Source organism: Chlamydotis macqueenii, chromosome 11 (genome assembly GCF_036417535.1).
Source record: "Chlamydotis macqueenii isolate bChlMac1 chromosome 11, bChlMac1.mat, whole genome shotgun sequence".
Taxonomy (NCBI): domain Eukaryota; kingdom Metazoa; phylum Chordata; class Aves; order Otidiformes; family Otididae; genus Chlamydotis; species Chlamydotis macqueenii.
In genome coordinates this window covers 15,082,659-15,319,982 of record NC_141566.1, presented here as the reverse complement: position 1 = coordinate 15,319,982, position 237,324 = coordinate 15,082,659, and the positions used below count along the sequence as shown (strand labels likewise).

Sequence of the window (237,324 nt, the reverse complement as noted above, 5' to 3'; positions counted from 1 at the left end):
GAATGGCAGGAGGACATAAAGAGAAAAAAAAAAAAGAAGACAAAACTATGAGAAGGACTAATGATGAAGAAGAGAATGTTTCCAGTCTCTGTTTAACATGAGGGCTAATCTTGGAAACACAGGGGGACCAAATCCTTATGTGGTCAGTATTGTCACTCCACTGAAGCCTAGAGAGTTCAATCATGGGCTGGTTTAGCTCTATAATTGTGTTCAGAGTGATAATTGCACAACAGAAGTAATTATTTAGATAAATGTTTATTTCTACATGCCACAAAAGAGAACCATCATTAGATAATCAGAAGAAAACAAATTCAGTATCAATGAAAAAATGTAGCTTTCTGTGGGTAGTGCAGCCCTGTATCCATGGGCAGTATTCTTCGTGAACAAGGATGTTTGGTCTCACCATCTTCTGGAGGTACAGCACTGGGGTTGTAATGAACTTCAGCTATGGAAAAGAATTAGGGAAAAATTTCCATTATAATAATTTTGTTTAATATATTTAGAAAGAAACTTGTCTGTGCAGAACTCTCTGATATAACATCTTTGGGGAAATAACAGAAATTGGCGTGTTTTAAAAAACAACCAAGAATGGTGCTTCGGTCAGAATTTCTATAAAGACGTTCCTTTTGCAGAATACAGGTCTGCAACTATTTCTCCATCTTGGAAGGCAAAACCTCCTGCTGAGATTCTTCTGGATTAAACAGGCTCACAGCAGGTCCTGTTCAATCTTCTGTAATCCCAAAGATCTTTGCTCTTTTGGGAATGCATTAGATTAGTCCATAGAGTTCCCTAACTGGAAGTAGGTCCCATGAGAATGGCAGCCAGCTGTCTCAGGGTAGAATATCTCTTAGGAGCCTAAGGTGGAAGCTGAGCAGAAGGTTCCCTTCCTTTTAGAGAACAGTCGTACCAGGCTATTAAGGGCTTTCTTACTTTCCCTACTACAGCAAAAGCCATCTGTAGTGTAGCCATTAACCCCAAACTGAAGTCAGGCACAGACAAAGCAGTGAAAGGTTTCCTATTTATTTCCATTGGTTGGGATTTGACAGTCACCATATGGAACTTATTGCATTCTAGTCTATGCAGTGCACACCTTTTTTCTTACCAGTCCTAAAGTTTATATCTGGTGAAGTCCTGGGAAGGAAATCTGAACCGTTGAAAGTTGAACTTGTTCCATTAGAATGGCTCCACAAAGCCTGGGATGGTGATTTGTGGGTTAAATGCTTTGGTGTAGATGCAGCAGTTGCACCTGACCCACTCCAGTCTGAAATCAGAGAGTGGAAGGCAGAGGAATAAAGTTCTGTACGGGTGTCACATCTCAAACTACTAGAGACCATGGAGGAGAAAGGTCTGTGCTTGCTTCTTGTGTTATCCTTGTATCTGCCCTGAAGCCGTGGGTTTCCGTGCAGCACAATGCACAATTCCTGCTGCTAATTTTTACACTAGCTCTGTCACGCTTGTGCAGGTGGGGTTGGATACCAGCAATTCAGTTTTCTCTTTCCCCTTTATGACCCAGTCTAGTAATACTGATTTGGGTAAGGTCATATTGAAGAAGACAGGCGGTACACAAAGGAGAAGAATGGCAGCCTTACACTTATTGTATCGTACAGCATTGAGCTGGCTCATGCTCAAGGGAGAATACTCTATGTGCTACTTAGAGCATTCTTGCTGAATTCTCCCTCTGCAAATGGAAAGCTACATATTCCTCAGCAGCACAATGCACAGGACTGCTGTGTACACAACTGATGTTTTTATGGATTTTTAGTCTGTTTTCCTGAAAAGACTAAACCAACTGATTTAGCTTCTCCTTTGTTATACTCATTCATAATGTCAACTAATTTTGATAGACACACAGAGGTACTGAAGTTATTAAATTCTTCCACCTTTCTGTGAAGAATCAACATCATTGGGGTGGCCCAGAATAAGCCACAGCCCGTGTTATTTCTTGTTGAACTGGTAGATAGCAGAATCTTAGAATAATTTATGTTGGAAGGGCCCATTGCAGGTCTTCACTCCAACCTCCTGCCCAGAGTTGGATCAGGTGCCTGGTCAGGCACCTGTCCAGTTGAATTTTAACTCTCCATGAGAGACTCTCTCCACTGCCTCTCTGGGCCACTGTCACTTATTTAACTACTCTCATTGTGAAAAAATATATTTCACTATAAATAGTGGGAATTTCCATAGCTGTGACTTGTGTCCATTGCCTCTTGTCTTTTTGCTGTGCACCTTTGAGAAGAGTCTGTCTCTTCTCTACAACCACTCTTCAGATAGCCAGAGACAGCAATTACATCTCCCTTCTGCTTCTCAGGCTGAGCAAACCCAGCCCCTGCGCTATGCTACTAGTATGTCAAATATCCTGCATAAATTTCTGAATTTCAACTTTCTGAAGACTGGAAGGCCACCAAAACCATGGCTCACATAATGGAACACTGAATGGCATGTGAGAACAGAATTAGAGACCAAGCTGAAATGTTTTTTGGAAATCTACGTTTTTTACTGCTGTCACCTCATCATCATATCATATAAGCGGTTAAAGAAAGAGGATAAAGACCTATTAAAGAAAAATTATCCAATGCAATGCAGAAAGGCTATGAAGAGGAGCCTTATTTCTTAACGTAGAGCAAACATGACACCAGTCAGCAGGCGAAGACTTATGATTCAAGCTAAACAAAACCCCTCAGTGCTTACCAGAATCATTACTCAGACGAAATCTTCCCCAGCAAAAGTGTACTCGGCACTGCTTCACTACTTCTTCCTTCATTAGGCAGTGAAACACGAAGATAAAGAACCCTAAAGAAGTAAGAAGATAAATTTACAGGTTTTCAGGTGGCCTCTCCAACCTGCTGTTCCTTTTCTAAACTTTTTGTATGCCGCTCAGTTACCAGTGTGTTATGTACGGGCAGAGAGGTGGTCCCTGGGCCAGCATTGTGTTTCCCCAGAATTGCACTGCGTCCTTTGTGCATTTGAAAGGGTAACGGAAAGAGCGTTTTGCAGACTTGGCATAAGAATAATCCGCAAGTCACTGCAGGTTCTATCAACCATATTTATGCCCAGATGAAAAGAACTGTACCAGCTCCTGAAAAGATGGATTTACTGGGACCCGTGTTTCAAAGGCATGAATTTGTGTCTTTAATAGTATATCTATCACAGCAGTGCTATCTAAAGACTATCTCCACTGCGATAGAGATTTCCTTTAAAATAGCTAAACACTGTAACACAACTATATTAGCAGTCTTCTTCCCCCATGCTTAATTACATGATGTTGCAAATCTATTTCTATTCCATGGCCCTAAACTGTTGTATTTATAGCAGTACTCCATTCAGAAATTACCTTGCAAGGTGTTAAGAATGCTGAAGACATACAAGAAAAATATCCTCACTGCTCCCCAGGCAAAAAAGACAAAGCCCCAAGTTAAGCCCAAAAGGAACATCAAGCTGAAAGCACTTCTGAGGTCTTGGAGAAAACTCCGGTTCCAGAATCTGGATCTCTTTTGTGTCCTTGATTTCATGGAGTGGATTTGAAGGAGAACAGTAATGAACATGGCTGTATTTGTCAAAAATACTAAGAAGACATAGGCCACAACGGAGATGTAAAACACTACGTTCTCCTGAATCCAGCAACTGCAAGAAAGGAATTGTGCATTCAATACAGAGTTTTGTGAGCAGTGGAGCTAATGAAGCCTGGTTTCCAAAATAAGTGTCCCATATGGTTCTCTAGTAAGTGGCATTCCCCAACACCCGTTACTTTCCCCCAATGAGAACATTCATAGAATCTCACCACGTGCCTTTTTTATGGATATTATAGAAATTCAGTAACTTTGAGACTTTAATATTTCTGCCAAATTCAGATAAACCTGACAATAGTTTCACAACTTACTAATGTATACACAAAAAGACACACTGCCTTAGGAAAACTCAGTTAAATAGGACTTAATTAGGAGTCTAAATAATTGTATAGCACAGAGATAAGCACTGGTTAGCTTTTCCTCAGACATAAATTAGTGAGTTTTAATGGTGATAGTTCTCCCTCTGAGGTGTCATGGGTGCGTGTTACCTCTCTGATGGGATAAAATTCAAATATTCCAGGTAATCTTCACCAAAAAGTGATCAAATTGTGCTAAACAGAAAGCAGGCAAAAAAAAAAAATGAAGCATTCTTTGCTATAAACCCCTTTTTAAAAGGGATGAAAGCGTGCAGTGTTTTCCCACTGGAAAAGAGAGGAGGTTGACATGATTTAAATAAATGAATTTTAAATTATGAAGAGACAGTGCTATGAATTGACATTAAAAAAACAGAAGCAAATGTGCAAAATACCAGAGCAATTACTCTGCCTTTAGGTTTCACCAGAAATCTAGAACATGCAGAAGCATGTACAAATGTCCCATCAGACTGAGTTAATGGCTTGTAAAGAAAGAGATTTTCCAGAAAGTGAGAATGGAATTGACTGTCAGAAGCCCTCCTTGTCCTCAAGCCCAGTCCACTAATGTAAGAGTTACTCCACCTAGTAGCCATACATCCAAAAGGATCCTATGAACCAGAACCACTGAAAGGAGAGGGTTAAGATGGGAGAGAAAAGACAAAAGCAAGAGAGAAGTCATTGCCTTCTGATTGTTTCTTGTATCTTTAAGATATTCTGGTGACCATCAAAAAGCTTAAAGTATTATACTTACAAATTACTGAATGGATTGCTCTCAGAATGTGATCCATTGCCATAGAAGTCTTTATTTATAATGAGCACAATAGTAATCACAATAGCTGGTATTCCTAATATGGAAGGCAAGAGAAAAAGAGATATTTAGATTAAAAAAGAAAGAATGGAGAATACGGAAAGATGTCAGATAATCTCTGATGAGTAATTACAGCAGACGTACATCCTAGGATCAAACTCTATCCCTAAAGTTCCTTCTGAAACGAGCGTAATTAAATGTGTGGCATAGCAGGTTTAATCTCCTTATTTATGTAAATTACAAATGAGTAGGCATAAAAATATCTATGTTTGCAAAATGTTTGTGAGTGTTCAAACATCTCCAGAAGGGATCCAATCTGGTAAAATAAAACCAACTGATTATTACAAAAAGCAGAGCGTCAAAAGATAAGCCAACCACAGCATTTTGTGTTAAGAACTGATAGAGACAGACATTTTCCAGACAGTGTTTTATCAGTCTTCCATTCATTTCCTATTTCCCATATTTCTTTCAATTCTGGCTTTTCTGTTGAGAACAGCTGCCGCCAACAACACCATCATGGATGGCTGCCCCGGAGAACAATTATGTGCGACATCCCATGTGAGGATAGAGATGATGATAGGCTGCACACTATTCAAAAGCCTAAAAAACCCCTTTAAAACAGCATCTAACAGCAACCCAAAAATAAAGACCAAATACTGCTCTGGGTCAGTGCATCTGATAACACCTTTACTAACAGCAGAGCCAGCATTTTGAGTCCTTTTTTGTTGTTTCTCCCAAACAAGTCTCCGATGCTCAGTGCTTGGAGAAAAGGTGAATTGGTGGAGTCCTCAGGAGAGCTATGAATGAAAGCCAAATCCACCTGCAGCGGGGAATCATGCACAGAATGGCAGGTGAGGGTACGAGGCCTGGAGAAGGAGATCAAAATCACCTCTGAGCATCTCCAATGAAGGCCGTGGACAGCTCATTCTTCCTGAGGCACACCCACTGACATGAGGTACCATGATAAATCATTCCTGGAAAGAGCAGGAGGAGAAGGGAAAGCAGTTCCTTACACCCACTTTCGCCTTTCCTTGTATATGACTGTGGGCAGGGAGCAACAGGCACTTTCTGCTAACATCTCCCTGTGCAGAAGAAACTTGGGCTGAACTTGCCTGGGGGAAAAAAAATCCATCCTTACAGCTCAGGGTGTGCACCACATTTCTATAGCTCAGTATCCTGACTTACTTTTACAACTATGCCCCTATCTTACAGAAGTTAACAAGCACAGAAATGGAGAAGAAATCAGTTTCCTTACCCCAGCCAGCAATACAGCATTTTAGGATGTACTTTGGGACATAAACATTGAAAACTTTGACAAGAGACAAGTAAAAGTGAACAGACTCCAGGCACATCCATGTGAAAGCTGCAAGAAGAAAATAGTGAAGGAGCACAGCCACGGTGATACAGAGACCTGGCTGATTGAAGGTGGACAGCCAGGAATTGGTGAGGAAGACCATGTTCAGCATCAGCAGTGCAGCACAAAGATTGAGCAGAATTTTTGAAGGGTTGTCTCGCCGCAGCTTTCTAAAAAGAAGGAGAAAGTCACAAGGTTATAATTGCATGAGTTGTGCTGGGTGCATTCACTAATAGAAGGCAGGATGAATGTGTACTCGTCGTACTATAAATTAGCTTCTTGTGGTAGTTGTTGTGTCTCCATTAGTGTTTTATATCACATCACTAGTGTGTTTTTGAATCAGGTCTCCCAGCCTGAAAAAGCAGAGCTTCTATATACATGGAAACCTGCTAGGTTTTTCACACTTGGTGGAGGAGAGACAGACTTACCATCTTTCTACTGCTGCATCAAATATTATTGTCATTGCAATATTACTGGGTTATGAAAGCACCCACAGTTACCTAAGTCTCAGGCCACACTGTGCCAGGAGCTACTGACACAGACAGTATAGAACAAAACCTCTCCAAAAGGGCAAAACAGAAGAGAGACCAAGAGCAAGAGAAGATAAAGGTTTCCCTATTCTTCTGTGGATATCAGTCTATATACAGGGAATATTCCAGATTCTTGACATGATGTCTTATCCATGTCTCTGGGTAGATTTATGAAGTGATGGAAATGTAGGAACATAGAAGCTGCGGAACAGTTCGAACTAATGCTTGTAGTGAAGCATGAGGATTTGAATCCCTCTTAGTTAATTACAGTCACAGGTCAAAATAAAGCAATATTTATACTGTCAGCTCTCACTCTTGCCTCGTATGCATCACAGCATCAAATGTTACCAAACATTCTGATAGTTACTGCAAATTCATTATTGCTAAAACATTAAAAGCGATACAAGAAAAAGGATCAGACTTACTCCACGGCTAGATATGTCACCAGTGTTATACCCAAAAAAAGGGAAGAAGCACCACATCCTGCATAGCTTATCAGAGTTAATATGCGATCATGTGTGATATCTATCTCTGTCCGGGACAAGTCCTATGTTACAAGATAAAGAAGCACAGTTGTTTGCCATAACAGATAAAGAAATTTGCTTTCCACATTTTCACATTGACAAAGAAATCAATTTCTGTTCTGCTTACTGCTGCTCTTGGAGGGTTTCCATTAATATTTTTGTGTTTCTTGTTGTATAGTCCTACAAAATATCCAAACTAGTAAGAATATGCAGTATGTAAAGTATCCAGTAATAAATTGTGAAGCTAGAAAAGCTGCACTTCAGAAACCACAAATTCAACAAGAATTGCAGGGTCTTGACGAAATTATTGCACTGGCAGTAGAAGAAACTCTACTTTGTTTCAATGGCAGCTGCCACATTTGGGAACTGCACAAACCTGCTACATGTCTTGGAGCATGGGAGTACCTTCCACATCCAGAAAGCATCACTCTGCAAAAATAAACTGGGAGGCTGGGCCCTGCTTCTCCACACCTGCTGCCAGGAGTGATATTGAGAGGCATTTGTTGTTCCCTGCCACAGTTTCTCTTCTATTTGGTGAAACGTTGAACCTCAGGCTAGTAACCTACATCTCCAGTGTACAAGCGACTTTGTGCTGTTAAATAACCATGCCGATTACTGAAGTGGCAGTGAAGAAAAGGTGTGATCTTAAAATCAAATGGAATTCTCGTTGCTTGAATGGAAACTTCAGCAAGTTGTCTGAAATCTGTAACATCTAAATTCCTTCCTGCGGAAGTCCCGTTTTTACTACCAGGGAGGCTTCTCACAGAGCAGGACAGGGCTGACCTCTGGGGGAAGCTGGGCAAGCATCCAAAGGCAAAGCAATGGCCTTATCCCATCGAGTAGGTTGTGTCCTACTGGGATTGACAATTTTAGTCTACTCAGTTTGCTTTGAACTTGCCTAACACTTTGCATTTGTTGCAGCCCATTCTCAGGCAGTCATCTCATTTTTTGACATTCAACTTTTAGAGGCAGTTTTCTCTGTATTACAGAAAATTAAGAGACAACAGTTAATAACACCTCCCATATTTATATTAAACTTCCCTTTGTGATGGAATGTAGATAAAACTTGTATTTTACATTATGATGTAATGTCATTAGTTGCCTCTGGCAGGTAATAAATTTAACAGAGTATTTCCAACGCAGCAAATAACACATTAATGTTGATTAAGTTACATTGGAAAGAAGTACAAATTACATCTGTAAAATGAATTTGCCTTGAAGCAAGTGACATTTAGATGACTTTATACGATAAAAATTATTATAACAATTTTGCTTGTTATTACTGATTTTGGCAAAATTGCAGATATCTAACAGCTTGTATAGATATGAATCTCCTATCTCTCTCCAAAACTAGCGATGACTTTGTTTAGTGCTACAGGACTTTTTTGGAGATGATTCACGGAATACTTACCAGTAGGACTCCAAAATGGGTAAGATGGTTACAAAAACAGATTGTGTAATTCATATCTGTATATTCCATTTCACACCCTGATGTATTCCAACCACCCAGTCCATCTGTGTAAGAGAGAAAAAGGGATTTTTAAGCAGAGTTAGTCATGCTCAGTCATTTATAGCTCTGCAGCGTGCAGAATGTGTGAATATGAGCTCAAGTTAGTACAGATTGCAGGGTCATTTAACAGCACATAAGTGAGATTTCACACAGGAACACATCTTATATAGTTGCTTGAGAACATCAAAACTTGGATGAAAGCCTTTGGTGGAATGAAGAAATATTTAAAGTCATTTCTATGCCTGCACACAGAGAAAGCAGGAAGGTAAGGAAAAGTGCACTGGACTAGATTATACTGCAGGGTGTGGAAACACAGAAGGCAAGAAATATTTACAAGGCAGAGGATTTGTTTAGGCAGAGGGTAGCATTGAAAAAGCCAGATCTTCCCTGGTAAGATTAAATTTATGACCTTATTCATGTGGCGTGTATGACATATTCAGAAGCTAAGCTTCTGATTTAAAAAACCCATACATTCTAACACCAGTAATTACAGAGAAAACCTCTCCCACGTGTTCTGAGTTAACGCAATAGACAGTTATCCTTCTGTGTCTGTTGATTCTGAGCAGTATTCAAGACTTGACCACAGCAAAGCCCTCACTGACTTCCCTGAAGCCACTGTGAGAAGTCATCTGACGTTTCATTGCGCTTCTGCTTTTTTTTTTAGGCTAAGTCTTCTTATTCATGTAGATGCATCGTTGTACAATGCCAGACACGTATCCCCTGGTAGTAACACCGATTACTGAGGAATCAACGTCAGTGGAAACCAGCAACGCAGACTCAACAGGACAGCATCAGCGTTTCAAGCTGCAATGTCAAGCAGCCAGGGGCTCTGTGAGGCTGGTGACAGAGGAAGCGTGGCAGCTCTGTAAATGACACTTACTGTTCTTCTGAAAGTCCCAAAAGACGCAGTGCACTGCTGCATTACCCTGAAAGCAGAGAAAAAGGAGGCTGTGACATTTATTCAGTACGTCTGTACACCGCCTGCACTTGCAGACGGTGCATCTTGCCTGTAATCAGGGTTTATAATGAAGGCAATTTGATTTAATTTCTTCTCTTCTGCTTGACAAGAAAACCCACTGATCTCTGCAATTATTTGCACAGTGGTGCTGCAGAGGGGTCTGTAGGTCACTGGAGATGCCAGCAGTTCAGGAGCAGTTGGACACTTGGTCATTGGAAACCAGCTGGGATATTGGCCATGTCATCCATGGCGCTGAAAACCAGCAGAGAGTCCTAGTTTTCAGCTTCCCCTTTACCATTGGAAATCCTTGGAGCCAGTGATTTTCAAAATTTTCCCAGTCTTTCTGTATCTTGCATTGTCTTTTAAGGACAGCAGAAAATCTGACAAGTTGTCCAGCTTAGACTGATTCCTATGTCTAATCTCATTGGCTTCTTGTGGTGTCTGAGATGTCATACTGAATTACTGGTGAAATTCAAAAGTTATGACTAAGACTAGAATAGCGACCTGAGGTTTTATACAATTAAAAAAAAAAATTCTCAACACAAGACAACCTTTTACAATTTCAGTGTTTCCACTGTTTCTGAAACCAGGCACGGAAGACACCTAAGAGAAAATAAAGCTTGCCTATATATTGCAAACAGCTGAACAGATTTAAATGGATATTCAATGCAATGTTTTCCCTTGGGGACATTCTAGTTTATTACTCATAATGCTGCAGCAAACTTTCCCAAGGCACAGATTCATTTTCTTTTATGATTAATAAAGTTCAATAAAGCATAGAGTTTACAGGAAGCCACCCTAACAGATAAGCTGTTAAGAGGTGTGATCTGTAGACAGTCAAATATAATTAGGCAGAGAGCCAAAGATGTAGGTTAGGATGATATCTCATTAAATATTTAATTAGGATATTTTTAAAAGGTCAAGTTAAAAAAATCTGAGAGGTGCCAGATGGCCTGGTGGCGTAAGAATGACAGAAGAGAAGGGATATCTAGATGAAATTTCTGGATATATATTATTTGCTAGAACTGAATGGAAAGAGTATATTGCCATAAAAGAAGCATTTTGAAGCTGTCATTAACTTGAACTTTAAAAAATTAATCTTACAGAAAAATTTTGTTGTGCCCTGGGTTTGCAATATATTCGTGTGGAAGCTGGACCATAAATATTGGCAATACAACAATGCTGAGGTGGAACTAAGACAACAAGTTTGATCCAATAATTTAAGATAGATTTTAGTTTTAGTTTTGAAATCTCATTTTGAAACAAAACAAAACAAATTAATTTTGAAAACATCTATAGGATGTTTTAATTTTTTTCAAATTTACCTCTTTTGGTGACTAAACCAATGTGCTGAGTTCAGAGCAACTACAAATCATTTCAGTAAAATTTTTTAGCAAATAAACTATTCATTGAAAAAAAATTGTCCAGATCAAAACAAGGAGAAAATAAAAACATCCCTTGCTGATAAATATGGATTTAGAGTGGAGACACGAGCTTTACTAACCTGCAGGAATTAAACACGGAGATCTGCGGGGCCTGTCAATATTTTGGTTCATATATCATAGAGGAGTCAGGCAGCAAAATGTTTTAAGCTTATTTGTCCTGTTGCCAGTTTATTGTAAGGGTAAGTGAAATAGGGTCTACTTCAACAACTCTCTCAGAAAATGAACACATCCTACCGTATTTTGGTCTATGTGCTGAAGAGTAATAGTCACAGGCTCATTCAGATTCTGAATGGATGAGTTTTCAATGCTGGCACTCACAACATAGGTATTCAACCTCGCCTTCGTTAAACTGTCATCCTGCAGTGGAAAAATACACTGATGCAAAAAAAAAAAAAAAAATCCAGCTCTTCCCTGCTTCTATTTTTTTAAACTGTAGTTCTTGGAAATGGTGATCAGCTAAATGCCATGGGATGCCTGATGTAATTTAGCTGCTTGCTACTTCATTAGAAAATGTAGTTAGTTGCAAATTCAGAAACAGTCTCCACATCAGCTGAAGCAGAACAGAGTTGCAGGCGCATCAGCTGGATTGAGAAAGCTGTATCATCGTTTCAGTATATCAAAACATCCAGTTGTGCATCATTAAGCTCATTAGACAGTAGACACAATTGTGAATGCTTCTTCTGTCTCAAAAGCACTGCTCAGTGCATTGTATGTTCCATCATATCAAAAGAAATGTCTCCTTTTTAATTCCACTCACCCACCTCCTCTGAGTTAAGAAAACAGAGCAAATACTAGAGTTGTCCTAAATGTTGCAAATCAGTGCTGCTATTATGTTAATGGACAAAAAAATCTTGAAATTATTTTCATGGTATTTGACAGGTACTATGCATGTTCCTTAAGCAAGAGCTTACTATCAGAGAAAGATTAGGGTTTGTTCTTTGAAGAGCAGTATTGGAATAACATCATCTACAGAAAATGAACAAAAAGTCTTAGGTCTACAGACACACCTCAGAGCATCATTGCTACAGAGGTTTTGCTGCGTTTTCCCAGCACATTTCTTAGTGCTGATGCTAAACGTGCCCAGAACGGATGACTCTATTGGGATTTTTCTTTTGTACACACTAAGAGCAGCTGAACCGATTACTCCCACGTTAGCGTTTGTTAGGAGTCATAGTTACCGCAAAGAGTGAAGTAGTGCCAAAAAACTTAAACTGGATCTTCGAATGCTTGTCTGGGTCAGAGTGCTCGATCCCTAGGAATTTCTTCAGTGATTTTGGCAAAAACATTGAGGCCAAGGCCTTTTTGAAAGGGTTTTCTTGAACATTGATCTGCAGGAGAGAGAGGACATGCCTGCCTCAGGTTAAATACACAACGGTACAAAACAGCAGCAGGATTGTCTGGTTTAGTCAGTGGTCCCTGAGGTGATACTGTGCTCTCACCTTGAGATCCACTCCTCTGTTGTAGGAGGTAACACCAAACGCCAATCCTCCAAATATGCTGGGATCTGGACGCGTCACCACCAAAGCCAAGGAAGTGGTTACAACTGACATATTTCTTTCTGTGTAAGACATCTTATAGCCAATCTCCTCAGTTGCCTCCAGGATACTTTACCAAGAGCAAGAGCAAGAAAAGAAATATATATACATATCTTGAAATGTTCTCCTGGCTCCATAATACGCAGTCAAGAAACAATCAGCTGAAAACTGCTCTGATTTATGATCACAAGGAGCAACCACTAGAGCAAAATTAGTCTGTTGTGGAGTAGATGGCATTTTGTCTGGTACAGGTTCAGGTGACAGCAAGAATGTTTGAGTAAGCCAAAACTCTGTCAGGTGGAAGATGCCGTCCTCCCACTTTAAAGACAGATCAGCTTGCTCAGGGTCTTGTCCAGTAAAGCTCTGAATATCTCTGAGGATGGAGATTTCACAGGCTTTCTAGGTCCTACTCTCAGTGGGTTTTTTTTCTAAGTAGAAAGAAGAAGCTAGAATCTAAAGGAAGCAACAATTAGGGTTGTTTAATGCTCACGAGTATTAAGAGTCAGAGAAAGCTCCACATCTTGTCTGGCCTCCCTTAAGGCTATTCAGCAGTATGCAAGAAGGAATGATACTCTATTGAAAATGTGCAAGACAGCTGGCCCTGACAGACTAAAGGAAAACCTTCCTGTCCTTCTTTGGTCTGGTGTTATCTTCATGCATCGTTGGTCCCAGACACACAAGGACCCCCATGGGATCTTTTCAGCCACAGTTGCCCTAGAACTGCAAAGTCTGGAGTTCAACTTCCTCAAAATATCTGGGATCCAAAATTTCTACTGAGGCCTGAAAGAAAGAGCATAATAGCTCTTGTGAGGATGTCATGCTAGCACTTTTCGGTTATCATCACAGTGGTTGTGCTCTTTTGAGGTCTGATTTATGGAAAAATTAAAATACCTAACATTCTCCTGTCCACAAAAATTGTAAAGACATTGTTATTACTTGTACATACCAACTCTATCTCCATTAAGTATCAGGAATCCAGGGCCTATTAGAATATCATCTTTGTCCTGAAAACCTTACATTTCATGGGAGAAGAATCTGAAGTAATGGATATTTCACTTAAAAAACCCCACAACCTAATTTGAGAAGGCAGAGGTGTTGAGTGCTGGCAGCTATCATAGCCCCCACTCCAGACGCTGCACCGCAGTAGACTTTGAAGAGAGAGCATACAGCCAAAAGGATCACGATGCTACTCAATGCTTTATCTCCAGCAGATTTTCTAAGCTATTTTTGGCTGCTCCTCCTTGCAGACTCCTGGGTTTGAAAAGGCAATGCATAGATGTCCACTACAAACAACTGGGCTGTTGTGTAGTCTGTGCTCCACCTGGAACTTAAGTGGAAAGTTCATTTTTCTTGCTTTTAATACTTCTTATTTTAATATTTTTTATGAAAATATTGTTTTACATTAAGTGAAACAGAAAATTGCAGATACATACAGTCTTTAAAATGAGAGATGCAGAATGACCTTTTAATGTGATGAATACCGCATCTCTTACACTGTTGGTTAGCGTTGAATTGGTCAGTGCAAAGTAGAATACTCTTTCCTATTTGGAGCTGCAGGCTGTGCAGTGAGAAGTGGGTAAGCTCTCTTGCCCAAATCAGAAAAGGGTAAACTCTCTGTACTTGCATTTGGTTTTGTAAAGGCTGGCAGTAGTTTTCTGAACAGTGCTCTGCTCAGCAGCAGAAGCCAGACATTTCAAAACCAGGTAGTTGAGTTACCTTTCAGATCTCAAAGAAGAGAGATGCTTTTAAAGTTATCTAGTAACCTCAATTTTAGCATGTGTGAGAACCACATAATGGACGCAGGATCCTAAATGTAGATTTTGAAGTCCAACATTGAATAGCTATGTTTGAAAAGTCTTTATCAGGACAGGTACAGCACTCCAGCCTGGTGTGCTGGTGGAACAGATACGTGTCACCAGGCTGACCTGCCCACAGACCTCACTGCTGAGCTGTAAAGATCACCTCTGAGATGAGATGGCAGCTAGGCAGCCCCCCCAATTGCCTCCAGGCAGAGATGCCCATAGAGAACAACTCTGTGATGGCGACTTCTGCAGACATGGTTCTGGTAGAAGCACCTTTGACAACACAATAACCAATTTCTACTGCTCAGAACCACAAACATGTTTAACATCCAAGTACAGAAATTGCTAACTTTTGTGGTGATATTTTGATAGACTGCATTAATTACTCCATGGTGCCATTTTAGCTTAGGAAGCCACTTCTGGGAAAGCTATCTTACTTACCTATTGGTCATTTTTCTAACATTCTGATCTTCTGTTTCTTGCAGCAAAATATAGTTCAGTATAGACAATGTAGCCTCTGCAAGCATCATGCTCATATCTGCAAGCCTTACAATATCAGAAATTTTACTTGCAATTATTTTTAACTCTTCCATGTGCAGTGTTGCATCTGGCAATAGGTATAAAATATGCTGTACAACATCTTGTGCATTCTCTGAAAAAAAAAAGAAAGTACGGATGATTTTTGTGGCATAGCTACGTGTCTAGCTATCTAGGTACATCTCTCTATGTTAAAGCAAGGAGTTAGTCTGCTTCCTCTCTCTTTCCATAATTCTTCTGGTCTATTATAAATTTATTGCCAAAGAATAAGTTAATAAGCCCTCAACATGTCAATGAAACTGGCAAAAACTTGAAAGCAATATCTGGATATCTCAGGTTGTATTTTAAAGGAGGAAAATAACGTACTTTACACAGGAATATTATTGCCTGCTTTTGGATTATAAAGATTACCTGTAAATAATATTCAGTTTTAACTTTCCTTGCATTTACAAGCATTTGTGCATTCAAAATTACATAAGATCCACCCCTCTCCCCAAATGCTGCTTAACTGGTACAGCAGCAAAAGCAAATGCTGAATGGTATAGTTTGAAAAGTTGTATTTGCCATTCATCATCTCATCATCCTTCTATGATTTTTTTTTATAGAAGCAGAGTTTTACACTCTGGGAATCAGACAGACTGAATGCAACTGCAGATATTTTTCAATGGTCTGTTATTTGATGCCACTGCTGAGTAGGTGGATAATCTGTGATATTGTTTTTGTTCACCATTCAAACAACTTGCACTGTTTGGCATAGCTTTAAAAAGGATATAATTGGGTGGTAACAGTCACCTTATAGCTTACCTGAATTACAGCACAAACTTTTCAGTTCCATACATTTGTGCTTCTTTGTATGACATCTATAGAACATGAACTATGAACTGTTTTGATGTGGTAATAGAGAAAGTGTAGACAGGCAAAACCTGTCACGTTGTTCATTGGTTATTTATTTCATTCTAAATCTAAGTGCAGGGTTTGAGACAAGTCTTCAAAGTGATAGCTAAAGAATATTGAAGCACCTGCAAAATTCATCTACATTAAAACACTTAAAGATTACTAGGTGAGTAGGATGCACGTAAAACAACCTTATTGCTTCTGTTCTTCAAATGTCCAACATAAGCATTATCTGAGTATAACTATTTTTACCTTGATTCGTGTGTCACTGAAGTATCTGGTGGCTTACCTTCTGTTATTGTTATATCATGGAGGTCTAAAATGTTATTTGGAAGTTCGTCCAGTAGTTTACATTCAGTCATATCTGGTTTCTTCCAGAAAGCTTGCTCAAGTTCAATATTGATTGCACTGAAAAATAGAAACAGTGTATATTGTTACAAGAAGAATTATATAATAACTAGTGTTCCTCCTATTTCCCATTTAAGTAGCTAATAATGTAATTAATTAGCCCAATTTTGAAAACTGACTTGCAAGTCAGATCTCACTTAGCACTCTTTTAGCAGACTGGGAGCAGAGCCGCATGCCAGAGCAATTTGAAATGCATGTGGAAGTATTGGAGGGCAGAGGGCCATGAATGGATGGCACAAAATGCTGCAGTGCATCTGTTTCCCCTCCCTGCTCAAGCAGAAAGTCAGCTTCCTGCTGTGCTGGCTTGCACTGGCTGCAGGTGATGGAAATGATGCAATATTCCCTTTTCCTGCAGCCCGTGCTGGACTGGCCCTGGACACTATGCGTCTTTCTGGGCATGACCCTGCTGTGTGCCAGGACAGACTACTGTCTGGGTTCCCATCACACTCCTGTTTCCTGTGCAAGAACCAAACTGGGATGATCTCATCACTCACCAACACCTTTGAGCAGACTGCAGAGGATTTTTCCTGCAGCTGACCTCTGCTTTGGTAGCTGGACTTGTCCGTGGCCAGGAATAATTCCCCTTGTAGGCTGTGTGTGAAAAGCTTTCTGGACAATCCATTAGTGCTGAGGAAGAAATACAAAAAAGAAAAAAAAGCTCTTTAAAAAGATTTAATAGTAAAAAAGAAGACCTCCCTGACACCCAGGGACCCAGGGACCTCCTTTCCTGATGGGACTGAGCTGTCATTTTCAGATTGGACAGGAGTATTTTACAAGGTTATTGGCCACCAGAACACATTTTGTTTAAATATTTCACCTGTTCTTCTACAACCTTTTTCTCTTTTGTTTGACAAGGTCAGTTCTCAGGTCAAGTGTCAGTTTCCCAGCATCACAACCCGTATCTAATGACAGTACATCCCGCAGCCTTCTCTAATCTAGCTGAAGGTGCTTTCACGCTGCCCCTCATTATCCCATCAATGTCTTTCCTCCAGGCTTGTAGTTTTATTGTCTGCAGCTGATCTTTTATACATCTCTGGTATAAAATGTGGTTTTGAATTTCAGGTACAGTCTGTTTGCTCTTATCTCCAGCTTATTGCTGTATTTTAAGGAGCAACTGAGATTGTAACCAAACCAACAAAGAGATTATTTGCCATTTGAGGCTTGATCCAATATGCACTGGCATAGAGCAAATGTCAGCAATGGGTTTGGTTTCGGTGTTTGGCTCCAGTCTCCCTCAATAGCCAGGCTCTGGGGCACGGGCTGTCAGCAGGGGCTCCTGGACTGGCAGCTGCATCATCCTGACCTTCCCTTCACTGCAAAGGTGCCCAGACCTGCCTTGCCACCAGCATCCCAGTTTTAGCTTACCGCTGTTTGTCTAGAACTTAAGTTTTTGATCTTGCTGTCATTGCATGATGTTCTACAGCTTGTGCATTGGATGCGGTCAGTCTGGCTACTTGCAGGGATGTTTCCTAGCCCTAACCTCTCCACAAAGTTTCAAGTAGATAAAACACTTGTAGCCAGAATTACAAAGCATGGCATGTCAATGAGGTTTTAGTGAAGTATTACCTATTGGCTTGACAGCCACCTCTTCAGGTTTCACATGTAAGGATAACGGTCCCTCTGTGTAAGTGTCATTCAACAAGTGTTTGATCTTGAGACTCAGCACTTCTTGCGTTTCAGGTGATGCAGCCTTTATAATGGCCTTACAGATGTAGCTACAGATATAATACACAAACAAGGTTACCGTATTAGTAACATTTTACAATTCTAAATGGCTAGAAAATTCAGGAGTAACTCAGAAAACTGTATTGAATTGGATAATTTATGTATGTATTTTATTCACCCTAAGTGCAGTCCTATGGCAAATGTCACCAAATACCACTTCTTACGCATGCTAGTACTTTATCACTGGAAATGCTTTCTAAAGTAGAAATTCTTGGGAGTACAGGTACAAGAATCTATTTATAGTTTCATGGTAAATACCTCAAAAGATTTCCTAATCACGTTATCTTGGCAAAGGAACATGAATTCTGTTTTAGATATCTAAAAGTTCCCCTGTTACCCTGAAACTAAAACAGCCGAGGAGGGGTGTAATTACTCCTCGCCCTAAAAATGAAATTGGTGTGAACTATGGAAACCCAGCTCATAACCATGGGTCTTACCTTTGTGACATCTGCTTTGCCTTCATCGTCAGTTCACATAGAAGGACACAAAAAGTTAGAAGCTGGTTAATGTGGATTTTAAGGAAAGCAAACAGTAGAAATAAAAATAAAATAGAGCCCATTGCTTTAAATGTTATTGGGAGCTGACTCTCTAGAGTGGGTTTGATTCACAGTGCTTCCAGAGGGGCATCAGGGTGAAACAGAACCTCTAGTGCATTGATGCTGCCTCATGCAGCCAGCAGAGCAGGTGTATGTGCGCGTATGTGTATGTATGTAATGCTATATGTAAGGCTGCTCAGTGAGTGTGCTCGCCAGAAGGCTATCGCAAAGCAGACTGCTTGCAGATAGTGCTGGGCACATCCAGCCTTCCTTTGTCTGCACAGAGACAGAGCCCAACTATTTACATGGGGTGCACCTACCAGGTCGAAGGTCAGTATTTAATAATTTCAATAAAACACAATAGTGTCAGTGTTTAGACCATGCAACTACCATATTCTCTATGCAGAGATAAGGAAAAGTAAGCTTTAAAATCAGAAAATAACAAATTACATACATGAGCCCTCTTGTAGACACTACTGCGTGCATAATTACCCCTGCAAGCAAAACAGAATAGAATAATTATTTCATAGTAACGTGTCCCATTCTGCTGTCACCGAAAAAAAAAAAAAATATCTTGCAACCACCATAAGACAGACCTTGCAGCAGAGAAGCTATCTTGAATTCAGCGTAGGTATATCTACATAAATTGCCAAGACCGGCTCCTGTAACTGATATGCACCCTGACAAAAATTGCTGCTTCCAGAATGGGACCCACCCTTTTTCTCTTATGATTTTCCAAATCAGATTCACCTCATGGAAACAGTGCAGTGTGTTACTGTATTGTCATTTTTAAAGCAAGGAGCAACTGTGAAAGTCAGAAGAGCTGGCAGGAAGTCCAAATATGCATAAAATGGTAAAACTCCATGTCTGTACAACTGATACTTTTATGAATTGCTAAATGTCCCTCTCAGGCACTCACAGTTTGGATATGAATACAGCTGGATTGGGCTGGAAGGTATGAAACAGGAGTTTTGTGCAAAAAACCCCATTGTTTCTGAGCAGGGTTTTGGAACTGTAATATCCTTTCATTAGACACTGCCGTGCAAGAGCCAGTGTGTACCTGCTTCCACAAACCAGACAGCCCTCAGGGGACTGTGACCCTCACTCTGCAGATGGATGTGACCCCTAAACTCTTTCGCAGTCACACGCAATCGCTAAAACAGGGCTTCCGCAGTACTAATGTGAGTGAACCCTGCAGGAACCTGCTCTGCCCTACTTTCCATCTCCTGTAAGTACCAATTTCTGTCCTTTTTGTATTGCCAGGATAGCATATCAGTACCTCAGCCCACCTGACTCATTGCTCACGCACTGCAGAGGCAGCAAAGGTTTCAGCTTCATCATGAGCCAATATACACGGCCAAAGATGAGGCCTCAGTTTGGCAGCAGCTACTTGCCTTGCATTAGGCAGGATATATATATTTTCAGGTGAAATGAGCCCAGTAAACAAAATGTGAGTGTTCCACATGATCACAGTTGTACCAATCTGAGGGTTTGGTTTACACCCTTGTCACCAGACTGGTCAGTTGTGAAATGAGTATTTGGAACCTGACTGCAATTTCGCTCAAACGACAGAGGGTCAAGGTGACACCACTATACAGCCAGAGGCTTACCTGATTTTAAAGTTTGTCACAACAAATTCTTCTCCAGTAAATATGATATTAAACTGGAAATAAAACAATAACAATTTTATTAATTTGATTTATAAATACTTTATCTAGACCTGCTTATAAATATAGAATTGTTGTCAAACTTCTAAATCCTGATGAAAATGGCTAAACATTTTTGCAAAATGTCAACACTTTTCCCTTCCTTCTGAATTTAATTTTATCCTGTTAAAAATACATTGGATAACATGATTCTGAAACGCCACAATATTGTTACATGACTACTCATTTCTGTGTTGTCCCGTAAGCTTGCATTCTGTACCAGCTGTCCTCATCATCTGATACTTGCTAGAAATACATGAGAATGAAAAAAGAAAGCTGCTCACCCAGTTTTCAAGAAGCTTCCTTGCATCATAGTAATCGGGAGCTCTCTCAGTTTCGTAGAAAAGAGAGAAGTTCATGTCAACGTTAAAGAAGCTGACTGTAAGAAGAGAACACAAGTGAGATGCATCCTCTAGTTTGCACAGAAGGGTGCCTGCACCCCTTCCCATCTCGTGACCCCTCTGTTCAACCGTGATTGTGTTTCCCATTCCCATGGTCACTGAGGCCTTTGGGAAATCCCACACTCCAAGTGTCCAAGTCTAGATTACTGCTGCATTGCTAGAAATTTGATGAAAGAGCCTAAGGGCCCAAAAACAGGGTCAAGGTGCACCAACTTGACTTTCACTGCCTGCTAAGAATGCATAGGAAGAGACAGGAGGATCTGCTGGCATAGAGTGTCTTCCTAAGGAGCAGTAGCTGAAACATGTGACTGAGTGTTAAATTGTCACGTGTGTGGTGTCAGTCAGTGTCAGTGATGATCATGTCAGCACTTAAAACAGCCTCGTTGAGCACTTACGTGGAGTGGTACCATTGGCAGTACTGGTCGGAGGTGACGGGGGCAGCGTGGGAGCCCTTGTTGACGATGCTTCACTCGAGCCTGCTGAAAAGAACATCAAAAGGCCTAAGAATCCACGGTGGCAAAAATGTAAGGAAGAGCATAGTCCAGGAGAGGGAGAGACACGAGTCCTTCAGCAAAGGTCATCGTAACAAAGAGCTGCTGTTGTCCCACAGACCTCTGCAGGGTGAAGGCAAAAGGGGAAAATACACCTGGGGTTTTTTTATTTCTCCAGAGCTAACTATAGTGTAACAAGGGAGGAAACAGGACTTGCAGAGTTTAGATCACAAAGACGACCAGAATTTATGCAACATTATCTTTTTTCTCTGCTTCTGTTGAAAAGCAGTTATCTCTCTGTTCCCTTCTTGTCCGTGTAACCTGTGCCAGTCTTCAGGAAAAGGCTTTTGTCAAACACCAAATGCTAAGGGGTTAACGTGCAGCGATGAATGCGAGATGAACATTGCTATCCATGGTCTCTGATTTAATTATAACCTGGCATAAGGATTCCCATTATAAGTGCCGGCCATCCTGCCTGTTGTTTTTGAAGTAAAGAATTCTGAGAATTTGTTTGTAGCTAATTTCCCTTGAAGTGACTCACCTTGTCAAACCAGATCGGATTTTTGCATTTCACATGCAATCTGCCACATCACCAGGCAGACAGGGACAAAATGGGTGATGCTTGTCACATGTACTGCAGCAAATTGCAATGAACCCAATCACCGTATAACATTACCCGCCTTGCTGGTGAAAGAAAAGCAGGATCACAACATTTTGCTCTAGAAGTACTGTTTCCTTGCTATGCTGCTAATTTGTGCTTTTTCTTCTCTCACATGACTGTCAGAGACTTGACATTTTAGCTCTGACTAAGAGAAATAAACATATAATGTGAATACAAAGCCAAACGTCTATGAATAAGGAGTGTAGTGGGAAATAAGCAGGATAAGGCCATGCTTCATAGAACATTGTTTTCCCACTGTAGTTCAAGGTAAGAAGAATCACCCGTGCTTAAAATATAACAGCCCATCTCTGACTCATTCAAATCAATGGCAACGCATCCACGGACTGTAACAGAAACGTGGTCTGTTAACAACTTGAAGCCTCCTATTTTTGTCCTAAATCCCTTCAAATTGTTTTGTGAAGTTGAAAGGACAGCTGAAGTCAAAAGCCCCTTCTGAACAGGCACACTCCAGTATATGAGCTTCTCCTTCCAGGACGAACAAGCAATTTTACGCTTGGCATTAAGCCACAGGCTGTGCACTCAGCACAAAGTCAAACCAGAGCCATTTCTGAGTTCCAATGTCTTGAACCAGTAAGAGGACAAAGAAACTATTGGAAGTCCAGTACTGATTTGTCTCTCCAAGGCTGGGTCTCGCAGACTAAGCTCAGACCATTTGGTCTTCAGCTCAGACCTTCAGCCTCCAAACAGTCCTCAGAGGTGCCAGTCTGTGTTTTGGTGTCACCTCGTGATCTAGGAAACAGCGGTTTCAGCCCCAGTACTGCCATCAGCAGAGGCAGCACGCTCAGAGCTGGCGGAGAGCTGAGCCACGCGGCTCCTCCGCACCTGGAGGCAGAAGGATGGAGAGCAGGAAAATTCATGGACTGTTCCAAAGATCAATCAAACCATCCAGCAACCTGCTTTTGCAGAGCAGTACTCCTTGTTGCACAGTCCCTGCTGCTCCCAGGGTGTACAGAAAGCTGTAAAAACAGCAAACCTACTTTTCCCATGATGCTTGATGAACCTTAGATTTCCATTTGGACATCTCTCCTCTTTAGTCAGGCCTTTTGCTTCTGAGATAGTACTAAACTGTTGGGGAAAAAAAAGAGGACAAATTTACTCTGCTTTACTCTTCCACTAAAACACCAGCAAGTCCAGGAGCAAGCTGCCATTTCAAATCCGTTGCCTGCAGTAGGTCAGAGGCATGACCTGACATAATGGGCATTTGCTGATTCTTTATTTGGAAAAGATCCACAGGCTTAGATCATCTAGCTGCAAGACAGACCTAGATATTCAATACACAGCCCTCCTGCCAGGAGCCACTAACACTGCTTGACATACACATGAATATGCAGAAAACAAGAAGCCAGAAATATCTACTGAATTAAAAGTAAAACCCTAGAGACAAAGCAAAACAACTCCTCTAAAGAAAAACAGAGTTCCTGACCCCCAGCACTGCGGAGAGGCAGATATTCCAGCACACCAGTGACTTTAGTCCCACAGTTTAAACTTGTAGTGGAAACCTGTATGCCTTCCTGTGGCATGAAGCCGCAGAAATGGGTTTGCTGAGCCCCAGTGTGATGCTACAAATAATTAGTCTCTGTTTTCAAGCTGACAGAAAACAAGTGGCTTGTTAGAAACTTTTTTTAAGAACTGCTGTCATATAGGAAGCGTGACGAGAATGCAAAAGGCATGCCCTATCACTGGAATAAATTCCTTTTTTCTTTCCTTACAGAAATACAGACTTGCTATTAGGCTGTGATTTATGAAGCCATAAGCCAAACTATTTGTACACGGAGGGTTTAACTTGTCCTCCTCGCTGTTACAGTGCTGCAGATCCTCTCCAGATCAGGGGAATCTGCATTCAGCGGGGTGATGACAGGCTCCACTCTGCTCCTGTTGTTACCAGCATCATGTTTCAAAACCATTGCCTCAGGGGTGATGTATGATATCACCCAGTGTCAGGCAGGATGAATCAGAAAAATCTGCTAGGGAAAAAAAATAAATAATAGAGAAATGGCCAAACAAAACCCAAACCCATTCTAATGAGGAATGTAACTCACACTGCCGTTGTCATCACCTGACAAATAAAGCATAATTACAACTTCACAGATTCTAATTTATTTCTTTCTCTTTCACTTTCTCATTATCACCTGAAGAAAAAAAAATCAGTGTATTCTCACATGTCAAGGATCATTACCAGCAGGCAGGTGTGGGACCAGCCACCTGCATCCTGTAACTTCATTTGCTTTAATTAACATGCATGTAATTCCATTCATGAAACGAGGGCTAAGGAGAGATGACAGATGAGACCTGAACTAGAAAAAATACTGTACCACTGATGTTTTTAAAGTCCTAGTCATGGATTTTAATTTGATCATTTATTAAATTGTTTATTTGACATCCTGTAAATATCCATAGCTGCCAGTAGAAGAGCAGCAAAAATTAGATCAACCAATAAGAGAACTGTAATAAATATACATTTTATATTATTAGCAGTAATTTTCACATATTGTATATTCATCCCTCTCCCAGATTATTTAAAATTAAGGAGAAAATCAGAAATCAGTGTGTGGGTGAGGTAGGGGGAGGAAGAGATGAAGACTGTGAGTCAGTGAGAGGATGAGAACACGCACTTCTACTTCTACACTTTTAGCAAAGGCCAGCTGAGCTGGAAATGTAAAGGATCATCTTCAAGAACTCTGGGGGAAAAAAAGCAAAGGCAGAACAATAAGTTTACTCCTGCTCTCAAGCAAAGCCAGTGAAATTGCTATGATAATTATATCACTTACAAAAGGTGAACACACCTTCTTACGGCTGCTTGCTGCTACATTCGTATGAGAAGTTTCACTCACCTCGCCTAAATGAACCCTGGCTTTCCAAAATTATTGCAGGATTTCCAAAACAAAGGTTGCCCATCTTCCCAGCACAACTGCATAAGCTGTTTACTGTCACGGTAAACCAAGCCCTACAAACTAAAACCATGCCCAGGCCTATAAACAACGTGTATAAACTTGAGAAGGGAACCTTGCAGCTAGTAATTGTCACAGAGCCTAGGTAACGATTTGAGTCATGGCATCAGCAGTGAAATGGCACTTCCCTGCGACATTTTGTTACGTAGCAACACTTTGGCACAACAATTTCTTATACGCATGCTCCAGCTGTTCTCCGGTAGACTCAATGTGTATGAGCCCATATGGACAATCCATACAAACCACAGCCAAGTGCAGCTTCCCCTGCCTGACGGACGGGACATAGATCTCGGTACGTATTTACACCACTCACTGTTATTCCTACCTAACGTATCGTCAGCATGTCTCTGTGCAACAGCTAGCTCATGAATTTCAGTTAATTAAAGTAAGGAGAAGATTTATAGTGGAAGCAAAGGTCTTGCCAAGATCTGACACATGACAGATTCTCAAACACGATTAAATTTTATGAACATCTCTATATCTAGGACATCACAGCAGTCATCTTAGTTACTGCTCTTGGGAACAAGTCAGACTGCAGTAACCCTTCTCCCAGTGTGGAACGCAGTGTGAATCCAGCAGTAAGTGGCACCATAGGCAAGAGTCACCCGGGTGCCTGTTAGTGTAGTTCATTACCTGTGAGACATGCTGCTGTTTCTCCTTGCTGAGAACCTTTGAAAATTTGGACCAACATATTCCAGACTGAATGTCCAATTCAGGCTGCACTGGAGAATCCTAACTAGAGGAAATATCTTGGTTCTTGGGGACTGCTTTAGAGGAAAAAAGTGTTTTGACCATTGAAAGCGCCTCTCTAATGTGCTTTATCTCACTAAAAAAGCTGCTTAAATTCATCCAAGTTATTGTTTTTGAAAAACCAAAGTCCAGGAACGGGGAGCAGAGCCTTTGATTTTAGGTGAAAACTTTTTGTCAGCAAACATGACTAAGCTCCTCACAACTCCACGCCAAGCCAAGCACACACCTTTCCCACAGACTGAATGGGCCCAAAGGCAAAGGTGTTAATTGGAAAAGGGAAACTGAGCCTTCCTTCTCTCCTCATCATCTGATCATGTTCCTCCTCCTAGTCAAGGACATGAGTGAGGAAATAGCCCAGGCAGTGAAGGAAGAGGACTGCCTGGATAAAGGCAGTGGGGCAGGGAGCCAAGAGACAGATGGGGAGGTTGTAATTTACAGCGACTGTTATTAGTGCCTGCACTCTTTGTTGCAGAGCATAGGGGAGTGCAATGAGGAGGGTGGGGGAAATCCCTCTGAGCACAGGTTTTAGCAGCTGTCAGTGATTTCCTGATGCTCTTCTCATTGCCTCGGGCCCCTGTTCGATGAAACCTGGAGCAGGGGATGGGAAAGTGCAGTGGGAACTGTGGGTGCTGCACTTGACATGATGTCTGATGAGATACTCCTTGGCTTCTCAAACTGGACATCAAAAATGACCAGTTACTTCTGACTGTGCCTCTGCTCTCCTTGCGAAGCCATCAGCTTACAGAGAATTAGTAAAGATGCATTCATTATTATTGTGGAGCACCTAAATATCGTGGCATGTCATTAGATTTATGTAAATGAGTCAGTCAATCAGTCAATTAGTCAATCTCAGTCCTCTGATTTAATACTGTGTAGTACACACAGACATCAGGATCGAATGATAAGATAACACAAAACACTGCTAAAGAGTGCTTTTCAATGAAGCAACATCCATCTAGGGCACACAACAGACAGGAATCTTGCAGAAAAGTGATTACCATCATCTAACTAATGATGGTAGTTTAATTTTGTTAAACATATTGGAAGACAATTTCTGTGTCCAGCCTACCTCGCTCAGTGCCAGGCCAGCTGAGTAGCAGGTTGGTGCCCCAGCAGAAGGATGAACTATTAGAAGGTTCATCTAAAAGATGCCACCTGCCAGCAGTCTCCAGGGATTTTGGTGGCAGAGCCTGCCCCTGCCAGCGTTCCCTCATCCACAATCTCTGTGTCTGCTTCAAGAAGAGCCTGTGTGGAGCGAGTAGGCAACGTAATGTGCATGGCTATAGCCCTGTGCTCTCCTAATCTCAATCACAGCACCAGTGACCGGGAGGCTATTAGACAATCCCTGTTGTTGTCCTGAGCAGTGGAGGGTTCCCTACTCTCTGTGTGCGATCCCCAGCAACACACAAGCCCCAAGAAGAGAAAATGTGGCAGAGACTCACCACAGCGCAGGTGACGGTCCGCAACGGGAAGGATGCTGCTGAAGTTCCAGTACTCTTCCTTCCAGCTGACAATATTGCCCATGGCGCAGTCCAGCAGCTCTTCCCGACCCATCGCTCGGTCCCACATTTGGAAGTAGTACAAGCTGCCAATGAAGCTGTTGCTTATCTGCACAATAAAGCCATCCTTTCTTTTGTGCAGGTGACCCAGCACCAGGCTACCGTTGGGTTTCAGGCACTCGGTGCTGCCAATGGTCTCAGTGTACAGGAGATTACCGTTACAGTAGACCTCCAGCAGTTGTTTCCTGGCGTCCCACGAGCAGCACACGCTATACCACACAAAAAGGGCCAGATCGATGTCAATGTCTCGTGTGGTGCCAAAAAGATACAGTCTCAGCTGCCTTTTTTCTCCAGAGAGTCCAAGCTCTATGTCATTTATGTCCATGGAGATGTTGTTAGTGTCGTAGGAAAATGCTGCCCAAGAGCTGACATTGGTGGTCCGGTTTAGATCAATGCACACTGTGAACTGACATAGCTGAGGGATGCTGTAGTTGATCAGAGACACATACTTATCACTCCTCCCCAGTAAATCCAGTCTTTCTCCATGCAGATAACGTGTTTCTGTAAGCAAACAGTATTAGGAAGAGGGGTAAAAAAGGTAAATAAAGTGTAATTTCCAAAGTAAATGCTGCAATATGACCTCATTCAGGTACTTCCCTGAATGATGATTTTTAAAATTAAGATTTTCTTCTATTTCTGGTTTCTGCTACCCCTGAAATTTAATTCTGACACCACCCACTCTACCAGTGAAGAGAACATGAGTTTAATTCTGCAAAGGAAAAGTTATAGTCCTCATGACGTGCCAAATAGAAATCAACGCAGAATTCAGGTCTGTCGTACACGTGATCCAGTATCAGTGCAAAGGTCTTGGTTCAGCACACTCCGGGAAAAGAGTTGTTTGCAGGTTTCACTCCCAGGTGACATATCACACCCCCAACCTTCATTTTTTAGGTTCAGTTTTCTGCTAAAAATAAAAATCATAAGGACTGTCCTTTTCTCAGGCTCTGGAGAATTTCTTTGGGCATCTTTTTTCTTCATTACTTTAAGTTATCCCATTATATGTTTACAACCTACGCCAAAGTCCCCTCCTCAGGCATGAACCTCCGTGAACCTGTACAGAGCCACGGAGCAGCACCGCCCCATAGGCACACAGGCACCGAAGGCAGGACCCAGTCTTTTCACCAACAAAGTGTTTCTGTAGGGGGTGAGGTGGCCCCACATGCACTGTCAGAGTGGTAAAATTTAAGCAGACTCAAATTGTAACCCAGGCCCCTCCTGCGCAGGTGATCTGCATCTTTAACTTAGAATCATAGAATCATAGAATCATAAAATGGCTTGGGTTGGAAGGGACCTTCAAAGGTCATCTAGTCCAACCCCCCTGCAAGGAGCAGGGACATCCCCAACCAGATCAGGTTGCTCAGAGCCTCATCCAGCCTGGCCTTGAACGTTTCCAGGGATGGGGCCTCCACCACCTTTCTGGGCAACCTGTGCCAGTGTTCTATAACTCTCCTTGTAAAAAATTTTTTCCTAATTTCCAATCTAAATCTACCCCCCTCTATTTTAAAACCATTACCTCTCGTCCTATTGCAACAGGCCCTACTAAACAGCCTTTCCCCATCTTTCTTGTAGGCCCCCTTGAGGTACTGGAAGACCGCTATCAGGTCTCCCCAGAGCCTTCTCTTCTCCAGGCTGAACAGCCCCAGCTCTCTCAGCCTGTCCTCATAAGAGAGGTGCTCCAGCCCTTTTATCATCTTCGTGGCCCTCCTCTGGACCTTCTCCAACCGGTCCATGTCCTTCTTGTGTTGGGGGCTCCAGAACTGGACACAGTACTCCAGGTGGGGTCTCACCAGGGCAGAGTAGAGGGGGAGAATCACCTCCCTCGACCTGCTGGCCACACTCCTCTTAATGCGGCCCAGGATGCATTCTGGGCCGCAAGGGTGCATTGCCTGCTCATGTTGAGCTTCTCGTCCACCAGCACTCCCAAGTCCTTCTCCTCAGGGCTCTCAATCCATTCCCCGCCCAGCCTGTATTTGTGCCTGGGATTGCCATGACCCAGGTGCAGGACCTTGCACTTGGCCTGGTTGAACTTCATGAGATTGGCACGGGCCCACCTCTCCAGCCTGTCAAGGTCCCTCTGGATGGCATCCCTCCCTTCCAGCGTGTCGACGGCACCACACAGCTTGGTGTCATTGGCGAACTTGCTGAGGGTGCACTCTATCCCACTGTCCATGTCGCCGACAAAGATGTTGAACAGGGCCGGGCCCAGCACGGACCCCTGAGGGACGCCACTCTCTGTAACTTGCCGTTACACTCGTGTTTCCATGTGCTTCAGTAATTAAGAATATATTTATTCTAGATAAGAACTGCCATTATGTTGAGTCTTTTATAACTAGGTGCTGTTTTTACACCATTTTCCTCAAATGAATTAAAATTTTTCCAAAACCTGTTTGCCAGCCATGCAAATCAGGTATTTTAAATCCCTCAAGTCTAACCTGGCAATAAATCTCCAGTGACTATTTGCACTTTTAAAAAAGGTTATGCCCATGAGGGACTGCAAAAGTAGCTGGCACTTCTCATCTGCCTCACTTCTCCCCGTCTGCTTCACGCACTTCAAACTGGAGGCAAGTAGGAAAGACCCTCAGCAGGGTCTAATTCTCTGTAGGGGATCAGAAGTGGTGCATTGGTGTCCTACCAAAACCTTGTGCGCTCAAAGCATAAAGAGAATATTTCTGTGACACATAACAACACTCTGCTGTCTTTCGTGTCTGTCTCAGCTCTAAAATCAGCTCTACTGAGCACCTCAGTATGTTGTCGAGTGTGCACCACATCCTGGTCTAGCTTCCACCACTGCAACTCATCTGAGACAGTGGTTTGCACCCAAGGTAATTATTTTCCCCTTGAGTATGGAGGATTCAGAACAGCAGTATAACAGCAGTGTACCATCCATTTGGTGGAGGCCCTTGCGGTGGGATGGGAATTCAGCACTTCTCCGCTAACACACCAGCCTCTGCCTTAGTGGGAGCAAGCCCTTGCACATTAAATCACATGGCCAGTGCTGGGAATGCAGGGGAAGATCCGTGATGGAGCTTTAGGGAATGCAGAGAGGTGGGTGTAGCTACTCAATTGCAGCTACTCATTACAGCACAAGGAAGTGCAGCAGTCACCTTCAGCCATACTTTCCAGCAGCTGCTGGCCCCAAAAGGGTAAGAAGGAATCCCTGTGAGATGTACGACTGGGAGAACAGGCACCCATCCCGTGAGTGACCAGAGCACCAGTGTCTTATAGCAGATACATTAGGACCTTCTGGCCAAAGCTGTGAGAAAGTGGGTAAATTTGGCAAGACCTAGACACCAACTCAATCTTTTTATTATGGAGGCTTTACTGGGAAAGGGCTCACTTTTACTCAACTGCACTGTGTGCTGGAAGTGACCCCAGTGCAACAAGGTGCATTATAGAAGTGTGAATTATCTCTCCGTGCCCTGCATTGTTCTTGAGAAGTCATAGAAAGAAATACAAAAACCAACAAATTATTATTTTGCTGGGATTTACAGTGGAGCAAAAAGATGCTGAGTGTGTTCACAAAGCACAGCTTTCTGTGTTTGACTCAGGGCCTGAATTCGTACTGGGGAATTTAGTTCTGCCAGTAGCTTCGTGCTTTTCCCAGAACACCACGAAGTGAGTAAATGCACAGCTCTTATCTTACAGTGACTAAAGTAAAACTAGAAAAAAAACCATACAGAAATGCAAGAAGACACCCAGGAAGGAAACAAGTGAATAATGAAAAAACCAAGAGGCTTTTCACTTCCACATGTGGTGATGCAACCAAAACCTGACATTTTACTCCTTGCCGTATTTTTGTGTCTGTACTGACTCATCTGCAGCCCAGACTGAACCAGCACCCCAGGAGAGGATGTGCGTTGTGCCCAGGCTTGTAGGTCTGCAGGGATAGACACATGCTCAGGGACAGACAAGGACCCCAGCGCCAGTTGCAGTGAGAAGGGAGAGGTCCAGAGCAAAAACTGCTGCTGCGCTGGGGCAGAACAAGAGGAAAGGGGGCTCCTGTATAGATATACTGGTTGTGCAGAAACCAGGAAACCAGCAGATACGCCCTGGGCTGGGGGATTCTCAGAGCCCACTGGCAGCACCATCCCTATGGTTAATCCTGAGGGGAATTACTTTACCTGCCAGGAGGAAAAGACGAGCAGCAACCATCAGGATGCAAAGAGCCTTGTGAGAAGAGTGCTGTCCAGGGCCACGTGTGAACCTCTTCATTCTTTAGGCATGTTCTGAAAGAAAGTTGTTGGTGATCACCTGAGAAATTCAAACTGCTTCTGCGGCATTCACAGCACAGGAGCCCACAAGTCCTCGCTCCCCCGGCCTGAGCTGAGTCACTACATCAGCAGTGTCTGTAAAGGTCACAGCTCTGCAAACCCTCTGGTTTCTGCTGGTTTCTAAAAGAGATGAGGTTTACGCAATTACACTGTGCGTGTTTTGACCATCTGTCACAGCTCTGCAAACCGATTAGCAGCTTTCAACCTGCTTTGACAAAAGGGGTCCATGGCTGAAGTGGTGAAGTTCCTGCAAATGTGAGGAAAACAAGAAGAGAAAACCCTACCGGTGAGGTCAAGCTGGATGTGCTGGCCCACAGTTATACCCCACACGCTCTCGTGGGATGGGAGACCTCAGGGCAGCGGACCAGGCAAGAGGCACACGGAGAAGCAGGACACATGGCTGCTCATGGACAGCACAGTCAAAAGTATTTGTTCTCACCACTGGGCTTTGTCTACAAACAAACTTTCATCTGTTTAATTGAGCCCTGGGAACATACTCGTAACTGGGGAAGGGCTAGTTCCAGGCTGTACGCGTACACTGAACACCTAAAGCAAAATCCAAAAATGCCACTCTAAATTGGAAGGAGTTTGTCCTACTTTGTGCTTCAGTTTGATTAAATTTGCTTCAAAGATGTCTGTAGTTAAAGCAGAGCAGCTGAGTGGACAGACAGCCTCGATGCCCAGGAGCCCCAGACTCCCTCCCCTCACGCTCCCCTGAAGCGCTCTGCTTCCTCTACTCGCTTCTCTGGGCATCAAAGGCAAGGGCTTATTCTTGGTTTAGGACCACACTGGATTAAATCTTCAACTAATAATGCTGTATATAAAATGGCTGTGAGGGACGGGCTAGATCTTCCGATTGTCCCAGCTGGCCAGGCTCCGCTCAGTGGAGTCACCTGGCTTCACATCACACACAGCCCTCGCCTGGGGCTCCCCAGAAAGCTTACTGCACTCTGACCCCTGGCAAAATGGTGTCCAGACATGTAAAATAAACATTAGACAATTATTTTTAAATTGAGCTAATAACAACTCTCTCAGTTTCTTTTTAAAACTGCACTTTAAAAAACTTATAAAGCTAGAAAATTTCATCCAGTTTTTTCATTTACTGCTGTGACAAGAAATCTCTTCTCCCAGCCTTCTCCTTTGTTACTCCAGAAATGATTTGCTGGCTTGTGCAGTTAACATTTAAGGAACAAATCATTATGCTCCCAGCCTGTGGTCCCTAAACAGAACGTCTTACATATTTCAGGTGATTCATGCTTTCTCCTAAAAACACCATAGTCGTTAAAAGGTGCTGCTGAAAAACTCACCTCTGTGTGTAGCACAGAAATCAACGTAGATTTTCACCAAGTGCTCCACACTGTTTCTTCCGTCAGATGCCAAAACATCCATAAAGAGAAATATGAAGAGAAAATCAGGTGGGATGTTGTAACGTTTTCAGTGGGTCAGGCAATGAACAGCAAGGGATTTCTGTTCTGAAACCGCATTTCTTAGGTCCTGGAAAATCTGCTGTGACAACAAATCTCTGCTCTGCACCTTCTCCTTTATTACTCCAGCAATGATTTGTTGACTTGTGCAATAACATTTAAGAAACAAATCATTATGCTCCCAGCCTGTGGTACGTCACAGGGTTGTATTAAGTTTTGTCCAGAGCAAAGTCCAGAACATGGAGCATTATAAAACTCAAATTAGAAAGAAAAAACTGAACTGAAGAGTTTCCCTTGTTTCTGACTCCAGAGTGACTGCACTAAAGAAGATTGGTTTTAATTTTCCCACAACAGCTGTCTAGCCTCTGTTTGTAAAGTATATAGCACTAGAATATAAAGATAACAGTAAGAAACCAGTATCTTTCTTCCCCCCTGCAAGATTTTAATCAGTCATTGCAAAGTTAAAAAAAAAAAAAAATATTCCTTGCTCTTGAGGAAGACTTAGTGAGTTGAGACAAAGGAGTGAGTGGCACCAGGAAAGGACGGTCCTGTGTGACTGTCACTTTGGCTAGCTGGAGGTTAAGTCTTGAATTTTGTGAGTTAGCTCTGGAGGGATGAAATGGTTTGCACAGGGCCCTGGAGGGCTTACTCCTGTCTCCTGCAGGAGTGAGTGTGATCTTAAATGTTTTGGCAGTGGCTGCCAGCAATCCAGCTCCCTGACTGGATCTGGTTAGGGACATAAGAGGAACTGGAGAGAGCCTGAACTTCCCAAGGCTGCTTAATACTGCAGTTCTCTCTGCTCCTCCAGACACTCTAGTCTCCAAACAGGATGGAAGCATCCCTCTCTTCTGCTCTCCTAAATAATCTGGTTATCCATCTTCACCTTTTCCTGGACAAATCAGTCTCCTCCTTTAGGTTAGCCCCATATAAATGCCCCAGACTTCAGATTTCTCCCCTAAAGACTCCTACAGCACCCCTTAGCCAAAGTGCCTATCCAGGAACTCCTCTCCTGCCTTATCTTCTCACTGTGCACCAGCACAGACCCACTCACAGCCAAGCAGCTGCGGCGAGCACCCTCCTGCCACCCACCAACCTCAGCCAACAGGTTTTCTTCTCTTTCTCTTCTGGGCAGATGATATTCCTGGAAATTGCTAGGTATGCACTGTTTGTCTCATCAAATCCATGCTGCATAGTTTCTAGCACTCACATAAACTCTTGTTTGAAGAGCCTTTCTTCAAGCATGGGACTGAACAGGACTTTTCAAGGGTGGGTGCTTCAGAGGTCATCTTTTTGTACCTGTCAACTTTTTGTACCCCTCAACTCTTTCCACCTGTTAAAGCAGTATCTTGGCATCATGGTATGGATGGAGTTTTTACTGCAAGCCCAGAGCAACTATTGAGAAGATCAAGCTGTCCCCTTTCCACTTCCTCCATCACCTTCTATCTGTTTCCCTGTTTTCCAGTTTAGTTTGGTGTTTTTAATTATTCAACACAAGTTGTTTATCAGCTTCACTAGAAATTATTGGAAAGGGTCTGGAATGCCATGTGAGGGCTTCTCCTCTTTCACACTAAATCACAGGCAGAGCTTGATCTAACAACCAGCATCCTGCATCCATTTGTGGTCAAAACTTCCCTTGGAAGTTTCAGAAGAGGACACTTATGACTCAGAGCAGGAAAAACTCTGTGATTAAAGAGTACAGTGAAATTAAGAGAAGCAGAAAATGAAGACAGAACACATTCAGAGCCACTGGTGATATTCAGATAAAAAGAAATTTTGCTTTACTTGGGATGTGCAAAGATTTTTGCCAGGAGGTTGCTATGGTGACTTTTCAGCTCTCCCAAACCTCCTCATATTGTAATTACATCTCAAAGCCTGTGAGCTGGGAATCTTTGATTCTTTGGAGGAAGAATGTGGGTGGCTGACTCTTCAGGATGTTTTTCAACTAGCCATTTTTATTCTAAAACAAGACAAAAAGATTCATATACTTGTGCCTTTGACAGCTGCTTACAGTTTCTGTGAAACCTTCTGGCCTCACTGGCTGCCATCCTCCCAAGACCTTCCTGAATAATTTTTAACTAAAAGGCTCCCTTTTCAGAACACCTCAGTCCTGCATTATGCATTAGTGAGGGTTATTTAGAGGATGTTTAGCTCCCAGTTGGACTGAGCTGTCTTTATACCACTGAACATTTAAATTTGGTCCCTAAATTAAAATGTGCATAATGACGGGAGTATTTTTGCATTTTCTCAGCTTTTGTTATTTGCTTCAGTTGTCACTGACTGCATGCTGAAAGCACAGGGACTGGGCAAATATTCTGCACATTTTCTAGTCAACAAACCTACCTAGTTCTGCACAGCTCCCCTGAGACAACACGCCGTTAAAAAAGAGTTAAAATCCAAAATATATATCCTTTGAATCAGAAACATTCGGACAATTGATGTTCAAAATAAACAGTATAAAATATTTAACAGCAAAGGGATCCAATGTTATGTTTCAGCAAACAATTGTTATTCTTTTTCTTCAAAACAGAAGTGTGGGGGCACCTTGTATGGCCGCACAGCACAGAGACCTGGCTGCGCGGGGCGGCTCGAGCCGAGGGTTGGACCTGCCCTCTGGACACTGGGCTGTAAATAACATGCTTGGTCATAAACCATAATCCTGCAAATTTTATTGTGAAAGATTAGATTAGTTCACTAAATAAGGGCAAGAAAAGATTAGGAGGGTGTTAATCTCTTTCAAAAACCTTGAAGTACATAAATACTACAGAGTATTTTTGGAGACAGCTAACAGCTAGTCCATACAAACTTCTAGGTTACAAATAGGTTTTAATAAAAAACTCATTTTTTTCATTCCTTTTTCTTTTCAAAGCTAGCAGAAAATCTTTTTGACTATGATTTGTTGAATCTTGCAGTAGGCATTTTAGAAACCTGGGTAAAATCCTTATGAAGTTGTCAGCATTTAAGAAATACAACTTTAAGAACACAACCACACTTTAAGATTTACTCAGGTCCTTTGCTACAGGCTGATTCTAGAATGACATACAGCTTTGGTTCTGTTAAAATATCCCGAGCAGGTATTTTTAGAAGGAAAAAAATCAACTTTTCTACATGTGCTTTTTATTTGAACACTTTAAAAATTCAAATTGGAACAAGGATTTTGAGTGACCCAAAAGAACATGTTATGAAATGTGTTTCCCTTTTTCTTTCTTGGTTATGTTTCAACACACGAAGTAGCAGACTTTTTAACAAAACTAAAATCCTGTTCCCCCTGGAGTAGTTGTCAACAGTTCCTGACAGAAACCTGGTGTCAGTGGACATTTTGCACCTTGTTTATCGCAGTCTGCGGTGCCATCACCTCACGTTGCCATCACCTCACGTTGCCTTCTGACATGGCAGAAACACTGAGTGAACTTCCAGAACATGATTTTCAACAGGATCACTGCTGCTCTCTTTCACTACCCGCTGTTTCAGAGGAGTTCCCTGGGCACGGCCTTTCAAACGCCTGTCTGTGCACCCCTCAGTGGGGAAAATACGCCCCTGTTGTTTATCCGCTTGCATCCAGCTCATTGCCATCTCTTGGCTTTTAGCAGCCCTTAACCTGCTCTTAGCAGCCTTTAATTTTTTTTCTCCATGACCACCAACGATACAGCTGTAAAAGTGCATCTGGACATCTGGTTTGCTGCTATTCTTGGTCTTGCTCCACCTGTGACATCCTCCCAGGTCCCCCAGTGTAGGGATCCCCAGATGGTGTCCAGGCACTGAGCCCAGGGCTATTCTGCTCCCCCAGCCTTTCCAGACTGTGCCAAGGGCATGGCCACAGCACTCTGCAACTCATATGAGGCTCCCAAGCGGCTCAGCCCTGGCCTTTCACCTGTCAAAAATATTGCATTAGCCCCAAGGACCAAGCCTCACCAACATTTCTCCCAGCAAATTAAGCGGAGAACCTTCTGCACGACCCATGAATCTCTCAGCAGCACGCAGCAGGTGGTTCATCGATCCAGTCTGCTGCTGCTGTTACAGCCACAACACATAATCGCTGGGACAGAAAGTGCTACTTCCGTGCAACACACCTACACTCCACTCCCTGGCTTAATGGCCCCAGAGTGACTGCAGCACGGAGACGGACACAAATTACAATGTCAATGTCATAACTGATTTTATTAGTAGTGTCGCCTCCTAGTCCTCTGGAATTATGGATTATGAAAATTGCCATGTAAGTAATTTCATGTTGTGAGACTTTGGAACAGGACCTTTATGGCTCGAGTGGTTAATATTGTATCAGACTCACGTTGTGGGACATTTAAGTAATGAAAGAGGAATGAGAATGAAAGCTGAAGTAGATATGAGTGACTGTGGTGGGAGTTTAAAAGACCAAGAGATAAATTTGTAGCAAAACTTCTCTGAAATGAAAAGACAGATTCTAAAATAACCTGTTTAAACCTGGCTTGTCTCCCCAGCATGGTACGATTAAAGGGACCTGGTCTGCTCAGAACAAGGGGGCTCAGATCACTGCTCTGCACAAGCTGATCTACCACATTTCTGTCTGGAGCACAGGGCAGATCAGAAGTCCCAAGCATACCTAAAAAACTAACATGAGTCCCTAACAGGGACCCTGATCAAATCTCTCCACCTCTGTTACAGCAATCTTCACCACTCTTAAGTGCTTGATTGCATTTAGCTGCCGTTGCTGAAGCCAGCTTTGCCTTAGGTGCTCCCCCACCTCCCCAGGGGAAGAGGATGCTCACAGACGCACGCACAGATTGGCCCGGGGAGCAGAGCGATGGGCACAGGTCTTTGGACTTGGTGAGGTGGAGGTGATATTCCCCACTTTCCCTGAATTCCTCAGTTTTCCCCACTGGAGTCTCAGTCCCAGGCATCTGCCTACCAGGTGACAAGGAGAAGCAGTTGTTCTTTCTGCTGCAAAAGAAACTTAATTAAATACATCCCAAGGCACTTTTGACCTGCAGAACTCTGTGATTTAAAACTTTGGCTTGAGCAGCATGAAGAGTGGGTCATTAGAGTAAGGGCTCAGCCTAACTAGACCTCCTAGTAGGTGAGCACAGCAAAAATATACCACAAATAGCAGAAGGACCTACAGTCACATACCATGGTGGTTATGCAGATAAGCCACCAACACAGCTGTTCTTTTACAAGATATTCGTGATACTGGAAACATTCAAGGCCAGGCTGGACGGACAGAGCGACCTGATCTGGTTGGAGATGTCCCTGCTCCTTGCAGGGGGGTTGGACTGGATGGCCTTTAAAGGTCCCTTCCAGCCCAAACCATTCTGTGATTCTATGATTCTATATTCCATATCATATGGAATTCCATTTATATCTTATTCTGACCAACTTCTTGTCCTTCCTTTGTCCAAGGTGTAATCACGTTACAGCCAGGACAAGGCGTGCAAGGTCGTAATGACGCAGGGTGAAATCCTGACTCTATTTAAGAAGTAACAATCATCCATTGACTTCAGTGGAGACCCACTTGACTTCAGTGGAGACCCACTTTGCTCATCACCCAGTCGGAGCTGAACCCCGGCAGAATGATGCATGCAGATGTTTGCAAACCATGGGCTGACTTGGGACCACTGGATGTCACTGTTGCCCCACACAAGTGCTGCTGATGGGCCTTTCCCTGGGCACACAGCAGGTGGCTCTTGCAGAGAAAACGCTGTCATTGAAGCGAGAGTAACAGCAGCATAAAAAGAAGCAAGCTGCTTATTTTTCAAAAGCAGCATTAAAAAGAAAGAGGAGAATTGCAAGAAACAGGGAGTGAATTTTGCTCCGGGTTCATTGCTGTCCTCTGAGGCTGGGGTGAGCTCATCTCATGGGTGCTCACAGCAGCGTGAGCTCAGAGCCCAGCCAGACATGTTACACTGCAGAAGGTAACATAGAATCACAGAATGGTTAGAGTTGGAAGGGACCTTCAAAGGTCTTCTAGTCCAACTCCCCTGCAAGGAGCAGGGACATCCCCGACTAGATCAGGTTGCTCAGAGCCTCATCCAGCCTGGCCTTGAACGTTTCCAGGGATAAACATGTGCCAGGCTGACACATGCTGGAAGGAGACACGGATTGCGTCCCTGTCAGCTACGCATTACTGCTTAATGTACCAGCCCCAGAGGCTGAAAAGGCTGCTAAGCTCTCAGTATGGAGTAATCCATCTGCAGAACAGGAGAGCTGATCTGCAGCATCGGTTAGTCCTCCGCCTCTCCTTCAGCTCCTTCTTAAATACGCTCCTGTTCAGATCCTGGGCACACGTACAGTGCAGAAAAACAGAAAAAAAAAAAACCCATAACAAGATGACTCTCCAGTGGTTAATAATTTCCAATTACATTCTTTCACAAGCCAGAAACATCTTCTGGAAGAAAAATAAAGACCATAAGCTGGGCTCAGATATTTCTTAAAGCCACCTTTAAAATCATTTGCGCCAGTGAGACAGGGTCCCTCCTGCATCAGACCACCACAATTACACACAAGAGATTTGAGTTTCCTGCATCTATATTTAGAAGTTACCTAAAGGCTGGAAACTTTCTGTTCATAACTCAAGGATTTCTATGTGTTTATGATGCTGCTGGTCAAAAATAGGAAAGCTGTAGTTACTCCGAGAGCCACCAAAATTGGGTGGTTCAGCAGCAGTGATAACAGACTAAGTATTTCAGACAGTCAGCTAGGGCTGAAAAGAGACAAAAGCAATAGGAAGAAATATTGTTCCAAAATAGCCCATGGGCACATGGCTGCAGATGTGGCAGAGACAGCAGCACATCAGCGGCAGGATTTCCTCCGTAGCCACTGCATCCAGCTGGGGATGCGTCCAGGGAGCTGCCCGAACTATGGGAACTATTCTGCTAGGAAAGTACAGATGACACAGAAACTCAAATAGATAAAGTGTCATAGCCGAGATTTTTTCCACAGCCTGGATTCAGCGTGTCACATCATCGCTGCTTTCCTCATTCCCCCTTGGCCACGGAGTTTCTTAACATGAGAATAACATTTTCACTAGACATGAACCAAAACACCGTGAAAGCTTAGCAGTTAAACATAATAGGGTGAGATTCATATCTCATTTAAGTGGATATAAATTTCTCACTCTGCTTACACTAGACCTTATTGTGCAGTCAGGGACCCAAAACACAGGGACTGTTACCAGCTAACAGGAGAGCACACTGTCACATCAGCCTTTGGTTCCCCCAGGACGGACTGAGCTGCTAACAGCCCTTCTCTGTTCTGTTGAATGTCTTTATCAGCGAGCTGGATGGGGGGATTTGAGCGCTCCCTCAGTAAGTTTGCAGGTGACACCAAACTGGGCAGGAGTGTCAATCTGCTCGAGGGTAGGAAAGCTCTGCAGAGGGTTCTGGACAGGCTGGATCGATGAGCCGAGGTGAACTGTATGAGGTTCAACAAGTGCTGGGTCTTGCACTTGGGTCACAACAATCCCATACAACCCTACAGGCTTGGGGAAGAGTGGCTGGAAAGCTGCCTGGCAGAAAAGGACCCGGGGGTGCTGTTCGACAGCCGGCTGAATACAAGTGGGCAGTGTGCCCAGGTGGCCAAGAAGGCCAACAGCATCCTGGCTTGTATCAGGAACAGTGTGGCCAGCAGGACTCGGAAGTGATTGTCCCCTTGGACTCAGCACTGATGAGGCCACACCTCGAACACTGTGTTCAGTTTTGGGCCTCTCACTACAAGTAAGACATCAAGGTGCTGGAGCACGTCCAGAGAAGAGCAACAAGGCTGGTGAGAGGTCTAGAGCACGAGTCTCATGAGGAGCAGCTGAGGGAGCTGGGATTGTTTAGTTTGGAGAACAGGAGGCAGAGGGGAGACCTTATCGCTCTCTACAACTACCTGAAAGGAGTTTGTAGCGAGGTGAATGTTGGTCTCCTCTCCCAAGTAACTAGTGATAGGACAAGAGGGCTCAAGCTGCGCCAGGAGAGGTTTAGATTGGATATTATGAAAAATATCTTCACTGAAAGCATTGTCAAGCAATGCTGCCCAAGGAAATGGTGGAGTCACCATCCCTGGAGGTATCTAAAAGATGTGTAGATGTGGTGCTTAGGGACATGGTTTAGTGGTGGACTTGGCAGTAATAGGGTAACGGTTGGACCTCATGATCTTAAAGGTCTTTTCCAACCTAAATTAATCTATGATCCTATGATTTTGTAACATGTCTTACTAGATTTTATTTTATTACTGAGCAATGCCGGGAGTCTTTTTACTTAGTCTCTTGCTTACCAAAGAGAAATGTATTTTGCCCATTAATTATGGGTACTAGATGTGAGTGGGAGGAAGAGGTTTTGTTTTCTCTCCGTTCCAGCTAGTTAACTGCACGCATCTGGTGAGAACAAAAACCAGTCATGCAGAGGTAGAGCCTGGTAGATGGAAATGATATTCTGTGACCTGCCTTGTAGATGCTGGTCATTTTGGCACACCTCTTATGCAGACAGTGTGCGTCAAACATACAAACTCTGCCAGCAGATCCCAGTGGCTCCCCATTTCACCAGCTAAAAAAACAAGCCATGCCTATCCTTTCCCACCAGAAGTTCCTCTAGGCTAGGGTTGCAGGTGGCCTCCAAAGGGAGAAAAGGACGATGGTACCCTGTTATAGGATGGATGAAGGCCAGAGGGGTTGGTTGTTCTTCAGTTATATCTCAACCCACCCTCACCATCGCAAGGGAAAGGGGCTCAGGGGGTGGTCAGCAGGAGGGCTGACGTCCTGGCTGCCAGAAGGCTTCCTTCCCTGCCCGCAACAGCCAGACTACGGTCACAACAGTGCTCACATCGCCAGTGTTTGCTGAGGGTAGAAATGGGTTTGTCCTGTGGCTTCTGCCTCCTGTCTGTGACTGTGGCTGACCGTCTGTTTTAGCTCTGCTAGCACAGGGCAAACCTCAGCCAATGCAGTGGTTTGATCCAGACGCGTCTATTCTAAGTGCATCCTCATGTCACCCGTGCTCTGCTCAGAAAATTTTGATTGGGAATTTCGTAAGACACCCCTTTAACTCTTTTAATTCCTCTGTAAATAGGCAACAGCCTTTCCTTAGAAACTGCCTGACTCATTTCCTTTCTGAGCAACCCCCTGGGTTCACTCTGCAGTACTTCCTCTTCACATTTTCTACATCTTCTGATATTTTTCCTTTTTCAGCTGAGGCAGGCCGTTAAAAATAGCAACACGATTGCACTGCGTGTTTGTAAAATCAGTACTACCACCCTGGAGATCTTCTCAAGCCCCTTCTCAGAATCATTCCATTCTCAGTTTTATAATTACTGTTAAGTCTTGAGGCAAGAGAAAGGATGCATTAGTCCTTAAAAAAAGAAATCTTTATGAACATGTAAACATTTTCAATATAACTCAGACTGATGTTTTTAAATACTTCTGAAATAATAGTGACATTAACAATTTCACCAGCATAGGAAAAACAGACTTAAGGGATGAAAGTTTTTGTGTTTTCCCCAGATGCCTAGAGGATATACTATTCCTCGATGCCCCCTTCTACACTAGTATAAGACAGTCTGCCCTCCTGTTATTCCCAGAGTCCATTAGATGACTCCTTTTCTCAGACACACCAACCATCCAGCTTGCCTCAAATCCTCCAGCCTTTACCTTTGCAAGCACAAGCTTTGACATGCAGCCCATTGCTTTGGCTGGGAAACCAAAGAGAAACATCAACCCTTAGCTGTCATTACAGAAATTGGTGGTAATTGGTCTTTCTGTTCATTTCCCAAGAGCACAGTGGTAAGTGAACCACCAGCATCCTTCTGTGCTGTATCCTACCTTTAGTCACTGCACACAGGCAGGCATCTTATTTCATTTCTAGTGTAAAACCGTGCAGTGTGTTCAGGTGAATGGTTTCTTAAGGGCTGTACTGCCTCAAAGGCTTTTCAGGAAAAGTGTCCCATGGAAGCATCTGAATGGAAATCTGAATGCAGAATACAGCTTTGTGCTTGTACCAGCTCTCTCTGGAAATGAGGTATTTGTCAGAAAAGCAGCAAAACAGACACAAGTAGTTCTCTCTTTATTTCTGCAGGTGGCACCAAGCATTTAGTTTCGAGATATATTTGTTCTTTAAAGCTATTTTGAATATCTAAAAGATACTCTCTGTGCTATTCTACCAACCCTTCCCATATCACAGCCTACGTACTAGAATGATGCACAGACAAAGCAATAGGGTCTGTCTGGGTCCTCATCCCTAGATGGTGGTGACCTTCACTACACCTCCCCGAGGTGATGATGCAACACTTCTTCCACCAGCTCGGAGTCCCCTCTCTCTGTTCTGTGCCAGTCCTCACTCCTATCTGCAGGATTTTTTTTTTTTTTACAAACTCATAAGCCTCATTTAATTTTTTAAAATCTTTGTTTTTTCTTAGTTTCAGGCCCTCTTTCCCCTCCTGTGAGCTAATCTCCACAAGGAGAACTCCCTGGCTGATGAACACTGCAGCCTTCCGTGACTGGGATGCGTCAGTCGGGAGGAGAAGTCTCATGGTGAAACCTGCTTTGCTCCTCCATCCAGAGTGAAGGGGATCAAAACCTCACACTGATGTTAGCCGAGGAGAGGAATGAAGGGCACAGGGGGAAGAATGACGAAATTGTGCAGCCTTCCCTCTTGGATAGGTACCTGTGCAATATCAGGCACAGAAACAGAGGCAGAGAAACCGCATTCTAAGGACATTTGGAGGCAAGGCTGTTGCGCTGCACTGGACAGAGCCTCTTGTAGCTAAATATCCTGCTCAGCTGCACTCCCTCGGTGGCTGCCCAGCACACGGCCTCTCCAGCTCTGGGACCCCACGTAGCAGCCAGTCAGTGGTTCACCCATCCATCTGTGTTGTCTCTGGGACTGTGGTGGGAACCGAGGTGTGAGGCACACATAGCCCCAGCCAGGGGGAAGACTGGACAGCAGCCGGTGGCATGAGTGAGTGTGGGATTACAGCTGAGGCAAGCCAACAGCTTGCTGCGCTCGGGGAAGGAATATCACAAACCAGTCCCCCGTCCCCGGCCCTGCAGTCCTACCCACGCCTGACAACATCCACCCAGCCTTGCCTGAGCTGCTGCGGGAAGCTGCGCCCTCGGACGCCTTCCACAGGGTCAATTTTCTGCCTATTTAATCCCCCAGAGACAGACACCAAAGGGCAGGTACCGCACGGCCAGGGCACCCTTTGCTTTGAGCAGTGAGGTCTGCACAGCCGGGTGCTCAGACCACACCAGCCCTGCTCCGTGACGGCTCTGGCTAACCCGCATGGCCACGCTGATTTGGGGAACAAGGAAAAGACCCAGGACTAAAAGTGGACCCTGGTCAAGAAATATAAACTAAATATCTGTATTCCTAACCATTTGCCATTTCTGTAAAACTTTAATACCACAGTCACAACTCTCAAATTTGCAAATTGTAAGCTCCTCCACAGCTAGGCCGGGTGCTTTGAGTTTTCGAGGCTCAGTTGGGGATTATCAGTCTTTGCCAGTTACCTTTTTGGGTGCTCCTTCACACAGATGGCCTGACTGGCTGCATTGTCAGAACCAGATTGCATTTCACTGCAGCCTTTGGGAGCTGTTAGTCTATCCCCAGGCTAACATATCTCCCATACTCACGTGCAAAGCAGAGAGTGACAGCTTAGTGGCCCAAGCCCAAAAACATTCTGACTTAGTAATTTTAGCAACTCATTTTATTCACCACTGGCAGCGTTGGCTGAAGAGCAAAAATGAGGAAGTCAGATTCATAGAATCATAGAATGGTTTGGGTTGGAAGGGACCTTTCAAGGCCATCCAGTCCAACCCCCTTGCAAGGAGCAGGGACATCTCCAACTAGGTCAGGTTGCTCAGAGCCCCGTCCAACCTGGCCTTGAACGTTTCCAGGGATGGGGCATCCACCACCTCTCTGGGCAACCTGTGTCAGTGTTCCACCACCCTCATTGTAAAAAATTTTTCCTTATATCCAGTCTGAATCTGCTTCCTTCTATGTTAAAACCATTACCCCTAGTCCTGTCAGAACAGGCCCTACTGAAGAATTTCTCCTGGTCTTTCCTGTAGACCCCTTTAGGTACTGGAAGGCCACTACAAGGTGTCCCCGGAGCCTCCTCTCTTCCAGGCTGAACAGCCCCAAGTCACTCAGCCTGTCCTCACAGGAGAGGTGCTCCAGCCCTTTGTGGCCTCCTCTGGACTCACTCTAACAATTCATCCTTGTCGCCCATGTTTCAAAATAAAAGAACATCCCTAGCACTGCACGGTCATGCTCAGAGCAACCATGAGCTCCTGGGCTGAACACTGAAGGAAATGACTGGAAATAGATGATGCTGTACCTGTCCCATCCCCCTCCAGTCCTGCTCCGCAAAGCACTCTGCTGTCTGACTGGATTGTACATAGGTTTTTGCAGTACACCCACGACTGTTATATTTGACAGGTACTTGTACTGTGCTGGATTTTCTTAGCTGGGCTATCCATGTACTCAAGGTATGTACACAGTAAATTTAGAACTGATGAAGATTTTCCTTGCTTTCCTTGTGTCACTGGGACACAAAGTCCTGGATTATTTCACTTACGAAGCATTTCTGGCCTACGGTTGAGTGTGCTGCTGTGTACTGAAGCACGTACTTGTTACAATATTTTACAGAAACATGATAACAGTTAAAAGGTAGATAGTGTCTTATAAATTCAAAGCACTGTATAACTACCAACTAATTGAGGTTCCTGGCATTGCCTTTAAGCAGATAAGGAACTACCACTGAAAAGTAGCAGCCAACGCTGCCCTGAGGTCTGAACTACTGTAGTTATTTTTCCACGTGCAGAACAGCAAAATAATTATGTTTCCACTGCACAGTAATAACTGGCAAATGCCAGTATTTAAATGCAGACTTTAAATGGAAAGCCCCCACCCCCATCCACTCTTCCACCCACTCGCCAGCAAAAGTTGCACAGCCTGAGTGCTACCACGGCAGGACATGTCACAGCTTCTTCCCACAGGAGTTACGCAGCCCCAGTACTGCCTTGAGTCAGGGGGGTGCAGGCTCTCTGAAAACCATGCCCCTGGGAATCCCCTGAGAAAAGACAAGGCTACAGACCTGGTAGGCTGAGCAGGTGGTTGTCGTACTAAGAAGAAGAACCAGTTTTGCTGATGGAAAGCAAGCATCTCCTGCTCAGACCTACCGAGGCACTGGGTGCTTCTTTCTTTTTTGTTTCCTATAGCTTCAAAGGGCCCCCGTGTGAGCCACCTGCTCGATACAGTGCTAAATCACCTTCAGACTGGGGATCTCAGATACCAAAGGTGCTGCATCATCAGAGTAAGGCAAAGGAGACTCTCCAGCGCTTTTCAAACTTCTCTGCCTCTTTCTCCTTCACTCGACAAACCGTGCAACCTCAACAACACGCTTGCAGCTGAGTTTATACGCATATGGGTATTATCGCACTGTGTTCAGAGTAATTTGTACTAGGCCACTTACCACAGGGTTTCAAAACACTTAGGGCTCATCGCTGTTGAGTTGAGTCAGAAACCTTTGCACATGAAAGAAGAAGTCATGGCAAATGAACTAGTAGAAACTCTATTAGCAACTCTATGACCTTTGCTAATAGCAGTCATACTGAAAGCCACTAACTCCCAGAAAACAAGAGAGAGCCCTAGAGGTTTCTGCTACAGGGTAAGAGGGCTGGAGAGTACCAGAACTGAAGAGTTTGCTGAAAAGCTCACTCGAGCATGTGCTTAATGCTCTACTGAAGCTGTTTCACTGGCTACCAGGCGTTAGGTGGTTGGTGGCTGTTGTTGTGCATGGCTTGCCGTGCATGGATACGGGAGAGAATTACGGAGGGCACTCTGGAGGGTTCTCCTGCAGTTAATGTCACTTATATGGTCACCCAGCATTGCCACAAAATGTATCTAAAGGATTCCCACATGCTATTCCTATATCACATTTATTTCAGAAATATTTTGCTAGTTTGGCCCTTAAACTTTCAGAAGAAAGAAATCTGGCTGTCCTTTGCAAAGATGCAAATAAATGCAAAGCTAGAAGATAACAGTCTGGACAGACTGGATTTCTTGGAGGGCTACAATTCTGCATGTTGCTGAATCCACTACCCACCACATCAATTTCCTGTGCATCATGATGCACTTACCTATTATTTTACACTGAGAGGGCAATGAAGAACTTAGCCAGTGCTCATTACAGACAGCTACACTGGAGGCCTAATTGCACAGTACATCACTGATTACATTAGGGAGGGGTGTAACAACTGATTGGCTGTGCATGCAAAGTGGAACTGGCACGCTCTTAGCATCTGCATGATTTGTATCTCTCATTTAGAAAACTCTAGTTGTCGTAGACAGGCCTCACATATACCATGTTCACGTAGTCCAGCCAGGGACATCTTGTTGCCTGCCTGTTAAAAATTGATCATTTTATAGTAATAATTTTGATTAATTCATTTCCTTTTTCATAAGTGAAGCACATATATTTTTGTCTGTGGTTGAAAGCCTACTCCTGTTACAGCTCACACATGTATTTTGAAAATAGGAAAACTCTGCAGGCACATTCCCTAGTTCTTGGTGATCCCCAAACAGCAAAGCACTCCTTGGTTTATTGCTTCAAAGCTGAAATGCTTTCTTTAGATTTTAATCTTGAAGACTTCCCAAAATTGAAGTTAAATACAGATGCAAAGCCAAAGGAATCGTGGAATGATTAACTTCTGGAGAATGGGCAATGCTGAAGCAGAAACATCTGGCCTTTTTTTCTCTTCTTGCTCCGTGCCACCATTCAGAACTTTAAATGAAGAGTAATTCAAATGGGAAAGCAGGAAACCTGCTTATGACAGCTGCTAATGATTCGTTATGGCTGTCCCTGCAATGCAATCCACAGTTTCAAGAACAAATGGCACTGCTGTGATTCTGCAGCAGCAACTTCACAAAACAACGCTACCAGGCAGGGAAACTGGCCACAGATGAGCTGATGCTTGTGTTTTAAGGCTCTCAGCCACTTATCACTCTTTCCAGAATCTGAGGTCCTCAGCAGCACAGCTCTTATTGGGCTAGTGTTTATCAAGAGCTGTCTAATGGGTCCAAATTGACTTTTGGGTTACATTCAGGGAAAAAAATGTGTAAAAAGAGAGTTTTATTTGTGTAAAATGAGCAAAAGTCTGATCAGAATCTGACCCTGTGTCTCTCTCTATGTGTGCATAGATGTGTGGGTGCAGGGAGGCAGAGGAAATATGTGAGAGAAGTCATAAAAGCCCCCAGATAATGCCTCTAAAGTATTTCTAGCCATCGCACAAGTAACAATATACAGAGACTTAAATTCAGACAGAAGGGATCTATTTTACGTGGACAGAAGAATACTCGTGTGGAATACGCTTACAAAGAAGCTTCTTTAGGCAAAACAAACAAACAAACACTGGAGTCATTTATCTCCTTGCCCTCCTTCTGTGCTGGAATACAGGAGCTTCACAGTTTTGCAGTCTAAAACGGTAGCAGGGGCCTCCCGCTGTCCCTGCCCAGTTCATCTGCAGAATCCCGCTTCAGTCCGTTCAGCTGGTCAGGGGTAGAGGGCTCGTTTCATGGGAGGACAAGGTAGGGTCTATGGAAAAGCAGCCTGGCAGACCAGGGGTTTTTTCCAAGCCGTGTAAGAAGCCAGTGGGAATTGCCAAAGCGGCAATCTCCAAGCCAAAACAGGAAGGAACGCCATAGATCTCAGTAACAACGATTCTGCTAAAGCCTAAACACTTTTGTTACAAAAAGGATCTATTCTGTGTTTGCCCAAATGTTGTTTCAGTGTGAAATTGGTCTTTACAAACTGATTAAATAATCCAAGAGCTAAAAATCTTTCTTGATACTGCTGGATAGGACCCGTAGCTTTTACTCCATGAACTCGGTAAGGTTGGATTAATTGAGTGGGGAGAGGCAGATTCAGCAGCAGAATTAACAGATTGTAACTCCCAGACAAGAAACGGAACTACAGCTTCTCGACGCCGTGAATGCAGCCGGCACCTATCTGTGCCAGACACACATATGGTCTTCTATTGTGCAGCCCCAACAGCATCCATCTCACACCAAGAGCATCTTTGGCCACTGACAGAGAGGAAAGCAAATTGGACGCAGTCATCCTAAAACACATCTTAGTGCCCGCTCCCATGCATAGGGAAGGGTCCCCTTACAAGATGCCTAGAATGGCAGCTAGATGGCATTGGGATAAAGGAGGGATCCCAAAATACCACAGGAAGTTGAAATTTGGAATAAAGTAGCTCCAGCTATTAAGTGCATTAATTAAATCATTGTTGGATTTTGGAGTTTTGGTGGATTTTTGTTGTTGCTGCTGAAAAGAAGCATCATCCCCCTATTCCCCTTTGCGAGCTGGGTAGTGTAACCATCACTGCCAGGGTTTTCCTTGGCTGGAGTTTGCTTTCCTTTGGCATGGGAACGGCCAGGCAAAAGGCTACGCATTGCCTATACGGAAGCTGCACAGGGCATCAAGACAATGGAACTAGGCTGTTGAGTCTAGGCCTGCCAAGGAATCTAGGAAGAGCAGGTGGCAATAAGAAGCAAAAGACCTACATGGAGCTTGGGAAACGGGAGCCACTCTTCGAACTCCAAGCAAACATCTTACATCAACTTAGGAAAGCAAAACCTTCAGACAAAGCTTCTATCCTTGTGCTAAGAACCTTCCCCATCATCACGACAACTTGCTCTTTATTTTTGCTTTTTTTCCAAGAGCAGTGAGGTAGTTATCAGGGACTCTCCTCTGCCCTGCCAAGGAGCTTTGCACATAATAAAATTAGCACGACTGGCTGCTCTTCTTTTTTTTTGTCCAAGGAGACTTCTTTGAAAACTGATCTTTCAAAAGAAGCCACCTTCGAACTGTTAGAAAGTAAAACATCTAAGCAGCATTGAGTTACTGAGAAATATTTTCACACTCAGATAACTGAAAAATTATTCTGCGTTCTCAAATTTCCCATAAGTACTCACTTCTAGGCAGGGATCAATCAGAAGGATTTTTAGATCATTACATAGATTTGAGGAGTCATATAAGAGTCTTAGAAAATGTCCTCTTAGTCAGACGCGCAGCACTGTTAGCATTATACTGTAACTCTCCACAACGGTGTTTCATCTCAACTCCACCTGGAACAATACAATAGTCATTAAAAGCCACTGCTGGAATATATTATCTCATCAGCACATGATGATAAGATTAAATTGTGTGGTGTTAGAAGTGATAAGGATTACTGTATCAGTGTTTAGCTTGTTGGAATTGTATTACTTAGTGCCATTGACAGTAATCACATTAAAATTCTGGATAATTTCAAATGATTCAGTAATAATTACCAGATTGTGCTGTAGGCAAAGCGAAATGCTGGAATCTGCACAGCCAGTGCAGCATTTGCACAATGACTCAATGTGACGGGATTTGTACCTTAAGAAAATTGACTGAGCTGATTCACCTTAATCTTTTCCTTCGGAAACAAACTGCTCCAAATCAGAGCAGGATAAGACAGAAGTAAGGAAAAAAACTTTTTTAAAAAACTAGCCAGCTGCTCTACAGATCCTGCAATAAGTTCTGGGCCAGATTTGAGCTCTTTGGGGCAGAGAGCAGCCTACTGCCATCTCTGTTTAGCTGCTGTTACCGCAGGCTCCTAGACAGCGTGGCAATACAAACAAATAGCTGGTGATGACAGCATTAGGTGTTTACACATGCAGTGAGCACTTGAGCACAGAGCATCTCAGTTTAGTTGAAGACATGCAGCTTTTACACACCCTGTTTTCACAAAATTGGCCCAAGAACTTGGCTTTTATTATTTACCCTTATTTGTTTACTATCTTCAGTGTGCTCAGCCTACCAGACACACACACAGAGACACATAAGTACAGTAACTGTCAACCTCAGAGAGAGCTTCTGCGTGATGGAAAGCCATAGAATAAATAAGTAGATACATGAAAAGACAAGAGATGGTGAGAACAAACTTCTATAGCCCTATTTTGAGCCCAGTAATAACTAAAATTTAAATTTCATGGGGAATATGTATGCTAAGGCAACACATAGGTGTTATTCCATGAAATGAGAACTGGTGGGTACAGAGGATTAGGGACAGGAAAGGATCAGACCTATTTCCACATGTGTTACATGTGTATGCTCTTTCTCACTTCATTCCTTTCTGTATAAATTGCTCTCCTGACCTTACAAAACTGCTATACAGCAAAGGATGATGTAAGATACAGAACTGGTGTCATGCACTGAAGTGTCAAACCTTTTCTGCCAGCTACCAAGGCAGCCACATGATCACAGTGCCTTCCCTTGAGCTCTTTTATCTTTTGTCACCGCTTAGCATGCCCTATCTAAACATAGAAGGCAGTTCTGCAATCCTTGTAGTGAATAATACTTGTCCTGGCCAATAGTTTCAAAGACCACAAGTAGGAATGGCAGAATCACAGAAACGCAGAGCTGGAAGAGAGCTCACGACGTCACGCAGTCCCTCCTCCTGCCCTCCTCAGACCTGCCTTTCTGGGATGATACTCATCCAGCCACAGATGTTGAAGCTTTACCACTTTCCCAGCAACCTATGCCACTATGCTTCCCTATCCCTACCTGATAATATTTTCCTTAAAATGAAACATTAATCTTCCCTGATCAAAATCATGTCTATTGCCTTTTATTCTCTCAGCTTTCAGTCAAAGAAAGCAGATTATCACCCTTCATTTGCCTCTTCTTTAAATTAAAAAAAAAAAAAGTCCCAATTCTTTTCTCATTCATCTTCTCATTATTTTTGTTGACTTCCTCTAGCTCTTCTCCAACTGGCTTGTATCTTCCCGCGCAGTGCCCAGCAGGAGTCCTGCTGATGCCATACCATTGCTGGGCTGAGCGGAGGGCTGCTGCATGTCCAAGAGGCTGCTCGTCCGTCCATGCTCCCAGGCACGGCGCTTCCCTTTTCACAATACCATGGCACTGTTGACTCATGCTCAGCTTGTGACATCCCAGATTATTTTCTGCTCTGTCTGCTATTTAGCAAGCTGTTCTCTGTCTTGTCTTTCTGCCATTAATTATTCCTGTCTAAATGTTTTATCTTGCATCAGTCCCTATTTATTCTTATTTTCTCCTGAACTGTATTTCTAACTTTCAAGATAATTATGAATTCTAAGCTGGTCCAGCAGTGCATACGAATGTACAGAGATGCTTTCCATTCCATCATCCAGGTAACTAATAAAAGTACTGGACCAAGGACAAATCAAAGGCTTGGTTCTGTATCTGTTATATTAAGCAATATTGTCTGATAACTTTACATCTGAGGAATTACTCATCCGGATAAATATAAGTCAACTTGAGCCAAGACTGAGAAATGATGTCCTTAGAATATAGATGTATCAGTAACACAGACTGCTCAGGTACTTGTCCCAGCAGGAGAGTAATAAAGAAGAATGTGCAGTTAAAGCCCATTTAGAAAGAAGATTGGATGGCTACAGTAATTTTCATGCCACCAATTTTCTTTCCATTGGCCATGGCAGTTACATTCACCACAGGAAACCCACTATAAACTGTTGCAATATATGCTTTACGCTTTTCCATTTAGAACACATTGAAATACTTTTTCATGATTTTTCAAAATGCCATGCACAGATATAAATACACAGATACATCTAATTTCCCTGCTTTCTTGTTTTAGCTCTTACTCAGCGAGACTTCCACATAAATGCAGTTGAATACACATGAACACTTTACTATTAGATACTTCGATGATCAAAGCGATTAGGATCTCTAAGCTCACTGAAAATCTGGCAGCTGCTTTTTTGAACTAGAATTTAAGAACTGTTATACTAGATTTCAGACTAAGTCCAGACAAGCACAACATCTAATACTGTGTAACACCAAATACTTTGGGAAACTGGGTAAGAAATAGGTTAATGGCTGGGTGCTTCTTCCTCTAATATCGTCCTCGATCTACCAATGGCTTAAGTAGTCCCTGAGATAGTATTTTTTTTTTTGCATCTGGGTCATCACATGTGCAAGCTTCTACTTGACTAATTCCAGCTGCTATTATTTCGACTAGTTTCAGTATTTCTTAAACTGAAATGGATAGTATAAAACCCTTGGAATCTCAAATTGCATGCCATGCCAGGGCTGTATTGATTTTCATCTCACAGTGCCAATATGCATCCGTCAGTGCTTTGGCCTAAAACATTTTTGAAAGATTTGTCAGAAAGTATCAAATGAAAACTAAAAGGACATACTAAATGACTATAAAATTAAATTATTCACTTTTCCACAGGGACAATGCAAAAAGGACAGTCTTTAAAGGATTAGAATAAATCAGCTACTGCAATCAAATCTGCAAGTGCTGCAGAATTGAAAGATGATTGCCAGGGCTGCTGAAGCCATGCAAGGTCAAAATTTTAATGAAGTTCCACTAAAAATGCCTAAGCAGTAATCGCATGACCAAACTTAAAATCTGAGAAACAAGGTTAAACAGGAAAGAAAATGGAAGTTACAGTTACAATCACTGAAACATTAGCTCAAATATTCCCAAAATGCTCATTAGAGAAAAAGATAACGCATTTTCCACATTGGGGCAGATTTTCTCAGCTCAGTTCCTGTGTGCCTGAAGATGAAAGATACGCACATCAAGCAGTGTGTATATGCACGGAGAGCAGGAAGGGACAATGCCCCACTTCTACCTCAAGAGTCCTTTTATCTCTCATGAATTTGAATGTGCTTGGTCTTTTTATTTTAAGTTTACAGCCTTCACTCTCCCACCACAAATAGAATGACTGTGCAATGCTCAGCTTATTTCCCTTCCTGTAATTTATACCTTTTACTCTGAAGCTCTGCATGCGCAGAATATCAGACATGTTAAATTGCAAGCACTGAGGCCACTTGTACATGTGTCTATCGAAACGGAAAGAACAGAAAATATCGTCTCATTTGAAAATTAATTTTAGCTGCCCATTCAATTTGTAAGTGTTCCCTTTACAGATATGGAAAGTACAGCTTCATAACAACACATTACTTATGGAGCTTGTAAAAACATAAAAATTACATTCTATCAGGTAGTCTGACCATTTTTTTTGGTACCACGTCTCTTGTACTTTATACTGTAGAGAATCAATATAAACCATTTTGGTGATATTTTACAATAGTTGTTGATGAAAGGAAGATGGAAAAAGACATGGATACAGAACAATGAGTCAAGAAATCTGGGATTTTTTTTGCTCTCCTGCTTTGTTCATGACATAACTAGAGACTTTGATTTCAGTGACTCAATTTTCCCTCCTGTGCAATGAGGATAACATCTGAATGTCGCTCACTGGAATGGTGACATTTAATTTCAGCATGTGTATAAAGCACATTGAGATCGCTAAGTGGCAAGCACTATATAAATGCAAGGTATTATTACTACATATTATAAACACAAACTTGAAAAATTTGGAGCAGAATGCTTAGGGTTTTTTCCCCTTTAGCTGCCCTTTTGTTTTAAAAAATAATAATTGGCATTCTATTAACACTGAGAGGAAACAACAGACAAAGGATTTTCTGTACTCACATGCTAAAGTGGAGAAAGCCAATATAACAAACAAGAAACAAAGAACAGGGCAAGTCTGTGGTCTGAATCTTCAAGTTAAAATGGAGCTGTGCTCTGAATTTTTGTAAGGTTCCTTTTTATTTTCTTGAAACACTTACTGCTACTTTTTCTGCATTCTTCCCATTTATGGATTATTTTTTTTGGCCCACTGACAGGTAAACTTTCAATTTATAGTTTCAAAGGGAGTTTTCTGCACAAGGCCCAAAGAACCTACCCTTTAATATGGCCATGGATGCTGTTTTATCCTCACTCTTCCCAGAGCATAAACCCAGAAGAAAAATGAGAAGAGACTACTCCAGAATTCACTGATAACCAAGCAGGCCGCACAATCGCAACTAGGTGACAACTTCAAGTGAACATAGAACAGTATCTGGGAATTCATTTAATGGGGTTTGAGTGACTGGTAGGACCACCTCACCCTTACCCCACTCTTCTTTTGGAAAAACGTACAAAAACAGTGGTGCTTGAAACACAGGACCTGTCACAAGCCAGTGAGCACTCAGTTACACAGTGGGTGCAACCCAACTCGTACATTTGTGGCTGCTTCTTTTTTTTTTAATCCAGTGAACCTAAACTTCCATAGGACCAATAAATCCTGGGATGCGTTTCATCTTTAGGCCACAGATCACTCAAGCCGAGCGAATTGTCTGCTGCACCGGGAAGCATCAGCAGCTACAACCCTTGCCAGCTCGTCCCACTGCGAGTTTTCCATTGCTTCAGGCCAACGCCGCATTTGCTACAGCAAGGTAATGCCACTGAATCATCTCCAACTCTCACCCCTCTGACTTGAGATTAAAACTTGGTGCAGTGTCTGAAAATTTAGCCTGCTTCTCTGTTTCCTGAGCCTCTTTGTTGGAAAAGTGAGTTTACCGGAAGACCATTTAGAGGGGCTCCTACCCTGAAGAGCTGGCTGAGAGGTCTCTCTCTTTGAGAGTTCCCATCAGAAGGCAACTCATCATGGTTAATGGCGGGGTAATGCCTGCAGTTGCTATGGGGCCATAAATTGGCCCGATACACTGGCCTGTGGGGCAGCTGAGCTGTCACCTCCTGCCTTGGCGCAGGCCACAGCGGTAGGATGGGCGTGGGGTGCTGGGCACCCCCCTCAGGGCCAAGCCCACAGGTGACCACAGCTTTAACAGCTTCGACGCCCCCTTCCGCTGGAGCGAGGGGGAGAAAACCGCCTTTCCCGCCGCCGCTGCTTGCGGCCCGCCACGCCGCCGGAGCGCGGGAAGGCGGCGGGGGGGGCAGCCACGGGGTTCACTACGCCCCGCCCGCCGCCCTGCCCTGCCCTGCCCCGCCCGGCCCGCCCCGCCCCAGCCCAGCCCCGGCGAGCGGCCGGGCCGAGCGGGCGCTGCAAGGGGCCGGCGCCGGGCGGTGCTGCCCTGCCCTGCCCTGCCCTCCCCCGCGGCGGCGCTGCCGGGCGGCGCGGAGCCTGCGCACTGCGCTCCCGCGTCCCCCTTCTGCCCGGCCGGCAGTCGCGCGTCCCGGCGCTGAAGATGGCGGAGGGCAGCGGCGGCGCGGCGCCCCCCTCCTGCTCTTCCTCCTCTTCCTCCTTGAAGGGGCTGCGGGAGCAGATGGGTGAGAGCGGGCAGCGCGGCGCCGGGCCGGGAGGGGAAGGAAAGGGAAGGGGGGTGGGGGGGTCTGAGGACCCCCGCGCTCCGGCGGCCCAAGGGCACGGCCCGCCGTCGGGGCCGGGTGTGCCCCCCCGCTCACCTTCCTCCCCGCAGCACGGCCGGCCCCCTTGCCGGGGTGGGGGGGGACGGGACACCGGGCGCGGGATGTGGGGCCGCCGCAGGCCGCCGGGCTTTGTGTCCGGCTGGCGGCGGGCGGAGGGAGAGGCGCGGCTCCCGCCTCCCGCCAGCGCCGGCCGGCCCCAGCCCCTCTCCCCGCCCGCCGGCCCGGACGGGTCCGTCCTCCGGCCTGCGGCCAGTCCTTTTCCCCCCGCCCCGAGGCGTTAATTGCTGACTCGGGACCTCTCGCAGCTTGTAAGGCAGGAGCAGAGGCGGCTGCGGGGCCGCTTCGTTACACAGATCGCCCGTTTTTCACCGCTTCTTGACGATCTGAACTTCTCGGGTTCTGCGGTGGCTCTTGCAGTCGGGCTGGCAGCGCTGCGGATGGTTTGTCCCAGCGGTGTGTCCGGTGACTGCTCCGAGCCCCGAGTGCAGAAGGCAGGGACGATCTGTGGCATTGATTCCTAATAAAAGATTGGATAATGCCTTTTTTTTAAAACTTTCTCGATAAAGAAACCCTGTTTTGGTTTTGTCCTTGGGTGTGTTTATGTGCCTCTTTATACTTAAGGTCCTTAATAATATCATACTCTGAACTGAGTATTGTGCATGCATGATGTGGGTTCCAAGCATAATGTCATGGCACATCTCCACACGTTAGCTTTGTGGGTGAGCCATTAGAAAAGATAAACGTTTTCTTATCCCAGACAAAAAAAAAAAAAATAAGGAAAGAGAATTGCTCCTTAATCTAAACTGACTTGGACTATGTACAAAAACTACTCTGACAGCCTCTTGTTTGATTGTTTTCAATGTACCTGTGTAATTACATAAAGAAGAGTGCTGGCAAAAGGTCCTGAATGCACAACAGCCATCTGGCAGTCTATTTTCTTCAGTATGTTGTGTGTCAGAAATAATATTTAATTACTTTTTATTTCTCTCTTAAAATAAATCTAGTGCTCCAGAAGGATAATGATCTGCCAAAAGATAGCGTTTCTCACCTGCACAGACCGTGTCTATTTGATCCTTATCGTCCCTGCTAGAACTGCTGAGTTTTCTTTTGTGTATTGGATGCTCTTATTGTGGCTTCTACATTTTTCTAAAGCAGAGGGCACCCACGTTTGCTGACAGCTGTCATGACCTAGTTTTAGTTCCAAAATCAGAAGTAAAGTGTTCCTTGAACCAGGCAGCTCCATCTCCCTTTACATATGCACATGCTGTAATATGCATGTCTTGTTAAAAACGAAAACAAAACCCCTTACTAGATCCAGGAAAGGCTAGACCTTGAATTTTTTTTCCCCAAGGGGGTAGAAGTTACTGAACCAGAATCTAAACTTCAATTTACATGGAATGCATTTCTAGCAGTCACGCACTAGAAGATGAACTCGTTGGTAATGTGAATTGAAGCAATACTGTCTGTGAGTGTACAGGCCACTGCAGTTGTGCTACTGACTTCTTGTCAGCAGCACTCATTTACTCTCTGTGGAAAGCAAGTGATATTTAGAAATCATCCTTGCAATCCAGTGGTTAACAGTGGCATTTGCAAGATAATTGCCACTGTATTTGGTGCTGTTTGGAGAAGTTGTGAGCAGCAACCAAGTCTGATACCGCAGCTGTTTGGAGAAGATGTAGAAGGGAAAAAAAAGACAGCAGGAGGAACCTCCTTCAGTCCCACGCTACCATTCAGCAGGTCGGAGAGGGACATAACTTTCTGCCTTTCTGAGCTCAGGTGGCTGCATGGGGAGCTTCTCAGTTCCAAAACACCTACTAACTAGAATACTTGCACCCAGTTTCTGCCGGTCTGTGGGGAATTATGCACTTTGCTGTCTTAACCAACCTGGAGAACAAACACCTGTGCAAAACAAACATTGTGCTGTGTACCTTCAGTCATTTGCCAGCAAAGTTCTGGTTGGGAATCTCACATTTAAAGACAATACGTATAAATGAGCAGCATCTTGCTGAGAAACCGCAGCTCTTTCTGGTAGTCTGGCTAGGAGCTGTACTATACCTTTTGTACTGTTAGGTTTTGCATAGGTTCCTTTGTGGGTCCTTATTACAAGACACTGCTGGGTCCTTGTTCCCTGCTTCCGCTCTCTGTTACCAGCCTCTTGATACCGGTTTGATCTGTGTCTGATTGATGCTTGCTAATTGTTTTGAGCCTTGAAAGTGTAGAATCCCATGGTGCTACTTGTTACTAACTTTCATACCAGTGTGGTAAGTTTAAAGATAACTTTTTCTTGGCAATTCAAGCTGGTATTGAGGTAAGGAAAAGGTGTTTCTCTTTCTTTGAGTATCAACTATAATTAAGATTCTACAGGTCAAGTCATGCCTAATGTGTCAGTTCTATGATTCCTTTGCAATAATTTTTTGCACTTACACACCTGTCCAATCATATTTCCTTTAGGTGGATGACAAAAAGCAGAATTTGCTACTACAACTAGAAGCTAGTTAATATTTCTGTCAGTGGCACATGAACATCACTTAACGTCAGAAATTAATTGTGGTTATACACTGTGACACTGCAGTGCATACATGGCAGTTTCTTACTCCGTTCTTGTGATGCATGCTTGCTGCTGTCATCCTTCAAGGATGAAGAGGAATTTTTGCTCATATTCTAATACCTTAAGCACTGCAGATTTGAGAAGAGAGGAACAGTCAGTTACTTGTGGTTTACCCAGTCAGTGAGGTTTTTCTTGGATGGTATGGGTAACCAGAATAAAAATACATATAATTTAAGCTGTTGTAGCCTGCATTTATTGTTTTGTCTTCATTTTCACTGAAATACTGAAGTTTCCTATCCTATCTCTTGTAGTATCAGTGGTATAGATTGTGTATTTGCTTTTGCCAGAGCTTGGCTCACTGTTGCTAGGATTTCCACTAGTGTGTTGAATCACTGCTGTGAAGGTTGTTCAGATCAGTATATCAAAATGCTGTATGTGTGTTTTCCTTTCCAAGATCTAGATGGTCTTTTGGGAAACCTGTCTCAAGACACAGAACAAAAATGAAGTGCCTTTTTCAACAAATCTGACTGCAGGCATAATCCTGTTACCTGCATGGTCAAGCCCAGTTTGGTTGGAAGTTGTCTGATAAAATAACATCTTCAGTCTGTCTAATCAATTGTTTCTCCCTGTATAACTGACGCTGTCTGGCTTTGTCCATCTTGCATGGAGCACAGTTCCTGGTAACTTCTTTACCAAATGTGTGTGTACAGAATTAGCATGGAAAGCTGGATGGCTAACTAATGGTGAAACTTGATTCCTCAAGCAAGTAGTCAGAAACATGCACAGATTTGTCTGTTCTCTAAGAAATAGTTATAAAACGTAACTTAAAAACACAAATTTGTACCGACACCTTTGGAAGTACTGGAGAACTCCTTGGCAGTCTTGGTGGCAAAGTCCCGCAACAGAAGCTGGTGAGTGCTGTCTAGAGAAAATTATTTGGGATCCAGAAGCAGAAGGATCTGTCAGTCAGACAACTGATTAATTGACCTCTGCATCACAGCTGTTTGCTGGAAGAGAGAAATAATTTACTTGTGAATTTGGATCCTTAAAAGCCTTTGGGTTTTAAAGAGTGGTTGTGAGTAGAGGTGGCCTTTAAAACTTGTCTGGGAAGCTGCAAGACAAGGAAACTTCCTTTTTGTGGTTTCTGCTAGCATGAGAGTGCTACAGTAAAAGCATCTTCAAGCATTCAGTTGTTGTCTGACTTGGTGGTGTTGGTAGGAATGACTCGTACATATTCCATCTGTGGAGCAACGGTGGCCCAGTGACTGAGGCATTCAGCTGGTGTTCGCTAGGTCTGGCTTCAGTTTCTTGTTTTAACAAACTCCTAATAACTTTGGAGAAGGTCTTTAAGGTTTTTCTGTGCTTCATCTTTTTTCCCTGCATGGAAGTAGTAGTTACAGTGCTTTACAGAGTGCCAAGGTGATAAATGCAAAGAACTGCACAGAAATTGGATTTCACGTAGATCCCAGTGGTGAGAGAGAACATTCCCAAGTCAGGCTGAGAACTTAATGCAATTGTAATGGCTATGAGCCTTAATTTCATTTTCTTCTTGTTCATGGAAATGCAATAGTATGGAGTAGGAATAATTGCATGCTGATTCCTACAGAGGTATGCTCTATATTAGATGCTTAGCATTTTGAAGATTACTTCCAGTTGTAAGTAGTTTATAGCAAGGTTTTATTCTAATTTAAAACTGTAAATTCTTGAGATTTCTCCAAATGCATTCAAGAAATATATCCTTGCTGTAAAGCAAAAGAAAAAAAAAAACAAACAGCATATTTTTGGAAATTTCTTATACAGAATGTTCCATTCTCTACATATTTCTTCATGTGTTAAAATTACAGAAGATAAATTTGGATTTCATGCTTCAATTCAGATGGGAGTATCAAACAAATAAGGATTTGTGAGGATCACAACTCTCATGGTGAGAGCCCAGAGATACTGTGGCTTGTACTATCCCTAACTGTGCACAGCCTTAAAATGTGATTACAATTAAAGACAGCTGCTTCTTTATACACTTGTGTTGTTCAAAAAGAAAACAGATAGGGGTATTTAAAGTACTAATAAGCTATTATTAATTCTCAGTTCTTAAAAGTTATAAGAGAGTTAAGAGGAGAAGCATTGGGTCACTGTATGAGATAAATGGAAGACATGCTCTGGGTCAGTCATAACCGCAGGGGTATCAAATGCTGTTGTCTGTCTCCAGACTTGATTAAATAACTGGAGATGGTTGCAGTCCTGTTGTGAAAGGCTACCCTGACAAATAAAATTCTGAGCATGCAGTTTTAATGACTTCTATGACTATGACTTATCAGATGACTTGCAATATTTGAGAAACGAACTGGGGACTTCAAATTCCTAGTCTACCACAAATAAATTAGCACCATTTAGCTTCCAATTACGCAGCTTATGACCAGGTAATTCTTAATTGATTATATGCTTTCAATGTGTTTGCACACGCCTGTCCAATAATTAAAACTGTTCTAGATGCTGGTGATTAACTTGTTTGGAGTGTGAGATTCATGGAAGAAAAACCAAATGTTGCTCGATGTGTTTTCGTTTGAAAGAGAAGCCTCAGCTGCCCTGCATAATGCCTTAGCCATCCACCCTATGTATGCCTGCGGTGTTCACGGTGTACATAAATGGATGCAAGTGTTTGCTTCTAAGGAAGGCTGGCCTAGTTGCTTGACATTTGTTTTCTTCTAAATTATTTTAGTTTTCCAGTCAGTTTTGAGCTTCTCCTTTCCATGTGGAGGATCCCACAGTTGAAGTTGCCTTTGAAGAAAACTTCTACCGCTAGCTCTGCTCAGAGTACCTCTCTCTTTCCTCTTAGTGTTTTCTGCATTCATAATTCACAGGGAACTTCTAAAAAACTGTTTTATGAGTACTTAACCGGCTCTTAATTTACTGACACCCTCTGCTGTTTAAATGCACTGACCTTAATCTTGGGAAAGAGGGAAGATATTGGGGTGGCCTGTGAATTGCCTTCTCTGTGCACGTGTTTTAAACCTTCCAAGACTTGAAATTTCTCTGAAGTCCAAGAGGGATTGCTACAAGAATATAGAACTCTTGTAGAGATCTTTATACTTAAAGAACATAATTTAATATAACACAATTATTAATTTGAAAGTTTATCCTCTGCTTAGTTTTGGCAAGATAATTTCTTAAAGGAAAATAATTTTAGGGCACAGTGTTCGTCAATGATATGTAAGTTGTGTTCTGGACTCTCAGAACTGAGAACCTGTCGTCTCCAGGCTGTGTCAGTGAATGTCACTCACTTTTGGATTTCTCTGAAAGACTTTCTACCACTAGATAATGAACATAGCCTCTTTATTGTTCTCTTTTGCCCTTTTATCCTGCTTGGGGTTTGGGGTTTTTTTGTTGTTGTGTTGTTTTTGTTTTTGTTTTTCACACGTGTTTGTCATTTTTCACTTATCCGTTCTTCGGCATTCTTTAAGCTCTTTGGGGCAGGGACTGATTCATTAAAACTTTCCTGGAGTCTTACATTACTTCTAGTGGAATGCTACATTTTTTCATTATTTAGGTTAAGTGTACAGTTTTAATAAAATTTTCAGTTTAATTCCTTTTGGATTTGGTACCACTTTGTTCTGCTTTAGCCAGTGGGTTTGCTGCATTAAACACACAGGGGACCTGTCAGCATCTTACAGCACTGTTCTGATGCATGGCTGTATTTAAGTGGTTGGATTTGAGTCTGGAGGCTGGTCTGGAGGTGGTAAATGCCTACACAGTTCCTCTTCTTCTGAAGCAGAGACAGTGTTTGAATGAGCTCTAAAGTTGCCATAAGAAATCATCAAGTGTAAAAGGCAAAAGCAGCAGTTTTCACTGCTATCACGTAAAGGGGCTGTTATCCTCCTGTCTAAAGAAAGGTCAAAATGTTTTTTTCACAGGATTTGTCTCAAGTTAGTTGTGACTTGTAGTGCTGGGCTGTGTTCTTTGCTGGCATTGTTTGGGCTTGCTGTATTAAACAATAGCCAGCCTGCAAACAAGAGGACAAAAGCATTTACAAGAGCATGCTTCCGACAAGCAAAAGAAAGCGGACTGCTCAGGAAAGGGGAAAGTAGCAGACAGAAGTTAGCTAATTTCCAGTGTTAGCGACAGTGCAGTATAACAGAAAGGAATAATCCAATGGGGAAAACGTGTAAGAGGAGAAGAGAGCAAAAGTTTGTTTTGAAGTTACTTTTTGCAGTGGCTATGCGGGAATGTGAAAAGGAGTCAATTTAAGGCAGCCTCCAGAGCTGGAGGAGTAAAGCAGACCTCACTGATTTCTGTCTAGTTTTTGCCGACCCGTGAGCTAGAATTGCAGTGGGAACTAAACTGTTCGGTGCGGGTTAGGAGTAGGACTGCTCTGACATCCATTAAGCCAGTTCAATATGAGGGACAAAATATGTTAGTTTTTTGTTTTTTTTTTTTCTAATGTGCTCTAGGAGCCTGGGGCATTGGAAAGTGTTAGTAAAGAAAGAAAATGATCAGTTGCCATGTTTAACCTCAGCTGACAACTAAGCACCACATGGCCACTCACTCACTCTCCGCGCTGGGATGGGAGAGAGAATTGGGAGAGTAAAAATGAGAAAACTCGTGGATTGAGGTAAAGACAGTTTAATAGGTAAAGGAAAAGCCACACACACAAGCAAAGCCAAACAAGGAATTCATTCACTACTTCTCATTGGCAGGCAGGTGTTCAGCCACCTCCAGGAAAGCAGAGCTCCATCACGTGTTACTTGGGAAGACAAACATCGCCACTCTGGAAGTCCCCCTTTTCCTTCTCTCTCAGGCTTTTTATTGCTGAGCGTGACATCACATGGTATGGGATATCCCTTTGGGTGGTTAAGGTCAGCTGTCCCAGCTGTGTCCCCTCCCAACTTCTTGTGCACCCCCAGCCTACTTACTGGTGGGATGGGGTGAGAAGCAGAAAAGGCCTTGACTCTGTGTGAGCACTGCTCAGCAATAATGAAAACATCCCTCTGTTATCAGCGCTGTTTTCAGCACACATCCAAAATGCGGCCTCATACTAGCTGCTATGAAGAAAATTAACTCTATCCCAGCCAAAACCAGCACATCTCTACAGCGCAGTGGATACTAATAATCTTCCACTCTGTGCTTAAAACTCCGCCATTTTACCTTTTTTGTCCTGTGGCTGTAAAACCTGTGTATAATTCTGTCAGATTTGAAGCATTTGATCTGTATACACCTATATATAATCATTTAAGTTGGTCAGGTAACTACTGCAGTTCACAGTGAATCCACTTGAAATCATGTAAGGACATATTTATTATATAAACTGCTTTCATTTTAGTCCAGTGTATTAGGATATCTTGGAATTTCCACTGTGCAGAACCAGGTAAATACTGATTTCTCTTACACTTCAGGAGGTTCACAAGGGACTTTTAGTCATAATGTATTGCATCAGCATTACAGTCAGTGTCTAATATATCTTTTTAAAAGAAATCACTCAAGGCAAATGAAAGCAGTTTGTTTGTTATGCAGTTGGCAAGAAGAGTTTGTAGTTGCCAACCCACAGAAGTTTTGTGCAGAAATATTCTCTACATCTAAAATGCAGCCTTAATATATTCGGGCGTAGAGTTTTACAGAGAGTACAAATAACGTAGTGCCTTGCTTTTTCACTAAGAAACATAATGAGCACTCCAACCTTTCCAAACCTCTGGCTTCCCTCTGGCTGTGTCTTATTAAGACTCTGCTTCTAGATAGCAAAGAAACATCAGCAATGCAAGGCCGTTTGCTAAAGAACAGGGTTGGGACTGTAAGGCTTGTATATCCTTTATGTAGGAAGCATCAGCTCTGAAGAGAGGTCATTAGGCAGATAAGCTTGGTAAGCATAATGCAATAAACAGATTAATAACTAATGCTGGGTAGAGCAGAGAAATTACCCGGCTTGCGTTAAAGCTTGCAGACAGTTGGCAACGTGTGAATTGGAGAAGTGTCCCCTTTGGAGCGCCTTTTTGTGCAAATCATGTTCTGTCAAAAGAGACGGTGAAAGATTGTGTTCTTTTTTTAAAAAGTGACAGGTGGGTCATGCAGAATGTAGAGCCTTTTCACATTCCTTTGGGAAGGTGAAGAGGAACCGTGGGGAAGAAGAGAGTGGCAAAGGGGAAAGTGAAGGCAGCAGAAAGCCAGTGAGTGAGAGCAGAGTATCTGCTGCGGTTCAGTTTAATTTCTTTCAAGTGGTGAATAATAACATACCTTAGTAAAAAAGAACCCCAAATTATGAAGCTGGGTGTCTTTTCCAGAGAAGGGAGTGGATTTAGCTTGTCAGCCCTGTGTACACAGTACAGGCAGTGCATCTTACCAACCTTATGATTGCTTCTGCCAGAGTTGGTGACCTCTCTTCTTCCTCTTTAAGCCTTGTGCTGGCAGTTGCTTTTCCTGTTAAGTAGCGAGAAGTATAACTCTTGGCTGAGTGGTGTGAGCAAAGTTAAAATAAGAGAATATGAGTGACAGCAGGAATCAGTAAGGCCTTCATAGGAGATAAATTCACGGTATGTGTCACTAGTGTTTGGACTAAGGATGGTACTCACCTGATGAGGCTGTTGGACAATGCTATAGCATCTCTAACTGTGGAAAATTTTTGGAGGTGGCTGCCAGTTCTTTCAAGGACAAATTTTGATTCGTTGGTCTATGCTTGTATTACGTTCAGGTTTGGTTTAGATTGTGTTCTTCCCCTAGGGATGAGCATACAGAGATCAACCCACAAATTAGCTAGCAACCTTCCTGGTCCCTCTCTGAGCATGCCCTAGGCTGAACAAACACGGTGACATCTTTGAGATAGCTTTGATATAGCTGTATCTTTGTAGGTCTCATAAGAAATAAGTAGTGTTTTGTTAATGATGTGAAATTGCTTTTTTTGATGTTTCCAGCTCTTAATCTGAGTATGGATGTTTAAGGATAAGTAAAAACTTACAATCTTGCAAATATGTCTCAAATACTTACTTGATGAGCTGCTAATTCATAATACTCCTAAGGAAGGCTTATGTCAAGCAGTTTTCCAGTGGGATTGATATTTGTGATGAGCTGAAGAAATCATCCTAAACTGCCTTGAACATTGGGAAGAAAACCAGATGGTTACAGAGAATAAGCTGTAGAAATGGACTTAAGGAGAGGAAAACACATAAAAAATAATAAAATAGGTATCCCATGCAGGGAATAAATATGGAATGAAAACATGTAAATTAAGTCTGGAATGAGGATAAGACAACAGGAAGTTCTTCTGGCCTGCTGAAGCTGAGAGACAGCATGCACTGCTTTCTGGAGATCTGCATGCTTCCCATCTGGTGACTGCCCAGACAAAACAGAAGAACCATCTGCCTTCCAGCTGGCCCATCAGAAGGTGCCTACTGGGAGCCTAACGTGTTTGGTTGTGGAGCCTGTCAGTCCTTGCAGCCTAAAAATTGGACGTGAGGATCAACGAGGAAAGACAGAAATAAGGGAGAAAGCAGGGAAAAGAGGAATACCTACAGAGAGGGCTTTTCTGTTGATCGTTAGAAACTTTGTGTTGTCTGTCTGTCTGTGTGGGGGTGCATCCTTTTTCTGGTATCCTTCAAGCAAGGAGTAATGGTGTAAAACCAGTACTCAATTTTTAAAGCATCTTGCATCCGTTTGTCTTAACCTGTGTTAATAAGCGGAAATCAGCTTAAAAGCCAGTGTGCATAAATCTCAAACTTGAATGCTGACTATCCTCAGCTTTCCTGAAAGCAGGTACAAAAATGATTAAAAGAAAAAGGATCCTAGTAGTGTTACTGAAAAGGATTACTGTCTGCTAGACAAACAGTAGCTGCCTGTAGTGGAGCAAGACAAAAATGGCATCTTGCAGATTTGACGAAGTTTGCTGTAAAACCAGAGATATTTGCTGGGAAGCTCAAATTCATTTTGGTTTATGCGTTGCTTGTTGGCTTCTTGTTACCAGCTTTAAGCTGACATCAAAACACTTTGATTCATAACAATGCTTAACATTCAGGAGACCTCCTAACTTTTGTTTCAAAGGCTTTGTGTGTTCGCTTTGCAAAATGAGTCATTAAATCATAAGAACCAGGAGGTTTGCTGTGAAAGTCAGCACTTTCTGCTCTCTTTTCTGGTTCGGCACAGGAAGGGAAGAGCAAGTGGGGCAGTGTCCTGCTGGGTCAAAGGGAGTGGAAGAAGCGATGGGATGGACGCCCTAAACCTTGCGAGGTACAGGGACAGAACCGCTTCAGTCCCTAATGAGGTTTACTAAGAACAGCGACTGTGTGGGTCCTTTGACAGTCTTGGCAAGGGCCAAGGGTATTAACTCAGTGCAAGGATTGAAATAGAAATAAGGTTTTATTTTTAGCACCGGTCTCTTCAGGGCATATCAGAAACCTGATCAGCAAAGGGAAGTGCCATTACGCTCGGTGCAAGGGAGGCACCACGGTACCTGCCTGGTTAGCGTGATCATCGGCTGGGAGGTGAGAAGGGAGAGTTGGCTTTGTCTGGCACATTGCCTCCTGTAGCAGCCGGGTCCTGGTGCTTCCGCTGGTTTGATTTATCCATGATGTGCTTGGCCAGACACACAGTGCTAAACGGTGATGAGGGGTGCAGAAGGAAAGCTGCTTCCCAAATTACCGAACCGTTTTATGTTCCAAAAAGCCTTATGTTATTATGCATGAATGCAAATATTATTATTGGCCGCATGTGTGGCTTGCATCTTCATTATTTTTAGCTAAGGTGTCTGAAGTTATACTGCTGTAAAATAAGCACACACACATTATGCTGATCGCAGATTATAGCTCTGAAAGCCTTTACTGACTACTGTGGGAGGGGAAGCTCAGGATAGAAGTGAGATTTAATTTGCTTCTAAGAGAATTTTTTTTCTTCAGAAAATTTGCTGAATATGTCCATGAAGGCACCCCCCAGTAATACAGCATGTGACACAGGTTGTAGTGAAGTGGTTGTTAACTGGTTTCCTGTTCTGGAGCATCATGATTAAATACAGAAGTATTAGGCTTGTTTTACAGAGCTAGATTTTGTGGCAAATTCTTTTCAATGACGCTTTGCTCTGTAGCAGACTGCTATATTCATTATGGAAAACTAGGAAAAAAATTATAGGCATCTGTGCCAATGAATATCTAAATGTATTAAAAATTAAGATTTCTTTAATATGACAGAAGAAAAATTAAATCTGTAATTTTTTTAAAGGTTGCAGAGTGCAAGAGTGTGAAATTAATTTTCTCTTACTGTAGTAGACTATGGATTTTGGAAATCACAATTTCATCTTGTAAATTTACCATAAAATTGACAAGGCCTGTAAAACGTGTCTGACCTGAGACTTGGTGAAATTGAACTGGCTCATCTTGGGGATGCATCTAATGTGGTGGCTGTTCCCCTTTTAATAATCTTTTGTTCAAATCTCCAGTTCACTTAATTCTGACTTTCTGTTAGTTAAATGGATTGCTTCTGTGTAACATGAAGGTGCACTCCTAGTCCCTTTAAATCTGCTACCTTCACATTTGTAAGCACTTTGTTTCTATGCAAATAATGAAGCAGTGAACATAAATATTTTAACTGACACACAAAAAGCACTGACATACAAAATGCTATCGCTGAGTATTTCTAGACTTTTTTCACCTCTGTGTCCTTTGCAAGCTGTACTGTTTCTGTAACCCACTTTCCTGTTCTGTAGAACCTCAGGTAATTTTTTGCAACCTTAATTAATTCAGATGAACTGATTAGTTGCTTTGCAGATATGACACTTTTTTTTTAAATGGGTGCCTTCTAGTAATGAACATTTTTCAAGTGTTTATTTTGAAGTGAGTAAATAAATATATAAACCCTTACATCCATTATGACTCTCTTTTTCAGCAAGATTTCCAATAATAAAATACTTTTGCAAGTAAAGTAAGATTAATATTCTCTCTGTTTAAATTGCAGCTTGCTTGTTACTGTAATGTTGTTGCAGAAATTTGGACGCTTAAAGTTTCTGAGCATTGAGGCAAAATTTCAGAGAGAATGAGACCTGGGGTAGGTCTAGGGTGAATTTATTCTGTCAGGCTCATTTCCCAGCTGGACTGGGCTGGATTGACTCTGTCTGCCTGCACACCTCCTGTTTCTCCTCCCTTGCTGGTGGAGACTGAAGAAAAGATGGAACTGGGTTTCTGTATTTGTCTTAACTATAAATGGTATTTGAAAGCTTATGGTCTCTCAGCCTTTGCGATCTGCAAAGGTGTCATTGGATATAAATGCCCTAGCTGTGTAGTTTTGCTCTCAGAAAAACCTGCAGTAGACTGTTTTTTCCTGAGACTATTTTCATATCTAATTGTGTTGAGAATATGTAATTGTGTTGTTCTCCACCTTGTGAATTTTTGGGCTAGATTCCCACCCACCTGATGTGCAACAGTGTACAAAACCAGGTTTTTGACTGATTTGTGGTCTATATGGTGAAGATGCAGTGAGCCCTTTTTGAGTGGTTCTCTTTGCAATTGGCAATCTTACCGTGTCGCAGTATATCTGGGCTCTGACTTGTTTCAAAAGAGCCTCAGAGATGTATGGGGTGGAACTGAGGAAGACTTTTGTTTGGTGCTGCAATGAAAAATTAATTCAAGACATGGCAACAGCTGTGGGTGACAATTTAGAGTTGCTGAATAAGTATTGTAATTGGCATTTATCACTGACATCACATGGGATTAAACACTTTGAGGTGATTGTTCTTGGGCGCAGCCCTAGGGAGGGTTATTACGATGGCACAGCTAGTTGTCATGGCAATGTGTGGAGAAGAGGGAGACTCTTCCTTCCTCCTTTGCATTCTGCACTACTCTATTAAAGGGAAAGCTGAGATCATTGACAAAGCTGTCATCTTTTTTTTTTTTTTTTTTAAACGTAACATCAAATTCTACTATTTGTCCTTGATGTTATGGTTGAAATCGTGGCATATTATATGTTACTTTTCTGGCTTACCTTTTCCGTTTAAAACGGGCACCAACTTCTGCTTTCTCATGTTTAGATGATTGCATAGTGTATTCTCTTGCTTCCCCCGGAGCTGGGCTTTTCTGTAAGTTGATCTCTGCATATCTGTCAGCCAAGGTGAGAACAAGGTGTCACTGCTGTAAGGACACAGCGCACTCCTGCTCAGAGCTCTGCAGGAGGATGGGCTAACGCTGTCTTGCAGGTTGCCCTGCCTGCTTTCCCTGTAACACTTCACCTTCACACCCTAAAAGGTCATCAGTTAAAGTTGAAAGTTGATACCAAAATAAAGAAAATCTGTGGAAAGCGATACAGTAAATTAGTCTCCTGACTTCTTAATGGGTTTTGTTCTTTAGCAGAATTAATAGTGGTAGCGTTCCATTTCTGTATGGTTAACTGGGAGTCGTAGCCCTGCAGTTTTCTTTACTCGCTTTGGTGAAACTTGAAGAAGGTGAATGGGTCTCTGCACAAATGCTGAAATTACTGTTTTGGAGTCTAATTTATAATTAAAATTTATTTTTGAAGATCCAGTTTTAGAAGTAAAGCCTCCCTTAATGGTTTATTTCATGCAGCTAATCCACTCTCTGTTTCACGTCATGAAATAATGAAAGGTCTTCAGGAATCTTTCCCTGCTTGAGTCTCATCAGGACGTGATTCTGCCAGTGCTAATCAACTATTACGTGTATGTGTTTAGCCCACAAATAGCAAGGAGTAGCAAAGAGTTCTTGTTATTAAGTGTAAGTCAGACTCGTAACTTTGCAAAATATTGGTTTTCTTCTTAGAAAAGTTATTCATAAGTTTGACTTTCGTAAAACTCTGTAGTCACTTGCTACACATTTTAAACATAAGGATTTGTAACTGTTGTTTTTACAAAGAAAAACTGTGCCAGATCTGAAGTCTAATTTGACAAGTTTTTCCTTCTTACAAGTTGAGCAGTCCCAAGTTAGTTATTTAATAAAAGGATCTGCAACCTCAAATAGAGGTTAGATATTTATTTCATCAGCTTTGGTTTTAGAGCTTTTCTTAATGTGGAATTCTTTCTTACAGTTGCTGCAGCCCAAGCCCAAGCAGAAGAAAGAAGAAGCCAAAGTGGCGTCAGCCCTATTGCAGTCCAGACCTCAGTAAATATAAAGACAGCAACTAAACCAGGTATAATTATCGGTCATTATTCTTAATGAAGTACTGGGTTCACAAGGGAGAGTTAGTAGGCAATGAATAAAGCATCTTTTTAAAAGAAGTTTGGTGCTCACTCTTCAGAAGGCGTCAAAGCGTAAAGCACCTGGTAGATGGTTCATCAGTTCCTTGAAGGTCCGATTTTGATGACAGGCTTTTGATCTTGACTTGCTCATAGTTCAGTTGGTGAAGTTCCCTACCTTTTCAGTGGGGTATAACAACAAAGATAAATTATTTTTTTTATGCTCTGTTCAGCTTACCAATTCACTTCTTGCTGAAATTCAAGTTTTTATACCTGCTTAGCCTGCAAACTAGCTATCCTGCAGCACTTTGAGTATGTCATGATGGGTGAACTATCTCTTCTCAGATTGAGTTTTGCTAGATTCATGTAATTCTTGGTCACAGAGATCAATATGTACAAGAACGAGGATCAGAGCTGAGTTTGGAGTAGAGTATGTTCTCACATGTCTGACTTCTGGTCAGGCCTTCTTTTGACTGTACGCATTGGGCCTTTTAATATTGTGTCTGCTTTCTGCTCCACCTATTAAAACTAGTGGATTGGTTGTTGTGAGGAAATGGAAAAGGGAAAAAGGAGGGTATTCCGCTTCCTATGAATTTTTCTGGTGACATCTTTAATATCTATATAGACTGTGCAGTGCTTGGGTGGCATGTGTGTGTCTCAGGAAGTTCCATTATCCTTTTGATAGTAAAGACTTTTGACATTTTTATTTAAATTTCAATGTTCAGAATAACTGATAATTATGTGTCTTCAATTTTTCTTTTGACAGTGATAGATGGTTCCACTCTAAGAACAGAAGAAAGACAAAGACTGGCCAGGGAGCGTAGAGAAGAGCGGGAAAAGCAACATGGTATTTTCATGTTTCATTTAAAATATAATTTCCTAAAATGTTTGTGATAAAGGAATAACTTACTCCCTTACTCGTTGTTCAGTCACTTTTTTGAGATTGCTGGGGACAAGAGGCAAGGTCTGCTGTTGGTCTTGCATCAGTGACCATCTGTGAACCTGAATGGAGAAGTATTAGATTTGGCGAAAACATTGCAGAGATTTTAGCTTCTTGAAGCTGTATATCACTTCTGACCTTCCATTTCCTAGTGACCACCAAGCAAACTTAGCTGATTTCTTACTGAAAGCCTTAACAAAAACACTTCTAAAAGTAAAAGTTTTAACTTAGAACTGCTTCCTGTAGCCCTGAAGACTGAGGGTTGGGGAATGCTGATTCAGGCAAAATTAAAAAAGATTTAGCTAGTTGAATGGCTTGATTGCCTTGAACACTGCTTCCCTTGTTTCCTAGCATGCTGAAATGACTCCTGGGTTGAAGCGTCAGCAGTATATGCTTTATCTCAGCAAGGAATCTGAGACCTAGAGAAAAAGCGTAAAACTCTTGCTCAGCTTTATGCTGTTTGTGACGTGAATCAGTGCATGCATGTGCAGCAAGAGATGAGAGTCACCATATGCCCTGCAGTCCTTGTTCTTGGTCTCACAGCTTGTGAGGAGTGGTGTCTCTCTGGCCTGTTTGTTTCTTAACATAAAAGCAGACACAAGCAACAAGAATGACTGCGTTATCCTAACATAGAGAGAGGAAAGGACTAGGACACATATAAATACAGGAGTATTTTGGGAGCCTTATATGTAGATACTGCCTGTGCATTGTTGGTGTAATTATCTGATCTCTCGGTTCATTTCATCTGTCTAGCCACAGAAAATACTTCCACTGTGCATTCAACCGCTAGCTTTTTGTCACAGGACTTGAAGCTTCCTGTTAAACTGAGCGCAGCTGTTCCTAGGTGGAAGCTGCGGAGAATAGTGACATAACTATTTTGAACTTGGATGCAGTAACTATGGGATTTTCCCATCTTGTCACTCGGTGCTTTGAATCTTTTCATTATATCTTGTTCTAAAAAATGAAAATGGCAACATAGAAAATTCTGCCCTTTGATACTCAACTTCCTACTTACTTAAAAAGACTTGCACTGTTACGATGGCAAGAAAAATCTATGCTTAACGTAGGGTATATGCCTATCCTGCCATTCTTGTCTAGACAGTCAAGTCCAATGGCAGGAGAGGTTCCAATTCCTGCCCAGCCTAGGAACAGAGTTAGACACTTCTGTCATCATGTGCAGTGTTGTCCAGTACTGCAAGCTAATCTTGCTGTATGTTTTAGCTTTTAAGTGGTGATAGTTTTGCTTGGTAGTCTCTTGCCTGTAAGTTGCATTGTAATACCAATTAATAGTTAAGTTTGTTTTTAATTTTTTCTTAAAAATTTACAGCTGCCAAAGAGACGCAAATCCTTGAAAAGGAGAGAAAGGCAAAACTCCAGTATGAAAAACAGTTAGAAGAAAGGCAAAGAAAGCTAAAAGAACTGAAGCAGAAAGAGGAACAACGGAGGGCAGCAGTAGAAGAAAAAAGAAAACAAAAAATAGAGGAGGAAAAGGTACTACACGTCAAAGTTCTGTAGTTTTAAAGACATTCCTATGTTGTTTTCTTACTTACTGTGCTCTGAAGTGGTGTGAAATAGAAAGTTACGGAAATTGTGAATGGATTAGAACATTAAAATATTTTCCACATCTGTACGTGGGGCTATAAAGACACATGCCCTCCTTCCCCATCCCAGGCTTAGCTTTAACTATCCCCGAGGCACTCAGGACTCTAGGAGCTGTGGTTACTGTTTGGCCACTGGTTATTTTCACATGAGAAAAAATACCACCCTGTATTTCTAGATTCCTTTCAGTATACTTTGTAATTCTGTTTGTAAATCAGCGTGGGTGACAGATATTAGACTTTCCTTAATTCTGTGTCATGCTTCCTGGGAGCCTCCTGTGGCTCACATTCTTTAAGTTTTTCTAAATTATGATTTGTTACTGTATGTTGTGCAGTCGAGAGTAGTATCTGTGTAGTTACTGTTTGCTGCTTGGAGCTGTTATTGACTGTTCTAACTTGACTCTTGGCCTTTGCTTTGACTGTACGTGAACCAGTAGAGCAGTATTTGAGTTGCAGAGTTTGTTGCAAGATTGATAGAAGTTGAAAGTAGAAATAAATGTATGAAGTTATGCCATCCCCTTTGAAGACCAGGTCTGCTAGTGCATGTTAAATACGATGCAAATTCTGAAAGGGTTCATTTCCAGAATGTTAGCTGTAAAAGCATGACACGCACATGTGTTTTCATAAGCTGGTTGGAAGAACTTGCTGTGGGTCATTGATGAAGAGCCTGTAAGCCTGGCTGGCTGTTCATTTGGAGTCCAGTCATTGTTGCATTGTTCTAGCAATACATCTCTTTTTGACGGGCACCAATCTACACTGGTGTTTGGTTATCCGTAATCTGCTTCTCGGTGTGTTCAGACTGATATTCCATTTGAACTTCATGGAATAGTTTACATTGCTGAAGAACAAGCAGAAATGTTTGAGTGGGCCTTGATTGCAGTCCAGTGCAGTATATTATCTTTAGGAAACTACTTTTAAGTGAAAAGCATCCCTTACGCTTCAAGAGGTGTTGCCGCTAAGCCCATAGTACATTTAATCACATAATTTTGAGGATGGTGGATATGGGGGTGAATAATCAAGGAAGACAAGGACTAGCCAATGAGTGTTTGATTGTGTTAACCTTGTCTTTAATTGGTCCCTGGAGGAAGATGACCTTGTACATAGACAATTACACATTAAGAATCTGGCAGGTGGGAAAATAGTGTGTACTTGACCTGTAAGCCTTGCTTTCAACCGGAAAGTGAAAACGGATCTTGACTTTTGTACTCTGACATTAGAAAATAATAACTTTTGAAGAAGCTAAGGTATCTTAGGACAGTATTTGCCAGCAAGATACCATCTACACTTGTAAATTTAGTAGATAGAAGTGCATTAAAAAATACCTAGTCTCCAACATTCTTGTTTGGTACTTCAGTCAAGTCTGATTTAGTTAATCACTTTCCTTAGATAAAGTAGAATAAGAAGCATGATAGCAAATACTGTGGAAAGATAAGTGGTTCTTTGCCTAGGAGAGTCTTGAAGACAACTATCCATGGCTAGGGTTGAGATACCTTTATTCTCGCACATATTCAATTATTCCGCACAGCTGTGCTTCTTATTATGTTGATGTCTTGAGCTGATAACTGATTTTCTGTTGTTTGTAAAGTGAAGCCTCTGTCTTTAACTACGACTTTGAAGAATTGCCGCACTGCAGATACCTCCATGGAAATACCATCTGCAGATTACATAATGTCTGGGTACTTTGGCACCTTGGGTAAACTCCAGTTCAGGTTGCTTTGACAGAGGGGAAGCTAAGCTTTATATTTCAAACAAAAACTTTTAGTTTAATCTTTTGTCAGTGAACAAAATCCTTCCTCCCTTCCTTCCAAGTTTACTTTGTTTGTTATACGCTGACTTTGTCAGTTTATGTCGTGAAATGGTGTTGAAAGAAGGTGAAAGTCTTGTGTCCTCAAGAGGGAGAAGTGTTTGGATAATGAGTCCCCTTGGCATCGTACTGCAATGTATCAGCAGTAAATACTGCTTCAAAAGATCACTTGGGATATGACTGTTCCAGAAGAGAAATCATGTGTTGTTGACAAATGTATGAAAACCTGCCTGATTGCGGAGAAGGAACAGTCTAGCATGGTTACAGTTCATCTTTATGCACAAGAGCTAAAGTTTCTCAATTAGTAGTTACTAGTCCTGGAGACAGAAGAGAAAGCTTCTTTCAGTCTTTTTTGTCCTGCCAGCAGTTGAGGTCTGGTGCTGATTGGTCTTTTTTGCACTCATGTCTTACTATTTCTGGTTTCATCATTGTCTCTAGTAATGCCAGTATCTGTTAAGACTTAGGTTAGTGTTTGTATAGCTCTCTGAAAATACAAATAATCTTATACTTGGTATCTAATAATGGAGAATTTTTAGCACCTTTTAGAAATAACTTCAGCATATAAATAGTTTAAAGGGTAAGCAATTATTTTTGCTCAGTTTGGGGGTTCATCCCTGTTTAGAAAGTAACTAGTGCTGTTTACTGAATAGGAAATCTGTTTGGTGGCTATTTTAAGTAAAGAGTAGAATAGATTATCTGTGCTTTAGCTCGAACTAATCATGTTCGCAGTGTTTTGAAACCATTAATTGCCCCTAACATTCTTTGTGAGATAGTTTTTGTAACAAAAGCTTGTTATCAGGCAGTATAGGTGAAACAGATTTTACATCATATTGGGAAAAAAGATACCTATATTGTATCTTCTGGCATAGCTGTGCTTTGTAGTTATAGAGCTTCATAGAGGTGTTGTTTGATGATAGGAGCGATATGAAGCAGTTATGCACCGTACCATGGAACGGAATCAGCGACTGGAAACGCGACAGAAGAGGTGGTCATGGGGAGGGTCTGTAACTCCAGATTCGGAGAGTAAAACAGGTAAGTAGCACCTTTTTCTAGCATGGCTAAAATCACAGAATATTATGTGTGAACACTGGCAGGTGCAGCACTGTTCATAGGAACCTAGGCATCCTTTCCCATCTTGGATCTTACAGCAGGGTCTAACAGTAGCTCTTGGGGAAGGATTCATATATGTACTTGCCCTGAAATGCTGCTCAGACTTAGAGCTATTTTTTTACTTTGGAAGAGCTAGAGAGAAACCACATGGGAAAGGCAACACCTGGCAGCATTGCATTGCCAGCCCCCAACCATCAGGTAGGAGATTTGTAATGTATAATGTGAAAATAATTCTGAGTCCCTCAGATTCAGTACATGTAATGATGTGCTAAGGCTGATGATAAACAGAATAAAAAAATCAAATCCAGTTGTATTGTAATATTCCATCTAAAAGGTTTTAAACACACCCTTAGAGTTACAGAATGCTAACTGATTATTTGAACAACCAGTAATAGATAAGGAGGTGCAGTGAGCAGTGTCCAAGCTGCTTGGAGAATAAGTTCTATTCTAGGTTAAGTGATGCATTTTAACGCTCTTTAATTTGAGCTCAGATTGTTTCCTATTTCACGCAATTAACTGTTTCTGCTTCAGACCAGCAGAAGTCAGGATTGCAGTGGAAGGGATCCTTTCAGGAACTACCTAACTGGAAGACCACGTCAGTAACAAACTTAACATAAGTTATTGTTCAGGAATAAAATGAAACAAAATTGCTGCAATTCAGCCTGTCTTCTGAATGGGTGGAATTATACAGGGTGTGTTTTAGTAATGTCTTACTTTGTCAACTTGAGTGTTGACTTTAAGTGTTTATTTATGATATGTTTGAAAGTGTTTTGATACAAATTATCATTAAAATATCCAGCTTCTCCATTTTTTTATTAACTTGCATTATTTGCTGTTTGACCTTGTAACTTAGCTTGCAAACCTTCTTCTTCTACAGAACAACAGACCACAGATGAAGGTGGAACTGGTGGTATTGATTTCTAAAATGTTCTTTCTCTGTTTTACACTCCTACTAACCTTTTAAACTTGAGTTCTTTTTTTCTCTGAAACTAAGGAAAACCATCTTCTTAGAGATCTTTTCCTGGATCTTGGCTAGCTGTGGAACAAATGGGATCCCTAAGTAGAAAGCAGCCCCCTATGTTTTTAACTATCCCTCCCAGCTAATTAAACTACAGCTTAAGTTATGGCATCCTGAGGGAATTTTCAGGGAAAGAATATGTGCATTTGGGCTTTTAAAGACAACTGGATACAGCGTGGGGGAGGATAAATTCTTAGTGGTGTGTGCTTGAATATAAATTAGTTCAGTAGTCTTAGCTTTTTTGTTTTTTTTTTTCCCCTAAGTGGAAAGTTCTCTGTATAGTTCTCTGAAAGGGCAATTTCAAACTCTTTCATTGTTTCCTAATTTGCAAATAGTACATGGTAGGGCTTGGTTTGTTTTCTTTTTGCTTTGTTTTACTAGCAATTGAAGTAACATTTACAAAATCAAATGATATTTTGCTGAAACTTTGTGAAGGGAATGAGTTCTTCGCAGTTTGATACTTTTTTTTCCATGAAGGGTTTTGCAAAATCAGATCTTTCCAATTATCTAAACATAATTCTATATATAAATATGTTTTCATTGGATTTCTGGCACTTGCCAGTGCATAGACTGAGCCATTCATAGAAATGCTTTGGATCACTCATACATTTGTCAAGGCTATATGTTTAAAAAAGCAGAATTATTTCTCGTAGCTAGTTTAAGATGATAGCTCTCAGCTGAGACCCAGCTGAATCTGAATTCTGAAAATTTGTGCATGCTCCCAGCATTACTAATTCAGTACAGCTGTCTCTTAATGCTGACAATACGAGACTTGAAAATGCAATGAAAGTCTGACTGAGTATGATTTAACTACTGTGGCTTGCTCTGGCAACACAGCAGAAGCATGTGTATTTTATTTAATTTCTCTATTCCCTTTCTCTGCACAGCATGAATCTTTAATTTTCTTCAAAATTAGCCAGTTTGACTGGATTGGTTTACCTGTTTAACATGTGTTCTTGGACGCATATATAAATCCAATTACTGTATTCCACTTTACCAAATGCCGTTCAACCTTGAGACTAGGAAATCACGTTTGCCATACGTGTTTAGGAAAGCACTATTTTTTCTCCTCCATTCTTTTTTACCTTACCTAATTGTAAAGCTAAACTTCATAACAAACATAAAACAACATCCTTTGCCCTCTCCTAGTTTATGCGAGGAAATGAGTATTGTCTGTCCTTTTGGTCGTGGAGGAAGATCTTCAGTGCTGCTGAAGCACATTAAAAATAAAGTGTCTTCCAACAAACATACTGCTGATGTAAAATTAGGCACTTAAGCTGTACCATCATAAAGTAACAACAGGAGCAGATATGTTCAGCTACAGTAGATCAATTTGGATAACTTGGCACCAATTTTGAAAAAATTGGCTGTGGCGATAAACAGATATTGCAGAGTTTGACTAAGACACTTGCTCATCTACAGTTTTAAATTTATGTTTGATTTTACATTGAGGTTTCAAATGTACCTCTCTCCTACCTGGGCTGGATAGCGTGAAATCATTATTGCATTCACACTTCTCATATTTATTCCCATTTCAGGATCATTTTTAGCTTTTTATCTTCCTGGGAGCTCCTCACTTAATTGTTATTTATTTTGTACACAAGCCATCTAGGATTCTTAGGTCCAGCCAGCTTTTTTCCTTTTTTTTTTTTTTTTTTTTTTTTAACTCTGAAAAATGATACCACATGAACTCTGCTACATTACATCACTGTGGTTGAGTAGTGCACCTTCTCTAACAGCACAGCTAGAGCAAATGTCAAAATGTCAATGCAATATTATTTTTCCACCGTCAGATTCTGTGGCAAATTTGGGATTAAAGGCTCCATTTCTTAAAATGAAAACCATTGGGGAAACAGATTTCAAATATTCTTTACCTTATTTTAGTCCTAAAGGCTTTCTTGTTTATTATATTGCTGTGCAAAAAATACAGAATCAGACATGTTCTTCCATGTACTGGCTGTGTCAACAGCGGTATTTAGGAACATTGACTGGTAAAGCAGCACTTGTGGGTGACAGACGTAGCGTGCTATGGGAAGTAAATTCCATGTAGTGGAACATTTCACCAACCATCAGCCCCTCTGTATCACGTACAGAATGTGATTCATTGAGACTGCACCAAATACCCTGCTGATGGCCTGAAATTTAAAAATTTATAAAAGCCCTGGGGTCAAATATTACATTATTACATTCTCTGCCAAGAAAAATGGCAAAGCTGTGTAATAAAGCATCATTGATGACAGAGTCCGTGCAAATGAGGGAGGTTTAGTGATGACTGTGAAGCAAAACTGGACATTCAGGTGCATCTGTAGTGGAGACGTGTGCTATTAGAATAGAAATTGGGCTGCTGGAGTCTCTCCTTTCTAAATAAAGAGCTTCCTTGTCCTAGTAGAAATTTGGAAGGAACTAGGAGGCGGTTAATCTTATTTTATTTAGCCTGATTTTATCCAGCCTCAGATAGGCCGTGCTCCAGCACCCTCTCTCAGTGAAACTCAGAAGCTAGGTTGAGAGCTGCTCTCTCTAATGACGGTTTAGTGACCGTGTTTCCCAGCTCCTTACCCAGTTGTAAGCTTTGCTGCATGGCAGTCATACACTTTATTTGGCTTATTCCGTTTGTTTTCCCCTTTCCATTAAAAACAATACAGACATTTGGTATTGCAGGGGACTGTGCTATATGCTTCTTCCATTTAGAATGCCGTGATATAAGTAAGTTAACTTTCCCCCGGGAATACAAAAGAGTAGTTTACCTATGTAACCTTACTCGAGAGTATCCTGTCTGGCTTTTAAAGCTTTTTTCCTAGTGAATTGTCCAAATCTTTCAGGTTTGCAGAAGCTGTCTTATGATTGAGGAAAGGAAAAGTTGAGGCCATCTGGTCTATATTTACAAATGTATTGATGAAAAAAGCGTTGACTTCTTAAGATCTTAAAATTTTCTGGAAAAAGAAAACACAGATATCTCTGAGTGCCCTTTACCAGTTAGATTTTTTTCAGTGAAGGCATCAGTTGGGATATTAACGCATGCCTTCACCACTGATCTCTGTTTCCCTGTAAAATAGAAACTGTTATTAGGGGTTTTTTTTGTCTGAACAGTCATATATAAACTGTCATTTTTTCTTTTGAGTCTTCTAGTAGAAGTTTCATCCCGTACAGTACAGCCCACCTCTAGGACTTGGAAACTCACTGGAAAAAGATTACTTTGCTCAGTGTAGTTTTCCTCAAGGCAAGGTTTAATTTTCTGCCTTTGGGTCTTAGTAGGTGATAGACCAAATCTCAGATTTCATGCAAGTGCTAATTTGAACAAAGGGAAATTTGTATGGAGCATCTCCACGATGTTTGATGGCTGTTGACTTGCACGCTTGAGCTCCAGACGGAGCCAGGCTTTCTTCTCAAGAGCAGACACTAGGGGGTAGTCTTTCCTCTTGAACACCCTCAAATACCTGAATCGCGAGTTTCCTCGTTTTCATGTATAAAACCTGTAAGGTCTGTTTTAGTTATCCCAGTACTCAGGCTTCATTCATAAAATGCCTTTTTTGTTTTTACGTTGGGAAAGTATCCACTAAGCTCAGATCTTCATTTCTTAGCTAGATTCGATAGATTCCCCCTTTCTCCATTTACCCTGTGGGAACTTTGCTCTTGTTCGCTGTGACGAGAGTTTGCCACTTCTGTAGCTGCAGCTCTAAAATCTGGTTTTCACTTGACATGGGTCAAGTGAAGGCAGGAGGCCCCTGGCTCAGGAAGCCAGGGTTGGGTGCACGTGTCAAAAGGGTGATGCAGAGGCAGGGCTGCCTGTAGGAATCCTTATGTCCTGGCTCTTCCTGTAAGAGCTGCTGTAGCATGCTGGCCAAAGGGAAAAGATGCTGCCTTTGTGGTGGTAGTGCTACTTTTTCCTTTGGTACTTATGCACTAATGAGTTCACATTAATCATCTTTGCTGTCTAATATGCCAGCAAAATCGATTACTTGTGTTTGATGTATAGAACTTCTTGTGTTTATTATGCTGGTCCGTGCTACTCTGTGTGCATTACTGGTTTTTGCTTATTGAGTTTCCATAGCAACAGGTACATGCTTTTCCAAGGCTTTCACACACTGGAGTAGTGTTCATCCTGAAAGTACATTATTTGAAGTTAAAAAGCAAGTATTTATCTGGCTTTGGTAAACTTGAAATTTTGCCATGTGAGATGTGATTTTTATGTGTGTGCATATATGTGTGTATACACATAAAAAATAATTCTTTTTGTGGCAATTTTTTTCAAAGGAGTTAGAAAACTGGTAGGAAATATGAACTCAAGGAAAAAAAAGATTGAAATTTCTAAAATAGTCAGAGCAACCCATGGAAAGTAATTGGAAATAGGAATAGTTTCTTGCCTTGCCTCAGGACTTGCTTTTGTCACTCCAAAAGCATTTGTTTTGCTTTTGTTAACTAGTGATTGAAAAAACTGGTGACCTACCCATGTGGAAGGAACAAAGAAAGACATTATTGTTACTCAGATTTTGTTGTTACTTCTCTGTCTTGCAAGTCCGGCAACAACACACAAACTCAGTAGCCTTTGTCTTTATGTGTTAGGAGCACAGGGTTTAAAAATCACCTGTTTGCATATGTATGCCTAAAATCTTGGCATCATTCCCCTAAAACTAAATACATTTTCTGTGCTCATTACAACCGGTGCTAATTGTATCAAGTCTATTCAAAGTGGGGAAAAAAAAATTCTCTGTTTTTCATTAAGCAAAACTAGAACAGCTTTCAGGATGTAATACTTCCAAAGTTAGCGCGCAGTAATGTGTGAAAAGTTCTTCCACAGGTATGGAAATGAGTTCTAAAGTAACTGCTTCTTTACACAGCCAGCAAGCGGTCTACCTCCACAGCAAACCTCAAACAGACAGAAGCTGTCATGAATAAACGGTTATCGTCATCTGCAGCGCTTTTAAACGCTTCTGATCGAAGTAAGTGTTTGTGTGTTTGCTGGTAGCAGGTGTGCTGTTTAACTGTTACTTAGGGAGGAGACAGGAGGTGGAACGATACTCCTTTTCCTCCCTTGTTCTATAACTCACTTGATGTTTTGATCTCAAATGCATTTCATGCAATTTGTTAATCCAGCTTGACTGTTCAGGGCTTTGACCCAGTTGATGTGATGTCTGTTAGAGGAGAAGAGTAACGGTAAAGATTGCTGTTTTTTTAATTTTTATTTCTGTAATTGTTTTACTAAAGCTGAATCTTGGTGAATGATGATTCACAAATCATTTCACATCACCTTTATGGGTTTGCATGCCTTAAATCACACCCTAAAATTTCAGCAAAATAAAAATAGTACAACAATTAAGTTTGCCTTGTTCTGTTAGATAGCTTCAATCATGTGATTGCCTGTGGGAAGGAAAAAAATCAACATAGTTTTGACATCTTTCTGTTCTGCCAGTCCTGTACTTTATAGACACACATTTTCTTTTTAATTTCAGAATTCTGCCTTAACCAAGTAGAGAAGGATGCATGAAAAAATCTGTACATTTGTGGGAGTTTTTTGAGTGGGAGGAGGTTTTGTTTTGACCTGGAGTTCTGGAATGATGATAGCCATAGCATGCAGCTCTGACATAATTTCCTAGCCCCCTAAAGGAGCGTAAGCTTGGTACTGATACTCAAATTATGCATTTCTTGAACTGTTAGTGCACACCAGTGCTTGCAAGCGTTCTGGGTTACTTACTGTGCCAGTGACTATTAAGGAATAGAAAGTCTAGAAGCCAGCTATTCATTTTACTTTATTAATTTTTTTTAAGGTTTTCTGAGAGTGTTTGCACTCTAGAGATCCTCTATCAATTTCTGTGGCTTCCAGTCTAATTTTGAATTGTGACTTTGGGGTGGATGAAGCTCCTGACTGCAGCATATCATGTTTAAAATGTGCACCACCCAACTAGTCTTAACAAGGATGTAGAGGATGGGATAGATCTCTGGTTTTTAATCTCTAGTAAAACTACATGTGTGAGTCTCCTTTCTGTCTCCCCTGCTCTGCCCCACCCCGAGACATGTAAACTACTTATAGAGAGGAAATGTGAAACAGACCTTACAGAATGTTATGTCAAGGTTATTCTGTAAATCATGACAATCTCCCTTCTCCAAATTAAAAAAAAAAAGATACAAAACACAAGGAATTGTCCTAATCTACGTGTTAAGAAAATAAAAATTATTTGCATGAGCACATATCAGCTTGTCTTAGCCTGAGATTTCCTTGTGAGGAATCTTCCCAGTGTTTCATAGAAGCTTGCCTGTATGCCAAACGTTGGTTTTTTTTTTCCCAAATGATCAGAAGTATGAATAAACTAAGAGCTGTTTAATATGCAAACCAGTTCACCTAGGTGTATGCTGCAGTGTTCTGTCAGTCTACAACCTTTGATCAAATGAGCTGTGCCAGAAGAATTCCAAACATGGGCACAGCTAAGAGTGATTTTGCTGGTTCATGTTGGAAGGTGATGCAGCAGAAAAACTTGTACTCATACACTGTATTTCTGGTAGGGGAATCAGTGAATATATCTATACCGGCACAGCTGCAGGGGCTCTGAGTCACTGGAGACTGCTTGTGATTTCAAATGATACTTATGTATAATGTGTCTGCAGGGTTCAGCTCTGGGTATGAGTCAGAAACAGGGCTGTAAAGTACAAATTAAGCCGCTAACAAAGGAAGTCACTAATTATCAAGTAATTGGGATTGCTTTCAAACTCACTGTCATACCTTGAAATTCTTTGTGAATCCTTGTTCACTTGGGAGGAAAAATTATTGGGTGGCCTGCAATACAAGAAATTTGAACAGGACTCCAGTGATATAGAGGTCGACTGGTTTAGATCACCACAGCAAGTTGGAGCCATTCTGTGCTCTTGATCTGGCGCTGAAGAAGAAATGGCCCTTTGGTAAATGAGGGCTAAATTCAAACGACAGAAAATACAGTCACAGAATTAACCAGTTTACTGCTGTATGTGCCTGGGAAAGTGGGGGAGCGGAATGCGGAATTGAGAGGAAGATGCTTGTCCCTGAATCAGTGGAGTATTTAATCAGCTGAGTTCTGTGTTAATTCTGAGCTGAGCACATTGTTTCTCACTCATATAGAATGGCCATTTAAATTATTTATTTGAAAAGACGTATAAGGATGGCCTTGGTAGGTCGAATAAAAAGTCTGTTGAGACTGGCATCCTGCTCCAGTGATCAGTAACATATAGGAAAATGAGAAATAATGCTTTATATGGAGTAATTCTTCACTGATCCAGTTTTCTTGCTTCTGAAAGATTCATACTGTAAAGTAACTTAATTACTCTTCTGTACCTTAGGGAAGTGGGGCTGGTGTTGGAGGCGACTTTTAGGATTTCAGCGTTATTAATCCATGCGCTTTCACTTCCAGGTACCGCAAAGAGAAGTGCCTCATTAAACAGACTGAATAACAAAGTTCCTCTGCATTCTCAGCAGTCAGCACTCAAAGGTTCACAGGTGGAACAGAAAGGTGCTAGAAACCAGTTTGTTTTGAGAATTGGGAGGCAGTAAATGGGATATTTTAAGTTGAATTTAAGCCATGTCCCAGTTTCATTATAGTTGTTTTTACTCAGGCTTTCACTGCTGTGCGTTTAGTCTATGCACAGTAGCATAAATACTGTTACACACAGTGCAGTGCCAGATACTGGGTAACTGTGTCTGTAAACCAGCCTTATTCCTCTGAAAAGCAGAAGGGTGGGGGGAGAGTACACAAATGGTAGCCAAGCCATTTAGCTCATGAGAAAATAGTGCTTTGTAATGATAGGTTGGTGGTTTTAGCTGATTTCCTGGCAAAAACAAAGCATGGGAATGGCAGTTTAGAAAATCATATATAGAAATATCTTGTTAAAAATAATCTTCCTTACGCTTGGTCTCTAGGAGGAACAGAAAAGAAGAGGAGCACATCTTTGAATAGAATGAGTAGTAAACCCCAATCCTCTCCAGAACTAGAAAAAGTGAAAAAGGAAGAAAAACCAGGTGGTTGTTTCATAAGGCTGAATATTTCTTTTTAAACCTATTCATAGTAAAGTTTGGATAGGCCTGCTCTTGCTAGTTTCCTTTGTTCTTAAATTTTTAGGACTTTTTAATGGCCTTTTAGTTATCCAGTGGTAAAGATAAAATCATAAATGGTAAAAATTAGATTTCTCCCTTTGGACAAAAAATAAATCCTGTAAGAACGACTTTGACTTTGGTAAATGGCACTGTAAGTAGATAGCAGAATGTCTCTGCTTGAGAGAGAGATGTATTTGAAAGCTGATGGGTTTAAATGTAAAATATAGTAAAAATGTCATTGATATGTTAACTTCTCAGTTAAATCTTACCTTTGCTTTTTAAGCTCTCTTTCACTACTCAGTTTAAAGGCAACTTCTCTGTTCCTGCTGGTGGCCTAAACTTCATGCATGCAAATGAAGGAGGAAACCTGTTCTCACTTCAGTCTCTTTTGGTCTGTGCGTTCCCCACTAGGTTACAAATAACCTCTTTTCTAGGAACTCTCCCTAAAGCTGAAGACTAGCAGCTAACTTTTCTAACATATTTTTCCCTTTGACTTAACAATTCTGAAACTTTCCTTTTTAGCAGCTATTGCCAACAGTGGAAATTATATTCTGCTTCAGAATCTTTCCTGTATGGGATGATAATGGGGCTGTCCATGTGGATTTGTATGCGCAATTGATGCCTGATGATAACAGTTTGCTTTGACTTGCAAGTCTTCTGTTTATTGTGTTTATTATGGCTTTCCTGCAATCTAGAGAATATAGCTGTGAAGAGCTAGGTCAAAAACTTTGTATTTTGACTGACTTCAGCATTCATTTCTGTTATATGCACACCAGTCTTTGCACATTAAAATTATTAGTAAGCCAAGGACAAGGAGTGCAACAGAAGAGATTGCAGTGTTTAACCCTTCTGTACTATTAGTTTAGATTTCCCTCTCCATGACTTATGTATTTTTCTTCCAAAACTGTTATGATTTTCAACAATGCTCACGATCCTCCTTTGCTTTGTTCTGCTTGTCTTTTTCATTATACAATTTCATGTTGGATCCTTTTTGATTTGTTCCCATCATTTAGCTCGTCGCTCCCAGCTCAGTCCTCTGGACAGTAGCATAATCAGTCGCCTCCTCGCCCCCACACAAGCCTCCTTAGCTAGGAGTAAAAGTGCTGCTACATTGTCGGCTGATGGACAAGACCCCTCAGGTAACAGGAGGGCAGCAAATCCTGAAAGTTTTATGCAGTTGCTCTTCAAGCAAGAACTTACATGACAGTTGCTAACTATGCTACACTTAAGTATGAATCAGACAGTTGCTCTACAGTTATGTATAATATTACTTATCTTGTATTTTCTTTGGTCAGTGATAACAATTCATATGCAATGTTGCATGTTTACTTTACGAAACCATAGAATAACACTGGCTTTTAAACTCCAGTTGCTCTGGAGAGAACCAGATGCTGGTGTTCATTTTGGGTTTTGGTGGTTTGGTTTTTCTAGTTGACAGAGATCTGCATTTGGGTTTAACCTCAAATGAATCAGAGACTTATTGGTTGGAGAGCAGTGCTAGGAAATTAAAGGAAAAAAAAACTCAAACAAACATAGAATATCAAAGGAGGCTGAAAGGAATAGGTGCAAAGCCTAAATTTCTTTAGGAGGAGAAGCTCCTGTAGGAATGTGATGAAGAGGTTATCTTAATATTAAGTGTAGGGAGCCCTGAGCTGGCTTCATTCAGGCAAATTGTAGAAGTAGAGACATACTAGAAGGAGAAGATATTGTGGAGAAACCCTGGCTGGCTCAGGCAATTTCGTGTTGGTCCAGACTGAGCTGATAAGCCCACACTGTGGCTCAGCTCAGTACTAGCACAGGAATCTCTGCATCCTGGGCAAACCCTAGCTACATCCCACGTGTCTTATAATTGTTACTGGTTATAAGAATGCCCCAACAAATGCATCTCTGGAACCAATGTGGAACCTTTCTCCTCTTTAACCTTACAACTTGCGTTCCCAGTTTTGCTTGTTTTCTCTTGTTATTCCATCTTTGTTTATCTTATTGGTAATGATGACATTTCTACACTGCTCCCCTTGTGTAATAATCAGTTTTTGCTTTTTTGATTTGTAGCCAGTGATCGTGTTTTTGCACACCTATCCATGTGCCACTTTTATTTTACCATGAATATTTCAGTTCATGTCATGTGGGGAAATACTGTCTTTTTCACCGTTACTGACAGCATGTGACTTGTTCACTGTTGCTGAATTAAAGATAACTTTTGCGTTTTTATCAGTTTACCTAAAGGTACTTTCTTCATTTCAGTTGAAAAGTACCTGTGCTTCAGCACAATCTGTGCACAACCAGAATGCAGTTCTCCTTGCACAAATGCTGTAGATATAAAAATAAAATGTATTTTCCGTAAAGTTACAAAATTAAGTGCTGGCATCTGTCACAATTTATACAGACTACAGAAAAATCTAATATCTAGTTACAGAAGTAGATTTTTACATCTATGTATGCTTATCCATCTATGATTATGTTAGTGAAAAAAGTGATTAGAAGATACAATTTCTTTCATAATCTTATGTGTGAAGAGATTGACACTTCAGGTAGGAAAGGTATTTTAGTTTAATAGTTGACATTTTTCTCTTGATGGATTTCTTTTACACCACCTATTTTGATTTGTTAATGTGGATAAAGGGCACACATATACAGTAATAAAGAGACCAGAGAGGGAAAGTAGAGCAAAATAACATTGCACAAATGCTTATTTCACAAGAAAAGTTTGTAAAGTAATGCTTGGATTCCTAATGTAATGCTGTTTTATAACTGCTCTTTGAAAATAAGGAAGATTTCTTCCTTGAGTTTAGGGGAAACATGCTTAAAATTTGAACCTGTCATGAAAAACTTGTAAAGATAGATGCTAAGCCATTAAAACTGAAATATTTGTGATTAGATGCAGCTTGACTAAAATTAAAGTAAAACTGGTGTATTGCAAATGTAGATGTTGCTTGGAAAAGCATTTTATTTTTATTTACTCTAGACTGCTGCTTTCAAAATTATTTTAGTCTTGGTGCTGTTGCTTCCCAAGTACTAATCATGTGGTGGTGGTGTCTGTGTCCATGACCCATTGCAATGTGCACTGCCTGTGGTGTTTCTCTGTACGGTTTCTAACACACACAATCTTTCTTTCTCTCTTTCTCCCTCTTCCTTTTCTCCTATTCTTATGCTGTGCACTTGGTTCTCGTTTTGTCTTGTCAAATTCCTAACTTTTATAGAATCTCACCTCTGTCCTCGTTCAGCTTCAGCCAGTTCCATCAGTTCCCCAGTCCCAACTCCTAAAGTGCCCGTGCGCAGTCGTAGCATCGACAGATTGAAGTCCTCTGTATCTTCATCTGATGCAAGTTCACCAGATTCAACCCAGGTTTGTTTAAAATCCGTGATAATTAGGTTTGTATTAATCTGGGGGTTTGGAACAGCTCAGGGGAGGGATCCTGTTTCAACAGTTTGCTTGTTTATTGAAATGTTCCGTAGCATTTGTTTAAAAAACACAGTATTGGAATAAAATTGTAATTTTATGATGCTTGGTATCTCTCGTATTGTTAAGGCAAGCTGCTTATGGTTCACCAAGTTTAATTTGGGTAACTGTTGACTAGGTCTATGTTTTGGAACATAAAGGAAATGTCAAGTACATCTTGTTGAAAAGTTGTATGTTTGTGGTGGTAGCAGCTCCTCTGTCTGTAATGTATTCTAGAAGAGTGAGCATTGTTTTGGTTTTATGTCTCCTCTTAGAAATCAGAGACGGAAAAACCATCCCCAGGTTCTGGGTTAAGACGCCCTCCCTCACCATCTGTGTCTGCCCGTAGAAGATCCCCTTCTCCTGCTAATTTGGTGAAGCGTCCTCCATCCCCTTCTACAGTTAGGTATGCATCCAGGTTAAATATCTTCTTTTATTCAGAACAAAATGAAGGATATTTCCTGCCTTAGACAGCTGCACTGTTAGCATGTGGATGCCCTACACTATGCCATGTTTATACACGTAAGGATTTAACTTTTGGTCCAGTTTCCCTTTTCCACAGTAGGGATGCAGCTCTTACTTGAACCTTTGTCTCTTTTTGTGCAGGTGAAATACACCCTGGTTTTCTGTACGGTCTGTGCGCTAAGACCAACAGTGAGCGTGCGAGCCTCTGAATGAACTGATCTGCCTGTGTTGGTGTAGGGAGTTTCAATTCTGATTGGAATCACAGGATTCATCCTTGATGTGAAGTAAATGGAGGTCTGGGCTAGCAGTCCTGTTTTGATGTTAGCCCACAAGTAGAGAGTCCAGGTGCCCAGGGTATTTTGGAATCCTGTATTTGAGTTTTATGAGGAAGGCACCAGTAGTCTATGTGTGGATTTATTTTTAAAAGTGAGGTGCATAACATTAACTAACTAAAGTCAACTGCTGTCGTCAATTGCATTTGAGGTTTTCAGTGTTAGCCCTGAAAAACAGTCTTTATTTCAACAGACAAAAGACTCGCCCACCTTCACCAAGCATGTCAAAACAAAGACCACCATCTCCTACTACAGTCTCTAAACCAGCACCCATCCAACGTCCACCTCTGACGCCAGGTGTTATCAATATTACCAAAAAGAAAACTGAAGCAGAGAGCAAACCAAAGGATAAGAGCACAGAAGGAACAGGACAAGAGCAAGGTGCTTCACCAGCCTTGGACAGGGATGCAGTAGCAGCTAGCACAAAGACCAAAGAAGGTGAGTGTTTCTCAGTGGCTGACGCAGTCTTATTCAAGACATCTCCAGTGTGTGCGAGGACTGGTGAAATAATTCATTTGTGAGGTGGGCCAGCGGGAGGGTAGAGTGCTTTAAGGCAGAAGCTATTTGTTGGTGATTGTTTGTACAATAATTTTATGTGGTATGACTTTTGGGTGTGAATTTTAGTGCAGTAGTCAGTTTATTTGACTTGGAGATTTAAGTCAGGAGTTTTCAATATTACTGCTTGTACTATAGTTCTAAGAAAAGCAGAAATCCTGTTTGCCTCTTGGACTTCAGCCACACTAGCTGAGGGATCTACCAGCTTAGGTTTGCAAAGTCAGTAGCTAACCTGTGTGAAGGTCTTTCAGTCCAATTGCTTGTGTAGAGACCTGCTGGGAGGCTGCCTCAGTCTCAATTCCAGTGAAGATATAATCATTGCTGCCTCGGGAAGAAGTGGTCGGTGCACGGGTCACACTGAGAAATGATCTTGGTAGATTAAGGAGAGCCATATACTAGATTAGCAATTAGTCTCCTAGTCCTCTTCATTGTGCCAAATAAGCCCAGCCTCTCTCCCTCTTACCGGAAGAGTGACATCTGCCATCTCCAGAATGGAATCTGGGAGAGCCTTCTCATGAGGTTTGGCAGGCACTTCTCTGTGGAGAAGGACTTAGGGGAGACTTAAGAGGAAAAGGAGTGATTTCTGGAGTTTAAACTACAGCCTGTGGGCGGTACTGGAGGTGAAAATCCTTCAGACACAAGGTAAGTGGGAACATATGCTTGCTGCACGTTAGTAACAGCATGTGCAGTTAGTAACTGCATGTGCAGTTCCTGTGGTACATTCCTCAGCTGCTGCAGTTGCCTGTGATTTCTGAGACTCTTAGAGACACTGCTCAGTGTTGGATGTGAAATAGTGTTAGTCAGCTGAAGAACTCGTTCATGGTATAGTTCTTTGAGTATATGTTCCTCTAGAAGGAAGCCTGGATGTCGTAGTCAAATGTGGATGTTTTTGTGAAGTTGCACATCCGTCTTCAGTGTCACATCATTCATCGTAGCAGTCAGAACATCCATCCCTCAACGTGCTACGTTACTGTGATCAATGTCTTGCATGCCTCAGAGGGGGCATAACCAATTGTGCTCAATGTGATCAGTTGGTTGAAACCTCCATAACAACGTGTCTTATTTCTATATTTTCCAGTTGTTCTGGAACAAAAACATTTGTCCTTGTTCCTTGGATGCCCCACCTTTCTCCTCTCCACACTGACTTCTGGAACTGCATTAACCCAGTTTATCTATTTCTATTTTATTTTATGGCTAATCTCCAAGCTAGTTATCTTTGTAGTGACTCATACTGGGGCTGGGTGAAGCTCTTTGACACATACAAGATAAGGAAATGGTGTGTTCTTCAACACAGATGATTTCATTTGTCTCTTTGAATATTTTTGGTACACTGCAATATTGCTAAGTGTGGCAAAATTTTTGTTCTTAAAAAGTTCCTTTCAATTTTCAAGGTAATTCTCATTTTACATATCTGTGTAGGCAGTTCACCCTGTGGGCTGATGCAATACCGTATTCCAGACAGCTTCTGAAGTCAGCGCACACCAATGAATGGCATGTGGCAAATATAGGTCTTGTAGGTTCCACCTGATTTCAGCTTTGTGCACTTATATCTTCATACCATCTCTTCTTCAAAATAAACTTGATTGCCGTTGCTGACAGATAGCAATCAAGTTTTCATCTTGTTTTTTGTGTCTTCCTACTAAAATATACTGTTCTGCAGTAAAACACTTTTTATTTTGCAGTGACTTGGAGCAGTTGTCATTTCTGGCAGCAGCCTTTCACAGCTTCTCTGAGAGTTAAAAGGCTTGTTTCAACTTAAAGCATAAGAAGTGCTCCTTCATGAGCTCTCACCTTATGCATGATGATAGGTAATAAACTATCATGGAGCCTCACTTTTTTGTGTCAGGCTAGTGAAGGCTTTGGAATATGATTCTTAGATTAATTGTGAATACATGACTTGCCTTGAAATGTGCTGGAATCTTCCCTCCATCCAACTAATAGTACAACACAAGCACATTCGTGTTCTTGCTGTCAAACTGGAAAATAACAATCCAGTAAGGAACTGACACCAGCTTCTCCTCGCATAGCAGATCTGTGTAATATTCTTCTATCTTCTAAAGAAAACCCTATAGATTAATGGCAGGAAAGGAGGAGGATCAACTTCCACTTCTTCACAAGTTGCAGATCTTCTGCATCCTTCCTACTCAAATATTGCTGAAGAGGAACTGCCTAAAGGCAGTCTGTGTTCCTAATGGCCGCAAGTATTTTAGTAGTGCCTCTTTGCTCTTAACCATAGGCTGAAATTAAGTAAGGCTAACAGATCAGCTGTCAGTTCTATAGATGCATTTTACAATTATTCTGAGACATTTCCCTCTTTCCCCTTCCATCACAGAAAGATCCTTTGAGAAAACTACAGTTCTTATCAGGAATGACAGTGGGAGTACAAGGAAAATGGGGGGGGAATCTTCTTAAGACATGTTAGCAATCATGTTGGGAAGCCCCATGGCCTGCCCTATGGAAACACGTACGACGGCTGCATGGAGCTGAAAGCACTATTGAAGTAACCATGTGGAAAATATCAGTAAAGCTTTTAAAGTTAAAATGCAGCAGGAAGGTCTTCCATAGACTTGAGGTCTCCTACCCTTTCTTATGGTTTTATGCCCCCTGTTCTTTCCATAGCTGCTGTGTTCTGAATCGTTGTGACAGATTTTCTTCTATCATTTTCAATACCCAATATTTATCATGTTTCAAGCTATTATATGTTACATTTGGGGGTTGGACTAGATGACCTTTAAAGGTCCCTTCTGACCCAAACTATTCTGTGATTCTATGATTATGTTCCAATGCTGTAACCTGAAAGCCTAAAACCTTTAGGCTTCTTGCTGAAGATTAGGTTGTCTTATTTAGGTTCTGTTTTGAGAGGGGAAATAGGTTAAACCTGACATTAAATGTCAACCAATTTTGATACAACTGAAATTCCAGTACTGTGTAAAAATAGGACTGCTGTGCTGGTTGCTGTGCAAGCACATGATAGAAGATGGCCTCTGCTGTAAAAAGTGACCATTCTAAACTGGCAGGACACTCAAGTGGTAGAGGAGAAAAGAGGCTTTTTGATTGCTTCATGGTTGTATACTGGCAACAGTAAATCAAATCTCCTGCCTTTTCTTTAAATTAAAAAAAAAAAAGTTGGAGAACAGAGGAAGAAAAACATTTTGTACTTGCACATCTCAAGTAGACAGATTCTGCTAACGGTTCTTGGAACTGCAAAAGTCTGGTCCTTTCTGCTTAGGGATGAGGAGGAGGAGAACCCCTTTTGACTGAGTTAAAATTTGGAAGTGCGTGGCTGATTCTTGCTTGTACCAACATGACTGCATTTTTGCCCAATCAGAAGCAATATATGTCCTGGGGACTTGCTTCTTTTTCAGTATTGGATAAATCTAAAGATCAGAAAACTTCTGTATGACTGCACTCCATCAGTGCTGGAATGCTTCTCCTGGCACTGCAAGAACAATTTTCATGCACAAAACACCGCTGCGATGCAGTTGCTGAGAGTGTAGTCTGTGTAATTATGCCCTACAGTTGCAGGCAGTAATTATGTGTCCATGGGGCTTAAGCAGCTTTTCAGGTATTAAAGTTCCTAATGGTGGCGTTTTGTGTTTTGAATGGTTTGTCTTTAGGTCAGAAGCAAAATAACTGATCAAACCCTGATGGCATTGTTCATTAAAACTACCTTGGCTTCAAGGCCTTATGAATGTTAAGCAAACATATGTGTGCTGATTTGTGACGTACCAAAAAGAAGAAGGCTGGCTCCTCACATTTTGATACTATTGCTCTACTGGCACCAAGAGCTAATTCTCTGGGTATTCAGATGATGAGTTCTTAAGTCACATTCAAACAGTAATATTTCTAAAGAGTGGGAATAACTGATAAAAATCAGGAAAATATCTGAGTTCTTTCAATATATATTGAGAGCAACTGGATGGCAAGGGTGGGTTTCTTTTTCTAATATTAATTTACAATAGTATCCATGATGTTCAGACACTGTAACAACAGGCAGGACATGAAGAAACATAAACTGCAGGACTGTAAAAATATCTGCTAACCTGGTGTTTGGAGCTCATTTGATCTCCATGGAAATTGGAAATTGGTTTGTTGCCAAAATATGTAGAAATATGGTATTAATGGAGTCACTAGTATGTGCCTTCAGGGCCAGATAAAATGGTGATTATTTGCACCCTAGGATACTCTATAAGGCATGAATGTTAATGTTATGGAACAAGAGAAATCGAAAAATTAGTCTTTCTTCTTTAGGATCAGGTGTGTTCAGTTTTACTAGAAGGAAGTTAAGTGTATTTCCTAAAGCAATATTTTTTTTCAGTTTTCTTTTAAGTGGTTGTAAGTGTTATAGAATAAGTACTATGGTAATTGGAGAAAAATTATATTTAACTGTATCATCTCGAATATGGCTGAATCAGTGTAGTTGAAATGAGCTGTTATTATTTTGTTGTCAGTGAAATATTGTGGCTCTGCATCTCTGTAGGACTCCCCCTTTGGCTCTTGTGGGCCTTCAGATACAGGGTATAACTACTGAGTGATGAGCACTGATGGAAAGGATAGTGGGTCAGCTGGCCAAAAGAAAAAAATCTCATCTCACAGTGATAATGTCTGTCTTAATTTTGTATTACTGGGACTTTTTAACAGCAATTTCTTTTACCCTTTGCAGAATCAGGTAGCAAAACAGTAGCAGGGACCACCACAGCTGAAGAAGCTGCTAAAATCTTGGCAGAGAAACGACGTCTAGCACGGGAGCAAAGAGAGCGTGAAGACCAAGAAAGAATTCAGAGACAGGAAGAGGAAAGGTAACAGTTTAGGAGAAGGAATGGATGCTTTCAGTGTTGGGGTGCACTTGGAGTGGACCCTTCAGCTGTATATCTTTCCTAAGCTTTAATTTAAGTTCCTGTAAATCCTAATGTGTTTCCTGAAGCAGAGGCAGGCACTAGCACCATTTGAGATGGGACAGGTTGCTGTGTGTATCATTAATCTGTATCTCAGAATATACGTAGCACACAGATCTTTTTCCAGGTCTGGATGGTGGCACTTGTAAATCCACACCAGAAAGTATCTTTACGCAGTTACTCTGTGATCGGATAACTTAGCGCTTCCTTGCTTTCCTAGTCTGTCTCATGCATGCATACTTCTAAAGGAAGAAATATCCAGTCAGTAATCTGTATCTTGGAAACACTAGAATCAGAGAAGAAGAAATGGCCAAGAGAGCAATTGAGGAAAAAGCCCAACGGGAGGAGGAGCTCCGCAAACAGGAGGAAGAAAAGAGACTGGCTTATGAAGAACAACAAAGGCAAGCTGAAGAGGAGAGGATCCGCCGAGAACAGGAAGAGCAGGAAAAACTTGCGGAGCTTCAGCACCAGGTCCGCTTATCTGTAGACTCCAACTGTGTTCCTCATACAAGCTGCTGGCGTGTTTTCAAGGGGGTTGCCTTTGATTTTGCTTAACAGAACAGTTTTGACAAATCTCTGTCAGGAATGGTGTAAAGGCAGAGTTCATCTTGCTTGAGATGGATTTGAGAATGTCCTCAAGTCCTTTCTTTGTGCTAGCCTATGTGATTTTTTTTTTTTTTTCAACGTTTGATAAATTCAAGTGTGGGGCAGAAGCAGATATTTTGGAAATATTTTTTTGCATACATAAAATATTTGTATTGAGCCAGCTTACTGCTACGGATTATAAGGAGGTGGTCTGTCTGGAAAATCATCTGGCTTGCTCCAGTTCTTTTAAAAGAAAGATTGATACTGTTTCCAAGTCTGCTTTTCCAGTTGCTAAATAGTTTTCCACGGCTAATATCTGTGTACCTTTACAAAGGCATCCTTCTGACTGAAGGAAGCTGTTTTGCAGAAAGTGGACTTTATTTAAATGAGGTGAATTCTGAAAATTAAAGCAGTTTTACAGTCAAATTCTTTGTTTTTAAAAAGCTATATTTTATAGATATATTGACATGTGTCTGCATGTTTCTTTTAGAGCCTGTTTAAGTTTATAACAATTATTCAGAGTGTTAACTATGCTTCTATCTTCTTTCCAGTCATACTGGAAAAGATTTGCCAGCATAGAAGGATGGTCAGCACCAAGTGTCTTGGTAGTAATACCTGACTGCCAGGATTTTTAAGTTAATGAATTAAACTGCTGTCTTGTTACTTTATAAATTATCCTTCTTATACAAATCTACATCTTGAAGTATAGGACGAACCCTGAGTAGCTCAACAACATCCAGAACTATTTGCGTAATCGCAATATAGCCAGGCACATTGTTTTTCTTTTGAGATCAGTTTCTGAATGTCATAGTAGTATATATTTCACGTCGGTAGCTGGGTAATTGGCATTTAGCTGCAATGTATGGTAATATTAAATAGTGATTGTCTGATGTGCCTGTCTGCGTTGAACCAGAATCTCTGTAACAGCTCTGCTTTCGAATCTTGGGAATGAGTAGTGCACTGGGTGTTCTCTTCTTTTTGTTTTATTTTCAGAGAGAAGAAGCTGAAGCAAAAGCGCAAGAAGAGGCTGAAAGACAGCGGCTGGAAAGAGAGAGGATTATGCAGCAAAATATGCAGGAAAGACTTGAAAGAAAAAAGGTATGCTGTTTCCAAAGTAGAGAAGTTTCTCAGCCTAAAATAGTGGTTGAGGTGTTAAGCTGAACAGGTAAACAGTCTCAGATGCATTTAAATAATAGTGTGTTCATTAAAAAAAAAAAAAGCCAGCTCTGGTTTGTGAGCTTTAAAAATGATGAAAAAAGTAGTAAATTTATAAATAGGAAAATATATTGTGATTGATGAAAATTTAAACTGGAATGCTGAAATATGAACCTCGGTATATCATTGCAAATATTTTCCGTATTTTAACAGAGAATTGAAGAAATAATGAAAAGAACACGAAAATCGGATCAAAACGAATCCAAGGTACTTGTTTGGATCCATGTAGTGACAGAAAAGGCCCTTCCCAGAGAAGGCTTTGCCTTCCTCTGTTAGCCTTACGCAAACTGGCTTCCATGTGAAGTGCAAAGTTCTGGTGCACCAGAATAATTTGCAGTAGTTTCCCACTGCACACATTCTTCTGCTTTGCTTGTTCTAACTGAAAGTGTTTAATGCATTTTTGTTCAAGGCATATAGAAACAATGTGATCTGGCTTGCAGATTGGTTAAAAAACACTGGTTAGTAATGGATTTTCTTTTTTTTTTCTTTTTTTTTTTTTTTTCTTTTTTAACTGTATACATTCTGCTGGGGCTATTTTTCACCAGAAAACTTATATTCCTGGCTTCATCTGTTTGCTTAAAAGCAAACCTTGGATGCCCCTTGGATTGCTACAGTAAACTGGATGTATTTTTGTTAATGTAGTGACCTAACATTTGTGGTAAGCTATGCATATTATATTGAGGAGGAGTCATTCTCTGAACATTCAAAGACCCAAGTCTTCATATATCTGAAAATCAATAAATATTTAGCACACACCTTGGAATAATGAAGGGGAAGGAACTCAAGAATAGTTAATTGGTAGGAGATGGAAGTGGGTCCCACACGTTTCTTTTCAGGCTCTGGCTCAGCAGAGCATATATTGCTGGGTGCCCTGATTATCTGTTAGCCTCTGGACTGGTGTGGCCTTGTGGCTGGGCACAGAGTAGTCCTGCATGGGAGTTGTGATTGAACCATTTGTGAAACGGTAGGTGGTAGTGAGTTATTCTGAATAACACTCCGGCAATTCAGTTGCAGAATGAAGGGAAGTCTGCCTCTGAGGCTATCGAGGGAGAGGATATTGAAGAGGAGGAGGAAGAGCTGGGTCTTGAGAAGACTGATCAGCCAGGTAAGGAAACATGATGAGTTGGGTCTAAGTGGCAGTCAGTGTCTCAGTGATGTTTAAGCGTTGTTAAAAATGTCAATCACTTAACACTGTGATGGTCTGAGACACAAATTCCAGAAATGCCAGGGAGGCTCTCTGCTTGAACAGACAGTAGAGCATTGCCTGTTCCATACCACAGGAGACAGTCAAAACGATTAAAGGCAAAAATTATTTGAGTGTGAAATCCAGGCAGCATGCTTTCATGTCACAAGCATATTTTTAAAGATGGGAAACAAATTTCATGTGTTATAGGCAGCTTGTCTATACAGAAATTGTGCTATCAAAGCCAAGTGCCTGAAATTTTGGCTAGAAAAGGTCATTTTGGCACTTGTATTTTATTCATTTAGAATAGCAGTTCTGTTACTAAAGCTCTTTTATTTATTTATTTCCTCCTCCTCCCACATTCAGGAAAGCTAAATGGCATTGACTTACCCCAGGAAGTCAAGGGGGAGGCACAGGGTCGTTTAGAGACTGCGCATAGCTTGATCTCTACAGAATCTGAGGAACAAGATGTATCAGAGTTGAAGGCCAGTGAAGTATTTATGAATGGAGGTGATTTGAAAAGTGACGAGGGCTCTCTACTTGTTGCTGAATTGAAGGATTCCAGGTGAGTCTGTGTAAATGGCTGCTTTACTGTCAGAGCACTCATCTGTCACACAAGAAATCCCTACGTTTAACTTAAATTTATTGCTGTATGTAGCGTTGCATCAAATTTTGCACCTCGCTAGCTTTGTGGTATTTCTCTGGCTTGCTCCAGGCACGTAGTGTGTGCATGCTGTCAGTTCACTGCTTCACGCAGAAGCAGTTTAGTTCAGGATAACTGTTTGTTTAGATGGCACCATGTTAACAGTACTGGCTTTGCTAAGTGAGACACATACCCAGCAACGTGGCAGTGTATCTTATGAATGGCATTGGCTTGAAATCTTTCCCCATGAAATGGCTAGCAGTTCTTTTCATTAACAAAACGTTAAATGCAAGGGAGAGGAACAAGACTGAAAAGGAAGAATAAAACCTAGAGGAAGTTCTAGAACAGTTTCAGTTGCACTAAAACACCAGATACAACACAAAAACCTCCCTTAGTGGGAATTTATTTTTAATATTTCAAGTTTTCAATATTTTAATATTTTTATCTTTCTGAACGCAAAGCATTCCCATCCACTATTGGAAAATCTGTTCTTTGCTTGTTCCATTTGCTTATCTAAATGCTAATGATTTAGAAATTACATTGTGAACTCTTTTTTTAAGTGATGATAAATTCATTTTACTCCTCCATTGATGGAATGCAAAGACTTTTTCATTATTTTCTTAAGGATGAATGAAAACTGATCACTCTGATTTTATTTCTAGATTTTGAATCTGTTTTGAGTATTGTTAGTCTTGTGAGGCTGTTCTGTGATTTAAAAGTCTTAACTGGAGAAAAAAAGAGAAATGCACACTACTAAAATAGGATTTTAATGGTGCAGGGCTTTAAACTTGTTGCTTCTTATATCAAATTGCTGGAGCCAGACCTTACCTGAGAGCCATTGGTATGGTAAAAGGTGGCCAAAGACTCGCCAAAATATGTTGGCGAGTCTCTCTTCCCCTTTGGCTCTTGGAGGGGAGATCCCGTGTGGCAGCTGGAGGAGCTTGTCTGGCAATGCCCTTCAGGATATCCAGTGCTTTGCAAAGTATGCAGACTGCTAATTGGCTCTCCTGTAATGAATCTAAAGGTTAAACATCCAGAAATTGTAATGCAAGTATCCATTCTTTTTTCCTAGCCGTCCTGCAAAAGAAATGGTTATCGATGACTCAGTGAAGTTGGGTGTTAACGAAGCTGACCATACAGTTGGACTTACTCAGAATCTGAATGGAAAATCTGGTTCGTGGACTTTGGAGGAGTTTATTGACGTTGGAGTACATTCCAAGTCAACCAAACTGAGCTTGGACAGCATCTCTGCTGGTAACTGTAATCAAAACTTGAATGATGCTGCTACAATACCTTCTAGTTCCAAATTGGCTTTTGAGGAAGACGGTGCAGTGAATTCATTGACCAAACCTATAGATGCTTCATCAGGTAATCCAAGCTGATTTCCCTGTCTGTCTCTTCCTCTGGCTAGATAATTAACTTCCCTGCATTTTACTCTCCTCGCCTTAACTTCGGTTTCTTATTTTCAAGGCACTTTTTCCAATGTGTAGACTGGAGGGAAAGCTCTTTTTTAGTGCTTTTAACTTGCGTCTTGTCAAAAGGAGTCACCAACTGATGCCTTTTTAGGGACTTGCTGTAGACAGCAGCTAAGGCCCGACATTAAGGCTCTTCCAAAGACACAGCCGAGCCCCTGTGAAGCTCCTGTATCTCCTACCAGCGCTCAAGCCCATCTGTTCTATTTTTAGGCTTCTTCTAAGATGTCTTAAATGGCACATGTTACTTTTGAAGATACTAACCGTTTAAAGGTGTCTGATGTAACTCTACAGACAAGAGCTTTCCACTCCTAGGCATGTTCTGTAACTTTTTGATGCTGACCTGCATGGTCTTACAAGGTCTCTTCAGGCTCTGGCAAGGTATTAGCTGTGCTCTCTACTTACTGTAGAATAGTCTTTCATTTCACTAAGGAGGGTAACACCAACCTTAAATTCCACAGACCATTGTGTTACATTTTGGCACGAGTAATAAAGCTGCACACACAAAATTCTGCATTTTCTGAAAGAAGCAGGGCTGTGGCTGAAGCCACAGCTGTACTTGAGATGCAGTACAGCATAGTGTGTCGAGAGGCTTCAGCAAGCTAGTTTACATAAGACTGAACTTCTCTGGTGTTGGAGCTAAACCCCAAATGGACGTACTCAGAGCAGGAGATCTCTTTCTATGAGATAAATGACTGCGTGAACAGTTGAAATGAATGGTAGCGGAAAAACCAAGACTTGCTATCCACGTTTTCTTTAAGTAATGTGTAGCACTTTTTTTTTTTTTTATTAAAGTGTAGCACTTTTCTAGACTGAACTGTTTCCTGAGTCTCCTCTGTCACTCCGCGTCTTGTGAATTTTACTCCCGTGGACATAGCCTTGTTGAGACTTTCCTGGAGGCCAGGACTAAGTGGCCATGGAAATTTAATTTTTAATGTGATACTGCTGATTGCATTTTGTTCTGGTCAAAATCATTAACTTTTTAGTGAAGAAAGTGTCTTGCCTTTTAATTTTTAATTGTAAAATGTTTGGACATGATGTGATTTGAGAATTATGTACATAACTTAGAAAACTCATATTCGTATATTAAAAAAAAAAGAACAGCTACTGCGCTGATTTTGGACCATAAGTAACCAGCTGGTTCTTTGCTTGCTCCCTGGATGTAGACTCTGACAGTGATGACCGATGATAGATGTATGTGGCATAAGCACAGTTACAATGGTAAATGTTTTCTTCTCTTTGCTCTTTGGACAGAACTGTGAACACTAGAGACCTGGAAATAATCTGAGTGCACTTCAGTAATCCAGTGTTTAACCAAGTACCGAAGGCCTTGTTTTGAAAAGCTGCTTGTTTACTTTTACCCATCTTGAAGTTTGCAAAAAAACCACACAAAAAAACACCAGGGGAGGGATGACAAATGTCTAGATTTGCACCTTGAAACACTTCAGGGAAACTATTGTGCTGATGTTCCTTTTCCTTTCATTTAGTGAATTGTTAGCTAAGGTTTCCTTGTTCAAGTATCACTTGTTTCCCTCTTACAGACGTTACAGTAACCTGTTTGAGTCTTTTTTTCTGTTTTCATATCGGTATCATGTACAGCAATGTGCCACTGGTGGCTCCCCAGTTAGCTACTGGCCAGATTTTGCATATTCCTAACATGGCACTCGATGAAATAAGACTCATACGGTGCGTGTAAAAGCTGAACTCCCTCTGTCATGTTCTAGAAAAACTCTTGTTACTTGTTGGTTCACGTGCTAGTTTAGTTAAAAATGCAAAAATGCGAAATCTTCAATTTCGAATGGAGAAGAAAAATTTCTTCCTTTCTAACATGAAAATATTGGCAGTTTCAAAATGCAATATTGTACCATTGCTAATATGTTTTAAGCTGTTGGAAAAACATCAAAACATTTTCCAGCATATGTATTAATGTGTCACAGAAATGTTGAGTACCTAGATCTGTCTGTCATAGTGCAGTTTAACATGTCGTGCTTTTAAAAATGTTTTCCTTTTGAATTACTTATTTAAGTTTATCTATCTACACTCATGGAAGTATTATTTTATTGTGTACATAACAGTATTAGACCACTGAAGTCATGTTTTGTTCATGTTAATTAGTCTAAGTGTTCCTGTTCTAGCTTTATAACAGTGGCTGCAAGCTGCGTATGTCTTCCCATTCCCCTAAAGCCTGCTTTAAGTAATCTATTTAACTTGAACTTGCCTGCTTTTTACAGCATGAAGAGATTAACTAAGCATCTTCTGAAAAGTGCTACTAAAAGTAATAATGCAGCCTTGTTCTTATGTCTCCTGTAACAGATATACTGCATAAGTGATTACTGTAAAGAGTAGCTGTCTCCAATCCTGCTATAAACCATTGGCTGATACGTCAATTCAAAAAAATCATCCAACTGGCAGCTGTGTTTTCAGTGGTTAAATGCAAATGGTTTTGCTGGAACTAAATGTGTTTTTTCCTTGACTTTGCAGTTACAATAGGAAACCCTCAGCCTTCTTACTCTTGCTGTTTGCTATTCAGAATATGGTAGAACTGTTTTAGACTTTAGAGCAGTGCCTTAGGTAAAAGGAAAAATGTATTTTTGTATGATAGCTGTTTCATTCTGGCAGAGACAATCATTCTAACGAAAAGATGCCGATATTTTTTTCTGCGCTGATATTATTTGTTGAATGATCTGTTACAGCTCTATGTAAATACGTGTGCACTGTTAAATAAACTTTGCAGTTGAACAATGCTTTATTTCTGTAATGCTAAACATTGCCTTACTAGGAGTCTCCAACCCCTTGCCGCGCTGACCCGCCTTGAGATGCGCTCTGGTAACTGCTCTTAACTGCTCCACACTGCTGATGCCCCAAACCAGCAGCATCTTTGGCAATAGCGTGTGCGTGGTTGGGATGGTATTTGTACTAACACCTGCAAAGCTGGCTGTTTGTACATGTCGATGACATGTTCATAACTTGAATTCTTTAACTTGCTTTTCACTGTAAGCCTTTGTTTTTCGCTTGTAGCACCAGCATTTTATGTTCTAATGTTGAGGCTAGCGGTGCTCCATGGCCAGCATGGAGCAGTGACTGTCACGAATACAGCAAGATGCTGCCTTCTGGTTTTCTTCTGAGGGTTCTTTGTTTCTGGTAGGTGCCTGTGAACAAAAGGGAATGACTGGAACAGCATCCAATCATTTAATAAATATTTCTATATGGTAGCAACCACTGCTGTGGGGAAAAAAAAATCCCCACCCTTAAACCAGCATTCAGGTTGCTGAAGGGCAGCAGTAGATCTGTGTATGGACGGTGGCTGTACGTATGTTCTCCAAAGGGCTTTTTCACACAGGCTGTTCTTGGCAGATGGTCTGGTGTCAGTTAATACATTTTTTTTTTTTAATTAATTAATTTTATGTAAATTGTTGCTTTGGTCCTCAGATCTTTAATGACACCAGGGCAGAATAGCTGACTGCTGGTATCAGTGGATCAGACTTCATTTCAGTAGCTCCGCTCTAAGAGGTGTCAATTGTGTAAGATGGCAAAAAGAAAAAAAAAAAAAAAACAATTTTCCAGACTGTGGGACTCCAAGCAGGCACTAGTCTTATTTTTATTAAATCATAAAACATACACTGACATGATAGGAGAGCTATTGTTGTCTGAGCTATTTTTAAGGCACTTCTAAATGCACGTGCATTCTGTTATAGTTGAAAGATTTACTTCTTGTTAATGGATTAATAATTGTATATAGACAGCCTCATTTAAACAATGATGTAAAAAAAGCTGATGAGCAAAACTTTGGGGCAAACCATGCAGAAATCAAGACTAAAACAAGTTTATGGAAACTTAACTAAAGCTAAATTGTACTGCCAAAACACTGTTATATGTATGATTAAGCCGTTCATACACCTGCTGCAGTTCGGTGTGGTGGGGTAAGCTAAGGTGTTCATGATTGCGCTGCGGCTGCTGGTGTGACGTATGTAATGTACCTGCGCTTGGCAAAGCATAATAATGGATCATGCTGATCCCGGGTGCAATCTTTGCATCTCTGTTTCTGAGGTGCATGCCTTGTCAAATCTACTTCATTTAAGTGCCAAGCTTAAAAGTGTACCAGACAAGTTTAAAACTAGCTTTGGTTTAGTTTAAGGCACACGTAGATTATCTGGTATGTGGATCTTTGAATGCTAAATCTAACGGCATTTCAAGCCTTTACGCTAAGAGTTACTTGGAAGCAAAGTTAGATTTTTGCAACACTACATGCTTTTGTACTGCAGGAGCTTCAAAAGTCAAATGCAGTATATTGAGGCTACTTTAGTTTTTATACTAAAATGGAAAAAAGTTAGAATTCTTAACATGCAAAAACCTGCTCCGTTACCAGGATTGTTTTGGAAAGCAGGGCTCTAAAATCCATTTTACAGCAGTTGCTGGCTGTTCCTTACAGTCGTTGGGGACAGTCAGCACAGTAAATTTTTCCATTATGGCAAACAAAGCGCTTGTTGGCCAGAGCGCGGGCACACTTTGTGCATTTGAAACAATAATCGTGCCAGGATTCATCTTCGTAGTTAACCACGCTGGTTCCTCTTCCAAATCCTGCTAGGAGAGAAAACAATTATAGGACGGCGATAGTAGCTGTTCGCTTGGCTGGGTTAGTCCACCAAACAGCAGATCCCATTCTTACTGCCTCTTGTGTTTCTGCAGTCTCGCAGTCCATATTTGCATGCCTAAAATACTAGCCAAAATTGCAACGGAACCATAGTGTTTGCTGCTCAGTAATACTGCTGTTAGAGAAACAGGCAGCATAAGGTTTGGGTGGCTTGTCTCTGCAACAGGCTTTTTCCCTTGGATCCTTTCTCCAGGAAACAGTCAAGCTGAAGGAAAGATCAAGATGTAGAGCAAGGACAGGTTGGGCAAAACACCCTACCTGGTGGTTACAGACTCAGATCCATGCTCTAAAATGCAGAGTGGAACTCAAGTCTCAGGGGACTGGCAGGGTAGTGCCCACATTTCAGGGCTGCGGTTTGTGATCCAGTCACTGTGACATGGAAATACATCAGAAGTGAAGCAAATGTCACTTTGGGCCAATAAAACACTGCTCTTTTTAGCCATAAGGTTCCCTGACTAAGATCTAGGTGGGAATAGTTCTAGTTGGGGAAGTTTTGAAGAAGGCAAATTTGAGGCATGCAGAGGGTGAAGAGCTCAGTTGCTAACTCATACTCCATCCAGCAAGAGCATGTGGAATATAGTTAGATCACATGTAAATGGCTGGGATTGGGTTTAGGATACTGGACCTGCTTCTGGTGTTAGTGCCCTCCGAGCTGTGTGTCTTTGGGGATTGCTGTTCTGACATTAACCACCCGCTGCCCTTAGCTGCATTTAATCCAACATACCTGTAATCGGATTCTTGCAGCCAGCACACTTCTTGGCAACACACTCCTTGTAGCAGTCAACACAGTAAAACTGATCCTCCACAGCTGTGAAGCGCTTGCCGCCCAGTTGCCTCTTGCAGTTGGAGCAAATGAAACACTCTGAATGCCAAGGCTGTTCCTGGTAAGTGAGGCCTCCAGAAGTGATGGGCTAGGAGGCAAAGAGCAGACCTGTGTTTCAGAATTGGTAGGGAGGAAGAGAGGTGATGCAGGCCTGGGGGGTGTAGGGTAGGAGGAGACTTTCAAGATCTCTTGAAAGTTTTCATTAAAATGGTGCAGCACTTCTAGCCTGAAATCGTGCATGCCTGGAGCTTGCATAATAGTTTATTTTACCTGCAGTGACTCTGCAATTCCACACTAATCAATTGCAAAAGTGGTAAGACAGCTGCTTTATAAAACATTGTGTTGCTGCTTGACTACACAATACCTACCAGAGAGCTTCAGCCATCCCCAAGGCAAGTGCAAGGCTGGTGCCCACTTGTTTCAGCAGCGTTGCCACCAGATGACCCTACAGACCTGCTCAGGAGCTGTCATGTGCAAGAACCATTAGCTCACGTTATTAGACCACCCACTCAAGGAAAGAACATGAGCATTGGTGCAGCTCCAGCATGATCTCTCTACTAGTTTACTCTCCTAGTGTTCAAGAGACATGTGAGGGCTAGTTCTGGCAGCTGCCTTTGCAAAGTGGAAGGACTTACGTTCTTGCATTTAGCACAGGTCTTGGCGAACTTATGCTCATGGCAGGAGACACAGTAGAAGTCATCACCCTTGGGGAAGAAGCTCCCAGATCCAATCACTTTCTTGCACTGGCTGCAAGTGAAACAGTCCTTATGCCAGACCATCTTCTTGTACTCAACGTTTTGGTCTCCTACAACAGACAGAAATAACTTGTTATGTGGGATTTCAGGCTCATGACAGACTCCCCACCCCGTGCAATCTAACGTACCCGTAGACAAGACCTGTCCATACCCATGCCCAGCACTTGTAATGTGGACAAGGGATGAGCTGTTAATTTCTGTATCTGACTTTAGCCAGGACCTTCTAGATTTTTTTCAAAGTATTTGTCAGATGGGTGCCTAAGCCTTTTTGAGAAGAGGACCTTAATTTACAGAGCCAAGCTTTTGGTAGAAATGGTTTAAGACTACTAGGGGGAACTACCGATGTGAGGGTTAACTGCAAAGCAGCCTTTCAACACTTGAATAAATTGGACAGGTGAGATCAACAATCAAAACTTGCACCATTTTGTGGTGCTCCAGACTATGATGCCCATACCCCTAACTGCAGCCTCCACAGCTTGATACATCGCCATGGTTTTGCCCTCAAGCAGACCTCGGCAGTCGTATCCCTGGCACCAGTACCTGCAATAATAGGCTTGAAGCAGCCCTTACACCTGGGCGCATCCTGAGTGGCCGTGCAGTTGCTACACCAGACCTTGTTGTTCTCCCTCAGCATGAAGGGCTCGTTGACCAAGGACGTGTAGCACTTGAAGCAGCGGAAACAGTTGTCATGCCAGTAACGGTTCTTGAAATGCAGCTCCTGAAATGAACAGAAGTGGAGGGAGCAATCAGCCGTGGCAGTGAAGGACAGATTGGTTAGTTCCTAAGCACATCTGCATTCAGTGGTTGGAGATGCAGCTCATCTGTAAGCAGTTAAGCGAAGGACATTTAACCAAACTCATTGACACAATAACATCCATTTTGGACTTTCAGATTAGCAGAAGATGCTTCAACTCAACAGCTTTGAGATTTGAAGTTCTCTGAGTGTGGGCTTCTCTGGCTGCCAAGTTCCCTTAGGTCAGGTGTACATTATTATTCCGTAAACATGAAGCAATTAACGTTTTGAGTTTTCTGCAAGTCCTGGGCAGGCTGGATTACCTGTAATGCTCTCTTCAGGACAATTCAGCATTTGCAGCAGTTCACATGGCCAAATCTAGAGCCTGAAATTAGCTCCTGTGCAAAAGCAGCCTATCGCGGCATCCGTACTGCAATGCCACAGAACCTCTGGAGCACATGACCCACCAGCCAGAAGACTCACAAGAGAACTTGTTTTCACACAGAAGCTCACAAGCAGACCAGAGACAGGAAAATGAGGGAAATCAGTGTCTGCCTGTCTTCTCATCACCCATTTAACTGCTCAGCACTGACCTTGGAGTCAGCTCCAATGGGTTTCTTGCACTCAGTGCAGGTGTTGGCACAGAACTTCTCAAAGCACTTGACGCAGCAGTGGCGGCCCTCCTTCTGCACATACTTCTTCCCTTGGAGCGGGTCACGGCAGTAGTGGCAGTCAAAGCGCTCCGACATGGTGCCCACAGTGTAACTGCCAGGCCCTGCAAGAGGAAAGAGGGTAAGGTTATGATGCTGAAGACCTGATAACTGCTCCAGCTTCTTCAGTCTACACAAGTGAAAAGGTGGCTCAGCAATGAGCATGTATGTGGTGGTGTCATGCTCCTCAAGGGCTTGTTGGCAGAGAAAGCAGCTTCAGTGCCAGCACTGTTAGGGCAGTTTTTCTATCGGGCAGCTCCGTGGTTTAGAAAACATGACAGCTCTCTACCAGCTGCACTGGTGTTCTCCAGGTGCCTCCAGCTTTGCCTTTAGGGTCAAGGTTGGCGGAGGCTGGGTGCAGTAGATGACCTGGGTTTGGTTGCAGCAGTCACAAAACTCAATACACCTGCTAAAGGCAGCAGCTTGGATGTCCCTTCCCAGGTCACAAATACCCATTTAGGATGCAGAGAGAGAAATATCATGAAGTCTCCGAAAAACGCAGGCTACGGAGTAAGGCCACATGGGCTAAGGCGAGGGCAGGGCCCGCCCTGCCTCCTGGAAGCGCTGTGCTTGCCGCTGCAGTTAGCATAAGCAATGCATTAGTAACACAAATATTTTCGGTTGCCTTAATAGCCTTCCAAGATAACGAATGCTTGATTTCTGCCTACAGAGAGGCAGGATGGGCTCTGGCCAAAGCACAAAAATGCAGCTCTGCCTCCTGGGGTCCAACCCGCTGTGAGCGGGTCCCACTCCAGCCTTTCCCCATCACCTTAACAGGAAGGGTACTAGACTGTTCTGTTTACATATTTCACGTCAAGCAAGGATAACGATACCTAATCGCCAAGAGCCACTTAGTTCATTAGGGCCAGGCCCGCTGCAGGCCTCGCCGAGGCCCTGCCTGAGGCACCGCGTACTCTGTGCACAGAAATGGCTGCCAACCACGAGCAGAGCAGAATAGTTTCCATGTTTCCAGCCTAAGCCCACAGCCAGCTGCAGCCCTCCGAGGCCTTTTGTGCTGGATAGTTGTGCAGCTTCCAGCTGCCTCTTTTCACCAGGCTTTCACATATAAAGTCATAAAGAAAAAAAAAACAAGAAAAGATCTCCCTACATGTAAAGATATTTCTTCAGTTCACGCCCGCAGGGCTCTGCCAAGGCGTGACATCCCACCACGGCCAAGGAGCCAGCACATCAGCGGGTGTGTGGGCTCTTGACCAGAGGATTTTTCCACTTTGGCCGGAGATGCACGCTCACGCTTTCTCCCCAGACACCCGCCCCAGCCTGCACGCCTGGTCTCAGCCTCCCAGACCACTTCTGCTAACAGCTCTCTACATTTCCCTACACCCTTCCTCACAGGAAGCCAGCAATGCTCCTCTGAAGGGGCTGCAAAAGCTCCGGCACGGTTACGCAAGCCCGTGCCGTCCCAGAAACACAGCGCTGTCTCTGCAGAGCCCCATTTCCCCTGCAGGGCCAACAATCCAGGATGCAGCCTTGAACTTTCTGCACCATCAGCAACCGGATGGGAGACGCGGCAGCGGTCTGGCAATGGGGGCTGCCAAGAGGAAATTTAATTATTCTTTCCCTGATCCAGCTGCAAGAAAGGGAGAAGGATGCGGTCAGGCGATATAAATTGCTGCAGTGAGGTGGGGGAGGCCGTTAGCACCCCCGTTGCGTAGCCTCACCCCAAACCACTCCACCAAGCCCTGGAGTTTAGGGGCTGCTTTGCCACCTGCTCCTGACAGCTCAGTGGCACAACGGCCATCCATCCCAGCCATGCTGCTCCAGGCCTTCGCACAGCACCTTTATATATGCTGAAACAAGGCTTGGGGTTTTTGGGGTGTAGAGAGGGGGTACGTCGTTCCTGGCTGGGCCCTCAAGGCAGAGGATGGTCAGCGGGACCCCGTGGGGCTCGCCCTCGGCCGTAGGATGCTGCGCAGTCAGGACTGCCATGTTGTTGCGGCATGAGGACCTGTTTACACGGCTTTTTCTCGGACCCTTGCTCACCCCAGTAATTCCGGATTTACCATTGACCGCGCGGCCCAGCCCATCAGCGTGAGAAGTCCCCAGGCTGGCACGGGAGCCCCCCGGGGCTGAGGGATGGTCGCTGCTGCCTTTGTGAGGAGCAGGGCTTTGAGCAAAGGCACCAGTGCAAGCGCAGTCGAGCAGGTGAGCGCAGATCACACCCAGAAGGTCCTGACCAGGGCACAGCCCTGCCTGGCAAGCCCAGGCACCGTTGCGAGAGGTGAGGGACGACTGCTCCCTTCACCATCTCCTTTGCCAACCCCATTTTTTTTTTTAATTTGAGGTAACATGCTGTTGGCAGCACACCACGAGTAGCCCTGACATAGCCAGGTGCAAAGCCTGAGGAGGTACCTGTCTGCAAATGAACTTTTCCCCGTTATTTCAGAGCTCTTTTGCGTCACCTCTGGGCTCAGCACGCTGCTAGATGGGCAGTGGAAGATGCTGGGGCAGGAAACAGGACTTAAACCGTTACTTTGCAGATTTTAAAATTCAGGAGTCAGCTCACTGTCTCCTCTTTGTCACCCTTTCAATAACGTCAGGCCAGAACAAGTTGGAGCATTTCTTTTCCAGAAAGTAGGACAGAGTCCTGGAGAGGAACATTGCACAGGGAGGCTGCAGCAGAGGTGGGGAATGGGTTCACACCCTTCCCCTAAAACTTCCAGAAGCAGGCTGGAGGCTGAGCTGGCAGGAACTGCACTCTGTGGGGACCGAGGTCTGGAAACGCCGCCTTGCCAAGGTCAGGAGACGGCCATGTCCTGCTGACAGCTCCGCCAAGGATTGTGTTTGTACTGGTGCAAGTAAATGAAACAAACAGCTGGGAAACGTGGAAACTATGTGAGCCACTGCCAGCTCTGCAGAGCTTTATCAGGCAAGTGGGTTTTATTTAGAAGAAATGCAACTGCACAGAGTCCAGGGCAAATGGGATCGAAGCATTCCTGATCTCAGGTTTAGGGTTGCTTTCAACCAGAACACGTAATCGTGAACATACCACTCAGGGAGTAACATAATCCCATGTTCCCATGTAACGCGTCATGCGCTAACACGAGGCAGCAGCTTTGGAGCCCCACAGACAAATTCACCCTGGGCCTGGCAGCCCCAGGAACTGGGCTGTACATGCAGACAGACCAGCTTCTGCCTACCTTGTGCCATCTCATGGACCAAAAAGCCCCTTCATACATAGGCCGGGGTATGAATTTGCTTCCACCTTTTCCAGGAGATTTCTGCCTTCAGCAGTATCATTCCTGATCTAGACCCAGGAAAGGCACCTCTATCCCCTTGCCTGCAGTGAAGATGCACTGGCCACTTTGTCCCAGTAAACACGCTGGCTGCTCGTGGTCTCTGCTCACCCGTGCCATGCCGAGAGCCCACATCAGCCAGCCCATCTCCTACAACTCTCCCATGGGAGCAGCCCACCCAGGGGCTGGTGCACGAGGGCCCTGAAAGCCGCTGGTCTGTGGCACAGCAGGTCCCTGTGCCAGTAGCAGTTGTGCTGGGACCACCAGATCATTTTCCCAGAGTGGAGGAAACGTCCACAGAGACTTCAGAGCTCTGCTGCCCTGGGGAAGAAACATGAAGTATCCTGCTGCTGCTCCCCTAAGCAGTCTTGCCCCCTCTCTCAGAAGGCAGACAGAACAGATATTTGTTGTGCTCTGTAAAAAAAATAAATACATCCTCTAAAGTCTGGCTGGCAGCAGATCATGGGTTTGGAGATGTTTATCTCCTTAATAACCCATTCGCCCTCCAGCTGCACCACATCCCCACAGCTTAACTTCCCAGAGCTTCCAGGTGCATCAACCCTGGGCTGCCTTTGCTGTCTGGAAAACAGGCAAGTCACGAAACTACGGACACACTGGGGATATGGAAAAACCATGCCTCTTCCTCGCTCCTCCTTAAGGCCTTCATTTTAGTGCACGCTGCATAGCTTCCCTGGGCAGGCTGTGCAGCAGCTGTTGAGTGCACAGCAGGGACTGACACCGGTGGTAAGACCATGCTACGGCAATGCAAAACTCGGTGGTCAGGGTGAGCACTCATCAAACCAGGCACTAAAACCAAAAGTTCTGTACCTTTTTGCTTCTTTTCACAGCACAGGCAGCTGGTTTAGCTTCGAAGTTGTGTGAGCACAATTTCTTTGGCTGTACCTTTACACCAGACTGCAGTGTCTGGGAGCTGACAGCCTGCTCAGGTGTCTCCAGTTTAACCCTGGGCAAATCACCTACCCTGAGGGCATGCACTGATCCAAACCCCATTTCAGCTTGACTCTGGGGCCACAGAATGGGATATAGAAAAGAGGAAAAGCACAAATAGACTGGAAGTGTTCCCTGGCCCAGGCTGATGTCCATGCGCAGAAGATGTTCTACTGGAGAGAAGCAGGTGAGAAGAGAGCACACTGCTGGGGAAAGGGATAAGTGCGCTATGTGCCCATCCTTAAATAGCCCGGAGGACCCTTAATAAAAACAAGAGCTCAAGAAAAATCCAGCAATACTTCCAGAAACTAATCCCCCTTTAAGCAAGGTGTCCCTCTCCCACCAGCCCTGGCAGGGTGCTGTCTAAATGTAGCTCCCTGATGGATTTGGCTACAGCTCGAGGGCGGCTGGCCAGACCAGTGGCCTTCTCCAGTATCAGGGTATTTGGCATGAAGAGCCACTGGAATTCAACCTTAACATTTACCTGACCACAGAGGTGCCAGTTAGCCACTTGTCCCCAGGGAGCATGTGCTGCTTTTCAAAAGCAGCTTCTCAGCTCTTGGACAACCACGCCTTCCATCTTTCAAAGATCTCAAGTGTTTGGGTCCTGCTGGCTTCCACGCACCTCAAGCCATACTGACACCATGCAGTGGAGCAGTCACAGGGCTGTCCCAGCCAGCGGTCAGGGTCAGAGCTACGGCAGGGCCAAGCTTTGGGATGGAAAGGGTACACACCTAAGAAAAGCCACCCCACAAAAGCTATTGTGTTAGCACAACCCCATGCCTCTCCCGTTGGTTCCTGCCTCCCATCACCCCTGGGCTGGTTCCTCCCAGTTCGGTCGGGCTGTATACCCGAATGCAGCATCGCAATGGTTTGCACAACAAATGAAACCGAAGCACTCTGCAAAGGGAGCTGAGGCACAGCTGATAAGCAAAGCACTTAGCACAGGATATGTGTTAATGTCTCTGGGGAATATGTTTAAATGTGATAAACCACCCAGGAAGAACTGGAAGTGTGGTCTCTAAAAACAGCCAGGGAAACTGTACTTCAACCTTACACTGCCACATAGGAAAGAAGATGAGGCTGAAGGTGTTAATTCTCTGCCCTACACACAGCCACAGACTCTGTGGCAATATAGGAGGAAAAGTGGAATTGCTTTTTGACTTTCCATCAGTTTTATTCTTCTCAGCAGACGGAGCACACACAGCCAGGCATTGGCCACACCTGCCTGTTTCAGCCCAGGACCTGGCATCCCCTGGTCTGTCACCTGAGTTACTATTCTCAGCATTTCTGTACGCAGTGTCGCATGGTTTGCTATAAATACCAGGGAATACCCATAAAAGAAGGGTCCTGTTAGTCCAAAATGTGAAGCGATGCTCAGGTCTGCACCTCAAGGTCACTGGCACGCTACACTGGGCAACAAGGAAAGAAAGAAAGAAATGTCTTGCAGGTCATTTTTGCTGGGAGAGCTGGCAGCGATGAGCGGAGAGCTGAGCTCTCCCATTGCCAGGCTGGGGCACGTGTGAGTCTCATACTCTATAATTCAAAAATTAGGCTGTTGATAAAATGGAAGCTGCTTTATTTAGAACAAGAACGGCTCCAAGTTCCTCAGGCGGTTGCCAAAAATGTTCTCTACAGTCCTATTGCCACCATGTCTGAGCACATCCCAATCATTATTAAATCTTCACAGTTCCCCAGGGAAGCAGGGACGTGCTATTAAAAAAAAACATGCTGCTCCAGCCCTGCAAACGCTTCCTCCGGGGCTTGCTTTTGCACTTCATACAGAGCCCAGCTAAGGCTAACAAGGCTCCCGGTGTGCAAAGCAACACTGCCTGCAGTAAGTCTGAGCATTTAGGCAGCGTTTAAGGAGTGAAGTTCAAACCTTTCCAAACAACCCAAATCACCTAAAGCAAGAGAGCCCCGTTCAGTACTTAACTCACTCTGCAGCCGCCTTAAGCTTTGACCTTTGAGGCTCCTCAGCCGTGTTCCCAGCTACACATGGATCTGCCCCCACCTCAGTAGCTGGATGCCCTTCTCATGCCCAGGTGCCCCCCCAAGAGCCAAACGTGAGCCTTTCTCCTGCTGCAGGGAATTCCCCCCCTCAGGGCAGGCACTACGGTACCCCACCGCACCCCTCGACCGCTGTCCCGGAGAGTGGGGCTCCCTGTGGGGTGTGGGAGCGGACGCTGAGCTATAAGGCGTTGGTGGCAGCACTCCAATTGCGGCATCTGCTCAGAAGATAGTTCAGCATTTTATATTACTGCACAACATCAAATCATGGGTCCTTGCCCCAGAGAACACCTCCCTGAGAAAGATGAGAAAGAAAAGAAAGATATAACTGGAAATATAATGAAAGGATGATACAGCATCAGCCAGTCTCGTGGGCTGAACTTAAAAAATAAATGTCTTCTTACATTTTAATGGAATGGATTGCTCTTAAACAGCTTTGAGAAGTTTAAAAATGATATCACAGAAGTCAGAGTTTACTCAGAAAGGTACCCTGCACAATGGCTATCTGCATCACACAGGCAAATCCCAAGTAGTGACATGCCATGCAAGACGCCTCATGGTTGTGCCTCATCCTGGGAGGCTGAGCATGAAGTTGAAGAGCACGCTGTGACTTTCTTCCCCAGTTCTGAAGAGTCTCTGCATTACCAACCAAGTTTCGTGCCCATCACTGTCCCCTGGCTCCTGGTGTGCAGCAGCTCAATTTGATGCCTACAGGAGCTGCACCCCAAACTTCACACCCTCTCCCCAGGCATGTCCACCCCTTGGGCTGTGTCTCATCAAGAGATGCAATGGTCCTGCCACTGTACCTGGAAATACATGCTGGATGCACACAAACATGGCTAGCTCCTAAGATGCAGATAAGCTTTTAAAAATCCCAAGGAGTTTCTGATGGGTCTGTAATCCGAGGGCTGGAGAAGATTAGTCACGGGTGGGAGGGCACAATAAATCTGCATGCCGTGGGGTACACACAAAACACTCTCTCAAGATGCCTGTCAGTGTTAATGGGAAGGCAAAGTTAACATTTTCTTATTACTGGCGAGGGTCAGCCCATATGATCTACAAGACAGAAGAGAGGGAGTAAGCACAAGCCTCCCGCCAGAGCAGAGCAAACCATGTGGGGTTGCAGGCTGGGCTGCCACACGCTCCCCTCTGCTGCGAGTTTCTGCTTGCTGCAGTAACCACCACAGCAAGCTCGCTGCACAGAGGAGCATCATCCCGTGTTTCCACCAAGTCTTCCTCAAATAACAGCTGAGTCCCAGCCTTCCCACAGCAGCAGGTACAAAAGCACTTACCATCCAATGCATTTTACTAAATAGACAAGGCCACCACCACCGCCACGCTCCCAGCGCCAGTCCCCACGCTGGTTGTAACCCCGTTAGCCGTCATTACAGCTGCAGATTGCTGAGTCTTAAGATTGCATTCAAAAGAGTTATTTTGCTGCTGCAGGAGCCTGTTAGCAAAACCTTCCTCCCCATTTACTAGGCATTGCACGCACAGGGCTTCTCCCACAACACCTGGCAGTGCGTCCACTTTACCTGTGTGCCTGTGGAAAGCCATGATTAGCAGCCCAAAGTCACCAGCAGCCCCTTAGGTGACGGTTCACAGTCTCTTGGCCGATAAGGAGCTGCCCTGTTTGATAACATACATTTAAATGGAGGCTATTAATATGGACGGGACTCCTACCAGATGTCCACTCCCCTCCCCAGAGATCACAACCTTAATCCCCCTTGAAAATTCTTACCATTTTAGGTGATCCGAGGGAGAAGAATAGGATCCAGAGACCTCTAGGTCTCTGTAGGCAACATGTAAATACCTGCCCGGCTACTCAGCACCCAAATTAGTCCCAAAGGCAGAGTGTGCCTCAGGAACTTGACCCCATGCTAGTACTATTTGGCCTTGGCTTTAGAGCTAGATTGCGTCTCATAACAGTCCTGAGCTAAATTACAGACTCGACGTTAATTCTGCACTGCCATTGCTGAAGGGAAGAGGCAGACTGCAGCCCCACTGGGGCCAGAGGGGCTGTGGTCCCAGGAACCAGCCCCTGGATTTAGGGCCCAGAAAGAATGTGCATTGTACCCCAGAGGACCCAGCTGACATCTCACAGAAGTACCAGAAGATACGTTCATGGGTGGGTTAGACTTGCTTTCAACATGAGGCTCATGGTGAAGTTTTACTGCCAGTAAAACCACCGTGCCTGGTCCTCCTCCAGCTTTTACCCTAAGGAAGCTCAAGGCATTAACTCTTCAAAGTGAGCAAGTCCCTGAACAGCAGCACTCAGAAAGCCAGATTTCATGATTAAGAGGCTTTTCTAGCATCTAACAGCATGGCTGGGCTCATTCCCAGCTCATGGCTTGTAGAGAGCACTGGCTCCTGTCTCTGTCCTCTCTACTCAGGTGTCCATGAAGCTCCCTGGAAGACCCCAGCTCCGCAGCACCAACCAACCTGTTTCCACCCAAGTCACGACAGGGAACGGAGGGAGCTCTGGTTCAGGGCAGCTCCACGGCCACGCGCTCCCTCCGGGTTATGCAATTGGCGACGGTGCACACTCAGGGCCTTGGGCCAGGGCCGCCCACCTGCTAATCCTGCCTCGACACTGACTCACTGCACGGCCGTGGGAAAGTCAGTTAACCTCCCCGGCAGCGACTGCGAAGAGCCAATGTTTACCATTCCTTCCAGGGAGCCCATCGTGGTGGTGTCTGGCCTCCGAACAGCAATCAGCATCTTCAGCCCGAGTGGCCTTGTTGCAGCCAGGAACTGGGAACATCTCCACTTCCCATTTGCAGAGGTCCCAGGAGCTCCTAGGGCGCACGCAGCCTCCAGCCCCACCACCAAGCTCGGTGACCCCCCCCAGGCCTTCACACCCGCCTTAGGGCCCCCAGGCAGCTCACATGCGAGGTTAGCATCTCACCAGCATCCCAACATTTCCGAGTTTCCAGCGTGGCCTGGAAAAGGCCACTCTTGACAGCATGCTGTCCCAAAAGAGCACAGCATGGATCCGCTTGTGCAGCAGATTGAGGCTGAGAAACACACTAAAATACCAGCACACTGAAACACTTTGGCTAGGAAAAACCCGATGTTATTCTGCCCCGGCTCATCTATAAACTCAAGCAAATTGTTTGCATAATTCAGATGGTAACAGGAACCCTAACAACTGGTATTTTCCTGTGCTAATCTTGCTGCACGCAGTGTAATATTTACAGACATGAGTTCATTTTTGGCAGTGCACATAGAGTTTGCACCATTAACCGTTCTCATTCCTTTCTAGTTCCCTAGACAAAGCGCTGGCACCCAGCAGTCATTTCCTACTTCCCCCACAATACCCTTGTACTTCAATTAGAAATGGTAACCTTTGCTCCCTGTCCTAAAAGGCGGAACAGCATCGCTGTGCAATGTCAGCAGCTGCCGCGTCCCACCCCAGAAGTGGCTGCAACTCAGCAGCGGTTTGACAGCGTTGCAGAGGCGTGCAGAGAGCAGGGACGGACACTTGGCCATCAAATTGTTTCACGTGCAGAAATGCATGTGCGTTTGCGATGTGACAACAGGCGCAGGCTGGAGGAGGTGGGAGAAGGAAAACTTGGCCAAAAAACAGGAGGAAGATCCAGCCCTGCTGATGCTCATGAAGCTTCATCATGAAACTTCCCGGACCAGCATTTCACGGTGCAGCTCACTTTGCAAAGCCTTTGCCGAGCCCCCAGAGTGGTCTGCAGTAAAAAAAAAGGCCATTTTGTTTGAATTTGTGGCCTCCTGAGCAAGCGCAGCAGGGATGGGTTGGGGAGGACCCTTACTGAGAAGACAGAGCTGCTCTTGGTTTCTTGGCTGGTTTCAGCCATATGACCTTGGGCAATTCCTGTCTCCTCCCCAAGCCCCTCTTCGTCCGCACAAGCCCAGGCAGTGCAAGGTGTCGCACGAGCGCTGAGGAGGGACATCGTTGCCCTATGAAACACGGCAAGGAGTAGAAGCCTGCAGGAAGGAGAGGGTGCCCCAGAAAAGAGGTGTGTTGGCTCTTGTCTGAGCCCTTCTCTCCAGCCAGGTGCCATGCACCCACGGATCCCAGAGGAAAGCATGCTGCAAACATGTCGGTGAGCGCACAGCAGGGCATGCAGTCTTGGGTTTTCATGTTTTTAACATTAAACCTGTCCTGTAGGTTTTCAGAACTTCAAGGAGCTGGTCTGGACACACTGATCCCACCGCACAGGTCTGGCTGCAAAGCAGCATGGCTGGGGTATAGTGTCATCTGCTTGGTTAGACAAATGATTCACATTGTGGTTTCCAGAGTATTTTCTTGCCCTAACAATCCTGCCAGAAAAGGTCTGGGCATCTCAACTTGCTCACACATCCTGCTGTCACTCAACGAGCAGAAAGTCATAAATAGAGCCAGAATTACTCAGGCATTGATGAACTGTTAGTCACCATCATCAAAGAAAGCAGCAGGCAGCAGTAAATACGAGCAGAAGGGGAGCACCTGTCCATCTCTTCGGGTAATGCTGTACCTTCTGCTCCCATACACTCCGTGCTCTCTCTCTGGCTGGAGGATGCTGCTGTGACAGCACAGGACCAGCACAGTCCCAGCTGCACTGGGCAGCATGAGGGTCAGCGCTCCACATCCACGTTTGCTCCCATCCACCTTTTGCACTAACACTTCCTTCTTTTCTAGTAACCACACAGCAAATCCATTTTTTTTTTAATTTTAAATCTATCTTAGGTTGCATGCAATGTGTGTTCTCCCACAGCAGACAGCATTCCTTCTGCCCAACCTGTTGCAGACCCCAGTTAAACTTCCCTTGGCTCTTCTGGAGCAGAAGCTAAACAAAATAGTTTTTTAAAACTTTTTTTTAATATATATAAAGACAGAGTTTTCAGGAAGCCATCCAATAAAGGAGTTGGGCTTAAAAGAAGAGAGGACACAAGCAAGACCCATCTTTGCAGTTGCTGCTGGTCCGTCAGTGGGACGGAGGAGGCAGCAACCCCACTGCCACAGAAATGCCGAGCAGGTTTGGGATCCAGGACTGGCACCTGGGGCTCATCCAGCTCTCCAAGCACTCAGTATCCCGTGTGCTGCCTGCTCCCAGCACTGGCTCTGTGCTGGTGAAAGGTACCACGGAGCAGTGTTTGCAGAGTGAGGACCATAGGCAGACAGCCCCAGCCAGAGAGGTGTCCCCTGCTCCCCCCCACCGTGCGCAACACAAAATGGGGAGGTTTCCACCTAGTTCTTTCTAGGTTTCTTGTTAAAATATCACAAAAACAGTTCAGAAGACTCAAACCTGGCTCAGTTCCCCTGTTCTGCACACAGGGATGCACCTCCGCACCCCTGAAGCATCCTGCGGGCACTCAGGGGAACACGAAGAAGGATCACTGGTTCAACAGGGGATGTACCTGCACCCAGAGCAAAGCCAGGAGGGACACCGCTGCAGTGGCAGAGGGGATGAACGTACCAGCCAGACAAGCCCCGTGCCCTCAGGCAACCAGCTCAGAGGGGACAGTGAAGAAGGAAAGCGCATGGTGAAGGCACACAGAGTGTTTTCCTTCCATGCGGAACTCCAGCCCACAGCTGGGTCAGATCTGTATGCGGAGCCTTTCAGTGCCAGGGGAAGCTTTGAGGATCAGCTTGGGACATAGGGATAGAGGAGTTGGGAATAAATTTATAAGGAGACAGACACAGACTGGAGAACCTTCCATTAATTCAAATACAATGTGAGTAGAGCAAAAGCGGGAAATGAGGAAGGATAAGAAGAGAGACAGAAATAAGGATGAGGGTGTAGTAACAGACAGGAAAGAGTGGCTCAGAGATAGGGGAGCTGGAAATAAAACATCTGAAAAATAGCAGAACTGGAAAGAGATATAAACTGGGTTTTTCCCATCTGCCTCCATACATGGGCTGGACTGTTTCCAGGACTATTCCCATGGCAGCTCCAAATTTATTTCCCTGCAGCCATCTGCTCTGTGGCTCCCCTCTGCACATGCTCCCGACTGGCACTTCTTCCCATCACCTGTTGCTGACAGGGCAGACCTCTGCCTGCTGCTGAAAGCCAAGTGACACCGATGCCTGGGGGGAGCGTCTGCACATAAATCAAGAGCTGCTTTGTAGACCCAATGCTTTATTCAGCTCCTGTCCCCTCTCCTGGCTATGCCAGGGTTGGAGAACAGAAGCCACAGCACGGTGGGGTGCAGGTACCATATGGACCAACAGCAGCAGCCCCAGGACACACGAGCTCTGGAGAGGACTGCGGTGAGAAGGGGCTGCAGCACAGGAATGGCTTTGAATCAGGTGCACCAGGAAAGCCCAGTTCCTCCTACGCCTGCTCCCTCCTCCCTGTGGCTCTTTGTAATATTACAGAGAAGATGCCTGTATCTTCCAGCAGTAAGGATGCTGAGTGCTGCTGTGGTCCCTACAGTTAAATTTAGACATTCAGTACAAGCTCAGAAAAAGGACAGTCAGTCTCAAAAGGCTACAGATTTATTTTATTTTTTTCATCTCTTAGGAAGACAAATGTCTAAATGCGCTAGGTTAAACATGGGCTGCGTTTCTCTCTCCAGCTCTCTCTTACGTCCTTCTGCCTTGGCTCAGCCTGTGGAGCAGAGCTGTGAGCACGCAGGCAGTGGCCTGGGAGGCTCCACAGGCTGCCCGCAGCCCCCTTGCATCAACTACGAGGTGGAAACAACAGGTCTGGATGTGCCTGGACATCCCTAAGGAGACACAAAGACTTTCTTTACTCCTGCTGGGAGAAAGATCCACATACACTGCCAAGTTTTGTCTGATTCAGATGCCTTTTAAGAGCATCAAGCCCATAATTGGGCTAAAAAGCCTCAAACACAGCATTCACTTCTTCCTTCCCAGTAGCCCTATGGCAGCATCACGCACAGACCCACCCAGCACTGCCCAGCGACGTCGCACAGTTTGAGCAAAGCAGCCAGGGGTGCAGGAATAACATGAGGAGCATTTCCCAGGGAGGATGAGCCAGCAGGCACAGGGGAAGCAGCCCGCCTGTCTGGACACACAGGAGTGGGGAAGGTCTCCAGGTTAGCATCTGGGGGCCCCCAGCAGTGCCACACTCACCCACGGCTGCACCACAACTCAGTTATTCTCCAAGTTATTACCCCAAAATTTCATGCTTAGGCCAGCAGAGCTCCTTAGGGCTATCTTGGCCAACTGCAGGGGTCTTTGTTCAAGTTTAGATGCAGTCATGTGGAGAAGGAATGACTGTTAGAATCAAACATGAGGCAAAGGTTTGCTCGTCATGGCTTTCCCCCGATAGCTTAGCCTCAGCTTTAGAGCTGAGAAAAGTAACTTAAGTCCTTGTCTAATAAATACCGTACTGATCCCAGCTGGGCAGCATGGCAGTCTTTTCCAGGAAAGACGAAGTCTGGTGAACACTCACAGCAATGTAATTTTACCGTACACACACAATAAGTGCTCATGTCAGGGCTTCACCAAGCTGTTAGTGAGCCATTACTGAAATAATATTTCACAACTCCCGTTATGCTCTCTGCGCTCCTAATTGCTTTCAGTTCTTTCTCGTGGACACGGCAGCTGGCTGAGCGATGCTCTCCCTCCGTGAAGTTAAACAGCTCACTGTGGAGAGCATGGAAGGAAGTTCAGCTATCAACCTGCATCACTGCTTGAAAGCTGGGTCATTCACCTCCCCTGGAAACCTACCCACTACGAGCCAGAAATTAGCAGCTACCCAGACATGAGCTACACCACACACGCTCTCCAGCATCCTCCACATAGATTTCTGTAGCCCTGCCGTCCTCCTGCGTTCGTTCAACAGGGCCTGGCAGCAAGAAAGACTTGCAAGGTGGGTGCTGCCTTTGCTCTTTCTCCAAAGGCTGGAAACGCTTTTGGCATGATGTTTTCTAGCAAAATGTCATGTTCCTGGGAAGCTGCTGGGCAGACAGTTCTGCAGACCTCCTTCCTCTGCCCCCACGCCATGGTGGGCCAAGCCAAAACGCCACACAAGCACTGCTCTACAAGACCAAGGATCTTCCCCTTAAAGAACAAGGTGTTTCCCCTTAAAGAACTTTATTTTCAGGGGTGGAGAAGAAAAGGCTGTTTGCAGGTGAACTGCGATTCGGGCAAAATGCCCTCCAGAAATTCAGCACATGGGAGACACTGAGGATAGAAAACTTCAGCTCAGGTTGTCAGAGATGGGTAAAGCAAACGCTTCCCAGAAGAGGGCTGGGCAGCAGCACGCTGCCTGGCTAAGGGCGAAGAGAGGCCACTGCTTCAATGAGAAGGACATGCCCTTCCAAGCACTGGCGTGCCAGCTGGGACGGCTCCCTGGCATCCAGCACACCATCAAAGCACTGCCTGAACTTGGCATGGGCCCCAGGGCCATGCCCTGAGCGCTGATTTAGAGCTGACAGGAGCCAGCCCTGGCCTGTGTGTTTAGCAGGACAACCAGCCCGTTACCCTGGGCATGGGATGGTCGCCTCGAGCAAGATTAGCATTTGGCTACCTACACCTTCAGTTGTTAGTGCTGGTGGCTGAAAGGACCAAATCACCCTTGTTATATGGCCATTTTAAAAATAACCTTTCCCAAAGCCCCATGGTGCATAACCCTGTGTCTGTCTCGGCTCCAAGAGCTGAAGGAGATCAGCTTGCAGGGCTGCCGGGTATTTTTGGGCACTCTGACTAATTGTCAGGATATATGCTGGGCATTCTTTACAAGGAAAAACAAAGCTGCAAAGTCCCCTCCAGTGAGACCTATGGGGTTGTATTGGTCACAAAAGTTATTCTCAGAAACCTCTGCTTTGGGAGGGTTTGGTTTCATTTCCAACTTCAGATAGGAGTGTTTTAAAATGGAGGAAGGGGTCAACTTCCTCTCACCCTGATACACTGAAGGCTCAGTCAGGCTGGGCCACATTGCACCACCAACAACAAGGGCAGGAGAAGTGAAAACCCTTCACCTTGGAGTGGCTTCAAATTCACAACTGCTTTTTTGGCATGCCATCATAGGGGCACTCGTGGTCCATGCCAGGGGACGTGTGCCAGGACAGCCTGGGGACGTGCTCCAGGACAAACCAAGGAGAAAGACACCCACCAGCAGGAGGTGAGGAGTCCCACAAGCACTCACTCACGTGTACGATAGAGCCATGGTGCAGCCTTCTAAGGCACCTTGCTCTCGTCCTGTGTTACTACACATTTCCTCTGCTGAAACGGATGCCTCTTAACTTTCCCCTTTGCCCAGGCTCAGTTTGTGGCCGAAGTTCATTTCAACTACTATTCATGTTAATATTTCGTGAATCATTCCACCAAGCTTCTCATTGAAGCACTGTTCATTTAACGACCGCACATCACGCTGCTCTTTGTCCCTCTCCTTTTGCTGGAAAGTTGGAGCCCCTGCCAGACTATGAGACCACTCACACTGATCCTAATGAGCTTGCCTTGGCTGCCCTTTCCCAAACTGACCTCCAAGAGACTAAGGACTCAGACAAAACCAGAGAAGCCAGCCAGACTTCCAGAAGACCCTGGAGCCCTGATAAAGGAGCGTTTTGCCAGCCACGTCCCTTTTCCTTGCTTAATGCTCAGGAGTGAGGGAATCCCAGCTCAGCCACTCCAGAGCCTCAATGCACTGCAGCCAAATGTGAAGTCCTCCTCAGAAGCCATCTGCCCTGAGAGGAGCAGAGATCGGCTGGTTCTTTCAAGTTCATTTACCGTGAAAAAAAAAAAAAAAGTATTTTAAAAGACACCTGATTTGGAGTGGGTTTTTTGTTGTAATTCCTTGCTGCTTCTCTTCCCAAGGGCATCTTTCACCAATCTGAGCACCTCAACAGCATTCCACTCATGTACCGGTTTAAACCAGCACTCATCCAGCTCAGTTTTTCTACACTTATTAAGACAGCAAATAAAGCACCTGTGTGCAACATCTCCACAACACCCTGGAACACACAAGCCCAGAGCAGCCCATGTTTCCCCACCTCTGTGCGAGGTCTGGGTGCACTCTGTCTTCAGTCCAAAAGCTGTTTTGATGCTTTGAGCCCCACTGCTGTTTCGCCCCATGTCGCTGGCCCACACACTTGTTCTTTCTGCTTCCTCTGGCGCATGTTAGACCTTGCTCTTCTCATTGAGCAGAAACACTGCACCAAAGGCGCCCACATCTCAGGGTGACGAGAGCTCTCTGAAGTTTCCACCAGTGCTTTCTGCATATTTCCCCCCACGGGCTGCACAGCAATTTCCACTGAGGATAAGTGTTGTCAATTCAATTTCTAATAGCGGTATGAAAATGTATGAGCCATTTCTCTGGAGTCAGGGATAATATTTTCAAAGTGTCTGTGTGATACAGGAATGTAAATCTCATTTTTCATGAAGTGATAAGGATCCCAGGTCTCACTGGAAATCATGTCAGATCAGAGCTGAGCAAGGTCTACTCTAAAAAGCATTCTTCACGGGGTCAGCTAGAAAGCACTGATTCTCAGTTTACTAAAAAAAAAAACAAACAAAAACACCAAAAAAAACCAAAACCAAACAAACCCCCCCCCACACACACACACACAAAATCTTTAAATCTTTCATCAGAGTTAAGATTCAATTTCAGCCAAAACCAGTGAGACCCAGCCCAGCCCAGCTCTCAGCCCATGGGCAGGAGCCCAGCCCTGGTTTGCAGCATCCCAGTTGAGTGTCCTCATCTCCAGGATGGAGGCTGTTTAGGAAGGGAAGGGAAAAAGGAGGGCAGAGGAATTCTCCTCCCCTCAACACCCTCCCACTCTAGTTTTTGGGTAACCTAGAAAAATTCCAGTTGCTTTGGTGTCTTTGGAAATGTTAAGATCAGTAGACTAATATTTGGCAAGAGATAGTTTGTCCCAGAGCAGTACAGGGAGGCGAGGTTATTTATGCTGCCAAGTTTAATTTGCCTCTCATTTGCTGAAACAGGAAATACCTTCATCCCCCCGCTCCACAGGGGCAGGCCAGGGCATTTGGAGGCAAGAGAAGGTCCCCTGTCCTCTCCCATGCTCCCACCGAGGGTCTCACGGCAGCACTGCACCTTCCACCACTTCTATCACCGCTCACTCTCGCAGCACCAGGCAAGGTCCCTGGGCTGTTCCATTTACTAGCCACAAACCTTGGAATAAGAAAAATAAAATACTTAAAAGAGTGCTTGGTTTTAAACACAGAAATAAACCAACTGGAGTTGGTACAACCACTTGTGTGTTTGATTAAGCCATCCTTTGCTTTGTGGCGGGATCCAGGCCCAAAAATTATTTTGTTTTCTTTTTCAAGTAGCAATGAGACAATAAATTCAGGGTGAGTAACACAGTCTGCAAAGAGAGGCAGCCCTTCTCAGTGCAATTGCTGCGAGCTGTCAAACTGCTGTCCAAATCAAACTGTTAGAGGATTGGCTCCATGTCACAAAAAAAAAAAAAAGCAGTTGCTAATTGCACACAAGTGCCAGAAAAAAAAAACTGTCAAAAAGCTAAAGCAGATGAGAAACAGAGGCTTGCTTTCTTTGAAAACCAGCTTGTGCAGCTGCATCCATGAGAGCCCGCAAGTACCCATGTCCCGCTGGGAATGCTGCGGGACAATGGGGAAAGGGTGAGGCTTCCAAATCATCGAGGACTTTTCCTGCAACAGCAAGGACTCTGGTGTCCCTTTGATAAAGTTACAGCTCTTGAGCCAAATTCTCTTCTCAGCTGTGCTAGAGCAAGCCCAGTAGCAAGCCTTGCCTGCTTCATGCCAGCGTTGGGCAAGGTTAGGCTTGGTCCTGGCCAAGCGCAGGGTTTGCACAGTACAGCAGTGTTTTTGGTTGCCCAGAGACAGCCGGAAAGCAAACGCACCGCGATACCAAGTAGGTGAAATGCTGGGTTGGGGACCTGCTGCTGGGGAAGGACGTGGGGGAGAGAGACCTGCAGGGATGTCTGTCCCAACCCCAGACACTGGTGCCCACTGCTCAACCTCACAGAAAAGAGGCAACATAAAGGAACATCCAACACCCCATGCAAATAATTCACACGTTAGACACGCCGTGCCTCATCTCCAAAGAGCTGCTGAAAGCAAAAGATAAAATGCCGCAGCGGCATTTGTAGGTTTGTTAGCTGCCTGCCAGCTCGGTTACGGGCAGTGTGGGGGCCAGGGCTCAGGGCTGCACCGTGCAGTGGAGTCACGCAGACTCAAAACCAGCATTTGGGATGGCCCCGGCACCGCTGGGAGCACTACCAACTCTCTGCCAGCTCTAAAAGGCAGATGCCTACGGGTGAACTTGTGCCTCTTTCACCCAAACCTCACCTAGTTATAACTCCTCACATTAAAATCACCTTCTTTCAAACGCCAACCTGCTCCAGCTGTTAGGGTTTTATGAAGCCCTTCCCTAGAGCTGATGGCTGAACGCAGCGGTGGCTGCGACAGAGCTGCCTGTGCTGCTGAGGGACTCGGTCATGTCACCAAAGCATTTCCCACACGGCTCCAGAGAGGAGCTGGAAGAAGTCCACCCAGAGGCCTGGAAGGGACTTGCAAGAACAGAGACATCACTCCATGCTTGTAAAAATATAATAAAACACTTGCAAAATACAAAAATACCCCTGCTGGAGCCCATGCCCTTTCTACAGATGCAGCCTTCACACAGTTCATAAGAAAAAAAAAAAAAAAAAAGATGGTATTTTTGCATCATGTGAGTGGATTCATGGATTACATTTCAGGGACTCAGCTTTTGTCTGCATCTGTGCTGTTGATAACTGTTCTCTGTTTTCAGTCACTGGTAACGTTGTCTTAAGAGATTTGGTGAAATCTATCAGTGAGCCTCTGGTAAGTGGCTTATGCATTGCTTCAATAATGCAGTTTCCAGGCAATATGGTGGTGTATTTCTACATTATTTAACATATTTGATAACCCAGCAATGGGGAGAAAACACCCAGAAAATGAAGCAGCAGAGACCACTGCCACACCTTTGTCAGCCTCTCCCTTGCAGCATCCTAGTGCGGAGGGACAGGCAGCACTTCCTTCTACAGACAGACTTTTGTAGGTAAAAATTCTATTTCTTCTGAAAATATGAATTCATTGAACGGCAGTACATCTGGAAACATCTCCACCTTAGCAGAGAAACATGCAGGATGCTATGCCTTGCCTGGATCCCTTCTGGCCGTGCTGCCAGACAAAGCCTCCGTGTCCTGCCTTTCCGACTGGCATGACCAGCAGCTCCACAAGAGCCCCCTCCAACCCCAACCTCCATCATCCGGGTCTCGGCTCTGCAGCAGACAGCAAGAAAGCCACCTCTCTGCGTGCAGCGGCTGCTGCCAAACTGCCGGCTGTGCCCTGGCAGAAGGTGACCCCAGCACCTGTCCGAGCACAGGTCCTCCTGACACCTAGTGTCCTCTGCGGCTTATTCCTGGGAGCAACTGCATGGACAGACACAGAAAGCTGCCAAACCCCACCACTAGCACCAGCCCTTCAAAGTCAAGTCCAGGTCTACTTGAACTGGGAATGCTTCAGGATGAAGTAATGGCAGAGCCTAAATTTTCGAGCTCCTGCCCCATGTATGTTGCAGAAGAGGGCGAGGTTTTTCCAAGTGCTTGCTCCAGCCCCTGGAGCAGCAGCAAGGGAGAGGCTCTGCCCATCAGATACACCTATTAACTAGCTGTTTAAAACCAGCCCTTATCTACAAGTTTTCCCTCAGAATCCTTGCACAGGGAGGGGTTTCCAAGATAGGGGAGACAGCAGAGGAGACCACCTCTGCAGCACCTTACCCCACCCCTGGGGCTCTCCAGCCCACCCAGAGCATCCATGCTTCCAGGAATTGTAAAAGCCTGGGCTCAGCAGCAGACCTCACACACCATCCCCTGCTCAATCTCGTTTGCAAGGCAAAAGCTCTCTGGCAAAACAACTCGCACAACGTCCAAATGCCGGTGGAGCAGACAGCATTTCTGGCACTAGCTCCCTTTCCATCCGGCTGCTCTGGCTCAGGCACCGACATTGCTCAGAGGATGAGCTCATCGCTATTTCAGGTTGAATTTGCACTCGACAATCTCCCTGGTAACCAAAACAAATTACTCATTGGTTTATAACAGATTTATTGGTTGTTTGTTTCAGGGTCTAGTGAAGTACACAGAGAGCTTCACCACATTACAGCACCAGCGCAGCCTGGGGTAGGAGCACGCAGAGGACGGATTTACAGCCATTGCTATGGAGATGGCTGCCTTAGCACTGGAGGTCAGAGGGAAAGCTGACTTTGGGCCTGACCCCAACAACATGAAACTGCAAAAAGGAAGTGTGAGGCATGGCCTTTGCTTACACACACCATGGGTGCCCCTGTACGGCAGCCTCCTGCCATCCCAGACACCAGATGGGTATTAGCCCACTCCAGCACATCGGAGTAACCAGGGAAATGCTGTTTGCAATATTCTCCAGCCAGAAATCAAACAATGTTTCCCTGAAACAGGTATTGGGATGGTCTGGCTCTAGCATATCCACTAACACCAGCCATCATCATCTTCGTTTCACATGTCAGGACTATGAGGACATGGCTACACTTATAGGTCTTCCTGCTTGTTTACGCTCTTGGGCAGGAATTTCCTCCCCATCATCACAGGCATCAGCACAAAGGGCACCGAGAAGCAGGACTAACCCCAGGATATGATTTTGATCTTATAGGTCCCATCCAACCATGTGATTCTATGATTCTATGATATTTGCTTGATCTGATCTGCAACGTAGAGTGCTTGAAAGAAATCAGCAGTGTCTGGTTTTCTATCACACCCAGGCCTGAACCAAGATACAGCTCAGAAGCTGCCCAAATCATCTCTTATGTTTAACAGAGCGTTTGGGGGTTTTTTTCCTGAATGTGTTTTTGCGGGAAAGAGAAACTCTCCCCTGACCAGCTTAATTCAGCAAGCTGAAATGTTAGTCAAGACATGTAATACATTGCTAAACACCCAGTCCAGCCTTCTGAAATGAAAATGGGCACATTGTGTCCCCTACCCACTGGAAGAAAAAAACAACAAAAAACATCCCACTACAGACACAGATCCAGAGGCACCTTCAGCTAAAAGTCATTATGGTGATAATGGTATAAGAGAGAAAGGAAGATGACGGTGAGAGGTGGATGACATGCGTATGCATCTGACAAAGCAAATCCGGACGGAACTAAACAGACTGGCACCCCCACTGGGTGCCTTTGTGCTGCTGTGGGGTGAACGTGGGCTGCTCTCCTGTCGTGCTCCCACGCTGCCTCTCGGGCCATTTCCAGAGGCACCACTGAAATACGTTACACACCAAGTGGCATTTACCTAGCAGGCTGTCCCAGAGGCGAAGTGTGACTGGCTTTCAGTCAGCAGAGCAAGGGTAGATATGAAAGAGTATTTGCATGTGTTGAGTGAAATATATAGCTCTGTGTATTTTTAAAGTGAGATGAGACCAGAGAGAGAGAGAGATTCTTGCACCCTGGACTGCTCATTACTGCCTCTGCTACGGTACTATCAGAAGCAAGATCAGGTCAAGACAATGCTTAGCGATCATCGGGGAATTTTAAAGTGGAAGCAAATCAGTAGGAATTATTCAGATTTCTGAATAAGGACCACACAGCCCTGTGCTTCTGGACGTGCTGTCTGCGTTTGCATTCCCTCAAACCGCTAACTGCCCTGCGGTTGATGCTGTACCGAGGAGCAGTATGTGGTGCCAGGCCCCCAGGATGCTTTCAGGATCCTAACCCTGCCTCGGCGGGTCGTTCCTCTGAACAGATGCCAGCCAGAACAACTCATCCAGCCCATCCACTAGATTAGGTAAGTCACGCTAGAAAAATCCCTGTAATACCCAGCAGCAGCCTGAGCGCACACAGCTGTCCCAGGGCAGCGTGTCTTCTGGGATGCAGGCAGTCATGGAGATGACAGACCTACGGGGTATTTTAAAGAGCTCCTTGCTATGCCAGTGCAGTGAGAAGAGGGGCAAACCAAGAGGCTCAGAACAAAGTAGAAAAGGCTCCAGAGTCCAAAAATGAGATGATAAGACAGAAGCTGGGAAGGCAGGCAGGCAGTGCCTCAGAAGTGACTAATTCCAAACGTTTGCTCCAATGTTTATTATAGAAAAGGGCAGATAAGACAGGCGGCTGACGGTAACAACTGCCAGGGCCAGCCAGTCCCAAGTTAAACAAATAGCAAATGCCTTGCAAGTAGTCCGCCAAGTCAGAATGGTTCCCACAACTTGGGGCATTTCTCTCTTGAAAGAAAGTACATTGTTTTCTCCCACCCCAGCATCCTATCAGCAATGGGGGAGCTATATTTAGGGTGGTTTCATAGTTGTTCTTAAGGGGATCTTTGGTCAGAGACCACTGGAAGCATATGAAAACTGAATATTCCCAAATGAAGGCATTGGAGAAGAGCTAGGAGCCCATTCCCTGTAGGAAAGCCAACTAGCAACCACAGTGGGCTGGACGAGCCATGGCTTTAGTGTGATGAACCACTTCCATTTTTCTTAGCAAAGAAAAAGGCACATCCAGCATGCTGGTTCATAAGACAGTTTTGGAGGACAGAGTGGATTTTTTGCTGTCTCTGGCCAAACAAAGCAGTGGAGAGCAATTCTTGCTTGGCCAGAAGCTCTAAGTCCTCTGCCACTTAGATACTGGTGTAACACAAGAACCCTCACGTACTGGGGCAGCTGCCTCAGCATTAAAGCTAGCTTTAAGAAAAATAGGTGGATTATAGGTCTCTGTACCAACCACGCATCCCAACAGGAGTCCCTCGACATATCTAGCGCATGCGATTGCTTGTTAACAGTGGTCTCTGAAAGCCACCATTTCAGTAGATAGACACCACTGGAGCCAGCCATCAATTGATTTTAAAGCTCCCCCTATCTCAAAGCATCATAAAGCATGAAAGCCTCTGATGTCTTAAATATGAGAGCGAGGATTTTCCATGAGGGAAAGCTTTTACTCTGGTGTGGTTTCCCCATTCCAGGTGTGAAAAGATACTAGAAACAAGGAAGCTGAAAAGCCACCCTGCAGTGCTCGTTCCCAGCAGGGAGCCAGTTCCCTCAGGAAGTTTTTTCCTGTTCTTCATTAGAGGTCTGGGTGACAACTGGTATTCTGCATATGATCCAAACAGGTCACAAAGGCAGCCATACCCAAGCACTTTTAATCCCTCACAGTTAGCGGCTGTTGACTGCCTACTCACATGCCAAAGAGCCAGCTCTGCCAAGCAGGAGGATGATAGAGATGTATCCCAAGTTTTATCAGTCACCAGTCACCTCAAGAACCTAAAAGATCAGGCACATCTGTGGAATGAGCAGGTCTTCTGAAAACACCAATCTGAAGTCAAGAGGTTTTGAATTCCTTATTTATAAAAATAATGCAATTCTGTAACACCATCCAAACCCAAATTGTAACTCTGCCTTAAAGTTTCCAGTCAGGCGCACAGCAAAACACCACCCCTTCCACCCTGGGCTGCAGTTCCCTCACTGTCGGGAACCCTGTCCTGGCTCTCCAGCCTTGTCCAGGGCACTTGGTCTTTATTTGAAAGAGCATTTCCTCAGGACCCTGTCTATCCTATTCCAGCATGGCTGTAATGCAATCCTTACCCTGCTTTTGAATAGTTCCAGAGCCCTAAATGTCATTTTAGCCCTGTCCTCCCATAGGCCATGAACCCTGTTTGCGAGGAGTGAAAAGAGCAGTTTCCTCAGAGGGAAATGAAGGAGCTGGAGACGCACAAGAGCATCCATCCATCGGTCTCCCAGATGACACCGCGCTCTCTTGCTCCGACAGTGGGAATTTGCTCTGGCAGCATTCTTGACACCACACACACCTGAATGGCTCTGAAAGCATGGAGGGTCACATCCTGCTCCGGTATGCCTCACAGGGACGTGCAGGGAGGGTGAATGCTGCCCTGCTGAGAAGGCTTTTTTGTAGCTTTCCACACACCAGCTTGGAGCAGAGCAAAGCCTTTGTGGGAAATAGTTAAGAGCAGCAAAATGAGTCAGTCTCTGGTAGGAGAAGAGATTTGAGGCTACAGGCCTGGGGAGGGCGAGTGTGTGGTACAAACAGCACCTGCATCCCCTGGAAGTGAGGGTAAGAAGCTGGGACAAGGCTCTGTTTTCCTACCACCCTTCCCCTCTTTGCACCCTGCCTGTTTCGCGGGGCTCAGCAGCACCCACCGCAGGCACCTAGACCTCATTTTATCCCAACTTTGTGACTGTGTCCAGACACCACAGGACTACTTCCCTGCACTGAGCAACTCATAATCCTACTTTAAGGGACTTTATTCCACCAATTTACACATCGCTTCAGAGCCCAGTTTTCCACAGTATTTTTGCTCCCCTGCAGGCTCCCTTTGGACACAGGCAGAGGGTTAGCAGGGAGAAACGCTCATCACAGACCAGCCCCAGTCAAAGTACATCAGGGAGTCGAAACACGCTGGGCTGTATCGTGTCTCTGAAGCCCAGGGAAGCCCCAGTGCCTTTGCTCCTACACCTGCCCAAGTGGCTGCAGACAGGGTTTTGCCTGGACCCAGGGATAAGAGAACTGAAGCCAGAACACACGGCACAGTCCTTCTAAAACCACGCTGCAGAAGTGGAAGCATGCATTTATTTAAATAGCATTTAGTCCTTTAAAGTCCTAGTGTCTCCAGAGCAGTCTGCTTAAAACTCCTCTCCAAATCAGGGTATCTAAATGAAACATGAGGTCTCTTTCTTCCTCCCACACTCCCTCTGCCAAAATCAGACATGAAACGACAGATCTCAGACATTTCTGCTTTGTTACTCTCCCTGTCTGCATCGTCCGTAATAATGAAAAAAAAAAAAAAAAAAGAGATCCCAATGAATCAAGCTTAAGCATTTTGACTTAAAATGTATTTTTAATAATAAAAATCACAGGTCAGGTCTGAGAAGGTTTATTGTATAGACGTTATTTCCATTACCTTTTCAAGCAAAAGTGATTCCACATAGCTAAAGTTACAGAATCACATCTGAAATCTCAGCTTTGGTACCTCCTAGGTGCAGAGAGCAAGGTAACGATGGCTGGGGACCATGAGGGCAAGAGGAGGGCACTGGCTGCATGGCTCAACCCTCCCCACATCTGCTAGTGACACCTACATCTTAGTGTGACCCCAGAGGAAGCCTGGCACCAGCCAGACAGAACTTACCCATTGCTCTCCAGTTCAGGAGCGTGCCCAAAGCCCGAGCAAACTTTGCGCATTGCTGGTGGTGAGGCTTACCCTGCTACGTTGGAAACCACTGAGGCTTCGGGTTTAAGCAGCACCACAAGAAGATAAAAGACTAAGCATAGGCTGGACTGGATTGTCTCATCAGAGAATTTTTCCAAGGTTTTTTATGGAACTAACACCTAAATCCCCCAGTGCATCTGCTGGACAGGGAGTAGACTTAAAAGGACATAATTCACACAGACTGCTGCTGAGGGGATAATACTATTCCTGGCTCACATCATTAGTTGTCTCCACCAAAGCACTGGAAGTTTCAGCCACATCCCAGCTCCCAGCCAGTGCTAGGACCTGTGCGTACTGACAGTGGGTATGTGCTTCCAGGATGGAAATGGGGAAGATAATCACAGCCATGGTTCCCAAGAACCACACTAAAGGAGCACAAGTTTCCACCAGCATGTACACAACACGGAAAGGGCTGTGGGATATCCTATAACACAGAACAACCTTCTTTTCACGTAAGTATCAAACAAAAGGAAATAGGTTGCTGCTTTGGAGCCAGGAGGGCAGTTACTTAAAGCTTTTGTATATCTTAGTGTAATGGGTGTGGACTGTAAGCCAAGTTGACACGAAATTGGTTTAATCAGAGATAAAATGCATCCTACAGCATCCTTCCTCTATTCATGGGTGCTAACAGGGACCTGACAGGGCTCCCACCAGCTGCTTCATACCATATGTCTGGATTTTCCATTCATGGTACAGTTCGATGGAAAGGCTGCTTCCGAAACAAAGGCCAGCCAAGGTGGGCTGGAGAATGTTTATTTTCAAGTGTTTGAGTACCCTAAACGTTGCCTCCTTTTGAACAGCTGCCATTATTTACATCCAGGCAGAGAATTATACCAGCATACGTGGACACAAGCCATCGTTCACAGCAGGGAATAACTTCTCCTCTAAGAAACATTTCAAGACCCCGATGCTAAAAGCCTCCCCCAGCCAAAATTCCCCTAGAGTAGTGAAAGTCAGAAACCAGCTGTAAAATCCCAGCCCTGAACTGGTTCCTCAGAGCTGCAGTCCAAAATCTGAGCAATTAAATTTCTGTTGCACTGAGCCCTTGAGGAGGTTTTTTTTTTTTTTGTAGTTGTGGCGTTAGCTCTGAAACACCTAACCCACATTTTTCTAGCAAGTATTAAACAAGAATGGATTTTTATATACTGAGCTCTTCAAGAAGACATTAAGAACTGGTTTGCATTCAAGAATGGTGTAGCGGGGGGCGGCGGGGGGAGAAGGGGAGGTTGTTGTCACTGAAGTATGCAAGTGCTTTTATCATTAAAAAATAAAGTTTAGATTTTAAAGCCATATTTGGTTGTTTGATCAGTTATTTGCTTTGTACATCATGGCTTAAGAATTTAATCTGTTTCCTCTTGCAAGTTTTTTTGTTGTTTTTTTAAAAAAAACACTCTTCCTCTCAAAACAAGGTAAAAGACTAAGTGGTAGGTGGATTATTTTAATAATTTCCGCCCCACCTTCATGTGCTAAATTTCAGCAATTTGAAAAGCAGCCACATCCATTTCTAACGCACAGACTAGCTCCTGCTTACACAACACGAACTGGACCAGAGTCACGCACATTTACTTATCTTTTGCCTAGTTGCTAAGGAAAAGATTAATGACAGAAACACCCATCTTGCAACCCCATGAGTGAATAGTTTCACTCCTGGAAGTGACTCCACAAATGCAACAGATTCAGGGGTGCAGTATTTGTATAAAGATAAAGGTGTTTGCATTCACATGGGGAGAGCTGCAAGCGTGGCTTGTGAGAAACTCTGCACACCCTGATATACCATAATACAGAAAGAAAGAGGAAGATGTTATAATTATTAGGTAAAAGCTTGTATTTCTATATTCCCCAATTCTGTTACTGCCAGTTGCCTCCCATGATTCAGAGTTTCAGCCCTCACTTTCCGAGAGCATCACATCACCTGAGAGCATCACATCACCTGAGAGCATCACAAAACATCCACTGCTTCAGCTAGTTCCTCCCCACCTGCTGTTAGAAGCTTCAAACGGCCACATCTGATCACCTACCCAGGAAAACACACAGCTGACAGCTCTTACAGCTTCTTACTACTGCAAACACTCCCTAAGCATCCACTCGGCTGGGAAGGAAAGAGAAAAGTTGTATTTATACCCCAGTAGCTGCTCCTACTTTCCAAGCCACCACCTTCCAGGAGGCAATACGTGTATTAGAAAAAGAGGATGCAAAAGAAATCAGAAGCAAGAATTTAGATAAATCCCACCCCCAAAACATCCCGTAAAACAGAGGTAGTTTCTGAGGTTAACTCAGTGATCCATGAAGAAACTGCTTGCTAGAAAAACTTTTAGAAGCACATTATACACTCACAGACTTCCCATTACCCCCAGCCCTGCTCTCACAAACCCTTCCCCAGCAGAGCAATCGCAAGGCAGAGAAAAGACCCAGCAAGAGCCCTGAAATCCAAAGATCTGCGAAGCATGGGATGCCAAAAATGCTCGCTGCCCTACTCGGAGCAGGACGATGCTCGAGAGGGAGAGACAGAGGCATGTGCTTACTGACTGCCGGCGAGCCCGGGAGCTGCTGCAAGGCGGCTGCTGCCTGGAGAAGGGAAGGGATGGACTGAGCTCTTCGTGTGGCTCTGCACAGTACCTTGGCAGTGGGATGGATGTAGGAACACTTCGGTCCAGCCTTGTGGAATCAAGGCAGCTGGGCTGGAGTGTCCAGCTAGCAGGACAGTGGCTGGTTTGCCTCTTATAGCAGGGAGGCGCATTGAAAAAAAAAAAAAAAAAAAAAAAAAAGGAAAAAAAAATTAGTCCAGCCAATAGCACTGTTCCTGCCTGGGGAGCAGCTGGAGAGGGGGAACAGCCCGCTCCTCCCAGGACCTCTGCACTGTCCATGGGGGAAAACCCCAACAGCCATGGCACTCTGCCACCATAGCCCTTCCCCTGCTTCCCCACAACGGCAAAGCACTGTTACTGGGACGAGTGGGACTCACCAGGCTGAGCAAAGCCCTGCCACCTCCAGTGTGCTGGAGTTGTGCTCCCAAGCTGTTTCACCAAAGGCAAGCACAGCACAGACTTTATTTGTGGGGGGATTTATCAGCATCCTCCCATCCTGTCCAAGCTACCCTCTCGCAAAACCAAAGCTTTTCCTGGCAGCTCTGTTACAACGCGTGTCACCTTCAGGGATGCATTTCAAGTCAGCAGCCTGCAGAGAGGGAAGGAACCCACCTGAAGAGAGCACAGCAAAAATGATGCCAAAAGTGGAGTACTTTCCTCGAAGCAGACATGAGAAAAAAGTATATCAGCAACCAAGTCATTCCTATTTTTAAACAAATCTGCCTGTTTGTGCTGCAACACACCAGACAGAACTGACATTTACGTCTGTTTCCTTTTCCCACTCCTTTCTCCCTCCCTTATCTTTTTTTTTTTTTTGCAAGTTTGTCCCACTTTCTTCTGTGCTTCTGCTATTGGATATGCGGTCCAGCAAGTAATTTAGTTGGTTTTTTAACAGGAGGTGCTTGGGTTGGAGCCCTTGCACTACAAACAGGCTTTTGTGGTGCCTTGGAGAGCCACAGAGCTTCTGAGTAACAGCAAGAGAGGCTGGGCATCCTGGTGGGTGTGCTGGATATGCCACTAGTATCCCTGGAAAGCAGATCATCCTACTTGGGCCAAGGAATGTGTTTGTTTAGTAAAATGAAACAAACATCGCATAAGAGCAAACACAGTCTCTTCAAAAAAGCATTTGTATTTCTGTGTCTCTCTCTTCTTTCAACAGGTAAATACCACAGATTCTTCCGACACTGCATCACCCATATTGACAACGTTCCTAGCACAGATGAGACCAGTGGGTTGCCCTGAGGTCCAAGGCTCAGACTGTCACCTCTTGGCAAGAGCACCGTCAGGCATGCACCAAACACCGATGTGAAACACCAGCATTATTTATCGTTATGGACTGAAGTTTACATTCGATTTTTGAAGGAATCCAAATACCCATTTCTAGCTTACTTTTTCAACAACTGTCCCGACAAGCATAAAACTTATTTACCATCAGCAAGAGCTTTTCTCTAGCAGCTGTCTGTAACCAACCATCAGACCAACGAGAACATTAGCAAAAGCCCCCTGCCCCCAGTGTATGATGTTGCTTACATGACTGCAGCTGCAGAGCTCTGGAACTCGTAAGAAATTGCAGAGACTAAGACCCCTCGAGGATGGGACATTCAGACAGACCATTCCCAATTAGATAAATCAAGAAAAGAGCTCCAGGAGAAGCCAGAGTTGCAGCATGTGGGGATATAAAGACAAACTAGGTGTTGCACAGCTGTAGGAAGGTGTCACCGGGGCAAGTTACTCAGCAGCCACATTCTGAAGGTTTCTTCCTTCAAAAGAAGGAGCCTTCTGGCCGTAAGCAGAAGTAGGAGGACGCAAGAGCAGCAAAAGCCCTGCTCCAGGAGCACCTGTACCAGTGGAGCTTAGTTAATGTTCCTTCAACAGAGTCCCATTAGCGCTCCTGCCATCACAGGAGTATTTGGGGACCAACCCTCCACCTTTGCAGATGCATTTTGGAAGATCACAACCACTTTACGCACTCTGGAGAAGCACAAGCACACTTAGTAAGCAAACAAGCCTGACAACAGATACCTGCAGCCCACCAGCAGCATAACAAGCAGCCCATATCTGCAAGGAACATCATCAGGCTGCTATTGGGATCCTCTGCCTCTTGCTTAAAATATCAGATGCCTTCCACACACAGCACAAACTAGAGATTTCACTGCCAAATCCCAAACACCAGCTACCATCAAAAACAACCCTAAGGCAGTATGTCCATCAGCCTAACAGAGTAGCAGCTAAATAATAAATTGATTTATTTAACATGCCTCTCACTGATTACAGCAGAGCAAGTTGCTACTAGAGTAACTCATTGCTCTCATTGGATTACAGCTCAAGGCCTGACCCGACACTTGCTGCATCCTCCAGACCCCGTTTGGCTTCCCCAGCCAGCTCCACGGACACAATGTCACATCCAGAAAAAAAAGCAGCAGAATAAAGGTCTGGGAAGGCACGTGGCAACTACTCCACTCCAGTTTCAATACTGCTGCTCCTGACAGCGAGTGAGCGTTTGCAGGATCTGACCTTAAAACTGCAGACTTAAAATGACCAGCATACCTGACAGAGAGGAATTTAAGCACTCTTAGCCTCGCACATCTCACAACAGCAGCTTTGTTCTGTTTGGAAAGGAGCAGAAGACGATTTAGAGTGCAAGGACAGCACACAACTAGAGTCAAGGAAAAGGCACTCGGGCACTGCGTTATTACAGACACAATATAGCGCTATAAAAACCTGTGCCAAAGCACTGGATTAAACAGGAATAAACTGCAAGAATGACACAACTAGCTTTGAAGGATTGAAACAACTCTGAGTCAACCCCATGCTATCACCATCGCTTGCGAAGCAAGATAATCCGTTACCATGCACGTTGATTTTTGGCAAACGCAATAAATAAAAAGGACTCCAATGCTCCAATATATCCTTGACTAGTTATCCAAACAAAATGAACTATGAGCAGAAGCACTTAAAACAGAGTCAGATGAATTACTCACCCAAATCTAACTGCTAGGAAACTTTATTTGGAAATGGTGGAGCTTGTAGAACCGTGCAGGGCGGCTGTTCTACAGCCAAGCGCTCTGCAAGAAACCCCATGGAGCACAACACTACCCCAAAGCAAAGAGCTTACCTCAGAGCACGGGCTTGTCCACACTGGTGAAAAGAGATGGGTTTTGCATCATCTTTTGGGTCTCCGTGCTGTTTTCATTAAATCACTCTGCAGCCAGAGAGGGGAGGAAAGTCTTCCACACAACAGGGTCTGTTTTTGCAAGTTGATGCTCTGTGGAAGGAAGCCAGGTGCATTTTGGGATGAATCCATGCAAAATGGTGTCCATGGTATCCCCAGGCCAGGGCCAACAGTGGTGACAACTACCCCAAGTGAGGGGACAGGGCTACCCCACTCACCTGTCCTCTGTAGGACACCACAGACATAGAAGACATGAGGGGACCTGGGGCAGCCATGAGCTGACTGGCACCACAGCCCTTCCCCTCAGCAGCTCTCACTCCCTCCTCAGCCCCAGGTGAGGACAATTACCACTCCCCTTCCTTAACTCTCTCCAAACAGACCTCCTTTCCCACGAGCAACATCACCCCTTCATCCAAAACAGCTGGGAAGGGCTTTTTTTTCATTCCAGCATTGCAGCCTGAGGGATGCAGCCATTTTGGGGACAAGGTGCCATCACAAACCCACTCACCTCCCCATCTGCACCAGCTACCCAGGGTCACTGCCCCATTATTTGCCAAATTGACAGACTTTATCTGTATGAACACAACCACCTCCTCTCACTAGCCTCCCTAGAGTGGGAAACCTTCCCCATGGAGGCAGCCCCACGTACTGGTTCCTGCCATGCTCCTTCTGTGCCATCTATTTGACTGTCCATGACTTCATGTGGAAGCCAGAGTTGTGCCCTGGTTTGGGCTGGTTGTTTTCCCACTGGTATGTAAAGCACCCATGGCTCACAGAGGGCCTCCCAGCCAAAAAGCTGAAAGGAAAAGAATCCCATAGGAAAGCCGATCCCATGAGGCCCTGGTGATGGCTTCCCCCTCAAGCTGTCCTCTGACTTCCTCCAAAGGCTGTTTTTAGCCCTAGATGCATGGAGGAAGACATGACACCCCGCACTGAGTCATTTCAAGAAATCTGAGAGAGAAGGATGGAGGGCAAAAAAAGAGAAAAAGCCTTAAGGAAAGAGATACAGCAGTGTCCAACCCCCTGAACCATCCCATCACTTTGTTGCCATGGGGAAAAACTTGTGGCCAAACTAAACCCCCACCCTCCAGGCAGCTGGAGCTCACCTGTGGCCGGCTAATTACCTCACAGGCCATTAGCAAAAAGTCTCCAGGCAGGCGAAGTAATGGAAAAGCTGAAACATTTCAGAGTCATTCCTCTCAGGGAGTAAGTCAGGGTGGGGCTGTGAGGGTTTTTATAACGGTGTGGTTAAAACATCAGTGATGTAAACCCTTTTTCCATGGAATTTAAACACATAACGTGCTGCTTTCCAAGCTGCTGTGAACGAGAGCATCACAACCTGTGGGCCGTATACCGCAGGGCTGCTGCGACCCTCAGCGGGGAGCAGCCGGGCTGCCGAGTGCACCTCTGCAAAAAACAGGCGTTGGTCGGCTCTCTGTCTTTGCATCCGCTGTAGTTCTTCCTGTCAGGTTTGGAAATCATGTACATACATGGCAGTGAGGGGTTAAATTGCTGCTGGGGGGCATCAATGGCTTTGTCTTCATCAGCGGTTGTGCAAACCAGCACAGGACGAAGTAGGAAGTTCTGAATTTAGCGGGCAAAACAGTAAGATACAAAAAGAGTTGTGGTTGTATTGGGTGACAAGCATAAAACTATTTGGCTTTATCCCATTTAGTGTTAAAATATGTCTACAGCGTAGCCCTACAATACCCAGATCAACATATCAAAAAAGATTTTTAAAAACTGGGCAATCACCTGCTGAAAGACCGCTATAAAATAAGCCTGTGAGTAATTCCAGTGACTGTGTTATTCAAGGCATCGCCGCTACTCAGATTTTCCTGAGTGAAACCGGAATCTGCGCATGGGGAGAGGATCTAGCTAGAGATTGTTCCCACCTTTAAAAAGCAACTGCAGGGATGGCTCAGCTATCAGATTAAGAGGAGCAACCATGTCAGCCTGCTCAGCGTCCTTTGGCAGAGGCCAAAATGCTTTTCCCAGTACAAGCTGCTCCTTCCATGCATGGAAAATTGCAAAGGTGACTCCCATTTATAAAAGATGATGTACCAGGGCCTTGCAAAAATGGACCCATCTGTTGACTTTCTGGCCCCATCAAGGCTACATTGTGAAAAGGCAACAGAAATGAAGGTTTCCAATCATCTTTCCAGCAACAATATAAGTTTTCAAGGAATGTTGGCAGCAATCACAGCTATTTATCTGCAGCCCGCGGGGGGCTATTCAAACACACCAGGTTTTCTGCCAGCGGTAGGGCTTGAGGTTTTCTGCTCCACAGTCATTTGAACCTCAGCATTTCCGTCCACGTTTGTGCGCTGGGTCCCGGTGTCGTTTCCGCTGCCTGCTGGATCATAGGCAGGGATGTGGCAGCTGCAGGCAGCTTGTGGCCACGGGCATCGCTCCACCTGGGCAAGCACCCATGGGACATGGAAGTAGCCTCATCTGGTCTCATGGTTTGTGCAAACCCTGTCTAATCCTGAGCAGAGCCCACAAACCGAAGCATGGGGAATAATCTGGGCAAACAAATAACTGCTCCTGCGGAACTACTGCTATGACTACAATTTTTCAGCCATGGTCTGCTGAAGTGCAGTAAGTTTCCATTGACTTCAACAAATGCAGGGTCAGAATTTGCTTAAGTGTTTCCAGACTTTGGCCCTTTCAGCAAACACCTTGGCCAGCTATTTAAAAATAACTGAAATCCATCAAATATTTGAGTATTTGCATAAGCAAAACAGATAGAATTTGAGACAAGGTTTGGTTCTTGGTCTTTATCTGTGGGTCAGCTTTGTCAGTTTTCAATTTGGGTGGATACATATCCAGAGAGATTTAACGAAGGATACTAATAGCCATGAGGTAAAGCGATAGTAATATGATATAAGGTTTTACTTTTAACAGAGCAAAGGGATTTGGGATGGCATGTGTTATGGACACCTAAAACATGTTTATCTTTATCTTACTATACATAATTACCCTAACAGTGGTCTTTTTTTGATCTGGGGCTCACGAGGATTTTTATGTTCCAGATTTGAAAAGATGGCTTCTAGGCAAAAGACTGAAATTAGGCCCCTGTATTAATTTTAGCTTCAGATTTTAGTCTCAGAAAAAAAATAATTCAAGGTACCCATAGGATAACATAAGTAAAATAAGTGTTTTAATAGCGGAGGAGGTTTTTGAAACACGACAAATTTCATTTTGCTTCAGTCTGCAGCTAAAATCAAATCAATTAGAAAGCTGAGGACCATGAAGAAACACATACAACTGGATTAGATGATTGCAATGAACTTGAGAAGCAATAGACGCAGCTTATGCTGGGACTTACAGCATTAGCCTACAGCTCAAGGGACCAAAATTAAATTCCTCATCCTGGTACAAATTCCTTGCTTGACTTTGGCTGTGTCACGTCTGCCTCTCAGGCGCTACCTGCCTGGCCCCGGGGCTGCTGGCTGTGCTCTGGACGCACTCCAGCAAGGAGCATTTGCTCCCAATCCCCGCAGCCCCTTCCTTCGCTAGTTTTCGGCTGTCCTTGCCCTGTCTACATCGCCAGGCTGGAGGGGCTCACCCTGTCTCACTGTGCCTCGGGTTCCTGCCTGTACAAAAAAGACACAATCACAATTTTTCCTTCCCACATGGTTCCTAGGGAGATGTGCTATCAAAAAAAAACCTGAGTGGTTTGGCTTCTGTTTAAAATGCAAGCTTTGCAACAACAGCAGGCAGGTAGAAAGAGGACAAGCTGTCAGACATAAAAGCACCCCATGGAGAAGATACAGGTTCAAAGAGCGTCACCGCAGAAACGGCATCACTGCAAGGGACTCTCAAAAACCTCCTCTGCTGCCACAGCCTCTTCCAGTCCACTCTGCTCAGACACGGGATGGGACACAAGAGTCGCACCCCAGACCCCTCCACCGCCCGCTGTCAGTGTGTCTATGTCTCTCTGAATGCAAAGCCTCGAGCTGGGCAGTCTCAATAAATATTCTGCTGGCTCTTCAGCTAGTGATTTTGTGTGACTCACAATTAATGCCAGTGAAAGTCTTATGTAGTACGATAGTTAATGGCAGCTGAAGCTATGCAGAGGCTTAAATTTGTTGTGCTCTGCGGTACCGACCCAAACTACCCATGTGGTGCCCAATGGCTACACCGGGGCAAAGTGGAGAAAGAGGCCGCTTGTCCAAGGACATGGATGTGACCTGCCCCAGCTCACCAGACCCAGGTGCCTCTGGCTAAATCAAAGTCTTTTTCCTGTATATAAATGCAGTGGGACTCATACTTACCACTCCAGCCTACGCTGACGGTAACGCAGAGAAGCCAGGCCACACCGTTCTGCCTGTCCTGCTTGCTCCCAGTGTCTGACAGCACTGGCTACACAGGCATTTTTATTTCTCTGTCAGATAAATTCTGCCTTTGCTAAAAAAGCTTGTTTTAAAATTACAAGACTATTTACGGGAGGCTTAGGCACAAATAAGGTTGGGGGTTTTTATTCCCTATCTCAAATGAGTCAAGTGAACAGCATCCCCTTAAACTGTATGCTTGGTGTTAGCCCCATAGTTAGGCAAAAAGTAAATCTGTGTGTGCTTTTCAAAGGCTTTGTTTCACAAACAACAACAACAAAAAAAAAAGAATAGTCATGGGAAAATTACAAACAGTTTGGCACTAAGGAAATTATGAATGCAATTTCCTGAGCTCAGTGTGCTGAAGGAGCTGCAGTAAATAGCTGTCAGGCAGCTTTCTCTACCAAAAGATTTTAGACATGATACCCAGTGCTGAAGGAGAGTTGTCTGTGCTGGACTTTTGCTCTCCTTCCAGTTCAGGTGGGATTTTCTACTGATTTAGTTCAGCTGGCACAAAGGGAGCATTGGTGTGTTTTCTTTGGTTTAAACCAAGTTTTCTGGGAATAATTTCTTATGCAAAAATGAGAGGGCTTACTTCTTTGCTGTATTCTGCTGAAGAAAAGTGATTTAAAGATAGTTTGAAGTCAAAGCTGAAAGACACCCAAGAGAAAGATCTCAGATGTGTGCATGGATATAGAGAAGCTGTCTTTCTGCCACTTCCAAACCAAAATAAATATCTTCAGTAAAAACATTGTGGTTTTTTTTTTTTTTTTTCCCTTGGCAGCTCAAGCAAAGGTTGGGAACCGAAGAAGGTACTGAACCAACAGTGAGGAAAAATATTTGATATTGAAGACTGGATCTGAGGAAGAATGTGAGAGTTATGCAGAGGCTGTTTAGATTTTTGGTCAATGAGCCTCTCTCAGGAGAGCCACGCACTCCAGCGAAGGATTACAGAGCCGACCCCAAGAGGAAAAGTGTTCTGGGTGCTGTACATTCACTTCCCACCTCCTCACAAGCACCTGAGCTGATCAGTGAAAAACGCTGCCAGACCAACTTTTGGGGGCTGATCAATGCCCCGTGTCCCACTTCCCCAAGCTGCCGGCTGGGATGCAGGTGCTGCATGGGTGCAGTGGGTGCTGCTGTGACATGGCACCACAGCCAGAACCAGCTCTCGCTGCTGAAACGAGTCAGCCGATGCCCCGGCTGCTGCCAGGCTGGCCCTGCTGCCTTGGAGAAGTGCCACAGCAATGTCCCTGGCTCCCTTCAGAGAGGTTTCTGCCCCTTGAGCAACCCTGCGAGTGTCCTTGGCAACTCAGAGCCACAAACATCAAGCGGTAGGAGCCAAGAGGGACTGGCCAAACACGAAACCTGGTAACTGGGCTATAAATATTTACACGCTGCGCCTCAGCTTTACTCGTTCTGCTTCATCAAAAGCACGGCCGCCACAGAAGTCCAGGTATTAACTGTTCTGCTTGTTGCAGTCTGGGACTTTCAGCCAGACCATAATCCCCACCATCTTGGTGTCCTGGGTCAGATCCACTCCTGAGGAGGCCAATGGATGCTCCTCTTCCCAGCCCGAGGTGCCAATGCATCCCACTCTGATTTTGGTTTATCTGCAGCATTAGATTTGCCCACCACTCCCCAGATCAGAGGAGCCTGGACACCAAGCTCTCCTCCTTACGGCAATGAAATTCAGTCTTGCAAGCATTGCTGAGGCCCAGTGCTGGCTATGGAATCTCAAATTAAGTATCTGTAAAGCCAGGATGATCCATTTTTTTCCAGGGAATCTTTTACTCAACCCCTACACCCTTGTCACGAGTGCCATCGGTCTATTATCAGCGCTGTCATCGGAGCACAGAGAGATTCCAGCTGAAGCAACAAGTCGTTGATGGGAGCTGAGTTTAGGCGTGTAGCTGTGCCAAATGGCGCTGGCTCCTCTCTAGTGGGACAATAGCGTTCAGCCCTTTAAGGCATCTGACCCAGAGCTAAGGCATTTTATCGACAGCAAATATCTCAGCAACAAAGCTCCAGCTGGTGAACCAGCCCATGCGGAGCAGAAAAGAAGTCACAAGGGAAATTCATTTGCCTTTTGTAACAATTTGGGCATTCTCATGTGAGCAGTGGATGCAGCTCTGAAGTCTCAGGGTGGAAAACATAACCCGGACAGACCTTGTGCGTTTGCAGTGTTGTATCACTTGAGCTGCCTCATCAGAGGAACCCTTCATTACGCACCTTGAAAAATGGACACTAGTGCAAATAGTGACCTGAGACCACTCAACCAGACATAATTTAGCTAAATAGCTTTAGTATGCTTGTGTCTAATCCAAAGCTAAAAAATACAGCAGAGTATCTTGTGAAGGGAAGAAGTTTGTATTAAATTTGGCCCCTCTGTCGCTGAGATCCAGAGGCATTTCCAATTCTCTCTTACTACAGATCTCAAAAGCTTTGGAGGCTGGGAGAATTCACGCAACGGATCCAGAAGTGCCAGTGATTAATATTAACTGCCTGGGAAAAGGGAAAAGTAAGTAATGCTGCATCTGCTGTTCTACTTCCTCTTGTACCTCTGGGAGATTCAGGAGGGAGCCATATCATGGAAGAGCAGATTCAGCCTTCCATCATCAAAGGGTGCAGAGGAGATACTTCAAGGTGCTGCAGAGAATGAGGATGCTGTGGGGATGTGGGAGAAATGCTGCCCTTACCTGTCTGTAGGGGATATGCCCATGGAGCTGCTAAGCAGAAAAGGTGCATTTTGGTACGGGCCAGTGCCGCAGGAGGGGCAAGGGAGATGGTGTGGATGGGAGGCAGGTGCAGAACATGCCCACTGTGGCCTTCTCTCTGATTTTCTATGGTTAGCCCATCTTAAATCAGGCAAAGGGGCTGCAGCTAGCGTGGGGGAGAGGAGGAGGTCAGCAGGTTGCAGGACGTTTACTGTTACCAGCACTGAAGGGGACAACAGCTCTTGCTGCACAGAGCGGGAGCTAGCCACGGGCTGTGGACACCAGGCCACGGAAACAGGGAGGAGGAGGAGGAGGGGGAAGATGTCCCTGGCAGAAGTAACTCAGGCAGAATTCAGGATACAGAAGCCCCTTACAGATAAAAAGCTCAGGGGTAGCAGCTGGGTACCTGCAGCTCCTGGCTGTAGTTTAGCATTGCTTCTAGGAGGAGGAAGGGCAAGGGAAAATATTTCTGCTGCTGTCTCAGCCAGGCACATTTACATCGCGAAATGCTTTGATGCTCGGCCCGTTGGTATTTTCCTATGCACAAAGCATTCTTTGCACCCTGGTGCCTTCCCAGCTCAGCGCAGCACCTGTGTGGGTAGGCTGCAGTAACGAACCTTGCTGCTGCGCGTAGGAGAGCCGACACGCTGCACACAGCTGACAGCTTTAATTTATACACTTTTTATCTTTGTCCGCATTCCTGGGAGCTTAGGCATACAGGAAAGGGAGCAATGTTCACGCATAGCCTTAAAAGTAGCTATGACCACACTATTCTGCGAAACACGCGGGGTTAGGAGATTGCAACCATATATGGGCTCCTTGGGGCCGGAGCACTGCTGGCACCCCTCGGAGGAGGACAGCTGGTGGAATTTCCTATGAAAGGCCAATTAAGAAAGACCAAATCCTTTTGTATATACACATGTCTAAATATTGGGCAACAAATCCAAGGCTGCTACCCCGGAGTCCTGAACCTTACAGAGTCTCCTGCAGTCACTTCATCCTTAGTGGATGAAGTTGCTAAGCTACTGTCCATCATATCTGAGAAGTCATGGCAGCCCAGTGAAGTTCCCACTAACAGAAAAGGGGAAACATAACCCCTATTTTTAAAAAGGGAAAAAAGGAAGACCCAAGGAACTACAGCCCAGTCAGTCTCACCTTGGTGCCCTGCAAGATCATGGAGCAGATTCTCCTAGAAACTATGCTAAGACACATGGAAAATGAGGAAGTGGTTGGTAACAGCCAACATGGCTTCACTAAGGGCAAATTGTGCCTGACAAATTTGGTGGCCTTCTATGACGGGGTTACAGCACTGGTGGATAAGAGAAAAGCGACTGAAAACATCTGCCTGGACTTGTGCAAAGCATTTGACATTGTTCTGCAGGACATCCTTGTCCCTAAATTGAAGAAACGTGGATTTGACAGATGGACCACTCGGTGGATCAGGAATTGGCTGGGTGGCAGCACTCAGAGAGTGGTGGTCAACAGCTCGATGTCCAAGTGGAGACCACTGACAAGTGGAAGTTCCTCAGGTGTCAGTATTGGGACCGCTGCTGTTTAACATCTTTGTCGGCAACATGGACAGTGGGATAGAGTGCACCCTCAGCAAGTTTGCTGACACCAAGCTGTGTGGTGCCATTAACACGCTAGAGGGGAGGGATGCCATCCAGAGGGACCTTGACAGGCTGGAGAGGTGGGCGCGTGCAAACCTCATGAAGTTCAACCAGGCCAAGTACGAGGTCCTGCACGTGGGTCATGGCAATCCCAAGCACAAATACAGGCTGGGCGGGGAATGGATTGAGAGCAGCCCTGAGGAGGACTTATGGATGTTGGTTGATGGGAAGCTCCACGTGAGCCAGCAATGTGTGCTTCCAGCACAAAAAGCCAACTGCATCCTGGGCTGCATCACAAGAGGCATGGCCAGCAGATCGAGGGAGGTGATTGTCCCCCTCTATTCTGCCCTGGTGAAACCCCACCTGCAGTACTGCATCCTGGAGCTCTGGAGCCCCCAACATAACAAGGTCATGGACCAGTTGGAGAAGGTCCAGAGAGGCCACAAAGATGATCAGAGGGCTGGAGCACCTCTCCTGTGAGGACAGGCTGACAGAGTTCGGGCTGTTCAGCCTGGAGAAGAGGAGGCTCCAGGGAGACCTTATAGCGGCCTTCCAGTGTCTAAAGGGGGCCTACAAAAAAACTGGTGAGGGACTTTTTACAAGGGCATGTAGTGAGAGGACAAGGATTAATGGCTTTAAACTGAAACAAAGTAGATTTAGATTAGATATAAGGACGAAATTCTTCACTATGAAGGTGGTGAGGCACTGGGACAGGTTGCCCAGAAAAGTTGTGGATGCCCCATCCCTGGAAATGTTCAAGGCCGTGTTGGATGAGGCTTTGAGCAACCTGGTCTAGTGGAAGTGTTGGAACTAGATGATCTTTAGGGTCACTTCCAACCCCAATTATTCTATGATCTTGTAGCCTCTGTAGAGGCTCTGATCTGTAGACCCAGGCTCCAAGTGCCCAGCATGAACTATAAAGGCTGGAGTAAGGAGAAGTACCAATGTGGGCTGTGTGAGGGCTGCATGTCCCAGAGTAACATGCTCCAGAGCCCCTGGTTCCCAAATTCCATTCTGAGAGCAGACCTTTGCACACCTGTGGTACTATCCTGCAACACCAAGCAGTGACAGGCTTGAATTCAGCTTTCCCCAGCTTTCAGCTCTCCAGTCACAGCCTCACCCATGACATCTCATCTTGGCAGCAGCCAACCCACCAAGACTTTGCTTTGCTTGTTATCGGGCTTGTCCGAAGGCCAGGAGCCTTCAGGGACACCAGACCCACTGCATTGCTGTACTGCTCTCCCTCAAGCCAAATTCTAACAGCAGTGAGCTTGGGGCATTGGCAGCCAGGCCATCCCTAGTCCTGCTCCCACCAGCAAGGTGCAAAGCGTCTTCTGATGTTAACATGGCTGAAGGCACCAGGTAAGTGACACCCACATCAGCGCTCAGCTCAACAGAGAGCAGAGGAGATGGAAAGCAGCGGACACATGCGGCGTTTGTGCTGGGCAGTGTTGCTACACTTGCAGTGGACACAGAAAGTACACAAATACTCTCATGGCCTCTGGGTTCTCTCATCGGCTTGGCGGATTTTGTTGTGATTGTCAGCAAGAAAGCATGTCTTCATTTCGCCTCCACCTGCGCTGTCTCCCAGTTATTCTCCAATCACAGACACATGTGCCCAAAAGATTTTTGCCATTTAACAGTATAAGAATATATTTGGGCCCACTAGCATCCAGGAGGCACTTCCATTCCCGCCTCCTCTCTTATCTCACCAAGATACTTCGCTCCAGCATACTCCCCATATCTGGTGGCAAATGCTATTTTGGGGCTGTGACCAGTAGGGGCCAAGCAGAGAGAAAAGTCCTCTTGCAATGGTGCAAACAGCCCTCGTGACCCCAAATTGGCTGCAGATGACAGCAGCTTCTAGTGCTAGGAATTGTTTGAAGCCCAGGTGATGTCTTACCTGTGAGCTGGGGAGCCTGGAGGAAGGTGGAGGAAGATGTCCTTGCAGGCTCGGTGCTGCATGTGGCGTTTCAATCAACTCTGATACTTGTCAGCAACTCCAGCAAGGGCTGCAGCTCATCTCCGAGGGGCTAAAACTGGTCCTGCACCCAGCTTGTGACCACTAGCCTTAAACCCCTGATTCTAAAAGACTATCAGGGAAAAAAAAAATGTCAACAAAATTTTTTGCCTTAAAGGGGAAAGCAAGACTGAGGGTAGATGTGTGGTGTCTGAGAAGGCGGTGGTTTCTGCAACGGGGCTCAGGGTGTAACAGCAGTTAGTGTTGCCATGGGCTTTCTTCTCCTTTCTGCAGATAAAGGCTTGAGCTGGAGGGTGCAGGAGGCATGGCGAACATGGCAGGGGATGGAGAGGGTCGCTGGAGCAAGGGTGGGCTGGCAGCCTCTGCACTGCTGAACCTGAGGGACAGGGCAGTGATGGACAATCGCTGTCCTTTCCAATATTGCCATCTAGAGGACCCAGCAAGGACCAGAGCTCCTTGTGGGCCACAATGAGATAAGGAAGAATCAAAAGCTTGCTTTTTAAAAAAATTTTTTACCTCACAGCAATGCTTTCCCAGCATGACGTGGAGAGAGAGAGCCAAGCGCGCAGGACTGTCCGTGCCTTGGACATGAGAATACAGGATTTTGAGGCTGTAGATACCCAGTGCTGGCCCACTTCCCAGTGCTTTGCTGATCCCCACATGAACGTGGCCAGGTGGTACAATAGCTTGACTGAAAGCTGTCCCTCACTAGCTCAAATCTAACAGAACTAATAAAAAGGAGACTACTCAGCAAGCGGCGGCTCTACGCGCCTCCCTGCAGTGCGTCTCCCTCTCCAGACAATGCAGGCATCTGCCTCGCCTCTTCTTCCAGTGTCTCTGCACAGCAACTATCCACATTTTATTTTGCATGGCTAAAACCACATGGCAGTTCACGGCACAGCGAGCCCATCCCAGAAGATACCTGCCCGCAGCTGCATGCACTGGGGAGGGCGGATGCACGCCGGCTGGTCCCAGCTACGTTGTGGGCACTGGAGATAGCCCTCACCAATGGTGAGCCCGAGGGCCTGAATCATACCATATTTCAACAAAACAATTCATTTGTGAGGGGTGTGCTGCACTTCTTTTGAGGGTTTACAGAGGTAAAGAGCCGCCAAGAGGCATTTGTTCAATTGCTGAACTACGTTGTTGTTTGTTTTAGTTACGTGCCTGAGTATGACCCAAGCCTGGGCTGGACAGTGTGCACACAGCGGGATTAGCGGTGTTTATTCTGATTGTCAGGATTTGGAGGTGTGAGAGTGCACTGTGGAATTAGCATCATTCTGTAGTAAGAAAATAAACACCGTTGTCTCCTGTCCCGCTCCTGTGACTTCCAGTAGCACAGGCCACCCACGACCAGCGTGATGCTGGACAAGCCCTTCTCGCTCGCAGACTCCCGGTACTTTCGTGAGCTGCAGTCAAGGCTTTGGCAAAGCCCAGCTCAGGACTCGCCATCCCATGCAAGGATCACCATCCCTTCAGAAAGCAGAACCGACATCCTCTCGGCTGTCTGCTGCGATGTCTCTGCAAGTGTGTTTAACTGGGTTTAGGGGCTATCCTTCCACAGCGATGCAGAGCTACGAACAATGTATTTTTCTACCATTCAAAAGATAAACGTTGTCCTTTGTGAATCAAAGCCCTCAAACCCAGATTCCTGAAGTTTCTGAAGTGCCCTCTATATGGAAGGACTGTAAAGCAATTTGAACAACTACAGATGCTCTGACAGCACATAGCACCAAAAAGACGGTATAGGCAGGAGATGGAGAGGAGAATCACCTGCCACGAGCCCAACTGCAAATTCAACAAAAACACAGGGCATAAAAGCCCACGAAGGCTCAGGAGCCTTGATTTTGCAAACACCTCGTAGTGATGCATCTCACGCAGGTCCGCCCACTGCCCCAGGACACGCGTGAGCAAGCGGCGCTAGCCCAGCTGGGTTTTGCTGTTTGTGGAGCTGCAGCGGCTTTTAGCAGACATCAGCGTCTGTCCGCTCCCTGTTTCTGCAAGAGAGGAGAGCCCCAGGGCTGGGCTGCGTCTCGGGAGCAAAGGCAGGAGCATGCACCCCAGCCCAGCTGCCCTCCAGCCCATGAGTTCAGCATCTCCATCCGTGGCTGCTGCCCTACCCGCTGGCCAAAGGCCATGAACAAACTGGTCTGAGAAGGTCAAGCGGCACGTCGTCACTTTGCTACAGATTTATTTCTGTGTGAATTAATGAAACGGTACACACAGTTCCAGAAAAAAAAAATAAACAAAAAACAAAAAACCTCTTTTATAGGCCCATAATCCTTCTTTCACAGTACAACGCAACAGTAAAGGATTTAGTCAGTGTAAACAGAAGGTCCAATAGTGATCATCAGCTATCACAGATCAGCTGCACAAACACCACAACTACAGAGTTAATGCCATTACCACACAAATCGACAGTACTAGTACAAATCATAACTTTACCTACAATGCTTTTTCGTGCAAGGATCCATGTGCAAAAACCATGAAAATTCAATTTACAGAAGAAGGGCACCTTCTATAAATCTTCATGGGAGCTGTAAACTGCCTCCTCGGGGCTGTCTTACCTATTTGGCAAAAGGTCTCGGGGCCTGATGCTCTGAGGTACCCTTAGCTTCATCGGCAGCACGCAACCCATCGGGGCTCTGCATCTGAAAACCAGGCACTCGCGTATTCTCTGCTGCAGCAGGATGAAGAATATAATCAGCTGAGGATGAATCTGAGTTATTTATTAAATGACATCTGAATTTCAGCTTAGACTCATTCATTCACCAAGACTCTTTGAAACAGTCCTGGTCATATTATGTATGGGTCATAAGAGATCACAGGTAACCCATAAAATCACCTTTTGCTAACTTTTAGAATTTTCTGTAATGTACTCACTGAACTGCCACTGGCATCAAAAGCTGAGGTTTATGGTACTGTGTTGGCAAGCTTAACGAGAGTGGATAAATTACTGAAGGTGAAGGGTCAGAGAAAGAGAGGAATGCTACCACGGCTACAGTAAAACATTACGCTGTGGCCATCTCGCAGCGCTCGGCTGCGAATCTGCACCTCAGCTGGGGATTGCCTGGGAGGGAGCCCCGCGCTGCCCTTCAGCTTTGCCGGTGTGCGGGGCCTGCTGACGGGACCGCGGGCTTTCGGGGGGAGCAGAACCGTGCTGCACCTCCAGCTGCACCGACGCCAGCTTTGTAAATTGAACTCACAGTCAGATCATACAGGAAAAAACAAGAGGTAGTTATTTATCATACCTCTTCAAAAAGGCAAAACAAACAAAAAACAGGATGTAGAAGTGATGCAGTAAACCTAAAGTCAACATGTACCTACTTTTTTTTTTTTTTTTTTACTTTTTTGGTTTTTTTTTTAAACACATGAAGTCAAGTTACAGACATCATATAAAATGCACACTTTATGGAAATCCTGCATAGCAGGAAACAAAGAGGCTAGCGCTAATCCAACAGCTATGTTAACAGCGAGGCTGCCATTCAGCGGTGCAAGGAAGATGCCCTACGGAATATAAACAGAGCGTTGCTCCCCTGCTAGGGGAGTCCTATGGCAACACTTACACGTTTTGTTCAGAAGGAAAAAGAAAGTGTTTTCTTGGGGATAAAATGCCAAAATAATTAGTTTCACATCTGCAAATTTAAGGCAATGTTACTTAGACCTGAGAAAATGAAAATTAAAACAAAAAAAATGTAAATTTATTTTCTCAACTATACATATACACTCGAAATGTCAGTATTTCCTGTCTCCTCCAAACCTCAGGTGATGCTGGGGAAAACAGCTGCGGGGACACTGCTCTGAGGTCTCAGGATCGGACCCTGAGAGATGCAGAGTTTGTTCCAAGGAAAGCTAATGGGAGCGGCGAGTCCTCGGACTCACACAGCTCTTTTTCATATATTCTCTTTTAAAACACCCCTGTTTAAGCCCTCTGGAGAGGGTTAACTCCAGAATGGGCCTGCAGTGCACCAATAACCCTGAAAGGTTTGTATAGCAAAACTGCAGCTAAAAGAGACAATAAAATTACATACACTAAATTTCAGTGATTCACCCTTTCCAGGAGAAAAAGGAGGACGTCAGGGTTAACAATTTCACTGCAGCTTTAGCCATTCTACCTACAGAGTAAATCCTTTAACACTAGTGTGAAACCGCAAATTGTTCTGTGCTCTTTCTTGGAAAATAAAAATTAAAATTAAAAAAAAAAAACAAAAAAACAAGGAATCAACTCGCAAACATTTCTTCTTAAATGGTAAGAGACACGAAAGAGATCGGGCGGCGGTGACACACACAGCATGCTAAGGAGTTGTTAAACAAAGTGCAATGAGTTTTGACTATACAGGACGGACAGACAACTCCTCTCAGTGCCACCTGGATGCTCAGTACCTCTGGAGAGGTCCGACAGGTACCGTGTCGATCTGTAGCCGTAAAGCTTGCATTTGAGGTTGGCTGGACTCCAAGGCCCCACGTGCAACGTCGGTAGCTCTGCACATCTCAGCTACGTCTGTGACTGCAGGAGAAGGGATTCGCTCGCACAAAGACACGGTCGCTTCCCAAACGTGAAATTTAGTTGCCAGCTGAGGATTTGACGGCTGGTTCTAGAAAGCTGCTTGAGCCACAACTGAAAGAGGGACTCAGCCCTAAAATCTGTGCACGCCTGGTGTGCTTCTCCTAAACATGACTACAGACACAAACCATCCCTCCCTCCTGCTCCCGTCCAAGCAGCCGGACACCCGCAGTCCTCGCCATCAGCTTTGGCCAGTGCCTGCCGTTAGCCTGCTGACACAGAGCTTGGCCAGAGGGTCACCAAAAAGCGGAAAATCTCAGGTCCCAGCTCAGGTTCCCACAAAGCAAACAAGTTTAACACCGGCCGCTGCCCAGCAAGATGGTCTGTGGGCAAATTTTTCACTGATATTTCAAATGCGACTATCCAAAGATCAGAGACCAAAAAAAAAACCCTATCCTCATCTGAACAGAAAGTGACTTCCACTGCTCACCAGCACCTCCCTACCCTCCTCTCCCAGGTTCAAGGGATGAACAGAGAGTCAGCTCCTTTACTTACCCCGCTGGGAACTAAACCCTTCGTCAAATCACACACTAAAGAAGCTCACTGTGTGCAAAAAACTCTTACGCTAAAACAGTTCCACCCTACACAGTGCAGTCAACACAGTTTTTAACTTAAATTTGCAGCTTGTTCTTTACAAGCGCTTGGCAGAGAATATTTATATTCTTCTGACACCATATAAATAATATTTATACAGCTTAGACATTTTGAGACATGCATTAGACTTTAGGTAGTACATATTTCTCAATCATATATGCAAATATTACTGTCAAATAAACTGAGCAACCTTATGCTGGACCATGTCTTGCGTTATCCAGGATGTTTGATGGCGGCTCCGAATCGTCCATGGGGAGGACCAGGCGTGTTCCCCGGATTACAAGTTCATGGTCCCCAAAAGCAAGCTCCCGATCGAGTGCGTCTTCAGAGCTGTTTCCCACGAACCGCCGTGACGTGCTGCTGGATGCGACGGAGTCGGTGTTGACGGTGGAATCCCCGTAGGTCAGACTGATGTCCCCGTCGTTCAAAATGAGGTCAGAGTCATCATCCTTCAGCTGCTCTTGATTCTGGGCAACAAACAGGAGGAAAGTGCTGTTTAAATCTTCCTGAGTAGCTATGGCTCTGACTGCACGGTGGCAGTGAATGAACAGATAAACGACCGAATAATGTTTTCCTGCACTGTGACCATAACCAGATGTGCCACACACACACCTCTGAGCCCAGGAGACTCACACAACCCAGTAACTTCTCTGCAAACTGCCTAAAAGGGCGCTCTCGGCTCTTCTTTCTGGTGCCATAGCCAGATACACGGGGAATGAAGTTTTGAGTGGCTTTGACAGGACTAAAACACCCAAGACCACAGGAATCGAATCGCCAACCCATCAGAGCCATCTCTGATTTGCGCAGGAAACTTGATGCTGGTATTTGCAGGCAGGGTAAGAAAACCCCTGCTACCGAGAGCAAGGGGCTCCTGGGTATGGCAATACCACGAGTGCCGAGTTCCTGCCGGAGAGCCGTGTCGGCATCAGCCACCCACAGAGCCATGGGAGGCCAAGCCTAACCAGCAAACCCAGCTCCTCAAAAAGCGTGGTGCACAAAGGCTCTGCAGCGATGGTGGAACAGGTCGCGGCCCATAGGCTCACCAAAGCTGCCTGTCATCTCCCTGCCCCTCTGAGCTGCTCAAACAAGGGCTCTTTACTGTTTCAGGAGAAAATCAGCCTCAGTTCAGATGCTGGCAACCTTTTCAGTTGCGGATGATGCAACTGAAGGGGCCGCAGGAACGGCTCAGCTGCAAGGCTGGAATAAAGCAAGGGATGGGGAAAACTGTGTGTCCTCCCAGCTGGGACTGGGGAAGGACACTCGTGACGGCTTAATTGAGCCAGTCACTGAGAATTCACCATGAATACCCTACGAGTCCCTTCATGACCAAACAGTCAGGTGGAAAAGCAAAATGCTCATGGGAATTAGCTCATCCATCAGCCCCAGTATCTGATCTCCTCCCAGCTCAGTGCTGCAGAGCAGCACCCAAAAGCTACACAGAAACGTAAACATTGCAAACCCCACCAACACCGTGACAGAAAGGACACCGATGGACTCACTTCGTAGGCCTGCGGACTTGTCAGGCACCGAGCAATAGGCCCACAGCATCCCGGGAGCGTGGTCGTCAGAGGAGGACCGCTGTGTGTCAGCAGGGGCTTTAGATAGCTACAGAGAGGGTTAAGGAAGAAAGAGGAATAAGGTGATGTCGGAAAGTCGAGGGGTGGGCAGTGGCAAGGGACTCGGCATCTTGGGGAAATCATAGGAAGGAAAGAAACCCAAGTTCCTGGAAGTACAAAAATTACAGGGATGAGCAACGTGTATGCAATCAAACACAGCAGGACGTGAGCGGACCAGGACACAGTCCCGGCAAGAAAAGGCTTACCAGCATCACTTGTGCCTCTCAGCCTGGCAAATTGCTCTTCCACTAATTCATGCCAAAACATTTCCAAGGGAGGAGAGGCAAGAAGGCTACAAATGAGAAGGCCTCCTGCCTCCTCTGCCTGCCTGCCACAGGGATCGAGGACCCTCTGGGCTTCCAGCCTTGGAGAGCCCAGCTTTGACCTGAGCTACTGCTGCATTCACAGTTAACGGTGGGTGAAAACAGTCATTTCTTACAGCCACAGATACGAGGAGGTGCAAATCAAAAAGCAGCAGCGTGATGGGAAAGCAAACGCTGGCTCCTCTGCTCAGCGAGGAGCAAGTCACACTACGAGTCAGCGGAGTTGCTCAGGCAGAAAGGATTTGGCACGGCACGCGCCGACCGCCGTTCAAGGATACTTGTGATCGAAGTTGTACCACATGCGGAAGAGCCAGGCACTTTCTGCCTTCGTACTCCTCCTCTCGCTCTCCGGGACGCCCTGCGGAAGAGGAAAACATTAAACAGCAGAAGGGCAACATGCCACAACCTGGATCAGGGCCAGGAGCCTCCATGGGGCACTGCGTTATCCCCAGGGGGATGTAAGAAGACACAAACCTTCCCATTGCCTCCTCAGAAAAACCCTTTGGCTTGCAGCAAGTACAAGGACATTCACACCACGACAGGCTGAAGGTGCTTCCAGCACTGTGCTCTGCATTTAGCAGCATACAACAGCCTTAGGGAGGTGGTATCAAAGCAGAGTGACCATTTTTCTGCTAAAGCCTTCCAGTTTCTGGCCCCAAGGTTTAAAGTGCCTCAGGGCCAGTGGCTGCATCCAGACATGACATTTAATAGTGACTGACAGGTCCAACCTCCATCAAATCTCACCCGTGATTTTTGTATGCAAATAATCAAGTGTTATGGGGACTCCTGGCTTCCTTTTAGTCAGAGAAAAAAATATAAAACTGTTTGGAGGGGACTATGAATACAATTACATATTTCACAGAAATCTGTCTTTCAGATTTATGGCTCTGGGCTGCCTTTAGCATTTGACGCTTTCTCTCCAGGAGGTGAAAAGCCCAATAAATGGCTCTGAATAAAATGAACCCCCAAGGTGCAGAACCCACATGGAAATCACGTAGTGCTGCAGCCACAGCACGACCGGGCTGCAGATGCATGAGCAAGACAGCTCAGAGCTGCCAGGCAGGAAAACTCCCGATGCCGCAGGGCTCCAGCATTTATCTCAGCACGGTCGGTGGTTCCCGATCTGCCACATCACTGCCCACAGGAAACTTGGGGGCAAAAGAGAGGTTGAGAGTACCCATGGGTAAAAGTGGGACAGACAATACTACATAAAATGAGCCAGTAAATGGCGTTTCTGTGCTGCCCTGCACACTGGGATGAGGCAGAGAGCCTCCATCTCGTGCACATTTTGGTATTTATTTCAAACCCAGCAAGGGAGAGGCTGAATCTATTGCAGCAGTAATGTGGACTGAATAAACAGTCCAGCATTACTTCTATGCCATTCTTCCAAACTGAATAAAAGCAAGCTTCATTATAGCCGCAGAGAGCACAGAAAAGCCACGACTCCCACTGACTGCAAACTCAGAGAGGCCAAAAACTCTCCTACATCTGGAAGGGAGCAGAGCACAAACGGGCATTCACAGGGTCTCGATGTAACCCCTGCACCGACGAGCATGGTGCAAATTCCTCTGCAGAGGCTGCCCAGCAGTGCCACACTCACCACGTTCTCCTGATCCGCGTCCACACCGACTCTGCGGAGGAGAAAACAAGCACAGGGTTAGCACAAGCAATGCCAGGCAGGTACGTGCCGCGGTCCTGGGGGGAAGGACGCAATCTTCCTCTTGTATCTTAAAACCGAGCATCTTAACCTAAGAGCAGTATGAGGGAGAGGACGTGCTGCACCAGGACAGCCCCATGCACGCCACACTCACCGGATATTCAGGCAGGACAGCATGGCCGTGGTGCCCCCGCCGAAAACCCACACTGTAAAGAAGACGATGAGGAGCGTCGTGCTGAACATCATCTGCCGGGCGTAGGTGGCCGTGTCGCGGATGGCCAAGGCGAACGCCATGGCTCCTCGCAGCCCTGCCGGGGAAGGGACGGCGGAGGAGCTGTGTCAGCCCACGTCACAGCTGCACCCACCACAGGCTTCCCCACCCAGGATTTACATCACACTGCCCCACATGCGGTCCTGTCCCTCTGATGGTTACCAGAGGAGACCACAGTGCTTTAACAGTGATGATCTAAGCATAAGCATACGCTCTGAAAGCTGAGGTTATCACCAGTTTTTCCCAGCCCAGTCCTCCTGCCCCAAGCTGTGCGCTCAAGCGCAGGGCAGGAGGAGCTCATTCCTACAGCTCAGACCTGGGGCATACACACAGTCAAGCCCAGGGGAGCCCTTTCCTGCCCATCCTCTTCTCCAGACATCGCCCACAAGAGGTTTAGAGTCAAATAAGGAATATTTCCAGGTGCTCAGGAGTAAGGAAGTGCAGATGGGCCGCATGGTCGGAGGCAGGGATGCAATAACATACCAGCAAACATCATCATATGCTGTAAATTTGTTCCGATCTTATTTCTTCTCCCCAAATTCAGTAAAAATGAGAGTGGGTAAATATTGGCAGCTCTTCCTAGGAAGATAGCAAGCTGTATTTGCACACATTAAGGAAATTGCTCTTCCTGTGTCTCCCATCGCATCCCACCTCTGCACACAGAGCCAATTTCTACTGCCTGGCAGAAACGGGGGAGCCTCAGAAACGCCAGTCCTCTGGATGCAAAGATAATAACCCAGCTCTGAGCGCTAAAGCAGTGAGAGAAGAGCATGCTACTGCCTCACTGAAGCAAAGCACACAGGAATATCATACAGAGACAAGCACAAATAAACAAGGGAAATTACAAGAGGACAGGTTGGACGAGTGAGAGGAGAGAAAAAACACCGTTTCCCACTGTATGCTCTTCCCTGCCAGGCTTGCTTTCCTCCCCAAGAATTATTTGTTCTCTGCGAAGCTCAGGTTATCACCCCCTCTGACATTCCCCGGCATGCCACACTTCACAGCTGGGTTTGAAGCTCTAAGCCAAGTCCCATTCCCAAAGATTATTCAGCAAAATGAAAGCAGCAGCAGTTGAGAAGGAAAAAAAAAATCTAACACTTTTTCTGTTTTCATAGCCTGCAAGATACAAGAATCATCAGCCCCTTCATATTGCTTTTATCTTTGAAGCTGTGGCTTTTCATACCAGCACCCAGATGGCAAAAATAATCCTGGAGCCATTATTCAGAGCAGCCTTGAATAATATGGAAAACGCTCCCAGCTTTTATGTTCTTTCCTGAACATCACGAATTTGCATTAGAGACTTATTTCATGATCTCTCTCATGAATGAGCTATTTCATCAGCGAGTTAGCCAGTTCCTACTGAAAAGGCATAGCACAAAATTTCAATCTAACCACCCAAACGGCATTTCCCTGCTCTTCACTCCCTTCACCACACTGCAATCCCCCAAAAGCTCATTGGGGAAATCCAGCAGACCCCACTGCAATCCCACGCGCCAGCACTGGCCAAGACCACAACATTTTATTTATCAGTATAAACCTGCCTCAGGGCAGGCAAAGGGTGAAAATAATTCTGCGCATCTGAACTGGCTTCCCCGTGATATGAAAAAAAACCTGTCAAAATCTTCACTTTTTCTGAGACACACCCAGGCCAATAGCTTGTTTCTGTTAGGATTTCCCATTCTGCAGGCTGATGTTTTCTCATGACATAATTCAGAAGCATCTACTGTAGCTTTAACTGTGCTATTTGACAAAAAAAAAAAAAAAAAAAAGTCTTTTTCAGGGTCAACCAAATGGAATAGCAGAGAAAAGAGGAAATCAATGCCTATACTAGGTGGTCCTCATTTCCAAAGCCACTCCTGCTGCCACGCTGCCACGTGACAAAGCCTGATGCTTCGGCACCACATTCACATTGAACACCCAGTCAATGCAGCTAATTCGAATGCCCATGAAAGAAGACAAGACAGGGAAAAAGAAAAACAAACCAAAAACCAGAAAAGCTGGGAAAAGAATCTCTACCATCTAAAAATAACCACCAAAGACAGCACTACACAGGAGAAATCCTCTTTTAAAAATAAAGCCAGACTGACTGAAAAAAGCCCCACACATCTGAATGAAAAGCACAACTTAGGAATGAGGCATCTTTCCCTTTCTTTTTTTGTTTTATAAAATGGGCTCCAAAGGATACGAAAGCCCCCACCACGAAGGTAGGGTTAAACACATGGTTCTGGAAGGTGAACAGTGCAAGTCCCATGTAGGAGAAGATGAAGTTTTCTGCCAAGAAATTCAGAAGCTCAAACAACTGAAAGAGAAAAACAAATTAAAAGTGAGTTAGTCATAACATAGATTTAATAATAAAAACATGCTAGCCGATCTGTCACGGAATAAATACTTCTGCAGAAGCAACCCTAGCGAAGTCCACCTGTAGGGAGACAGGTGCACCTAGTTCTGGCCAGAGGGAAGGAAAAAATATTGAACTCAAAATTCAGAGAGGCTGAAGGGGGCTGAGGAGCTCTCACCTGCTTAGTTCTGTGTTGGGACTCTGTAGATAAGTTGTTGTAGGTATAATGGGCCTGCGTGATCCCGCAGAAGAGTACAGCCACCACACCTGGGGAGCAGAGCATCACGTTAGACTCCTGGTCAGGAAAAGGGAGCTGAGCTGCACCCCAATAGCACAGAGGACTTAATGCGACAACCCCAGATCCCAGAATAATTTAACTACTGGAAGCAGAGGGAGAGCCCTGGGAGAAGCAAAACTCAACAGGCCCCATCATCCCTGCAGATCTCCGTCCCAGACGCAGGGCTATGCTGGAGCTTGCCTGTAAAGCCACACGCTTCAGCCAGCAGGAACGTGCTCCAGGACATCAAGAAGAACAAGCCGGTCTCCAGCAATGGGAACTCCCGAAGTTTGGTGAACTTGGTGACGTTGCAGATAGTTAAGGACAATTTGGAGAGAAACTGTAGGCCAAGAGGATATCAAATCCAGCTGCGTATCGCAGGAACACTACACAATCTGCCCTTAAAAAGGCTATGGCATTGCCTTTCATTAACGTAGGAAAAAAAAAAAATAAATAAAAAAATTCTGGGTCTGGGTGAAATGCAGTGCAGACAAAAAAGAAGCTGTTACACAAACACTCGGAAAAACCAACAAAAAGGATATTAAAGCTGTCACAACTCCAGTGGCTGCTCCCATTGCAAAAGATCCACTGAATATCCCCAGGAAGATCCCAATGGACTTGAACATCGCTGTGACATCAAATGTGTGGCTGTTGTCGCCCGCTGGCTGGTACGCAACAATTGAACTGGAAGAGGGAGGAAAAGCACACACAAGAACAAAACACTCCTTAGCATCATGAAGGTGCCTCTCCCTCCAGACTATGTGAGCTTCACAAAGTGCTACAACTGCTGCAAACACCAAGCCTGAGAAACCAGGGAGACGAAACCCAAGTCCCACATTGCAATCCCCCTGGGATCGCAGCATGCAGTGGCAGCGTGCCCACCCTGTCCCAGGGAGTTTGGGATCCCCTTTACTCCTGGCTGGCTTTCTGCAGCTCAGCCACCCCTCCAGGCATGGCTCCGCATTTGCTCCTTCTAGATGTTAGAGAGCATTGGACCAAAGCCCATCTCCTGCACGATCTCCTGCAAATGCATTTGCTAGGCGACAGGCCATCATTTATGATGGTATTTTGGGGGTTTGGCATCAGCTCTCTATAAAGTCAGGCACTCTGGGACCACAAAGCATTCAAGTGGGAAGCCTACATTTCTCCGTCGACTCCACAGAGGCGGCTGATGTGAATACCCCTGGAGAACTGTAAATTATGCTGTTTTACTGCATTTAGTGTGCACTACAGGGACTTTGCACTGCTCCAAGTTTTGAAGTGAAATATCACAGGGTAGCAAGGCAAACGGCACAGCGCCAGTTCACTACAGCAGTGCTGCCGTCTTCACCCACCAAACTCCAGCAGATCTTTGCGATGAGATGGCAAATTGGTCTGCCATGCTGATCCCATCTCTGAAACCGCTCCCTCCTAACTCCTGAGCCTGGCATCAGCCATGCCACTGTTTCACTTGGAAAGGCGGAGGTACAAGGGTCCCCTAACCATCTCCTAAATCCCATTTTAACACCAACTCCTTATTAGCTTTCTTCAACCTAAACTTACTGAAAACATTAACTTCCCAGTTAGCAATTCCTCAGCTGGCTCTGTTAAAACTCCTTATTTCTGTGAACTGTAAACAGTTGCTGTTTAACCTCCTGAGTTGTGTTGGAATGGAATGGAAAGTTACCGCCTCACGCGCACATCCTGCAGCTTTCTCCCCTAACCACACATCAATATTTTTCTGCAACATGAATGACAATCCTCCTCCTCCCAACACGTCACGGGTCACTTCCCTTGCTAAACTTCCCTGCTTTTAATACATTTCATTTTTCTGCATTGTATGTTACACTGCAAGCCACAGATTTCCCCCTATGCTTTAATTTCTTTCGTCAATCCCATCCTCTACTTCCCATTCACCAATGTGCTCTTATTCTGGGGTTTGGGGTTTTGTTTTGGTTTTTTTTCAAACCCAGGCTGGTTTCATTTCCCCTCCATAACTGCCTGGATGTTAGTTTTGTGTTTTAACCTCTTACAGTTTTCCTTCTGCTTTTGCTTTTTGCATTGCTAACAAGATACCACTGCCAGCTGCCCTTTGCGTGCTTTACTTCCCCTGTCCCTGCCCACGAGGCTCCTGGTGGCATTCAGGCCCTGGAATCTCCCTTCAGAAGAAGCAGGTAGAGACCCTGTGGCTCCATTTCCCTCCCTGCTCCTGAACCACAGTCCTGGCACCTCGCTGCCCGCTGGCTTTCGGTTCTGGATTCAATTCCTCTTCATCCTGCAACCGGTTGCCTGCCGCCAAGCCAGGCCAGCCCAGGCTAGCATGAAGCAGGAACAGAAAGGCACGGATCCTGCTCCCCAAGCACAGGAACAGACACTCATCCGGGACTGGAAGCAGAGCGGAGAGGAGCCTCGGGGGCACCAAGCTCCTGGCAGAAACCGCAGAGAAGTCCCAGCTCCTCGTCCTCCCCCGGCGCGGGGACGGTGCTCGCAGCGCTCACCGCTTTCACCACGTGCGAGGAGCTGATGGCGCTTCTCAGGGCAATCACCGAACTCTCCAGGAGCCCCTCTTCACCTCTGGGACAAGGTGGGACCCTCTACTAGCTGTCACCCAGGCAGCAGCTCCTCCATCAACACAGCCCGCCTGCCCAGAAACCATCCCATTCCCCATCTTTCCAACTTCTCTCCACCTCCTAACTGGGAAGCAGGTCCTATGGTGCTTGTGGGAGCAGAACCACCCCCACGCCATTCCCCCATTTACACCTCTGCTGTGAAACAGGCAAACGCCGAACTAAATTTAAAAAAGGGGACCATAAGGGACCATAAGCAGGAGCTCTGGACCGCTCTTGAAGGGGCCCTCACCTCCTCCTTGCACCCAAGATGTGGTTGTGCCCAGGTGACTGGAGGCCACCCTCAAGATACCCGTACCGACTAATACCTGCCGTGCTGACCGGGGCTGCCTCACGCTGCTTATGGTGACCGTGAAGACAAAGAGCACGGCAAGCTTTAAAATGGTAGGGGTTAACTGCTGAGAAGCCCTTGAGAAGTCAGCACGCTGCTGGGCCGGTCTGCACAAACGTCTTGCGGCAAAATAACTGCTGACTGCAGCTCGGAGCTGCTGTTTTGGTGCAAATTATCTTATTTCAGGGAGCGGGGTGGATTGCACTCAGCTTGTGGAAATAGGAAGGCAGGAAATCAGAGCAACAGCTATGAAGCTGGTACTGAAACAGCGCAAGAGGCAACTCACCGCACACGGTACCGTCACCTACGTGTGCAGAGATTCACCGCAAATTTCACTACTCTGATGCTGAATCCACCCTCTCCCACCCAGAACCTCTCGGCACAGGCTGAAAGACCCCGTCCCGTCCTCACTCGGCATCACTTCTCAAACATGACCTGGCTGTGCAGCATTTACTGGCACACCAGCGGCGACACAGCCAGCATAAAAGCCGAAGCGAGCAATACAAACAGTCCCAGAAACCTCAACAGAAACACTCAATTCAATAAATACAACCCAAGCGGGTGGTGATAAACAGCTCACAATATGTTACTTGCTGCCTCCACCTCAGTAAAACCCACGCAACCAGCACACCGGAGTGACAAGTATTCCAGAAATATTTTCTGCATTAGTCTTAGCTATATGTTAGCTTGTCACCGTTGCAGATATTATATATTTCCAAACAAATTCCCATGATGACAACACAGTGAAAACGCAGATAAAATATGTCCTACGTGCAGAGGACATAAAATATTGAAGAATATAAAACATTCTTCAGAAAGCCAGTGAGTTTCCCATGTGTTCAGTCCAGGGTATTAACTCCACCTGCACAAAATACCATCTTCTTCATGCACAGAAAACAGGGAGAGAAAGGAAACAACTGTTTTACCAACTATTTGCTCCTAAATAAAAGCAGGTATTGGTGGACGGGAAGGAAGACAGGCAGGAGCAAAGCCATCAGCAAGGGATTTCAGTGGGATCTTGTGGCTGAAAAGCAGACATGACACTATTCCCATTTCAGAGGGACATCAAAACTTCCTTCTGGTTGGGTCAGCTGGCCACAAAAGCAAAACAAAACTATCCATCATGCAGAGGGGAAGCTGTAAGGACAACCTGCATTCCTAAGCTGCGGTCTGCAATGAGGGCATGCCCCAGAAGGTCACTACAGCTTCTGGGGACACTTCATACGGAAATCTGCTCTTGCAAACATGGACGCTCCTGTTTTACAGGAGCAAGGCCGAGTGGCTCCCCCCAATGCCTGACATGTAACATACATAACAATTAAAAATAAAAACAGAACACACTTACGAAGACAGCACTATGGCAACGGCATCATTGAGGACGCTTTCGCCAAATAGAAGGGCATACAGCTCAACATCAACCTGGAGTTCATGGAATATGGCAAGAACAGTCACTGACAAATAGAAAAATAGAGAGACATTCAAAAAGGTGCCATTATTTTCGTGTAATCAAAGACAAAACGCCCCTTTTTAGAAAGCTGCCTTCCTGCACACTCTGCTGTGACGGTGCCAGCCACCCTTCGTGCTTCTTCTCACAGTCTTCCTTCTGCCCTTTCAGACTGGGATCTGCTTTATCACTTCCCTCCTCCTCCTTTTACTAAAACACATCCTGTGCATTAGGTCTCTCAAGTCTTTTGCAGGCAAACATGAGCAAACTCTGCTCTGAGCTTCCTGAGGGCCTGAGCTCATGGGCTGGACCACGGTACCACGCGGCTGACACAAGACACCCAGATTTTGGGATGCTGTTAGCTCAGAGGATTACGGAGAGGCTTCTTCCACCCACAGAAGGACAGGAGGATGCAGGCTTGTTCAGGACAGTGGCTATCTTTTCCTTCCATCCCTGACACTCCAAGAGAAATCCTCGTATTCAACGCAGGTTGACACACTGGAAGTGCCAGCACAGACGTGCTAACACTTCAGATTTAACTGGAAAAAGCCAGGCATCGTCTCAAAACTCATGTAGGGGTTTCTTGTGATTTACAGCCACATGGCAGAGATCAGAGCACCCTCAAGCCCTTCCGCGATCCAGTGGCTCCAAGATGATAATGAAAATGCAGGAGGCTTTGCATATCAACCTTGCAAGCAACATCTAAAGCAAGCGAGATGTAACACATGGTGCACCACACATTGCTCCGTTTGCCACGGAGGGCTGAGCTAAGTCCAATCAACTTCTCTGAAAGTCCTTTAAAACAGCATTCAGAGACTCATCTGTGCCCACTGAAGAAGGGGGTTAGCCCATTTACGCAGAAGGAAATGCTCCATTTTTATCTGTGAAACCTTCCTATTTGCAAGCCTGAAGTAGGGACACAACACCAACAGCTCGCTTGCAGCGTTTCTAAGCATTACTTCTACCTACAGTCCTTGCCTGGCCTCTGCCCATCTGCCATCAGATCTACCACACCGCCGTCACCTCCGTGAGGTGCTCCCCACTTTGCAAACATGCTTCTCTCTCAATGTCAACACCTTGGCTGAGTTACGGGGAGGACGCTCGACCTCGCAGCCGCATGGGAACAGCTCCCTGCTAAAGGAACTGGTGGCCTGAATGTATGCCCACACGAGACACATTAGAAGAAGCTGGGAAACCATTTCAGCTTATTTTTAAAGGGTTTTTAAAAATATAATTATCGGCAGTAATAGCCACACTGCTACCTAGCAAATCTTAGGGAAACGCAAAAAATAAATTATTAAAAACTCATGGGAAAATGCACATCTCACACCCCCACCTGGCAGACAGATGTGGCTACGGCCAGGTTGCGCTGCAGGTTATGTTCTGCAGCATTGTTCTTGCACATATGCATACATACACAATGCTCTTCGTTTTGCCTTTGAAACCAGAAATGACTCATTGTTCAGATGAGCAGGTAAGAGTCCCAGTTCACCTGGAAACGACAGCTACCAGCACTTGTTTCAAAAGGGCAGAAGACCTGGCTTACCCAGGCTTGCAACCTCTCCCTTCCATGCAAAACACCGACCCAAATCTGCATTTAAGAAGATCCCCAAAGCTACGGTAAGGCCAGGAGGGGGGCGATGCTGCCACTCCCCAGCCCCACCACGCTGGTCTCAAACACAGCAGCCAGGCTGCAAAGGAAGAAATTCAAGCCCCATTTAGCAAAGGGCAGGAGGAAGGAGAGGCTTTTCTGTGGTCCTGTGTTTTTAGGTGAAGCTGGAACATGCACATAAACAGCTACTGTGTAAAAGTAATCGCGAATTAAGTGAAATTCAGTTGGACAAGGCATGTTTTTCATAGTTCTACATAGTGCTTCAGCAGACCAAACTGTCACTACTGTCCTCAGTACTGCTCATTAAGGTCAACTTTCAACAAGATTAGCACCTTCCAAATCCCACCCAAATGGAAGCAGAAGGAAATCAGCCAAACTAACTAAAGCTATCAGCTGAACCCTCCCCACGTGACACATCTGGTTCTGCATCAGCTGCAGGCACCGGATGGCAGAAACATAGCGGACCTGTCCCAAAACCCAGCAAAGTCAAAAGAGAGACTGCTAGGACTTCACTGCAAACAAAGATTTAGGAACCAGAGGTTTGGAAGGTATATTGCACGTAGCTGGAAGGAAATAAGAGACAAATTCGACCTCTACCAAATACAAAATTTAGAAAGAGGGAACTCCCGCAGGGTTCAGACTTTCTTCCCCTCTTCACCACAACTCAAAACAGATCAAATAGGTAAAGCGAGGAGGAAAATAACCATCTAACATACCTGGGTCAGTAGCTGATACAATGGCACCGAACAGGAGGCAGTCGGTGAAGTAGAAGTCTCCCCCGAGCTGCCCAGTGACTTTCATCAGCGCCACGCAGCCATACACGACAGAGCTGGTGATTAGAAGAAGCAATTACTCATCTCTGCAGTGAATGAAAATGATATTCAAATGGGTTTGATTCCCCTCAATCTGCCAAATCAACCCCTAAAGTTATCCAAACACCAGAACACTGAGGAACTGTACTGGACGAGCTGAGCCTGCTGAAAGCCCAGGGCCATGGTCTCAGAGGCGAGTGCTGGACCATGCACACCAAAGCACCTGCCACACTGGACCACAAACACGGCGCTGGTGAGGAACTGGGACCAAAACTCCTCCACAAGCAGAACATGGCTAAACAAAAGCAACAGCCAGGCTCGTGGGGTCTCACGATCTCTTTGCAGCATTTCACACTACCACATCTCAGTGGGATGACCTTGGCCTGACTTTGAAATGGCTGAAACTTTCAGCGAGGAACAGATAATGCGGATGCTGAGTTTGCTTGAATCCACTGGACTCTCCAGTGGAAAACACCCTACGCAGCCTGCATGCTCCTATTCAGAGCGGGAATCATCTGGTTCCCTCTGCGTGTAGGGATAAATAATCTGAAACACGATCTGTGCTCGCTAGGCACCTGCTTCCAGCAAGTAAGGACAGGACATGCGTTTACAATCCTGCCCTCTGCTCTTGTGTCTCACGCTTGTTAGGGCTGCGCTTTCAATAACCTGAAGTTACTGGCTGTTTTTTCAAGGCAATCTTCAGAGAAGTGTGAAACTTCCCTTGCCATGTACACAAACTGTTCTGTATGGGATGCTGAGAAAGCTCTACGCAATTAGACAGCAATTGGCCATCCACACAGCGAAAGTTCGGGCACTAAATAGTACTATTTGTGATCTTTCAGGGCCGGGATTAGCAGCCGCAGCTCTGGGCTCAGAACACTGCCTCCAAGCGCGGCTCAAACCCCCGCGGAAGAACCAGACCAGCTCCAACTACTCACCCGATCACCAGGCAGGAAATTGCAGTGCCGAGAAAAGCGTAAGCTAGGATGGATCCCAAGTTTCTGAAGAAGTGCCTCTATAAGAAGAAGAGAAAAAAAAAAACAAAACTGAATTATATTTTGCTAACAATTTACTTCAAGCCTGCACAGGCACCCACGCAGTGTACGTAGCAGCTCGCACCTAGCTCAAACACCACGAGCTGAACAAGCACGGCTGAATGGTGCCCAGCACAACGGCGTACGCCGCCAGCCCAGCAGATGTTAATGCAGCATTAATAAACATGAACATATAATTTTCCTGTACCCGTGTATTTAATAAGGTGCTGTTCTAAGTCCTGGGAACTGATTTCCTAACCCAGCAGCACTCATCCTTCCTTCTCCCGCAAGCTAAACAGGATCATTTTCCTCTCCTTCCAAACCAGCATTTCAGAAAGCTGCTGCTTTCTAAAACCTTCCCACCCTCCTACGTGTTTCCAAAGTCAGGACGGCTGGAATGGCCCAGCTGACCTCCAAACCCCCAGCGCAAACCCGTGCTGGAAATGGTCGATGTCACTGACCCTTCCCTGGGTAGGGGGACGGACCGGACCGACTGGGGCACTCTCAGCCCTGCTTCCTACCATCCCACATGTGCTAGGGATAACCGTACCCAGCTCCGCAGCCTCGGCCTGCTGAGCAAGCATTAAAGCGCTCTCAGGTATTAAAAATGCTCTGGAGGCAGAGGAACTAAAAACGTAGGCACTGTAAAGGCACGTACCCTTTTCAAGCTGTAGCCTGCATAAAATATAATTGGAGGAAGCAAAATGTTGAAAAATACTTCAGGATCAAAAGTCACCTTTAAGGAAAAAGAAAAAAAAACAACAAAACAGTTAAACAGTTTGTTAAGACTTTGCAAGACAAAACACAAATAAGAAATGTCACATAAAATATATGGAGGAAACCCTGTACTCCTGCCAGATGAAACGCTGTCAGGCGAACGCCGAGGATGTGTCTAGGATCTTCTGGAGACACAGCCCGAAGTCTACACAGCTTAAATTAAGATCAGAGTTTCATTACGTTGTGTTAATGTTAAACATAATGTTAAACAATTTAAGCTAAACATAACTTAAATTTTATAGGTGATCACGATCCAATTCAAGTGAAAAAAAAGTAGTAATTAAAAAATCACTTAACCCAGCAGGTACAGGATCCATCCCCATGGAGGGAGTGGGGAGCATCACTCACCTCTCCGATCGCTGACTCCCTTACCTTTCTCAGCATCTCATTGTCCTGGACATTATTGAGCTCCTGGGCGCTGATTTCTCCCTTCAGGGTGTACTCGTAGTACTTTCCGCTGACATTCACCAGCAGCGTGGCGGGACTGGTCTGCACTTGGCAGCTCAGTGTCACGTTGTTGACATCACTGGGGACATGGATGCCATAGCGCAGGACCACGCCGACCAGGACCCCTGGGGAGGCACAGGCATCGGTGAGACGAGCCACGGCAAACTCCCGGGACGATCTCCTTGAGCACGGATGCAGCACCAGGCACGCCAGGATCCTGACCCTCTACTCAGCTGCTGAGCACAACCACCATCCAGATAATTGCCTAACTGACATTAAACCATCCGCATCCTCCCACGAGCCATGCAATCGCTCTGTGCTCGTGCGGACTTTCTAACACCAGACATGGACTGGTCCTGAAGACTTTTAATTAGCCAGCAATCAGTCAGACTCTGGCTCTGGTGCAGCAAACATCCAACACCGTGGGCACACTGGTTTTCTTAGGGTGAGCACCCTGGCACTGCTGGCACATAGCTGGGGACCTGGGCAAGGCGCTGCTCACGTGTGCCCAAACTACACACGTTGCACCTGGAAACCTGACAGCATAATGTTTTACCACTACAGAAATAAATTAAACCCTTCATTTTTGCAGAGGGTCAGAAAAGGTACCAAGCAACCCTTACAAACAGGTGGAGGGTGGTGAGCACCCTTGGTAAGACGCTGCAGCACCACACAGCCTCCTCCCGCACCAGGGAGCTTCCACAGCACACGGCAGCAATCCCCATTTTATAAAAAAACACGAAACTTTCCCAGTTCGGGCCAACCACCCCAGTCTGCTCCAAGCTTCAGCTCTGCACCATGAGCAGCAAGCCCCTCACAAACCAACATGGCCTCCGGCTCAGCTGCCGCGCAGGCGTGTCCTGGGGTCAGCCTGCACATCAGCAATTTATACAGCACTTTTTGTTTGCAGCACAGCTGATGAGCAGAGCGCTCCGAGGTCTCGCATCCAGGTTAATGGCATTCACACGGCGCAAGCTCCTCCGGCTCCCTCTCACCCGCGCGGTGCGCCGAGCGCTCTCCCGGCACAGCTTTTTGACTTCTGCAGGCTGAGGAGGAGGGATGTCCCACAAGACACCTTTCCACGTAGCCTTCAGCACAAAAGGGTTTGGAAACTCCTCGATTAAGGCAGCGCTGAGCCGCCGCAGAAATCCTGGATCTTAACCCCATCTCTGAACCACACATTTATGAAAAGCTTTCCAGACATGTGGGAACTAAACAGAGACCACAACACTTGGAAGGCTTCTCCATTTGCCTCCCAGGATGCTCCTGCTTTGTTACCTTAATTAAGATCTTGCTCTGTGCTTTCCTACAGGCAGGGCACAACCCGGACCAAAGGGAACACCAAACTCTTCCTTCAGCGCCGTCTCACGGGAGCGGAGCCCGGGCAGGAGCTCTGCCGCAGCCGGGCAGGAGGCCATGGGACCCAGCACATACAACATCCCCTGCAGCCAGTTCCCCATCTCCTCCCTGGACAGCGGTTTTCCAGGATGTGATTTGCTCATTTTGCCAACGCACAGAAGGAAAGTCCCCCACTTCCCATGCCAGGGGATGTCATGCCCATCAGGGCCACCCAAGCAAGCATCCAGGCCACGAGCAGAGGCAGAAGAATCGGCTGCAGACTCACCGCTAACTCATCACACCAGTGACACAGACGGCTCATCTCAAGGACAAGGCCAACAGAGCCAGGAGCTGCACCCAAAACCCAGTCCCGGGTCTCATATGGCACCGAGCTGCTCTCACAAAGCTTTTAAGCCACGCTCAGTCGACCACGTGCTCACCACACACATTGGGCTTTCTGCTGCACCGCGGGTGCAGAATTGCCCCAGCAGTAGCAGGAAAGGTGCGCACAACCACGGACAGTCAGCTCCAGCAAGGAGAGCTGCTTCAGGGAACGCCACACCGTGCTGAGCATCCGCCAGCTGCTTTTACACCTGCACCACAAACAGGGGACACCAAAGTGGAATCCTTTTGCTTACCCTCCCGCTAGCCTCTTCGTGCCTGTGATCTTCCAGTGCTCCAGAAATAAAGTATGGAAATGAAGGCAAGGATGTCAAGAATATTGAGATGCCACAGCACGTATTTACACGAGCGTGTGGCGGGGGGAGCGCATGGCACCACAGCATCAGGACAAAACACCCCGGTTTCCTTTCACCCAGAAGACGACGACCCCTGAGGTGCCACAGGAGACAACCAAAACTCTTCACTGGGACGAAGTGAGCCTCAAAGGGTTATTTACGGCTGCTTACGACTATTAAGCAGCTTTAAACAGTTACAGTGAGAACTCAAATGAAAGGGAGGAAAGCCAGAGTGGAGAGCTCGTTTCCCCTCTACCCTTGCAACTGCTCCTCCACTCCTACGGAGCAGTCAGCACCGCGCTCTGCAGCCCTCCAGAGCTACCTGGGGTGGCTTTTTAAAAGTCTTTAAAAAAAAAAAAAAAAAAGTACATTTTGGAGTTTCACACAGGAGTCAGAAACCTCCAGCAGCAGCAGCTGCCCACCTTTTCTCAGATGGAAACCAACCCAGCGAGCCCTTTAACACCCAGGCTGAGCACCTTGAGATGAGAGGCGCCGCTGGAGGAAGGAGGGATGGACGGACGGATGTCATGTTGCTGCTGGGAATTCAGAAGGGATCCTGACTCACCCACGCCTCCGCTCTTAATCCTCGTCCCAAAACAGCACTACATCTGATAGCACCACTGCTCGCCCTCGCCATCTCGCTTACCCGGGCAGCTGTTCCCAGCCCCGCGTGCCAGCCGTGCTCCGGCCAGCGCTGAATTCCCGCTCTGGCCAGGAAGAGGATAAGGGAAAAGGGACAGAAAAACCTACAATATCTGCCAAGACCACCGTGCTTGAGGCTCCTAAAAGCAGGCATTTCATCTTGCCCTGTAACACAGTGCCTGGGAGGCACCCAGAACTCTCTGGACTAGGGTGGGAAAAGACACCCACGTGCAAACACACATCCAAGAGCACAACGAGCATGAACCGGCCAGCATCGCACCGGCGGCTCCCGACACAGACACCATCAGAGCGACTTACGGGGAAACCACGCTGCTGCTCTGCGTAAAGCCAATTATTCTGCCAATATTAAGATGACCCCACCACCAGCCCCTTCTGCCAAATAGTGGAACCCTAATCAACCCTCCCCACCTAACGATGCTCGCTGGAAGTACCTGGGACAAGCCCGACTCAGATGCCAAGGTTTTTCAGGCACCAAACCCAGTCCTGGGCCCAGGCTACCTGGACCAAGCCCAGGGGACCATGTAGGTCTGACGATCTCTTAGGAAATGGTTCCAACTCCTTGGCGCTCGAAGGGCCATCCCAACAGCAACCCACGAGCCACCCCGCCAGTATCGACATGCTTTTGCAGCCAAAAGTTTTACAAAACTGAGCCCTGGGAGGGAGCGGAGCAGAGGGAACCTGACACCAAGGAAGCTGCCAGCTGAAAGCTGCAAGGAGTAGAGAAGCTAAAGGCAAAGCTGGTAAATTAATTAAGTTCTTTTATGCAAAGTGCAAGAGATTATTTTCATTGTGTTTCTCCCAACTTCATTAAAAAGAACAAAAGCCCATGGGCTTTTTTTTTTTTAGGTGCTGTTGAACATTTCCGAGGTAAGGCTTCAAACGAAGACTAATATATTACCGTTCGGGCACTTAACAACAATGGAAGCACACGGGATCCCCAGGCGAGCATTAATCTGGACACCAAAAGGAAAGAAAAATGGAGTGAGCAACTGAAGACATCCTGACAACAAGCAATTCAGACGTACGCAGTCCAGGGACCAAGTCGGAACAAGTACGAGGAAACTAAACTTCTAGAGAAGCTCCTGCCACATCCAGCATCAGACTCCGAGAGGAACCAAAACAAAATTGTTCAATTAATCATCCTAAATGTTGAGTACCTCGGATGCAGGCACCTCACTTTAAACACTGAAATGAAGCTCAGGGGCTACAAAACACTCACTGTCCATCACCACGAAAGGACTCCAGCCTGCGTCCAGCTCTTGAACATCAACTCTGAGCTGACAGCATGGTTCGTAAGATACAAATCCACCCAGAGCAAGAGCTTATAACTTACAGTAAAAACACAGAGACCGAGGAAACTCTGAGGTATTTCAGCAAGAAGAGATGTATGCTAAAGTCTTACTTGATTTACTTATTGGCTTGGGGTTTTTTTTACTAGAAAAAGACAAGTTTTTACAAATTGCCTCTCTTGCCCAGATCTCAGGGTCTGTTTTGCAGCCTGCCTGCCGCAGCACTTCCACATTTTCGGCAGACTTCCCCAGGGCTGAAAGCATCGCAGGGGGCTGGGGACAGCCAAGCAGAAGCGGTACCTGCTTTGCCCCCTGCAGCTTTTCAGTTGCCGCCATAAAACAGCAGCATCTCACTGCTCCTTGGGAAATTACACATCCCTTCTCCTATGGCGGCGGTCACAACCTGAGAAGGAAATGCCAAAAGCCTTGACAGAAGGGAAAAACTCAGGATTTTCTGCGTGATCAGAAGGGTGTCGTTATCCATTTCGCCAATAATTCTCTAAGCACAGTCTGCAAAAGGGCAGACAGAAAAGACGCATTTCACAGATCGGCAGGAGACCAAAACGACCTGGGTCATCCTCTGAGAACAAGGGGAACACCCAGGTGGGTCAGGGAGAACAGACAACCAAGAGGAAGAAAACTCCAGAACAACAACAAGGTTAAGGGCAACTCTGAAAGCAGGAAAGGAACAGAAAGTCTGTGTGCCGGCGAGCCCTGGGGCAGCAGGAGAAGGAAGACCTTCCGTGCTGGAAGCACATGCTCCCACAGCACAGCTCCTGTCCCAGGGAGGCGACCACCCCTGCCCCGGGCAGGAGGCCAGCACTGCCTCAGCAGTAGCTCACAGGAATCCGAAAAGGCAGAGCAGAATTTTGTGCCTCTGGGCTGAAGCAGGTGTCTCCACCTCTTCATTTAGAAGGACACTTACTTACAATTAACTGAAACTTAGGATCACAAAAGCGAACGGTGCGAATGGCTCAAGTCAGAGCCTTCAGAGCAAAGCCTCCTGCTGGGTGTGGGACTCGGCCACATTGCTGCTCTGACCAAACTTGGTCGCACATCAACCACAACCATCATGGGCAAGGAGAGCACAGAGAAGAGACGCTAACCACAGCACTCAGCAGAAGACACCTTCTCCATCCTAAACTCAACAGATCTTGTCTAGATAAGGATCCAGGGCTGCGTTAATCACTCCCCCAGCACAACTCCCAGTCCTGCTTTGGTTGAAATCCAAGTCATCCCACACAGAGCCACGTACGGCATCTCCTTACTATGGCTCAGGCCACTTGACCAGGCCGCGTCACCTCAGTAAATCACTGGCCATCGTTAAAATCCAACCAGCTACGGACCCGCTCCCCCAACCCAACCCATGGCCTTGCTCTGCTTCTTGTGGGAACACACATGGGGCATCTCACCAAGAGGTTCTGTCACAGCGAGAGGAGGAACCCCAAAAGCACAAGCTCGCACACACAGGTCCCCGAGCAGCAGGACGTAAGGTTGCTGGCTCTGCGGGTCCCTGAGCATGGCAAAGGGTGGGAGCATCTCCCCAGTGGCCTCTCCGCTCTTCTTGGACGGCTTCTGGAAATTCAGGTGCTTTAAACACCAGGTGGAAACAAGACCTCTGGCCTCAGCGTGTGGGACACAAGGCTCCTGGCCGGCGCAAAGCCTGTCTACGCAGACTTGCATCCCCACTGTCAGCCTTGGAGCAGAGGAGCGGGGCTTGCTGGGGCTCGGTGGCAGGGCTTCGAGCCCATTTGGCATGTGATAGCCCCCAGCCTCGTGAGCTTCACCTGGCTGCACCCGCCCTGGGAAAACCCAACCAGCTCTTCACCGCCCAAGATTTCAGAGTAACCCTGCCCTTGATATCTAGGATTTGGAAAACAACCGACCCTCCCTCCAGCAACACCCAGATAACGCTCGGCATGGGGCGAGCTGGGACGGGGAGTGCAGCTCGGCCATCCCAGCGAAATGGGAGCATCTGCCTGTGGCTGGGAGGGGATGTGGTGCGTTCCCCCCAGAGCCCCACACCCCTTCTCCCACGCAGACGTCCACGAAACGAGCCTTTGCCAAGGGGCCACCTAAGAAGGGAACGGTGGCAGTGCCACGAAAGTGGGCAACTGGGCCCCAACCCAAGGGGCTTCAGTTGGCCCAGCACAGAGCCGGGACTGGTGTGCATGGGGGTCCCAGTGCTCAGGGCCACACGGGTTTCCCAGGGCAGGGGGGTGCGTGGGGGGGTGGTTCACGCGTGGGGGGGTGTCCGCGCCCCTCACCGTAGATCATGGCGAGACCGGTCTCGTGGAGGAAGCGGGCACGGCGGTGCTTGAAGAGCCAGATGGTGAGGATGGTGAGGGTGAGGAGCAGGATGAAGACGAGCAGGTTGGCGCTGTCCTGCCGGTGGCTCTGCTCCGCCGCCTGCTCCGACACGATCTCCTCCTCCAGCGCTCCGGGACGCGCCGCCGCCGCCCCCCCCTCCCCGCCCGCCGCCCCCCGAGCCCACAGCCCCGCCACCGCCGCCGCCAGCACCGGCCCTGGCCCCGCCATCGCCCCGGTTACCGGTACCGGCCCCGGCCCCGCCGCCACCACCAGGAAGCGGCGCTGGGCGCAGGCGCTGCGGGGCGGGGACAGCCGGGAGCCCGGATAGGGACGGGGCTGAGGGGAAGGTTTGCCACGGAGGAAAAAAAAAAAGGGGGGTGGAGGGAATTAAAGGTTTGGAAGGGGAAGGGGTGCCTGGTTGTGCAGGAGGCTGCAGGTTTGCGAAGGGGAGGGGGGCGTCTGGCCGCAGGGGCGCGAGGGGGCTGCGAGGGGAGGAGCAGGGCGCAAGGGTGCCAGAAAGTGGGGGGGGGGGAGGGCGGGTGGCCAGAGCGCAAGGGGGTTTGCGAGAGGAAAAGAAATTCCCCGAACAGACGCGCTGCGGGGAAGCAGTTTCTCACAGGGGCCGAGGAGGGTGTCGTGCGTGGGGTGCTGCAGGCACCCGGTGCGTGGGGATGGCGGCAGCCCGCGCCGCTCCCTGGGGCTGGCGGGAGCATCCCTCACGCCCCTTCACCCCGGCCCAAGGCGTGGGCGCCGTGCCAGGAGCCGCGCTCGGCCCCGCGGCGGGCTCGGGGTGAACTTTCCCACCCTGTTTTCCAAGAAATGGGGGGCGGGCCGGGGGGGGGGGGGGGTGGTTTCGTGCAGCTCCTGGGGCGGGGGCTGCAATAAATGCCGCAGTGATCGGCTTAAAGGTGATTAGCAGGAAACGCCCTGAAGGACCGCTTCTGTGCCCCTTGTCTCTGTGCCCCGGGGGCAGGGAAGCCCCGGAGTGCGCGGAGCCAGGCGAGGCGGGGGGTGGCCCTGCGGGACAGTCAGGTTTGGCCTCGCTTGGCCTGGGGTCGGGGCGTCTGTTCCCGCACACGCAGCGTGTCCCTTGACACCGTTTTTTTCTTGCACGAGTTCCTCAAGATGTTGAGGTTGAACACGTGGGAAGCGGGGATTACCCCGGCCGCCGATAGCCCCACGCGCTGCCTTCGGCCGGGAGGGAGCCCGTGGTCCGCTTCTACCTCACCTGTCCCCCTCCCCGGGGACAAACCCGGCGTGTGTCGTGTCCCCCCCCTCCGACCCCTCGGATTTTGTCAATGGCCTCGGTCCCGCGAGGGAAAGAAGCGGTGAGGCCACGCCCCCTGGCTGGGCAAGCCACGCCCCCATCGGGAGATGTCTGGCGCCGCCCCTCTGGTGACGCCATCAGAAGGCGCCGGGGGGGGCAGCGGGCGCCCCTGGCGGCGGCGGCGGGGGGAGCGGCGGCGATGGCGGCGGCCTCGGTGTGGAAGGGGCTGGTGGGGCTCGGCCTCTTCGCCCTGGCCCACGCCGCCTTCTCGGCGGCCCAGCGTGAGTGAGCGAGGGGCGGGCTCGGGGCGGGGGGGACACCGGGCCCCGTCACCCCGCACCGGCCGCCGGGGGAGCTCCCGGGGCCGGGCCGCGGCGGCACCACCAGCACCACCATCATCGGCACGGCCAGGCCCCGCCGGCTGGGGCGGCCCTGCGGGCCCCGGGGGGAGCGGGGCTGGCGCTGGCCGGGAGCTTACCGGGTGGGGCGCGGGGCTCGGCCCGGCCTCTGCCGTCCCCGCTGCCTGCCCTCCCTCCCGGCGGCGAGGAGGGGCGGCGGCGGCGGCGGGGCCGAGCCGGGTGAGCGGGGCTGAGGCGTGTCCGGCCCCGCGGCGGGCTCCTGCGGGGCTCTGCTGTTTCTGGGCCGGTACAGAGCGATGCGTGCCTGTGTTTCTGTTTTTGTAGATCGTTCTTATATGAGATTAACAGAAAAGGAAGACGAGACGTTGCCGATAGATGTAAGTTTTAAGTTTTTGCAAAGTTTGAAAGGTGTAGCACTGTGTGGATAGTTTGGTCTCAGTTGCCTTTTTTTTAATGCAATAAGCAAGAATTAAAGGGTAAAGTAGTTCTTAAACTGCACTTTCATTTGAGCTCCGTCTGTCAAAAAGAGCCATGTTTTCTGTCCCAGCTTCCTGCCGTGTGTTATATCTGTCAGAGAGAACAAACGCCAGGTCCAGGCCTCCCTCTCCTTCTTTAGAACTCTGCCCTGAAGCATCTTGTCCAGGAATTCCCTGAACGTAGCTCAGAGAGTATTTTGCATTCATCTCCTTCTTTGCAGCATAAACATCCTCCTCCCTCTGGCTTTTTTTGGCTGACATTTGTTTATCCAGCGTGGCTGCGTGCCCGTTTGATCCCAGCACAAGCTGCTTCAGGAAGGCGGGGTGTTTTATTATTTGTTTTATTTGCTTATTTTTAAAATTCCACCTCAATTATTATCTGTTCCATTTTTGCTTAATCAGAAAGGTAAGGAGATCAAATACCAACGACAACCAGGCATGGCATTTGAACCGGGCAGCAACTGCCGCCGCTACACAGCGTGTGTTGGCAGCCAGCTCGTTTCTCGGAGAGAGTGTTAGATCCTTAAGTGCCCAGGAACACGGAGTTTTGTTCTAAGGTTCTTGCTGAGGAGCCGTGTGAATCTGTTCAAGGCATGCAGCGCAGGCCGGTGTCAGTCAGCTGAAGCTCCCCTCAGCTCTGCCACCATTTTGCTGTGCTAAATAGGGGGAGTATTTCATCTTCCCGTGCCTCTGTTTCCCTGCTGCTGAATTGCCTGCATCTGTAAAGCGCTTACTGTCACTGGATTAAAAGCACAAGGGACACTGTTTGAAAGATGAGATGTTTTAGTAAATATTAAGAATGTCAAGTAACGTGCGTTGCGTTGTGCTTCCCTCTGTTACAGATAGTTCTTCAGACTCTGTTAGCCTTTGCAGTTACCTGCTATGGGATAGTACATATCGCAGGAGAATTTAAAGACATGGATGCCACTTCAGAACTGAAAAATAAGTATGTTTTATTTCTTCTTTTCATACACAGATGTATCTGCTACTCTCTGTACAAACTGAACACTGTGAAATAGCTCGCTCTTTAGCTCACTTCTTCTTGAGTGCACGTTGTAGACGTAACACTGAGAGGAACAGCCACACCTGGGAAAGCCAACAATGTCTTGAATTTCAGAGAGTTAGATAACTGGAACAAATTAAATAAACTTCTTGCTTTTCCTTGTCCAAAATCCTGCTGTGCAGAGTTGGCAGAGGAATGAAATGTCCACGTGGGAAGTAAGAGCACAGCAGTTGCAAACTGCTGTCCTGAGGTGGTCTCCTAGACTACGGGGCGCCATGCCTGGCTCACCCTCTGTCTTTGCTTCTTTACAAGAGTCCGAATTATTTGAATCTCACTCTGAAACAGTCAAGGCTGAATGTTAGATATCTGAAAGCTTTTAAGAAAATAAGGGATTTTGAATCGAGATTTTTGAAAAGGATATGAAGTTGGATGGGCAGACATGGCCTCTCTGTCATTCCCCAAAATGTGGGGGAGTATGGAAAGTAAAAAAGTTGATGTTGTTGTATTTCTTAGTGTTTCCCAAAAACCCTTACCGCCAGGCACAAAAAGGGATGGAAAGCTGACAGGGAACAGCGTTAAGGTATTAACACAAGTGGCAGCTGAACTAAGGCTGGCCCATTTGGTATGGGTGTGTGCGGTAATCCACAGGCCTGCCCTAAGCTCCGGGAAGGAAGGTGAAGTTTGTGGGGTGGACAGCCTCTGCCTATTGAGCAGTTGGTATTTTTCACGCTGGGCTTTGTGTTTCTGCTGTGTTTTGGTTTAGGAAACTTAGAAAGTGAGCAAGAGTTCTGGATTTGGAACTTGTATTTCCCTAGCTGTAAAAGTTGGTGTACCCTAGAATGACTCCAAAACCCCTGTTCTAAACCGGTATTAACATTGACTTTTTACATTTATTTTGAAGGACGTTTGACACATTAAGGAACCATCCGTCTTTTTATGTATTTAATCATCGTGGTAGAGTATTGTTCCAGTCCCCAGACACAGTGAATTCTTCTTCAAACCAAGATGCTTTGTCATCCAGCTCGTCACTGAAATTTCGAAAACTTGAACCTCTGCGCCGCTAAGACTTTTGCAGAATATAATAATAATCCAGGACACTGGGATGTAATATTCAAGTCGGGGATGTAAACAGTTTTTTAATTTCTGGAGCAGTATTTATATTGATCTTCCAGACTTTATAAAGTATATATATATATAAACTAAGGACCTTCTTTGTACACTGTTAATGAAAATGACTGAATTGTGAATTGGCAATGCAGTGTAAATTATTCTACAGTTATGCTGTGAAACACATCTTCAAATTTTCGTATATTAAAACAAGTTGCAGCTGACCTAACTTCAGTTAAAACAAAAAGCAAGCTAGTTTTTACTGCAATTAATGTTCATTGACAAGAGGGAATGTTTGAGTGCTATTTATTTTCTCAGTTTGCTTGCACTACAGTTTATGGAACTCCTTCAGAAATACTGTGTGCACTGCATCACTTAACAGCAGAAAAAGGGGCAGCGTTTCCTGTTCCTAGAATGCCTGGGAGACCTGCACGGTGTAGGCACGGGAAGTCAAAAAGTTTGCTTTCGTTTTTATTTTTTTACAGTGATGAAAAATAGTTTTATGAATCTCTCCTAGATTGTCATTATCGTGTTGTTTCCTTGTTGCCCTCCTTCATTTAAATGTAAACTGTCCTGTGTTGCCCCAAGTTGCCTGGGATGCGGCTGTACATTTGGTGCCTGGAGGGAGGAGGCAGCTCACGTCTGATCATGTAGATAACCTAGCGCGCTCAGCTTGTTCACCCGCTGTGTTTATGTTCTCTGTGGTTGTGAACGTGGGAACGTTCATCAGGTGGCTGAATGCTGTGGCGGTACCTCAAAAGAGCACCAGGTACAAGTTCCCAAGTCGCCATCTGTGCGAAGTATTTCAGTATCAGTACGAAGTACCCGTTCTGTCAGCAGTCCAGGGGCAGGCTCCAGCAGCTAGGGCTCTTTGCTGGCACTCATACAGTACAGGTGATAACTGGTCACGGTGCAGCTACCCCCTCTTCTGCCAACAGAGCCTATCCGTCTGATTTCTTTTTTTCCAGCTGAGCCTGTTGTTGATTTAAGATTACTGTCTTGATGTCATGTATTAGATGATACAGTCCTTAACTCTTGCTGATGTCTGAATTGTAAAGTCCCCTTAGGGGCTGAATCAATGCTAAAATTTCTCTTGGTCTGGCATTTCACCTACCTGACATAGGGAGGGTAGTTTGAGATACTGATGGGGCCCAAATAGAATTTTGCCTAGTCTGAGGATGTCTCACTGCCGCTGTGGAAACTCAGCCTTTTGTCCTAGCAGCTGTTTTGTTTTGTTGTTTTTTTTTTTTTTTTAAACTGTTAAGAACTGTCAAAGGCAAAAAGCTTAGCAAAAATACTGTGCAAACCGAAGCCTCTTTTTCTAGCTCTGCCCGTCCTATGGAGTGGGTGCCCCAGTGCTGGAGCAATATCCATAGCTGCTGCTCTGCAATCACTCTTAAGCATCTGGGTTTGGTTACAAAGGGTTACTCTGCCAGCTGAAAGCATCTGAGCTGCCGGATTACTTCCTAAAGTGTCCTGGTTCCCCCCTAGCTGGTGTCACAAATCAGCTCCTGCCAGCTGCTGTCACCAAAGGCCTCAAAAATAGTATCAGGTCAGCTCTTTACTGCAGACAGAGCACTCTCCTCGCGGAAGAGGGCTGCTGTGCAGCAGCCACTGCACGGAGGAGAAGGCTGAACCCTGGCCAGGTGACCCTGCGAGGCACAGAGGAAAGGCAGAATTAGTGGAGGGAGGGAGAAGCAAGGCAGAAGGTCGGTAATCACTGTACCAGACTGATTCTGCAACTGTGGCTGGCAGGGAGCCATGTGCAGAGGGTCTCTTAGAGCAGGGCTGCTCACCCTAAATGTCTAAGAAACCCCATTCTGTGCTACTGTAAGGCTACATCGACCTGCCCGAGGCGGAAGGTGTTGCTGGGGGACAGGGTGAGTGGGGAACATGTCCTGCTAGGAATGCCCTGTGGGCTGCATCAGGTCTCGCCTCGTGAGGAGTAGCCTTCCTCTTCAGCAGCAATGGTTATATCACAAAGCTGTACAAATTATTTTTTCTTATTGATCTCGCAATGTCCAATAAAAATTGATATCCTTAAACTGTGTGGGAGTTTATTTCTGGCCATCCTGGAGCCTGCCGCAGCAAATCCCCAATGGCTGAATATTTAAAAAGTGGCTGCCTAGAAGTGATTGTCCTAACTACAGCAGCTCTGTGTGAAAGTGCCTGCCTGGCCTGGTGTTTGTTACTATGAGGTAAAATCAGTAAAGAGACTCAGAATAGCACTCTACAAGTAGCTAAACAAATAATTTGGGATGGAAATGTTACCAGCCCGGGGATCTGCCTGCCTTTGAGATTCCTAGTTGATACATCTGGCAGAGCCGACATATTTTCTCTCTTCCATTTAACCACAGTAAGGGCTTTTCTACCATGTGCTAATCCCCTGCCAACCCACGGGACAGGCTCCTGCAAGGTCTGGTTATTGCAACAGTGGCTGGGGGAAACATTCAGCCTACTCATGGGCTAGAGATAGTTAAAATCTTGGGCTTGAGCAAGATCACTTTTCACTCCCTGTTCTGCTTTTCTGTTGGGGGAGGTTGACAAGTTAGCAAAGAACTAGAGGAGTTTGCTTAACTACAGCATCCATCATGATTGCACCAGAGAGAGCAGCAGACTCACCCTTCGACTGCTTACCATGCTGCTGCAGCTGTCTGCATCCAGCACTGAATAGGAGGGTCTAAAAAAACCCAATAATAAATATTTTAAGGAAGGGACACCTTCACCAGCTCCCAAAGCTACCTTGCACTTACCTTGCCATGTGCAGTTCTTCACAAATGAGCTTCCCTTCTTCAAAAGCAAAACAAAAGTTGTGCCAAGAGCTTCTTGGATTAGACCAAAGAGGAAGAATTTCCAGCCTCGCCCAATGCACATTTACTGCCATCATGCCTTGAATTGCTTTGGCTACAGGACGTGATGTTTCCACCACACTAAATACTAAAAAAAAAAAAAACCAAAACAAACAAAAAAACCCCCAAAAAATACCAAACGCTGGCAATTTGCATTTGTTGCTGGAGTAGCAGGTTTAATCTGCATTAATTTTGCTGGGTTTTGTTTTGTTTTTTTTTTTTTTCCTTCTCTTCCTCACCAACCAGTGAGACTTCTGTGGGGAATTTTTATTTAACACTGAGGAGGGCAGGAGTCATTCAGACCCTCACAAGGTGAGGAGACCCTTCATTGTTGCTGTCCTTACTGTATCAGAGGCTGGGGTGGAAGGGCAGCTGGCAGGAATCGCTTCCTAGGGAGTTCAGCAAGGGCTGACTGCAGCACCACTTGTGAAAAATACCTCCAGATCACGTCCGACAGCGGCGGAGGAGCTTTGTGCTTCCCCTCCACGTGTCGGCAGAGACAGAGTGCGCTGGAGCCATTGCTGTGGTGCAGGAAAGAGAAAAGTGCAGCTGTGAGACCCATTAGCAGTGCTTGCAAAGGGTGAGGCTGGTGTGCCTTCTGCCCACTGTTGCTGAGTGCTGGATGAAAGCTTTCTCAGGAAAGCCAGTGGCTAACGGCCCCTTCCTGGTGCTCTGGAGCCACGATGCAGCCTCCTCCCTGAAGAAAGCAGGGAATGGCAATCAGTTTCCAACTCTAAAGTGGTTTTTGGCTTCCTTATTGCTCACTTCCCATGCTCCGGGTTCTCTCGCCCGTCAGTGCGCTGCAGCAGAGCTGCCCTTCTCAGACACCTTCAGCAAGGATGTTAGCTATGGGGACGTCCAGCTGGATACAGCCCCCCTCACAAGAGTGGCATTGTTTCTGCTGCTTTTTGGGAGTGACCTGCACCAAAAGGCAGTGATTTTCCACCAGATGATTCGGGAAGGCTGAGGCTCAACCCCACAGCACCGAGGGGCCGCGGTGCTGTCCCCAAGCTCCCTGGGGCAAGCCCCTCCACCCCCACGTCCCCAGCCTCGGTGGGGCAGGGAAGCCGCAGCTCGCTCTGCAGCTCCTCGCCGTCCCAGCCGCTGCCTGTGCCAAGGTGGCAGTCTGCCCGCTTGAGGGGAAGGGCAAAGAAAGGCTATTTTGAATGTTAAACAAGCAGAAGAAAAAAAAAAAAGTCCATAGCCAGCACTAGCAGCAAAGGCAAAACACTCCTTTGATTTGGCCTTGAGGTTCACCTTGAAGCCGTAATCACCTGGGGGAAAACCATGGCGGAAATAAATCTGGTATTCCAGCAGGTAAAAGCCTTTTAATCAGCCCCACATTGGTCTCAGTGATACAATGTCATTTCAGCACACTTCGGACTGCAACAAAAGCTACATCCTTAAAATGGCAGCTAATTAATTTTCCTGTCCTGTTAACTTAATCCTTTTTTCCAGCCAAGAAAGGCAAATGGGAGTTCACGAAGCAGCGAGGCCGCCCAGAGCCTGGCAGTGCAAGCAGGAACACAGGCCCCAGGGCTCCTTGGCAGGGGCCCAGGCCGTGCGGTGTCACAGCTTACCAGGCCATTTTCAAAGGAAAGGGGGAGAGAAATAATTTTAAAAGGTGACATTTGGATTATCAAACCAATGGTTCACCCTGTGCTGTTGGTCCCAGGGAACCCACAGACCGCCCCCCCCCAGACAGACAGGGCTATTCACTCCCAGTTGGCAGCCCCAGCCTCGCTGCCAGGCTGAGCACCCGGCGCTGGCAGTGCCCTCCCTGCCCAGACTGGTGCTGGCTGGACCAGTTTCCTGGGAATTAGCCAGAGACACACCATGCTGCAGGAGAACTCCACTTAGGATTTGGAAAAAGAAAAAAAAAAAAAAAAAGAGAAAAAAAATTCCCCCTCCTCCCCCAAGGTACTTCTGCTGTGTACTTTAGAGCAGCTCAGGGCCAGCCACGCAAGGCCATTGCTGACGTGCTCCGAGCCCCCGGCTGCCCCAGCATCCCCAGTCCCCGGGAGGTCTGCGCTGCAGCGCAGGATGCAGGAAGAATGCCCGGTGCGCACAGCAAACGCTGGAGCAGGGATTTACTCCCATCCCGGACGCAGAAGCGCACAGAACAAGACACGTGGATCAAAAAGCAGTTTTGGAGGAGCCAGTTCGGCAGGCGCTCCAAAGAGCGGCTCGCTTCCCCGCGTCCACACGAAGCCGTGGCTCCCTGGGACATTAGCGGAGCCTCCAAGGCACCCGCAGGCCTGGGCTCAGCACCCAGCGAGGGCAACCCCACAGCAAGGCAGCACCTCCCCAGCACAACACAAAGCACATAGAGGGGGGCGAAGGGGCCACATAATCCCCCCTCCTTCTCCACGAGCACCATGCTGCATCTGGTTTGCAGCCCCCCATAACGTACAGATCTCTGCCCAGGGACGCAGGTGAGAGCGGAGCCATTTCAGTGTCAAGACTATCACCGCCACTTTGAAGCAGAAGCCGGCTGCTACTTCAATACCTGTTTGAATACAGCAGCCTCAGACCACAAAGGGAAAGCAGCAGCAGAGTGAGACCTACGTTCTTCTCACGTGGGAGGGACCCACGTATCCTACAGGGTACAACAGGGCTGGTGAATAAACCCAGGCCTACTGCACGTACAGCCACGCTGCTGCCTTGGGTTGGCCAGGGCTGGCAGGAGAGGACAACCTCTGGAAAGGACAGGCTGAGATGTCTCCCCATCCGGCACGATGCAAACAGTGGTCAGGGGAGCTCTGCAAGGTGCTCTCCTCTCTGCTTTTGCTTAAGCGGTCACTGCAGAGCTTGAAAGGGCCAGAAATGAGGCTTAACCCCGCCACGCTCTGGGGAGCAGAGACTGGGACGCTCAGCAGCGATCAGCTAACGTGCAAGTTAAGACAGGAGCACTAAAAAAGAACAGGTGAGTCATGTCAGATGCAGTTCCAGGATGAGCGGAGCAGACATCCATCAGCACAGCACCGCAACACCCTGCTCACAAGGCACCGACTCTGGCCATGCGCTGAGCACGTGCCACAGCCTCCTCAAGACAGTCTTGGTGCAGGTTTCCCCCTTTCTGAGGAGCTCCCCATCCACACATCCGTGCCTAGGGATGAAGAGGGCAAGGCTTTCATCGGCATTTTCAACCTCTTACTGGTTTCCTATCATTTCCTTGCTTTCACAGACACGCTCCCCCACCCCCCTCAACAGAGTGGGCACACTGAGCCCAATGCACAGTCTGGGAAGGAGCGCCCGCTCTGCTTACATCTGCAGGAATGCAGGATTCGGCCACGGGGAACCCAGACAAAAACCAGCTTTCAGCTGCCCTGTGAGGTCAGCGCCTCCTCGGGGTCCTGTTGCATGCACTTCTGGAAAGAGCCATCGCTCAACCTATTACCCAGCAAGAGTTTCCCATCCTAGCCCGGGCCATGACTCACCAACAACTGCCTTTTCTCAGGGTAATTCACAGCCAGTTCCCAGGAGTCAGTCTCACCCCATTTCACCTGCCACAAGCTGCAGCATCAGCTCAGTGAGCATCCTTCCCCACAGCTCTCACCAGCGCCGAGCCCCAGCACGCCCTGCCCGCATCCAGCTCCCAGCCAGCCAAACGCTGCCGCTGCAGCACTGCGAGTGCCACACATTTACATTCCCATTTTCTAACAATACTCCTGCAGAAGGATTTGCTGAACCCAACACGCTTCAAACTGCCTCTTCCAGAGCTCATCAGTCCCCCAACTGTCTCCTTTTCCACTAACAATCATTTTGGATAGCAGCTTCTATGCTCTGCCTGCTTCTCATTGTCAGAGGGATCCATTGCCCTGGATCCAGGGATGCCAGAGGAATTTAAAAATACACTTTTACGTGGCTGAGAGAGAAAAGGCACTGGAGCAGCTCAGGTCAGAAGCCAGAACACTCTACTTTAAAGAAAAGGCAGTAACACCACAAGCACCTACAGCCTTCCCACCTTCCTCTTTCCGAGCTCCTGCTTTTTTTTCCAGCCCCAGAAGTACACTTCCAGCAAAAGGCGGCCACTTCAGCCACCTCTGCGTGGAAGCTGGCCATGGGGAGCCTGTCCCATCCCCATCCCGTGCTCCCCTCGTGCCAGACCCAGGCTGGCAGGTTGGAGAGCGCAGGGAGGAGCCCACCAACACACACAAGAGCCCAGCAGCCAGCATGTTGTTCTGCGACGGGATTTTCAACATCAGGGAAATAATTCAGTGTACAAGACCAAATTAGGGCATGGATTTTATAGTCATCTTTGCTAGTGACACACTATACGACCTTGGGTAAGTCCCTCCATCACTAAAGAGTCTCTCAGAGGAGTGCCACAAGACTTTAATTAGCAGGCCTAAAAGTACTCAAGATAGTCTGTCTCTCTTCCAAAATAACCAACTGCAGATGAATTGGAACAACCTTATTTTCAAATTCTGCAAGCAACTGGGATCCAGGCTGCTCTCGGATCAGTCACTTCAACACCACAATCAAACTTAAATGTGCCAGCTGTGCATGAAGGATTTTAATATGCTGCACAGACTGGAAAATAGCTCAAAGAACCAATGTTATTTTTCCATGGCTGGGATGTCACTGCTGAGCAGCTGCATTATAATCATCTGCAATCAGCAAAATGCCTTTTTTTTTTTTTAATCACTTTTTAGTCTTGGGGAAGAGGGCTCATTTCTATTTCTGTCCTACTTACAGAAGCACCCCTGAATCCTGAGGCACCCACTCCCAAGAGATCAGGCAGCTACTACAGCAGTGTAGACTGATCCAAACACCTTCGCTGTCTATAATCAAACCCCGATTATATTGACGGGTTTGTAAGCTTTACAAGTTGTGCCCAGACAGTAACTGCTCACTACTACCATCACCACCTCAGGAAACACTACGTGCATTTCCACAAATCCAGCAAAACTCCAGCTCCAGTTGCTTATCATTGCATATCCAAGACCTGGGACGGCTCCAGAGCTGAGTCCTGCCCTGGGAAAAATCTGAGCACAGCCCAGCATCCTTCTCTGCAAGGGCCACCTCTGCACAAGCAGACAGGTCACAGCTGTAAGATGAAGCAAGAGGGGAAGTCTTCCAACTGCATCCTTTACAAAAAGCTGAACCTCTCCTTGATATATTCTGCATATTAAATATTTACAAATAAAATGTAACCATAAAATACACATGTACTTCGGAGAAAATGACAAGAAACAGGCTGACTACACAAATCAAGTTTTGCTCTTCTAACTACCAAAATGCCTTATAAACCTTCCCCTCCCCATGTCACCATCCTGTGAGGCTGTTAAGTATTTTAAAAACGGGAGGATACACCGTGAGGATGCTTTGCAAATAGCTCTCCGTCTCTCCTACGAACCGCTCGGCATTGGCAAGGGCAGCACTGGGATACAGCAAATTGCCAGAGGTGCCCAATATTTTAAGGAACATTACTGCTTGCAGTAGAGGGGTGACAGTGATTGAGATGACAGCCAGCATACATAAATGCCAAGGATCCAGCTACTTCCACTGCTGTTGGAGCTGAGGACTAGAAAATAACCATGAAATTCCCATTGCAGATGTGGAGATGAAAACTTCCCCAAGCTCTCAAAAAAACAAATAAATCTCCAGCAAAAATCTGATCAGGGGTTTCCATTCCACTGCCTTTCCCAGGCCAAACTATTCTTTTGGACTTCATCATAAATTGTTTAAGAGCTTCAGCCCAAGCTCAACTCTTAAGAAATATCCAGCTGCTTTGATAGCTTCCCAACTCACGGTAAAGGGTGATTTTGTTTTCTTCACATGGTATCACAGCAGCCATCATTCCTGGCAAAGCTATGTGGCTGCCAACTCAGGGAAGGCGTATGCAGCTATGTTCTTCCACTGTGTATAAAAACATCCTCTGGTGAGTTTAGCCAAGGCTGTACCAACAGTTTAACTCTTTCCTTGGTGCATTCTTCTTCTGAACTCTGAGTAATCAGCTGCTGAACTTAGTAGATTCACACTCCCAGCCTTGAGAAGCATCTCTCACACTTTTATAAAACAAATGCTCTGAAGTTGAACAGATAGAGTTGAAACAGCTTTCATAGCATGCAAGAGGGAGCTGCTCTTCCCACCAACTCTATCCATAGCCCCTACTCACACTCCCTGCTTGATCATCAACAGGGCTCCCATGAAACCACCACGCTGTTTTAGCCACTACCAAGAGTCACAAACACTGTCAATGTAGAATGACAGAAGAAATACACCAACGCTGAAGCCAAGCCAACAGTCTACTTTCAAGGATGAAACAACATGCCAAATTGCAGCTGAACTGGTATAGAGAAAATCAGACAGGTCCAGGCTTTTTGGCTTAGTCTTCCCTCTCTGAAATGACAATCTAAAAGTCCAAAACTGATCACAAGATTCAGATTTAGAAGTACAACTTAACAATTCCTGCAGGCCACAAGATTTTTGCTAAATCCCAAGGCATTATTCTTTTCCAGTTTCTTCCTTTTCCACTTAAAACAGATTTCAGCTTGTTTTTGCAGACCTGAAAGAAGCAGCTCTTTTAAATCCAGTGACTAACATTCTTCCTTCAGATCTCTGCCAAACGTCATTTCTGCCAGATTTGAAGTGTCTTTGGCCTTATTTTCAGCTGAACTAGGTTGCATATTCTTCAAGACAAGCGCTCCAGTCCATTTGCTAAAGGTGTGATGTTGCCATGTTGGTGGTATGACACACTATGGTTTAACTTTATCGTTCTTTTCAGCTAGCCAATGCATTTCCACTCTTATTTTTCCATCAGAAGATTCTTAGTAGATATTAAAGAATAGAACAATACCCTACATTGCTGCCATTTCAGCCAGCCAGTTTAGAGACAGAACCTGGAGAAAATTACCAGGAAAAGAAACGGGGAAGAAAGAAAGAAAGAAAGAAAAAAAAAGTCTTGTGTTGAGTTTTGGGGTTTTTTGTTTGTTTGTTTCCTGTAAAGGAAGATATACAATTGTTTGACCACTGCAAAGTCAAGCATAGTACAGTATCAGCCTCTACAGCTTCTATTCTGGAAGATGACAACTGTTTTCTGATGCTGGCTAAGCCTGGGCAACAATACACTTGCCAATCATAAATGCACTGCACACATGAATTGGGAACAGCAGCACCTAACAGACATCTGCCATCAGCGACTGGACTGGGAGCTGCATGGCTATGGACAGATTCCAGAAAAGGAGGAAAACTCCTTGGTGCTTATAAGGGGAAAAAAAAATAATAAAGTACTGAGGATGCCTAGCTAGCAGAAGGTCAAGAAATGGAAGAACCAGAATACATATCTGGACTCCAGAGTACCACACAGCCCTTCTACTCATGTCAGGAAGAGAAGCACTTCACTTGTTAATTCAGATTGTTAAACAACACTCCTTACAGCAAACACAGCGAGCCGTATTATTTTTCCCCACTTCTTAACATTCCAGTTTAACTGTGCCACATTATTTCAACCTTAGATAAGGGCTCAAAACTGTAAATCTGAGCAAAGCGCATACAGCTTTCCAGATTCCTTCCGCACATCCATACATATTTGTGGACCTGTGCTGTCTCCGGAGCCCTTGCTGAAAAACACTCCTGTTGTGCAGAGGCTCATCTGTCGCACAGACTAAACACGCTCTCAGTAACACGGCTGTTGCTTTTGGGGTCATGATCTCTACCTAGAAAAGGCAAGGCTTGACATTAGCATAACCTCTCCCGGCTGTCACAGTTGCGCACCGAAGTGAAGCGTGCCACTCAAAGCTTGTGGCCGTGTTTGTTCAGACTCATGTCCGGTTCACTCTGAGGTTTCTTCCCCTCTAATACTCTGATCCAAATTCAATTTATTCAGCTAAAACAACGGTCAGGCAAGGGAAAATTCTCACTGCTTGGACTTGATTGGACTACTTTGTAGTTTCTGTGCATTTTCTGAGGTATAAGATTCCAAACAAGTGAACAAAAGTCATCAGCTTCCTGTAGCTAATTTGGCAGCCAACTGCATCACATCAGAAGAGCAAGTTTACATACTAACAAAGTCACTAGTTAAAAAATGAGCCCTTGCTCAGACACATTATGACCAAGTGAGTGTCTCCAGCATCAGGGAAGAAAATTAAACAACCATTAACTAGATAGAAGAGAGCTGTCTCCTCTTACCACCTACTACTTCAAAAACAGCATATTACATGCCACTTGATGCATGCAACCAAGCCATTTTAAAACAAGGTATGCACAGTATATCTGACCTTCTGGAAATAAATTCACTTTTAAGAGTCCAACATTAGGCACAGGATGTCTACCATGGTGACATACAGCTTCCACATAATGATTCTGAAGGAGTGAATCCTCACTTTGTATTATTCCAAGGTATTCCTGTTTTGTTTTGTTTTTTTTTAAATGTTTTAACTGTAAAGATGAATAGAAGTTACTTCTAATAGAAGAACTAGGACACATCTGTAGTAAGGCCTTTCCCCGTGTCACTTCATTCACATAACACTGTGGCAGAGATTTGCTGTTGCTGGATTTTATTTCCTTCTTGAATTTCACTGGTGTAATTCCAATGGTCAAATTCCAATGGTCAAACCCCATCTTCCAGAGAGACAAGGCTACTACTTCAGAGCGGATGGAAAAGATGTCTCACAGGCTGGCCAGAACTAAAAATACCAGCTAAAATCTGTCTCCCTGCCTCTCATGCACTGGCTACTCAACCGGAATCTCTAGGATACTTGCAGTACAAGGTAAAGAGCTAGTTGACATGAACACAACTTCAACCTGTCTTTAAAAGAAAGCTGTTAAGAGGATCAGATGATGTTACGTGTGAACAACTGAAAATACACAAATACCAGAAGAGCCGCTTACTACTGGCACATTATTGGTACTGCTTTAAAGGGAAAAAATAATTACATGCAGATGTTTCAGTCTTCTTTGTATGTTTTGTGATATATAAAATTACCTTTGGACAAAATAGTAAGAGGAACGGAGTAGATGATACCAGCTCAAGTAACCAAGGGTTTGGTAAATCGAAACTTAGTGCCTTTAACACTGACTGAAAACGTGCACCCTGCGCAGGCTGAGCTGAGTGGTGGGGCAGGTGCTCCAGGGTACAAACACATTCTGCAACTATAACTGCAAGCTGTGTTTGAGGGTGTGCAGATCAGCTTCAGTACAGCTACACTACTCACTGGTTTTACAAAAATATCAGCCGTCTGTTGGTAACAGACAATTGGTGGAACTCAGTGCTGCCCACTACAGACTCCTCAGATTAGCACTTATTAAAAATTAATAAAATGGTTTATTTTATATATACATATGTTCCAAAAAATTTATACAGTTAAAATATCAAATTAGTGATCTGGTAACAATACTGTTCAAAATAATCTCTTTTGTATGAACATTAAAATACACGTTTTTAAAAGCGTTTCCTTTTAGTGCTTCCAAAGCACAGCGTGTGCCAAGGCCACCTGAAGAATCTCCGTCCTCCTCACAGGATGAAAGAGAACTGAAGTCGGGGACCTGGGAAGCCTCAGGTGCACTTTCATAATGTCTGCAGACAAAACAGAAGAGAGTCTGAGGTAGATTGTTTAGTGACCACCGGGTGGTAACAGTCACAGGGCTGTCTTTAGCTTTCATTAACACAATAGCAGTTTCTTTACTCTCAATCTACACTGAATCTCAAGTTTAAAGGCATGGCTAGCAGTTCTTGGGAACAAGACCCTTGTCTCTGTGGTGGCAACATGCAATTTTACCAGTGCAGGTGTTTCTGGGTGGGTTTTTTTTGGGGAACACACGGGCTCTCTCCACGATGCAGACAGTGTGTGCATTTGACAGTGCCCCATTTTAGTGCAACCTGCTGCCTATAGCACGTAAATGTCTAACGACAGCGTTCAAATGAGTAAATTCTCATCACCTGCAGGAGGGGCAGCAATTGTTATTTTCTTCAGCCTGTTGAGCAAATAGCACCCTCCACAGGAAAAAAGCCACACCTTTCATAGCAAATCCTTAAGGTTATAGCCCAGCTTCTGCCGATAGAGGTTCTTAAAGTTAAAGCTCCACTGCTTCTTCTCAGACTGCGACAGTAAAATCACTTGACTGCCAAGGTGGTGAGGGCAGCAGCTAGATCCTCTTCCACTCTTCTGCGGCACAGCAAACTCATTCCTGGTCCATATTCGTCTGGCCGGTACATCATTATCTACTGTTGACATGATTAACTCTGTTGGGTATGCAGTTGAACTCTAGTTCCTCTAGTATTCTCTCTAAGTGTTGTATTAAGACTCGTTTTTTAAACCTAAGGAAGAGAGAGAGAGTAATTTTATTTTTTTTTTTTCTTCCAAAAATACAGTTGAACAACTCAAGACTATATAGCCATGACAAATCATATTACCAGGCACTCTCTTTCCAGTATGGAAGAGATTTCTTTATTTCTGGCATTAGAACGGCCAGAAGAATTTAATTTAATATATCCGCCCTTCCCCAACCCACCCAAAATTTTGGGTTAGTCTTCAACAACAAACCGTCTCCCTGTTTCACATTTAAAATTCAAGTAAAGACCATTTACTCCACAAAATGGTAGTTTGACCACTAAACCAACTATAATAATTGAAATATGTCAAAAAGGAAAATAGATAAAAGTACTGCAAAAGTTTATGATTTACTATCATGATCTACATTAACATTTAATTTATGACTGTGAGTAATTTCTATCTATACAAACCTTGCTGCTTCCTTGATAGCAAATTCAATGAAATACTTCTGAATTTCCATAGGTCCTTGCACTTCCTCAAGAAGAGAAAAAATTTTTTCATAATCTAAAAAAAAATAAAGCAACCATATATTAAAAAGAAGTACTGCAAATGCATTTTCAATAAAACTTAACAGCCAAAAGAAAAAACAAAGCCCAGATTTTCACACTTCTGTGTACGGTGCTACATGTATGGCAAGAAAAAAGCCTGCATTAGCTTTACGCACAGAAAGCAGGTGATACCAATAATCTGAAGCTATATTGATGACCTGGTATTCAAATATGGCAACAAAGAATTAGGTTCTCTTTAAAAGCAACAACTAGAAACAGTTGCCCTCAGAAAACGCAGGCTAGGTAGAGAAGCCTCACACCTCCATGAACGCAGTGTCATCATCTGCAGTTAATATGCATGTATGGCCCCTAAGCTCTGTTTTAACTTCTCCGAAAGCAGAGGTCAGGATTAGTTCTCTCAGAAGGACTAATTATCAGTGCTTAGTGTGAGCACAATTAATATGACTGTCTTACTGGTACAAAGTAAATACATCCACTGCAAAAGAATGAACTGGGTACATTAAACCAGAAACAAATTAAAAAACAGCAGTTTCAGTATTTTCCCTAGGTGAACCCAGCAGGAAGATATTTATGGTGCTGTGACTAAGAGTCTGCTCAGAGTGATGCAGCAGGCAGGGCGAGAGTATATGGTCAGAACTGTGAATATATGCACATATTTAACCTGCTAGTATTTCTTTGATGTCTGTCTGAACTCTGCAGCAAGACAGGTGACTCATACTGAACATAGTACTATTTTTCTCTACATCACCATTTACTAGACACAAATGTGGTATAAGATTAGATGAGCTCACTTTGCAAAACGAGAAGCAAAGACATACCCAAGTAGGAAGTTTTAAAACATCTTAGAAATAAAATACAGATGCAGCATAAAAATGGCTTCATCTCTCAAGGCCTCAGTCTGCCACAATGATTACATACATCAACAAAATACTAAGTTTTGGGAAATCAACACAAGATCAGAAAAACAGAAGAGTGAAGAATACTCCATTATTCAAATTACTGGCACTTGACTATGTATTAGAAGAATATTCAGTAGTTTAATTTGTAGAAATAACTCAGACACAGACTACATTAGGGACGTCTGTCATTTAGGAAAACTATGAAAGATTATGCCTATGGTAAATCCTACAGTATATACATTAGTTGGAGCTTCAGGTTAGTGTTTTGGTTTTGATCCTGTATACAAGTACAAGCAAAACATGTAAAAAAGGCTGAGGATGTTAAGTTACTTCTCCTCACAACATTTTAGATTTTGAGGGGTTATCAAACCTCTTAGAAAAAAGAAGAAAGTAATTTTCTTAAAAAGTTTATTAACAACAGTGTTTCATCACTAATTACACTACCTTAAAAAAAAAAAAAAATCAGTTAATCATTAACTGTTAAAGATTCGCCTTCCAAGATGCCCCCTTGTAGCTACGTATGCCTTTGCCCTCCAAAGGAAGTTTTGAGGGACACAAAGCAACAAAGTACACAATGCATATGCAAGGAGCAGTGCAGCATATAAAGCAAAGTCTATCTAGTAGCATCAGATCATTGGTAACACCTTTGCAGAGCTACAAAAACAAAACCTCTGAAAGCTGCTTTAACAGGTCACCTCTTACAGCAGTTAACCTACCTTCAAGGGCAAACAAGGTCACCTGGCCCTCAATTTCCCAAACACTGCTATCTAAATTCCAATTCACCTGCCCAACAGGTAAGAATTTTCTTCCCTTTTTGTCCCTCCATTGCTCATATGCCAGCAATAGGAAATTATTAAAAATCTAAAGTTTATTGAAAACAACTCCTTATTTCAAGACTTTATACTAATAAAAAAAAATCCAAAACTTACTTCTTCCAGGTTTGCGAACCTCTTTCATCACTTTAATTTTGATATCAGCATTGTTTCCCTCCAACATCGTAGGTGTTATTTTAAACGAATTTGGCACAGATTCGGAAGTAGACTCCATCGCCCGTTTTTGGTCATCTCCGGTCACGCTGTAATTTAGAGGCCCTCGAACAAGCGCGTTGGTACCAGGTTTATGATCCAACCCATCTTCACTTAAACAATTGAATTCAACAGGTAGAGAGTCTAAGTCATTGGGTAGCATTTCATCCTCTCCCACAGCAGCTGGAACCGAAGGCGCCATTTGCACAGGTAAGCCATCCATTTGCTTTTCCAGTGACTGACAATTTTCTGCTTTCTTCTCCCCATTACCATCTTGGACAACACTGTTACTGGTATCTACAAATTAAAAATATGTTATCTTACTAGAGCATAACTGCAGTATTAAAAAAAAAAAAAGTTCAGTATCCTTTCTTGTTTGAAGTACTGCGTAGTGATCTGACAGTGCTGAACAACTCTCCAATACTTTTATTCAACCTTTGATGTGACCAAGAGAATACCTCCCTTTGAACTGTTACCATCTTGTATCACTGTGAAGTCACGATTTTCTGTATTCCTATCACAGTGTTATGACTTCTAAGTAAATTAAGTTTCCTTCTTTGCCTCAATTCCAGCTAACAGAGTTTTCTTCTGACTCCATTTGTTGCAATAGGTAGGTAACAAAATTAGTATTTGTGGGAAATAAAAACTTAACTATATTTTAAATTCCTTCTCCTCCTCAGAATAGAAAAATGAGAACTAAAAGCTGATCTGAAATCCTTGCTACCTCCAAACCATCTTGGTGAAAGGTTTCAGTATTACTGTTTTAAAAACAGCTCAAAATTATTTTTCTATTCCAGACATCATTAGCTATCGCTGCAGCCTTGTTCAGGCCAACAAAAGAATCTCAGTCCTACGTAACACTAAAGCATACATACATACTGATACACCCTTTTGAAAGCACACAGAGAGGTGTTTGTTGTTGTTGTTGGGTTTTTTGGTGGATTACTTTTTTATACACAGATATTCCCACTTGAGACAATGCAGGCTGCTGTACTAGAACTCACTGTACCTTTATTTGCTGGGACACCTTTGAGGTTCAGATACGACGGGGATCCAGAAGCAGACGGTGGCCCTTTCCCACCAACATGATTCGTTACGACGGGCGGTGACTGTGGCCGTCTCAGCAATGGTGACATGCTACGTCTTCTCTTTAGTGACGCTGGAGTATTAAGCTCTCCAGGACGCTTAACCTTATTCTGAGGCCCAGCAACAAACTCATCTGCTTCATCTATCATCATACCCTGAAAAGAAAAGAAAAAAAAAAAATTAGAACATAGTACAAAATAGAAATTGTTTCGTCAACTCATTGATGGAGTAAGTCCCTCTGTGCTAAAATTCAGGTGGGTTTCAAAACACTTCACAGCTATCAGAACAGACATACCTAATGTACACTGTAACCAGAGACAGGCTACTGCCACTTTGTAAATCAGCAAGATTCTTTACACCATTTCTCTTGGACCACATGAAAGACAGAACTCCTTTCTGCACATGACAGAAGAGCTACACAGGTTAGCAACATACTGCAGTTGTGGGAGGTAAATTCTACTCACAAATTATTTCAAGCCATGTTAAATACAAAGATACAGCAGATCGCATGGCTCCTCCTACCTTCTTATCCTGTTTAAATGGATTGCCAAAGGTGTGAAGTCTTTTTGGTTGGTCTGGGTCAATCTCCCGAAGGGGTGAAGGCATCATTTTCAGGTATTCCTGGTAATTTCCCATTTGAGCAACAGGAACACTATGAAGGCAGTCTGCAACAGAACAAGAGATCTTAATTTAGTTTATCTTAAAACCAAGGCAATACTAACTTCACATGCTTCAATTGCAAGTGTTAGCATTTAAGAACTAGAAATTACTATTTCTCTTCACTACAGAGGAAGAGCAGTTTGGAAATAAGGCTGGCAAGAGTTGAGCTTAATTATCAGAAGAAGAATGAAAAATAACCAAGTTTAGTCTCTATGCTAACAACTGCATCTTTACACCGCCAGCACTTAACAAGGGTAAAACAAAACAAGTCCCCCTCTGCTTTAAGCCACCATCACTATAAGAAAAAAAACATGCCTACTGAACCTTATTGTCTAGGAAAGCTCTCCCATGAAACTTATTTTTAGAGTGGCACACAAGATGTCATGCTTGCTTTGAATAAGGCAAAACTTTCCTTCTTTCCCCTTCAGAGGCAAGAAAAGGACACCGACTCAACAAACTATGCAATGTCCACTTCTGCTCCCACACCCAGGACAGAAAACACTATTTCAGGGAACAAATTAAAAAAAACAAACAAACAAAAAAAAACACACCACAAACCTGTACCATCTCCAAACTGTTAATGAAGAACAGTGGCTACTTACCTTCATCCTGCCCCAAGATAAGCCTTTGTGTTTTCAGAAGATTGGCTCTCATTCTAGTTAGCTGGTCTAGAAGGCTGTGACGAGGAATATCATACGCATTTCTGAATGCCTGTGGCTTCAAATCCTAGTTTTGTAACAAAAAAAATAACTTCCAGTTAACCCATCAGTTCTTATACACAGAGAAATTCCTCTATTAACTGTAATAATGTTAACTATTAAAAAAATTATTCTGAAGTAATTTCAGAACTTCGTAACTGGATACAGCAAACTCAATTACTGTCTTCTCACCAAGAACTTATTCAGCATTAGTGCTTTCAGCTCCATTAACAGTGAGCTGGGTCAACAACACTAGCTGTCTTTTGCAGAGACAGTCACTTAAAACACAGTAATCTTTGTTTACTACCATGGGATCTTCAGTGTCCCAAAAGCAAATGCAAAAAACTGCATTTACTCTTCTCATTATTTATGCCCATGCTGCACTCTCCATGGTTCAGTGCAAGTACTTACTTCCTTCTTCTACACTAAGTCCATAAAAGTTACCCACTTAAAACAGATGAGGTCAACCGCTTAATCATGCAAGATCACTATGCTGTTTACCTTGTTTAAAAGTCCTATGTGGAAGCCAGCAAATTCTTTAACATTCATTTCCGCCAGTCTCAGTGGGGATTCTCCAGTGATCCCTTGCAGGAGTTGCTTAAAATCCCTACTGTGTACCAAGGAGAGGCCACTGGAATGATTTTTCACTTTTATTCCAATTTCTTGTGGAACTTTCTTACCCACTGAACCTATTATCCGTTCCGACTCTATTTTTGTCTAAAATGGAATCACACCATCAATCAGTAGGCATTGCAGATTTCCAGTACAAAACACATAGTACATAAACAGAAAATAACCTATAAATTTCATTCCCAACTATTCAACACACTGAAGAACAACCTACCCAGGGATATACTGGATTATATAGCTTAGATCTCAAGTACAAAGAAATTCTAATGTGCTAGCATATGGAAAAAATATTTAGCCAGTGTATCTAAATTTATATGCCAGTAGGAGATCTGTGAATACCCCTGATTTTGCTGCAAGTCTTGTGATTTTCTTTTGCGTTCCTGAAAAATCATCTTTAGAGGGAAAGGAAAGAAAAAAAAAGGGGGGGGGGGGGAAGGGGGAAAAATAAAAAGGCAAGTGGGATGCCTTAGGTTACTGTAAAGTTGCATCTAAAACAGTATTATTCAGATACAGTAACACAACTCCCGATTTCATTTTTTCAACCTATGAACTAAGGTTTGCACTGTATGTTTGCAAACAAGATAAGGGAGAAAAGTTGCAAAATAAATTTCCTTCATCAGTAAGGTTCTAAAACTTCTTCAGTTAACACAGTTCTATTATACCTACAGACAATTTTACTGTATTAAGCTTTAACTATATTCAAAGTAAGACCCACTTGCAATACCTCCAAAAAACCCCAACCAACCAAAACCCCAAAACCCACGGCGCTTGCAACCCACTTCCCCCAGATCTCATCCTCTGCAGGGCTTTGCCTTATTATCTGTGCGAAACACTGAATGTAAGGACAGCAGCAGCAGGGCAGAATTCTGGAATTGCTTGTCCCTACACAGGAGCTTATAATGCATCCAACACATTTAAACTGTTTCATGTACTGAGAATGTCTGTGAAAATCACAGTAGCCATTCCAACGCCACATTGCAGATAAATAATATGAATTTGCATATAATTAAGTTACCAAAATACCACAGGAAGCTCTAATAGATGCTCAGTCATTCAAAGGCTTTTTGAATGCATTTTGTGCATTCTTTAAGGCGGAGGATTTTTTTCTGTGTAGTTTTAAAGGCTGCACTGCTTCCCCACTGACTTCCAGATATTAAACTACTGTAGTAGGAATCATTTTGTGCTAAGGAGGAATGGCTTTCAGACAGTTACACCTGAAATGGCATTATTGACAAAGAATAAAAGATAGGTCAGACTATTTCCCACCAGGTCACGCTTGACACATAGAATGGGTTTGACCTGAAGGAAACAGGAAGCTCAGATATAAAGCTTGAACTATGACTTTAAATTCCCATGGACAAGAGCATACATTTTTTGGAACATACACATTGCCAAGGCACACATGGAAATAAACATGAGACTGAGAGCAAGTGTCTGACTTCAGCTGTGAAGAACAATGAATGGCAACAGTAGCCATAAATCCAATTAGTGATAATCCTTGGAGTTTAAAGGTCTAGCAGATACTTAAAATGTAGCTGAAGAGATCTCCTTTGCACTCCCCCTCCACCACTTACAGAAGGCACAATCACTGGCTAAAGAATCACTCTGGATTCATCCATATTTGCAGTAGAAATGCTCATGGATCTTCAATTATAATATATGCTGCACACCCATATGAACTCCCACAGGGATTAACTGCTTTAGAATAAGATTACCACAAACTAAATCATCAACGCACTTCTAATTGCAAAGGTTTTATCAATACTACCTGTTGGCTGAGTTTTTTAAGGTAAGAGATAACACTGTAACTAAGTCCACAATCTAAATTATCTGATATCAGATTTGGAGCTCCCATCATCCTTAGGGCTTTCTTTAATGGCTATAAGGAAAACAAAATACACAATAGTAAGAGAGTAAGTCTTTAAAAAAAAATTTTTATAAGATCAATTACAGGAAGCTAAGGCACATGGATTAGTGCTCTAGCTTTTCCACTTTTGGCCACTAAAATTCAAGTCTATTCAGATAACATGTGACGTGAGTTTGGTAGTCTAACTAGCTCGCAATGGACATTATGCCACATTACCAAGACACCACGTGGTGTGGTGCCACTGGCAATTTCCACTCAAAGGCTCAGTACCAGAATAGCCGGGATGATGCAAGTCCATATTGAGGTGCATTGTCCAAGCTACATGTAAAAGGTGACACGGTACCTCCCCCAACCCTTTTATTTGGCCCAGCATCCCAAGTTCTAGCATTTCACCCACATTAATAAACTAACAAATCTGCATTTTCCTTATCAGGTTACAAAAAGAATGCCAAATTTGGTTTCTCTGAACAATCTAAAGTACTTTAGATCAAAACTTATTTAACGGAGAGAAAACATATTCAATGCCTTAATACAATTACTATTACTCAATATTACTAGAAATGTATTTATTTCTTAAAAATGTTTGACCTGATCGACATACCTCTGCAAAGCAAAATGTTTACTACCTAAAATGTCATAATTACATAAACAAAATTTACTAGGAAGAGGTATGATGCACAGGACTCTGGTCACACCAGCCATTATACCCAGGAGGATGAACTGAGAAAAGGAACATACCAGTAAGTAGTAAGGAGGCATTGTTTTTAAGTAGTTGTCAAAAGCCTGTCGCCACTTCAGATTTGGCTTAAGTTTGTGAACCTTAAACAAGTCATCTGCAACAAGGAAAACAACAAAAAAAGGTTTCATTTAAATAGTCCCAGATCATTAGCGCTATCCAAAAATTCAACGTGTCAAGTTTTCCCCCCTTTCTTCTCCCTCCACCCATCTCCCAATGGGGCTTCCCCACAAAAACTGTTCTTAACCTTAGTTTTGAAGGATTGTGAATCCCCAGTCCTAGCTGCAGTAGACAATCCAGAACAAGTCCTCAGTATAGGCAAACTTACAAGGTACACCAGACTTAAATACTGCACACAACTACTAGCAGCATGGAAGGTGCAACAGATCCACCTGTCAGAGAGTTTCACCTCCCCTGCCTCTCTCTTGTATCATTAGGGACTCCCTGTATCTGATTAAACCAAACAACATTCATTTGGTTCAATTTCCACTTTGAGATCAGCTTTCTTTTGTTCAACCTGTAAAACGAATTCTGGTCTCCAATAAAAATCTTCTTGGGCATCAAAGGGAAAGAAAAGAAAAAAAAGAAACAAACCAAAACCACAAGAGTAGGGAATCTTTCTGGTCAGCTTTGCTGGACTCTGCTGACAACAGCAGCTGCTGCCCTCAGCAGAGAAGTGCACCTCCAGCCACACTGCCTGCCTCATGCCAGAGCAACAAACTCTCCCACAGACACAGATAAGAGACAATAATTAGCTACAAGAACTGCGGCCCTTAAAGAGAGGGGGCAACCAGACAGATTCTTTTGGATACTGTTTTAAAAATACATTGCTCACTAGAGGTGTGCACATTGCTGTTCAGGAATCACTGAGTTGAAGCATGTACCTATTTGTTGTGCACGCTATGAACTGTAACAGTGATCTCTAAACATCAAAACCAAACACAGTATCCTGCAATTTATCATTTGAAATTATGGATTATCAATTGAAATCAAGTTTCTCCTTAGTAGAGCTGTAACATGCTGGCAAAGTGAGGCTAATGGAAGAATATGCAGGGCTGGATAAAGGGATGTCCAAAAATTAACTAGGGAGAGCTGCAGGAGCCAGAGATGCACAGAAGAGTGTGTGCGAAAGACAGATGCAGCAAGGAAATTGTTCTCCTCAGACTGAGCTTTCATGAAGATGTATTTGGAGAAGAAAATTTCACTTGCATAGTATTCTGCACAAATCAAACAGATGTTAAGATACAATTTTCCAAGTTCTTATAGTCAAACCACACTTAATTACAGGTATTTTCCAACCTAAATGAACTCTGTATCACATAAAAACCACACTACAGATGCTAATTGTTCTCCTTCCTGGCCTGAAGGAAGTGGGGTGGAGTCTGAGAGGACAAGTTAGAACTCCATTTAAAACCTCAATATACCACATGCTTAGCACTATTATCCCAAAGAAGCTGTGATGATATAATGACATTTGGCAAATACAAAATAACATCCATTCTTATCTTATAAGCCTATTAGCTTTTTACAGCAACACACAAGTTAAACTACAACCCTTCCCAAAATTCAAAATGAAAAAATTAAAATGTAAAATGTTCAGTATCATAGCATGTCCTAATATTTTTAAGTCTGTGAGTTGGTTATGAGTACAGCTTGAACCTTAAACCTCTTATCAGCACTTTATTACTGTCTCACTTCCTGCACTGTGAAGTTTGCACCTTATAACCTCTGCAGCTCAACTGCACAGTCACTCGTAAACGGCACAGACACTCAGAACACTCAGCCAGCCGTGGATTCTTAATCCACAGCACAGCTGTAGTCCGAGAAGTCAAATGCAAAAGCACCTCTCTGATCTTTGCTATCCAAGTAAAAAGTTCTCAAATTAAGCAGAGCTTCAGCAAAGATTTGTCTATTTAAAATGAGAGCCTCCTCACAGCACAACTCACTGCAGGAACTCCTACCCTCTGAAAGGAAGACAGTCACAGTGGTAAACACAGCCACGAGTTTCAAAGAGAACATCACCATCAACATCTTACCTGCCTCTATCGCAAGAGTTTGAGACATACACTGTCACCAGATTGCAACACAGACACTTGAAATGTACTTTTTCCACTGTGCCCTTGGCCGCACATTATCATTTATATAAATAAACAAACAGCAGCCCAACTAACCATGTCTTTCATAGATTAAATACCAAACTTTTGTGGATAAAATCCAAAAGTATTGAAAAAATAACTTCATAAATCAGTTTTAATCCAGCCTATTCATTTTCAGGTACTACTCTCCATACAGCCCACTTACTTCTAAACTCAGAGGAAGCTAAAAGCACTAGATAATTGGGAATATGGTATTTAAAACCACTAAGAATGAACCACAAACTGCAACAATTCAAGAAATCAGATAAAACTACAGACAGATCAGTTAATTTAGACCTGTGTTGCGAAGTCTTTCTCTACTTCAGATTAATGTACAAAACAACCAAATTGTGACAAAAAGGATATCAATACACATCTTTAATACCCAGAACCATGTAAGGGGACTTGATGAACTTTCAAGCTCAGTGAACAGTTAAAATAAATAAATAAATAAGAGCATAAGAGTGGCTAGCAGGTAATTTTAGTAGTTCAGCTGGAGCCTAATTGCGAGAAGAGTTCATGTGACAACAGTCTAGTTATGAGTGACAGCTTGCATCATGCAACTCAAACTAAAAATTTACACTTAAAAAAAAAAAAATCACCACTCACATTAACTTCCACCTAAGCAAGTACACTGCCATTCCCTGGTGCCTCCTGTAACTCTGAGCTTTCCAGTGCCTCTGCACCTACAGATACACCCCTTTGTTCTAAGCAATAGGGACTCATGAGTTTACATTCAGGGACAGCAGTATCCTTTCCTGCAAACAAATCTAGCCAAAAATAAGGCGCTACAATGTAAAACAGTATTCTCCATTTTTAAGGTATTGTTGCAAATTTTTTCCATTGATACAAAACCTTTGGCTTTCCATCCCAGTGCCACAGCTTGCTATGTTCACATCTGTGAGAAAGACAGCCCTTGATTTCCAAAATACAAAATCATTACTTGCAGGTTCTCTCAAGGAGCCTGTAAAAGCATCAAAGGAAACCGTCCATGTTGCAGCTTTTCACAGGCAGACATTTTCTAAATGCTCACCCTTCTGTATGTTTAGACCCACACAGAACAGGCATTAACCACCTTCTCAAGGTATTTTCATCATGGCTGTTTCACTACTGCTTCTGCTGACACTCCCAATGAATAATCACTCCTATTGCCCCACACTGACGCTGCCCTCCCACTAATGCAGCTCACATCAGCCAAGGAAACACCTTAGGCAAGGCAGGAGCATTCAGAAGTACACCTCATCCTTGCCAAGCTCTCTCTCTAGCCTCTCATTTGACTTCTACTTTATGAACTTGGCTGTGCAATTGTTTTTAAGCAGAAGACTATCTGAAGTACAATAGCTCTGCTAGTATCAGACAAAGGCAACAATCCTTCAAGAGGAAATTTCTATAATCCATGGGCCAAACACATTCAGCATTCAAGTATGTCAGCATCTGTCTTTGAAAAGTTCTCTCTTCAGAAACCTGGCTCACACTGAACAACAACAACAAAAAAATAAAACAAAACAAACAAAAAAGACAAGAACTGCACCCCACCTCCTCAGTTATTAGAGCAATCTACCATCCTATGCCTCTCTAGAATTTCCTATGAAAGCAAAAAGGAGCTGTTCAGCTGCAACAGCACATCCCACATGGTCTGTCTTACTTCTGTAAAAGATCTAGAGTCCAATTTACCATAGTCCACAGGTCAGGTTAACACATGGACTGTGTGGCTTCATGGTTTTATGAAGTCTCATTAATTGGTTCCTTTACTTACAAAGCTTCAGATTCTAAAAGCAGACTCATTAAGGTACAAGCTAGGAGGCACTACAGCATTCTCAAATCCACTCTTGTAGAAACAGAGATATAAATCACCGAATCTATAGGATGTGGTACAATGCACCTCCTTCAGTCATGGACCACTAAAACTTGTTTCAGTTTGCTCAAGTACCATCTGCAAGCTTCCTCACACATACCTATCTTACCCACCTTTTAGGGCTGTCTCTTACATTATTTTCCAAAAACAGAATTAAAAATTCCCCTGCTCAAGAATGCAGGAGGAATACAAAAATGCAAGAAAAAAGAATTCTTTAAGTATCTTGCTATCTGTTTATAAGGCTGAACACATGTAAGCCACTTGGTAAAACATCACAAATAATACAGGTGTAAAGTGGTCTGGGCGTTCTCTGAAAGAGTCACTAGAAGGAAGGGAGAGAGATTATCCATGGTACTATCCCAAGATAGTACAACAATGTCCCAGTCCTCCAACACAATATTCTACTAGTAGGTCAGTAGCCACTAGAATGTCACTGATGGATGGTAGTGGCTGAACAGACTTCTCCTGGGATCGGAAGTTCTCACATCCTTTTTAATCTGAGAGTAATGAAAGATTGGTTTTACACATGCAGATCAATCCTCCACTGAACCATCAGTACTCAATATTGGTATGTATTGACAGACACAGGGAGAGGGTTTAAAAACAGAAACAATTCCTACCTACAGGGACAAACACAGAGTCAGTATTCTTCAAAACAACTATGAATAATTTAACAGGTATGCTGCTTATCACCTTCGTAATTTTCTGTACTGCTAAGTAGATAAGGGGGCAGCATTCAGAAAGTTAAGATGTGGGATATCAGGTGAGTAAACTGCAGAATAGCACTACACATGCTGAAAAATGCCCTTCTCCAAAGAGCAGGAAGAGCTTTACTCTCCTGCAAAAAAAAGGCACGGGGAAGACAAGAGCTGCCAAGGGAAGACATGGAACTGAAAATGTCCAACATCAAAATGAATAGGATTCATTTAGTACATTGATAGCTTTCCAGCTAGTGGATATGCTGCAGTAAATCAGTAGCCACAAACTCGTAGAAACTCTAATTTAGTCTAGAAGTATCCTACTTGCACACTTTGGGACAATTATTAGGCTACATGGATAACTATATAAGACACATTCAAATTAGCAGCAAGGACAAATTTCTTCTTTTCATTATGACTAGGATCATGAAAAAGCATTCCTGAATTGCCATTTTTTTCTAGAAATGAATGGAAAAATCCTGTGTAAGACAGTAAGAGTCAATGTTAATTCTCTTTAGAGTTGTTATTCTGCATCACTAAATACACCCACAAAACCCAGAACAAAAAAAGCCTTACAGCATCTGCAACTAGAAGAGTTAGTAGCACCCAGGAAACTCTTCTCTCTGTCATTACCTTTATGCCAGAATCCTAACAGCCACACTTACTATGGCAGTTATTCACAGAGCACCTTTCCATACCTTCTTTCCTGTAGAAAGTAATTTCATTGTGGGAGTGAAAAAAAAAAAAAAAACCACTGGTCCTTCGGGCAGGGAAGAAATGTAGACCGTTTCACTGCTCAGTTCCTTCTTATTGCTCTAAACTGCATCAGGGAATTCCCTTTTCCCAACACCCATAACAAACACTGCAACTGATCTTCCAGTAAAAAAAAATATCAGCTGCTACAAGAGCAACTGCAAAACCTGGATACACCACACCCTAAATGAGGGAAAAGAACGGAGGTTGAAGCTTACTCCAGGTTAAGGAAGAGGCTACGTGTCTAGGAGGTGAACAGCATCAAACATGCACTGGAAGCAGGTAGCTCTCCTCCTCTGCTGGAGAGAAAAAAAGGGAGAGGGGGTATGAAAATCCTCTCCTCCCAAATTATGTTAAAGAGTTTGCAACATTCTCTACTCTCTGATCTCCATTATTTTATAACGTCTCAAACTAAGGCAGAACACCAACCATTATTTTTTTTCTTATACTCTGAAGTAGCTGCACTGGCAGTCCAACATAAATTTATTACCCACCTAACAACGGAAGTAAAACAGGATAGTTGTAAGGCATCACAAAGAGGTTTACACAGGTTAAAGTAGTGCTTGCTTTTAAATACCCGAACGGATGGCCAAGTTCGCTGTATTTTCCACTGCTACTCACAAATACCTGATAAAGAATAAGAGAAATCACTGTATTAGGAGGATATGAAGAATATTAAGCATGGAGCATTTAAAAACTAAGAACAATCTGAATCCAACTGCATTAAGACAGCAAATTATCAAGAACAGCCAAGTTTGAGGTTGCACACACCAGGATAAGCATGCACTTAACATTCCCCAGTCACAAAACTGAGACATGCAACATTTAGCGTACTGCTAGTCAGTCCAGAAATGCTCTTCACAGTATAATCTTTAGTGCTTTAGTGAAACTACTTTGAAGTGATGTTCTGAAAAGTTTTTGGAACTATTTAAAATAGGTCAAGGGACATCTGTTGAATGTATTTTAAAAACTAATTTACCTGAAATTAGTCTTCTGACTCATAAAATAGCACAACTAAAAATTACAACACTAACAAAATAGATCAATAACTTTTTAAGCATAAAATTAAGCATAACAAGTATTCAAAAATACACCTTTTAATTATGCCAAGTGCCAACATGCTTAACATTGACTTTTTTTTGCAAGTGTATATGTATGGGAGTACTAACCTTTAAAAGCAATACATGCAAACAACTATTTCAACAGGATAAAGATGGTACATATTCTTACAGGGGGAGTCAAAATAATACACATCTAACCAAAATCAGTTTTCCTAAATAAAAGTACACCTTGCAGTAAAAAGGAAGTAGTTTTCCTCTATCTTTTCAGAACATAAGAAACAGAGTTTGTTACATGGTTTCTATGACAGTCAAGCTATTTCTCTAGTTTGTAAGGGTGCGATATGCAGCTGGGAGAAGAAAAGCAGTTTTTGGAAAGCAGCAGAGTAGTTTTAATAACTTTGGCAAATAATGTACCTATGAATGTTTCCCAGACATTTTTGAAATTAGTTTATTAAAAGAAACTTTAATTTTTCTTCTGAAAATGCATATTCTATTTTCAGTTAAGTTGGAATATTTATTAGGGAAACAGAAACATGGACGAGACACCTCCAAACCCATCTTCCCAGCTAAAGTATCATCCTAAGCAAACTCCTGGTGTACATAGTAAGCTGTTCTTTACAAGAACACCATTGAGAAGGGAATTACAAGCTTATTTTATAGAGGATGCAGAAACAAGTCACTCAGCCAAAAATCACAAAAGGAGCACGTGACAAAGGATTTCAGCAACAGAACTTTGACCTCTTCAAGGCCAATCTAGTCAACAAGATCAACAGCTTCCATTCAATTCCCATTAGCAGTTTCAACCACCTAGTGGAAATTATTTGCAGCTGTTGATTAGGTAAAATGATGGAAACCAGTGCTAGGTTTTCCCTGTAAGCAAATGAAAGCCTACAGAGAATTTCAATTTAGCTGAAAATGGAACCCATGGGACACATGGACCTAGAAACAGAATTAAATGAAATTACAAAGCCTGTAGAGGCAACACTCATTCTGACTCCTGACAATTCTATTAGAAAGGAGGTAACTGAAACCTTGACACGTTTCTTCTCATCAACTGCAGAGTCTGCAACTAGACCTCAATTCTCCAGGCTTACAAAGACTAAAGTACCTCAGGATGTGCATTACATTCCTAGAATGAAGTGAAGGGCAAATACCTGCCAGCAGGTATGCGGAGACTTTCGTTCCAAGATGTACTGTGTTAAGGGTGAAGGCTCAAGCTCATACTTGTCAAAAGGAAGCTTGTCTATTACCATTGGTTCACAATCAACACAGGAGAACCTCACAACAGGGTGAGCTGTGCGTGGAGGCTAAAAGGAAGGGGGAAAAAAAAACAAACACATAAATTGCCTGGTATTTACAGTAAGCCACTCAGTTATTTCAAAAAGATTCATACACATGTATTTTACCATCCTATAGGGTTAAACTCTCAGTTTTTACAATTTCCTTAAAGAGAGAACAAGATATAAGCTCCCACAACAGAATACAGATTAATTAAATAATTCTCTAACTTAAAAAAGCCACACACGTACATACATTCTTCCCACCAAGAGAAAAACATGGTTAATATTCAACTATTTATCTTGATATTTAAAATCCTCCGTGCCAATCAAGCTATAATATCACACATAGGTTTAAAGAAAAAAAAAAATAAACTCTGCTTCCCAGCTTGATGTTCACAGAATTACAGATGTGAAACTGTGCTCACTCCGCAAAGGTTATCTCAAGATACTCCCTGCCAAGTCTGGTTTTTTTCCCTCTTGAATCATGTGCGAGAAAAAACAGTACCTTGAGCACTTGCAAAGTACAGAAACAGAAGCTGCCTAACAAGAGAGAGATGTTTAGAAAGGCTAGTAAGACATGCCAAATGTCATTTCAGTAAGAAAAGGAGAAATGAATGCTGGTTTTCCCTCATTTTCTGAATTGGGCAACTCTTCTGTTTCCATTTTAATTCTTCCTGCTAATGAAAGAAGAGTCCATACATGAAGTGATACTAAGCAGAGAAAATACAGTTGATCATCTATCAAAAATAAATACTCCTTTTTCCATATAAATGCATTTTATAAAGCTTTGATTAATATTTAATAGGTTCACTATGATTTGTGGTTTGTGTGGTAATTTATAGTTAAACTTTATCATCTTTTAAAAACTATTCACTAAATGAACTAACCATATACATGAAAGTTAACCTTCCAGATGCAAAAAACATCACAGCATACAGTATCTACATTACATGATACCATTCTGTGTTAAAAACAGTTTTAACTATCCTTTCAAAGCAAAGTCAGATCATATTAGTAAACAGAGAGAGTTTAAAAAAAAAAAAAAAAAAACAACCCAACAACCCAAACTACTTTATTCATTTTCAGGCTGCTTCATTAGGTATAGAATCCTTTTATTAGTTCTTACTTTACTTACCAGAGTTGGTGAATTCTGATCAGGCCAAAAAGATTCTGGGATTGGCCAATGCCCAACAGGAACACCAGTTTTAGGGTTAGGCCGTACATAAATGAGTTTATGACAACTATGCCACGGTTGAGAAGCAAATGAATTGACGGGCCTGGATGTATCAACAAGTCCATCTAAAATTTAAACAAAGCAAAATAATAACAAAAAAGAAAATTAAAAAGTTACATGTACGCATTTATCTCCCAACAAAATTTCTGTCTTAGCAACCAGTAAGGTGTTTCTTTACAATTGTTTCAGAGACATACAGATCTTTATATTAGTGGCTGAAAAAAACTCCTATACATCAAAATGTAAAGCAGCAATGACAACATGTGCCCACATCTACCCTTCTGCTCCTGTGGCATAGACAATTAGTGCAGCAAGGCATACTCACGTCTCATGGAAAACACTATTTCCTTAAGCTTAGTACTTTGACACAGGCAACAGCAATATTTTTAGTTCTGCTGCACCTGTAAAGACTGATAATTTGCATTTACAATCTTTCTACATGGGATGCAAAGCTCTGACTGATGCTGCCACTAGTGGAAACTGATAGTGGAGAAAAGTTTCATCTAGAGGTCAGATACATCTTGCAGGTACAGCTTTTGTCACATTTTTTATTAGTAAGAATTCACAGATCACTTAACCCCCACTTGTCTACTGGAAAGAACAGTGTTCTCTGCCAGTCCACTGCAGCGTACCAGCACAGACTCCACTTCACACTGAGGACAAAGAATTCTGTAGTAGTACAGAATTTCAGTATCCGTTTTCAAAGATTGCCCTTCAAAGCAAACAGCACAGCAGAGATCACCCACTTCAAGACTCTTCTTCACTTTAAAAAGATTTTATACTACTAATTTTCCTTGCTTTAGATAGCTGGCCAATAATACTATGGAAAACATCTTTCAGTTACACACCAGTTTGGTTTTTTCATATTATATACATAATGATTTTTATAGCTTTGGTAAATCCCATCATATTTTGCTCCAGGACTTTCTCATTCCCAAGCTGATAGAAAGTCTTGGTATTTTTATACATTCATATCCACAGTACACCACTATTTAATTATGACAAAAAAAAAAAAAAAAAAAAAAGATAAAAAAAAGCAACCCAAATTTCACTAGCCATTTGCTACTGGAAAAAAAACCGAACAAACAAAAACAAAACCAAAAACCAGTTACCATACCTTCTCCAATAGGAGCTGGATCTGGTCCTGACTTTTCAAAGTTAATAACAACTCCACTTTGGACTTTTTGAACTAGAGATTCTAAACATTGATTCAACATTCTTTGTGTCCGAACGCAGTAAGAACGACCTATGCAAGAGATAAAATTACACAGGAAAAATATGAAAGTATATTTTGAATAATCTTAATTAAGAACAATGTTTTGTTACATAAGTCACATTGCCCCAGCTTTCCATTTTATCCAAAATAATAGCAACACAAACACTTTGTACAAGTTCATGTAAAAGGCAAAATACAACGAAGGAGAAGGGGGGGGGGGGACGGGGATTAGCCTCCTGAGCTTTTACTTATTACTGTAAGAGGCCATTAAGGATAAATCAGGCTGGTCCAAGGCCAAGTTTGTAAAGGCCCTTAAGAACGTCTGATTTCACCAAGTTTACATCATCCATCTGCTTTCGTCCACCCAAACCTAATCAACTCCTATACAGTCCCAAACTTTCCCTTCCCACAAAACATTTTACTCAATTTTTTTTTTTTTTAAAAATTTCATTAACATCTCAAGTAACAGGCTCCAGAATTAATTCTTTTAAGACTAAATTTAGCTTACTAGCCCTGCAGCGGAATTCACATCTCAATAATACCTGTTCCCCTCAATTCAACATTTAAATAACAAATCTCATGACTGAGCAAAGCCAACGTCTGGAAGAACAATTTAAGGGATTTTCAAACCCCTCCTGCTGGTGCATTAAGAAAATTCTCTCACATCTAGATAATCTGAAACAGGAATTCAGTTTTATTTTAAAGTTATCCAGTGCTACTAGAAACAAAGCTCAGAAAGCACCATACAGGTTCACACAGCCACTGAGTAATTCAGATGGAGAAAACAGCAAAAGGTGACATTGAATCAAAGGAAAAGAATTATTTTAAGGCAAATGCTAAACGTGAACCAAAGCAAAGTAACACCAGTTACCTCCTGTAACTTCACACATCTGTGTGATAGCAGATTCATCAGTAGGCACACTCCCAAGCTGCTCTGGTTCAGCAGATGCAGCTCCTGGCAAACGCAGCACTAGAGCAAACAGCCTTTGATCCCAACGAAATGGTTCTTTGGTTAGTTCACTTCCAGGCAAAGGAGAATTCAAAGGAAGATGAAGCTAGTAAAGAAAGATTTAAGAATATTTTCAAGTACTTGACAAACCAATACTCAAATATATTGATTATTCGGTAAAGGACCCCATTTCTTTCCTATCCACTAATTTATCTGAAGTTATAGTCTGGAATCCCACGTGAACTAGGAATTTAGGGGCTGGGCAATAGCAGCATAGCTAGATTCTGATTTCTGTTATAAAATAAGCTGATGAAGCATAAGGACTATTAACAGGAAAAAAACAATTAATATTAATGTCAGCATAGCACCAAGTTGCAAGATCGTAACTTGAAAGAATTTGATGCAAGTTTACCTCCTCTTGAACTCCAGCCGTATTTGTCAGTTTGTTTCCATCTGTGATGGTAATCAGAATAGATGGCTCCAAAAAGAATGGATTCCTTCCCTACAGACAAAAGCACAGAAATGCCAATGTTCCTTAACACTCAGTTACAGGCTTATATTTTCATCATTATAAAATAAACAGTAAGACTAGCAATTTTTCAAAATAATTCTGCAATTTTCTTTCAATATGTGTGGAGTCATACAGAACTATACAAGAAGCGTCACTCTGTGCACCCACACACACTCCCCTCCCTAAATATTCTTAGAATTACTAATCTTTTTGCTTCAGTAATAGTACAAAACCCCTCTAGCCCACAAAAGCAGTATATATACTGCTTACAAGACAGAGAACTCGGAATTTCATTACGACAGTGGGGCAAAAACTAGAGTACTTTTAACATCAACTACAGATCACGTAAAACTGCAAAGCAGATTCACTGCCATTCAGTGTACATACTCCCATACAGCAATTGTGTATCTACAGTTGAGGTCACTTATACTACTGCTTTCTTTGGAGGAAAAAATATGGAAAAAAGTGCTAGTATATTCCAGAGTATGTTCAGTAGACATAGTAAAAAAGAAAAGAGTTCACAGTTCAAGTTTTAAAAATACATAGCTAACATTTAAAAAAAAAAAAGTCAAATGCAAAACCAAAATTGAACTACCAAAATCACTCCCACACTATAATTTTGAAAAACACAGAAATATAAAGAAGACAGAAGACTATAAACAGATTTGTTACCTGTCCATAGTTGTCTATTCCAGACACTAATCTATTGAGATTTAACAAGTCAAATGATGACCTCAGTGCCTGACCAAGGGTTGTTAGTCCTGAAGCCTGAAGATTTTTCAGTTCATTCATAAATGTCGCGTGGTTTTCCTTCCATCCAGCCTATTACATGAAACAAAAAAGCTTGTTAGTTATTTTAGCAATAAACTGCAATCAGTTGCCAGTTGTCATTTCTCTCTCCAACAAAAATTAGATTATATTCCTGATTAATGGATATGCCGCATCATTTACACACTACACACACCTAATCCATGTACGCACAACTTGATGTGAAACATACAGTTACGCATACAATGGGAGACGCACAAAACACACGCATTGCCAAGCATTTGAAAAAATTTGCAAATACTCAGCTCTTACCATGAAAACTGCCGTAGAGGTGATGCAATTTATAGAAGTATTTGCATTCCGCATGTGAATATTTTATTAGAATAAACCGTCAAATTTGGAAATCAGAAATGCAGCTGCCAAAGTAATAGCAATGATAAAATAAAGATACAAGCAGCATAATGTTGCTTCTGCTTCTGTCATATACCCATCCCCCTTTTGTCCATAAATTGAGGCAGGAAGGAAAGAAAAGATGCATACGCAACATGTACTAATGCAGGAGTTAAAAATCTAACAGAGACTCCTGAAAAGAAAAAAGACAAAGAGCTAGTAGTAACAGTGACTGCTATCTTTGCTTCCTAGTCTCATCCTCCTCCTTCCACAGTTTCCCCAAGTAGGAAGCATGCAAGTGTATTTAAAAAAAAAAATCATAATCAGTTCTTTTTAGTGTATTTACATGACTCTTGCTCAACTTTTTCATTTTTCTTGTATTTCCTCCACAGGGTCATTACATGTCTTTCAATGTACTATCAAGCACCCTCTGTCACTTCTGCACTGCAAAGGCCCTGCCATTCTCCTGCCTCGGTATTTGGACTGCCAGCCCCATAACTACACTATTCTGTCCTTACTTCCCAGCATAAAACTTTCTATGGAGTAATTGCAAACACCCCATGTAATGCAGAACCAAATCATTGTTTAGAGTGTCTCAGTATCACAGCTTGAAATTTTGGAGGTCATGAAAAAAAAGTTGGTTTTGCTGACAAAGCCTGTGGAACATTCAAAGGAACACCAAAAACCGATGAGTACGGATCAGTGCTACCAAGCATTCTGGGTCCTATGGTAAGCAGGGCTAACACACATCAGCATCAGTTGTGATTCACACCCCCTTCTCTTCAAAAGTGCTATACAGCAGAGTCGGGAAGCTATTTTAGAAAACACTAGCTCAGAAGAAACTGGTGCAGGATTTAAGCTTCCTCAACCAAAACAAGCAAAGCTTGAAAACCGCAGATATTCACACAATTATCAGCCTTGCTATCACATCTTACTCTGTAAACCATTCCTGCAGTAAACAAGCAGTTATTCACCCAGGCTCACGATCATCTGGCACTGGAAAGGTTCCTGTGCTCCACAAGGAATCCTAGTTATGCAGACATGGTGGAAATCATTTCAGACAGTCTGACTTTTGCTGGGACAACCTCAGAGGAACACATCCTCCAGGTGAAAGAGGTTCTCTCCTTCCCAGTGCACTGGGCTCAGCAGCAAATCACCTGCTGACTAACGTCATGCCATGCAAGAACCTGAAAGGACAGGATCTTCCTGTACTTTTTAAACAGCTATATCCCACTGCCAACCTTTACTACGCGCTGTGGACTGCGTAGATGGTCACAAGATAGACAACAAGTTTAGAGTCATAAATGAATACAAGAATAGAGTGAGAGGAAGGACACGAGTGATGAACTCTCTGCTGAGTTCTCAGGCCTACACTAGGAGAGCTTCTTTTTGGAAGGAATTATCATGAGGAGATTCAACAAAAACAGTTTTTGGTCAAGTTTAGCTCCCTGAATCAGTTCTTCAAGCTTTAGATTAGCACAAGGGAAACAGAGAAAACTCTGCAATGGGGCAAAAAGAAAGAACAGACTTTCAGCAGGACTGTCTCAGCTTTATCATCAAACTGCACTTGAAGCTCAAAGGAACAATGTAGTTCGATCAGCTGGGTAATTCTCAATAAAACACCATCAACACCCACTCACATGCACAGCTTAACAAAATACAGCATCTCATCAGCTGAGCTACAGCAACTCCCCACATGTGCTCGCAGCCCAAGGCAAGAATAAAGTGCAAACACAGGGCCCTCGTTTTGGAGTAAAAGTGACTTAGTTAATGATCTTTTTTTTTCAGAGTCAAAGAACACCAAATCCCAACAAGATCATTTGTGTTATCCTAAAAAAGTTTGCCTTAAAACAATTTAAGTGAACAACTACAAAAATATTTTTGTATGAATTCTATGCAGATGAAACTGCTTCATTTTGCCTGGTAAAAGCACCTATGAAATGACTCCAGCTTCTTGGGAATAGTCAGGCTGTAGTTCAAAAAGTGCTTTCCAGTAAAGACTGCTGTTTGAATTACTTCCTTGCAAAAGCACATGGACAGTGGGGAATAAAACATTTACAAAGGAAACAGTATTCCTAGCCTACAACTCTTGATCTGAACTCTACCAAATTTAAGAGTATTTCTTTATAAAATAAACAGTAACAATCTTCACTGATATTTGGAGATTCTTTTCCTTTTCCGAAAACGTTTGCTTGGCTTCCAGCTCCTACTGTGTTTGATCTAGCGGCAGTGTGGTCAGCCGCCTGCAAAGCACGCTGCCGTTTTCCCACGCACAACCAAGTCCGTTGAAGGTATGAGAAGCAGCTGGTGGCCACTGGTTTGCCTCCTAAGAAAATTATTTTTCGTCTTACAGCCTCTCACAGGAACTGTAAAGATAAAGTTGAGGAGAGCTGTGCCTTTTAAATAAACAGAGTAATACTGAAGACCTTCTCATTAAGAGAACAAGGGCAGCAAATGCAAGATTTCCTAATTCCATACACAATTTTAAATAAAGGTCTGATTAGTCAGTGTACTACATTCTCTAGCTTATCCCTAAAATCAAGCTTCTTGAACCAAAAACACCAAAATTAATGACAAGAAGTTCTACTTCCGTAAAATGTTTTTTTCCAGACAGACACGAGCCAATGTATATAATTAAACACCTATTTCAGAGACAGAAACTCAAGCCCCAAGGAACTCCGCATATTATCCTCTCCATATATGCCATAGGATCATTCTTAGGGCAAAGCAGAGTCAAGTACCTAACACAGAGCATATGTATAACAAGTTCAACAAAGCACTTTGAAGTAATTAAATAACAGTCTTTCCTAAATCCAAAATATTGCCACTAATGCTGCTTAAAAAAATAAAAGCACTGCTTTTTTTTATGTAGCACTACTTCCATTTGCCAGCAGAAACACTAATAACCAAAAAAGCTCCCACCAACCAAAAAACCACAAATCCCCACAAACTTAGAAGACCAAACACATATTCCACAAAAACTATGTATCCTCTATTGGTCAGTAATTATGAAGTCAAAACTAAATATTAATTATTTTAGTTGTTTATGAACCAATTCTGAGAGTAATTGCTCATAATCTTCAAAATTACATTCCTACTTAGGCACTTTTATGCCCAAAATTTATTAATAGCAATCTGATCAGCCTTTATCTTGCCACTATGCTACTAGCTTCTCCTTTGATAATTTCCATGAACAAGTAATTTTAGCCTGTATACACATATCAAAAGACTTTCAAAGATAGCTGGGAGAAAACAGAGTACTATAAGCAAATATCTCAGCCTGTTTGCTTATGCCAAGAACAGGCAAAAATGCAGTGTCATTTGCCTTCTGTGTTAACTGCAAGCTTTGAATACCATCCTATGAAATCCTGAGATCTGGAAGCAGCATGGCACCTTTCAGCTCCTGGCTTCGACCTCTGTAAGCAAATCATACTGAAAAAAAAAAATAATGTACTTTAAAAGTAACATTTTTTTCTGGTGACTTCATTTTCAGATGAATTCATGCCCTGCTCCATTTCACCATACAGCTATAGAAGTACTTCAGCCGCTTCAAGAAGCAGGTAAGGTCAAAATAGCTTATTTTGGCAGTAGATAGGCCCAGATGATCTAGTATTCACCAAGGTGTAAAGTCTACTGAAGAAGAGAAGGTTTTATTTAGACCAAGCAGAACCAGCACTAACCGAACATCAAAAGGAAGAGAGCTGCGCAGCAGAAGAAGATCTTGTTTGGAATCAGTAGCTTAAAAAGACCTTCAAGACTTAGGAGAAAAAAAACCAGAAGATTTCAGTTGCAAGAGGCAGGAAAGAGAATCTTATAAAATGCTTTAGTGGCGGGGGGGGGAGGGAGGGGGGAACACAACCCAAAACAAAAATACACACTACCTTTATCACACAAAAGAGAGCAATACCAAAGTACAAGTAAAACATTACCGGGTTTTGAATGTGTAACGCACATGTGTTGTAACCTCAGCCACACTGGCTTAACTGTCATATTTACTGGTTTTACTGCAGTTGTTTTGTTTGGCTGACTGTTGGGGGGCTTGAGTGTGCATGCATGTTCTGGTTTGGTTTTTTTTCACAATACAACATTTTTGGGCAGCATGGTTGTTTCCAACTATTTCTTAGCAGTTTTGTCAGCCTGCAGGGGCAGACCCAGAGGCTGGGCGTTAGAGCACAGGAATTCCAGGTCCAAAGCAGTCTCTCCTGATTTCACCGGCTCCATGAAATCCTGGGAGCTGGTGCTTTTGAGGCTGCAAGTCTTCATCTTTAGTGCTTCTACAGGCAATGCCAAAAGACAGAACTGCACAGTTTATTGTTCACTGGATTGCTTTCAGAGCTGATTCAAAAATTGTAACATTACTAAAAATAATCTTCCCAGTAAGAAGACAATTTGCAATCTAGCATGCCAATCACAACAGACTGTGTTACAGTAAGTATTCAGTATTTATTTAAATATACAGCTTTTTAGAGTTCTGTTAATGTTTCCTAGAAAGTTCAGATATTACAACTTGTTTAAAGTATTTAAGATTCTCAATAATTCAAGCTATTATTAAATACACCCATCTTAGGAAAACCAAGACTAGTTCAGAATAACATGCCTGTGGCATTCTAGGTTGCCAGTGACATCCATTTCAAAAAAATAAGGTAAGAAAAAAAAACAGCTGTTGAAATCTGAAACCACTCCTGCTACGGGATTTCCAAGCACTGTGGCAAGACAGCGAGACCGGCTAAGCATTTTGCCTTCCAAACAATCAGAATGGTTAATTTTTAAGTTACATTTCTGTTCACTGGTAACTGCACAGTCATAACTCAAACCTGTTCCTGTCTGTGTGACAGTCAAGCATGCGTTTCTTTTCTAGGGAACTGAATTACTCTTTGGGATCCTCTATAAAGCAAGAGGTTGCTTCTCAAAAGCCAAAAATACCTTCACCTCTTTGTAATCTCCTGAACACAGCCCCAGCATTGCTCGGTGGGTTCTGCAGCAGGGAATACTCTCCTATGTAACTGAGAGCTTTAGGAACTTTGGAACAGGAATTCTAGCAAACAGAAAGACTATCTTGGTAGCCACAGTTTTGCTACAACAAAACTCTGCCAAGGGGGAGAGGTCCTGGCACCATGTGTATCCCTGCCCCATGAAGGACACAGTAACACTGCTTGTTAGTACAGAACAGTCAATGCTCACACTACCCCCACATTTTTTATTTCATGTTTACTAGCTAGAAATAGCGCATAGAAGAAAGGTACTGACTATGTTATAAACATGGTGTAGATTTTTATTTAACATTTTCAATCCTAAAATAATTCAACATCACACAACCTGTATCACCTACTAATGTCATCCTCGCAAATGTCTCTCTGCACTGTGCAAACAGGGCAGAAGGAACAGCTCTAACAATTGACTCCCCTCCAAATACTTATGAATGCCATTTTTGAGGCAAGAGAGCTCTCAGGTTCTGTCTGTACCTTGGCTGCAGAATACTCTTCTCTCCTTTCAGTACCTGTGCTCTCTAGTTACTTTTATGCAACATACCAGTCCTGTCACTGCACAATATCAAACAGCCCTGAGTAAAGGAACTCACAAGATCAATTCTTTTTTGTTCTTGGCACAGGACAGTATCACAACACCCACCTCTTAGATATGAGATTAGCATACCTCCAGCACAGAATGATACTGGCACACAAGCCTGGAATCAGCTTACCATCAGGGCAGTGCTGAACACAATGAGCCAGCTTGGATCCAAGCTGTACTGTCCTGGATTTGGAGGACTAGTGCTGGTGGAGGTACATCAGCAGATCTTACTGGCTTAATGCAAAGTTAATGGGAAGTGGAAGAAAGTTTGATGGGACTAAGCCAGCTGTGTGCAGTTTCTATCATTGTGCTGGGCTCTCCAGCACACAGTAAATCACACTAAATATTATTAGTTTTATTCCACACTCTTCCCATCTCCCCTTCCCTTAGATGAGGATTTGAAACACAGATAGCTACTACCCCATCCTTCACTGCAACGAAGTAAGATTCTAGGGCAAAGATGGGTAAAAAGACAAATATGTCTTGTTTAGGAAGCCGGGGAGCCTATCTAGCTTTTCACATAGAAATCTGGTTTTGCAAAGCAGAACAGGGAACAGAGTTTCAGGCTAAAACTTAGACATGACCCTACTGCAGGCACAACAGAACTAAGCCCTGGTTGCTCAAGCAGGTATATGCTGCTATTTACTGTGAGAGCAGCCTAACAGAAATCCACTTCTCATCTGAGGAGTATTTTAATGGAATGTCAATTCACAGGTTTAAACTACTTCCTCAATAAGCCCACAGAGCACTCAAGTACAGTGAAGAGTCTACAAAAGCGTCACTTGGTCCTCCTTACATTACAGTTAGTGAGCAATAGGTTAGCGTTTTAAGGCTAAAGTGTTGAGAACAGTAAGCTAGTTGTTCTTCCCGTCAAGTTATTTCTGCTGGTTTTGTAGGACACTCAAACTGAAACCTAGTGGTCAAGTGCTTCTTTAAATCCAGAGTGGACTTTTTTAAAATTCTATTTTAAAAAAAAAAAAAAAAAATGCTTGAGTCCCAGTCAAATAAAAAGTCACTGAAGTTTAATATATATAGAAAACATCTTCAAGAGAACAGAGAAGCATAAACCGCTGTAATACATAAAGACACTGGAGCAGATTATTTCTTTAATCCCACACAGCTCATATATTTGACAACAGATTTTTTTTACCAGAAAGCTGTCACTTCACTTGTCTTCCATCTCCATCCACTTCCAGGCACAAAAATTCTTCCCTGCTCTCTGGGACAGACTATGTACCTTGACAACAAATGCAGAATCCCTCCTCTCCTCACTCACATTATTTTTTCCTACACAACTGGAAACAGCTTTAGTGCAGGGAAGGATGTGTCATGCACAGGCTACCTTTAGGCCAGCAAGCAGTGCAGCACAAACAAGGCAGTTGTTTCTAAGGAGACGACAGCCACACCACTGCGTTTCTGGGGTTTTACTTCAGAACAGCTGGCCTATAGTACAGTCCTGTAGGCTCATCACTCAGTGACAGAGGTGCATCTTCCAGTTTTATTTCATCCAAAAGCAATTCAGTTCTTAAATCTCAGTGCAGGTCTGCAGTGTGAGCTGAGGCGCACAGGAGATCCCCTTCAATGGCACATTTCTAAGGCAAAGTCTCCTGTAGGTGCACCAAAGACTAACGCATTTATAAAGACAGACTGGACCAGCTTGTTTTCTAAAGCATTTTAGTGAATGTGAACAAGATCAGAACTGCATTCTAGTGCGATATGTAAGCACCAGTTGTTCTTGACAGGCAATTACATAGAAAATGTTTCATCTTCTATAGAAAAAAAAGTATTTCTCGAGGATACTTTGAAAAAAAAGCCACACACCTTAAGAAACAAATCAGCCAAACTACACCACATGGTTCAATATCCTTTTAAGACAACTTCAAGATTAAACAAGATATAGGGATGTTTCTCGATTAGGAAATAATTCAAGATGTTTATGCAAGAACAACTCATATTTCGCCTTTAAGCACAGGCTCCATGCAAAACACTAGTAGAGAGGCTCTTAAGCTCCAGTTACAAAACAAGTACTGGAGCCTTCTGTTAATACTGGCATATTCAGAGAAGCACTACCTTCACCTGTTAGAAACATCAGACATAGAAGCTGCACGAACAACTCTCAGCTGGAAACTGTTATTGAAATCAAGCGATAATAATAATTAATGCCAATAAAAAAAACCCTACACTATCTTTTTATTTATTACTTGCTGCTCCTGCTTTAAGCCATCTCTGGATTTAGCTTTTCGGTCAACAATACTTCATGTGTTTTGACAGCTACGCTCACCACACTTTTTGCTGCACAAGGATGAAAAGACTATCCACGAAAGGAAAGTATAAATACCAAAGAGATCATCCTGTTCCAAAAAACATCCTTATTTAAATAAAAGAACACTATCAAGTTTAAAAAAGCACCTATTTCTGAGAAACACTCAACAAGCTAGGATAGTTCAGTACAGAGTTGAACCAGAACAAGCTATGCTTCACACAATAGCTTAATGGAGATAGAACATAGATGTAATCAAACAATTTAGAGCTCTAGTACAGTACATAAAACAAGAGGCTACCTGCTTCTGTTCAGCAGCATAGCAGTCATTTTAGAAATACCATTATAGGTGCATCTAAACCAAACATTGTAGAGAGGGCAACCATCGTAACATGAAGGTTTCAACAGAAAAGTTCCATTTACCCATAGCATAGTCTGCTCTTCCAGACTACCAAAACATGCTTTCCACGCCAGTCAGCCCCCAGCTCTGTCCTTCTTCTGGTCCCTTCCTACTCAGCATAGTTGGAAAAGTCACAAGGAATAAAGGCAATAGCTAAAAGGTTACGGAGTGTGTGCTATCAGCACAAGAGCACATTTTTGGGAATCGAGTGGAAGAGAATTACTGATGATCCTCTAGCTTTGCAGCCCAGAGCTGAAACGACACAGCATGATCCACACTCAGCTTGAAAACTGTCACATTCCTCCCACCTCGTTCCAAAAGCATATCATGGAACTAGTGCAGCACTAGTGCTGCATGTATGGCAAGTTCACTTTGAATCTCAAGAAAGTAACAAGTCTAGAGGGGAGTCACCTAATCAAGAAATTTCCTCAATTCATGTCTGAAATGCTATCCAAGGCATTGCTGGGGAAAAAAAAACAAAACAAAACAAAAAAAAAACAACAAAAAAAGATAGACTTTAGATCACAATTAAATTCATCTACTCCCTGAAGGAAAAGAAATTGAGAGACCTCAACTATAGCCTAGCAAATAACATCACCTTCACCTTCAAGTTTGATACAGCAAAAAATACGTTGGTGGAGTTGGTAGCACTGTTACGGTCAATTTCTTATTTTAGTGGAGGCTAAGTCACAGCTTTCCTCTAGAGTCAGTAGGTTCAAAAGTAACTATCTGAGCTTCAGCTCTTTTGATTAAATGGAGGCACTCACTGCCTCGCTGCACCTTGCCTGCCTCGCCACGGGAGGCCAGGCCCTGTCCCCAGCCCAGGGCTCGCACCATGTCCCCAGCCCGCGAGCGAGCGTACCATCAGGACGCCTGGCAGCAGCTAAAGGCACCAAGTGTTCTGACTCAACAGATGCGGATTTTCCACAAAGCAGAGTTGAACTTTTTTTTTTTCTTCCCTGTCCACCACAGAAACCTACCAGCTCTAGTGCAAACACGCTATCAAGACCAATACTAATGCATTATTCTCACTTACAAGCAGAGCGTAGCAACAACAGCTTATCTACACTGTAGATCTTTGTTTTCAGTCAAATTAGTCGTTCAGTAACATCCATCTTACGAAGATTTTTATTTTTTTAAAATACTATTTTACACTTAAGAGTCTAAAAGCATCTCTGAAAATACAGTCAAATCAGCAATCATCTTCATCTTTAAAAAACAAAATTAAGGAGTTCTGAAGCATTGATTTTGTAGCCTAGAATAACATTTACTATTTCTAAAATTGCCTTTTCCTGGAGAGTTCACATAGAAGCCCAAGCAAAGAAACACAGCAATTGGCTAAAGCGTGAGATCGCTCTTTCAGTTAGCAAATAGGGGGGGAAAAAAAAAAAAAAAAAAACAAAAACTGTGCTATTTTAAAGAAAACAAGGCTCTGGTTTACTTATCGGGTAATAAGTAGTTCAAGTTTCAGAGATAATTGTAAATGCCAGATCTTACACCAAAAGAAACTCTGTCTTTCCAACACTTTGCAGAGTGAATACACACATCAATCCAATCTGTGGGCAACCACAGATTCTGATCTGCACAAAAATCGGATCTCGTTACAAGAACGTACTTTTTCCTTAGCACCTTACTAAGACCTTAACCCTAGAACATGCTGCTTATAGTCGAAATGGATTACTACACAACGATTTTCTGACTATTCTAAAATTAGCAAGAAAAATGCAAAGCAGAAAATTGCTTTTAATGACTACTTTCTATACTTTTTTGGGGATAGAAGCACAAGAGTTACAAATTAAGTGGTACACTGTAAAAATAAAGTTTAAGAAGGAAGAAAAAAATTCCAAGATTCTAAATCTACATGAGTGAACTACTTAAATAACAATCTGCATTTAAAATTCAGAACAGCAGCAACTGCTCCTCCCATCACTTTTTTTGTAGTCTACGTTATTAAACAAAATCGGGGATAAAGGCATTCAAAATACAGAAAGCAAAGAAGAGAATCTCTAAAGACTGGATACATCCAGAATCTCCTCACAGGGCCCTTGGACTCACACTGCTCTCCCCTCCAAAAGCACTGATCTCCAGAAGACAAGTCACACGGTACAGAAATTACTTCTTCCCCAGCTGATCTTAACTGTCTCAAGTACAAAAATACTGTAGGAGATAGCATTAAGTTGTGTCTTTTCTTGTTCACAATAAGCTCAGAACATCATTCCTGCACCAGTGCTGCAAACCACAGTTCTTTCTGGCAAGCTTTTTTGAAAAATATGCAAGGATGAACACTGTAGAAGTGTCTGCAACCTTAATTGCCTTTTTCCATTCTTACAACGTGAGAATCAGCATTTAATATCATATTAGTTTTTCATAAAGTTTGAAAAGAATAAATGCTCATTTTCAAAATATCACATAAGTATTTTGTATTTTTAGTGAATTTTGTATTTTTTAGTGTATTTTTAGTATTTTTAGCTACAGCACAAAGCCAGGTTACAAGGCCTAGAACTTCTTCCATAAACATCAACAAAAAAGAAATATTCTAAAAACTCCACACGTGAAACTCAAATATTAACAGCACAAAAGGGGAGGGGGCAGCCAATAAAGATTACACATGGCAGGAACCACCAACTTCACAAAACACCTTCCTTCTCGCAGATATCTCACTGCAAAAATACAACAAGAGAGATCCAACTCAACTGTCCGATTACACATTTTGAGCTTCTATTTTTAAAATAAAAGCGACCTTTGCACTGAGGATGAGTTAAGCCTCTTAGTGCAAACATATCTACTTTCGTCTAGTTTATCCTGTAGTCTTAAGGGCTTACATCCTTGAATGTGTCCAAGATCAAATAAAGAACCAAATAAAAAGATGAAAAAAAAAAAACGAATTGCTACAGTAGCTATGAACAACAGATGTTGGTTTCCATTCAAGGCCTCTGGCATCTCATCAATAGTATTAAGCAGTAACACACTTCAGATGAAAAAGTAAGCTTTTAGTTTGCAAATTCCTGTAGAAACAGAACTGGTTCAACTATTTTCATTAAAAATTAACCTAGCAACACAGACTTTCCCTTCCTGTAAAGGCAGGTAGCAGGTGAAAACACAAGTTCAAGTATTTAACAAACTACAAAAACTATTGATAAAAATTTTAGCCAAGCAGAGTTTAGTCCATCATACCTAACAGTAAGTTAACTTCCGAACTGCTCTTCCATTTAAAATAAATTCCTTTCAAAATCTTAACCACCTTCTTCTTGCATGAACTTGAATTTTTACACGAGATCTCAATTTCAGAATGTACCAAACTATTTCTTTTAGAAGAATGAATCACACCGATTATTACTGGTTTGTTTTGTTTTGTTTCTTTAAAAAGGGAAAGGTACATTACTATGCACAAAATTCCATAGTATATTCCTTAAATAATGCTTTCTCCTCCTAACAACAGTTCCTGCAAAAGGATGTTTGCTACAACTCACAAACAAAAGGCAAACAGCAAGAAGCAGTCATTTAGGACAGGGAGAAAGAAGTTAGACCAGCATGCTTATTCATGTTTAAAAGCATTTCAGCGTGCTTTACACTACCCAGTACGTTCCCTCTCAAGACGGGAATGTGCTTTTTAAAGGATGCTCTCTATTGGAACCCATTTAGTACCTTTATAAGTTAAAAGGAGCTCCAAGACTTTACCGCACGCTTGCTACAAGGATGTCAACTGATAGTTCTTAAGTTTTTAGAAAATAGATTTTTAGGTAATTTTTCAGATTTTGAGACAGGCACTGCAGCATATAAAATACAAACCTACCACTTCCACCAACAAGAACCTTTTAACTGTCTTTGGCCTTACGTGTCCAATTGTAAAATAGATTTTTTTTTTTTCATATAAAAGGATCTTTTTGCATGCATACACACAGAGCACACATCCTTCATTTAAAGGCTTAAGTGGGTAAGGCAGTTAAATAGAAATGAGCATGTAAAAACTGTTTGGCAGGGGATTCTAAAACAGTATTAAATGGATTTTGTTTTGTCCTCAAAAAGAACTAGACAATCAGGATTTGCACGAGTGCTCTCAAAACAATTAAGTGGCTTCTATTTCTTTTCTTAAATTCATTGTGCTTAACAGAGGAAGAGCAATTGTTTGCTTTAACCTGCTAGTCATTTATGCTGAAAATCAGCCTTCTGAAAATACACAAATACCATGACAAAACCCAAACCAAGCACAGTGGAAGATGTATTGCATGACTGGAGGAGAGGTGTGCTTGGTACTGCACAGGCAATGGAAGATGTTAGCATTCAGAAATAAAAATATTGCTATGACTGACTCAAAACACGTATGGTGGTAAAACAGGAATGGCTATCTTTCTCTGCTAAACAAATACAGAACATAAGTCTCCTGAATTAGTTATCAAGAACAGACATTTCGTATCCTACCTACATTTCATCCAGTTCTTCAGTACTATATTCTGCACTTTTTTTTTTATCCTTCCAATAATGCTTGGCTAGTGGGTTCACTAAGTTTGTACATTATTTACAGCATATCTGGAGAGAAAGATAGGCCTCTCCCATTTATCTCAGTTTTCTTTTCCTTTTGCATCTCTACGATATTAGTTTCCATCCTGCCCCTGCAGCTGCTATCTGCCTTGCACCAAACAATTCTGCCTGCATACTGCACTACTAACTCTTAAACCTCCCAACAGTATTTCCAGCTGTTCATACATCCTTTTCCACAGCACAGGTCAGACCACCAAGTACTTGCATTTGCCAAAAGCCAGACCTTTTACATACAAAACTGATGGTTTTCAACCTCTCAAGGTTCCTGTAAAAGCCTAAACAATTTAAGATTATTCTGTGGATTTGCTACACGTTAGCTTGCTAGGTATTCCTCTGGTTTTCTCTTCCTTGACTAAAGTTAAAACACACACAAATGCATTTCCCCTCACCTCAGGCAGCTTTCCTGAAGATCTCTGCTTCAAACCCAACAGGTTTCACAGCTGGGTTTCTCTTTCTCCCTGCAGCTCAGGGTCAGGAGCTCTGATTTCATTTCTTCCAGAAACAGACAAATAGATCTCACATTTCTGTTTTGCAGCACAGCCTATTAATTCGCCACCCCCTTTGCAGAGTCACTGGTAATTGGTTACATTCTACACCAGCACAGCTTCTATATGAAAGCAGAATTTTAAAATGCAGGCAAATGCTTTTGCACCACTAAAAAACCAACATGGTAAAGTTAGCCTCCCTGAATCTGACCTTAAGAATACACAGTTTTAAAGTATTATTTTAGTATCATCAATTAACAGGTTATTTACACGTGGTAAGTACTCTGATAGACACTTAAAGGAGCCTTCTACAAATTCCTATTCCAGCCTCTAAGGTACCCCAAATCAGAGACCAAACTCAAAGGTCATCAAGCCCAATCCCCTACGAGAATTTCAGGGAAACAGAAAAGGTTGCTCAGACTCCATCGCGGAGGGCTGCCTCCACAAGAGAGATCTTTAGCACTAAAAAATACGTTCAGACTAGCAGGGAACAGCAACAGAAGTGGAAGGCATCCTATCTATCAGTCCCAGTTTGCGTTTCCCAAGCAGCAGCGTTTCACATACATTGTATTAGAGATTTTGAGCTAGTTCTCAGACAGCTACGTACATATTTCTGCACTCAGCCTATTTATAGTGCAGCCACAACTGACTCAAATTCAGTATAACATGCAACAGAAAGAAGAAAATGCATGTAATTCCAGATTCCGCAGAAAAAAACATATCTTAAGTTCTCTCAGTCCTCTGACTTGTGACTGGATCATTTATGAAGGTCATACTGCAGTCTCACAAGAATCTCTAACAAGAGCTGTATTTCTTTGACCCTGTCATAAATAATTTTCCTCAAGCATTGAGGAAAGGCCCTATCACTGCCAGGAGCCAGATATCAGCCACAAGGGAACAGTGCAGTCCAGTTAATCAATATCACTGGCATTTTTGTCCGGGCCTGAACTAGCTATTTGCAGTACAAATCCACAAGCAGACCACAAACTGCAGGATGGGAGGTTTAACAAAAATCAAGAATGGAAAAAAAACAAAGAGCTAGACCTTACATTCCTTTTCAAAAACTCTTTTTAGGCAGAGATTTTGGTATGAGCTCCATTTATAGAGAAATTTGGGTAGATCTTGCTCAAATCTTTCTCCATCTTTTCTGCATCACTGGAAAACAGGAAAAGCTTGAGGGAAGGGGGCAGGTGAGAAAACTCTTCCCCTCTCCCAATACTTTTACTCTATCACTACTACTTCAGGAAAAAAAAAAAAAAAAAAAAAGGCTTAAGATCCTGTTCATTTATACTATGGTATGTGCTTAGGTGTAAAGAAACACATATATTTGATAGAGGGAAAAAAAAAAGCAGTTGAGGATACTAGAAGTTTATATGATTTCAATGCAAGACTGGAACACCACCAGTCACAAGCGGTGTTCCCCAAGGCTCAGTGCTGGGGCTGGTTCTGTTTAATGTCTTTATCAATGATCGGGATGAGGGGATTGAGCACTCCCTCAGTGAGTTTGCAGATGACACCAAACTGGGCGGGAGCATCAATCTGCTCGAGGGCAGGAAAGCTCTGCAGATGGATCTGGACAGGCTGGACCAATGGGTGGAGGTTAACTACATGAGGTTCAGCAAGGCCAAGTGCCGGGTCCTGCACTTCGGTCGCAACAACCCCAGGCAATGCTACGGGCTTGGGGAAGAGCGGCTGGAAAGCCGCCTGGTGGAAAAGGACCTGGGGGTGCTGGTAGACAGCCAGCTGAACGTGAGCCACCAGTGTGCCCAGGTGGCCCAGAAGGCCAATAGCACTCTGGCTTGCATCAGGAACAGTGTGGCCAGCGGGAGCAGGGAAGTGATCGTGCCCCTGTACTTGGCACTGGTGAGGCCGCACCTCGAGCACTGTGTGCAGTTTTGGGCCCCTCACTACAAAAAGAATGGTGAGCCGCTGGAGTGCGTCCAGAAGCTAGCGGAGGGTCTGGAGCACAAGTCTTATGAGGAGCAACTGAGGGAACTGGGACTGTTTAGTCTGGAGAAGAGGAGGCTGAGGGGACACCTTATTGCTCTCTACAACTAGTTTATAGAGTGGAGGAGTTTGCAGGGAGGTGGGTGTTGGTCTCTTCTCCCAAATAACTTGTGATAGGACAAGAGGAAATGGCCCCAAGTTGCAGCAGGGGAGGTTTAGGTTGGATATTAGGAAACACTTCTTTACTGAAAGAGTGGTCAGGCACTGGAGCAGGCTGCCCAAGGAAGTGGTGGAGTCACCATCCCTGGAGGTGTTCAAAGGATGTGTAGATGTGTTGGGGTGACAGTTGGACTTGATGATCTTGAAGGTCTCTTCCAACCTTGGGATTCTATGATTTTATGATTCAAAAAATGCAACCAGGCAAATAAATAAAAAAAGACACAGACGACCATTGCTGACATACCAACCCTCAGCACAGGTCTCTGAACCACAAATTGTGGGAGCCTGGGAAAGCACTCTGCAGAACTGTCAGTAACATGCTTGGCCTGTTTTCACCCTGCTCCCCATGCACTCAGCATCAGCCTCATTTTGCAGAAAGGGATGAGAAGGGTGGAGTTGGCACACAAGTCTTGGAGCTACTGCAATACCGGGTCAAAGCATGGATGGGCTGAAGCAAGCTCCAAGTTCTAACAACCCATTAACATAAAGTCTTCAGAACAAGTACATATCAGGTACAATATTCATTGAATCAGGTAACACATTTGTATTGGCTAGAATGCCAACACCAGATACTGTGCCAGACAGTGAGGCTGTTCTTAAATCCACTTCTCTCACCCAAGAGAGGGGATATACATGGGAAAGTAAATTCCTTCAATATCTAAATTTAAGCACTAGTGTTTTAGTTGCAATAGACACCTGCCACACGCTACTGGATACAAAGGAGTTTTACTACAGGTATCACTAGCTTCTCAGGCATGCCAAATACCCAAAATCAGAATGGGCTAGCTTACTTCAAGGCTGCTAACACGCCACAAGCCTGAGACAGACTCACTTGACAGCATCCTATTACAGTTGTAATCTAAAAACAATGGAGGAAAAGATCTTATACACAGTATCAACATTTGGTTGAACATTCTCACTTCATGAGATAACATACTATTTTTCCCTCCTAGTCCACAAAATGAGAGTCTGACTCAATGTTTAACAGAACTTACAGGTTCCAGTAACTTATATAGGATCACATCATTAGACAACTGCAGGTTTACAGGTTTCATAACATGCTTTTAAAATATTGAATAGCTGTCTCTTACTGGAGAGCATTTTGGAAGTAAAGTAAGAGTTGTAAATGTCTGCATCAGAATTACTGTCACAAATCACCACCTATACATTATGTAACAAACAGGAGCAAAGCAGCTGATGAGGTTCCAGAGGCGTTTGCTGTGGGAGCAGAACCAAGATTCCTCACCTCACTGTCCCTCCCTTCCTAGGAGAGCACCCTGCCTCCTCTTTCAGACACATGCCACCACAGTTCTTTGCAGATCCATACTGCAAACTCAAAGATAAATAATCCAATTTTTAATAATGGCACAGAGAGCTATGAGCAGTCAATTAAAAACAGGAGCAACAGGTCCCCTAAATAATTTAAAACTCTATACTAAAGACAGGTCCAAGAACATTATCTTACTCGCACAAATCTTAGCAAATCAGTTGTGCAATTGCAGGATCTTTTCACTTAGCACAATACCACTGAATGCACAATGTTTTCTTGAGAGATTCTTGTCCATCAGAAGTGAACTAGCCCTGTTGATTTAAAATACTTTAAGGCTACAGGTAAATGAATTCTGAAACAACGAAAAACAATGCGCTCCTCTCACTGTTACCCCTGCTCCAAGCTGAAGTTCCCATAATACCTCTACCTCCTGGGTGGTCTCAACTCCACAACAAAATTACTTCCCTCAATTGCTTCACTGGTAGCCTTAAGAACTACCTGTGAGATTATATAATTTAATTAGTGTAAATCACAAAGAAAACAAGAGGATAGAGCAGCCACTAACCAAAACCAGCCGCTACTGCACATTTTTGGAAAGTAGAGTTGCCAAATACATTAACTTGTCAAGTTTGTTTTCTCCTTCTCTAAATCAAAAGAGACTAAGTATTTAACTACAGCACCATTAGCAAAGAAACTACATTTTATTTCTTTTACAAGCATGTTTTGCAAGACATACAGAATCTGGCCTAGACCAGAAAGTTTTCCTGGCATAACTCTGGTTGTTAGAAAACACAGCAGAGCTGCATCGTAAATACCAGTAAAAGGTCTTGAAAACACATCTCCAAATGGGAGAATCATGTTGCTGTAAGGCTTTCTCTGCTCAAGTAAGAGACAAGACGACAGCTTAACCATACTAATTTATGCCATGAAGTCTTTACGTAATAGTTAAACCGCAGCTGTGATCATAATTATGATAAGCATATATTTATTGGATCTGCAGCCTGTTCCTATACAAGTCACTAAGATCTGAAAAAAACATTTTAAGATTGTTTAAGGCCCAATTTAAAAATCAGCATGCTAAAGGAAGAAAAACAATTCTAAGATACCTTAGCATGTTACAAGAACCACAATGCTTTTTTTTTTCCCCCCTTCTCTCTTGGCTCTTTACTGCATGTCAAACATGATTCAATACTATGACGGGTATCACACAGTCCCACTTATTTCAATTACTGTTTACTAGAAGCAGGAACCTGGTCAGATGCTCATTAGTGCATCAGAATGTACACAGATGCTCATTAGACGTAAGGTTCTTCTTCAGCAAATCGGAGTATGTATGTGGTAATAACCTGTAGCACTACCACACAGACCTCCACCAAGAGTCCTTTTTTCATTAAATCATCAGTATGCTTGCTACTACTGCAGAGAAGATGTTTCCTCCTCAAACTTATGAAAGGTATAACTAAAATACTTGAGACACAACTAGGAGAAAAAACCTTTAACAGAAGAAATCTACAGTTAGCACTGGTGTAACAAATACTTGGGTTTTGCATCCAGCCACAAACACGGATGGGGAAAAGGATGTGTGCGTTATGCCTTAAAAAAAAACAAAAAACCTCTCCACGGCAGACCTAGGGTTTTTGACAGATAGGTTTCTGTAATTCAGAAAGGATGGTTTCAACTCAGAGAAACAGGATGACTCCTGCACCTTCTTCTGAGGAAATGAAAGGGAAAGGTGCAACAACGAACAATAAACACTGACTCACTAAGTCACTGCTGTCATTTCAGAAAGCAGCCTATACTTTTTAGCTGTGTAAATATACTGGTGATGAAAGGAGCCAAGATTCATAGCTCTTGATAATTAAGTTTCTTCATTATCAAAGATGTGAGCAGACAGCATCAGTGAGCACAGTTATTTTTACAACTTCTCTTCAAGAAGTTTTAGCTGGAGGATCCAGAGAGGCTAAGTTTTAGCTAGGAGATCTAGAGAGGGTTCTCTCTTCTTCTCTGGGATGATCAGCAACTGATTTTTCACATGAACCTCTCTGGCCTTCATAGTACAGGTTCAAGGCCCAACAGTTATGATAACTACAATATTAGTCACAGTGAATATACTCCCAACCCAGGGCTGTTCAGGAGGATTCTTACGCTCCCATCTCAATGTTTTCTGTGGTGTGCTTTACTTAAATATTTTGAATTAAGTTAAAATGTTTTTATCAGCAAGTTGAAGGCTATAGTTTAAGGGACACAGAGTCTCAATTTTTTTTTTCTCCTCCTGCCACAACCTCGTGGTGCAGTCAACATGACAAATGGCACGGCCCTACTTGCCTCAGTCTTGAGGAACGAAAAAATGAGGGGCAAGCGAAGCCAGCCAGGCAGACCACAGCTCACCACAACCCTGCTCAGAGATGTCAACCCCGGTGGCAATTACGAGCTCTTTACACAAAACCAGTACGGGTTACAGTGCACAGTCGGGGGAGGGGACCCCAACACCCACAGTGCCGCTTCTTCTTCCCTGGCAGAGGCGGAAAACAGCTCCCGGTGTCTCCGTCCCAGAACACACAGCCGTGCCGGAGGTGGCAGCGGCAGGAGGGTGGCAGGGGGGCCCCGCGGCGAGCCCCTGCCCCTCGCTACCAGCCGGGGGTCCCGGAGGGCGCTGCCTCCTGCCCTCATCCCGCAGCCCGGCCGGGACGCGACCTCCGCTGACGATGGAGTAAAACGGCTGCGAGAGAGGCCGAGACCCCGCGGCGGACGGCTAAGGCGAGGCGCGGGCCCCGCAAGAGCCACCGCCTCACGGGAGGCGGGTGAGCAACGGCCCGGGAGGCGGAGCGCGGACGGCCGCCCGCCCCTCTCGGCACGCCGGGGCGGTGAATCACGCTCCCGTCCGTCTCCTCCCCTCCACCGCCACCCCCCCGCTCCTCCATCTCAGCAGCGCCCTCAGCCTCTCTCCTCCATACAAAAGCAAAATGTCCGCCATCTTCACAGGCTGCTGCTGCCGCCGCCGGGCCGGACGGGGCTGCGCCGCGCCGCCGCCGCGCCAATGGCGGCCCCGCGGCGGGCCCGGAGTGGCCGCAGGTTGCGGGGAGGGGGTTTATTACCTTAATGCAGTAGGGCTGCTCGTCGAAGGTAACCAGCATGTACCTGTCGCCGCGGCTGGCCGGGTCTCGGGCCCGCAGCTGCGGAGAGAGCGAAGAGAAGCGGCGTGAGCGGGCGAAAGGGGGCGACCGGGGCGGCGGCCTCCTTTCCCGCCCCGGCCCCGCACTCACCTTCATGAAGATCTCAACGGCGCCCTTGGCGATGTCCAGGTAGCTGGTACCCAGATACGACCGCTGGTTCATGGAGGCGGACGTGTCTATGAGGAAGAGGAGGATCGGCATGGTCCAGGCAGAGCCCCGGCCCGCCGGGCACCCTGCGGGGAGGAGGGGGGGGAGCGGCTCACTCACTCCCCCTGGCCGCCCGCCTGCCCCGGCTCGGCTCGGCTCCGGCTGCGGCCGCTGCGGCTCGTTACTGAGCTGCCTGTGTTCGCCGAGACTCAACTTCTCTTCCCTGAGCCTCCACCAGCACCATGTGACCAGCGCGCACGCCATTGGCTGCCAATTATACCCGCATTTGCATATTCATGGCGGAGAGGGGGAGCGGGCAGGCGGTGGGCTGGCGAGGGAGGCGCTAGCGGGGCCCTCCGCGCGCGCGCCGCACCTGTCATCCTCGCTCCGCCCTTCTGCGGGGTTCCCCGCCCCTCGCCCCAGGGGCGGCCCCGCCCCCCCCCCCGCGGGGGCTCCCCGGGAGGGAGAGCGCTCGGTGGCGGATCCGCCTCACGCCCCCCCCAACCCCCGGTAACCGTCCCGTCGCAGCGGCCCTTTCCTGCGGCTGAGTCACCCTCAGGCCGAGCCGCTGCCTCACACCTGCCCGCCGCGGCCTACCCTCACCGCGGCCCAGCCTCGGCGCTCACACGGCCCCTCGACGGGCCGGGAGCTGTAGGCTGGCCCTGGGGAGCCCAGGGAGGCAGCTCAGCTAATCACCCGGTGATATAATCTGGTCTTTAGAGGTTTCACTTAAGCACTAAATCCTCAGCCCTCCACGTGCGGCTGTTTTCCAGTCAGGTAACAGCCATCTTCCACAGGCAGCGGCCGGATTTGGGCATCATGCACCATCCTTAGGTGCTCCCAGGGCACGGAAGGCAGGCTGCCAACAAATTAACTGGCAAAACTGAAAATACATAAAACCCTGCCACTCAGGTGAAAAAGAAAAAAAAAAAAAGTCTCAGTCTGAAGGAAGGGATCAAGGTGTCCTGCTGTGAGGAAGGAAAATTTGAGGCCTCAGCCCTCGAGCAGGCAGGGCTGGGGCCCTGCGCACACACAGCTACTGCTGGCTGTAACTGGGTAAGAGGAACGGGACTGAGGAAACATTTAGCACTATGTCTGCTTGTGAATGCTTGTTTGCTTCCAGGACCAAATCCAAAAAACACAAAAGCAGCACTGTCAACATGAATCTTGGTATAAAATAATAATTAAGAAACTGATATTTTCCAATGCTTTTACATTCAAAGGCTTTTTCTGCAGATTTTCTTTGCCATTCCTTTGAACAACAGGCAAAGAGTGAGTTTCAGTTTTCACTTTGCTTTTGTGAAACATTTGGACAATACTGTTGTTTCACACCACCACAGGTGAATTTAAAATCCCCATTACAAAGCATTACAAAATAAGAATGCTTGTAAATATATCATTACCCATCTTGATCAAAATAATCAGAGATGTAAATCCATTTAATTCAGGGATATACCTGTCCCTTCTGTCACCAAAAACCCCCAACATCTTAATAGAGGATGGTAGCAAGTCTTTACATTGGTTTTAGAAAGAAGTTTGTCTTTTCAAAAATCTTAGGTTCTGCAAATATTTGTCACATAACATTATCAAATTATTTAATTTTAGTGAACCAAAAGTGGATAAATTAATAGTTGAAAAGCAGTTCATTTTGAAAACAAATACCATCAAGCTCGGAGACTCCATTCCATTATCCAGGCGCTCTCCACAAGTTGCATATGTGCGAGTGCAACTGTGATCAAGGTTTCTGAATTTTAGCAATCATAGCAGAAATGCCAGGAGGGATAAACAGATAAATATTTTCACCCAAGTGATTAGTGCACATGAATGGAGCCAGACTGAAAGAAATGGGATTTGAATCTCTATAGATAAGACAAAAATGCAGATACTGTATTTTTGTACCGCTGCATGTTAGTCTGGAAGGACAGCTCCTGGATAGGAATAGATTTGCTAAGGACTGAATGGAAACAAAACTATTGGTAGAAGACGCCAGCTAATACCGCTAGGTCCCAGCACCGAGAACTTGATGAGGCCACCTATGCATTTCTCTCACATCAACCAGATGAGGTCAGAGACTAACTTTTTACTCCAGCTGACCTCAGCCAATTCGAACTGGCAACCTAGAGGCCCCGCGTCCTGCAGCGTCCTCAAGTCAGACCAGATGAAATGCTAAACAGTTACAAGTTCATACCCTCACCATATTTATTATTTTGTTTTTACTCCAGACTGCCAGATACCTAAAAGCCACTTCTCTCACATCCAAACACAGTATTTAAAGGTCAAGATGAAACTCTCTTGTTCCCTGTTTCAGAGGCTGACCTTTCCAAGGGCAGCAGCAGGCAAGGTTCACATACTCTCCCCTTCTCTCTGTTGAGGATTTTGGTTTTTGGAGCCTTCTCCTGCTGGACACCACAAGAGCTGAAGTCTAGCAATTTTCTGGGCACAATGCAAGACATTTAGTTAGTTTAATGAGACTTGTTTTTTTATCCCTGAAAATAACAGACACCACGGTTGCTAATGTGCATGAGTGTGGCTCCAAGCGGTGGTTCTTTACTGCTCCTCCGTACAATTTGCGCTTGCAGTGCTGACCACCTCACAGCTATGGTGGCAGACATTTGCTACGTCTATGAAGTTCAAACTTTTC

General features: G+C 44.3%; 6 protein-coding genes across 16 annotated transcripts; 2 read left to right on the top strand and 4 right to left on the bottom strand.

Annotated features, from left to right (window-relative positions):
- Positions 1-317: 317 nt before the first annotated feature.
- ADGRG4 (adhesion G protein-coupled receptor G4) lies at positions 318-31,231 on the bottom strand. The gene is made up of 23 exons (XM_086756596.1): positions 31,141-31,231; positions 26,903-27,520; positions 20,985-21,068; positions 20,473-20,567; positions 20,093-20,145; positions 18,937-18,976; positions 18,384-18,409; positions 17,788-17,936; positions 16,716-16,848; positions 16,103-16,221; positions 14,824-15,034; positions 12,485-12,650; positions 12,224-12,373; positions 11,280-11,402; positions 9,523-9,568; positions 8,544-8,647; positions 7,034-7,155; positions 5,980-6,248; positions 4,668-4,761; positions 3,329-3,618; positions 2,686-2,787; positions 1,103-1,261; positions 318-445 (listed from the first exon to the last, which is right to left on the bottom strand). The coding sequence occupies exons 1-23, from the start codon at positions 31,229-31,231 to the stop codon at positions 318-320; spliced, it is 3,372 nt and encodes a 1,123-aa protein (XP_086612722.1).
- Positions 31,232-55,647: 24,416 nt separating this feature from the next.
- MAP7D3 (MAP7 domain containing 3) lies at positions 55,648-102,658 on the top strand. Of its 2 annotated transcripts, XM_086756090.1 has the most exons (21): positions 55,648-55,818; positions 70,460-70,561; positions 71,374-71,454; positions 72,875-73,038; positions 75,867-75,981; positions 76,937-76,969; positions 81,913-82,014; positions 84,451-84,549; positions 84,957-85,055; positions 86,144-86,269; positions 88,331-88,476; positions 88,845-88,975; positions 89,560-89,804; positions 94,585-94,720; positions 95,107-95,287; positions 96,395-96,499; positions 96,770-96,823; positions 97,625-97,721; positions 98,166-98,364; positions 99,515-99,810; positions 101,169-102,658. In XM_086756090.1, the coding sequence occupies exons 1-21, from the start codon at positions 55,737-55,739 to the stop codon at positions 101,174-101,176; spliced, it is 2,601 nt and encodes an 866-aa protein (XP_086612216.1). In that variant the 5' UTR covers positions 55,648-55,736; the 3' UTR covers positions 101,177-102,658. The 2 variants fall into 2 exon arrangements, with proteins under 2 accessions (XP_086612216.1, XP_086612215.1); XM_086756089.1 differs by lacking the exon at positions 101,169-102,658 and having other exon boundaries at positions 55,649-55,818; positions 99,515-100,731.
- An 830-nt stretch (positions 102,659-103,488) lies between these two features.
- FHL1 (four and a half LIM domains 1) lies at positions 103,489-135,649 on the bottom strand. Of its 5 annotated transcripts, none has more exons than XM_086756091.1 (6): positions 135,549-135,649; positions 107,470-107,651; positions 106,684-106,861; positions 106,024-106,193; positions 105,290-105,476; positions 103,489-104,495 (listed from the first exon to the last, which is right to left on the bottom strand). In XM_086756091.1, the coding sequence occupies exons 2-6, from the start codon at positions 107,623-107,625 to the stop codon at positions 104,338-104,340; spliced, it is 849 nt and encodes a 282-aa protein (XP_086612217.1). In that variant the 5' UTR covers positions 107,626-107,651; positions 135,549-135,649; the 3' UTR covers positions 103,489-104,337. The 5 variants fall into 5 exon arrangements, with proteins under 5 accessions (XP_086612217.1, XP_086612218.1, XP_086612220.1 ...); XM_086756092.1 differs by having other exon boundaries at positions 103,489-104,492; XM_086756094.1 differs by having other exon boundaries at positions 135,455-135,583.
- Positions 135,650-151,500: 15,851 nt separating this feature from the next.
- SLC9A6 (solute carrier family 9 member A6) lies at positions 151,501-176,602 on the bottom strand. Its single transcript, XM_086756357.1, has 16 exons — positions 176,332-176,602; positions 169,963-170,162; positions 169,472-169,549; positions 168,718-168,794; positions 167,684-167,796; positions 165,257-165,362; positions 161,517-161,658; positions 161,176-161,281; positions 160,876-160,964; positions 160,545-160,658; positions 158,843-158,954; positions 158,243-158,396; positions 158,032-158,062; positions 156,710-156,789; positions 155,992-156,097; positions 151,501-154,959 (listed from the first exon to the last, which is right to left on the bottom strand). Exons 1-16 carry the CDS (start codon positions 176,600-176,602, stop codon positions 154,684-154,686), a joined length of 2,055 nt encoding a protein of 684 aa, XP_086612483.1. The 3' UTR covers positions 151,501-154,683.
- A 693-nt stretch (positions 176,603-177,295) lies between these two features.
- Positions 177,296-188,629, top strand: MMGT1 (membrane magnesium transporter 1). Of its 3 annotated transcripts, none has more exons than XM_086756462.1 (4): positions 177,296-177,922; positions 178,325-178,377; positions 179,319-179,422; positions 184,894-188,629. In XM_086756462.1, the coding sequence occupies exons 1-4, from the start codon at positions 177,673-177,675 to the stop codon at positions 185,048-185,050; spliced, it is 564 nt and encodes a 187-aa protein (XP_086612588.1). In that variant the 5' UTR covers positions 177,296-177,672; the 3' UTR covers positions 185,051-188,629. The 3 variants fall into 3 exon arrangements, with proteins under 3 accessions (XP_086612588.1, XP_086612589.1, XP_086612587.1); XM_086756463.1 differs by lacking the exon at positions 184,894-188,629 and adding an exon at positions 180,381-182,631 and having other exon boundaries at positions 177,299-177,926; XM_086756461.1 differs by lacking the exon at positions 184,894-188,629 and adding an exon at positions 180,381-182,631 and having other exon boundaries at positions 177,785-177,922.
- A 4,054-nt stretch (positions 188,630-192,683) lies between these two features.
- On the bottom strand, positions 192,684-234,974 carry LOC104476296 (integrator complex subunit 6-like). Of its 4 annotated transcripts, none has more exons than XR_015259691.1 (19): positions 234,627-234,974; positions 234,459-234,536; positions 214,190-214,339; positions 213,419-213,508; positions 212,929-213,112; positions 211,959-212,087; positions 210,743-210,906; positions 209,482-209,634; positions 207,761-207,893; positions 201,828-201,922; positions 200,991-201,101; positions 199,094-199,309; positions 198,497-198,620; positions 197,757-197,899; positions 197,158-197,389; positions 196,053-196,445; positions 194,126-194,219; positions 193,322-193,699; positions 192,684-192,958 (listed from the first exon to the last, which is right to left on the bottom strand). XR_015259691.1 is itself a non-coding variant. In XM_086756297.1 (18 exons), exons 1-18 carry the CDS (start codon positions 234,945-234,947, stop codon positions 193,600-193,602), a joined length of 2,910 nt encoding a protein of 969 aa, XP_086612423.1. In that variant the 5' UTR covers positions 234,948-234,974; the 3' UTR covers positions 192,684-193,599. The 4 variants fall into 4 exon arrangements, 2 of the variants coding, with proteins under 2 accessions (XP_086612423.1, XP_086612425.1); XR_015259692.1 differs by having other exon boundaries at positions 193,398-193,699; XM_086756297.1 differs by having other exon boundaries at positions 192,684-193,699.
- Between the last annotated feature and the right edge of the window lie 2,350 nt (positions 234,975-237,324).

What these genes read in the sequence shown, in the direction of transcription:
- MMGT1 (XM_086756462.1), top strand. Translation starts at nt 177,673, where the DNA reads ATGGCCTCGGTCCCGCGAGGGAAAGAAGCGGTGAGGCCACGCCCCCTG. An exon ending in CGCCTTCTCGGCGGCCCAGC is followed by an intron (nt 177,923 to 178,324) that starts GTGAGTGAGCGA and finishes CTGTTTTTGTAG; the next exon opens with ATCGTTCTTATATGAGATTA. An exon ending in ACTTCAGAACTGAAAAATAA is followed by an intron (nt 179,423 to 184,893) that starts GTATGTTTTATT and finishes CCTTTTTTCCAG; the next exon opens with CCAAGAAAGGCAAATGGGAG.
- FHL1 (XM_010125030.2), bottom strand. Translation starts at nt 115,355, where the DNA reads ATGGCTTTCCACAGGCACACAG. An exon ending in CTTCAAGCCTATTATTGCAG is followed by an intron (nt 106,194 to 106,683) that starts GTACTGGTGCCA and finishes TGTCTGTTGTAG; the next exon opens with GAGACCAAAACGTTGAGTAC. An exon ending in CTGCAAGAATCCGATTACAG is followed by an intron (nt 104,496 to 105,289) that starts GTATGTTGGATT and finishes TTTCTCTCCTAG; the next exon opens with CAGGATTTGGAAGAGGAACC.
- ADGRG4 (XM_086756596.1), bottom strand. Translation starts at nt 31,231, where the DNA reads ATGAAGAGGTTCACACGTGGCCCTGGACAGCACTCTTCTCACAAGGCT. An exon ending in GCAAAGCAGATGTCACAAAG is followed by an intron (nt 17,937 to 18,383) that starts GTAAGACCCATG and finishes TTATATCTGTAG; the next exon opens with CTACATCTGTAAGGCCATTA. An exon ending in GGTGGCTGTCAAGCCAATAG is followed by an intron (nt 16,849 to 17,787) that starts GTAATACTTCAC and finishes TTTCTTCCTCAG; the next exon opens with CACTAATGGATTGTCCAGAA.
- LOC104476296 (XM_086756297.1), bottom strand. Translation starts at nt 234,947, where the DNA reads ATGGCGTGCGCGCTGGTCACATGGTGCTGGTGGAGGCTCAGGGAAGAG. An exon ending in AGCAGCCCTACTGCATTAAG is followed by an intron (nt 214,340 to 234,458) that starts GTAATAAACCCC and finishes TTCATGTAATAG; the next exon opens with GCTGGATGGAAGGAAAACCA. An exon ending in AGGTGTCCCAGCAAATAAAG is followed by an intron (nt 196,446 to 197,157) that starts GTACAGTGAGTT and finishes TTTAATTTGTAG; the next exon opens with ATACCAGTAACAGTGTTGTC.
- MAP7D3 (XM_086756089.1), top strand. Translation starts at nt 55,737, where the DNA reads ATGGCGGAGGGCAGCGGCGGCGCGGCGCCCCCCTCCTGCTCTTCCTCC. An exon ending in GGGGCTGCGGGAGCAGATGG is followed by an intron (nt 55,819 to 70,459) that starts GTGAGAGCGGGC and finishes TCTTTCTTACAG; the next exon opens with TTGCTGCAGCCCAAGCCCAA. An exon ending in TGAGAAGACTGATCAGCCAG is followed by an intron (nt 97,722 to 98,165) that starts GTAAGGAAACAT and finishes TCCCACATTCAG; the next exon opens with GAAAGCTAAATGGCATTGAC.
- SLC9A6 (XM_086756357.1), bottom strand. Translation starts at nt 176,602, where the DNA reads ATGGCGGGGCCAGGGCCGGTGCTGGCGGCGGCGGTGGCGGGGCTGTGG. An exon ending in ACAATGAGATGCTGAGAAAG is followed by an intron (nt 169,550 to 169,962) that starts GTAAGGGAGTCA and finishes TTTTCCTTAAAG; the next exon opens with GTGACTTTTGATCCTGAAGT. An exon ending in CCCAACACAGAACTAAGCAG is followed by an intron (nt 160,659 to 160,875) that starts GTGAGAGCTCCT and finishes TTTCTCTTTCAG; the next exon opens with TTGTTTGAGCTTCTGAATTT.